The sequence below is a fragment of the Papio anubis genome, chromosome 5, assembly GCF_008728515.1.
Source record: "Papio anubis isolate 15944 chromosome 5, Panubis1.0, whole genome shotgun sequence".
Taxonomy (NCBI): Eukaryota; Metazoa; Chordata; class Mammalia; order Primates; family Cercopithecidae; genus Papio; species Papio anubis.
In genome coordinates, this window is record NC_044980.1 from 56,313,189 (window position 1) to 56,601,546 (window position 288,358).

Here is a 288,358-nt window from a genome sequence, read left to right on the forward strand (position 1 = left end):
TGGACTTTCTAACCCCAGGCTGCCTCTGTCTTCCAGTGGGGCCCTCACTGTTTCTGTCAGCAGCACCTGCAATTTCTCAGTCAGCCAGGCTTGAACAGTTGAACTCAGTCTTGCGTCCTCCTACTCTCTTATCCTGAAGCTGTTGGGAATTGTGTGTGCATATGCATGTGTGTGTACACGTGTGTGTGCACAATTCTCCATAGGAGTTTTGCACATTTCTGACTGTTTTTGCCCTGGAGAAGTCCTCAAGGCAAAAAGCAGAAATGTAGCTGGTCTAAGCTTGAGGTGGGTCATGCCTGTGGCTGGACTCTCTCAAGGAGAGCCTGCAAGCACGTGGAACTGCCCATCACAGCCGAGGCTGAAGCCAGAGGAGAGCTGAGGCCAGGGGATGTGGAGTACCAAAAGTGGCTGCTATACAGAGCCCCACACCTGCTTAAAGCCTTGCCAAGATGTGTTTTCCATTGTTCTCAGGATGAGTTGTGTGTCTTATTTTTGCAGACGAGGCCTTTCCTGATTGATACAGTTTGGCATTTGTCCCTTCCAAATCTCATGTTGAAATATGACTCCTAATGTTGCAGGTGGGGCCTGGTGGGAGGTAATGGGATTATGGGGGTAGACCCCTCGTGGATGGCTTAGCACAGTCCTTGCAATAGTGAGTTCTCATGAGATCTGCTTGTTTAAAAGTGTGTGACATCTCCCTCTTCTCTCTCTTGCTCCTGCTCTTGTCATATGACACACCTGCTCCCCCTTCACCTTCTACCGTGATTGTAAGCTTCCTGAGGCCCTCACCAGAAGCACATCAAAAGCAGATGCTGGCAGCATGCTTCTTGTGCTGTCTGCAAAACTGTGAGCCAATTAAACCTTGTTTCTTTATAATTTACTCAGCCTCAGGTAATTCTTTATAGCAATACAAGAATGGCCCAATACACTGACCTGGCTGCATGCACCTCTCATCTCTTCTCTTCCACCCTTGAAGGACACTATGCCACAGACATTCTGAGCAATAATCCAGCCATGCTGAATGCTTAATATTTCTTCTGACAGAACTTAATGCACTAAGATGTTTGATTCAGCCCTGTTGGCAATGGGACCCATCGGAGCTTGTGGAAGCAAGTGGGCAAGGGTTACTTGACCAGATTGATACTTCAGAAAGATCAAGGCAGTCTGAGGTTGGAGGATGAATGACAAGGAAGTAGAGTGCTAGAAGAAATTCACTGTGGTTGGACTTTATCCTGAGGGCAATGAGGGTGCTGTGGGTGGGTTTTAAGTAGGGTGGTGAAATGATCACGCTGGCATATGAGGTGACTTGCTGCAGGGTAAGGCATGGATTTAGGGGTGACTTATTTGATGTGGAGATATGGGAAGAGGCAAGGATGATGTCCCAGTTTCTAACCTGGGCAAACGAGTGAATCGTGTTGCCATTCACTGATGTGGAGATCAAGGGATGACGATCAGGTGGGGAGGGAGATGATGACTTAGTTTTGAATATTATGAGTTTTAGGTACTTTTGGAACATACAAATAGAGTTGTCTAAAAGTCTGCCCAAGAGAGAAAACTGGACTTGAGTGATAGATATAGGAGTCCTTAAAGGAGATAAGTGGCCAAGTCCAGAGAGTGTTTATTGAGAGGAAGACCTTGGACTGAACCCCAAGGTACACCAGGTTTCAGAAACGAGACGCCCATAAGAAGACTGAGAAGGAGAGAAAGGTCAGAGGTAGGGAGGATAGGCAGGGTTTGGTGTCATGGAAACCAAGGGAAGAAGCTTTTTCAAGGCACAGGCTGGCAGTGTCAAATGATGCTGCAAGTTCGTGTGAGATGAGGATGGAGAAGAGTTTGTTGGTTTTAGTAACAAGCAGGTGGATGGTGATATGGGTGACAGGGGCTTCTGTGGAGTGATGAGGTCAGAAGTTGGTTGCAATGGGCTAAAGAGTGTGTTGCAGTTGGAGACGTGGAGATAAAGGGTGCAGACACATTGTATTTTTGATGGTTTGGTTATGCAGGAGAGGAGAGGCCAGTAGCTTGAGTGGAAGGTGGGTTTGGGTGATGGTTAAAAAATAATATTGTGAGACACTAAGGCTGGGCACGGTGGCTCACACCTGTAATCCCAGCACTTTGGAAGGCTAAGGTGGGTGGATCACCTGAGGTCAGGAGTTCGAGACCAGCCTGGCCAATATGGTGAAATCCCATCTCTACTAAAAGTACAAAAATTAGCTCGGTGTGGTGGCTCACACCTGTAATCCCAGCTACTCGGGAGGATGAGGAGGAGAATCGCTTGAACCCAGGAGGTGGAGGTTGCAGTGAGCCAAGATCACACCTCTGTACTCCAGCCTGGGTGACAGAGTGCAACTCTGTCTCAAAATAATAATAATAATAATAATAATAATAATAATAATAATAATAATAATATTGTGAGACACTAAAATAGGTTTAAAAGTTAATATGGAGGATCCAGTAGAGAGGGCAATGTTGACACTACAGGGGAGGGAGAGAATGATACACACAGCAGAGAGGTGTCTGGAGAGGTGGTAGAAAGGAGGGATGGGATGCAGAGGAGCCTTATACAGGAGTAGGGAGAGCCCCGTCACAATGACAGGAGGGGAGGAAACAGGGCCAGTGAAGATGCAGGAAGGTAGTGACGAGAATCGGAAGGGGTTCCCCCCAGTGATTTAGTTTACTTTGAGAATAAGGGAACAAGGTCAGCTGATGAGGTTGAGGGGGCAGAGGTAGCAACCTAGGTTTCAGGAGAGTAGAAAAGGCTTAAATAGCTGCATGGGGAGCCAGAGAGCTGCTGAGGGAAGCTATGGGTTTCCTGGAAGTCCCAGAAGGCTCAGTTGACTTTAGGTGACCTTTCCATGGTCTCTAAGTAATCTCTGTCCTTCTCACACTCTCATGTGACTCACATTACCTGTACCTCTCTCAGGACACTTACCACTTTCTAACTCTTTATCCACTTGTTTGTGAGCATCTTGGCTCTCCTCTAGACTGTCCTACGCTTCACAAAGGCAGACTTTGTCTTTATATGACTAACAGCCCTGTGATATTGCGTTGCGTGTAGAAGGGGTTCAACAAACATTTCCGGAATAATTAAGTGAGTGCAGCCTGACCCCGTGGGAGGTAGCAGGACACTTACTCTGTGCCAATGTTTATTTAGAAAGCAGGGATATGTCTAGTGCGCTCTGAGAGCAAGACATGTTATTTCGTAGCTGGAAATATAGATGTAGGGGTCATTAGGGTTTATAAATGGCCAAGTCTGGAGAAATTTAACTTGGTGTTCTATTCTTGTTTAGATGCTCTGCAGTTCCTCACACCCAGCTATTGAATTCAAGCAATCCTGGAGCAGCATCCTCAGCCCTATCAGACCCAGCACTCTCTTTCACTAAAATAGATCTGGCAACTTCCATCACTTTCTTTAGATAAAATTCATTAATAATCTAACCCAACTTTACATATAATTTAAAAATTTAATGTAATGTCCTAACTGTAATAAAGAGGAGAAGTAAAAGGAGAGTAAATTATAATCAAAGAATACTTTTTTCAATGCTTGGGACTGTGGAACCTAGAAGAGAGCTTCTCAAACTTTTAAGTGCATATGACTCATTTGGAGATCTTATTAAAATGCAGATTCAAATTCAGTGGATCTGTGTGGGGCCTGAGATTCTTCCTTCTAACAAGATCCCAGTCAATGCAGATGCTACTAGTCTGTGGACCTCTCCTCTAGTAGCAAGGAACTAGGGCTCATGAAGAAGCCCTCGAAACTTTCCTCTTCCAATAGTGAATGCACCTGGATTTAGGAGAAGTAAAACAACATTCAGTCAAATATTGATGACATTTTTTTTTTAGTGTTGGCATGTATGAAATAAGACATATATATATCATCATTATGAATGTGACAGTTTCAAAGACAGCTTTATTCAGGTGTGTCCTATTGGTGACTCAAATACTATGATGTGACTTTTGGAAATGGTGACTAACCCTGGGGAAGATTTTAAATTAAACAAGGTAAATATTTCCCCAATTTCCACTGCAATTTCATGATTGGATAATTCAGCATATATTGAATTATACAAAAAATATTTTGTGTTTATATGCTAAACATAGGCTCTAGTCTCAGAAAAATATAAATAGATTTTTCACCTATATGTATGTCAGGTGGGACTTCAAAGTCATGCAGGACATTGAACAATTCTTGGTTGGGACCACCTCTGTGAGGCATTGCAGAATGTCTGCAGCTGTGCCCTTGCCCAATAAAATGACCAGTACTTCCCAATCATTGGAACAACCAAAAATATCTCCTCAAGTTTTCATGGTGCCCCGCCCCTGAGAACCAGCAACCTAGAGGAACTGAGGAAGAAGAGCAACTGTAGGTGGAAACTTCTGGAAGCACACGCATCAGAACCCACTGCTGTAAGCAGAAGGTGCATTTTTCTGGGAAGGAGACACAACCAGATTGCTTCCACTAAGCCGACTTTGCAAATCTGTAACTGCTGAGTGGACACAAGTGTCTGGTTATCACGAAGCCATGCTGTATCACAAAGAAGATCGAAGCTACACACTTTCCCAAGGCAAGACATGATCAAGATGCTGCCTAAGAGGGAAGAATACATTTTTCTAGGTGCAAATTAGTGCCAGTGATGTTTCTGCTAAAACTCTCAAGTGAGCCCAAGGTTGTGGCCTTGTCATGCTTGTGTATTCTGGAGAAGAGCAAGAAGTAGGTGAAGTAGGGCCTGGCCCCTCCTGGATGCCAGCAACTTCTCCAGCTCCATCTGATGCCAAGCCTCTTTGTGCTTACTCTGTTCATTTGTTTTTGATTTTGCTTTTGTGGTCTAGAAATTCTTTCAGGTCTCAGGGCTCTCTTATATACTGCTTTTTGTGCCTAGGATGTTCTTCAACTTTCTTATCTATCTCTAGCTACCTTGCAGACTAGTTTAAGTGACTTTTCCTCAAGAAAGCCTTCTGGACCGCCAAGACAAGATCACAGACAGTATCTTCTTTTAAGCTTCCATGTCAACCTGAACTTATGCTTTATAGCATCAACCACAATGTTAACTAAATAATAATTGGTACCTAAAGTCTGCTTTTGCTTGTAGATATGAACTCCCTGAGGATAGAGACCGTGTCTATCTGGTTGACCAGTTCCACTTGCCACCAAGCAGACGTTCAATACTTTTTTGACAAATGCATGAATGCCAAAGCGAAGGTATTTTATTTATTTTTATAAATAATAAAGAGTGTTCAGACCAGGAGTCTGCAGGATTAAATTAAACTAAGAAGTACAGTGAGGCACAAGTGAGTTCTGCAGGAAAGAGAAAGCCCTGGAATGTGGAGAAGTTGACTGGCAAGCACACATACAGCTGGCTTGTCTTGCTGCAATCCCATTAGGTGCAGTTTGGGTATACTGCATGCTGAGGGTCTGTATATCAGCTGCCTCTCAGATCAGAGACTGGAAGTGTGCAGGCAGAGTGAGGTGACTCCCGAGGACCAGATGCAGGATCCTGGTGGGCACAGGCCAGTATATCTGCTGGGGAGTCAGGAGAAAAACACAATTTCGTCCTGTTGGGAAAGGCATTTGTAGTAAGGCAGGACCCTGGCTTGCTTTCCAGTGTCTGTTGTTTCTGGACTTTGGAGAAGTTTGTTAATTCCCCTCTGCAATTGCCTCATCTATAAATGGGAACATTACCTATCTCAGAGACTGGCTAGCAGGATTTAAACACGGGGCCCATGCAAAGTCCTTTGTATGTTGTCAGGTACTATATAAGTTATACTCAGCTGTGTGAGTGGCTGTTACTTACTTACATCCTAAGCAGGTTTCCCGAAGCTGTCTGGAACACCTGCACTGAAGACAGCCTGCCCAGGATGCTGGTGTTCAGCAACGACACCCTGCCACATTCTGTGCATTTTCCTGAGTACCTACTGCATTCCAGGAACTCTTCTAGGCCTTGAGAATGCAGGGTGAACAAAGGAAAGCAGGTCGACTGGAGTCAGGTATGGGGTTAGAGAGGGATGGAGATGGGGCTGTGCTATGTCAGCTGGAGCAACCAGGGAGGTTGTGGCAACTGAGTGGAGATCTGAACAAAGTGAATGAAGGGCCAGGTGCGGTGGCTCACGCCTGTAATCCCAGCACTTTGGGAGGTGGAGGCAGGAGGATCACTTGAGCCCAGGAGCTTGAGATTTTGGGCAACATACTGAGACTCTGTCTCTCCAAAAGATTTTTTTAAAAAGTTAGCTGGGCATGATGGTGCACACCTGTAGTCCTAGCTACTTGGGAAACTGAGGCAGGAGTATCCCTTGAGTCCTGGAGTTCAAGGTGATAGTGAGTTATGATCTTGTGACTACATTTCAGCCTGGGTGACAGTGAGTCCCTGACTGTAAAATTAAAAAAATAAAATTAAATTAAATTTAAAAAGTGAGTGAAGGAACCATGCAAAAAATTTCCAGGATCTGTCCGAGGTTGTTATTTTATTTAACCCTTTTACTAATCCGCCTTTTACTAATAAGGCGGGTATTTTACAGAGGAGGAAATGGAAGCGCCAAGCTGACCCAGCCTAGGAGGACAGGGCGGGGTCCATGCTCTTCCCATGCTGTACTCCATCCCATCCGCTCACGACTTCCTCCCTTCTCAGCCTCAGGTGTCTTACTCTGTCCACCTTATTCTCTTCCCATCAGCTTTATGTGATCCTTTCTTCATCTTTTTCTTTATTTCTCTTAAAAAATGAACAAAGAGAAGGAGTAAAATAACCTGGTAACTTGATGGACACATATTCTCACTGAGGATGTTAATTTTAAACTCTAAACCCATCCCATATGCATCCGCTTCGCTCCATCTCCCCGCCACCTCCGAATCCAGGTTATCACCACCTCTTGCCAGCAGAGGCTCCTAACTGCTCTCTCTGCTTCCAGTTCACTCTCTGTGCAGCAGCAAGGGTGATCTTTTAAAAATGTAAATTGGATCATGTCACTCTGTGCTTAAAATCCTCCAGTGGCTTCCCACTTGCACTCAGAATAAAATTTAAACTTCTCATCCTGACCTCCAACCTGGCACGATCCAGCCCCTGCCTACCTCTCCAACCTCACCTTGTCCCACCTTCCCCCGGTGCACTCCGTTCCTGCCACTCAGATCTCATTTCAGTTCCTCAAACATGTCATGCTCTTCCCCAACTCTGTACCTAACTAACTTTTCCTCATTATTGAGTCTTCAAATTAAATGTCACTTATGCAGAGAGGCTTTCCCTACTCACCCACCTTATATTAGGTCTCTCTTGTTATTCTCTTTCAGCCTCCAGAGCCTCTGGTAGACTAGGAAGCTATGAGGGCAGAGGCTGGCAGTGGCAGGCAGGCTAACAAAGGACCCAAAGATTCCACCTCTGGGTTTTCATGCACGTGTGTGATCCCCTCTCCTTCTGTGCCATCTGAATCCAGTGATTTGCTTTGAATCAATAGACTGCAAAGGTGATGGGATGTCACTTCTGCAATTAAGTTTCAAAAGATAGTGACCATGTCTCGCCAGCAGACTCTTTCTACTACATTCTTTGGCATTCACACTTTGATGAAGCAAGTTTCGTACTGGAGAGATCTCTGTGGCGGGGAACCGGGGCTGGCCTCTGGTCAATGTCTATCAGGGAAGTTCAGGCCCGAGTCCACCAGCCCTTGAGAAACTGAGGCCTTTGCACAGAACTTGGAAGCAGATCCTTCCCCAGAGGAGTCTTGAGAGGAGGCCGCAGAACGTGGGCTGGCCTTAGACTGCAGCCTTGTGAGAGACCGGAACACAAAGGGTCCAGCTAAGCCGTATGTGATTTCTGACCCACAGAAGCTGTGAGACAATCCATGCTGTTTTAAGCTGCTAAACTGGGGTGATTTGTTACACAACAATAGATAACTAGCACACTGAGCATTCATTTGTAAATACTTGTTGAATGAATAAAGGAATGAATGGCTTAGTTGTGCCCTGAACCTCCTGAACAGGGATGGGGAAACGGTTGTCCAAAAGTGCCAAGATCTAGCCTGTAATCACCATAGCTCTCTGCTCTCACAGATCTTCTCACACAGACTGCACAGCAAACCCAAACAGAAGGCCTGTTGGCTTCCTGAACAGTTAGTTTCAAACAAATGGTGTTACCTTTGACTTACCTTTCTGAAAACTACCTCTTCTGCCTGTTAGGATTCAGTGGTCTCCTAATGAGATGGATTTCAAAACCCAACATGCATCTTTTCCGACAATATGTGCCTTCTCCAAGGGGAGAAACAACCCCACTCTTTTTCCTGGTTATCAATGATGCCATACTCATGTGGCAAAGCCTACAAAATGAACAATTCATGGTCTATGAGTACACTTCATGAATATACAGGATGCCATATAAAAAATAACATAAATGTTTCCTAATAGAATTAATACACTTTTGAAGCAGTTCAGCTTGAGGCAATTATTGCACTTCCTGGGAGATACAAATTACTTTGCCCTCAGCCTCATGCCAAATAACCCCCCTAAGACACACACTAATTACACAGAAATACATTGCCTGCCATAGCTCATTGACTAATTGACAATCAGTTTAAAACTTCAGCAAAATATCTTAAAACTTAGGCTTTGCATTTAGCAAGGAAACCAATTTTGTTTATCTCCTCATTTTGGTCTGCCTCATTGGCAAAGTTGTAGTATGGTTGGTAAGTAATGACTGAGTAGGCTTATTATAATGATCAATGGTAAAAGAAGGGCATTCCATCATACTGTATAGCATTTCCATCTCTCATTTCTGTGATTCTATTAAGAACAATTACCAATAATATATCCGTTAATGTGATACAAAAATAGAATGCAACCGTGTATGTAATAGTTATTGCTAATGTGGTCTGCTAAGCTCAGTGTACAATTGTCACTGACTCATGCACTATTAAGATGTGGCCTTTCCAAGCTCTACGCCCTTTACATTCTGATCTAAGCACATGCACCCACTGAGTTCATGCAGTAACTATACACATTCCTTCCGCCTCAAAAGTAAGTCATGGACAAAAGTCAGATCCTTGGGAATCATTCTTTACTTTATCTTCTCTATTTACAAATCACTGTTGGAGACCCAACTTCTTCATGAAGCTATGTGAGCTTACATCTGCCTAAATGTTTTTTCTAATCACCTTCATTATTCCAGGAGTTGACGTACTATAAACCTTTGCTCTGGAGTTTCTGAAATAGTCCAATCTTAGAGGGGAAGTGCACCCAAATACCAGACAACTGATTTACAATTAATTGTCTGGGAGATGACCGATTCACTCATTGGAGATTGCTGTTCTAGGTGCTGCAGAACAAATCTGTAGGAGTTTACAGTTATAGACGGTGCAATCACTGTGGCATTGCTGGACTGGCATTTCTCTTAGGATTGCATCTGGTTGCAGCAATGGAATGTCCAACCAGGAGTGACTTGAACAATTTGGGATTTATTTTTCTCATAGAATAAGACTTCCAATGGCAAGAAACCAGGGGCTGGGGTTGTGGCTCAGTGAAGATATCAAAGCACCAGCTCCTTTTCTTTTCTACTCTTCCATCCTTTGCATATGGGCTGGTTGCCCCATGCTCTGGAAATGACTGCTGTAGAGAAGTGGGGCAGAGTCTGCACCAGCTGCCTTGAACATGTCTATCGGGAAAGCACAAGCTCTGTCCCAAACCCTCATCAGACTTCACCTTAGGTCTCATTAGCTAAAACTGTGTCCCACTGGCTGCATCTGGCTACAGAGGAGGCCTGGAAACAATATTTAGCTTGGGCACAGGGCTGTCCTAATAAACAAGGTTTCATTAGCAACGGGTAAACAAAACTGGAGTGGGCCATGAATGGGCCTGTCATTGCTGGGGAAGGTCTGATAGAAGAGGGGGTATCTAGCTGTAGTGTGAGGGATGGATAAAATTGAGGTAAGAAACAGAAGAGGAAAAGTGGTCCTTGGTGGAGTTAGACTGAGATTAACTCTGGGAAAAGAAAGAATAGAGCATGTCTAGGAGACTGTGAGAACATTGCTCCAGGAAAATTTTGTTCAGAGAAGATAGATAAAGGTCAGATGTGTCTATAAATCAAACAGCTGATTTATAGTTGACCCTGTGAGGTGTGTCCAGTTCCTGAGGCAGGCAGTCCCCTGTCCTCCCCTACTCTTAACACACGCACCTCACTCTCACTCCCAGGGCCATCATGGGCAGGTTTAAATCGACTTTCTGACCAAAGGGAATAAAATCTTAAGGGATTCTATGCCCTGCATTTTTGCCTTTTTCCCGAGCCAGAGATTCTCAATATTGGCTATACGTTGGAGTAGCATGGGGGAAGTTTTAAGCACTTTAATGCCAAGGTCACATCCCAGAACAATTAAAGTGAACTCTAGGAGTGGGGTAAATGTGTGCTGGAAAAAGTTTAATAACCACCTCTCTGGAAAACAAGCATTCATGTATGTATGTACAGAAATTTATTATAATTTTACTGATGAAAAGGATGTATGGTATACAACTTACAAATAATAAGGAAATATACAATACTCTTCATTACGGAATGCTCTCCTGCAATTGATTTTCAGGTAATGCTTTCCTGCATTTTTGCTGAACTCTTTTGTCTGTAGTTAACCTATGGCTGCAATTCAACCATGATTTGACAAAATCATTCTACAAATAAATGCTTGACTACTGTCCAAATTCAGTCACTGACCCATGAGTGTAATTCCAACATGAATGTTGGTTGGTATTTTCATTTACATTAACAGATAACATGAAAGTATAACAATGAAGATAAATGTTGGAATTTTACTCGTTCATTAATGACATGAGAGACTTCTTTGCTGATAAGGTAATAGTTTTCAACACTGGGAGAATATTTTCTCGATTTTCTGTGCTATTTATAATGTAATGGTTACAGACATAATGTACATTAAGTTTAATTTGCATTATTCACATTTTCTTAAGTATAGACCAGGGCTTGGCAAAGTGTTTCAGTAAAGGGTCAGATAGTAAATATTTTATGTTTTGTGGACCACAAATGATGTCTTCCTCCTCCTCCTTCAAAAAAATAATCCTTTAAAACTGTACAAACTTGTAGGACACACAGAAAGAGACTTCAGGCTAGATTTGACCTGTGGGCTGTAATTTGCCAACCTCTTATGTAAACAATCAACAACACAATAAATCAAGCTCTGATTTATAGTGTTTGCTAATTTCTGTCGATGTGATGGCACTGAACATGGAATTGGGAAGAGATGCATAACAACACGTCTTAATATAGTGTTGCCACCATTCAGATGTGGTAAGCAACCTCAAAAGCATAGGAGTAGTAAAATTATTATAAAATGATAAGTTTTGAGTATTTATTACCTTTATTTTCAATGATTTATTTAATTATAAGCTTATGTCTTCTGATCTTGAATAATGACTGTGTTTAACAATTGACTCTGAAAATTCCTGAACATTTAACAGCCATCTTTTCAGAGCTGGGAAGAACTGGCTCTAGCACACCACTGGGTGGACCCAGGCATCATGATTTTTTTAAAGCTCCCCAGAGATTTCCAAGGAACAACCACTGCTGACAGTACATCTGGCCCCTTAAAGACTGGAGTAGAATGTCCGGGGGTGTGGTTTGTTGGTTTCTTCCCAATCTGTCAATCACATTTTCCAAAGTCTGAAGTCTGATTAATCCATTCCAAGTTTCTCTCTCTTTCTATCTCTGGAATAAACTCCTGACATTGTCCCACCAGCCTCCCCAAGCTTCTGTGGTCTCCCACTCTAATTTACCACCCTTGCTTCTTTTCAGTCTGAGCAGACCAGTCTCGGTCTTGAATATTTACTTGCAACTCTTGGGCTGAATTCTGCAGCTTTCCTCCTGGAACTAGTGCCTGACACACAGTTTAGTGCACAATAGATATGAAAACCCAGGTTCTATCATGGCTCCATGAGCAGGAGAGAACAGGTCATGAAGGGCTTTTGTGTGACTCATTGGCCTGTTGTATCTTTTTTTTTTTTTTTTTAAGACAGAGTCTTGCTCTGTCGCCCAGGAGTGCGGTGATACGATTTTGGCTCACTGCAACCTCCGCCTCCTGGGTTCAAGCAATTCTCTTGTCTCAGCCTCCTGAGTAGCTAAGACTACAGGCGCCGGCCATCACGCCTGGTTAGTTTTTTATTTTTAGTAGAGATGGGGTTTCACCATTTTGGTCAGGCTGGTCTTGAACTCCTGACCTCAGGTGATCCACCTGCCTCGGCCTCCAAAAGTGCTGGGATTACAGGCACGAGAAGCCGTGCCCGGGCTGGCCTGTTGTATCTTAGACCCATCACAGCCTTCCCCCTGCCCTGGTCCTCAGGCATCCCTGCAGGCTTCTGCTTAGCTGGCTTCTGAGTCACGTGGTCTGTGAAGACTGGAGAGCTGTAGGAGAAAAGAAGCCCAGAGAGTCCTCACCTTCTCTTTCTGCTTTGGCAGCATCACCAGCTGTGGCTGGGTCTTTTTTTCTGGACTCCAACTCCTGCTGAGAGGCCCCTGCTCTGATTTTGGCTCCCCGGCACAGCCCTGGCTCCTGGGCTCTGGTGACATCGCCTCTTCCCTTTGACCCCCAGGCCTCAGTCCTGGCTTGCTGCTGGTGCTGATCTTTGTATTGCCTTACCATTGCCCTTGTCATTTCACCTCTTTCTCCACCCTTGCAACAACTCCCCTGTATTAAATTTCCCCTTAGCTCTTTTGTTAATGGAGCCCTGGCAGATTTAGCCTGAAATGCTGCTCTGAGGAGTCTGGGTTTCATGCTTTCTGGTAGTTGGTTTGACATCAGTAGAGGCTTTTGAGAAGAAACGTGGTATGATCAAGTGGAACAAATGGGTGTTCGATATTGGGGGTTTCATGGATGTCCCAGAAAATTTATAAATAGCCTTTAAGTGTTTATGAACACGCCACAATTGTCTGAAATTTTGTGCATATGTGCATAAGTGACTTTTGTGTGTGTGTGGGGAGAGAGCCTATAGCTTTCATCAGATTCTCTGTGGGATTTCAGAATATCCTAAGAACTACTGAACTAGAAGTAGGATCAGTTAGCAATGTAAATCACTCAATGCATCAGAGTCCGAGCAGGAAACAGAACTCACTGGAGATGGTTCTGCTGGAGACTTTAAAGAAGGGGCTACTTCAGAAGTGTGGGCAGAAGTAGGTGGACAAACAAGAGATGGGAGGCACCCCAAGTTTAGCACCAGTGGGAAGCTGGTAACCCCGAGGACTGAAGGGCCAAGGGGAGGAAACTGAGGGACTGGGACCCATGACAGTTGGAGCCCTGGAGGAAGAGCCTCTCGGTGGAAGCAGGAGTGCTGGAGGGACAGTCTTCTTCTGAGATGGAGAGTCCAAGCAGGGGACAAGGACACAGTGTAGCCTCTCTCTTCCCACTTGACTGGCCGTTAGTGCCTCCCCTCATCTCTAACACAATTGGAAGCCAGCAGTCGTGGGTGTTTGGGTGATGTGGTCTGTGGGGTCAAAGTGGGGGAGAAAATGCAGTAAATGGGTACATTGGGACACAGCAGGGTAGATGGAGAAAAACCAACATTCACAGAACAAACACATTCACAGAAAATACGTTACTTAGGACTTCCAGCATTGTGCAAGAAGGAAATTGACAGAAGTCATGTTTGGTAGTTGCTGGCATCATTCCTCACATTCTGACTTCTGGATTCTGCTTTTCATCAATCCCTTCTGCACTAACTTGCCCAGCCTAGTAAAGTCATATAACGAGAAGCAAAATTCAGAGGATTCCTTTGTTGTTGTTGCTAACTTTTTCCTTCCACTGCTACTTACAAGCTCTCTGACCTTGGAAGTCACAAAATGTCTTGGAGCCTCATTTATCAAGTATGGAAGAGGTTGGGTTTGATGTTTTGCATTGTGCCTTCCAGCTTGAAGGTTTTATGATGCTTTAAGAGGGTCTTTGGCTTCCTCTTTATGAAAGGTATGCAGTGTTTTGGCCCCTTCCAAAGGGGTGAGCCGCCTTCCCTTGCCCGTTGTCGCCTGCAATGGTCTGAAGGCTGGAAGAGAGCATAGCAGCAGTACTCCAGTCCTTCAAGGAACAGACCACAGCAGGTTATTAGCATTTTATCGACTTTGGCCCTGCTGTTGATTGTCAGGATCTGTAGTGAAATGCTTTAATATACATTTGAGTCTAAGTGTTACCCAGGCTGAAGAAGCACTAATTTTGAAGATATGTTTGCATTATAGACTGTGTTCTAGAGAGACCTAACATAAAGAAACACACCCAGCAACTCTGCTTACTCGGCTGGTGGAGGGAATTGAGGAGTGTTGCTGAAGGGAACTCACTTTTGTATGCATTTCAGAGATTTAATTTTATTAGCCAATGCAAATGATCTGTTCCACAAATGTAAAACAGAAGGACAAGAAAATGATCCCTGTGTCAACATCAGGATGTCTGACTTAAAATCCCATTCAAATAACTCCCTAAAAATGATCAGACACTGAATACATTATTTTTCTGACTTTGACAAAACTAGTCTGCACAAAGAAGCAGCCCCATGAGGCTATGGATAAACCAACCACCTTAAAACTTCAGCATTTTCATGTCAGTCACAGATTTTCTTAAGGGCCAAGTCACTGTTTAAGGACTAATATGTTTGGAGAGGGAAAAAAAAACACACTGTGTTATTAGGCAGAATCCTCTTTACATACAGGGATTGGATCAGTTTGCCCTGATTGTGTTGCCTGCTTTATTGTCCTACTTCAAACACGGGGCCTTGGGCATCATCTCGAGGAAGGGCTGATTGAACTGTCGGCCTGACACTTGTCAGCTGTGGATAATATGGGCTTCAGTCCGTCATGCTCACACATAAATGAACCATGACAGAGATAGACTGTTGAATAGAAAAAGCAGTTTTACTGTGGATAACCTTTCTTGAATAAATGCAACAAATAATAAAGTCTGAAAAGGGGGAACATGTACCTTAGGAAAGCAGTGGCGTTCAGAACCAAACAGTTATTATCTTTTTGGGCCATCAAAAATTGCCCATTTATCCAAGTACGTTATTGAGGGAAAAGCTAAAAGTGCTGTGATTATCATAAAAATGATGGCAGTTGAATCTATGCAGTCTTCAATATTATATCACATAACAAAACCTAGTTACAGCTCACCAGGATTGAAAAAGGAGGCATTGTTTGTGTACCAAATGGAATCCACAATTGTTCTTAGAAAATGGTGGCACACATCTTAATTAAAAGAGCAGAAAAAGAATCTAAAGCTCTTTCTTTATGTCTTTAAAACATTTCTCCTTTTTTATTAAAAGAAAAAAAAAAAACCCCAGAACTCCCAGTAGAAACTGTGGAAACTCTACATTTCAATCAAGACAGTCAAAAGAATGATTTGAATTTACAGGCCTGTAATTGGAACAAATTGGAAACAAAAGAAGAGCTCGTTTAAGCCACGTGATGTGGCCACAGTGCTGCCATGTACAGTATGTTAGAAAAAAAAAATCATGTTTCTTTAAAGCAAAGCTAACTCCACTGCAGGCACTGAGCAATTTGCATAAATGTCTCTACCATGATTTTTTTTTATTTATGGGTCCTAAGTTTCTAATTAAATACTAATTAATACTATCACCAGAATTGTCTCCCATCCCCAGCTCTTCATAGCTTTGTCACTTTGATTAATGCACAGTCATTTATTAACTTATTTAACAAGCCGGGGTGCCTCATGACAAACTAGATTAAATTATCCTCATAACAGTCTCATTACTGGAAAAAGGGAGTTTTAAACTTAATAAAAATTATCCTCAATAATGTTAAAGCTTTTTCACCGTACCCTTAAAAGATAGAAATAGGTTTCTTGTTTGATTTATAATATATGGAGTTGTATAAAGCATCCATTAATAAAATTTATAAGTTCATTTAAGCTTGCACATTACAGTAGTGCTGTAGCCTTGGGTGCTTATTATTTAACTTTTGCTGTAGTTATGAAGATAATTAATGTCCTGACCAGACAGGGACTAAAATACCCACCAGAACAAGATAATTAGAGACATAAATAATGTTTAGGTTCTTGTGTGCTGCTCTTAAAATTAATTGTTTTGTTTTCCATCCAAACTTGATAAAGAAGAAAATAAGAGTTTACCAAGGAACTGTACGATGACGGTGAGATGTTTGTTTCGGTGAACTGGCAAATGCTAGCAAGTCTGGCAGCTTCTGGGCTGGAGGAGGGAGCAGATGTGGCAGGGGATTTGGCTCCTTCTGGGAAACTGTTCGGCCCTCATTGCTCTCTGTCGCCCTCTGGTGGCCAGGTCCTGGTGACACGCACACCTTGCAGCCAGGCCTGTTTGTCAGTGGGAGGCGGAGGGGTGAGGCAGAAGTGGGAGCTGGAGGAAGTCTCTTCATTTAAGGGCTGGGATAAGCATCTCCTCTCAGTCAGACTCCAGGAGAAGGGGGGCCCCAGAGGGAGCTCAGCATGCCTATGGCAGCAAATCTTTCGTGCTGACAAAGCAGAATGCAGGAAGCTGTGGCTCAGGCCCTGCCGCTCTCAAAATAAATAGGCACAAACGCTTTAAAACATGCGTGGAGCACTGACCCTCCGTGAGGCTGTGTGCTAAAATAAGTGTTCAGCATGTTTGGAGGGCAGATTCTCTTTTCATTTTCAGTTTCTTGCTAAAATAGCACCCTTGTTAAGGGCCTACGTGACCCGGTAGGAAGGGCAGGGAAAGGTATCTGCTGACGGAGGGTCTGCTGTCTAAACTTCCTTCTGGCCTGGGCCGTGCTGAGTCTTTGAGTGGGGCTGTGGGAAAGGCGCAGTAGCTCCCTGGTCACAGATAGGGAGCTGCCACCCTGTGTAGGAAACACTTCACCACTGACAAGGCACCTTGGCGTGTATCCTGCAGTCTTCGCCCCTCCAGAGCCCTGTGAGACCAGAGGGAGGGACTGTTACTATGATTGCTGAGGGTCACGGGCTGATTTCAAGCTCTAAACCGGCCGGCTGGTGACTTCCTTCCTGGGAAGAGCATCTGGCTCCTTTTCTTTTGGTATCTGAAGTCCTTTCTGCTTTTCCGCACCTCACCCCCAGTTCTTCTCTCTCACACCCTCCTTCTCCCGCTCACCTTTTCTTTTCATCCTTGATTCAGAGCAGAGATAACAATAACTCTACTTGTTCTCATACCAAAATAGCTCACTTGTCAAAGCTGCAGGGAGACTGCTGCCCGGAAATTCTGTGAGCGGAAGAATGGCTCGGAGAATTTTCTCTGAGTTTAGATTAGAACGCTTCATGGTCAGAGTCCTCTCCCATTCACTTCCATCCCTGGGAGGTAAGAAGACAGCAAATGTCTTTATGATTTATAACTCTTGTTTAGCATTGATTAAGAGCGCCATCTTTGCAAGTCTATTAGTAGAGACCTATTAGTGGAGGGTGGCTTTGGCCAAAAATAGATCAACATTAGGCCAAACCTTAGCTCCCTGATTCCCTCAGTTTCCTCCAGGCAACTTCATTTGAATTCAGGATACTAAGTTCCCAGGCTTGCCCAGGATTCTGCTTGGGCAAGGAGGCCAAATTAAATGAAGCAGGGCCTCTAGGAGCCAAGACAGGGGATGTCCTAGATTAAAATAAAAGCACAGGAAGAGAAGAGCTCTTGGTCGGTGAAGGAAGATGAAGGCCCAGGTGATCTTATTCCTGTCTGGTCCTTCCACTGGATTTCCCACCGGCTTCATCATGATGGCCTCAGGAGTGGAGGGGCAGAGGGGAATGGTGGCAAGATGGATGCGGGCCACAGATTAGGGATGCGAGGTTGGGAAGAACACAGGAGAAGAAGAGAGGTTTTTCAGTGGTGCTCAAACTTTAATGGGCAAAATATTGTTTAAATGCAGAGTCTCTTGCTCCAGTTTCAGAGTTGCTAATTCTCTTAGACTGAGATGTCGCCAGAAATCTGCATTGATAACAGGGCTTTAGTGACTTTGATTCAGGGGTCAGTCCGTGACCAGTCGTTAAGAAACACTGGATGAGGAAGGGAGAAAGAGAAGATGAAAGAACTGTAGGAAGTGAGAGAATTTTGCCTAAATCATCTTTACCTCCTGAGAAAGTGCCATAGCTGTCTTCTCTCTGTCTCTGTCTCTGTCTCTGTCTCTCTCTCTCTCTCTCTCTGTGTGTGTGTGTGTGTGAGACAGAGAGAGAGAGAGAGAGAGAGAGAGAGATGCCCTCCATGTCCAGAGATGAAGGTAGGTCAAACACATCTCCTGGGCTCTTCCAGCACCTCTCCTTGTGCTTACCCTGGAGGCCTTGCTCAAATCCAGTCTACCTTGTGTCCACTGGAGGCTGCTGTGTAAGCTCTGTCACTCTCCTCACCCCTTTCCTTTGACAGTAGCATCCTCTGTGAGGCGACATCTGAAGGAAAAGGGGCTACAGCTGTGCCCTGAGCCAGAGTTGCTGCAAGTATTAAAGAGAAGATTGAAAGAGCCCTATTTCTCACCTCCATACAACCTTCTGGAATAGTTAAGGTGTCAAAATGGCCTTAATTAAACGGCCTCAGGCACATCCTGAGGGCCAGTCTATTGCTTGGGCCACCATGGGCAGACAGAGGTGCTGTGACGGTAAGGCACCCTCACACAGCTTCAGAACTAAATGCGCCCCAGCTGGGATGTCCTGACCTGTCACGGCTCTCTCTATTGTGCTCTTCATGCCTTGGTAACCACGTAGGCAGAGTGATGTGGATGCTACATGTGTGCACAGATCAATGCATTCATGGTCACAGGCTAGTGCCAGGCACTGTGCTGGGTGCTGGCAATAGATGAAGATGAAAGAAATTTTCTTGCAGACCAGCTTGACTGTTGACCCTTGAAGGCTCTCAGTGGCATTGTCCTGAGCTGAAAGAGTATATCCAGAGGTTACGTGGGACTGAGTGTGTCTTCTAACACCACTTAGCCACCTGGCAGAGAACAGGACACTCATGACTAGACGGGCTCAGGGATGGCTTTGTAGGGTGGATGTGACAGAGGGAGAAGAGTGATAGGGTTTAGGGCTATGGTCCCTAAACTGGAGTGCACACACCCTCAGGGGCTGTATAAAATGCTCCAATGGGAATGGGCAGAAATTACTGAAATACTTGTTATATTGGCCTTCTAAAATCATGTCATTTGTGCCTTTCCATTTTTGTGATACACTTTAAAATGAAGAAAATGTCAGCCCAGTAGTAAAATGTACGCGATTTATGAACATATTGGGGCTATGTGCTCGATTCTTGTCTTGCTTCGTTGCCGGCTGTGCACTACGAAGCAGGTTCATAGTGTGTTGGTTTAGGAAGGGGGCTGTTGTCAAAAATGGGGCTGAAGTGCTGGGCCCTGGAGTGTAGGTGGGAGGGGGAAGGAAGCAAAACCAAAAGGGGGATGAGAGAATGAGGAAATGGGAAGAGCAGGGATGGACGGGCTCAGGGAGATTGAAAGTCAGGGGCCGTGGGTTGAAGGGAACCAGGATCCCAGGAGAGGAGGTTGTGGTGAGGCATCAAGATACAGGTTGAAAATATCTCAGGTGGGACCACTCTAGGCCATTGGCAGGTTAGGGGTGTCACCAGGTGAGGGAGGGAAAGAAAGGGACAGCAAATGTATTGGATGTGCTGCCCACAGGGAGGGACATTGAAGTGTCCATGCCGATGGCAAGATCTAGGACAGAAAAGAAGATGGTAAGTTCCCAAGATGTGAGTGGAAGGTTCAGGTGGTGTTGGGCAACCAGGTGGCTAAGAGAGAGAGAGAGAGAGGGATTTACATACAGGTAGAAGGACACAAAGCCCTTTTCAGTCCCCAGGAGGATGGGGCCATGAAGCACTCCCTACCTGGGGTAGGCTGGGCAGCACCGGGGAGAGCCGCAGTCCCTGCGGACACAGGAAGAGGAAGGAGTGCTCTGCCCTCCCCACGAGCTTGGGTGCGTTGCTCACCCTGGAACCAAGGTCCCAGAGGGCACTGGAAGAGCCTTTGGATGTGAGGGATGCAGCAGGAGTGGGTGTCTCGGGGGTCAGAGCAGCTGGCGGGAGCCTGTGGGAGGGGAGGGGACGGCAGAGGGCTGCTCATGCCGCCTGCGCCTCCAGTGTGCGCTGCCTCCACACACTCTGCTTGGGATTTGTGGAATCGATTTTGTGAGCATCACCAGCTTTTTAACATTATTATTATTGTAAGGAATGTACAAATGTCTTTTCATTCAAAAACACAAAATACGTTATCAGTAGGTATGGACAATGACAACTGCAAACCATCAACCATCCTATACCTTGTCAAATGGAACCCTTGACTGAAACCTGCAACCTGTTCTTTAGTCTCTTTTTTGAAGTGATTTCTCTGAGATTATTGGTGAGAAACACAACTCTGAGCTTCCTGTAACAGTTCCTGAGTAGTGATAAAGCACTATTTAAAGAGTTAGAACTCACCGCCTCCCATGCCACCTCCACCCACTCTGCCTGTGCCAGGGTCCTTTCCTTTAGGATCTTCCTGACACCTTCTTCTCTGAAACAGGTGTTCTCTGTTTCGGGCAGAGAAGCAGCAGCCCTTCCTATACCATAATAGTGACGATTATGCCTGTCCGCCTCCCCACCATCCCTCTCCCCCGTGCAGCCAAAGATCTCCCAGCAGGGCTTCACAACTAACTTCTGAGGGACTTCGCACAATGTTCTCGGCTGTCAGGGATCCTCCTAACTTCTGCTCTTGTGAAGGTCACTGCAGGCATTTTGCAAGTTTTATAAAACAATTTCTGTATCAGTTTTTTGATCTTTATTAGTTGCAATTCATGAGTCCCAAACTGGAATACACCGAAACCAAGCCCAGCCACCTCTTAGAAAGAAGCCTCCTTCACAAGCAGCTGGAACCACCTTGAGTGTCTCTGGGGCTGCTTCTTTTTATTCACTCGGCCTCACCTGTCCCACAAGCCCTTGGCATGGCTGTTCCATCTGAAATTCTTGCTGTGTGTTCATTCATACTCGCTAGTATTGACCTTTCTTGAATGTGTTTTTCCATCTGAGACTCATCACCTTTTTTTCAAAGGTGTGGTGGCATCATCTTTGGTCACAATGACTTCTACTTTTTCAAAGCTGAACATCTTCTTTTTTTTTTTTTTTTTTTTTTTTATGGGGGGGGGCTTTCTCTTTCGCCCAGGGTGGAGTGCAGTGGCGCCATCTCGGCTCACTGCAAGCTCCACCTCCCGGGTTTACGCCATTCTCCTGCCTCAGCCTCCCGAGTAGCTGGGACTACAGGCGCCGCCACCACGCCCGGCTAATTTTTTGTATTTTTAGTAGAGATGGGGTTTCACTGTGTTAGCCAGGATGGTCTTGATCTCCTGACCTCGTGATCCGCCCGTCTCGGCCTCCCAAAGTGCTGGGATTACAGGCTTGAGCCACCGCGCCCGGCCTGAACATCTTCAAGATTTGGAGTGAGCCCCTCCTCTTCAAACACCTGCAAACACATTTAAAAATAAGGTAGTTTCAGGGTATGGTTTTTCTTTAATCTACCAAATTTATTCATAATACATTATGCAGGTGTTTTGATGACAATCCAGAAACCTCTTTAGATACCATATTTCTCTGAAATGTGAGAATGGAAGATCATTGCTATTCCAGGACAAGTCTTGTGCATAGAGCTTTTTATTGCTTTAATTTGCATTATTTCATTTACTCCTCAGAACTCTGTCAGTTAGCAACAGCTTGATCATGCAGATGAGTTAACGGAACCCAGAGGAAACTCGCCCAAAGTTACACAGTTAGCAGTTGGTGGAGCCAGGACTAGACGCTGGGCCTTGACTGTCAGTCCAGTATTCTGTCTACTAGATCGTTCTGTCTTTCACATCATTCTAATCTGAGGACAGGTAGACAGAAAGATCATTCCTGACCAGGAGCATGATGCTTAGACCTAAAAGGGACCCTGTTCTGTATCTAAGTCAACCCCCATCCTCCTAAATATTCAGTGGATGTATCTAACTAAGAAAATGCAAACTATAGGACTGTATACCTATAAATGTTATCCCTGGAAAGAAAAGTAACATTTGGTAAATGTACAAAAAAATATGGAAAAAATTTGCATGTTATCCTTGTGCAGGGGCCATGCTAATCTTCTCTGTACTGTTCCAATTTGAGTCTACGTGCTGTTAAGCAATCTCCAGAATATTTTAAAATGAATCTACTACAATAGAAAAGATCAAAGGGTGTCACATAGTAAGCACTGTTTTGTAAAACGTTTGTATAAGTTGCATACGTGTGTGTAAGTGTGAATCAGGATGTAAAGTTTCCTTCTGACTGTGGGTTGTGCCAGCAAGTGTTGGGAGCCACTGGTATGGTGGAAAGAGCCTTGAAAGTGGGTTCAAATACTTAGTTCCAGTCTCTGCTCTGCCAGCAACTACCTGTGTGAGTGCGGCCAAGGACGTTATCCCCTCAGGCCCTCCATTTCCTTATTTTTCAAATGAGCAGGTTGGACTAGATTATTTTTGAGTTCCATTCCTCTCAGATTCTATCAGTCTGGGGGTTCTTTCATGGCATCACTGAAACACAGAAGCCTTCTAAATGGGGAGGATGGGTGGAAAGAGGGGACAGGCTCAGAACAGCAAGCAGGAGCCAGGTGCAGCCACATGACTTTGCCCAAAGCAGTTGCTGCCAGTGCTCATGCTCACTGCCTGTCATCATGTTGGTGGCACCCCTAGATCCTGCTGCCATGAGGGTGTGAATGATGACCACGGTTAAATCCAAATTGAAGCTTGTGGATGGCAGTGGAGGTGAGGACTGCCAAACGCATGCACCTGGTCCCAGGCTTGGCACTGCGAGGGCTCAGAAGCAGTTCTTAATGACAAGCATGATAAATACTCAAAGTGGGAAGCAAAGGAAAGGCAACTTAAATAGAACAAGTTGAAATTTAGGAGACGTATTCCCTCTACAATCTAAGTAGCCCTGGAGTAATAAAGACCTTCTTTGGAAAAAAAAAATAAGGGAGGGGAGCAATTTCAGCAGATATGTAATGAGAAATTTCTACTGTAACTCCTCTTCTGTTGTAGACTAGCATTTAGTTTTCTGTAAAGAGCAGGGACCTGTTCTCACTTTTCACTCATTTGATGGGTAAGATACAAAGTTAATTTCATGGTGGTAAAACACCCAAGAGGTTGCTTGCTTTCCGTTAATATAGAAGACATCTTTGACATTAACACATAGGAGATTATATACATATATACACACACACACGAGAGCTGATAAATGCATTTAATGCATAAATTATTTATTGGTCTTGGGACGGCATACAACATGACAAGAAATGAGATATATCTGTGTGATATGCTTGCACATGTAGAAATTGAAGGAGTATTTTTTTTCCTCAGGTAGAAACATAATTCCAGAAAACATTCTGACTTTGAAGAACAAAAGTACAAAGATGTTCCAACAGTTGAATGTTACACTTTTGCAAAATTTCTTATTATTCATTGCATTTGGAAACAGGGCATGGAGAAGAAAATCATCTTTCTCAGCCTAAATCTCTTTAGCATGCTCCAGTTTCATGTCACCGGCTAGGTAAGATTTAATAAGATGTGTCTGTTGGCCTGTACAAAACCTGGCTGACAAGAGCCTTGTGTGTCATGATGCAGATCAAAAGTGGACTTGGTTGTCGTTCAGCACTGTATATTTTTAAAGAAATAAATTAATAATTTAACACCTTTTAGAACTTGTGGAGGGCACCAGACTGACAGCTTGGGGTTGGGGCCTGTCTACTGCCCAGAAGCATCATGAGTGCAAGTCTGGAAATGTCCCCACCCAGCCCACAGGAGAGCCTCCCCCAGTCTTCCTTCCGTAAGACCCAAGAGAAAATGTAGCATGGTGGTTGGGTCCCAGCATGACCTGGGGTGTGCAGGAGGCACTGCTGGACAGAGTGGGGAGAAAACGCGCTTATCAGCCCCTCCTTTTGGGTAGGTGGCTGGGGAGATTTAAGAGGTGAGTACCTTTCTGGTCATGACCCATCACTGCTGGAACTAACTAAACCCAGGAACCTCATGTAGGAAGTTGGTGTGGCCACTTCTTCAGTTACTCTATCTACTTTCAAACTACAAAAACAAAAAAATCCAAAACCAAAACAAAAAAAAACTCAGTACAAAGTCTCAACAGAAAACAAGAAAAACTCCACAGTCTGTGCTAACCAAGTGGCTGTTATTTTTGGCTGTGGCTAGGCTGGTGAGATGCTCTTTGGCCGTCTGTCACTATACACAGCATTCTGACTGGAATTTTAGCGAGCCAGGAAAGGGATGGCTATATTTGGCCTCTGGAAGGGAAGTTGCTGAGATGGAGACCGTACTTTGGGTCATAGGATTTGAGCCAGCAGGAGGGGAAGCAACTTGCCCCATTTCCCATTTTCAGCTGAGGAAGCGGGTGGGACAACACAGCCGAAACCTTTGTCAGGAAGGGGTCTCTAGGTGAACACACCACACTGTTCCCAGAGGAGCTTGTTCCAGCCCAAGGAGACCGGCCTTGGCCTGACTGGCCAGGTGAGTGTGGGCTCAGCTATAGTGCCTGTGAAGCAGGATTATTGCCTCTGTTAGTCTTCATTTAGCCCTTGGCACTGGATCTAGGCCTTCTCCTGGTATTATATTCATGGAAGCATCTAGGACTTGTTTACTAGTTACTATTCATGTGCCCCTATGTTTGCTCCTGGAATGTCAGCATTTTGGTTTACTTTTAGGACTCACAGAGCTTCTACATACAAGGACATTTCAAAATTTTTAAAAATCAGACATTGGACTAGGTTGCCTTCCCCGTTTAAGCTCTAGGTTATGTGTGTGTATATATATATGCACACACACACATATATATATACACATACACACACATATACATACACTATATATACGTACACATATATATACACACACACACACATAACCTAGAGCTTAAATGGGGAAGGCAACCTATATGTATTATGTATACACACATAACCTAGAGCTTAAACGGGAAGGCAACCTATATAATAAATTATTAAATCTTCAATTATATTATAAAAAGAATGACATTCAAGTCATGATAGAAAAACAAGATTATTGTTTATAGAGATATCACTAAAATATGCATTTTGTAAGGCTCATTGATTTATTTCCAATTCGAGAAGCAACATAGACATACAAAATGGTTCATTAGATATTCATTATACCTCCTTGGCTGCTTTTATTAGAAGTACCCATGGTGCCAATGGCAAGGTTGATATTTTCAGGGGTAGAATCAATGCTTGAAACTCATCAGTATCTTATAAGCAGTTTTGGTTTAAGGTATTTTGATGATTTCATTGAAATGTTTTACCCCATTAAAAAGCTATAACTTAAACTGTGGTGCAGGGCAGGCGCACATTAGATGATAAATGGCTTTGTGTAAGAGATTTCAGATTTGTCAAATCTGCATTAAAGAACTATATTTGAAATTGGTTGGAAGGTTGAGTGAATTCTCTAGGTAAAAATGGCATTTGTTTTATGGATCCCTCTGAAACAATTTCCCAAGAGTTTTCATTTGAATAAATCACATCTAAGTTCAGCACTCCAGAAACAGCTAGAACGGGAGAGTTGCCTTTGCTTTTCTGCTTCCTCTTTTCTGGGAAAAGAGTCAATTTCCTCATCTGTAAAGGGAGTGAGACTAGATAACCTGCAGGTCAAAGTACTTACAGCCTTTCACTTATTAATTCATTCACTTAATGCTTATTTACTGAGCAGGGGTGGGCATGTTCTGGCACTAAAGGAACAGCAACATACAAAACCTAGTCCTTGTTCTGGTGGAGGTGACATCCTACAAGGAGAAAGACAATAAACAGATGAGATAATTTCATGAATAATGTATTGCTATGAAGGCAGGAAAGAGTATTGTGTTTAGAAGTTGTGGGTGGGTGGTGCCTGCAACCTTCTCTGAGAAAGAGTCATTTCAGCTGAAGAGAAGCCAGGAGTGAACATCTAGAGGAAGAGTATTCCAGAGAGAGTAACAGCCAGGGTGAGAGGCAATGCAATAGCATGCTAGGGGAAGAGAAGTGTCCAGGTCTTCCCTTCTTGGGTCTTCCTCCCCTGCCTCTGCTGCAACGGTGAATACTCCGCTGTAAGGAAGTGACTGAGGCCAAGGTGGCTGCAGAAAGAGTACAGAAGGGAGAGAGATCAGAGGATGGGGAACACTGGGGTCAGAGGTGGATAGATCTGTTACAATAGACTAGGCTGCACTGCAATGATGAGTAAGCACCCCATCTCAATGGCTTAACCAAGCACATGTTTCTTTCTTGCTCGTGTTGTGGTCTGATGCCAGTCTGATGCTCCTCTCTGAGTAGGGATACAGATTCTTGCTGTCATGTGTCTCCACCATCGCAGGGTCGTTTATTTTCAGTCTCACAAATTGGAAGGGGAGAATGAGTGGAATATTGTGTTGAATGTTTTAGAGGCCAGCCCTGTACTGGCCACCTGACTAGAATCCAGTGACATGACTCTAATCTAATTGGTGAGCATCGAGTCAGTTTTTGCCAAAAGAGAAAAAGGCATAAAAGAAGGAGTTCTACTGCTCTCCCCAAATCCTTGAAGACTTGCACTGCACATGTACCATCTTGACCAGGAGTGCTGGTGAAGGGGTTCAGATGAGGAGGTAATGTCCTCACAGTGATGACTTCTCATTATCTCCATTAGACAGTACACGGAGAAGAAAGACTGGGGAAAAGGTCACCATTTCAGCCCTTGAAGGGAGCTCAGGAAGATGAGCCTTTCACTTTAAGCTCAAACCAAGTTATTTTGCTGCTTGTTCTGAATCTGGAGGAAGAGCCAGGTTTGATGCGAGAGGCTCCTAACTCCTATTGCCTGGCATTCAAGACTTCCTTCCATCTGTCTTTAGCTCATGTTCTATCCAACATTGCTTCTCACATCTCAGAACATCTGCTCTAGCCAGGCCAGACTTCTCTAGCCTTCCCATCCAATAGAGAATGAACTTCATTCTCCTGTGTTCTCATCATTCTTCTCTTGCAGTGCCTGGTCCCTCCTCTCCACCCAAATCTTATGAGTCCTTCTTATCTTTGTGGAAGTTTGCTGCCTTGGGGGGCCTCAGCTCTGGGGGATCATATGCATTGTTCCTATGTACCACTGGTGGAATAGGCTGGCTCAAGGGGGTACAGTCACAAAGAGGCTGTACATTTCTCCTACCCAGCTTCAGATATGCTCAGGCAGGTCCCTACTTCCTGTGCTTTGGAGACATCTCGTGCAGATGCCTTGGCTTTCTGGATTACTTCCAACTACTAGAAAAGCCTCAATTCTGATAATGAGATTTCTTTTCAGTGTTAAAGGTCCAGTTCAGCTTAATGTCAAACTTCAATCTCACCTGCAAATCAAAGTTAGTGATATCAGCTGAAGCTCAGGTTCATGCAGTTGGGAAGGAGGGGTTGGTTGGCAATTTTATTCTCTCTCTACCTCATCTCTCTTCTGGCTCTTCCAGGATCCAGGCTGGTATTGGTGAGATTCGAGGAAGAGGGACAGAAAAACATCTCACATCAAGATTCTCTCTTGGCTGTGGTTGAGAGGCCCTGCAATGCCCTTCATTCTGGCAGAGTTCTTTCATGAGGCACATTTTTGGCAACCCAGAGGAAACTCCTCCCACTCATCACATAACCTTCAACCACTTCTCCCCCTTATTCCGCTCCAGCCATGCTGGCCTTCTTTCCATTCTCAATTCTGGGAAGTTCCTTTCAGCCTCAGAGCCTTGGCATTTTCATTCTCCCTGTCCGGAGTCTGCTGTCCCTCTCTTTTCTAAGTAGACCCTAGTGATTTTTAAAATCTCAGCTCAAGTGTCAAGTCTTCAGAACACCCTAACATAAACTCTTACCAGGGCAGGCCCTAGTTGTGCACTCTCCCAGCCCCTGTAATGAAGACATTAATTGTATAAACAGCTGTTTAGCATCTCTCTTTCCCACGTGAATGTGAGTTCCAGGAAGGCTTGATAAATTGGTTTGTTAGGCTGTTTTTACATTGCTGTAAAGAAATACCCAAGGCTGGGTAATTTGTAAAGAAAAGAAGTTTAATTGGCTCACGATTCTGCTGGCTGTACAAGCATGGCTGCAACATCTGTCTCTGGTGAGGCTTCAGGAAGCTTACAATCATGGTGGAAGGCAACGAGGAGCCAGCATGTCACATGGTGAGAGCAGAAACAAGAGAGAGAAAAGGGGGAGGTCCCAGAGTTTTAAACAACCAGGTCCCTCATGAACTAACTTGAGTGAGAACTCACTTGTCCCCAAAGGGATGGTGCTAAACTATTAATGAGAGATCTGCCCCCATGATCCAATCACCTCCCCCCAGGCCCAACCTCTAACACTGGGAATCACATATCAACATGAGATTTGGAGTGGACAGACATCCAAACCACATCAATAGGCGTTTGTAGAAAGAACAAATGAATGTTCCTAATAAGTAAATGAGCACCTCGACATGCCAAGCAGATAGTAGGCACTTAATAATTATTTGTGGAACTGACATGAAATTGAAGGCAGGAGCCATATCTGTTAATTTCTGGATTTGTGATATGACTCAGTTCAATAAATACCTGTTGCCCAGTGTTTTGAATAACCTCATTGGAATTAACACAAATAATGGAGAATTGGCTGCAACATGGTTCTGACCTGCACCTTATGGATGTTCCTCAATGTCAGCAGAAGAATTACTTTTGTCTTTACAAAGAACTATGTCAGCCAAGACAGGATGCTTGCCTTTAATCAGCTGACTTTATATTCTGTAGTCTGGGAGGAGCATGATTGCAGGAAGGGACACGGATAATGTAACCATAGATCCAAAGAATGACAACTTCTAAATAATTTGTCCCTTTGTTCTCTTTAGTGCACTTGTACTTCTATTAGCCCAACCAATCCAATTCTTGGTTCCCCAAACAGGGTCACCATATGTACCTTCAACCTGACTTGTATGAAGACTTGTTTTATTAGTCACAATTAGTTGCAGGTGCAAAGACTGGGGGCACAACTAACTGTGTCTGGAATCACCTCCTCACATATGCAATTAAACACTTGCACACTCAGAATTAGGTTCAAGTGGCTAATTGCACCCGGAAGTAGGTAATTGCAGGTGCAATTAGCTACAAGTGCAATTTTTCACCCGAGACTAATTGCTCCCAAAGTAAGGAGATAGGGATTGGAAATTCAGCACCGAATGTATGTGTGGTTATTGCAACCACCTGTGATTTTAATAGTCGCTGCCCCCCCCACCCCGACTTATAGTGTGGTGGCCTCCCTTTGGTCTTTTTGAATAGCTAAATTGCTTAACTCCTTCTGTATATTTGTTCTACAGCATTCTCTTTCCAGCTGGGTATTCTTTTCCTTACTTAGACTCTCTTTCTTCAGAATGTATTTATTTTGTTCTGTAATCCCTGGCTATTTAAAGACCATATATTCCTCCATTGTTTAACTGTATCTAAAACTTCTCAGAATCTAAGTAAATAATGGTCAATAACTTGAACAGCTTAGTGGATGGTAACCATCAAGTAGCTCTTGAACACTGTTCCTTGGGGAATATCATTTAAACATAACAGATGTAAAGCTCTTTTTCCCATCCGTGGTGACGAGGAGATGGATCACTCTGTCAAAGCACACAGAAACCTGTCTTCACTAGCAGGTTTAATTTTTTCCTACTAGCTTTTCTCCTGTATCAGTAAAAGTCCAATCAGGAGAGCACCATCTTTTTTTTATTATTATTTTATTTTATTTTATTTTATTTTTTAGATAGAGACTTGCTTTGTCACCCAGGTTGGAGCACAGTGGCACGATCTTGGCTCACTGCAACCTCTGCCTTCTGAGTTCAAGCAATTATCCTGCTTCAGCCTCCCAGGTAGCTGGGATTACAGGCACCTATCACCACGCTCAGCTAAATTTTTGGATTTTTAGTAGAGACAGGGTTTCACCATGTTGGCCACGCTGGTTTCGAAATCCTGACCTCAAGTGATCCATCCACCTCATCCTCCCAAAGTGCTAGGATTACAGGCGTGAACCACCACGCCTGGCCAGTTTTTAAAATTTTTTAATGACTACAAAATGAAAGCATAATTGGAAAAAAATTCAATGAATTTAATTTAAATTGAATACACTTAAAATAACCAAGGAAACCAGAACTGTTAATACTACTACAGAAAATCTTTTGATCATGTAAACATTATTTAAGTAAGCTGTTTATCACCAAAGTTATTTTAACAGAGATAATTTAATAAAGGGGATTATTAGGTTAGTATTAGGAATGAAAAAGCAAAAAAGGAAGCCTGAGATATCTCAGTGATAGTAACTGCAGGGAGCAGCTACCACTCCAAGGGCTGAGGAAACAAAGCAAGAGCCTGGAGTTAATAGAACCTAGATGCTTAGGGGAAGGGCCCAGCAAAGCTGGAACACAGGCCTCTGGTGGAGGGTTTTCCCAGGCTGGTGCGGAACCTCAGCAGCTTGAGGAGGGATCACATAGAGTTGGGACTCAGAGCTCTTAAGCGGGGACACCGTCCAACTGGTTTTGTACCCTTGGAATTTGGAGAAGAAAGCCGGCAGAGCTGGGACCCACAATGTTGAGTGGGGCTTCCTCCCAGGTGGTCCTAAACTGTGAGCAACCCACTAAACACTGCAGCGCTATTTATAAAACAGAAAAAAGTGCCTGCAGGAGGTGCCCTGAGAGTGGGGCTGGTAGTCTTTTGTTGGATCCAACCAGGACGAAGCATGTTTTGATATGAGCAGGTAAAAAAGGGGCATGAAGTTAGTGAATCAGAGCCTTTGCAGGTGTGTGTTTATGTGTCTTCTTTTCTCTGCATTCGGCATTTTCCTTTGCATGATTTTATTCTCATTGTATCACGGTGAAAATACGGGCATGTGTGAGAGAGACAGAGAGAGAGAGAAAAAGAATATCATAGTGAGTGCAAGCCAGTGGTGGTCATAAGATGGTGATCTTAGCAGGTGTGCACAGCTGGCTCTGCCCAGTGATCTGCAGCAGATTTCATTTCCTCATAGCTCACCTGGCTGGTTAATCTCCTTTTGCCCTTTCCTGCTGTGAGAATTCATGGCCAGCCTGAGGCCAACCTCCTGACTTCTGTGGAGTGCTGACTCCTCCACTTCCCTGCTTAGTCACTCTGAGGTGGAACAGGATCCCACTTGCTAAGCTAGTGGCTGCCTCTGCTGAATGCCAATCTGAAGGGGCGATCAACCCCTTTGAACTCCCTCTGGCTATTGAGTCTGCCATTGTTCAGACCCTGCAGTGTGCATGGACCGGTGACAAAGCCCGGGTGAGGAAGCAAGAGATGACAACCGGAGGAGAACAGGGGAGGGCAGGAAGGCCTTTGACTTGGCCTGGACACCTGGCGACGCTTTATGGCCCCAGACAGACTCTCCTGCTCCAAGATCCAGCCCAGGGGCTGTGAAGGTCACTCGGCGCTCGCCGCCCATGGGAAGGAAGTGTATCCTTGGGCAGCAGAGCCAGGCTCCTTAATGACTGCTTCAGCTGAGCATTTCTACTTGGAAAGGAGAGCAAATGTTCCTTTGCCCTTGCCACCCTGCTTAGTTGCAACTTAGGCCTCTCAAGAAGGAACATAAATATTAGGGAAGTCAGGCCACCTACCAATGGTTTGGGCTAAGAAAAACATTTTTTTTCTTCTCAGGAAAGTGAATAAAACCACATGATGGAAAATGTTGGAAATAGAGGAAAGAGAACAACAGCTTTAAAAAATCGGAGTAACCTGTACTAGTCACTAACAGCATTTGAAGGTGCTTTTACCCACTCTTCCCCTGTGCAAATAGTTCATTCATTCATTCTCTAAGTGTTAGTTGGGTGTCTACCATTGCCACTTGCTGGAGATAGGACCCTGAACAAAATAGATCAAAAGTCTAGCTCCTAGGGAGCTTCTATTCTTGGTAGGGGGAGAGGGGCACGTCTTGCATATTCAATTTCTTATCCTGTTGTCATTTGTCAGTTGATCTTAGGAGCACTTCCCTTGTCATTGCGTCGTCTTCATACCCATTATTCTGATGATTGCTTGCTTTTCCGAGTGAATGGATCAGACTCCACTTAACCACCTCACTACTGTCCACTGGTTTCCCATTTGCACAGTTTTAAATAATGCCGTGATTAGTATATTTGTGTAGGCGGATTAAAAAACCCATTTGCACAGTTTTAAATAATGCTGTGGTTACTATATTTGTGTAGGTAGAATAAAAAAATATATATATATATTTTATTATACTTTAAGTTCTAGGGTACATGTGCACAACGTGCAGGTTTGTTAAATATGTATACATGTGCCATGTTTGTGTGCTGCACCCATTAACTCGTCATTTACATTAGGTATATCTCATAATGCTATCCCTCCCCCCCACCCGGTGTGTGATGCTCCCCTTCCTGTGTCCAAGTGATCTCATTGTTCAGTTCCCATCTATAAGTGAGAACATGCGGTATTTGGTTTTCTGTTCTTGTGATAGTTTGCTAAGAATGATGGTTTCCAGCTGCATCCATGTCCCTACAAAGGACACGAACTCATCCTTTTTTATGGCTGCATAGTATTCCATGGTGTATATGAGCCACATTTTCTTAATCCAGTCTGTCACTGATGGACACTTGGGTTGATTCCAAGCTTTTGCTATTGTGAATAGTGCCACAATAAACATAGGTGTGCTTGTGTCTTTATAGCAGTGTGACTTATAATCCTTTGGGTATATCCCCAGTAATGGGTATTTTCTAGTTCTAGATCCTTGAGGAATTGGTATTTCTAGTTCTAGATCCTTGAGGAATTATCACACTGTTTTCCACAATGGTTGAACTAGTTTACAGTCCCACCAACTGTGTAAAAGTGTTTCTATTTCTCCACATCCTCTCCAGCACCTGTTGTTTCCTGATTTTTTAATGATTGCCATTCTAACTGGTGTGAGATGGTATCTCATTGTGGTTTTGATTTGCATTTCTCTGATGGCCAGTGATGATGAGCATTTTTTCATGTGTCTGTTGTCTGTATGAATGTCTTCTTTTGAGAAGTGTCTGTTCATATCCTTTGCCCACTTTTTGATGGGGTTGTTTGTTTTTTTCTTGTAAATTTGATTGAGTTCTTTATAGGTTCTGGATATTAACCCTTTGTCAGATGAGTAGATTGCAAAAATTTTCTCCCATTCTGTAGGTTGCCTGTTCACTCTGATGGTAGTTTCTTTTGCTGTGCAGAAGCTCTTTAGTTTAATTAGATCCCATTTGTGAATTATGGCTTTTGTGGCCATTGCTTTTGGTGTTTTAGACATGAAGTCCTGGCCCATGCCTATGTCCTGAATGGTATTACCTAGGTTTTCTTCTAGGGTTTTTATGGTTTTAGGTCTAACATTTAAGTCTCTAATCCATCTTGAATTGATTTTCATATAAGGAGTAAGGAAAGGATCCAGTTTCTGCTTTCTACTTATGGCTAGCCAATTTTCCCAGCACCATTTATTAAATAGGGAATCCTTTCCCCATTTCTTGTTTTTGTCAGCTTTGTCAAAGAACAGATGGTTGTAGATGTATGGTATTATTTCTGAGGGCTCTGTACTGTTCCATTAGTCTATATCTCTGTTTTGGTACCAGTACCATGCTGTTTTGGTTACTGTAGCCTTGTAGTATAGTTTGAAGTCAGGTAGCGTGATGCCTCCCGCTTTGTTCTTTTGGCTTAGGATTGTCTTGGCAATGTGGGCTCTTTTTTGGTTCCATATGAACTTTAAAGCAGTTTTTTCCAATTCTGTGAAGAAACTCATTGGTAGATTGATGGGGTGGCATTGAATCTATAATTTACTTTGGGCAGTATGGCCATTTTCACGATATTGATTCTTCCTATGCATGAGCATGGTATGTTCTTCCATTTGTTTGTGTCCTCTTTTATTTCACTGAGCAGTGGTTTGTAGTTCTCCTTGAAGAGGTCCTTTACATCCCTTGTAAGTTGGATTCCTAGGTATTTTATTCTCTTTGAAACTATTGTGAATGGGAGTTCATTCATGATTTGGCTCTCTGTCTGTTACTGGTGTATAAGAATGCTTGTGATTTTTGCACATTGATTTTGTATCCTGAGACTTTGCTGAAGTTGCTTATCTGCTTAAGGAGATTTTGGGCTGAGACAATGGAGTTTTCTAAATATGCGATCATGTCATCTGCAAACAGGGACAATTTGACTTCTTCTTTTCCTAACTGAATACTCTTGATTTCTTTCTCTTGCCTGATTGCCCTAGCCAGAACTTCCAACACTATGTTGAATAGGAATGGTGAGAGAGGGTATCCCTGTCTTGTGCCAGTTTTTAAAGGGAATGCTTCCAGTTTTTGCCCATTCAGTATGATATTGGCTGTGGGTTTGTTATAAATAGCTCTTATTATTTTGAGATATGTTCCATCAATACCAAATTTATTGAGAGTTTTTAGCATGAAGGGCTGTTGAATTTTGTCAAAGGCCTTTTCTGCATCTATTGAGATAATCATGTGGTTTTTGTCTTTGGTTCTGTTTATATGCTGGTTTACGTTTATTGATTTGCATATGTTGAACCAGCCTTGCATCCCAGGGATGAAGCCCACTTGATCATGGTGGATAAACTTTTTGATGTTATCCACCAAACAGAATCTGCTGGATTCTGTTTGCCAGTATTTTATTGAGGATTTTTGCATTGATGTTCATCAGGGATATTGGTCTAAAATTCTCTTTTTTTGTTGTATCTCTGTCAGGCTTTGGTATCAGGATGATGTTGGCCTCGTAAAATGAGTTAGGGAGGATTCCCTCTTTTTCTATTGATTGGAATAGTTTCAGAAGGAATGGTACCAACTCCTCCTTGTACCTCTGGTAGCATTTGGCTGTGAATCCGTCTGGTCCTGGACTTTTTTTGGTTAGTAGGCTATTAATTATTGCCTCAATTTCAGAGCCTGCTATTGGTCTATTCGGGGATTCAACTTCTTCCTGGTTTAGTCTTGGGAGAGTGTAAGTGTCCAGGAAATTATCCATTTCTTCTAGGTTTTCTAGTTTATTTGCATAGAGGTGTTTATAGTATTCTCTGATGGTAGTTTGTATTTCTGTGGGGTCGGTGGTGATATCCCCTTTATCATTTTTTATTGCATCTACTTGATTCTTCTCTCTTTTCTTCTTTATTAGTCTTGCTAGCAGTCTATCAATTTTGTTAATCTTTTCAAAAAACCAGCTCCTGGATTCATTGATTTTTTGGAGGGTTTTTTGAGTCTCTATCTCCTTCAGTTCTGCTCTGATCTTAGTTATTTCTTGCCTTCTGCTAGCTTTTGAATGTGTTTGCTCTTGCTTCTTTAGTTCTTTTAATTGTGATGTTAGGGTGTCAAATTTAGATCTTTCCTGTTTTCTCTTGTGGGCATTTAGTGCTACAAATTTCCCTCTACACACTGCTTTAAATGTGTCCCAGAGATTCTGGTATGTTGTATCTTTGTTCTCATTGGTTTCAAAGAACATCTTTATTTCTACCTTCATTTTGTTACGTACCCAGTAGTCATTCAGGAGCAGGTTGTTCAGTTTCTATGTAGTTGAGCAGTTTTGATTGAGTTTCTTAGTCCTGAGTTCTAGTTTGATTGCACTGTGGTGTGAGAGACAGTTTGTTATAATTTCTGTCCTTGTACATTTGCTGAGGAGTGCTTTACTTCCAACTATGTGGTCAGTTTTGGAATAAGTGCGATGTGGTGCTGAGAAGAATGTATATTCTGTTGATTTGGGGTGGAGAATTCTGTAAATGTCTATTAGGTCTGCTTGGTGCAGAGTTGAGTTCAATTCCTGTATATCTTTGTTAACTTTCTGTCTCATTAATCTGTCTAATGTTGACAGCGGGATGTTAAAAGTCTCCCATTATTATTGTATGGGAGTCTAAGTCTCTTTGTAAGTCTCTAAGGACTTGCTTTATGAATCTGGGTGCTCCTGTATTGGGTGCATATATATTTAGGATAGTTAGCTCTTCCTGATGAATTGATCCCTTTACCATTATGTAATGGCCTTTTTTGTCTCTTTTGATCTTTGATGGTTTAAAGTCTGTTTTATCAGAGACTAAGATTGCAAACCCTGCTTTTTTTGTTTTCCATTTGCTTGGTAGATCTTCCTCCATCCCTTTATTTTGAGCCTATGTGTTTCTCTGCATGTGAGTTGGGTTTCCTGAATACAGCAAACTGATGGGTCTTGACTCTTTATCCAATTTGCCAGTCTGTGTCTTTTAATTGAAGCATTTAGTCCATTTACATTGAAGGTTAATATTGTTATGTGTGAACTTGATCCTGTCATTATGATATTATCTGGTTATTTTGCTTGCTAGTTGATGCAGTTTCTTCCTAGCATCGATGGACTTTACATTTTGACATGTTTTTGCAATGGCTGGTACCTGTTGTACCTTTCCATGTTTAGTGCTTCCTTCAGGATCTCTTGTAGGGCAGGCCTGGTGGTGACAAAATCTCTAAGCATTTGCTTGTCTGTAAAGGATTTTATTTCGCTTTCACTTATGAAACTTAGCTTGGCTGGATATGAAATTCTGGGTTGAAAATTCTTTTCTTTAAGAATGTTGAATATTGGCCCCCACTCTCTTCTGGCTTGGAGAGTTTCTGCCGAGAGATCTGCTGTTAGTCTGATGGGCTTCCCTTTGTGTGTAACCCGACCTTTCTCTCTGGCTGCCCTTAACATTTTTTCCTTCATTTCAACTTTGGTGAATCTGACAATTATGTGTCTTGGAGTTGCTCTTCTCAAGGAGTATCTTTGTGGCGTTCTCTGTATTTCCTGAATTTGAATGTTGGCCTGCCTTGCTAGGCTGGGGAAGTTCTCCAGATGATATCCTACAGAGTGTTTTCCAACTTGGTTCCCTTTCCCCCATCACTTTCAGGCACACCAATCAGACGTAGATTTGGTCTTTTCACATAATCCCATATTTCTTGGAGGCTTTATTCATTTGTTTTTACTCTTTTTTCTCTACACTTCTCTTCTCACTTCATTTCATTCATTTGATCTTGAATCACTGATACTCTTTCTTCCAGTTGATCGAGTCTGTTACTGAAGCTTGTGCATTTGTCATGTATTTCTCGTGTCATGGTTTTCATCTCTATCAGTTCTTTTAAGGTCTTCTCTGCATTGATTATTCTAGTTATCCATTCATCCATTCTTTTTTCAAGGTTTTTAGTTTCTTTGCGCTGGGTACGTATTTCCTCCTTTAGCTCTGAGAAGTTTGATCGACTGAAGCCTTCTCTCAACACTTCAAAGTCATTCTCCATCCAGCTTTGTTCTGTTGCTGGTGGTGAGCTGTGTTCCTTTGGAGGAGGGGATGCACTCTGATTTTTTAAATTTCCAGCTTTTCTGCCCTGCTTTTTCCCCATCTTTGTGGTTTTATCTGCCTTTGGTCTTTGATGATGGTGACATACTGATGGGGTTTTGGTGTGGGTGTCCTTTCTGTTTGTTAGTTTTCCTTCTAACAGTCAGGACCCTTACCTGTAGGTCTATTGGAGTTTGCTTGAGGTCCACTCCAGACCCTGTTTGCCTGGGTATCAGCAGCAGAGGCTGCAGAAGATAGAATATTGCTGAATAGCGAGTGTTGCTGTCTGATTCTCGCTCTGGAAGCTTCTTCTCAGGGGTATACCCCACTGTGTGAGGTGTGAGGTGTTGGTCTGCACCTAGTGGAGGACATCTCCCAGTTAGGCTACTCAGGGGTCAGGGACCCACTTGAGCAGGCAGTCTGTCCGTTCTCAGATCTCAACCTCCGTGCTGGGAGATCCACTGCTCTCTTCAAAGCTGTCAGACAGGGGCATTTATCTCTGCTGAGGTTTCTCCTGCTTTTTGTTTAGCTATGCCCTGTCCCCAGAGGAGGAGTCTACAGAGGCAGGCCCGCCTCCTTGAGCTGTGGTGGGCTCCACCCAATTCGAGCTTCCCTGCAGCTTTGTTTCCCTACTTAAGCCTCAGCAATGGTGGGTGCCCCTCCCCCAACCTCGCTGCTACATTGCAGTTAGATCTCAGACTGCTGTGCTAGCAATGAGGGAGGCTCCGTGGGTGTGGGACCCTCTGGGCCAGGTGTGGGATATAATCTCCTGGTGTGCCATTTGCTAAGATCCTTGATTAAGCGCAGTATTAGGGTGAGAGTTACCTGATTTTCCAGGTGTTGTGTGTCTCAATTTCCTTTGACTAGGAAAAGGAATTCCCTTCCCCCTTGCACTTCCCAAGTGAGGTGATGCCTCGCCCTGCTTCAGCTCTTGCTGGTTGGGCTGCACCCGCGGACCAGCGCCAACTGTCCGATAGGCCCCAGTGAGATGAACCCGGTACCTCAGTTGAAAATGCAGAAATCGCCTATCTTCTGCATTGCTCACGCTGGGAGCTGGAGGCTGGAGCTGTTCCTATTCGGCCATCTGGGGTGGGCCCCCCCAAAAAAATATATATTTTTGGGGTAATTTCCTCTCTGGCTGTATCTTACACAGTATCAGGTAGGACTCTTGGTTACAAACAACAGACCTCAAATCTAGTTAGCTTAAGCAGAAAGGGAATTTGCTGGAAGGCTATCTATCCAGTAGCCTATGGAATTGTCAGAAGGCTGGAGAACCAAGCTCAGAAAAGCATCAGGAACGAGGGTCAGGGGGCAGAGGTACAGTGCAGGTCCACACCCCGTACAGTCCCTGAGACCTGCTGCAGGTCCCTCCTCACTGCCTCCTACTCTCCTCTCAGCTCCTCCAGCTTTCCAAGGAGAAATCTCTCTCCTCCTGAAGCCTCTCTCTCGTGTCCTGGAATCTTGAGTTCAGGGTGGAGCACTGGTGGCCAGATGAAGGTCAGCAGCCTGCTGTTCTGCTTCTAGGGAGTGACAGGAGGTGTCCTTCCTGGCTCTCCAGACGGGAAGTGGCTTCTGCCAGAGAGGGGTGTAAACACCTCTCTGCAGTGCTAGTAGGGACCAGGTATTCTCAGCGCCTCCAGCAGCCTGGGGGACTCAGCCTCCAGGACTGGAAAAAAGAGGGTGACATTCACATAAATGATTGCTTTTTGATAGGTAAGGAAACTGGGGCTTAAAAAGGATATGTGACTTACAGCAGACTACATTGCCAGCAAACCTGGGCTGTGAGGACTTGAGTCCAGGTCTTCTGAAACACCCGAGGGTTAGTTGGACAAGTATTACTTCCCTCCTCTGGGCTGGTGGCCTATAAGGGGTACCTAGAGCAATCCTCTTGCTGGGACAAAAGCCCTTTCAACAAAGGGGCCTTTGTAACAAGCCTTTCTTTGTTTGGCCACCAGGCTGTTCCCTGGAGTAACTAAAGCCTGTAGTCCTTAGATATAAGGCTGGCTAACACTGCTTGACAGGAAAACAACAATGTGAGTTTGGGTGCCAATGCTAGATTGGAAATGCATGTCTTCCTGCTCCCAGACACCTAGGCATGAACCACATGGCTAGATGGTCCTGCCCCTCCTCCCTGGCCACTCTGCATAGAGGAGGACAGCACCCACTGGTCCTACAGGATGGGGACTAGTGGCACTCTCCTGGGCAGTGCCAGGCAAGTAGGCTGGCATGCAGCTTTACTGCTGTGGCCGCGTCTCTGGGACCTGTTGGTGGACATCTGGCTTACTGCTGCTCAGAGGAGAAAGGTCACAGCCTTCCACAGGTCCTTGGATATCAGGCGCTGCCCACCTGCATCTTGTCCACAGTGTTCCCCCGGGGTGGGGAGCTACCGCTTTCCTTTGTCTGGGGAGATGTTCTCCCCTGGACTCCCTTGGGGTCTCAGGATACAGCATTAAAATTGGCTTATGTGTTTAGTCATCTTCTGTGAGACTGTACCTTTATGCTAAAGACCCCTCAACTAGAGGAGAAAAGACAAACTTGACTCTACCCAGAACTAGGAAGTTAACCTTTTATGAGAGTTGTACTGCTGGGGACCATGAAGGACACCGGAAATAAACTCTGTCTCTGCTCTCAGAGAACTTCAGATGTCTCTCAGTGCGGCCACCACTTGAAGGGGAAAAGAGAGAAACTTCTGTTTTTAAAGACAGTGCCCTGGATCAGGGCCTTCACAGGCTGAGAGCTCTGTGGGGACCTTCACTCACCCTGTCCCCTGCAGACACCCAAGGTGCAGCTCATCTGCCAGCGAACAAAGACATTCCACGTATAGGTTAAAGTAGAATTTCGGCATTGGCAGAGTTAACATTCATAAATTCAACAACTTGTGTGTGCCCTCAAGGGCCCGTGGCAGGAGACGAGGTTTAATTGTGCTGAAGCACACATTTCCCTCACATGGGGTGGGTGAGTCACTTCACTACTGAGAACTGGGTACCAGGGTTTCAGCAGTTTTGGGCTCTTGGTTCCTCATCACCAAAGGCAATTTGTGGGGATCTTTATGTTTCAGCAGTATTTGAGAATCTGGGGAGTCATGAGCAGCTCAGGCTGGGTCTCCTGTTAGGCGGGAAGTATCTGGTGGGGATGGTGCTGGGGTCTGGGAATCCCCCCTCGCCACGCCACTTCCCCTCAAGCCCACAATCCTCTGGAGCCCTCAGGCTTAGGATCAGGCTCTCTCAGGCTCACCCCACCTGTCAACCAGGGGCGGGTGCACCCGCCCTCAAGATGCACACAGCTGCATTGCCTGCAGAGAATTTAAAACCAATCATAAAATCGACTATGAGTCAGTTTGCTTTTTATTATCCCCACGCCAGTAATTCTAAACAATGTCAGTGATAAAATAATCCTCCCACAAATCTTTTGTTTGTCCACTTTCTAAACAATTGCTGTGGTGACTATTGAATTTTATTTCTATACATTCATATATATCTGTGTGCGTGTGTATACATATATTCCCATATATATATACGCACATACATATATATGCTTCAAATTAGCACAGTTAATTACTTATCCTTTTACTAATATTATAGTCTATGTGAAAGTAACTTAGGAGAACTTCCATTAAGAAAGAATAGTTCAAGATGGTTCGAACTGGCTTCAGGCACAGTGTGTGTCTCCAGCCCCTGTGGTAGTAAGTATGCCTGCATCTAAATAATCGATAAAGGATGATAGCACGGTGATTGCAAAGCCAAGATACAAAACCTGAGTTAATTTAATTCTGTCATTCTGCGCAACCACTTGGAATTTTAATTTGTGTTTGAAGTTTAGTAAATGCAAATTTTAGTTCATACATGAGATATTTGACTGGATTTGAATAATATCCTGAAAATTAAAATTTATTCTGTTTAAATTATTGTTTTAAAGCTAATGAATGAATCATGAGAGTAATAATAATTAATGATTATTACATGATTATCTCTGAAAGTAATTTTGTCCCATAGAGGAGTGTACTAAAAAATGATCAGTTTGGGGAGTCAGATATGTTATCTTGGCCACTGTCCATGGTGATGCAGATGACAGAAATTGTTCCAGTTTATTGAAACAGGAGAGCATTGATAATCAGGTATTAATTGGCCTATGAACATTTTGGAAGTGCTGAACAAGCAGACTCTAGTTGGAGCTTTCAGAAACAATTCCAGTTCCCAGGATGATGCTCTGATATTATTGAGGGAACATCCTTCCCCCACTGTCTGTGGCAGAGCCCACCATTCTGCCATGATCTGAGCCAGCAAAGTAAAGACTTCGTGCTGTGCCTCCCATCCTACTGACCTGGCTCTCAGTTGAGGTCTCACGCTAGTGGCTCTTATTGGCGGAACCCAATCCCATAAGGGACTCTACCTGCAAAGGAGGAAGGGAAAGTTAGTTTTTCATTTTCTGGTGTCTACAGTATAGACTGGTTCCCTGAGGAAGTTAGGAATGGAGGCTGAGTCAACTGGCCCACAGCATCCTTCACATCTACCCAACCGAGTTTCTACACTTGACCTTTTGGTCTCTAGATGGGGAAGAAGCTCCCCTGTCTGGCAGCCAGGTTCTGCCTCATGCTGGCTTCTGGAGAGAATGGCTGTCTCTGTAGTGAATAGTGAAGTGTGTCCAGCCCAGCTATTCTTTTTTTTTTTTTTTTGACAGGGTCTCACTCTATTGCCCAGTCTGGAGCGCAGTGGTGCAATCTCAGCTCACTGCAGCCTTGACCTCCCAGGCTCAAGCGATCCTCCCACCTCAGCCTCCCAAGTAGCTGGCACCACAGGTGCATGCCACCACATCTGGCTATTTTTTTTTTTTGTATTTTTTGTAGAGATGGTGTTTCATCGTATTGCCTAGGCTGGTCTCAAACTTCTGAGCTCAAGCAATCTACCCGCCTTGGTCTCCTAAAGTGCTGGACATTACAAGCATGAGCTTGGACATTACAAGCACCCCACCCAGCCTCAGCTCAGCCATTCTCATGCTGTCTCTTACCATACCCCCACCTTCCCACACCCCATGGAACTTCTCTGCCTAGGCTCTCCTACTTGGAATCTTCTGGTGGTGCATTGTGAGTAATAGCTCCAAATCTTCTCTCCCTTAGCACACAACCATCTCTTGAGTAAAGGCTGCTTCAAAATCCCCACAACTTTTCATAATGCCACCCCTAAACTCTTCCCCCAACTAAAGTGCATGAATCTTTATCATTATTCTTTAATAGCAACTTTTTTGGGGATTCTTCTCAATACATATTTGCAGACTAAATATAACTCTTGTCCTCAAAGAGTTTTCACCATCATTCTCATAACATTAAAAATATTCTAATTTGCATCTATACTTGGGTCCCTACATCTCAGCCCTCCTGTCCCTTGTAGGGGCAGTGGGTGTTTGTGGTGATGTTGGGATTGAGGAGTAGGTTCCATCCACAATGACTAGGCTAGAGGGTGACCCTTCAGAGAGGGGCAGGATGCAACTTTGGCGTGGAAATGCCAGGTGAGGCCCAGGGAGGTTTGAACCCTAAGTCTGTTCTGTGGCCCAGGACGCAGGGCCCACATCAAAGACTGAAGCTCTGCTTACAAGGTAGGAGGAAAGAACATGCAATGACCTGAAACTGAAGAGGTTGGATTTCTTTCTGTCACAGGCTCTTAATAGCTGCATGACCATAGACCAGTCACTTCACCTCTCTAGGGAAGAAGGTTACTTCCAATGAAGATGGTGATTTACTTCTGAAGTAGTGGGACTAGGAAAAGAGGTGGCACATAAGGAAGGAGGAAGCAGGGTTTATGACACTGGGTATCTCCCTCCGGCTGCCTCTGGAGGAAAGACCTGAAACAGCACAGATTCCCCGCATGGCAGGCTATGCCTTGCTCTACCCCACCCTGCCCTCCGCCACCATCAGGACATTCAGAAGGAAATACATCCAGAATCCTGAGCTCCAATGTGGAGCGAAACCAAGGATGGAAGTGGGCCTGGCAATATCTGGGCTAGAAGTCACATTTCCTCATTTCCTTTTGAACATGAAACCCTTTTCCTGAAAGGGTTCGTTCTCTTCAAAGCACAGTTTCCTAGTGTCTGTCCTGCAGTGACACTTTCGCGTGCACACACACACACGCACACACACATGCGCGTATCCATAAAATTGATTTAATTTCTTCCTGGGTTCTCATTTACCAAAATAACAAACCAACTAGGAAGTCTTTCCAAAGGAGGACATGGTCAAGATCAGACTCTTCTCTAAAGATACAGTTAATTCCAGCCAGCACATTAAGATTCTGAAGTTAAGAGTGCATTGTGAAATGTAAATCGATGTGACATTGTCAAACAAAATGACCTGTGGGCTTGGGAGGTTGGTGCTTGTAGGAAGAGGCCAAAGTGTGCATCTTAATCTTGATTTCCTTTGGGAATATTTCCTTTACTGTGTTCCTGACTCTGATTATGTTCTTGTGCAATCAAAACAGCTCTAGTCTCCAGGGCTGGACAGTTCTTTTTTCTTTCTTTCTTTTCTATTCTTTCTTTCTTTCTCTCTCTCTCTCTTTTTTCCCACAGGACAAATTATTGTTGTTTTGATCAGTGACAACTGTTTGATTTTTTATTTTTTAGCTGTAAGTATGTACATGTGCACAAAATCCCATCCTATTAGGAAGAAAAGGAATGGATTTAAAGTCCTGCATGTCGTATAAATTATTTAATGCACAGGGGCCTTAGAAAACCAAAGTTCAGTGTTCAGGGGTTGACCTCAAAATGGCATGAACAATTCAATAAGCAAGCACCAGGTTTCTTCATTTATATCTATAATCACAGGATATGATGAAGCCTTTAGCTTTAGGAAAATTTCAGTTGGGATTTGTATTTAACAGCAAGCTTATCTTTGGTTTGGCTTTAAATGGATAGTAGGGACTGTGTAAGCCAGGTAGTAAGAGAAGCTCTGAATTACCGTAAAAGGTATGTCTCTCCCAGCTCTTCTTCCCTGTCTATAACATCATTTGGAAACTTCTCTTCTGCACAGTGTCACAGCCATTTTTTGGGTCTTGAACCACAGCCTAGTATTCAGAGTATCCATCCGTCTCCATATCTGGACTTCACTCTGACACTCCCTAAGCTCTCTTTCAATTTCTTTAGCTATGTACTTCAGTGAACTGCAAACAAACAGATCATTTTCCTGATGGTGATAAGGTGGTAATAGACTTTACTTCATTGCCTGGTGCCCTTCAGATATGCTTCCTACAAAACTCCTCAGCAGAACAAATACAGTTACTGAATTTGGTTACTGGTACACAATGAAATAACAGTGAAATAACATAGTTACATGGTTATAATATAGTTAAATCATGCAGCAAGTTGCACACAATAGAAAATGCAGTTAGGCAGAGAGAATGAAATTAAGGGTTAGAGGTAAAAGAGAGGATGTATCTTTAGATGTGATTTGAAATGAAAAGCAGACACCCCAGAAAGGACAAAGATGTCACCAGATGATGCCTGAAGAAGCCGCTTCTCTTGTCAACTAAAGCAAGACTGGGTAAGGACAGTGGGAAGGGCATGTTCAATTGGCTGTATAGCTGATCTCGCATAGCCCTCCTTTCCCCTCCACTGTGATCATACTGATTTAGTCCTTATTACCTCTTTCCTGGCCTTTACAATTGCTAAATAGCTGATCTTCCAGTTCTCTTCTGATTTATCCCACAAAGTACTGCCAAATCAATTGTCCTTTAACACCACTCTGATTATATCATTCTTCTCTCCCGAATCCTTCAAGGCTTCTCATTACTTACTGAAGTAGAGTAAGTAGCACTTTCTTAGCTTGGCATTCAAGGCTCTTTCTTCTAGCTGTACTTCTCAGAGTGAACCAACACATCAGCATCACCCGGGAACTTGTTTAAAGTTGCAGAATCCCAGGCCCCATCTCAGACCCATTGAATACGAATCTGCATTTTATCAAGATCCTCAGGTGATTCATATGCACAGAAAGCTTGAGAAGTGCTGTAGCCAAACTAAAATACGTAATATTTTCTTTCCTATTTCTGGTTTTTCCCTATGCTACTATATCCACTTTTACTTCGTCTTTGCCTATCCACACATGGGGCCCTTTTATGATCATCTCATATATTATCTCCTCCACAGAACCTTTCCCCATTATCCCATGGACCAGGCAGACTAATCTTCAGAATGCCTACTCTGCCCTTTATAAATTGAACTTCCCCTTGATGAAAGGGTAGTTTTATTATATCCCTTCACTTGGTCCTTTAAGCTATAGGGAGTTGGTCCATGTTGGATAATCAACATTAGAGCAGTTCAGCTAGTGGCCACCCAGTAACCCAGAATGTGGTCACATGAAATGTGAGTAGTGACAATAAAATTCTCTCTCCATTTTAGAATTTAAATAAAGCAGCGATTACTAACACTAAACACCAGGAGATAGAATGAAGGTCATGAGAGGTCATGTGCAAACTACGGTTATGAGGAAACAGAAACTTTGAGTAGCCAAGTTGTTAAAGACAGGAGGATGGAGCAAACATGTGGACATGGTAGACATGCCATGAGAGAAAGACAGAGGAGATTGAGAGAAAAATGGGTTCCCAGATCTGTCCAAGTTCATGATGACTTTTGTCTACCAGGTCATAGGTTCTTACAGTAACATCTTCTAATTTACATTACTTGAGAAAAATTGAGTAAGTGTCCATTACTGGCAACCAAGATACCCTAGTTTAGATCCCCAGGTGGAGCTGTCTTCATCCCTAGCCTTCTCTTTGAGACTGTGGTCCTCATTCTTGTTGACTGTTTCCCTGGCTTACATTATAACACCTGTGATGCTATAAACACCAGATACTAACAAATAGTAGTAAGATTGTGTCTTCTCATTTTTTGAGCACTAGCAAGGTACAGGCTTAAAAATAATCATAAGATTGATTCAAATTGAATTATAGGGAAGCAAAGCATTAAAGTAAAGGGAGGTGACAGGACTTATCATTAATAAGGGCAACTGAACCGTGGAGTGGTCAGCATTTTTTTGAAATCTCTGGTGCATTGTACCAATCAAGCCAAAGAGCCACAATCTAGTGTGTATTTTTAATGCAAGCTGTTCAATGTTGTAGCAGCAAAATTAATGATACCCATCTCTCAGAAACCTGATCTCAGCTGATGCTATTTTATCAGGAAAATAATTTCTTATAGTTAGTTGGATGTACCAAACACATGTTTCCAGCTGGTCAGCAATCTTCCTTCTTAACCTTTAATCTGCTCCAGGCTGTTCCTACAGATTACCAGACAAATGATGTTCTGAGAATTATGGGTCTCTGCAGGTTGAAGGAGGCAGCTTCATTGTTACTATTTGGAGGGTTGCCTCCCACTGAAGGTCAGTGTCGGTCTCTGCTTGTGTGGGCATGGTGGTATATGCAGGGGAGCCATGTGCACTAAGGGAAATGGTTTTGTGTATGCATGCTTTTCTTTTAGTGTGGGTTATCAAGCTGAATCTTGAAAGTGTCATTATACTTGTTCAGAAGGGAGGCAGAGAGAGGGCCCTAATTTTACAAGTACGTGGGGATTTCTTTCCCCTCTCTTAATTCTCTCTTGAAGAACACCACCCTCCAAATCCGGAGGTTTCATCTGCTTTTAAGCTGGAAGCTTCTTCTTTAATGGCTTTGTGACTCACAGGGCTCGGGTGATGGTTGCTTTTTCTGTGTATAGAACTATAATCCTTCTCAATTATCAAAGACATAAATTACTATTATTTCCTTACCAGATCGAACATCTTGCTTAAATATGTGAAAGAAAAATTGTTGGTTGTCTGGTGAATTTTCCTCTTGGAAAAACTGCCTATTCTTAATCTACAAGTTCAATGAAAGTTCAAAAGTTTATCAGTGCAAACTCTATATTCTAATAATTCATCAACCAGCTTCTGCATCCACATCAGTAGACTCCAGGTTGAGACGTTTTTGTCTTTTCTCCCATGTAAAAGTAATCAAACAGCACATTTCCTGGGCATATCACAAATACCTATTGATCATAATCAGAGCACAGATGGTATGAGAGAGCTTGGCTGACACACAGGCCCTGATGTCAATCACAGGAACAAATTGATTTTGACTGCCTGGTCACGATTCTTCTACCCCAGCAGAATTCCATTCAGTGCTGTGTTTGGAGAATTTTGAGCAGACAGCATTTCTGAAGGGGTGTCATAGTCCAAAGTTAATGTAGAGGTAAACTTGATTATGCCAAAATGGTGATTTTAATGTACTTCATACTTACCTTTACCACAAGAAGGTCAATATCTTTCTCCTGTGTTGAAAGAGTCTCATCAATTTAAAATTTATCCTGATTTATGTCTGCTAATTAGGGGAAAGGAAAATACCGATTTGCATTCTTTCATGACAGTATGCGGTGCCATTGCTACTTTCCTCCAACTGGATTTGTTTTCTTACTCAGTTTTTAAAACTTAATTATTTTGTTTTTTAAAGATGCCAAATCGATGTTTATTTCTAAATTTTACAAATTATTCTCTTTAAAATTTCAAAACAAATGAAACTTTTACCAAATTTGTAGTTCACTTGCATTCCATGGATCTAGATCCCTCATTTAATTTTCTTCCCGTTCCTACACTTCTTATGCTAAGCAATACTTATTTTATATTATAAGATTTCTTAAAAAAAAAAAAACAAACCCCTGATTATTTTCTGCCCAGAAGTAACCCCTTTCCAGCCTCTTTACCTGGTGCATATTATTTTTTCCTTCCTTCCTTCCCTGACTCCCCACCTCCCTCCTTCCCTCCCTCCCTCCCTCCCTCCTTCCTTCCTTCCTTCCTTCCTTCCTTCCTTCCTTCCTTCCTTCCTTTCTTCCTCCCTCCCTCCCTCCCTCCCTCCCTCTCCCTCCTACCCTTCCTGGGGTTATCCCTGATGCAGGGATCCCTGCCATCTCTACATGGGAGCTCTGTGCAGGCAGGTGATCTATATGTAAATTATGTTAAGTAAAACCTAATAATTTTCATTAAAATTATTAAAGCACTTATGCTATCAGTCTTTCCCTTATGACCTGAGCATAGATATGTATGCTGGAGAATAACGCAGAAAGAGAGGGCCAATACCCCCCAACACTGTTGTAAAATCCTCTATGAGAGTCAGATAAGAAGGCACCTTCTTTGATACCATCCATTACTGTCCATTACTTTACTGCTTCATACATCAAGACTGCCAGGACAAGTTCAATAGGGAATGAGTCTGACTCTATCAGGGAAGGGGTTTGGAATTTGAATGAAGAATGGCTTGGAGACCAGCCTGTTATGTCCTTATTCCCAGCTCCAGCCCCAGGCATGTTTCCCACCTGGTCATTCTTTCTTGTCATTTAGCGATCCTACACATTTTCTCTCGAATTGCTTCCTACCTATGGCGTCTCACTGATATGGAGAGGGGAGCTAGGCAATGATGCTTTCATGTTACTTGTCTTTAAACACCTAAGCCTGTTCTACAGCCACCACTGATTGAACCAAAAGTGAATGTTTCTCTCAAGAGGAACCAATCCATAGACTGGTCTAATCCAACTAAATGCCTCATCTCCAGAATTCAAGTCCAGAGATACACAACCTGTAATCAGATACTATTGGGTGCTTGGAAGCAAAGGCATATTGGTCCTAGGGGAATCAAAGGTCACCCAGGCCTGGGTCAGTCATTTTCAGCCATGTGTACTCTGATGAGTCAGTCAGTGGAGAAAGCTTGTCCATGAAGACAAGAAAGAGATCAAAGCTGGCAAAGAGATGAGAGATCTCAGGCCCATATCAGGAACAGAAGAGTAACCCTGGCTCTGGGGTTTGCAGTATCAGACTTGTCAGAATTCCTGTGGCCCAGCTCCCCTAGCTCTTGTCCTGGAATGCTCTTATGCTTGCCTGCAGTGCTTTTGAATTGGTCCTTGCTTTTCTTAAACTGGCTTGAATGAGTTTCTGTTCTTCATAACCAAATACGCTTTGTCTAGAAAGTCTCCTGTTAGAGAGATTCAGATGGAGAATTTTGTCTCCTTCATTGCCCTAGTTCAGTGCCTGGGAACTCTAGGAGATCATGTGTTCTCTTCCATCCAGCTGAGTGCAATTTCACAAGACAGACTATGCTGGGAGAAGAACATATTATTCTTTAAGTGTTCAAATCTCTCAACTTCACCTTTAAAGTCCTTGACACTCATCCTCCACCTCTCGCTCTGATGATTGTCCTGCTGTGGCTCTGACCACTCACTTAAACCATCTGCCTTATTAATTGTTCCCTCTGGTAGACGAAAGATGGCAAAACTTTTTTTTTTTTGGCTATTTTTCCCATTGAGAGATGGAGTCTAATTCCCATTCCCTTGAATATAGGCTGGACTTCAAGACCTGCTTAAACATCAGAATGTGGTAGACATGATGTTTGGGTCTTCTAAGGCTAAGTCATAGGAAACCTTGCCGCTTTTGCCTGTGTCTCTGGAAACAATCTCTTGGAACCCTAAGCTGCCTTGTAAGAAATCGTGCTACCCTGAGGTTGCCATACTGTGAGAAGCCCTAGACATGGGGCAGATAATTGGGAGTGAGGAAGGTGGGGAGGGGGTGGGGCGAGAGAGAGAGAGAGAGAGAGAGAGAGAGAGAGAGAGAGAGAGAGTACAGACTCCAAGCACCAAACTTATGAGTGAAGAAGCAATGTTAGAAATGGACCCTAGTGCCATGTAGAGCAGAGATAAGCCACCCAGCTGAGCCTTTCCTGAATGACTGCAACACAAAAATTGTGAGCAAGATATAATTTTTATTTAATCCACTTAGTTTTGAGGTAGTTTGTCACACACCAACAAAGAACCAGAATATTCCTAGTCATCTCAGAGGTATTTCAGTCTCATTCCATTTCCATATAGCATTCTGTAGCCCAAGGACACCCTCTTCCTTCTTATCATCTCTAAATCTTTTGATGATCAGGACAAGAATATCCCTTTCTGATAGGCTTTTCTGATTTCTCCTCTCTTCTGCAGTGTGTTTGGCCAAAGCTACTCTTGGAACCCTTAGCTTGGGCAATCTTGTGTGCCTCTTTGATATGTTTTAGACTGTTGTGTCCCAAATCCCCAAGGGCAGAGCCTATTTCCTACTCTTTTTTTTTTAATCCCTCTACATTTTGGCAGAGCCCTGAATACAAACAATTCAATCTGTGTTAAGACTCCTAAATACTCTTGTCTTGAGGCTAAATAGCCCTAATCTCTTTAATCCAAATTTATATTGGCACTAATCAGAGGCTTGTCTGTCCAATTACACATTTTCAATTAGGTATTTAAATTAGGTAAATTGAGGTAGCTTTTACTTTTTATTCTCAGATTACATATAGACTTTAAACATTTGGGGTGGGTGGGAAAAAACCCCAAGGAGAACAGAAAGAAATTCCCATGTAATGGGATAAACAATGGGCAGAATCAAATGACATGCTGTAGGTCTGTTTGCTTGTCAACACATGCCTGCATCATTTACGGGAGGTCAGGGTCAAACTCTACATTTATAGTTTTGTTCTAGCTAGGGTGAGTGTCTTTTAACCGTTTCACCTCTTTCTGAAACCTGTTTTGTTTGGACTTCTCCCAGCCCACCACAATGAACTTTCCCATGTTCTCAGGACTTTTTTTTTTTTTTTTTTCATTTTCATTTTCATTTCCATATACCCCTTGGCTTCTCTTTCATATGTAACATTCTTCTTTGCAGTGTTCAGAAAACTCATTAGCTTCCAACCTTCTCAATTAGGCAGAACAAACATGCATTACTCCAAATTGCCCCGCACTGCAGTAGAGACAGAGTTCAAGCAGAATGTTGGCCCACCACCCAAGGATTTGACCACTGAAGTTTACTTCCCTTCAAATTTAGATCAGATCTTCCTGTAGTTTTCTGTGTAGGTAATGAAGCTCTTATCTTCAGTTCTCAAAGGATCACTGTTTCCTTTTCTGTATATATTTGTTTGTTTTACTCATGGTGAGTACTTACCTATTATTGTATGCGTATCATTCATTTGTGGAATCATCTGCTGTCAGATTTTCCCATTTTCCTTAACCTAACAATCACAAAATCAGCCACATATCTGATAGCAGAAGAACCACATTGAGATGCAGAGATCTTTTTAAATGGTGCAAAAGAGAAGGGACACGTTTAAAATGCTCTCCTTCTTAAATGATTCTGTTTAAAAAACTGTGAAGTTATTGCACTCCTCCTTAGAAATTACAACTGTACAAATTCTAACTTTTCCCAGTGCTCAGGCACACGAGAGACAGGGAACATTCACCACATTCTATTCGTGTTCATAGGTCGTGACTAAGATAAATAGATTTTAGAGAAACATTGATGTGGGTGTGCTCCAAGTGGGAGGAATTTCATGTTCCAGTCTCCCTGCTGAATACCTAGAATATTAGAGGCTTTGTGAAGTTTGTGCTTGACTCCTTTTAAAGGAGGATATGACTGAGGTCATAGTGCGATAAATCTCTGACATGACTGTGTGAAGGAATATGGATCTAAGCAGAGAGAAGCAAAACAAGCTGAAGTGAAAAGCTCGAATGCATGAGGACATTCTTACAAGTAAGAGGCAATTGAGGGGATGAGTAGTAGCCTTTACAGAGGAGGTGGCTAAGAATTCACATTTCAAGCAGGAATGCCCTGAGCCTTCTCTTTCTCACCTGTTGTCAGTTATACCACCACACAGGGACATACACAGAGAGCTGATTTATTCTTAATATCCAATCTGTTGCCAACTGTTCACTCCTCTTCATCAGAATGCTCACTTATGACATAGTCTTCAGTTCCTTAGCAACAAACTGTCATGTCACCCTGGTGAAATTCTGGTCAGCTGAGAGGAAAAGGAAATGCTGAATGGTGATGGAGAAAATCTTTATTTTAATTACAAATGTGTATGTATAAGAGCTGAAAAGACAATATGAAAAGGCAGGTCAAGGAAGCTACATTTGAACAAGTGTTTTTGATTAAGGTTTATGTGGGCACAGAAGTCCCCTTTAAGTTCTTTTTATTGAATAATTTCCCTTTGATCCTTGAGTAACTAAAAGAAAACCCAGCACTTGACATTAACCTGGGACTCAGAGCCCCGTGGTGGGATTCCTTTGCCTGCCTGCTCCAGCACAAAACAGCCCTGCCCAGCACCGTGGGAGCACATTCATCTTTATTTCCCAACCGGGCTTTTCCTCTTCCCCCGTCTCCTGGGTGAGAATGGAGGACAGTCAGCTGAAGCAGTCATTCTATGTGTACTTTTTCTTTACTTGCGATCAACTTCAAAAGAGGCTGGTCAGGAGACACCAATGACAATGTAAGAAAATGAAGATTGTCCCAGGAAGTATGGCCCCAGAAAAAGAGCAGAGATGACCAGACATGGGAGGTGTTGAGAATTCTATCTTTTCTCCCTGTCTTAATTGTTAGGAATGATATAAAAATCATTTCTTTATTTTTGGCTTTGTGGATAAAACCAAATCATTGAAATGAGAACATAATTAAAAGGGAAAAATGCAGAATTCTTTTTTAAAAAAGATAGATGAAGGGACAGAAAGGAAAGAAAAAAGAGACAGAACCCAAGCAAACAAACATTATTTAAACAACTTGGAGCATGCTTTTTTTAAAACACAAAAAGCAAAAAACAAAAAAACAAAACCGTATCAGTGCCATTTACCTGAATTCCCAGTTTCCGTATTTAAATGTCTGATCAGTCATTCAGTTCCAATACACACATGATGTTTGAAGGCCACTTTGTAATGGTTTTACCCTGGTTCAGATTATTTGCGATCCAGGGGGAAAATGTGCATTCTGTGCAAAAGCAAATAGAAAACATATCTGAGCACAAATCAAAAGAATGATTACCACACTCATGCTCTGTACCCATTACAGGGTCCCCAAGGCTCTCATTCTGTTTGTCTTGGCACTTTTTCTTCAGCTGCTTTGGTTGGACTGGGTGGGAAAAACAACACCAACCCACAAAACCCTAGGCAGAGAATGAGGCTGGTGGAAATGGGTAACATGAAAAGATGTGACATCCTTCAAGGGCTTGGCGCTTCAGACTTCACTGTGGGGGAAGCTGCTTGGGGAGACCTCCTCGGGCTCCCACGGAGGTCGTTGCTGAGTTTGTGTCAGGAAGTGCCTGACCATTAGTGGGAGGGGCAACCCTGCTCTCATTTCAATCTCTAGCAAGCTCTCACTCAGTGGGTAATGAAAAATGGCATTTGCACAAAGTGGAGAGAAAAAGCATTGTTTCTATAGCATATTATACTTTCCACTGCTCAGGGGACAACATTTCATAACCTATAAAAAGAATTATCTGTATAACTTACTGTGCATGGCAAAAAAGTTGCAATGTGGCTTTAAAAGAGCTGTCTCCAACTGCAAAACACACTCTATCTCTCCCACTCCCCTCTGACAGAATAGCCTGTGTTTATAAGCAAATCCACTCAACCCCTTAATGATGACCTAGAATAAACATCTGACATACACTAGCTTTCAAGCTCTTCTGTGTTTAGGCATGAATTGTTCATTTCTATGCCTTTTGTATCCAGCCTGAAGGAAAGACAAATGATACAAGGGATGATTTACATTATCAGTGGAGGCAGAGGTTATGTCTGTGTTTATCTGATCCTCTTTTATTGTGTAACTAACAGTGAGACATCTAGCCTTCTGCACAATGACCATTCAATTTGAGCCACCCACCCTATGTCCATGTTGACTTCAATTTTAAAATATATTAAAAAGACAAGCCCTTGTATAGTAACACAAGGTTTATTTGGTTCAGGCAGGCATGTAGGAAAGGTATGGATTTCTCATTTAGTGTTAGGCTTCCTCCGCACTTACCTTTCCATAAAGCCTGCAAGAGTATTGCCACTGGGGCTTTCCTCTCTAATTGCACTAGGAGAATTGGTACTCCACTTTACAAGGATGATGTGGATTCCCAGCTCTTGTTGATCCTATACTCTTAGTAGAGCATGGGAAACTTGGAACAAATTTACCTAGCATCAGAAAAGACCACAGGAAGTATGCATGAGCCTGGAGAACAGGTAAGCTTGCTTTTCCTTGAAGAAAAATCCAGTCATCTCAAAAACTGTCAGTCTGGCTTGGAAGATAATTTCATGAAACCAACCATAGGCCTTCAGGGCAACCTATACCGCAATTGAACATAGTGTCCCAAGGTGGTATTCACTAAATATCCCCTTTGGGGCAAACTACCCATTCTTATGTAGTAGGAATTGATTTCTAAAGGGAAAAAATGCTTTTAAGCTCTCTAGGATCTGTCTAGTCATGGGGGTGCCAATCTTTGTTGTTTTATTTTTTTATTTTTCATTTTTTTTTATTATACTTTAAATTCTAGGGTACATGTACACAATGTGCAGGTTTGTTACATATGTATACTTGTGCCATGTTGGTGTGCTGCACCCATCAACTCGTCAGCACCCATCAACTCGTCATTTACATCAGGTATAACTCCCAATGCCATCCCTCTACCCTCCTCCCACACCACAATAGGCCCCAGTGTGTGATGTTCCCCTTCCAGAGTCCAAGTGATCTCTTTGTTCAATTCCCACCTATGAGTGAGAACATGCGGTGTTTGGTTTTCTGTTCTTGCGATAGTTTGCTGAGAATGATGGTTTCCAGCTGCATCCATGTCCCTACAAAGGACACAAACTCATCCTTTTTTATGGCTGCATAGTATTTCATGGTGTATATGTGCCACATTTTCTTAATCCAGTCTGTCACTGGTGGACATTTGGGTTGATTCCAAGTCTTTGCTATTGTGAATAGTGCCACAGTACTTTCAAGTCATCTTAATCTCACTGCAGGAGATCTCTATGGAACTCATGGAGATGGAGTGGTGGTGGAAGATAAGCTCATGGAGATACAATGATAGTGATGGTGGAAGATAAGATGGTTCCATATATCAGGTCCTATGCCCTTCTTTGAATTGGCTCAAAGAATATGGGGTCAGTTTGGGGTCAGATGAAAGAAACACTCCACCTAGTTGCTCTGAGGAAACTATAGAACCTGGACAGAGTGTATAAGGAACACAAAAATTAAATAGTAGAAAACAAATTGAGGAAAAAGGCCAGAATTTGGAGTATCACTGAACTTATGGTGAACTTATTATTTTTCCTCTCTGAGGTCTTCCATTTTGAACACAACGTGGCCTGAAAGCCAGAAGTGGGCACCAGGGAGCAGAGAGAACTCCAGGAGAAGCTGGTTAAAGGAGTGGGAGATTCTAACTCTCGGAAAGAGTGCAAAAATCCATTATTACTTTTGTATTTTCTCAGTTCCCTCATACTCCAGCCCCCAAGCAATCTCTTAATGGCAGCAATAGGAACAAAGGAAGCAATGAAGAGCAGAATCAATGAAATTGAAAACAGAAAAAGAGTAGAGGAGAAACAAAGAACCCAAAAGTTGGTTATTTGCAAAGATCATTAAAATTGATGAAACTGATGGGCCTTTAATAAGATGAAGTGGGGTGGGGGAGAGAGGAGGATGAGGAGGAGGAGACAAAGGGGCGGGGGAGAGAGAGAAAGAGAGAGAGAAAGACTAGTATTATTGATATCAAGAATGAAAGAGAAGATACTGCTATAGATCCTACATATCACAATAAAAAAACAAGCATCAGGGAATACTACAAACAACTCATTAAAAAAACAAGCATGTCAGGGAATACTACAAATAACTCTATGCACATAAATTCAACAACTGAGAAGAACTATACCAATTCCTTGGAAAGTCCAAACTACCAGAACTCTCAAGATAAAATAGATAACCTAAATAGTTCTATAACTATTAACAAATGGAATTTCTAGTTAAAATTCTTCTGAAAAATAAAATCTACAGGGTACAGATGATTTCACTGATTAATTCTCCTAAAATTTAAAGAAGAAATGAGATCAACGCTACACAATCTCTTCTAGAAAATGAAAGAGAACACTCATAACTCATATTATGAAGCCAGCATCAACCTGATATCAAACACATATGTTTTGTCTCATTGATTTTTGCTCTTATTTTTTATTGCTTTTTTCCTTCTGCTTGTTTTGGATTTTTCTCTTTCTAGTTTCTTCAGATGAAAGCTTACATTGTTGACTTAAATCCTTTCTTTTTTTCCTAGCATTATTAAATGTTTTAAATAAGCATTTAATGTAGAATTTTTCCTCTAATCACTGCTTTACCTGCATCTGCATCTTACAAAGGTTCATACAAAAAACATAATAAACACAAAGATGATGAAAACACAAAGATAACCAAAAAAACCCTACAGAGAAGTATTCCTGATTAACATAAACACAAAAAACTCTTCAACATATTAGCAAGTCAAATCAAGCTATACATAAAAAGAATTATCATACCATGACCAAGTGTAATCCACTATATTAACAGTTTAAGAACCCAAATCACACATTCATTTGATTTGCTGCAGAATAATCATGTGATAAAATTCAACATCTATTCATGATAAAAACTCTTAGACAATTGGAAATCGAAGGGGACTTCTTCAAACAAATAAATAACATGTATAAAAAACTAATAGCTGACATGATGCTTAATGATAAAAGATTATGTATTTTGCTTCTAAAATAGGGAGCAAGACAATAATTTCCATACTCACTACTCCTACTCAACATTGTGCTGAGAGTTCAAGCAAGCACAACGTTGAAAAGAAAAGACAAGAAAGACAACAGATAAAAAAGACAAATAAAAAAAGTGAGTCATATATATTGCAAAGGAGGAAATAATACTGCCCCTGTTCACCACGTCTCATATATGTCTATGAAGGCAATTCCAAGGAATCTACAAAAAAGTCTCCTAGAACAAAGAAGTGAGTTTAATAAGATTGCAGGATACGAAGTAAGTACAGAAAAATTAATAATATTTTCATGTAATAGCAATGTATAATTAGAAAACAAATTTAAAAATTTATAGTAGCTTTGAAAAGTGAGATATTTAGCTATAAATATAACAAAACACCCACAGGATCTGTGTGAAAAACTACAAAATGATAATTAAAGGAATCAACAAAGACCTAAATAAAGGAAGAGGCATACCCCATTAGTGGATTGAAAAACTCAAAGTTGTAAAGAGGTCAGTTAGCCTCAGACTGATCTGTAGATTTAATACAATTCCAGTCAAAATATCCTACCTGGCATTTTTGTAGGTAGAGACAAGCTGATTCTAAAATTTATATGGAGACTGTCCATTCTCCATTGTGCATTTTTGGCACCCTTGTTGAAGATCAGATGACTGTATATATATATGGATCTATTTTTGAACCCTCACTTCTGTTCCATTGATCTGTATGCCAGTTTTTATGCCAATACTATACTGTTTTAATTGTTGTAGCTTTGCAATATAGTTTTCAATCAGGAAGTGTGATGTCTCCAGCTTTGTGCTTCTTTCTCAAGACTGATTTGGCTATTTGGAGTCTTTTGTGGCTTCATGTGAATTTTAAAATTGTTTTTTCTATTTTTTTAAAAAAATGCCATTTGGGATTTTGATATGGATTACATCGACTCTATAGGCCACTTTTGGTAATACGGACATTTTAACAGTATTAAGTCTTCTGATCCAGAATACGTAATATCTTTCAATTTATTTATGTGTTTCTTCTTTCTTTCATCAATGCTTTATAGTTTTCAGTATATAACTCTTTCATCGTTGCCTATTCCTAAGTATTTTATTTCTTGTTGTTATTGTAAATGGAATTGTTTCTTAATTTCTTTTTTGGATAGTTCATTATTAGCCTATAGAAATGCAACAGATTTTTGTACCTGCAACTTTATTGAATTCATTTATTAGTTCTAATAGTTTTCTGTGGAGTCTTTATGGCTTTCTACACATAAGATAATGCCATCTGTAAAGAGGTAATTTTATTCCTTCCTGTCTGATTTGGATGACTTTTATTTCTTTTTCTGGCCTGGTTAGGACTTCCAGTACTATGTTGCATAGAAGTACTTTCAGTACTATGTTGAGAGTGAGCATCCTTGCCTTGCTGATCTTACAGGAAAAGCTTTTGTTATTTTATCATTGAGTATGACATCACTGTGAGCTTTTAACATACAGCCTTTATTATGATGAGGTAAATTCCTTCTATATCTAGTTTGTTGAGGATTTCTTTTTTTTCATGAAAAGGTTTTTAATTTTGTTAAATGCATTTTCTACATCTATTGGGATGATCATGTAATTTTCTAGAACGAGAAATACCATTTGATCCAGCCATCCCATTACTGGTATATACCCAAAGGATTATAAATCATGCTGCTATTAAGATACATGCACATGTATGTTTATTGCAGCACTATTCACAATAGCAAAGACTTGGAATCAACCCAAATGTCCATCAGTGACAGACTGGATTAAGAAAATGTGGCACATATACACCATGGATTACTATGCAGCCATAAAAATGGATGAGTTTGTGTCCTTTGTAGGGACATGGATGCAGCTGGAAACCATCATTCTCAGCAAACTATCGCAAGAACAGAAAACCAAACACCGCATGTTCTCACTCATAGATGGGAATTGAACAATGAGATCACTTGGACACAGGAAGGGGAACATCACACACCGGGGCCTATTGCGGGGTGAGGGGAGTGGGGAGGGATAGCATTAGGAGATATACCTAATGTAAATGAGGAGTTAATGGGTGCAGCACACCAACATGGCACACGTATACATATGTAACAAATCTGCAGGTTGTGCACATGTACCCTAGAACTTAAAGTATTTTAAAAAAAGAAAATTCAATCCTTTTTAAATGTCCTGTATTACTTTAATTGATTTGCATATGTTGAACCATCCTTGCATCCCAGGGATAAATCCCACTTCATCATGGTATATGGCCTTTTAAATTTATTAAGAAGACTGTATGTATACATGTGAAAGAATGAAATTGTACCCTCATCTGACACCATACATATAAATCAATGCAAAATGGGTTAAAGATTTAAACATAAGACCTGAAACTTTAAAACTCCTAGAAGCAAACATTGAGGAAAAGCTTCATGACATTGGTCTTGGCAATGATTTCTTAGATATGACATCAAAAACACAAGCAACAGAAGCAAAAATAGACAACTGGGACTACATCGAACTGAAAGGATACTGTATAACAAAGGAAACAACAGAAAGGAAGAAAATATTTGTATACATATTCTGATAAGAGTTTAATATGTAAAATAAGATTTAAAAATGCCTTCAGCTGAATAGCATAAAAATACAATAACCCAACTAAAAAATTGGCAAAGAACCTTGAATAGGCATATCTCCTAAGAAAATATACAGAGATATCTGCATTTCCATGTTTGTTGCAGCATTATTCATAATAGCCAAGATATGGAATCAACTTAAGTGTCTATCAACAGATGATTAGATAAAGAAAATGTGGTATTTATACACAATGGAACACTATTTAGCCTTAAAAAAAAAAAGTAAATCCTTCCATATGTGACAACATGAATGAACCTGGAGGACAGTATGCTAAGTGAAAGAAGCCAGTCACATAAAAACAAATGGCTATATGATTTCACTTATATGAGGTATCTAAAATAGCTCAAATACATAAAATAAGAGAGTAGGATTGTAGTTGCCAGGGATAAAGAGAAGGGGGCAATGAGGGATTCATCTTCAATGGGTATGAAGTTTCAGTTATGCAAGACAAATATGTTCTAGAGATCTACTGTACAATATTGTGCCTACAGTTAATATTGTGCACTTAAAAACTTAAAAGGGTAGGTATGTTGACATGTTAAGTGTTCTCACAACAGTGAAAAAAAACTACATCTGTATAAACATTTAAAAAACAAAAAAGTCATAAAAAGTTTATATGAAAATTCAAAGCAATTATTTAAGTATTTTAAAACAGAATAAGACTGTAGGAATCACACCACCCAATAATAAGACTAATTATGAAGCTAGAGTAATTAAGACAGTATAGTATTGACAAAGGAAAAGGCTCAGGATTGTTGGAACCGAATAGAGTCTAGAAATGGACCCCAAAACAGATGGCTAATTGATTTCTGACAAAGGTGCACAAACAGTTCAATGGAGAAAGAATAATCTTGTCAACACATGGTATTAAAACAATTGGAAACCTATATGCAAAAAAAAAAAAGAACCCTGACTTAAACCTCACACTTCATACAAAAATTAACTCAAAATGGATTATAGACTTAAATGTAATATGTAAAACTATAAATCTTTTAGGAAAAAACCTAGAAAAAAAGCTTTACGATCTGTCGTTATGCAGAGTTCTTACACATGACACTAAAAGCACAATTTATTTTTAAAAATTGACAAATGGACTTTATCAAAATGAAGAACTTTTGCTCTGTGAGAGATCTAACTTGGAGAATGAAAAGTCAATACACACACTGGGAAAATATATTTTCAAATTACCTATCTGACCAAGGACTTGTATCTAGAATATGTAAAGATTATTCAAACCTTAATATGAAGAAAACAAGTAACCCACTAAAAAATGAGCAAAGGTTTTGAACACATCACCAATGAGGATATAAGGATGGCAAACAAACACTTAAGTAGGTGTTCAACATCATTAGTCATAAGGGAAATATAAATTAAAACCACAAATGTAGTGCACTTAAAAACTTAAGAGGGTAAGTTACCACCACAAATGTAGTGATAGCTAATTGTGGTTTTAACTTCTATCTATTGAAGTAAAAGAAAAATGTTGACAACACAAAGTGCTGGTGAAGACACAGAGCAAATGAAACTCTCACACATTGTAGGTGGGGATGCAACATGCAGCACCCATCCTGGAAAACAGTTTGGAAGTTTCTTACAAAGTTAAACATGCACTTACCATATCACCCAGCAATCCTGCTCCTGGGTGTTTACCCTAGAGAAATGAAAAATTATGTTCTTATGAAAGCCTGTGCATGAATGATTTTAGCAGCTTTTTTTTTTGTTTTTTTTTTGTTTGTTTGTTTGTTTTTGTTTTTTTTTTTTTTTGAGGCCAAGTCTTCTCACTTTGTCACCCAGACTGGATTGCAGTGTCATGATCATGACTCACTGCAGCCTCGACCTCCATGGCTCAAGTGCACACCTGGCTGATTTTTTTATTTTTGGTAAAGATGGGATTTCACCATGTTGCCCAGGCTGGCCTCAAACTCCTGGGCTCAACTGATTCTCTCACCTAGGCCTCCTAAAGTGCTGGGCTTGTAGGCATGAGTCACCATGCCTGCCAAAAGCTTTCTTCCTAATTGCTCAAACCTGGAAATACTGCAAGTGTGCTTCAACAGATGAATGGATAAACAAACTGTGGTACATCCATACACTGGAATCTTTACTCAGCAATAAAAAGCAACAAGTGGATGAGTCTCAGAGGCCTTTGAAAGGCATTATGCATGAAAGAATCCAGTCTCAAAAGATTATGTACTATATGATTCAATTTCTATGGCAACCTCAAAAAGACACGAAAATATAGTAATGGAGAACAGATCAAAGGAATACCATGGGGCAGGTGCGTTGGCTCACGCCCGTAATGCCAGCACTCTGGGAGGCCAAGAGGAGCAGATCACTTGAGATGAGGAATTCAAGACCAGCCTGGCCGACATTGGAGAAACCCCATCTCTACTAAAAACACAAAAGCTAGCCAGGTGTGGTGGCACATGCCTGTAGTCCCAGCTACTCAGGAGACTGCGGCAGAATCATTGCTTGAACCTGGGAGACAGAGGTTGCAGTGAGCTGAGATCACACCACTGCACTCCAGCCTGGGTGACAGAGTGAGACTCCATCTCCAAAAAACCAAAACAAACAAACAAACAAACAAAAAAGGGATGCCATGAGGGAGTTTTTTAGGGCAATGGAATTGTTTCTGTATCCTGATTGTGGTTGTGGTTATTTATATACATTGTACAATGGCTAAAATTCATAGACCTGTAAATACATATAGACACAAAGTCAGTTTTACTCTATAACGATCACAAAAGTAATCTAGGGAGCACAGCTGTGAAGTCTTCCCTCAGGTCCTCCCAACCTCCTTCTCCTTAGGGGATCTGAGGCCTTTCCTTCCTCTCCTTGCTTCTGGATTCTGTCTCATAGTGCTCTTCTGTTTCCCTCCTGGTCTTGCCACCACCAGGCTGTAGCACTTCATTCAGGTCTTGTCTGGGGCTGTGATTCTGTGGCTTTGTTCCACACTCTTCTTAGTCAAGAACGGCCACCAAAATCTACTGGGTTTTCAGCCAGTTCCCTCAACAAACAAGCAAGCTACAACAAAAACAGAAATCATCTTTGATTTCTCTTTCTTCTACCTTCATATCCCATTCATTAGTGAGTATTGTCAGTTCTGCTTTCAAAATAGGTCCTGAGCCTAATCCCTGCAGCCACCTCTGTCCGGGCCATTGCCATCTTAGGCCTTAGCTACTGCAACAGGCTTCTATCTGGTCTCTCTGCTTCCACTTCTTCCCTGCTATTGTCTATTCCCAATGCAGCAATCAGAGTAATCCGACGAAAACACATACCATGTCATTTCTACTTACAGTCCTCCAAAATCTTCCCAGTGTATTTAGAATAAAAGCCAAGTACCATCCCACCGCCTCCGCAGGGCTGTCCTCCTCCCCCTGCTTCCTCTGGTATTGTGCCCTGGCCATGCTGACCTTCTTGCTCTTTCCAGGATATGTCATGCTTATTCCCACTTCAGTGCTATTTTCTCTGCCTGGAACTGGCTTATCCCAGAAATCTGCATGGTCGCTGCTTCAGATAGTTCAAGACTCAGTCCTAAAGTCACTTCCTCAGAGAGAGCTCCTCTGCCTGTTTTAAAGTCACTTCCTCAGAGAGAGCTCCTCTGCCTGTTTTAAATAGCCTCCCCAGCCTTCCAGTCTCTCTCTAGCCCCTTAACCTGATTTATTTTCTCTCAGCACTTAACCACCTCGTGCAAGGATGCCGGCTTCCCATGGCAACATAGAATCCATACTCCTTATTATGTCCTAGAAAGTGCTATGCAACCTGGTTCACGCCTCACCTCTGACATCATAACCCTCTGCTCCTAAGGGACAATTCCCTTTTCCGTGCCATTCCCTGTGCACCCCTCCAGCCACACTGACTTCCTTGTGTTTCCAGAACAAAGCAAGCGTGCTTCTACCTCAGAATCTTGGCATCTGTGATTCCATCTCCCTGGAATGTTGTTCCTCCATAGAGCTTCCTAGCACATTCTCTGCTCAAATGACACTTAATCAGAGACTTTCTTGACCATCGTATATAAAACAGCAAGCCCTTCATCATTCTGTACTCCTCTTATCTGTTTTATTTTTCATAGCATTTATAACTACCTGGTGTGTGTATAGCTATTTATCTGCTATGTGTTCTTAGCTCCCTGTACTAGGCTGTCAGCCTGCGGGGAGCCACGACTTTGTTTTGTTCACTATTGATTGTCTTTCTCTGTGAGTCTCAGCCTCATTCATACCAATGTTGCTTTGAGGATGGCTGGGTGCAGGGAGGCACTGGAGTACCAAGAGCCCTGGAGAGACCCCTGGCCATATGGCTGTTGTTCCTTGTCTGTCTCTGTCACCCGCGTGTAAGCTCCATATTGGCGGTGACTGAGAGGCAGGTTGCGGTGCATAGTGGGTGCTCAAGAATAGTTGTAGAATGAACAAATGAATGAATAAATGATAGAGGTTTTTGGATATTTAAAAAGAATGTTTTGGCTTTTAAAAGAAACTTTCCATGTTTTAAAACCTAAATGCAGAATAGTGGTATGAATTGGCCAGTGAGGAAGTACCTTATGTGAAGTTTACTGCTAACATTTAAACATTTTCCCCTGCCTAGTAAAGACTTTTTGATGTCTTCCCATTGTTCTTAGGGTCATAATACACTTTAAGATGGCTCCTGCCCCTTTGTCAGCCCACTTTCCCTTGCTCTGGGTCTCAGCCACACAACCCTCCTTTCAATTTCTCCTACCCGTGTTCCCTCCCAGTCCAGGGCCTCTGCCTGCAAGGTTTCCTCTGTCTGGATGCTCTGGCCCCCACCCTCCCCAGAGTTAACTCCTCCTCACCCTCCCCATCTCTGCTAAAGCCTCAGATCTTCAAGGGAAGCCCTCCCTGACACCCAGGCAAGGGTGATGTGCCCTCAAATCACCAGGTACCTCTCCTGCACACCCCAGATCACAGGTGTGGTCTAACATGTGTTTGTGTGATTATATAGTTAAGGTTCCCATGATGGGGAACTGGGTCTGCCTTTGCTTCACCATTAACTTCTCTGGAAACTAGCACTTCTGGAAACAGAATAGGCTTTAAAAAAAATATTTGTAAGGCCAGGCACGGTGGCTCATGCCTGTAATCCCAGCACTTTGGGAGGCCGAGGCGGGCGGATCACAAGGTCAGGAGATCGAGACCATCCTGGCTAACACGGTGAAACCCCGTCTCCACTAAAAATACAAAAAATTAGCTGGGTGTGGTGGCCGGCGCCTGTAGTCCCAGCTACTCAGGAGGCTGAGGCAGGAGAATGGCATGAACATGGGAGGCGGAGCTTGCAGTCAGCTGAGATGGTGCCACTGCACTCCAGCCTGGGCAACAGAGCAAGACTCCATCTCAAAAAAAAAAAAAATTATAAAATGAAAACTTTACTTAATTAACGATATAAAAGTGACTTTTTTTGTATAGCCTCAATTTTACTGTAAGGCAGTGAAGGTAATTGTTATAACAAAAGTCAAGGAAACCCATTAAGCTCTTAATCCCCTGGTACTGTTAGAAGATGAGAGATGCTGTGGTATAGACAGGCTAGGACACAGGGCAGGTGAGTTTCCAGGGGCAGAGAGAGGAGATGAGCTTCACAGCTGCTGAGACCTGTCCCTCTGACTTGGGCAGGCATCCTCGTTATTTGAAAGTACAACAGGGCCAAACCTTCAATCCAGGAACACAGCTGGTGCTCAGATTTTTTTTTTTTAAACAACATCATGTGGAATTTTCTTTATGTCTTTCTAATAAAACTCAAAGGATAGGAATAAAAATAGAAGAGATCATTGAAATCAGCTCAACATAAGGTAACCTTTGAGCAGTCAGCTGTGTCCCACTGTGAACTGCCTGGCCTCGAGTGGTGCATGGGGGAGAAGGGGGTGCAGAGGTCAATGTGTCTCTCCTTGTCGGGGGTGGTGTGGAGGTGATGGTGTCGGGGATGGTGTTCTCAGGTCGGGAGGAACAGGATCTGTCTGGTGACCTTTAACATGCCTTTCCACCTGGAAACCCTTCAGAGTTTATGCTCATCCTTTGTGTTAGTCAAAGCTTAAATCCCCTTCCTTACCTAACCTTTGCTAGAGAGATGAAATCGGTGTTTGCCCGGCCTGCTGCTCATTGGAATCACATGGGGAGGAAGCCCAGCACCCACTTGAGACCAGTTAAATTAGAATATGTGGTGTGGGGCCCAGGTATAGGTATTTTTAAAAAGCTCCTAAGTAATTCTGAAATGCAGCCAGAGTTGACAGCCACTGTAAAACAGGTAGTGCCGTGGACGGGTTTCCTTTTTCCTTCTCCTCTGGTGCTCACTCGGTTCTCAGGCTGAATCAAGCTTGGCCAAGCCATGGCCCACAGGCTGCAGGCAGCCCCGGACAGCTTTGAATGTGGCCCAACACAAATTCATAAACTTTCTTAAAACATAATGAGATTTTTCTGTGATTTTTTTTTTTTAAATTAGCTTATCAGCTTTCATTAGTGTTAGTGTATTTTATGTGTGGCTCAAGACAATTCTTCTTCCAATGTGGCCCAGGGGAGTCAAAAGATTGGCCACCCCTGGGCTAAATGATCATAATGTGTGGCAGGCAGACTTCTGAGACGGCCACCAACAATCCTGTCTCCTGGCATTCCTGGCCTTCTGTAGGCCCTGACTCCTGGAGTGCACACTGGATTTGAACTCAGGTCCACTTAACCATCAGAGTAAAATGCCTAAGACTGTCAGAAGAGTGGGTAAGGGGAGCTAAAGAGTCCTGCATGAACTGAAAACTTGAGTGCTCAGTCTGCAGTTATCAGTGGCCTCCATCACCGCAGGTCCCTCCCCCAGCTCTAACCCCAACCCAAGGGGGATGACTTAGGGCCTGGTGGCCCTTTGGTGCCCTAAGAATCCTGGATAGAACCTTTCTTCAAGGTTCTGCCCTTCTCCTTCTTTTGATCTTCTGTTGACCTCACCTGCCGATCTGAACCGGGAGCTGGCATGGCGCCTCTGTCTCTCTCAGCTAGAGGAAACCATCTTCTCAAAGCAGAGCCAATCAGAACAATGTTCTCCACAGTGTGGCTTAGGAGCTGCTTCTCTGGATCATGATTACATTCATTGCAACGGTGTGAACTCAAGCACCAGGGGCCAGGGTCTTTCCAGGATCCCTGGGTCTGGCAGTGGGCTCCTCTGGCAGAGCCCACGTGCCCTCTCTTGGAGGAAGAGCAAACTGAGCCTTTCTGATTCCTGGGGCTGTTGGCATTTCTGTAGTGAAGTTTGGATTGCCAGGCCAATCAGTGCCCACTCCCTTAAATCTGACCCCAGCATCAAAAGAGCTGCTCTGGGGATTCTGTTCCATGTCCCCAGTTTCCCCCACCCCCAGAGGCCAGCAGCCGTTTTGTTGGTTTGGCTCTCAGCTTAGATCATTGAAGCGATTTCAGCTCCAACTGGGCAACACTCAGCGTTTCATTTATGTCTTGGCAAGGTTACCATGTTATTACTTAACTGTGCCGCTGCTACTCAATAAGTGGGAACTGATTGAAATAACCACAGGAGTTGCTGGATTCCCCTAATTTTAGCACAGAGTTAAAGCTCACTCCCACAGTTGGAAGTTAAAATAGGCTGCCAGCCCACAGAAATGCCCACCCACCACACCTAATTGTCACCCCACAGATGCCTGTCATGGAAGGAAACATGGAAGGCTGGAGAGAAGTTCTTAGAAGCAAGTTCTTCTCCTCAGTGGATGCCTGAGGTCATTTTGGCCAGGCCCAATTTCTTTGAGACTGTAAGCCTGGGGAAATCTGCTTGACTGCTTTAGAGACTCCTGCTTTCTTCCCTGATTTGTCTGACAGGCAGTCGAAGTACAGAGTGCTCATTAGAACGACTGCAGAGAACAGAAACTCCTGTCTGGGGGTGTCTCCTTAAATGACTCATTCCTGGAGTCCAGATGTGGGGAGGGCAAAGACCCTGAGAAATCTATGTAATTTGGAAAGCAGAAAAGAGACTTAATCCAAGTTAACTTGCTTTCTCTTGGTGTCATAGCCATCAACCACAACCCAAATGACACCACTTGAAGAAAAATTTGAAGTAAATGCCATCTTGTGAAACTTCCCCCATCCCAGAACACCCAAATTGTTTTTTTGTTTCTTACTATTGTAAACTAGATGTTACTAGATATGTTCTGAAGGCTTCTATGAGAAGTTATTTCTCATAGTGAGCCTGCTTCTTAGCATTTCTCGTACCTATGAAATTTTGTGTTCTCTTGTACCTACTTTAAGTTATAATCTGCTCTTAACATCTTAGTACAGCATAGTCGACCAAACCGTAGGGGATTAGAATGTGGAGATTTTTAGAGAAAGGGAAAGGCTTTATCTGCAAGGTGTTTCCTGAGGGGACCCTGGGAAGCCTCCAGAGTTCTTGGCAGTGGACAGTTCCCAGTCTCCCAGGCTTCATGGCCTCTACAGCTGTGACTAAGTGTGGGAGCTCTGCCTAGACACGTGGTTTTGCCATGATTCGCCAAGTCAGATCTCAATCATCTTCAGCTCAAGTGATCTGCCCTCCATGCCAGTCTCCTGCCCAAAAATGTCCATGACTCTTTTGCCTGTAGGATGAAATCCAAATCCCCTGGAGGCTTTCTTTCAATAAACTGGTGCCTAACAATATGCTGCCCTTAGGTGCCATTTCCACTCCCTGAAAACTCCTTTCTAACCAGACACACTGTCTCCTTAACACACCTGACCAAACCTACCTCCTTGCCTCTGTCAACTTATACTCCACATATGCCATGGCTTCTCCTGTCTACCCTGCTGGGTCTCATCCAACCTTCCTACCTGCTTAAGGCTCAGCTTACCTTGCTGTTCTATAAGTAACTTTTCCTAATCTTTCCCAATATACAGTGATTTCTCCATGTTTGAATTTCTACAAATACTTTTTGTACAATTATCATGCTGGTCCTTTTTTTTTCAACTAGACTCCTTGAGTGTCCTACTCCTTGTAACTATTTGCTAATTGATTATTCTTTCAGAGTCAGTATTTCAAGCATCCAATATGTGTAGGGGAATATGGACCCAAGAATGGAGCAGAAAGACAAATAGAGGAACAGAAAGTTTTGCCTACAACCATGATGTTCTCAAGGTTAGCTGACTGTGCTCTAAAATCCACCCAAATTCCCATTTTGGGAGTTGCTGTGTGACGAAGGTCTGCCCCTGTGGTGTTGGGACGACTTGCTCATGGAGTTACAGTTCTTGCCTAACAGGAACCCACCACGGTAAGAAAAAGACTCAAGCTGGTTCATTTGTTTTTAAGGTTGCAAGGAAATCAAGTCCATAACCACACTTGCTCTCACATTTACTGAAACAGGCCAATCTCAGAACTAAATGATAAAAATGAAAATTAATCAGGGACTCCCATGGGCCTCACATATGGCAGTTTTGAATCTGCTCTTTTTTTCACTATCATAATTGTTTTTTTAAACTCATTTTCTCTGGTTGAATACACAACTGTAAAAAAAAGTGGGGGTAGTGGTGGTGATGGAAATGAATAAACCCATGGAAACAGTGAGACATCTACAGAGACAAAATTAGGAAGGAAGGAAACAAAAGCAATTTCAGTATCTCTGTGCAAGGCCTGCATACCTTTCCTTGCCAATACCCCTGGATCAGACTTGTCTCATGAGGTAGCAGGTGTTTCCTTGACTCACACAGAAAACAAGCCCTTGGGCTTCTTGTGCTGTTAGGGCGAGTTACATTCAGCACATGAGCACTGGGCCCTGCTCTGCCTGTCTATCCTTCCCAGAAGAGACACAAATGATCAAGTAGTTGAGAAAACAGTTCAAGAGGAGCCTTTGTCTCTTTTCTTTTCTTTTCTTTTTTTGAGACAGAGTCTTGCTCTGTTGCCCAGTCTGTAGTGCAGTGGCATGATCTCGGCTCACTGCAACCTCCGCCTCCTGGGTTCACATGATTCTCCTGCCCCAGCCTCCTGAGTAGCTGGGATTACAGGTGCCCACCACCACACCTAGCTAATTTTTGTATTTTTAATAGAGATGGGGTTTCACCGTGTTAGCCAGGATTGTTTCAATCTCCTGACCTCGTGATCCACCCGCCTTGGCCTCACAAAGTGCTGGGATTACAGGCTTGAGTCACCGCACCTGGCCCTGAGGCTTGAGTCACCGCACCTGGCCCTGTGTCTTTTATTAATTTGAGCCAACTTAAAGTAAAAACACTTCTTAACATTGTAAAGTAGGGCTATGCCCCATCCACTGAATTTTTGTAAAAAAGTCAAATAGGGATAGAAAGCAAGCAGCCAGATAGAATATCATGCCCCAAAACGCCATTTACCTTGGTAGAATGTTACCACTTTAACACATAGAAACCTTTTCACACCAGTTAACAAATAGCATTAAGTATGATTCAAGTCAAGATTTTAAAAACTTGGCTGATGCCTCTCATTAAGAATTGAAAACTGTATAAGACTCTTGCTCTGGGAAACTGCATTCTGACATTTTAATAGTATTGCCTTAGCAAGAGTAGAAAATCCATGAACTTAGATTCACAGAAAGTAAATCAAGAATCCATCCAAAATGGAGTGCCTCTTGCTGAGTGATGGGATAGTTTCATGTGAGATGTCAGTGCAGCTTCTACACTTGACATAAAAGTTCCCATTAAAAAAGAAACGGAACCGCTGCTCAATTTTTTTTAATCAAGCAGAGTTATCTAAAGTGCTTTTTAGAAGAGACTATTAGGACAGGGATGGAAAGTAGTCATTATGACTAATCTGCTTTAGGAGTTGGGGTAACCAGTATTACAGGAGGGACTTTCAGTGCCATGGGGACATTTTAGGCAACTCAAATTCCTTCAATTGTTTGCAGTGGTCCTCTTGAGGGGATGTAATGAGCTGACATGCACCAGAAGAGATAGAATGCACTGCCAGCTGGTAGTTTACTCTTGTACAGGAAGGCTGCTTTTCTCGTACACCATTCTTTGTTGTGTTAAAGAGAAATAAATATATAAAAGCCTAAAAGTAAGCTTTCAATTCTTTATGTCTGGCAAAATTGTCGGTACAATGTGCCTTGAAGATATATCCACAGTGCTGTCTTACAGGGTTGTTATGAAAGAATAAGCTCATACTATAATAACCACCCCATCCACTTTACAGTTTATAAAGAACTTACATATACATTTTCTCAGTTGAACCTCACAACATCAGTGGGAGGCAGGGGAGGCAGATATTATTATCTCTTGAGAGGGAGTGACCCTGCTGCTGCTGCATATGTGTGGCTTTTGGTTTAGGAAGACTAAGTTGATTGTGTTGTATTTTCAAGTATTTTATATTGTACAAAGATGTTTATTGCCGCACTGTTTATAACAAGGAAAAACTGGAACCTACTCAAATGCTTGCTAATAGGGGAATGATTAAACTGTGGTACAGGCCTAAATATGACTCTGTAGTCATTAAGAATTTTGATGAAGTATTAGAAATAAATGTATTGACATTGAAGTATATTTATTGATGAAGGAAATTGTTCACAATATTTCAGCCAATAAAGAATAGTATATGTGGCCGGGCGCGGTGGCTCACGCCTGTAATCCCAGCACTTTGGGAGGCCGAGGCGGGCGGATCCCGAGGTCAGGAGATCGAGACCATCCTGGCTAACACGGTGAAACTCCGTCTCTACTAAAAATGTAAAAAATTAGCCGGGTGAGGCAGCGGGCGCCTGTAGTCCCAGCTACTCGGGAGGCTGAGGCAGGAGAATGGCGTGAACCTGGGAGGCGGAGCTTGCAGTGAGCCGAGATCGCGCCACTGCACTCCAGCCTGGGCGACTAAGCGAGACTCTGTCTCAAAAAAAAAAAAAAAAAAAAAAAAAAAGAATAGTATATGCATTTTTTGTAATAGGAAAAAATGCACATGGTAAAATAGCAGTTATCTTTGTGTGCTGTGAATATGTATGATACTTGTTTTCTTTTTCATGTTCATCTATCAATTCTAATTTTAGTGTCAATAAATATTTAAAATGTACTATCTGACATTTTCAACGAGAAAAACTTTTACAATGATAGCTAATGGAAAATATATGGCTCCACCTCTGGGCCTCATGGGTAAAGTGATCCTGGGCATGTAGATGTGTCAGCCATGGTCATGGCAGGGCCCTGAGTTCAACCAGATGGCACAAATGGAGTGTGGATCAGGTGTGGCTTACAGTGCTGTGCAAAGGCATAAGGAGCAAACAAGGGTGACAAGTCACCAGACACCAGCAACACTGGGAAGCCACGATCACTCCTAGGGCCAGAAGGACAACAGGAGGAAATAGAGTTACCAGAGCCCTGGGGGCAGGAGTTGCGAAGGAACTCCCCTCATTCCATGGGAGCTGCAACAGCAAAGCATCGCAGATTTTGTCAGACACCAGTGAGGCCGGGAAGAAGTGCCCTGACCTCTTTCCTCCTGCATTTTCTGCTGGTGCCTTCTGCTGACCAAGCCCTATGGGAAGCCAGCTGGCAGGAGATTCCTAGAGTCAGCCTCCTGGTGCATAGAAAGGGGCAAAGCAGGGCAAAAAATGGGTCTGGCCATGGGGCCTGTGCAGCAAACACAATGAGCAGAATGTCAGTCCCCGGGAGAAAAGGGGTATTTCTTAAGAAGCTGAAACAGAAAGGAAGAGCCTGTTGGGGCAGGATGGCCTGAGTAATTTGATTTTTTTTGCCTGTGCTCAGAGCTTCAGACATGTGGGGATGGGATCACAGATCACCTAATGCAAACTGAGAGCAAAATTTCTTCATGGAATTTTATTCAGAGATAAAATTGTGTACTTTTAGACCCCAATATTATCATCCTTGCTGCTTGAAGAGAAGAGGGGACTGCCCGGGAAAGGAAGACCCAAGTCATCTCCGATGTACCTCACTGCTTCCTGCTGTCCCATCTTTATTCCCATGCTGTCTTTCACTTCAGTGTCTTCGTCACCAGCCCCACATGACAGCTTAACAAGAGGTAGCATGCATCTAGTGAGCACTTGCTTAGAGTAAGCGGTGGGGGGAGGCACTGTTTGTGGTAGGCACGCAACATGATTAACTCATTTAATTCTCACAACAACCCTATGAAGAAAGTGACATTGTTCCCCAATCTACTGAGCAGCTAAGAACATTGAAAATGGAGCCAGGCTGCTTAGATCTGAATGCTGCCTCTGCCGTTTCCCAGCTATGTGACTCAGTTTTCTCATCTGTAAATGGGGATAATAATAGTGTCTACCTACTGGGATGTTTGTGAGGATTAGTTGGAGAAATATGAGTAAAGTGTTCTGAACTGGGCTTCATGTAGCAAGCCTGTCTCCAGTTCCCACATAAGGAAACTGAGGTACAGAGATGTTAAGGTACTTGCCTCAAATCACAGAGTTGATAAACAGCAGACCTGGACTCTGACCAGGAAGTGGGGGTCCTCCATGCAGGCTCTGAATCACTATCCAGTATTGCATAAAAGGGCCGTCCTCATTCCCTCCCTGCTACTTTGAGCAGAGAGAATGGGATCACCCTCTCTAACTGCTGAAATGAGTCTCTCACATTTTGGAACACACTCTCCACTGCCCAGATGAAGATCTGCAGAAATCTCATCCATGCTTCACACTGTACTCCTCCAGGGTCACTTCCCACTCGCTGCAGGCAGAATGAAGAGTGCAGATCCCCAGCAATGGTCAGCAGCAGATGGGGGCAGGGGTGTAGTGGCTTTTTTGTCTTATCTTCCTTGGGATCAGACAGAATGGAGACTGGAGTTGTGAGGTTTTCAAGGCCTAGGTCAGCAGGTGGGTCCTTAGTTTCCAAAATATACACCACGGAGAGTCATGACTAAAGCATACTCCAGTTCAGCTATCTGCTCTGGGCCAAAATAGGGGATGGGGCAGCCTCTTTCCTTGCATGGAGGATGCCAAGCATGTCACCATCATCAATTAATCCCCTAACCTATGTAGGGTAAGGAGCAGTCACCTGGGTAAAATAATGAGGAAAAACCAACATGAAACATTGAGGTAACTGACAGAACTCAGATGGAAATTCAAGAATTCTTTAAGCCTGGGCCACAGCATGATCTCTCGTGCTCTTTATTTCATTTCTTGGAAACTAGCTTACCTGTATTTCTTTCTTGCCTTCCTCTTAGCCAGGGGCTTTATAACAAGATTTTTTGTCAGTCTCATCTTTCATTTCTGAGTGAAATATGGTCAATTTCTAATGACAACAGAACACACCGAAAGCTGTATCACCAGTGAGTCAAAAGTCCCCAATATAATGTCCATGACTTATTGAAAACACAACAATCAAGAGGCCATTCAACAAATCTCTTTTCCTTCCATTCTTTTCTTCTTTCTTTTTTTCTGGCCTGGTATTCAATGTACATTGAAATAATATGAATGCAACAAGATGTCCTCAATTTCACAGGTGCCTAGTGACCAAAGTCAAAAGAGATTGCCTAGTGTTCATAGAAAACAGAAACTCTTCCAAAAACTTCATGTACAAGTGAAAAGTGTATAATGTAAGTTTGCAAAATGTTGGTTGGTGCTTCATTTTCTCATTTTACTCATCTTTATAAAGTTGCTGTTAGGAAAGGAGTCATTTAGTCAATTATGATAGTTTTTCACTGAAACTGAACTGGGTCACACATACTGCTGAGTGGTGCCCTGGCTGAAGCCTGACATCTGGACTGTTGAGTGTAGGAGGCAATACAGAAGAGGCTCTGTAGACAGTTTCCTTATCTGTCAAATGAAAGAGTTAGGCTAACCTTAAATAATATCTACGGTTTCTTTCAACCAAAAAACCATATGGTTTTCTCCCTAGCTCTGGACCTGAGCTATGTTCTGAGTTTTTAATTAATTCAGAAAATGCTCTTAGCTTTGAACCAAATGTAGGGGCGTCAAGATGTGAGTAGCAGAGATGGGAGTGTAGGTGGATTCTGGGCCTCTGCTGCCCATAGGAGGATTTTCCGGTGATTAGAAAATGTGCCCCCAGTCAGGCAACAGAAGGAAATAAAGGGTATTCAAATAGGAAGAGAGAAAGTCAAATTGTCTCAGTTTGCAAATGACATGATCCTGTATCTAGAAAACCCCCTTGTCTCAGCCCAAAAGCTTCTTAAGCTGATAAGCAACTTCGGAAAGTCTCAGGATACAAAATCAATGGCAAAAATCACAAGCATTCCTATACACTAACAACAGACAAGCAGTGAGCCAAATCATGAGTGAACTCCCATTCACAATTGCTACAAAGAGAATAAAATACCTAGGAATAGAGCTAACAAGGGAAATGAAGGACCTCTTCAAGGAGGACTACAAACCACTACTCAAGGAAATCTGAGAGGACACAAACAAATGGAAAAACATTCCATGCTCATGGATAGGAAGTATCAATATTGTGAAAATGGCCATACTGCCCACAGTATTTTATAGATTCAATGCTATTCCCATTAAACTACCATTGACATTCTTCACAGAATTAGAAAAAAACTGTTTTAAATTTCATATAGAACAACAACAAAAAAGCCTGAATAGCCAAGACAATCCTAACCAAAAAGCACAAAGTTGGAGGCATCATGCTACCCAATTGCAAACTATCCTACAAGGCTACAGTAACTAAAACAGCATGGTACTGGTACAAAAACAGACACATAAACCAATGGAACAGAATAGAGAACTTAGAAATAAGACCACACATCTACAGCCATCTGATGTTTGGCAAACCTGACAAAAACAACCAATGGGGAAAGGATTCCCTATTTAATAAATGGTGCTGGGAGAAATGGCTAGCCACATGCAGAAAATTGAAACTGGACCCCTTCCTTACATCTTATACAAAAATTAACTCAACGTGAATTATAACTTAAATGTAAAACCCAAAAATGTAAGAACCCTAGAAGAAAATCTAGGCAACACCATTCAGGATATAGGCACGGGCAAAGATTTCACGACAAAAACGTCAAAAACAATTGCAACAAAAGCAAAAATTGACAAATGGGACCTAATTAAACTAAAGAGCTTCTGCACAGCAAAAGAGACTATCATCAGAGTGAACAGACAACCTACAGAATGGGAGAAAATTTTTGCAGTCTACCAATTTGACAAGTTCTAATATTCAGAATTTACAAGGAACTTAAGCAAATTTACAAGAAAAAAGCAAACAGCCCCATTAAAAAGTGAGCAAAGGACACGAACAGACACTTCTCAAAGGAAGACATTATTTGGCCAACAAACATATGAAAAAAAGCTCAACATCACTAATCACTAGAGAAATGCAAATCAAAACCATAGTGAGATACCATCTCATGCCAGTCAGAATGGTGATTATTAAAAAGTCAAGAAACAGCAGATGCTGGTGAGGCTGTGGAGAAATAAGAACACTTTTACATTGTTGGTGGGAATGTAAATTAGTTCAACTATCCTGGAAGACGGTGTGGCGATTCCTCAAAGACCTGGAACTAGAAATACCATTACTGGGTATATACACAAAGGAATATAAATCATTCTTTTATTATTATTATTATACTTTAAGTTCTAGGGACATGTGCACAACGTTTTGTTTGTTATATATGTATCCATGTGCTGTGTTGGTTTGCTGCACGCATTAACTCGTCATTTACATTAGGTATTTCTCCTAATGCTATTCTTTCCCCATCCCCTACCCCATGACAGGCCCCGGTGTGTGATGTTCCCTGCCCTGTGTCCAAGTGTTCTCATTGTTCAGTTCCCACCTATGAGTGAGAACATGCAGCGTTTGGTTTTCTGTCCTTGCGATATTTTGCTCAGAATGATGGTTTCCAGCTTCATCAATGTCGCTACAAAGGACATGAACTCATTCTCAAAGGAATATAAATCATTCTATTATAAAGATACATGCATGCATATGTTTATTGCAGCACTATTCACAATAGCAAAGGCATGGAATCAACCCAAATGCCCATCAATGATAGACTGGATAAAGAAAATGTAGTACATATACACCATGGAATACTAGGCAGCCATAAAAAGGAATGAGATTATGTCTTCTGCAGGAACATGGATTGAGCTGAAGCCATTATCCTCAGCAAACTAACACAGAAACAGAAAACCAAACACTGTAGGTTCTCATTTACATGTGGGAGCTGAACAATGTGAACATATAGACACAGGGAGGTGAACAACACATACTGGGGCCTGTGGGGTGCAGGCAGGGGGAGGGAGAGTATCAGGATAAATAGCTAATGCATGTTGGGCTTAATACCTAGGTGATGGGTTGGTGGGTGTAGCAAACCACCATGACACAGGTTTACCTATGTAACAATCCTGCATATCCTGTGCATGTATCCCAGAACTTAAAATAATTAAAAAAGAAAAGAAAAGGAAAGAAAAGAAAAGAAAATACACCCACCTTGGGTGGAAGTGCCTCTAGGGCACAGGGCTTAGTGAGCTGACAGTTCCTTTTATAAATTAGGAACAGACACCCTTCCTCTGTGTAGATGCAGCTTGTGCCAGAGTGCTCTGCTTGGTGAATGAAGCCCTCACTCACTCTTCGGCCAAGCCCACTTGGACAGGGCAGCTCTGCACAACCTACATGAAGACCAGTGGGATGGGTGCCACAGCCATGAGCAGAATCCTTTCAAAGCCTCCACAGTACCTAGGCAGGAACCTTGTTACCTAAACACATGTGCACGCACGCGCGCGCACACACACACACACACACCCCTTTGGTGCCAATATGAGTAATTTCTTGAACTATAACACACAGACCTCTCACTTTATAGAAAAAGCATGCTTTATGAATAAGCACAAGAGAGACAGTGTCTTCTTAGCCTTAATTTTCCAGAAAGCAGAGCCTGGTAAAAGTGCATGAATGCACGTGGTTTGTTTTGGGAAATAGACGCACCAGGAATGGGAGACTGAGAGATATCAAAGAGGAGGCAAGGCTGATCAAGGTGCTCCACTGAACTGGTCTCTATTGTGGTAAGTGGGCCTCCATCCTGCTTGGTTCTCTAAGGAACTATAGAGATTATATCTCAGGACTGTCCTCTCAAAGAACAGAAGAGAGGAACATTTCCTGGCTTCTGGCATCTGTTGGTCAAGGGTTTCCCCTGGAATGCTAACTCCTCAAATATCCTGTGCAAACATGTCGGAATGTAAGTTGGTGGTGGTGCTAGCAGAGTCATTGGGGCAAGGAAGGCAACCCCTTGTCCAGATACGTGTCCATTCTGGTAAGAATGAATCACTGATCCTTCCAGTGTAGAAGGCATCTGATGTAAAAAGCCTATCACCAAGTGATTGGCTGGTCTTCTTCAAGACGTGTACCACATGGAGTGATGGAGTGTTTCACATCAGTCTCTCTGGTGAAAATCACATATTCAGGACAGCAGTTGCTAGACTGGTCTTGGTGAGATGGCACTAATGCCATTGGGGCCATGCAGAGCCTCTATCCCTGTCCCATGTTCCCTCTGTCATGCAGTGGCTAAGGAGAGAGGCTGGCTGATATCCTCATGACATCCTGTCACCTTGTTGTTTAGTGCCTCACTTGCAGAGGAGGTTCTCTGGTGGGCCTTGATGTGAGAGAGAAATCTACATGCTATGTGTCCAGTACTATAGATCCATCTGCTTTGAGGCTTCTGACCCAACCAGCAAGCCATTCGCCACTGCCAGTGGGTTCAGATACAACCTTCACTCAGACCACTTCTCCCACCCTACAAAGAGAATGAGCAAGTGCATTGTTCTAGGCTCTGCTTACTGGGAGGGGTAACTTTCCCTGTCCTCAGGACCACCCCTCCACAGGACTCTAGCCTGGTGGTAGTCCATTTTTCACTACCACCAGCCTGTTAAGGCAGCCCATCTATGAACTCAGTTCAAGTTTTTGTCCTCATTGGTTGGTTATAGGGAATTACAAGACTTTAGGGCCCGGCGTGGTGGCTCACGCCTGTAATCCCAGCTCTTTGGGAGGCCAAAGTGGGCAGATCACCTGAAGTCAGGAGTTTGAGACCAACCTGGCCAACATGGCAAAATCCTGTCTCTACTAAGAAAACAAACATGAGGCGGGCACAGTGGCCTGCGCCTGTAATCCCAGCTACTCATGAGGTTGAGGCACAAGAGTCGCTTGAACCCAGGAGGCAGAGGTTGCAGTGAGCCGAGATTGCACCACTGCACTCCAGCCTGGGTGACGGAGGAACACTTTGTCTCAAAAAAAAAAAAAAAACCAAAAAACCAAAGAAATAAAAAAAGACTTTAGATGTGAACTGAACAAGAGAGGTAGGTAACAGAAATCTAGGGCAGATGGAATTGACTTGCGCCCTCTGGATCTCTTCTGGCCCATTTCGTTGTATGATGGATTACTGCTGTGCCTGCCTGACATTGTGACCAACATTGTGGATCTGAAAATACTCAGCTGAACAGGGGTAGCTCTGGCTGCATGGTCACATGATGTCCCATGTGCAGAAGATTCATCTCTGTCAGAGCTCAGAATGGAGCTAGTTTTCAAATGGTTTGTACTTTTCTGTTGGAGAAAGAAGGCCTAGTTCCAGAACCATAGGATCTGTGCTGCAACTCTCTTTTCTGAACTTGTCAGAGACTCCATACACATAACATCTTTATTTGCAATAAGTAGCACCATTAAATCTGCTGGCTATCTAGCATGAGTGTCAGGGCCACTTGTATCATAGCCTGGATCTGCTGCAGATCTTACTCTGACATTCAAAACTGGCAGCCTTGCAAGTTACCCAAAAAATGAGTTACAGCAATATTCCCAAGAGAAGTATTTGCTATCTCTGACTTCTAAATATTTTAAGTGGCTTTAAAACATCTCAAAATTATTTGATATTCTTTCTGTCAAGAGATGGGGTCTATGTCATATCCCCTGGAATCTGGCTAGGCTTCTTACTGGTTCAACTGATAGAGAATGGTGAAAGCTACTATGCTATATAACTTTAGTATACTACAGTATATACTTTTGTGTGTGTATATATAAAATATATATGTATATTATACACACACACACAAAATACATATAGTGCAGTACTGTACTATATGACTCCTGAGGCTAGATCATAAAAGACCAGGTCACTTCTTTCTTGTTCAGTAGGATCCTTCCTCTTCCAACTACTTGCAAACTGCTGTATTGTGAAGAGTCTAAGCCACATGGAGAGGGAATACGTTGGAGTTCCATTCGATGGTCCTCAATGAGCCCAGCCTTCAAGTGACACAGCTTAGGCATTAGAAATGTAAATGAAGATGACTCCAGAAGATTTCAGCCCAGTTTGTGTCACCCCTCAGCCCTGAGTTTTTCCAACTTAGGTTATAGCCAGCCTTTCTCAACTAGAGTATTTTTTATCTGAGTTGCAGAAGACAGAAAATGGTTTGAATGACTATTTTCTCAGTTCTACCAAGTATGGCACGTCACTATATCATTCTAAATACCTAGGAGAGAAATTAGTTCATTTCACATAAATGGATGCTTTAAGGGATTACAGCTGAATTCTATTATGGATGCCCAGTTTAGCAAAGCTGGCAGAAATCTAAAAGTAGAGACAAGACATTCCTGCTGTTCTCTGTCCAAATTCCTGACCCACAGAATCCATGAGTTTAGCCGTATTGTGGTGTTTTACATCAGTAAGTTTTGGGGTGGTTTGTTACGTAGCAATAGAAAGCCAGAATAAGGTACAAGATCTAACATCTTGTGCTTTACCTCAAAGACTCTGTGCGAGCGTGCCTCAAATTATTGGATTCCTAAAAATGTCACTGATGGGCAGGTTGGGGAATCTTTGTGGAGTTTCATTCTCACCCCCGACACTCAAGTTGGTACTTCTGTTTAGCAGGTTAAATCTGCATAATGCCATCAAGATAGTGTGCCAGTATAGTCCATATGCCTCTGGAATATTAAGACAATTAAGATCTCTGCAGACTATTTTGTGACATTGCACAAGAGGCTTCACATAGCCTTAGGCAAGACTATCAATGTGTACTGATGTCCTTCTCATTTAGAGGAGACCTGCTTTAGATCCCGTTTATTGATGAGGATTGAAAAGAACATATTCACCAGATCAATAGCAACATACTGAGTGCCAGAGGCTCTATTGGTCTGTTTAGTAAAGATATCCCATCTGGCTCAGCAGCTGAGGTTGGAGCTACCATTTGATTAAGTTTAGGGTAGTCCACTGTCATCCACCATGATCTGTCAGTTTAGTTTTCCAAGCACCATTCAGGTGAATTATATATAGAGATGCTGGAGAATATCATCCAGTGGAAATGGTGGTACCAATTCTCTTTGCTGGTGGCACTAATTTTCTTTTGAAATAGTGCTGACTTGGGTACAGCCTCCTGGCTGGTGGGGTTGTGCTGGATAGTTTCAGAGACTTCCACGTGTCCCTTCCTACCCTAATGGCTTTTACTCAATAGGCTAGGGAACCTGTGGGAGGATTCTGCTGCTACTTTGTTTATCCATCCAAATTATGCTCTTGGACATTGGGGAAATAACCACAGGTTGAGTTCATGGGTCCATTGGATCCACTTTGAAGTGTGCTTGTGGCAGCTCTCCTTTTAATTTTTTTCTAATTCTACAAGTCAAATACCACTGTAGTTGGCCATTCATCTGTCTCACCGGTGGGAATACCTTAGTCTCTTAGCCACTGCCACAGGTGCCTGAGAGCTGAGGCATCTTCCAATCTTCCTGTCCATTATAGTAATCATATATACCTATACTTTGCTACTGTCACTTAAGAATTGCTGCCTGGCCCCTGACATTCCAGAATCCTGTTATCTTGAATGATGCTAAGAAGTCCAGTGTTGTAGCAGCATCTCAAACTATCAACCCCAGTTTATGAGGGACAGACACCATTGGCACTTCTCAAAATAAGCCAGTACTTTCTTCAGCAGTGCATTTCTTGTTGCTTTAGTCAAAGGAACACCCTCTGGGACTTTCTGAGGAATACAGACAGATGAAGGATTCTCTGATCTCACTAATAAATCCATTTTAACATTCCTACCTCCTTCTGACCCTTCCTTGATACTCCACCAAATTTATTCTAGCAACTCTACCTTATTCACTGTAACCTATTGTGTTCAAGCTTCAAAGAGTCACCCTACCAATGTGTTAGGACTGGGTCCAGATGTTTTTGCCAGGATGTTAAATTCTGAGTCATGGAAGAAGACTTGCATATCAATTAATTCTTCCTATCCACCTTTATATTCAGGATTTCCTCATCCAACTCTCTCAAGATGTATTCCCACGTGTTTTCCTGGATTCTGCCAGTGCCTGTTTGCTAGGTCGTGCAAGGTATAGAAGGAACAGGCATTGTATTTCCTGGATCAGGCTGTGCTGAGACATGACTCCAGCTACTGGTTATGAGAAAAGGGCAAAGTCAGAGTTTGAGGATGAGCATTGTCCTGCAAAGCACTTGCCTCAGCTGAGGCCTTTGCTGCATTCCTGCATAAAGGTGGGCTGTTTAGAAACAGGGAGATGTTTTTTTCCTTTGAGTCCAGAGTGTTCATAAAGCTGGAGATTTACTATTTGCAGGCTTGTTTACCCAAATGTTCTTATCCCAGGTCTCAGGATCCTATTCCTTTCATATTAGGAGTTTTGACTTTGCAAAGAACATCTGTTGAGGCCATGCATTCAATTGTCTTTGTAATCCTGCATGCCTTAAAAGTGAATTCTAGCCTTGATTTTCAGCAGAGTCCATCCTGCAACTGCAGAATTTAAGGATATGTTAGGACATTGCCAATCAGGTGTGATTATCTGGTGGTTAGTAGACATAAGCTTGTTTGTGACAAATCATATTTTCCAAAGATGAATGCAACAGTATCTTTCATTCCACATAGGACACGTACTTATCACTCTCCCATTATGAGATAGAATCTTGCTCTTGCACTCCCCTAAATATGCTGAGCACTGTGACTGCTTTGATGAAAAGAACAAAGTAGAAATGATATAGTGCCAATTCTGAGTATAGCCATCCTAGTTCTTCTACTTCCTGCCTCTTAGAATGTCTGCTTGGGGGAAACCAGCCACCATGTTCAAAGTGTGACTACCCTGAGCCCTCTATGCTGTGAGAGCCCCAGATGAGTTTGCAGCTGACAGCCAGCATCAATGCTGGCCATGTGAGTGAGCCATCTTGAACTTCAAGCCCAGAGAAGCCTTATGTGGTCTCCAGACCCAGCTACCATGTGTCTAGAACCACATGAGATACCCTGAGTGAGAACCAACCAACTCAACTGAGTTAGCTTGCCATATCATAAGAGAAAATAATACATTGTTTTGAGCCCTAAGTTTTGGGGTAGTTTGTTACAGAGCAGTAGATAACCAGAATAGCTTATAAAGCCATTAACAAAAGCCAGCCAAGTCCCAATTCCTATAACTATCACTGTGCCACACTGCTTAATTGGCATAGGTGCCACCTTCCACCTGCTCTTCCTTCCAGTACTCTCTGGTGCAAGGCTTCTTTGTGCCACCCCACTTATGACCAGAAATGGGCTCCTTCTTCCTGTCATACTGGTGAATGGTCCATCTTGAGCATTTGACCCTGAGCATCTGATTTCTAGAGCCACTTCTAATGCCCACTAGCCATCTGATACCAACTGTCTTAGCCTGCATTTCTCAAGAAAATGAAGCCCAAGACAAGGCTTTACATGCCAAGGCCAAGGTATTTATTTATTTATTTATTTATTTTTTCTGAAGTTGAAGCTCATCAAACTATATACTTATAATGGATGCATTTTATTATATGTAAATTATACCTTAATAAAACTGATCTTAAAATAACTGTTTTAGAGTCAAGACTTCCCTGAGTGCAAATCCCAACTTTGTCACTTATTAGTTGTGTGACCTTGGGTAAGCCATTTAACTTCTACAAGCTACTTCTCTGTGATATGGATAATAATAGTGCTTATCATATAAGGTGCTTGTTAAAAATTTAGACAGTAAATAAATATAAAGTGCTTAGCCCAGGTCTGAAGCACAGTTAGCACTCAATTAACATTATCTGTTATTATTACCATTGCTACTATTAATAGTACTTTAGTATGTGATCAAAGTGAATTAACAGTAGTGTATACGGCTTTCATTCTATCATGTGACTGTGATCAGATTCAAGAGATCTGTTTATTGTCTTCATCACATCTGAAATTGAAGAGTTCTTCCTGGACTGGAGGAGATGGAAAACTGAAATGTCACTTTCTTGTGCGGTTCTTGATACTAACTGATAATAGCGTGAATGCGTAGAGAGAGCACATATTTGGAAACAGATAACCGCAGGTCCTAATCTCCGACCCTTATTGACTGTGTGAACTTAAGCAAGTTGCTTAACCTTTCAGAATCTTTGTTCTTTTAAATAAGAGAATAGAGTACCGAACTGACAGGATTGTTGTGAGGGCTTAATGAGAGAATATATATGTGGTAGCCATTTTCCAAAGAAAGCAGCTGTTCTCCAATAATGGCTACCCAGAAAGCTTTACCTCCTGGTATTCACACCCAAGAACAAATATGCTGCCACAGACCCACACAGAGAAGTCATTCCCAAAATTTTAAGTAACTGATAACACAGTTTAGCCTAGGAGGAAGTAATCTCCTCCTACATTGAAATGATACTGCCTGTCTTTGCAGCTAGGTCTTAACAAGCATTGAAGTTCTCTGCCTTGGTTTCCAGGACCTTGGTAAAGAATCCCAAAGTAAGCACTTGAAGAGGCCATGTGGAGACACAGTGAGGACAGCCAGACCCAAACTGTTCAAACTACCCCAGCTCAGATATCAGGTACATGAGTGAAGGACTTGCTCTAGAAAAAACCACGTGGAGAAGAACAGAGGACCCAGACAGTGGCCTTTTGTTTTGTGTGGTGAATACCCATCTTCAGCTATTTGAGCCATCCCAGCTGAGGCCACAGACTTTGTGGGACAGAGAAAAACAGTCCCTACTTGTGCCCTGACTAAATTTTAGACTTTCAGAGTCATAAGCATAATACAATAATTGTTGTTTTATACCCCCATATTTTGGGGTGGTTTGTTACACACCAATAGATACCTGCGATAGTATGCATTTGAAGCTCTTGGCACATAATCAATTAGTTCCCAGCACAGAGTATAGCATTTTAAGAATTCCCTTTTAAGTAAGCAGCCAAAGTGTTTCTTTGTATAGGATTTAGAGGTTGCCATGTTTTGTACCAACTGTCTAGGCTTAGACCACGCATTGCACCTGACCCTCAGAAGGTTGGCCTGCATCCTAGGAGATGGCCTCGTTAGGAGCTTTGGGAGAAAGTTATGGGCCAGAGGCTGGGAAGCAATGAAAACTTTAAGAAGGAGAAACCATGAGGAAGAAGAGGAGCTAACAAGATCACTTTCCAGTTCTCTGTGAACTGGGAGTCTGGGTGTGACAGGTGTTGTAATTTGAATGATGTTCTAGCATTCTGTCTTTCTTCCCTGTGAACACCAGCAGTACCCATGAACTGGAACATCCTGAATAAATAGTTCTTCCATCTTCATCCTATCTGTGTATTTTCCATTTTTTGCTTAAGTTATTATTAAAGTTCACTTTATTACCTTTAAAATCATCTTTAAATGAGGTTACTCCTAGGCTAAAATGTATCATCAGTTGTTTAAAATTTTGGGAATGGCTTCTCTCTGTTGGTATCTGGCAGCATATTTGTTCTTTCTTGCAGTAATTTCAGTGTTCTATGGTCTGATCAGCTGCATGTGTATCCTACGTTGTTCTGTGTCGATACTCCAATAATTAAAACAAGATTTGAAAATCAGTTGCTTTTGTTGAGAAGAGTACCTTCAGATTAGGTCTAAGCTAAAACGTCTGCCATAGGGCAGAAGCTTAGGTACACCCTGAGACTTCCTGAGTTACAATCTTTAAATATCCTCTGCAGCAGTCTTATGTTTCACTGTTTACTCTTCTCCCAATATGTTAGTCACTACACTTTGAAATGGCAACAAGTCTAATGTAATAAAAGAACAAAAGTATTTTTAAAATGTTTCTAAGAGTGATGCCTTAGGACCAAAATGAGGTGAGTTGAGCAGGGACGAGAGTTTTATCTGGCATGTAGGGAAAGACTGGTCAGCATGGATTAGCTGGGAGACTTGGCTTTACATCAGTGAAAAAGACTTGAAGGTGTTAGTTGACCACAAACTTAGTATATGCTCAAAGTGTGGCATTTTTTCCAAAGGATTTAATCAAGTTCATACTAAATTGATTTTAAACAATGCCCAGGTGAAGGAAAGTCATTGTCACAACTAGAAACTGCACTGATCTGACGACACTGAGTACGTATGTCAGTGCATTCAGCAGTTATTCAGGGAGCCATGACAAGCCAGAGATCCAGGACACTGAAATGTCTTCAAATGAAGTCTTAGATCAGGGATGTTTCATTTCTTCTACATATACAGCTATTCTTCCAACAAAAATTTATTGATCATCCCTATGTGCCAGAACAATGCTAGGGAAACAAAGATGTAGAGCCAGTTTCTGTTTCAAGGTACTCACAGTCCAGTAGGACTGACATGCAAGTAAACGGACAATTACCATTCAATAAAGAAATTCAACATTCTAATTTGTATACACACGGATTGCCCAGGAAGTAGAAGAGGGAGTACCCAGCTCTTCCTAAAATGGTCCAGGACATTTTCTCTAGAGGTAATGCTTATTAGTGGCATTTAAATGATTTATTGTGTGCATATAATGAATAGAGGCAATATAGAAATAGGGAACAGTCTAGGCAAAAGCTCAGAGGAATGAGAGAGTGGAGCATATTTAGTAAACAGCGAACGGTTTTATAAGGTTGGGGTATAGGAGGCAAAGGGGAAAGGGGAGAATGACAAGGCTAGGAAGATAAAGGCAAGCTCATGAGAGGAACTTTATGGGCTCCAAGGAAATTTGAATTTTATCCTGTAAGAAATGGGAATTCACTAAAGGAGCACCTTGGTAGAAGTATGGAGATTTGATAAGCCTAAGGACAAGGAGACCAGGAAGCAAGCTGTTGCAATAGTACACATGAGAAATAATGAGAGCCTGAAGCAGTAGTCATACGGAAAGAGGGAGAGAATAAATGGCCAGGACAAAGAAACAACTCAGTGATGTGCTCATTAGCCCTTCCAGGTCACAATCTCTAACATTTTATACCATCCAATGATACTTCATCTCTCCCTTCCATTGGCTCTTCTCACCATCAATACACCCTAGATTTTACTAGTGTATCTTGTTTACTGTTTATCTGTCCCTCTAGAATGTAAGTAAACTCCATGAGAGGCAGGGATTTCTGTATGTTTGGTTCACTGCTGTATCACCAGTGCATGACACATAGGTAGAAAATTATGCTCTCATTGATAGAGCAAGTAGACTCATTTTGTATCATTTCAGAGGATAAAATTCACCTACCAAGATATTTAATAATACAATGCTGAACTTTTTTTTTTTAAGATCAGGAACAAGACAAGGAAACCATTTCTATTCAACATTGTAATAGAGTTCTAGCTAGTGCAATAAGGCAAGAAAAATAAATAAAATTATCTAAAGTTGAAAGGAAAAAGTAAATGGTCTTTATTTGCAAATTATCTATGTAGAAAATCCTATGGAATATATAATACAGCGATTAGAACTAATAAATGAGCTTGGCAATGTTGCAGATAGAAGATCAGTCTAAATACTCGATTGTATTTCTATGTACCAACAACAAAGTATTGGAGATTAAAATTTAAAATATAATACTATTTACAATGACTTCAGAAATGTGAAATGCTTAGGAACAAATCTGACAAGATTACAAAATATTGCTGAGATAAAATTTAAAGAGCTAAATAAATGGAGAGATATACTGTGTTTATGGGCTGATAAACTAAATGCTATTTAGATGTCAATTGTCCTCCAAAGTGGGTTTCTTATAGGCAGCATATTTGTTTATTTGCTCTGCCAATATCTATCTATTCATTTTGATATTTAGATCATTTAATGTGATTTATGATATGGTTAGATTTAAATCTATCTTCTTGCTATTTGTTTTCCATTTTCTCCATCTATTATTTGTTCTCTATTTCCTCTGCTTTCTTTTAGATTGCATATTTTTTATGATTTCATTTTATCTCTTCCGTTGTCTTCTTAGCTAAAGCTCTTTGTTTTGCTATACTGCACTTTACACATAGCTTAAAAACCTTATAACAAACCACATCCATTATCCTCACATTAGGTACATAGGAATAACAACAACAACAACAACAACAAAAACCAAAATGGCAGCAGATCCATAAACCTTCCAGGTTTTGTGCTATTTTTGTCATAGATTTTTCTTTACATATATTATAAACTTTATCGTTTTTGTTTAAATAGTCAATTACCTTTTGGAGATAATAATAAAGATTACATATTTGCCTATGCTATGACCATTTCCATGCTCTTCATTTCTTTATGTAGTTCAGATTTCCAATTTGTGTCATGTGTCTTCTGACTAAAGGACTTCCTTTAACATATTTTGCAGCATAGATCTACTGGTGACAAATTCTTTCTTCTTTTGTATGTCTGGAAATTCTTTATTTTGCCTTCATTTCTGAAAGGCCTATTCACTGGTGTAGACTTCAACATTAACAGTTTTTTCGTATTTAAAGGTGTTGCTCCACCTTTAAACAATGCTCTCACATTGTTTCTGATTAGGAACTTCTCCTGTTTTTTTTTCTCTGTACATAATGTGCCTTTTTTCTATGACTGCTTTTTAGATTTTCTCTTTACCCTGGTTTTGGTTTTGAACAATTTGTTTATGTTGTTCCTTGATTACCTTTCTTTCTTTCCTTTTTTTTGAGACAGAGTTTTGCTCTTGTTGCCCATTGCCCAGGCTGGAGTGCAATGGCACAGTCTTGGCTCATTGCAACCTCCACCTCCTGGCTTCAAGCGATTCTCCTGTCTTAGCCTCCCAAGTAGCTGGAATTACAGGCATGTGCCACCACGCCCGGCTAATTTTGTATTTTTAGTAGAGATGGGGTTTCTCCATGTTGGTCAGTTTGGTCTCAAACTCCTGACCTTAGGTGGTCCACCTGCCTTGGCCTCCCAAAGTGCTGGGATTACAGGCGTGAGCCACCGCACAGCTGATTACCTTTTCTTTTCGGTACCTGTGCTTGGGCTCTTGTTCTATTTCCATTCCCTCACCTACTCTCCTTCTAGACACAAATTACACTAGTACTGATCCACTTGAATTTGTTTCATCAGCCAGTGAGTCTCTGTTCTTTTTGTTTTTATTCTTTTTTCTCTCTGTGGTTTGAGAGTAGTGTCTACTGCTATGTCTTAAAGTTTCTTAAAATTTTTTCTTCAATGTCTAACCTACCACTGATTTCATCAGTGAAAATTTTATCTTAGAAATTGTAGTTTTCATACCTAGATGTTCCATGTAAATATCTTCTAAGTTCAATTAAAATATCTTCTATGTCTGTTCTTCACTCGTTGACCACATGTAATACAGTTATAAGAATTGTCCAAATGTCCTTGTCTGTTGATTCTAACATCTGTGTCAGCTCTGGGTTGGTTTTGATTGGTTGCTATTTCTCCTCATTATTGGTCATATTTGTCTACCTTCTTGCATACCTGGTAATTTTTTTTGCTGAGTACCATACTGTCTGAATTTTGTTAGGTACTGGCTATTGTTGTATTCCTATAAATATTCTTGAGCTTTGTTCAGGGATGCAGTTAATTTGCCTATAAACAGTTTACTACTTTTCGGTCTTGTTTTTAAGATTTGTTAGGTGAAACCCAGAGCTGTTTTCAGTCTACTGTGAATTATTTTTCATTACTGAGAAAACAGCCTTCTGACTAGTATACCCAATGCCCCACAAATTATGAGGTTTCTCAGTCTGGCTGGTAGAAACAGGCATGGTCCTGTTCCCTCTAAATTGTGGAGGTAGGAATTTCCTCGCTGGAAACTTTCCTCACATGCATTTGTTGATCAGTACTCTGCAGAATATTCAAGAGGGAGCCTTGGTAGATTACTGGTGTTCTTTCTCTCCTCTTCAGTACTCTATCCCAAAAACTCTAGCTGTCTAGGTCTCCAGGAATTTCATTTCCATCTTTTCTCAGTGAATTCACTGGACTCCTATGTCTGGATTCCCTGCATGAGGACTGGAAAGTTCTCCCAAGGCAGTAAGTTTTTGGAAGGCTTATTTTGTAGGGGCAATTGTTTGTTTCCTATCACTTGAGAATCACTGTTTTTTTTTTTGTTGCCTGACATCCAGTGTCTTGAAAAGTGTTGCTCATTATTTTGGTTGTTCCAGGAAGGAAGGCAAGTCTGGTCCCGATTATTCCATGTTAGCCAGCAGCAGAAGTATCTCTATCTTTAAGAAATCCAATGCTACAGCTGACCTTTCATTTGTAGAACATGTCTTAGGTATCCTGCCATATGCAAAGATTTTGAGTGCAGAACCCCAGCTGAATTTATCTTAGTAACTCCAGATAACTGACACAGGCCTTTGCAAATCGTTGGTAAATTGAATTGCTGTAGGACAAGCAGGTGAAATTTTCACAAAGGGATATTTTTTGCCTTATGCGAGAAAGAAGTATCTGATAATTTAGTAATGAAAACTTTGAAAAGACATAGTGATCTTTCCATTATGAGAAGCATGCAAGCAGAGTGCAGATACTCATTTGCTATGAATCAGCATTTCTGTATTATCTAGAAAAAGTCTCAGTCGCCTCAGTTTGGTGCCGATTTTTCTTTAACATTTCTCAATCTTATTCTTTGCCAAATGTGAGCTATTATAAAAAGAATTAGTAAGGCCTCTCTAGATTAATTATTACTTAATTATGAATGACTTTCTCTGTCTAGATTAATTATGAAAAGACTATTCTCCTCAAAACTTTTCTACAACTATACTTCCTACATCAGATAATCTCAGGTAACAAGGAAGCCTAGACACTGTTATCCCCAGTTGGCTGATTGGGAAACAGAAATGCATGGTGGTTTAGAGGACTTGTTTTAAGTCACACAGTCAACTACAGAACCAAGCCAAGAACAGAGGTCAGGTCCCTAGACGCATGACAGCATCCTTTTCCTTTGGCTATGCTGCCTCATGATACGACAGGAGGTTTAAAAAGTTCAATTATTCTTTTTTTTTTTTTTTAACATGGGTTTTAGAAAGGAGGCAGGAACAAAGATAGCAGAGCAATTGTAGGATGCAGATAACATGGCATGCGTTTCTACCATGGAAAGTAAGACTGAAATTGGAGCTGTTCTACAGCAGAGGTTAAACAATAAGAAAATGGAGTAGGGATCCCCAAGGCCCTGCTGATCTGAAGAATCCAGGTAAGCATTGAATTAAATCGGATAAGCAAGGGTTTAGGTGAGCCAGACAATTTTCAAAGTAAATAAAACACATCCAGTAATACAACCTTATTTCAGGTAACAGAGTTTCTGGATAAAGGAGTTTCAGATAATCAGGGCTTTACAGTATAAACAAACACAGAGAACACTGGACATGGGAGGAACCAATTGAGGAGTTTCAAGTAACGAGGAAGCCTGATATCTATATCTGCATTCTGTGTGACTTCAAATTATTAAATTTCAAAAATTCAGCCAGGTAGGAAGGTAAACAGGATACAAAATGCAGGGTAATCATCTAGCCCACATCATTAAGTAAGAAAATGTGTTGTGATTTATGAATGTGAAGGAAGGCAGGACAGACACTCTAGCCTGGATGGCAGAATGAGACCCTGTCTCAAAAAAAAAGAAAAGAAAAACGAAAAATTAAAACAACAACAAAAAAGAATTCAAGGGTGAAACAAGTGTGGATCATTGACTGGGAATATTCAGACTTGCTTGAGAACAATGGGCTATATACACTACCACCTCCTCCTTTTTCCTCCTCCTCCTTGTCCCCCACACTCTCTCTTCTATCTCCAAGATCCTAAGCCTTCTCACCAACAAGCTGTGAAACCCAGGGCTTGATACCCAGTAGAATAGAGACAGGGCTCTGGAAGTGGGGAGCAAAGGGGATAAAATGATCCAAAAGTCATGGAGAAGAAGGAGAAGTAGAGGTGGTCCATTCAAGAAGAGAAAGGGGTGACTTTTTAGCGAAACCACAGAGAGTAAGGTAGTGGTTGGGGCAGAGGCTCTATTTCTGACTTCTGTAATATGGTTATTTCTCCCATGGGTTGAAGGCAGCAGGAACTATGAGATAATTTTTATGAGAAATGTATTCCCCTTTTTATTGCCTTTCTATATTCTGAATAAGTCTAGAGAGAGCCTCAGTTTGGTGCCAATTTTCCTTTAACACCTCTCAACATTTCCTCATCTCCTCCACCCTCTTTCCTTAACAAAGAGGGAACAGACCTCAATTTAAGAGCCCTGGTCGGCAAAACTGTGGTTAGCTGGAATTCAATCACAATGCTTTGTTTCGTATTTATTTCTATTGATAGTGAATAATCTGGTTTGAAATGTATAGCAGCTATAGTCATCTTTAAAATAAAATTTGATAAAAGAATGTATTACATTGGAATTCTTCATTGACCTAAATGTCAAGAAAATGACAGGAATGTATGGTGAAAATAAACCTTAGTCTGGGAATCAAGAATCTTCCATGAGCTGTGCGTGTGATTTTTGGTCACAGTGATTTCATTTTCACTTTTATTAATGAAAGACATAGCTGCTAGCCAGAACTTAGCGTGAGATGGCCGAAGTATGAACATTATTAAGTTACTAAAGTTCTAGTCAAAGGCAAAGAAATGATGTTTTAGTGAGTCTGTGCCAACTTAACACACATAGAAGCTCACAAATATTGAAAGGTCACATGAAGACCCCCATCCTACAGGGGCTTTGGGATGCCAACATGTGGACTAGATTATTTCTATGAGATCTTCCAGTTCTACAATGCTGTGCCAAGTTTTCAATCTGGTGCCAGCAAAAGCAATGATGTGATAGGGAATAATAATGATAGATATTGTATTAAAATCTAATTTTCCTTATCACTACCTTACCTATCAAGTAGGTAGCTGAGAATGAATTTACTTGAAACAGAGATCAGATGCCAAGCATAACCGTTTCCCTTGTCATCTAAATTCTTCTCTCCTAAGAAAGGTTTTTTTCATCAAAAGTTTTACTACACTTTTTTTTGAAGGTCAAAGGAATTGAGGTCTTAACTAGATAAGATGGACAAGGGGAACAGGCTGGTTGGCTTTTGTCGGCCCACCTTTGGTCTTGAAGGGAGGGACTGCCCCTCTCTCCTCTATGGAGCTTCTCCTAGTTGACCTGCCCAAAGAATTTTCTATCTGTGGAATCTCCCTGAGAGCATAATTTCTCTGCCTTCCAGGGAAAACAACAGGGGTTAGGAGAGGAGCTGGTGAGACTGACAGCCTGGGTTCAAATTTCAACTCCTGGAGGGAGCCTCCTTTTTATTTAAATTTTCACATTTATCTAGCACAATGACTCAGTGCGGTTGGTCCAATTTCATGGCTGTTGCTGCTCTTTTCCAAACCTTTGTGTGAGTTAGAAAACACACACCTCTTAACCCAAACCAAACCATACACACACACTCTGTACCCATGAAGCACAAATAGACACCCTGTCCTCAGGGCTGATGCCCCCTCCCAGGCTCCGGCCAGGACAAGCAGAGTGGGGAGAGGATTCAGCACCACCTGCCTCTGTACTTGGTGCTTTTATGAAGGGTTCAACCTACCAACCTACCAGGGTCCTGTGCAGTGACCCTGACAGACATCACCATTTCCTAACCAGAGAAGGTTAAGTATTTGTGTTTCAAATAGATCATCCTGGATGTTTTGTACAAAATAGATTGGGAGAGGATGAGGTTGGTTTCAGCAAGTTGTTAAAAGCCTATGGCAGCTGTCCAGGTGGGAAATGATGGGCATTCAGGTGAAATGGGTGGCAGCAGGGATGGTGAGAAATGAACACATTCCAGGGATGTTAAGGAGACAGGTTGACATGTCTGAGGCTGCTGTGAGGATCCAAGAGATGATGATGATGACAGTGCTGATATTAACAATACTATTGACTGAGGGTTTGTGTGTACCAGTTATTTTTATAAGTTATTTGAACCAAAAAAAAAAAGACTACATCTCATTCCTGCATAGTTGCTGTAAGGATCAGAGATCACATAAAGTGCCCAGCCCATAGCAGATCTTTCATCACTGGTAAAAACTGGCCTTTGAAACTCCTGTGTTAGTTAAGAAGCCCTAGTTTGTGGACATGGGTGGATGTTGTCGGCAGTGGAACATAATCAAGACAGAGGCTCCATCACCTTCTAAGCATCAGGTTAGAGTCCTCCTATAACTTTTCAAAGCTACAGATATTCAACCCCACTTCCATTCAGTTAGTCCAAGATACGGGTCTTGGTATCCCTGTTTTAAAAGCTCCCCAGATAGCCAGGGTTGAGAAGCACTGAAGTTAAAAGAAGTCTTTGGAATCAGACAAATCAGGGTGACATCCCAGCCATGCCCTTCACAGTGGTTTCCCTTGTCTAAGCCTCAGATTTCCTATTTGAAGAAGGAGGATCAAAATTCCCCCCACTCCAGGTTGTGGGAGGATTAAATGAGGTGTTGTGTGCACTCCATAGGACCTCCGGGACATCTCTTTCTATACCTTGCTTAGTGTGGTGTCTGGCCCCTAATGTGGGTTCAATAGATGTGACTGCCATGACTGTGGGGTTGAGAAGCAAAGGAACTTAGTGAAGGCCAGCCCCAGGGGTGAGAAGGCTCCACCTGTCACCTGGTCTAAATTGTGCTTTTTTCTTTCACAGATGTGGAAACCCAGGTCCAGTCAGGGAGTAAATAATCTCCCCAACGACACAAAGTGAGAGAGCTGGAATTTGAATCCTAGTCTGTGTCCTTCTGCCATACACCAGGAATCAAATTCAGGCCATAGCTAACTATTCTAGAGAAAGACTTGTTACAGAAGTGATGCTACCGGGGAGAAGAGCCCTTGTCTGTTCTGCTTTAAACTGCTGGGCTGAGCCACACAGTGAAGGGCAGGGGAACAGATAGAAGCTGTCCAGGGCAGCCCAGAGCTGCTCAGACAAGAGCTCAGTGGTGAGGGCTGGGCGAGGAGGGAAGTGTGCGGAGGAAACGGGGAAAAGGATCAGAGAGCTGCTGATTTCAGGGTGAGCAGAGAATCACATATTTTGTGTATGGTCAGATTAAGAAATGCAATGGTATATGCCTGCCAATACAATGACTGGTAGACTGTAAGTGTTCAGCAAACATTATTTTACCTTTTTCTTCTTTCAGAGCTGCCTCCTGCCCCCATGGGGAGGAGTCCATCCTCTTCTATGGTATACATCTGTTGGCTTGTTTGTCCATCCTTCCCCTTCCTGGGGACAGCCATGTCCATACAATGTGACCTGTATTAGTCTATTTTGTGTTGCTACAAATAAATACCTGAGGATGGTAATTTATAAAGAAAAGAGGTTAATTTGGCCCATAATTCTGCAGGCTGTACAAGAAGCATGGCGCCAGCATCTGCTTCTGGTGAGGCCGCAGGAAGCTTCCACTCATGGTGGAAGGTGAAGGAGGAGCAGGCGTGTTATATGGCAAGAGCGAGAGCGAGAGCGAGAGAGAGAGCAGAAGGTGTCAGGCAACCAGCTCTCATGTGAACTAATGAGCAAGGACTCACTCATCACCAAGGGGATGGCCTCAGCTGTTCCTGAGAGATCCACCCCCTGACCCAAGCACCTCCCACCAAGCCCCACCTCCAAGATTGGGGGTCAAATTTTAACATGAGACCTTCGTTATCAATGTTTGTCTATCTACACATCCAAACTAGATCATAACCTTTGGTCTTTGGGAGATTCAGAGGGATGATACACTAGAGAAAAACAGCTCCTCTGGCCTGAGAGATTTTGACTTTCTGCTTTTCATGTGTGTTTGCTTTTATCAAAGAGGGAATCTGCTACTTGCCTGATACAACTGCATTTGGATACTGAACTGGGGCCCAAGGACGTCCCAAACCACTGCCTGGGAATGCCAATTTCTCATCATGAATTAGAAATCAATGCTAGCAGCTTCCCTGCTAAGTAAAAAAATTACATAATTCCTTCTGCACCACTGAATTAGGCTGATTTTTTTTTTTTCCTTTTCCTGAATGTACAGTAAATCCCTAGTGGTTTAAGCCATGGTGCCTCTCCTTAAACACAATATGAAACCGCTACCAAATTTAAATAAAAAATAAATTCTGTGTTGTGTTAGGAATCTCTCCTGCCAAAAACTCTCACACAATTAACACACTAGCAGAATGTGTTGCTAATTTCATGCCACTGGAGTCTTTTCTGCTTCAGAATATAGAAACAAAATCAGGTCAGAGCTCCAATAATAACAGGATTTTGTTAAAATATACAGCCCTGTGTTGTAGATATGTTGTAGGAATGGGTGAAAAGGAGACTCACAGTGATGCATGAAATAGCTCACTACTGCAAATAGAAGTGGAAGAACTTGTCTCCAGCTTCTTTGCAGAGAGAGAGGAGGGGAGAGAAAGGGAGAGAGGGAGAGGTAGAGAGTGGGGGAGAGAGGAGAGACAGGGTGGAGAGAGATGGGAGGAGAGAGGTAGAGAGAGAGAGAGGAAGAGAGACAGAGAGAGGGAGCCAGGGAGGGAGAGGAGAGAGAGAGGATGGGAGAGAGGGAAAGAGGAGAGAGAGGGAGGCAAGAAGAGAGAGGGAGACAAGAAGAGAGAGGGAGAAAGGAGAGAGAAAGAGAGAGAGGAGAGAGAAGGTAGGAGAAAGATAGGGAGAGAGAGGAGAGGGATAGGGGGAGAGAGGCAGCGAGGAGAGAGAGAAGCAAGGGACAGGGAGAGATGCGAGAGAGAAGGAGCGAGAGAGAAGAGGAGGGACAGAGAGAGAAGGAGGGAGAGAGGGAGAAAGAGGAGGAGGGAGAGAGATAAAAAGACAGAGAGGAGAGAGAGGTAGAGAGAAAGAGGGAGAGAGGAGAGAGAGATGGAGAGAGGAGAGAGAGATAGAGAGAGAGAGATGGGGGGAGAGAGAGAGAGAGAGAGGAGAAAGAGAGGCTAGGAGAGAGAGAAGGAGACAGGGAGAAGAGAGAGGAAAGAGAGACAGAGGGAGAGAAAGAGAAAGAGAGAGAGAAGAGAAGGAGGGAGAGTTAGTTCAGCTCATCCAAGCCCAGACCCACTAGATTCTGTGGGAAAGGGTTTCATTATCAATGTTAGTCCATCCAGACATCCGCATACTTTTACGGGGGAGGCAAACACCAGGCAAAGAAACCAGGAAAACACAAGCCCAGTAAACCACAGCTAGGATTCTGATTCCCCTGGTTCTTTCTGAGGCTTCCTCCCTCCACCTCTTAGCCTTCTTACATTGGGCCTCGTCTTTTCCGTAACAAAAACAGCGATAATGAAAATATTTTGGCAGCATTGAAGGCCTTTCACATCGTGACCCTGACCTCCAAATCAATTTTCTTTATTCTTAACCTGACCTTGGCATCCATTCTCCCTGGCGTTCAATATTCGTTACAAAATCTTGAACTCCCCGAGACCTTCCCTCCTCCCCAGATAACCAAGGCAGGCCACACTGGGGAAGCTCTGGTGAGGACAGGGAGAGAAGGCTTCTTGACAAAGAAAAATCATAACTAGATAAACAAGCCCGATGCCTTCTATAGGAGTCTCATTTGCGCCAAATGCTATTAGCCCCATTATTTACTCAGACAACGGTGCAGGCAGCCTGGGCTCCCTGCTTGCGCAGGGCGCTGTGGAGCGCACCATGCATCACCAGCCGGCCCGGGCGCTTCCCTTAAATAGTAATATGTAAGGTAGAGCATGTTACATTTCATCCATCACCCATGGGCTCGCCGAGCGCAGAGACTGGAAAAATTGCGCACATTTCTCCACTGCTGCATTAATACTAGAAGGGGAGTGAACTGAACAGAGAAAGTGCCAATTTCAGCACACATGTTAAAAAGAGAAGCAAAGAATAGCAGAAAAAGAAAGCATCTCCCGGACTGAGATGCTGGGGGGTGGGGGAGGTTTTTAAAGGAGAAGACTGCTTTTCAGAACTCTTGTGCATTGACTATGAGAATAAGGACCCACTGAGACAAGAGTTCGGGGTCAGCATACATTTAGGAGAAGAAGTTGGCTGGCAGGAGCTATTTTTCTGCAAATTAGTTTTCTCTCAAGGGTAACGGTGGGGGAGGAGCAGAGGCAAATGAATTGGAGCCCACTGAATAATCGCGTATTGTTCGGCCGGTTGCGGTGACCTATGAACTGATGCTCCGAGAAGCGTTTTCAGGCCTTCCTTTTATATAGGCCAGGATGGGAAGCCTCTCACAGCTGTTGACGAGTGTCCTGGAGGGGCAACGATGGGGACGGCAGTGTGGCCCCATAAACAATGGTCACAGAGCATCGGCTCCACTTGCAAGAGAGGCACCGTCTGCTGGTCAGTATAGCTGACCGCAGGACTGGACAGGTGGCCAGGCAGGACGGCGAGAAGAGGCAGGGTTCAAACTTTATGCTGATCACAAAGAACTGAGAAAAGGGGCAAAGTGGAGAAACACAGTGTAGCAGGACGGGATAGATTGACTTTCCTTGGGGCTTAGAAGGACCAAGAGCTCTGCAGTGGTTCAAACAGTTCCGTGCAAATGGAATTCTTCTAGGATGTTTACAAAATAAAAGTGAATCAGTTCATCTAAAAGCATTTGTGCTTCATTGTTTCAAGTCCAGATTCTGCCTGGAATGCATAGCGTCCTGTTCTTCCTTCAGACATTTTATCATTCTCACTTTGCCATCAGAAAACCCTGCATCATCTAAACCAGGGCTTTTCTGTTCCCTTGAAACACCCGAATGAGATGAACTAAAAGTGCAGAGACTAAGGTGAAGCCGGAAGGGACCCTTCACCAGTGAGAGACTTCTTTGAAGTCTTGTACTTGTTTATCTTTTAAAAAGTACGTAAAACTGATATATTTTGCAGCAGTCTGAAATTTAGTATTATAGATACCATTTTCAACTCCTTTAGCCCCCTCAATTTAGAATTTCATTCTAAGATGAAGCTCAACCTATATCAGATAAAAAAGAACAATCACCAATTTAATGCATATTTTGAGTTTAGGAGGACTCCATCTCAGATATCCAAAACTTATAATCTGAAAAAAAAAAAATCTATGTCATAAAAACAAGAAAATAGAGTAATTATAATCAGGGAAAATGGAAACTTCCAGAAGAAAGAACTAGTTTCATCTTCGGCTCGAGACAAACTGGGGCATACCCCAGTTTGCAAAGCATTACAAAGGAGACAGCTATTGTAAAGCGATGAAAAGTAGACTTCCCTGGTTGTAACTACCTGGTCATTAAATGCCGTGTCTGACTCACTCTAGGGCTGACAGCACAGTGTAGTGCCAGGCACATAGCTGGTGCTCAATAAATACTTGTTGAATTGAAAGTTGTTGACAGTGCTCTGCATTCATTTTCCCCTTTAGGTAGCCTGTGGCAGGGTGGTTAACCCCGGGATGGGGACATCTCACAGCCCAGCAGTGGGACAGGCTGTTCTTCCTGGAGGCGAAACAGGCTAGGGCAGCACATGGTCCCTTCCATCTGAGTCTGAGTCTAAGTACACACTCACTTTTCATCTCTGCCACAGACTAGCTGCATGCATGATCGTGGGATCCACTTATCTGGGCCTTCCAACCCTTCTCTGGCAGAAGGAAGCGTCAAGCACCATCTTCTCAAAGGTCTATTTAAAAATTCTACAATACTGTGTATTTAGATTTATAAAGGAATTTTCTTTTTCACCAGTTGCTACCTGAGGGCTGAAGCAGGGGGCAAGATAGGGGAAGATAAATCAGCTCTGCTCTTGTCTCCCCTGTGCCTTCCCGGCTGGAAGGGCACAGAGGACCCTGTGTGGTCCCACCTGGGAGGCTGCCCACCTGGTGCCCTTTGTCCTATCCTGGCAAGAAAAACCTCAGAACTGAAGATATGCTGTAAAGGGTGGTGAAAAGCACTGCAAGTTAGTTACCTTACTACAAATTTACCTTAGATGAGGTAATTCACTAAGCAGGTCGCAGGACTTCAGTGTTACACTCCTCCCACGGGCCCCCTGTAGTCAGTTTCTGGAGTTTGGCTTACTTAGTACAGGTGACCACATTCTGGTCAAAGTCAGCAGAGCCATCCTAAGTTAGTGTTCTGTGATATCGGCTCAATGTTTTGTGGTTGTTAAGACTGATTACCTGTTAAAATGACCCAGATTTGAGGGTCAAATATTCAGGAGGAAGAAATGAAAAGAAGCAGATTCTGATTTCAAGATTTCAGGTTTTAAACATCAGGCCTAAATCCATACTTTCATTTTGTTCAGTAAAAAGCAAAGCTGGTGATTCTTAAAATGAAAATGCAGTGTTTTCCACTTGAAGAAATCCCAAACTTGCAAAATTAGATAAGTTAGAGAGTTATGTTTTTAATTATAAAGGGATTTTGCCTGTTTTCTACAGTGACTCATCCTACGGCTCCAGCTTCCTAGGAATTTAAAGTATTATTTACTCCCCCTCCCCCACAAAAAATTCATATGTAATTTTGTAAAATCAAACAGAAAATATCTGATTATATTTCAATATAAATAAAACATGGCATTTCTCTCTTCTTGACTTAAGATCTCCTTTCTGAAGTATGGGAGTCTTGAAATTCTATCATATTTACTCACTCATGTATTCACCCAAAAAACACTGAGCAAGCCCCATTCTATGGCAGGCACAGTGCTAGTCCTGAGGGTATATCCTGGTCCTCTGACACTTTTCTCTTTTCTCCTCCATGGCTTCCATTCTCTCTGTGTCCTCCAGAGGTTGGCGCATATTGTAGGTCTGATCTACTGAAAGACGGGCTAATTATATTAGGATGACAAGTCATGCCTTCAAGAAGAGCATTGAAGTTGAAATTATGGTAAACAGTCAAAATAAACTTGCAATCAGAGGTTGAGAACTTTCACTCATGGAGACTGGCCAAAAGCAGTGGTTCTCAAAGTGTGATTCTTGGACCGGCCACATTGACATCACTGGTGAGTTTGTGAGCAAAGCAAGTTCTGGAACCTGACCTACTGAATCAGAATCTCTGGGAATGGGGTTTGAGAAATTGTGTTTTAACAGCATTCCAGGTGATTTTTATGCACATTAAAGTATGAGAACCACTGGCTTGAAGTTAATTAGGTTTCAGGTGGGCAAAGTCCTGGAAAAGTCTTCTTTCAAATCCTGATAGTATTACCAATTGAGTTCTGTCACCTGCCCAGTGATAACCCTGGTTTAATCTTCAAAATCACACAAACATCTCCAACCAAGTTATTTATGCAAAGTTCCAACTCAGAGAGAAAAATAGAAAATTCTCAGTGATACTCAAAAGGGAAAATATTTGGACAGGTAATTTTAGGAATGGGCTATGGATCACTATGTACAATAATGAAGTTGAGCAATTAGGTTTGGAAAGCCACAGCACAGAAAATAATTAACCCACAAAGTAATCATCTTGGAAGTCCCAAAGCTAATGATTAAAATAAACCTGAAACAAATGATTGTTTAACTTTTAAGCTGTGCTTGTTTTAGCCACAGTGTACTTCAGGTGTGAGCTCCCGGGAATTCCTCCTGCCTGCCGAGATTGGCTTTAGGACAAGGGCATGTGTCCATTCCTCTGCCTCTCCTTCCCTGGGGATGGTTTCTTCGAGTATCACAGAATAGCACTCCAGTTTGGGTCAAGGAGGTTGGCTGAGCTGCTCAACTCTGCTGGCACTGAGGGGCATCAAACCCCAGAATGCAGTCTGCAACTGTGGTGGGCTTCAGCCATATTGAATCCTATATAACCTTGGAGGCTGGGATGCACGCTTCGTTTTTATGCAGCTTGCTTTGCACTTTCACTGGAGGTTTATAATTGCAAAGCCTGATGCTCCCCTCCCCCACTCGCCTCTCCACCCAAAGAAGTGAATTAATAACTAGAAAATGAGAGAGAAATGAGATCTAGAAGGGTCTGGGCTTCTGAATGTCACTGTGAGCAAACAGCGGTGGAGAGAAAAGGTTCCTTTCCATCTTTATGTGCAGTGCTGTCTGTGCATTGACTTGTTTCCTGACACATGAGCCATGGCTTGAAAGGAATTCAGGCCCCAGCAAATTTTGCATTGCGCTTCAATGTGGCCTCTGGGATTGAATAAGGGCAAATCTATTATACTGTTGCCATGGAGACCCTGGCACAACTGCTGATAAAGAGTGTCTGATGTTTGGTAGGCCTCATAGCATGGTACATACCATTTAAAAGACGGTGTGTGTGTGTGTGTGTGTGTGTGTGTGGTGTTTAGCATGCATGTGTGAGTCTGCAAGGGTGAGCATGCTTGCGGGAGTGGGTGGGGTGACTGGGGGAGGGGAGTGGAGAACAGGGTGCAGTGGGGGAGGAAGGAAGTGTGGCTGGCTTGGCATGTCATGAAGGAATGTACTGTATTTTTACAAGGAATTTGTAAATACTTTCTTGCCTCTAAAAATTAATTCTGCCCTCTAAGAATCTACATGTTAAACAGATGGGGGCAGCAGAAGATGCACAGACTCTCCCCTTGGTCTAGCAAAATTAGTCTTTAATTCATCTGAAAGAGAATTAAGCTAATACAATAAAAGTGAAAATGTGCTCTTTCGCGTCCTTTGACGAATGCTGCCTCCTTTCAACCGTCTGTCTGAAGATCAATAGTGGGTCTGTAAGGAGCGCCAGCATTTGCTAGAGCAGGCAGCGAGATGATGGATTTTAATCATTCACATGATTTTATAACCACGAAACAAAGAAGGAGGATCTGGCTTCCACATGCATAATCTCAGTTTTGCTGTTTTTGATTTTGCCAGTCCTACATGCAATTCCTGTCTGGAAGGCGCATGTCCCTTTTCCAAATTCCATTCCACACCTCCGTGTCTGCTTCTCAGTGATAGATATGGGCAACTTGTGTGTTTCACTGGGGCCCTTTTCCCTATTAGCCCCAGACCTGGAGAGGGGTGGCGCTGGGAAGTCCTGAGCTGAGTCTCCTGGCTGGCATTGAGGTGAGGCATCTCAGGCAGAATCACCTACAGTAAGCAAGCTTCGGAGTGAGCAGCTCTAACAATGGGAGGCCGGGCAATCTGCGACAGTTGATAGGATTATTATTATTACAGAGCGCAAAAAGCTTCTGCTTTCTTTTCTGCTGCTTTGCAGACCTCATAAGGCCTCTCTGTGATTTCTGCATAGTTAATTTGTCAGTTTATAAATTACCACATTATGTTAACGCTGAATGCTTCAAAACACAAATATATGCACAGAGGGCTTGAATATTTGAAGTGTTTTAGTACTATGGGGAAATAATTTTGTTGTCAAGCTGTGGCAGATATAGAACTGCTAGGGGATACATGGCCATTTCATCAGGACTGTGTCGATGATGGCCTGTGAACATCCAAGGGGGAAAATCATCTTTTATCACTATTGTGTACCGTGCCGGTCCAGATGGGGGATAAAACATGCATGAGTTGCCCGCAGCTCTGAAAATAATTATACTCATTTGCCAGAAATGTAGAAAGTGCATCCAACCAAGTTACCACCCATCATAGTGACACTCTGTTTGCATACTGATGAAGTTTAAAGCCAGAGACAATGGTGTTGGTATCAATAGTGAAGGGGGGGGGCTGGGCACCACCAGTGCCGTAGGATTAATAGCACCATCATTTTACATTATGCAGCATTCACTTATGCTGCATATCAAAAGACTACTGCCTCTGAGGTTCACCTCACTGTTTAGAAGATTACAGTTTGCTTTAAGACTCCAAACATTAGCATGGCTTCTTCGCAGGTTCCATAAATGAATGCAAAAATATCTGTGTCCGATAAAATGCCTACGATGTAATTACGGGTAAATGTGTTTGGATGCCATTATAAGTGCCTGCATGTGTATGTATGTGTTTGTGAGTGTGGGTGGGTACCTACATACTCACATGCACACGCATGATTTTGGAAGACTGCAATGGAATATGAGATGATAATATGCTCATGCTAAGTCCTGGTGCTGCTGCAGAGTCATTGATGAATGGTTTTTTTAAATGTAAGAAGAGAATGAATACAAGTAGGACCCAAGAGAATAATTCTTTATATTGCAATCAGCTCAGCTTATATGTACTTGCTTTAATCGTAGAAATCAGCAATAAAAAACATAGACTTGGTTATTTAATCCTTACTGAGTAAAAGCGAACGTCTTATAATGACCCTCTAAAATATTATAAAATATTAAATTATTTTGATATGCCTCTCATTTTTAGACAACTATAAAATGATCAGTGCAGCCATTACCAGAAGATTAATAGATTCCTTTAAATTTTTGAATCCAGCAAACATACATGTATAAACCAAAGGCACTTTTCTAATGGAACCCTGAATTCTCAAAGGTGTTCCATGGTTTGAAAATAGCCCAATCATGATGTTGTCATGATGCTTATTTTTAAGTAATGATTTTAATTAAACCCCCTAAAAAGGGAACAATTCTATACTCCTCTTATATGGTCTGTACTCTGATGATTACACAAGTGCAGTTTCCCATTTTACTCTGGTGTCATGGGGGCAAGGATAATTTCCATCTCATCACATGAGAGAAACACTATATTTCACTCGGCACAAGGCTCCAGTGTAATCAGAGGAAGGGTTTTATACTATAAAATTATAATAAAATAACCAAAGAAAAAGTACTGTTTCAACAGAAGTGGTTCAAAGATAAGAATTGTAATGCAGGAGATCATAGAATAATTTTATATGGCAACAAAAATAGATTTCTCCAACTCACTGGGGCAGACCGGACCAATAAACTCTCCGCAGGTTTTCTGGTTCAACTTCTTTAAGAGTGGTCTTTGAAACATGGAAGGAACAGGGAATCCCCACAGCTTGACACTAAGTAGTTGAGAGAGAGAGTGAGGCAGGCAAGCTAGGGCACTGGAGGACTTTCACACAAGTGGACTGCAGGATGTACTCTTGGTAAATTGAGTACAGAAAGAGGCAGATTTACAGAATGATGCTTCTGCTTTCCCCTGTATTGGCAATAATGAGAATACCGTTGGCATGCTGCTAAAGGCCTGAGGACAGTCCTGAAACTGTCAAGAATCAAGGATTTCAGGGAAGTCCAGGTAGTGCTCATTGAGTCAAAGACTTCTGAGAAAAGCAGGTGATAGATTTATTTAAAGTTCAATGGGAAATTAGGCTAACTTTATGGTTCTCAGAACTGGTATTATTGATTAATTTTACATGGCTGAATGAAGTTATTTACATGGTTGCAGATCTCAAAGAAAAAAGAATGAAGAGAGAGCCAGACAGTTGTACGTAGACACACACACACAATCACACATGGGACTTTTCCAAGAAGGTAGAAGTGATAGGAATGAACATTGAGAGGGTGCTTTACTACATTGCATATATATATATATTTAACAAAGGGTAGATATTGCCACCTATTTTATCTTTTTTTTTTAAATTTATTTATTATTATTATACTGTAAGTTGTAGGGTACATGTGCATAACGTGCAGGTTTGTTACATATGTATACTTGTGCCTTGTTGGTGTGCTGCATCCATCAACTCGTCATTTACATCAGGTATAACTCCCAATGCAATCCCTCCCCCAGCCACCTATTTTAAAGTTAAAGAAATCAAGATATGCAAAGGTGAATAACTTGCTCAAATTCACACAGCTGATAGATTAGAATGATTTGAATGCATCTAACTTCTAGGTCCACACTGATTATAGCATACCGATGTGTATCAGCCCTTCAAGAGCTAAATACCATGAGTAGGTAAGTCCTTCATGCTAATGTGAGAGTGAAGTGAAAAAGAAATAAAGGACAGTATCTACCAATTAGTGATCTTGGCAATTATGTCAATTGAATATTTGAATACTGACAGTGCTCTGAGTGAAGAGATAGTGTCTTTTGGTGACAATACCCTTTCGGGAATAAATACATCTGGAAATAAGTTCCCCTACATACTACAGGTCAAGATGTGAGGCAACAAAATGTCCTGTTGAATTCAAATATTCCCTTCTGTTTCTTTACCCTAATGACTATCTTCATTGTCAGAGAAGTTATTAAAAACAAAAAGGAGGTCTTCTTCCCCTCATCTTTTTGTCTTCCTGGACAATTCATTCCTAAGGTTTTTTAGATGATGAAGAGCAAGATTGGCACCTACTCCAAAAGAGGGAGCTACAAAGACAGAGTGGACAGGAGAGCTGAGTGTACTGAGCATTGTGTAAGGAAGAACAGAGCTGCTTGACATAGGGTATCAGAGCCTAGGCAAGGTAATGCATGGTCACAAGCATGGAATTGGCCCAGCCTGGGAGTTAGAACCCAAACAGAGTAAGGAGGATGTCCACACAGGGACAGTGTGGCATGGCAAGTCAGAGCCTGAGCAGAATAAAGTGGGTATCCTGGTGTGCAGGTGGCCCAGCAAAGGTATCAGAGCCCACTTAGGGTTTGGAGGCTGTCCATGTGGGTAGGTGACTGAGCATGGTGTGACAGAGTCCACACAGCAAGAGAATGGTAGTGGAAATTGATTGGTTATATACAGGAATATTAATCAAATAAGTAAATCTATTAAGGATGATGCAAGCTGGATTCTTCATGGTTGGAGAAGAGAGTTACAATGATAGGGAGAAAACTAGAACGGAATTTGTGGTGTTGGTTTGGAATCAGGGATAGCAGTGTGATTCATGTTTTTAATACATATAAACAGATATACAAATAAGTAGGTATGTAACATACATTCCTTAGCTCTGTCTGCTATGAAGACCTGGGAACAGCAACAATCCTATAGTGATGAGTATATCAAGGACCCAGATCTTGGTGTCGAATATCATCCTCCACTAAAAGGAACCAGGACTCTTTGGAGAAACAGCTGATTTCTGGGTTGAAGTGGAGAAAATACAAGATGAGCCTGGAGATCTAATTTTGCAGAAAGGGCAACTGAGGCACAGAGAAGTTAAGTCACACATCTAAGAAAACATGGATGAGACAACTCTAAAAGAGTGAAAGGGAAAAAATTAAAATGCTGAATGGTTCTGCACTCAAATTGTTTGACAAATATCTTTAAGTTCTAACTCCTCTTTAGAAAACAGAGAGTAAAAGTTAGAGATGGTGCTTCATGACTGAGGCTTATGTAAGAAAGTCTGAAACTAATCAGCAGATCAAGTCCCAAAGAAAAACTGTCAAATAAAATGTTTAAGGTATTTATATAGTACCTTTTATGATTTCCCCACTTTCGCTGATTTTATTAATAAACGAAACAACTCCCACCCCTAATCCTTTGGGATAAAGTGGACTTCCAGTGCAAACTTGATAAAGGCTGTTGCTACATGCAACAGAGTCGATGAGCACCCAAGTTAATTCTGGCATGCCATTGAAGATGTATGTGAGAATGTGAGTGTTTTCCAAGTCCTGACACTTAACCACTGTGAAGCCTTGTCCAAATCCTTCGCCACTTTATGCTTCGGTTTCTTTTTCTGTAAAGTAAGAAACTTGGACAAGAGATCTCTGAAATTCCAGTGAGTTATCACAGTTCTCTTCTGTTTTTCTCTCATTGAGGGGGCTGTCTTCAGAAGCCTCAAGAAGTTCATTCAATTGTTAGTTTTAGACCAATACGTTCTGCCATATTGATAGACTGTTTTCCAACCAAGATGGCTGATTAGCTAATCAGGATCCTCTAGTTTCTGAGTGGACCTCAGGCCTGGATGGCTGTCAAGTGACCACATGAAAATGAACAAAGTGAACAAAGTGGAAAGCTGAAGATTGCAACTCTGAATCGTGATACCAGATCCTTAAAGATAAGCCAACATAAATCACCTTTCCCAGCTCCTACCATTCTGAGATTAAAATTTTGTCTCTCCCTTTCTCTCTCCTTCCCCACAATTTGGGAAATGGTTAATGTCTTTAATGCCTTTAATACCTTTATCTCATTCAGATGACCAGGAATACTATGAACGCTAGTGTATCTCATAGTCTATTGATCCAAAAAAGGTTTTTGTAGACATAAACTTATTAAAATTTTAAAATAATCCCAAACTTATAGAAAGGTTGCAGTAGAAAACAAAGAACTTTTTTTCCCCCTGAACCATTTGAAATACACACTATAGTGTTTGGGGGGATGACAATTTTTTCTTAATTTAAATCATAAGGATGTTGTAGGAATTAAATGAGTTCATAAATGTAGCAGACAAAATAATCCCTCTCCTACACCCAATATGGAAAGGGAGAAAGCTAGAATGAACTTTGTGGTATTGGTCTGGAATTGGAGATATCAATGTGACTCACAATTTTCAATATAAATTGCAATTGAAGCAAGTATATATGTAATATACATTTCTTAGTTTCATTGACTGTAAGCACCCATAGTGATGAGTATACCTAGAACCCAGGTCTTGGTTTCTAATATTATTCCTAACTTAAAGGAGCCAGGACACTCCTTGGAGGACTTGCTGATTCCAGGGCTGGGGCAGGGAAAGCGCAAGATGAACCTGGAACATCTTGTGTCAAAAGCAAGGAAGTACTCAGAGAATTATGGGAATGTGTCAAAACCAGCTTAAGGGAAATGCTATTGATAAAGGATTTTCAGTAGGATCCCCCTTAAGAATTTTATTAATAGGTTATAATCTATTAATAGATTCTATTATGCATATTAATTATAATTTAATATAATTTATTTATATTATTATTTGATATTATTATAATGTAATATGTAACTTTATATTATAATTAATAGTTATGTTAATTATTTTTATGCTTAAATCAAAATCCTGCATCCTATTTAAGGATATCCTGATTGTTAGTAGGATAAAGGATTTTAATTTAAGCATCAAAATAATTAATATAATGATTAATTATAATAGAAACAGTTACATGTTACATTACAATTATATAATAATATAAATATTTAAATTATATTAAACGATAATATAATATACATAATAGAATCTATTAATAGATTATAACCCATGAATAAAATCCTTACAGAGATAATAAAGAATGCATTGAAAGTTTGATGAGGAACAGGGTATGTACATAGTTTCAAAATATCTCCTCACAAATTATTTATTAACTATGAAGGAAAAAATAACTTTACAGGAAAAGTCTTGCTGGTTCCACCTTAATCAAGTATTCCAAGTGAATATCATCAGGAGGCAGGCAAATAAAAATGGCGTGTTACCTGATTAGCTTCGTTGAAAGGAACACAGCCTCGCTTCACTTGTATGATCTTCCTGGATAAAAGAATGAGGAAACATTGGACAAATTCAAATCGAGGAACAATCTACAAAATAACTGGCCTGTAGTCTTCAGAATTGTCAAGGTCATGAAAGGCAATAGAAATCGAGGATCCTTTCCAGATTGAAGCAGGTTAAAGAGACACAGCAGCTAATTACAATCTATGATTCGGAACTGGGTTTTTAGTATAAAGAACAATATTGGCACAACGTTTAAAGTTGGAATGGGGCCTGAGGATTAGATATTAGTAATGTACCACTGTGAATTTTCCCCTTTTGATGGTTATATTTTGGTTATATAGGAGTCCTAATTTTTAGGAAATATACATTTGAATCCCTGGAACCTGTAAATATATTACCTTATCTGGCAAAGAGACTTTGCTGATGCAATTATCTCTGATTTTGAGACAGGAGATTATAATGGATTATTCATGTGTAACTCCAAGGGAAGTGGGAGTGTCAGGGTCAGAGAGGGGGGTGTGATGATGGAAGCAGAGGTTGGAGTAATGTGATTGCTGGAGGGGGGCCTGAACCACGGAATCTGGGCTGCCTCCACGGAATCTGGAAAATGGAAGCAACAGATGCTCCCTGGCAGCCTCCTGAAAGAACGCAGCCTTGCTGACACCTTAACTTTAGTCCGATAAGACCCATTTTGGAGTTTTGGCCACCAGAACAGTAGGAGAACACATTTGTATTTTTTTAAAGCCACTTAGAACAGTACTTGGTAAGTACTGTTACAAGTAATTAGCACAAACATTGGTTTACCATTATTATTGTTGTTGTTATTGTTTTTTAAAGCATCCAACTTAGTTTTCATAGAAACAAGGACCCTGTTTTTGTACTTGTTGATTGACATATATTTGATAACATTACATATCTACAATACAGGTGGCACAAGCAGGCTTATGATTAAACAAAGCAGACTCTTTGTCAGTGCACAGCCTATCCTGGCTCTCCCCTCTGGTTCTACTCTGTGCTGTATCTTCGGAGGGCGACCAGATGGACTGTGTAATGTGCCTTCTTGCCCTCTGTTGTAGTCCCTCCAATGTGGTTCTAGGATCCCTCTTAGGAGAGTGACTAGGAACGCAGTCCCTGTCCTGACAGGTCTTCAGGGGAGGTGGTTGTGGATGTTTACAGTGTGCCTTTCACGGGATACTTTATCCTGGCAGTCAGCATGATGCCTAAGCGCCTGGCCCCTGACCAGGTGCTCCTCTCACAGGAAATGTGTTTATTCTGGCAGATGCCCTTGTGGCTCTTGTCTGGTCTGTTTCCAGTTTGTTCTTACCAAGATGGCCGCTCTGTAGGAGAGCCCTGACCTGGAAAGACATTATGTTCTTGTGTGTCGGTCAGGTGAGACGCAGAGGAGGCAGCACAACAAAATGCATGAAATATCAGAAGCATTTCTTGTTATTTACAGTTCTCAGAGAGAAGAGGGCAGCACACTTCTCAGGGCCAACAGAAGTGGGGAGCCATGAGGAACAAGAGTGTTCAACCAGTGAGTGGGAAGCAAGAGAGACAGACGGAGGGAGACAGAGAGGAACTTACAGGTTGAAACTTTTCTTGGGGTCCAGGGCATTATCCTAGCAGGTTCTAATTGGTGGATTTAGAGCAAGAAGGCATGAGTTCCATGGAGGAGTCACACAGTGACTGAGAAGTTGTCACTGCGTTATATCTGCACAGTTTGTGCAGGGTGTGGGGGCCAGTGGAGCAAGTCAAGTGGGTCGTATCTAGCTGTGCCATAAGAAGGAGGTCACCAAGAGGTGGCAGTATAAGAGAGGTGTCCAGATCAACCACATGGAGAAACAGGAGGTGGAGAACTGTGTCCAAGCCCTGCCTTCCGTATGAGAAAGTTAAACCTAGATTCAAAATGGATACTGAGGCAAAATAAAATGGATGTACTGCAGCCTCTGGTTTCAGTTGTCGTCTACAGAGATGCTGGGCAGGAGATCAAAGGAGGAAGGAGAGAGAAGTCAGGTGTTTTTGTCTCCAGCCCCGATCTCCTGGCCATAGTGGCTATGTTCCTCTTCTAGCCATGCCATAGGGAGGTCCCTTTCCTGCCCTTTCATGGTCGTTGAAGTATGATCTGCATTAGAATTACCCACAGAGCTTTTCAAAATGCAGACCCCCAAGGCCCTGCCCTGAGAATCGCTGCCTCAGTCTCCAGGGGTGGGGCCTTGAGTGCGTATAAGGCCACGGCTCCTATTGAGTGGCCCTCTTCATGGCTCCCCACTAGTCTCTGGTAACCTCTCCTTGCTTTTGCCCCCTTAGGCCTGGCAGTGGTAACAGTTCCCTGCTGTTGCTAGTCCCTGGTGCTTCATCATCCTTTATTGACAATGCCTTTGCAAATTCATGGAATTATCCTCCTCAGTTACCCCCATGTGTGTACTGTTTTGTGTGGATCATGACAGATACAGTAAGTACACATACATTTACAAGGCAGGGCTCAGAAATGCCTAGGAATACTATAAGGCCCCTGAGTGGCTTGGTAGCCATGAATGGTCAGCACACCTTGGGCACAGAGGGAGCATGGAAAGCACTGGTCTACCTGGTGAGTCTTGTCAATGTCTTCCAGTCAATGGCCATCAGGAGCACACCTGTAGCTAAACTAGTTGGGTGAATTACTTGTTGCAGTGAGGGAGAAAGCAACCACAGAAACTACAGGGGCATCTCAGTGAGAGAGTGTTAGAAAAGACTTAGTATAGGATTTGGGCTTGGGTTCAGTGATTTTGGGGAGGATTCAGGAAGTAGGGCTTTGCTCTGGATTGGATGCTGTGAGGAAGCATGAATAACTCTATGATTATGCATTTCAATAAATCTATAGGCAGGCCAAAATAAAACAAGGATAGATCTATCATTGGTAAAGTAGCGTCAGTCACTTATGTTAGATGGGAGAGGGAGATGTTTGGCGTTTTGTGCTTTGGGCATTGTTCTTGTTTTTGTCTGAGTTCAGATATGGTTATAAGTGGTCTTGTTTTTGTCTTGATTCATCAAGGTCAGAATGGTCTTATCTGATGGCCTTGTCCTGTGGAATTGTCTAGTTCACTAGGGCCAGCTTCTATCAACACCAAGGTCCAGCTGGGTGTCAGGAGCTGCTTTTCTCTTTCTCAACCCCTTTCATGGAGATTGAAGTATGATCTGCATTAGAATCAGCTGCCGAACTTTTCAAAATATAGACCCCCCCACAAGACCCTACCCCTAGAATCCCTGCATCAGTTTCTAGGGATGGGTCCCAGAGTCTGTATTTTGAATCAGCATGCTGAAGCACGCTGATGCACCGCAGAGTTTGAAGGTCACTGGTCTAAAATAGAGATGTCACCAACCCAGGTTCACAAACCTAGATTTGTGGCAACCATTCATGGTGTGAGTTGTTAAGCATTGAGCTGTTAGTTTAAATTTCCATTAGTGTCAAGTTTCAGCACTTGCATGTTACAGAATTTTAACTCAGTGGAACTAGCCTTTGAATTTACAAAGTTTTCTGTGCTTATATCTTTTGTGTCGGTGTTAGAAAAACCTCAACGAAGGGGGTCAACCTGTAAATGATAGAAGGGGCTGGTCATCTATTACCATAAATCAATAAAACGTAGACACCAGTAGAAAGGCTGCTGCCAAACAGAGAAAGAGAGAGTGAGAGGGAACATGAAAGGGAGAGCAAGAGAGAGAGAAACAATGAGGAATTGCTTCCAGATTCAGTGAGAACATTTACCAAGGAGAACCAAAATTCCAGAGATAGAGCTTGTCAAACATGCATGACTGAACTCTCATTTAAGAAGACAAACTATAGATCAGAAACGAGATACCTTAACTTAAAAATGTCTAGCGAGATCACTGCAGGTAAAAACACAAACATCTTTTTCTTTTTCTTTTTTTTGAAACGGAATCTCGCTCTGTCACCTAGGCTGAAGTGCAGTGGCATGATCTCTGCTCACTGCAACCTCTGCCTCCCGAGTTCACGCCATTCTCCCGCCTCACCTCCTGTGTAGCTGGGACTACAGGCACCCACCACCATACCCGGCTAATTTTTTATATTTTTAGTACAGATGGGGTTTCACCATGTTAGCCAGGGTGGTCTCGATCTCCTGACCTCGTGATCTGCCCACTTCAGCCTTGCAAAGTGCTGGGATTACAGGCGTAAGCCACCGCGCCCGGCCTACAAGCATCTTTTTCAAAGGAAAATCCTCATGAAAGAATGTAAAGAAAGCAGAAATAAAGAAGTTAATTTATTCTAAATCCACAACGAGAAGAATAGTTGGCATTTTCAAGTGTCAAGAGATGCGGCACCAAAAGTGTAATAAGACAGAGCCCAATAATGAACTTGATATTGAACCTGATTTTGAGGGACTAGTGAAAATCAGCTCTTTATTGTGATAAGAGCAAGGAAACTTGAGGCACAGACATCATCCCCAAGTGTAGTTTAGGACACCTTTTTTTTTCTCCATTGAATTTTCCTGCTTTTCAGATGTGCAAGAACTGAGCCCACTATAATCAAATAACCCCACCAAAGCTTTCCTAACAGGAATTCATGTAATGAGTCTTTTTAGCCTGAATAATGCATTTTGCCTTAAAGTCTATTTTGTCTGCAATCTCCACAGGCAGAGAGTCCGCATCTATAGCTCATTACCATCATTCTGATGATAATGTTACGTCTCATCAATTACTTGGGAGCAAGGTCAAATTTAGCAGCCAAATCTCCCCTTTAGCGAGGCCATCAAGAGTGTATCTATCACCACCCCCCCTCAAGATCTATTCCCCTGCAAAAAGCCTCAGTGCTCATGTTCTCTGTCTCTCTCTCTCTCTCTTCGTCTCTCCCTCTCTCTCCTCTGTCTCTCTCTACCCCCTTATCCTGTCACAGTATTACCAGTTACAAAATCCTGCCTGATGTAATCCCTGATAAATCTCTTCATTTTTATTTTTATTTTAGAAAGCATACGCAAGAATGTGTGAGAAAATCACAGAGACCCCAAGAAGGGTAAGGGAAGAACCCACATGTAAGAGAGAAGAGATTGTCTGACTTGGTAAATAGATATTGAAAACCAGAGGTGTGTGGGTCTCTTAGAATTTGAGTCCATGGGAGGGACTTTTAAATTCAAGATTGTGATTGTATAAGTTATGCCACTGAGATTTATTTTAAAGAAAAACGTTTTAGCCAACCAAAAACAAACAAACAAACAAAAGACAAAACATTTAAAAAAATTCTATTTCCAGAATTTGGCTTTGTTATAGAGCTGTCAGCCAATCCGAAGTTCCCAAAACTTATTCTAGTTTTATAAGAAACTTACCTGGAAAGTCTACCATGGTGCATGAATCTTTGCTAATTGTTCAGGTTTTATATTTCTTTATGAAAGTTCAGCTCAATTCCACAATTCATTTACTAAATTTACTTCCTAGAATCAGTAAGCAAAAACTCAACTTCATAAACACAGCTGTACTTGGCAAACAAACTTAATGAGATGAAAAAGGATCTATTTAATCACTTCCCAGAATGTATTTATAAATTAACCTTGCTTCTGAATAGTTAGGATTACATCAATCCAACAACGACTCTCTCTCTCTCTCTCTTTTTTTTTTTGAGATGGGGAGTCTCACTCTGTTGCCAGGCTGGAGTACAGTGGTGTGATCTTGGCTCACTGCAACCTCTGACTCCCTGGTTCAAGCGATTCTCTTGCCTCAGCCTCCTGAGTAGCTGGGATTACAGGCACATGCCACCACGCCCAGCTAATTTTTGTATTTTTAGTACAGATGGGATTTCACCATGTTGGCCAGGATGGTCTCGATCTCCTGACTTTGTGATCCAGCCACCTTGGCCTCCCAAAGTGCTGGGGTTACAGGCGTGAGCCACCATGCCTGGCCAACCACTCTCTTAAATCTAATCTTTGTATGTGCATGTGAGGTAGTAAGCCTTGTGAAAATGCAAAACTCATACAAGATGCAGCACTTTAGATAGGTTGCCACCACCTCTGAATTTCTTTGTATATTTTTAGTCTATGTTGTTAAGTACATATATATTCAAAAATATACATCTTCCTGGTAAATGCTTTTCTAAGACCCTTTTTATCCATCAAAATGTGTTTTGCTTTAAAAACTAATTTGTTTGATAAATATAAACACAATAGCTTTCTTTTGATGAGAATTGTTGTAATGAAATTTTCTCATCCCTTAACTTTTAATCTTCTGTGCCATTATGTTTTAGATATGTCTCTTTTACACAACTGGATTTTAACAGCCAATCTAAGCATCTCTGTGATCTGATTATTGGCTTTAGTCCATTTATATTTATTGTGATTGTATACACTTGGTTTTATTTCTACCATATTATTTTCTGCTTTTAACCTGCCATATTTCACTTTGCTTATTTCCCATCCCACATGAAGTATTCATGTTATATTTGTTTCATATTCTGTGTACTGGATCTTCACAGTCTATCCACCATGTTTCTTAACTAATCATTTTTATTTTCTGTCACTGTATCTTACTATCACTCACAGTGACCCACTTGTGGAATTTGTGCTTCCCATTCTCACAATTTTAGGCTCTGTGGTAAAAGTTCTGATTCCCAGGGAATGAATGCTGCCACTGGGGGATATGATGAGAATCCCATTTTACTTTGAACTATGTGGCTGCCAACAGGTCTCTTAGGGCTCCTTATCTCAAGAAGCCAGCAGACAAGGGAAGGATAAACCATCCTTGCAGGAATTATTTGCACTAATCATCTGGAGAAGATTCAGCTGGTATAGCTGCTGTTACATAATGAAGAAAAGGAAGAATATGTTTCACACTCAGATGAACCGCTGGGTAGTCTCTTAATACTCCGTTGCCTAATTTGGATGGTTAATGGATAAGTGCAATAGATATAGCCTCAGAAGGGCATGGTAATCAGAGACTTAAGTCCTCAGTTTCCATAGTTAAGCTACTAAGATCATGAGAGGTGCTTGCTAGGAGTGAAGAGAATCAGAATGTCTAGGGAGGACATCATGAAAACTAGTTGTGCTCTTAAACCTAACTACAGTTGATCCTCAAGGATTTGAGAGTTAGGAGCACTGATCCCTGAGCAGTCAAAAATTCACATATAACTTTCGGCTTTCCAAAACCTTAACTCATAATAGACTACTGTAGAGAAGGCTTAGCAATGTAATATAATGTAAACAGTGATTAACACATATTTTATGTTATATGCACTGTATTCTTAAAGTAAGCTAGGGAAAATAAAATGTTATTAAGAAAATCATGAAGGAAAGAAAATATATTTACAATTCGTTAAGTAGAAGTGGATCATCATAAAGGCCTTCAGCCTTGTCATCTTCATGCTAAGTGGGCTGAGAAGGAGAGGGAAGAGGAGTTGATCTTGGTGACAGAAGTGGAGGAAAATCCACATGAAGTGGTCCTGCACAGTTCAGACCTGTGTCGTTCAAGGGTCAACAGTAGTTGCAGCAGCAGGAATAGCTAACTTTCTCCACTAACTCCTTACATAAAATTCTCCAGGAATTGAGACCAACCAGAAACCTGTTGATGCTCTTTCCAGATGGTTCAAACTTACCACAAAATGCAGATGTAAATGGATCTGGCTAGTTCAAGAGGGCGATCTGCAGTGTATGTTGTTCCTTGCTGCTTGGAATCCCCACCTTCTAGACCCCTTTCAGGACCAAGGCACTCATTTCCCCACTCTGTGTGTGCATTGGCTGCTGACAGCCCACTTCTGCTTCCATCTGGAAATTGTCTTTGGCCAAAAGGGGCTATCTTTCCCAAATTTTTGACCTCTTTCCAAGGGCGACTTGCATTCAATGACTAGCTAATGTTGAGGTATAAAACCCCAGTCTAATTGTTTCAATTTGGGGTAATTCTTAAGGTCCATCCCAACTCCATAGATCCTTGGAAGATCAACTGAGGTCTCTGTTGCAACTGTATCACTGTATCTTCTTGTTACTAATCCCACTTCTTTCATGTCCTCAAGATGTTGTGCCTTAAAGCACTATCCAATAAACCTCCTACATGCAAATCTCCATCTCAGAATCTGTATCCAAGAGATTGTACTCAAGACATCATCTTTTCCAAATAATACTTCTTTTAGTGTAGATTACTGAGTTTCTAGCCAAGATTTTTTTTTTTATTTTTTTTGCCTATATCTTGAATTATAAGCTCACCTTCAATAGAAAGCTTCCTACAAAAATCCTTTCTAAGCTAGACTGTGGAAGTGTCACTTCACAATGATTTCCTATTCACTTCTACCAGGTACTCCAGTGATATGACTGTCCTAGGATTAATTTTTATGTAAATTTCTTATCTTGACAGTTTCTAAATCACTAGAGAAGTTTACATTCTAACTTTAACACAGCATGAGGCGAAGGCGTGATATTTTTATTTCTCTGGAAATAAATTTCTTTCTTTTTCGTAGTTCAGAACACCAAATTTCATCATCTCCCTGTTAAGGTGGGCAGATTTTTTCCCTATGCCCCTAATTACTGAGTCTATATCCCTTTGAGCATCCCAGCTTCATGAAGGGGTATTTGTTCCCAGTTAGTGTCTCATAGGACCCACATCCTTGTATCCTGGCCTGATGGTATGTTAAAGCCCAAACTACTAGCTATTACTGAATTTGATCACCACCCATGGGGAAGCTTCGGGATCAGATTCTAAGCTTATAGCTCTTAATTTCAGGCATCTTGAGATTTCCATTTATTTTTTGCAAGTTGATATGCATTAATACCATTTTTAACATATTGCCAGAATCTGAAATTACCGCAAAGTAGCTGAATGCTTCCTTGAGCTAGGTTATAGCAACGAATGGAAATCATGAAAATACTGACCTTGGAACTGAAGTAGGAGAAATAACAGACTGAGAAAGAAATGAAAGAAATTGAAATTGTTCCTTTCATTTCCAGGACAAGCCCTGATTGGCTAGGTATTCATCTGTTAGAAACTGATCTAGAATCCTAGCGGCCTTCATTTATCTCCTTCATGGGACTGTGAGTTCTTGAGGGCAGAAAATGTATCTTGTTTGCTGCTGTATCCCTTGAATCCCTGGAATCATGCTTAGCACATAGTAAATGTTCAGTAGACGCTTGCTGACTGAATGAGTCAGCAATAAAGCAGAGCTGTGCCAAATGACCAGATGTTAAAAAACAAGCAGCAATAATATAGCATAACATTACATTAACACAAGTCTAAGGAGAACAATGAAAAATAATAGAAAAGGAAAATGGCAATTGAATTATCATATTTATTTGTTCCTACATTGCTCCAACAAATATTTATTGATTATCTATTATTGAACCTGGCATGGGGAATATGATGGCCAGCAAAAAGAAGGACATGGTCCCCACCCATGTAGAAATATCAGGGGAGGCAGACCTTAAATGAATATACTAATGAACATAAAAATAATAGAATGACCAAATCTTCTGTTATCCCAGAACAATCTCTGTTTATACCTATTGTCTCAGAATAATGGTTTTTTTTGTTTTGTTTTGTTTTGTTTTGTTTTTTGAGATGGAGTCTCGCTCTGTTGCCCAGGCTGGAGTGCAGTGGCGTGATCTCAGCTCACTGCAAGCTCCGCCTCCCGGGTTCACGCCATTCTCCTGCCTCAGCCTCCTGAGTAGCTGGGACTACAGGCGCCCGCCACCGCGCCCGGCTAATTTTTTGTATTTTTTAATAGAGACGGGGTTTCCCCGTGGTCTCGATCTCCTGACCTTGTGATCCGTCCGCCTCGGCTTCCCGAAGTGCTGGGATTACAGGCGTGAGCCACCGCGCCCGGCAGAATAATAGCATCCTCATTCACTCTAAAATGTATCTCAGTCGTATGATCATCTTGGCTATGACTGAGAGGTACATGGTGTTAGAAAACAAAAGTGTAAAAAAGGGAGAGCAGTCTTCTCAGAGAGAAGAAGAAATACTTCGTTGGGAGAGGCAAGACTGAGCTGGAAAATGGAGGATGGAACACACAGGGTATGTGATTGTGTAGGAGTGCTAGTGGGGAGACCCTGACAGCCATAAAGAACAGCAGGCGCAAAGCAAGCCACATTCAAGGAATAACAGAAGGCCTGTCTTGCTAGGTTAGCACAGGCAAGAGGTATCCTACAGGGGTAGAAGGCCCAGATCATTCAGGCCTTGTTGGTATCTTATGAATTTTGGAATTATCCTCTTCATCATTTAATCAAAAATGGAGGTGGGAGAGATGGGAAATTTAGCATTTTGAAAAGATTCCCTTTGACTGCTATATAGAGAACAGATCTAAGAAAGCCCAGGAAGCTAGTTAAAAGGTTACAGTACTAATGCAATTAAGAGATGATAGCTTGAAATAGAATGGTGACAGAGATAAAAGAAGTGGATTTGGAATGAGTCTAGAAGGCATAATGAACAGAGCTTGGAAACAGATTGGCTATAAGAAGAGAGAAATAGAAAAGTATGTAGAAGAGATTTCTGGCTTACACACCTGGGTGAATAGTGATGCAATTCACTGAGCAAGGAAATGCAGCTGGTATTAAGATGTAGCACATCTATCTATCCATCCATGCATTTGTCTCTTTAGGAAACCATCATTCCTTGACACCTGGTATATGGCAGGCACTGTGGGTAATCACAAATATGTTTACTATGAAATAAGGAGTAAAAGCCTACAAATATGTATTTTATCAGTTATCATACTTTCAGCTTCAAGTAATAGAAAACTCAATTCAAAATTGCTTAAACAATGAGAACATTTATAAGTCCTAAAATGGAAAGTCCTAGCTTCGTTGATTCAGTGGCCCTAGTGACATCAAGGATGTTCATTCTTTCAGTCTTTCTACTCTGCTGTTGTTACTCAATTGACTTTTCCTGGATTAGTTCCAAGCACATGATAGCATTCAGCAGCAAAATGATGATTTTTTTTCTCCTTATATTTCTTTTTCAAAACTAGGAATTCTTTCCTAGAAACCTCTCAATAAATTTCTCTTCATATCTTAGTGCATGGAATAGTATCACAAGCTTATTCCTATGCAAGGGACTGGCTAGAGGAATAGAATTTCCATGACTTGTCCGGTGAAGCCCAGGCCCAGGTGAAAAAAGATGACTTGCTAAACAAATATGGGGGTTTATTTACAAAAAGAAAGGATAAATTGTTGTTGGCTGCAACCTCAGTGGTGTCTGGTATATCTATGGAGCAAGGAAGTAAGTAGTATTGTATTAGGAGTAAACAGAGTAGTATAGGAGGTGGAAGAAGAAGAAGTCACATTGGAGACTGGAGGAAAAGAAATATTTCCAAGGCAGGGAAAGATTATTAGCTTTATGTCACTCTGAAGGCAGAACCTGAAGTCTAAGATTACAGCAGCACTTAAAAGAATACTAGCATAAATCCATCTTCACCCATTGATTCTCCTGATTTCAGGCATCCTTGCCAGTTTCCTGAGTTCTTCCAAAGTCACATAAATATTGTTTCTTATTGTTTCTAAGCTTCGTTGAACTGAAAGAAGAATGGTTGAATGGTGTTTTGAATAAAATACTAGAAATATTTGTTACTTAGCTCTGGCTTAATCCAAGCTTGACCTGTTTCTGTCATTACTGCCAGAATAATTTTTCCAGCTCTTGCCAGATTTGGAGTTGTCAGGATAATAATTTACCCATCTTGTTGTCATAATCACAGTTAGTTTGCCTGACTCTAGGGGAATCTAAATGACTATCACTAGACATGGTGTGCAACTTATATTTTAAATGCATTTGATTCCAGACATTCTCCCACTGCCACACCCCAAATCCAAAGACTTACCAAACTACTCTTGCAATACCATTTTTTCCCATTCTAGAAAGTACCACCACCCCCAAAGGTCAGTTTTCCTCCAGTTTTCTTTAAATGCTCACTAAAATGACTGACAATATTCACCGAACACAGTTACTAAATCAGTCCCCCAGGTCTCTAGGCCCAGAGCTCTTGCCTATTTCCACATTTCTTCCATCCTTACTTCCCCACCTAACCAGTATCAAATCATTCCTGTTCTCCAAAAGAATCTTGATATCCCAGATTGGCATATTACCTTCTTATTTTGCAAAAGACCAATTTTGAAGCTTCTCAATTTAAAGACAAAAAATCTCCATATTTGCTTTCAAGGACAACCAGAAGTTATTTAGCATGTTTCTTAATTCATCCCCTTCAGCTTCCCCTCTTACAATGCATCCTTTTCAAGATGTTAACCACAAGCATTAAATTACCCTCCTGACGTATGTATCCTTTTCCTCTTCCTCCAAGGAATGCTTGGAAAGGAATCCAATTGTGGGTAGATGTTAGGTTTTTCTCAAAAGCACTCTGTGTCAAATAACAAGACACAGTTATAGTTCAAATAAAAATACTAATAGTGATTTGCATGATAAGCAAGAGTGCTAATTGTGGCTTTGAAAGCATATCATAATGGCTTTTTACAATTGTACTTATACTCTATTATTGTTCCTTTCTTATTCTCTAGTCAGTGTTCCTAATTGCAATGCCCCTGGAAAACGCACAGAGAAGAAATACAGCAAAATAGGTGAGATAGTGAAACACTCTGGCAACCACAAGTGGACAGATGGGATTTGGGAGGTAATGCAGGGTCACAGGGCAGTTACACCAGGATATTTGGTTCTTTCCTACTCTCCTTTCCCCACCCTCAACACCATATACATAACTGCTAGTGAATCAATTCATTTACATATCCCAGATATCTAGGACTGGTTGAGGGGGTTATCCAAGAGAGTCACAGTGTATTGCCATTTGTTATCAAGTACAACCAGACCAACAGAGAACTGATGAACTCAACCACTAAACTTTGTGCTTGTCCCCATCATCTATAGAATTGATTTTACTGGATTTTGACATGTCAGTTTATCACTTTGTTTATTCTTCATTGAAGGACACACTAAGGAATGGAATTATTAAGCTTGTTCTACTGGCTGTGAAGATGTTGTTGAGGGACATTGTTCATGACATTATGTTGTGTCATTTTTATGAAGACTCAATGGGAGGACTTCTGTTTGATTTCAGTACTGGAAGTAGTCATACTTCTGAGCAACTTTTTCTTTCTTCTTTTAAAAAATCTCTTTGTCTCTGTGAATCATGTCACTGATCATTTTTCCTTTTTTGCATTGGCTGGTAGAAAGCTCAGAACATAATATTATGATTCATCTCGAGCAAGCATCCACCCAGGACCTTAAGGTGTGTGTGTGTATGTGTGTATGTGTGTATGTGTGTGTAACAGGCTCATTTATTACTCCATCCTATTTTTCCCTATACTTACCTTATACTGTCCCAAGTGTATTTATTTTTTCACCCAACAGAAATTTATTTCCGGTTCACATATTTGCTGAATGCAGGTATTTTGCAGGTGACATTCTGTGAAGTAATTTGGGGCCCCACAATCTTTTAATTTTTTTTACATTTTTAGTTTTTATGGATACATAACTGTTGCACATATTTATGGAGTACATGTAATACTTTGATACGAGCATGTGTCATGATCAAGTCAGGGCAATTGGGATATCTTCACCTAAAACATTGATCATTGTTTTAGGAATATTCCAATTCTACTTTTCTAGTTAGTTTGAAATATACAATAAATTATTGCTAACTATTGTCACCCTATTATGCTATTGAACCCTAGACCTTATTCCTTCTATCTACTTATATTTTTGTACTCATTAACCAGCCCCTTTATATTGCCCCTTCCCACTATCCTTCTCAGACTCTGGCACCATCATTGTACTCTTGATCTCCATGAAATCAGCCTTTTTAGCTCCTATATATGAGTGAGAACCTGTGATATTTGTCTCCCTGTCTTTCACCTGATGGATCTACCATCCTCTAGGGCCTCCCATCCTCTGCATGGCATCAGCACAAGGGTGAAGAGGGAAGATAAAGGATGATGCAGGGAGTTTCATGGGCTAGGCCTGCAAGTGCCATATTCTACTGCTGCTTGTGTTCCAGAAGGCAGCTGCACAGCCACAAGGGATTGTAAAGGAAGCTGAAAAATGTGATCGAGCATTGTGCCTGGGAAGAAAGGGAAATGGGTATGGTGCATGACTAACCAATGTTTGTCACAGCACAGAAAGCAAGGTATAAAGGAAACAACTCACTCTATGTTACGTAAGATAGTTTTGCTAATAGCATTAGTAGAATTGTTAATGTTAGCAGAAATAACAGTTGATTGTTCAGGTGTAGAACCCCCAGGGTGAGCCGGGAATTCTCTCTTGAATGACACTCTTCCATTTTGTCCCTTCTTCTTAGTCTTTTCTGCCACTGCCTTTGTTCAGATCTTTTCTACCTTGTGTCCAGCTTGCTGGAACCTCCACCTTCTTGGCTGAGAGAACTAGCTTGTGAACATGTATCATGCTTGCTTTCTTCTGCAAGTTGGCTCATACATTTTATTATTACCTAATGCTGTGTAAAAACTCATTCCAAAACTCAGTGGCTTAAAACAGCAATAATTTTTTACATCTCTCATAGTTTCTGTGGGTCAGGAATTTGGGGAGCAGCTTAGCTGGGTGGTATTGGTTTGGAGTTTCTCATGGGGTTGAACTGAGATATCTGCTGAGCTTTGCAGTCATCTGAAAACTTACCGGGGGCTCAAAGTGGCTAACACATGTGGATGGCAAGTTGGTACTGGATGTTGGCAAGACATCTCAGTAGCTCTCTAAATAGGCCCCTCTTCACGGCTGCTTGAGTGACTTCATGGAATGGTGGCTGACTTCTTCCAGACTAAATGACTTAAGAGCCAAGGTTAAGCCATATGCCCTTTATAACCTGACCTCAGAAATCCCTCACTGTCACCTCTGCCATGCTCTACTGTTCATGTGAACGACCCTGATTCAGTGTGGGAAGAGACTATGCAGGGCATAATATCAGAAGGCAAAAATCCCTGGGGGCAATTTGGGAGGCTGGCCACCATACAGACTGCGTTTCAACTACACACCTCCCTCAATCTCAATTTTTTCCATACTATCCCACTTTCTCTTCCACTATCTGTATTCAGATCAAAGCCCATTGCTTCATGAAGTATGCCCTGACCACTTAGCAACTAGCACTCCCATTGCAACTCATTGTTCTTGCCACATATATGGTCTTTATAATTTAACACCCTACTTTGAAGATGTACACATGTGTCTTCTCTTTCAGATGGAATTTAAACCACTGTACACTATACTCCCTGTCATATAGTAGGCACTCAATAAATATTTTTTCTATGGATGAATGAATGAGTGAATGAAGAGTACAAGCCAGAATCCCTGTGTCCCTACCTGTGGGATTTTCCCTTGCTGCTTGACCTTAGTGAATTCACTCCACCTCTCAGTCTGCTAACTCCTTCATAAAATGAAGATAATTATACCCACCCCAGCTGTCACAGACATGCTTGACATTTGAAAGAGGCAGCACTTATAAAAGTGTTTTAGAGTGTATAAAGAACAGGGCAAGGTGGTATTAGTTACCTGGTTCACAAGTGATGGCTGACATGTATGGTGTTGTCATGGGATGGAGATCAGTCAATCCCTCTGACTTCCTTCTCAAGAAACAGTTAACACCTACACCAAGCTACACAAAGAGCCTTTGTTCGTTCCAACAGCTGCTCCTTCAGCACGTCATGGTCATGGCCGGGAGAGGCCCTGGGCAGAGAGAACTGCCTGGTCCAGGTTGCTGGGCCCCTTCACAGTCACACTCTGGAGATGTCAAAGCCCAAAGGCAAGGTTTACTTCTCTAGTAGAATTCTCAGGTTACTTTTCCCTGGTACACTCTGGTTTTACAATGTTTTTTTATAGATAATTGTCTAGGGGTAGTTTTTTTTCATCTCACTCTTTTAAATACAAATTAGCATAAAGTAAATTAGTGTCTTTTTTGGTGTACAGTTTCATGAATTTTAACCCATGGGTAAATTTGTGTAGCCACCACCAGCACAATCAGGACCCAGAGCAGTTCCATCACCCCCAGCAAAGTCCCATGTTCTTTCCCATTGTAGTCACACCCCTGTCCCCACCCACACAGATGACAATCACTGATATGTCCTCCATCACAGTTTTGCGTTTTTAACAATATCACACACATGCAATCACACAGTATGCACCCTTTAAAAATTGTTTTTTTTTCACTTGACATGTCTTTGAGATGCGTCCAAGCCTGTTTCTCTTTATTACCAAGTAATATTCCTTTGTAAGGAAGTACCTCTGTTTGTTTATTCACTCACCTGCTGAAGGGCATTTGGTGTGAGATTGCTGACACATATGGTAAATGTATGTTTAACTTTCCAAAATCTGCTGTTTTCTAGAGTGGCTTTAATGTTTTCATATCCAAAAGCATTGTGTGAGATATCCCAGTTGCTCCTCATCCTCACCAACACTTGGTATTGCATTTGATTTTTGAGCCATTCTTATAGACATGTTGTGGTATGTCATGGTTTTAATTGGCATCTCCCTTAAAAGTAAAGTGTTTGTTCAAGTCCGTGCACACTTTTTAATTGTTTGTTTTCTTATAGTTGAATTTTGAGACTTATTTATGTGTTCTGAATACATGTCCTGTGTTGGATGCATGATTTGCAAATATTTTCATCCAATCTGTAACCAGTCTTTTCATTCTCTCAACAAGGTGTTTGTAGAACAGAAACTTTTAATTTTGATGAAGTTCAATTTATTAGTTTTTAAAGTTATTGATTGTGCTTTTGGTAAGATGTCTAAGAATTCTTTGCCTAACCACAGTTCATAATACAGAAAAGTTTGTAATATAGGAAAATACAGGCTGCTTTCTCCTATATTTTCTTTTAATATATCTTTTTAATTTTACATTTAGAGCTATGATCCACTTTGAGTTAATTTTTGAATAAGGTGTGAGGTTGTAAGAATTTCAGCATTCTTTTTCTTTTCATTTCTTTTTTTTTCTTTTTTTTTTTTTTTTTTTTGTATATGGTTGCCCAATAGTTCAGACACCGTTTATTGGTTTCAGAAATTTTCCTCTAGATTTTCTGGGAATTTTCACATAAGCAATCGTGTCATCTGGACTAGAGACAGTTTTATTTCTTCCTTTCTAATCTGTATGCCTCTTTTTATCTTCTTCTTGATACATTGAACTGGCTAGGACTTCCAGTACAATTTGTAATAGAGTAATGTAAGTGGACCCCCTTCTCTTGTATCCAATCTTAAGGGGAGGGCATTCAATGCTTCACCCTTGAGTATGATATTAGCTGTATGTTTTTTAATTTTGTAAAATGCTTTTTCTGCATCAATTAATATGATCATATGTCTTTTCTTCTTTAGACTTTCAGTGTGGTGGATTGAATTACAGTTTTAAATTCACAAAGAAAAGGGAAAACTTATGCACTGCTGGTGGGAGTGTAAATTAGTTTAACCATTGTGGAAAGCAGTATGGTGATTTCTTAAAGAGTTAAAAGCAGAACTACCATTTTACCCAACAACCCCATTACTAGGTATATACCTAGGGGAATATAAATCATCCTACCATAAAGACACATGCATGCAAATAATCATTGCAGCACTGTTCACAATGGCAAAGTCATGGAATCAATCAAAATGCCCATCAATGGTAGATTGGATAAAGAAAACATGATTCATATACACCATGGAATACTATGAAGCCATAAACAAGAATGAGATCTTGTCTTTTGCAGAAATATGGATGGAGGTGAAGGCTATTATCTTCAGCAAACTAACTCAGGAACATAAAACCAAATACTGCGTTTTCTCACTTATAAGTGGGAGCTAAATGATGAGAACTTATGAACACAAAGAAGGGAACAACAGACACTGGGGTCTACTTGAAGGTGAAGGGAAGGAGGAGGGAGAGGAGCAGAAAAGATAACTATTGGGTACTGGGCTTAATACCTGGGCAATGAAATAATCTGTAAAACAAACCCCCGTGATATGAGTTTAGGCCTATGTAACAAACCTTCATATGTACCCAAAACCTAAAAGTTTTTTTTTTTTTAATTATCAGCTTAGATTGGTGATTTGAGATCTTGCTTCTTTTCTAATATAATCATTTAGATTAGCAATTTGAGATCTTCTTTTCAAATATGACCATCTATTGTATTAATAGCCTTTTAAATGTTTTGTTTCATAGACAAATTTTGACATGTTGTATTTTTATTTATATTTAGTTAAAAATATTTTACAATTATTCTTGAGACTTTCCCTTTGAATTATGAATAATTTTGAAATGTGTGGTTTAATTTCTCACTGTCTGGACAATTTCCTATTCTTGTTGTGTTTGATTTTGAGTCTAATTCCATACTATTTAAGACGTCAGTTCTTTTAAATTTTTTGTTTTCTTTATGACAGAAGACATGATTTATTTTGATGAAAATTTCATGTTCACATGAAAAGATTTGTATTTGCTATTTTTGGTAGCGTAGTCTGTGTCAGATCTACTTAATGGTGCTGTTCCTTTCTTCCATATCCTGGCTGATCAAATGTCTACTAGTTCTATTGATATTGAAAAAGAAGTGTTGAAGTCTCCAACTATGATTTTGAATTTGTCTATTTCTGTTTTCAGTTTTGTGAATTTTTGCTTAATCTAATTTGAAACTCCGTTATTAAATGCAAATACCCTGAGTTAGATGGTATTTCTTCTTGGAGAATTGATCAATTATAATTATGTAATGTTCCTCTTTATTTCTAGTAAGTTTTTTTTGCTTTGAAGTCTACTTTGTCTGATATTAATATCGCCTTTTCAACTTTATTTTTATTAGTGAGTAAGTAATATTTCTCTTTCTATACTTTTCCTTTTAATATACCTTTATCATTATAGTTAAAATGGATTTTTTGTAGGCAGCATATTGTTGGGTCTTTTTTTATGCATTCTGATAATCTGTGCCTTTCTTGGTGTTTACAGATCACTTACATTTAATGTTATTTTATATGTTTTACTTAGGACTATTTTAAAAATCATTTTTAAGTAATTTCTTCTTTTTCTACCCTAATTTGTGCCATTTAAATATATGTTCATTTTATCTTCTATGTTTTTGGCTATATTTCTTTGTGTCAAAATTTTAACGGTTGCTCCAGGCATTACAACACTTAACCTTTCACAGCCTACTTAGAATCAGTATATCTTATCACTTTAAGTGGAATACAGAAACCTTACCACCATATAAGCCCCTTTACCTCCACCCCTATACATTTAGTTGCTTGTGTGTTATAGTCACATATAGTCTATATAGTCACATGAAGACTCCAAAAGAATAGTCTATGATATTCACCTAGATGTTTACCACATCTTTTGCTCTCTATTCATTTCTGTTGTTACAAGTTTTCTTATGGTATCATTTCCCCTCTCTCTGAAAAATGTCTTTTAGCAATTATTTTAGAGTAGGTTTCCTGGCAACAAATTCCTTCAATTTTCTTTAATCTGAGTGTAACTTTATTTCATATTTATTCCTAAAGCACTTTTTTCTGGATATATAATTATTTATTGAGCATTTATATTTTTCATCACTCAAAAAATTTGTGCCATTTCCTTCTGACCTCTTGGGTTTTCAGTAAGAAACCTGTAGTCATTTCTCTGGCTCTCTGGAAATTTTCTTTATGTATCTTGTTTTCAGTGGTTTTATTATGAGATGACTACGTATGCATGTTTTTAAAATTTGTCCTATTTGGGTTTGCTGAGCCTCTTGAATCTGTAGATTTATACCTTTCACTAAATTTTGATGTTTTCAGCTAAATATTTCTTCAAATATATATTTTTTTTACCCTATTCTCTCTCCTCTCCTTCAGAGACTATGATGACAGGAATGTTACACCTTTTAATATTATGCAACAGTTTTGTGTCTATGTTTATTTTTATCCCAATCTTTCTTTTCACTACCATTGTTCAGGGTGGGTAATATATTTTAGTTCATTGACCCTTTCCTCCTTTGATTCCATTCTCTGGAGTCCGTTCAGTGAGTTTTGTATGTCAATAATTTTTTCAATGATAAAATTTCCATTTGATTTTTCTTTATGTTTCCTGTTTGTTTGCTGAGGCTACTGAAGTTTTCATTCATTTGAGATATGGAGTATTTTTATGATAGCTGCTTAAAATCTTTATCATCTCATCATTGACATCTATCAATTGCACTTTCCAATGTGAATTGAGTGAGATCTTTCTATTTTTTGTATGTTGAGCAATTTTGGATTATGTCCTGACATTTTGAGTGTCTTGTTATTAGACCCTGGGTCTTAGTTAAATCCTATGGAAAATGTTGATATTTTTGTTTTAGTAAAAAGTATTCAAGGTTGGGGTCAGGCAACGTAATCCAAATAGTCTCTTTTAGGTATGGTTTCAGTGTCAGTTTTAATTTCGAAGCCCTTGCAATGCCACTTAGATTTGCCCCACATGTATGCCATTCAGTGGCCAATCTGAGATCTGGGTGGTGTGTGTTTCATAATTCAGTTCTCCCAGGTTATTTAGGTATGCTCTTTATGGTCAAATCCATACATTACAACTCAAGAGTGAGCCCAGGAGTTCATAAACAACTTTGTGAGATAATTTCCCAAGCTTCTTTCCCTCTGCAATCTCCCTATTCGTTTCTATTGACCTGCAGATCCCTTTTCACCTCTCTAGTCAGAATAATGGGGCCTTACTTACCCCACTCCCATTATACTTCTTGCAACTGTGCCCAGGACCATGGACTAGTGGCTGGAAGGCAGATATGGAAAGAAAAGCAACAGTAGTTTTCCAACACCTTCCTGGTGTCACAGACCCACTGACCAGAGAGGAAGGCAACGCTACCTCCAATTTTAGGTTCTTATAGGCCTCTGAGCTGTTACCACCATGAGATTACTCCATAAAATGGAGACAAGAGAAAAAGGGGGAATATCTTCCTATCTGAGTACTAGGAGAGCCTTTTCCTGCTTCACAAGCTAGAACCAGCTTGCTGTTCCAGGAGCTATCTGTGCATACCTTTTCCTGGTTTCAGCCTGCATTGCATCCAATCTGAGGAATATCAATAGGAAAACTATGATGCTCTAAATTCTGGTGTTCTTTTCCAGTATGCTCACTCCTATTTACTTTTCAGAGTCCTCAGTTCATTTTACCCATTTTTTTTTATAGTTGTGAGAGACAGAATGGAATATGCTTACTACATCTTATCCAGAACTGGAGCCATTAGATGTAAATCTTACCCTTCCTATTCCTTTAGATCTCTGATTTCTATACTCTTTGAGGGTTGGAAGCAAAATTTATCTTCTCTGCATTTCCCTCTGGGCCTAGTGTAGTAATTTGAATGAGATTTTGTGAGTTAAGTATTCAATCAGGGCATACTGGGGGACTTGTATATACAATATTTGGGACCTCAGCAGGGTGGCTCAAATGGATGGACATTTTGGGGACCACTTGGCTACGGTCATGTATCTGGGTCTTGTGGTCATGTATCTGGGTCAAGTTCTGGCTGTTGGCTGAATTCCTCTGTTCTCCATTCCAGCCTTTGCCGAGACTAGAATGTCTGAAATGACTTCTTCATTCATATGCTTGGTTCCTGAAGTGGAATAGGCAGAACAGCTAGGGGATGACTGGCAGCTCACTCTCCATTAGTCTGGGCTTCCTCACAGCGTAGCAGTCTCAGAGTCGTCAAACTTCTTGTAGTAAGTGTATTCCTCAGAGAATCTCACTCAGGTATTTTTAGTTTTGTTCTACTTTGTGATATATATGCATTTTTGCCAGCTACCTTAAATTCACTTTAGAACAAGGTGGGATATAAATGTGAAAATCAAGTGAAATATAAATTACGTATCAAGGGAAGATAAAGACATGTATAGGTTCCTGAAAGAAATTTAGAGTCAAGCTGGACAGAAAAATTGTAGTCATTAAAAGTTAGCAAGCTGCAGGAGGTAGAGAACATTTGTTTCCCAAAGAGTTGGGTAGACAAGAAGTGTTATAATTGTTTGCAGGAAGCAGTGAACCCATTAGCCTTCATGAATAAACTGGCTTTGAGATTTTTTCCTTAATTTTTAAAGATAGGTAAGATTTGGGCTAGCTGAGATAATTGGGAAGGATTTAAAAAGGGAAGTGGTTTATTAAAAGGTTGATGTCTTAGAAAAGCCCAATGCATATTTTAGGCCCTGGCAGTAGCACAGGTTGACTGGAGAGTCTGTCCAGGGGAACTCTGAGCAGTGGACTTCTTTTCTTGCGTAAGTGTCCATTCACTCATGATCTGGGAACTGGACCTGGGTTTCCTTTTGAGTAACCATCCTCCCACTACTCAAGCTCAGAAGTAAAGCATAGGCAGAGGCCTGGGCTGAAAAGAAGAGAAAATATTAGTTTAGGAAGGGGATATAAGTCCCCCTATGCCAATAACATACCATGAGAACTTTGCTGAAACTTTCTGCTGAACATGAACCTGAGGGAATACAGAGGTGGGGTCTGCTGCTGCCACCTTGCCACCATGCAAAGCCTGAGATGCTAACTCAGCAAAAGCAGCCAAGGGCACAGCTTAGAGATGGAGAGAAACCGAGTCCTGATGACATAACTTGAGCTCCAAATCCAGCCATACCTGCAGCCTTATTCCAGAATAGTCAGAGATAGGACACTACACCAATATGAAACAAAAATTTGAACCAGGTATCTAGAAAAAGTTAGGAGGAAAACAATGTATAATTAGAGAAAGGGAGAATCGTTGGCTTAGGGGTAAATGCCATAAATATTTTCAGGCTTACAAAGTTTTTCAAAACCCAGTACTAGCCCATCATTTCATTTTTGCCTCCCTGGCATTTCTCTTTCCTCACCATATGCTTTACCCATTATGGACACCAAATTCCATTTTCTAAATATTCTCTGTGCCTTCATAACTCTGTGTCTTTGCCAATGCTATTCCCTATTTGAAATCACCCTTTTCTTCCTTTTCGATCTGGAAAGCTCTTTCATTATCCCTGAAGGCTCACCTAGGGGAACCTTCTTGCTGTATGCTTGTGTAATTGTTTATATACTACTTCATTGCTTGGTATTGCTTCTGACTATCTCTCCGATTATTCTGTGAATTCCTTGAGAGTAGAGACCAAGTCTAGTATGCCTCAAATACCCTTGAAGCATTTAGCACTGTATTTTATATACAATAAGAACTTAATAGATGCTTGTAGAATAGATAGTGCATGAATGAATTAAAATGGCTGGTAATAAATTAAGAGAGGCCCTTGCCAGAATTCCCTGGCTTTTGCCACAACTATTCTCAGAAGCTCCCCCATCTTGGTCTACAGATTGCTAGAAATTCCTTATTTGTTCACCCTAACTTGTTTCTCCTATCTTTTCCAATATCCCTTTAATTTGGTGTGGCCATGAAACTATTTTCATTGCAGTGGGGTGTAGAAGAAGGGATGTGTACCACTTCCATGTCTGAACTTCAAAACGTCTGTACTCCATCTTCCACATTTCCCTTTCTGCTGGCTGGGGAATGCCTGGGGTGAACTTGGAAGCCAAGGGTTGAAGGCAGCAGAGGCTCTGTCATTCTGAATCTTTAAGTGACTGCTTGAAGTAGAGCCCTTCCCCGACCCCATCAATTGCCAACCAAGAACACCTGCGCTGAACTGTTACATGAAGAAGAAAGAAACTTCCATTACATAAAATCACTGAAATTTGGGGTTTTATTTATTTATTTATTTATATTTCATAAAAACTAACATTGCCCTAACTAGTACAGGACCCAACAGAATTTTCTCAGGTCAAACCAGGTTCTGAGTGTGGTGAATATTATATAGAGGGCAGAGCTATATCCTGGCAAGCCTCCCTGTTGTCTCTGGCCTCCCATTATTTTGAAAAAGTTCACTTGTGGTATGAGGCAGCTGGGCAGTTTTGGCATGGTAGGCTGGGGGTGAGAAGATTGGGATCTATTTCTGGTCTGTCTCCCACTGGCTTTGGGTTCCCAGCCAAGAAAAATTATAGCATGGATGCTAAAAGAACCCACCTAAGGAGAAAACACATAAAAATGAAAACAATTGCCCCAGCAGAAATGCAGGTGATGATGATTTCTGCCGCAGGAGAGCATAATGAATGCTCTTATGACTCCACTTGTTCAGGCTTCAATAGTCCTAATGCACGATGCCTTCAAATCCTGCAGAAGCTGCTTACTGATTCCAAGCCTGGCCAGCTAAGAGAAGCATTTTGACCTTTCTTTGGTGCAGGCAGACTGCAGATGTACCACTCAAAATGTCTCCCTCCTTGTCAGTGTCAACTTCCTAAGCCACAGGATGAATACTGAGTTTACTTAGTTAAAAGACAAACAAATAAAAAATGCCAGAAGGTGCAGCATATTGCTGGAACCCACCAATCAGTGCTCCTAGAGGCAGACTTTTCGCCCAGAGTGTAATCTGTTTTAAAGCAGGTGTCCCATCACAGCCACATCCTGTGAACCGGCTCCTTGAGTGTCCATTGCCCACTCAGAGGAGGGAGAGCTATTTCTTATCTTCGTCTACCGGAATTTTCTGTGTTTGCTTCTATGGGAAAGGAATCACAGCAATTGTTTTCTAGGGTCAAAGTTTTCTCAAAGAGTCAGAGATTCTTAATTCCCCCATGCCAAGGATTAAAGATTCCCCCACGCTTCCCATCAGTATCTACCACCATATTAGTTTCTTTTTGTGTCCCTAGGACTGGTTGTCCCATCTGACCCTCAGCCACCACTGTCATTTAAGTATCTAGCAGACATCAGAATCACTTGGAGAACATCTTACACATGAATCTCTTGGGGTTCACTCTTTGGGATTCTGACTCAGCAGACATAAGATGAGCATTGGGATTCTGCAATTTTGATGGATACTCCAGGTGAATCTGGTGCTGATGGGTCTGAGACCACATATTTCACACATTTAAGAACATCCTTTCCTTATGGCTGTGGGTGATCTTTCTATAACACAAATGGGTTCATAATATACTATTCAGAAAATTCTTTAATGGCCTCTCTTGCCACCAGGGTCAGGTCTAAACTCCTTAGATGGAAAATGAGGGCTCATTAGGAACTGGCCCTTAATAATTTCTCCAGCCTCAGTTCTCATCACCTGTCCCCTTGTCTTCTTCACTTCAGTCATTCTGAGTTACTTTCAGGATCTGCTGTACTTTCTTTCACTGCTTTGTGAGTGTTACTCCCTCTCTGCCCGAAACTCTTCTCTCTGCCCTCAGTCTTTATGTGGCTAACTTATGGTCAAACGAGACCTCCCTTCTCTTTCAAAAACTTTGTCACTCTTTCCTAAGGAAGGGCCTCTCCTCTGTATGCGTATAGCTCTCAGCCTGCCCCCACAGAGAGCGCTTCTTACCAGGTGTGGTGTCCACCCTTCACCTGTAGGCGAAGTCACCCACCACAGCCAGAGCCCCTTGTGGCAGGGATCATGCATTCATTTTCAGGTCTCCAGGGAGTTGGGTTAAGGGACAGGACTGTGGACAGTGGGCAGAACATGACCTGAAGGGCAGCTGCCCAAGCTCCCCCTCTGTAAGAGGAACCAGACATCACTGGAATCACTTGGGAACAGTTTCTGCTTCCATCAAAATAGACAGGAGTCTCAAGGAGACATGATAAAACAGTCATGCTGGTGAAGGCCCAATGCTGTTGAGTATTTTTGCAGTATCATCTTGCTCTTGCAGTCAATGCAAGTTGGAAAACTGAAAAGAAGTGGCCCAGCACTGTTTAGAGGAGTACTGGATTGTTGTTACGCCCAAGATGCCCTTAATTTGGGCGCTTCACCCAAACATTCCATCACATTAAAGTGCCTGCGTCCTACATTGACCTAAGTGATTGCACTTGGGATGACAGAGCACTAAGGTGGAAGGAACACAGGTCTCAAAAAGACTGGAGAAGAGCTGGCTGCCACCCTGGCTCCTGTCAGGACGGTCACCTAAGGGAGAAAGACCTTTCTCAGTAGGACACTGTATGGTTGGGTCTGTTACAGAAATTTAGCCTTCACTTTAATACAAATAGCATCATGCCTCCTATGCAAACTTGTCAGGAAGAAGAGCCTGACTCAGAAATGAGTTCTTCATCTCTTGCCCAAAATGTCTCCTGCAAGGAAAGCTCTGCAGAGAAAACAAGCCGGTGAAGCTTAGCCTGACCGTTCCATGCACGCACCTAGTAATCCACACAATTAACCCAAAAAGTCACACTCCCTCTTTCTTACCTCCTCTGAAAAAACAAACAAAACAAATGAAAATGAATATTAGAAATGTCGAGAGTAGAAGCACTTTCTTCCTTTGAGAATTCAGAATTTTGGTGCCCACCATCAATTAATACCAGGGAAATTACAGGAAATTCTCTGGAGGGGAATGTGAAAAAAAGGAGGTACTTGCTTTTCAGTTCGCTGACTAATGAGTCTAGGGAAAGCCAATATCTTTCTTTTGCAGGCAGTTGCTACCTTCTCACAAACACCCCTACTGCATTTACATTCAGTAGCTCCTCGCCTCCCAGGAAACAACAGAACCTTGCCTTTTTTGGCTTCTCTAGAGCCTGCAAAGTAGACATCACTGATCCCATTCTCCAAATGGGAAAACGGAGGCTCAGGGGTTGAGTGATTTATTTAAAATGCAGCATAAGCAAGCGAAGAAGCCAGCAGGAGATAAGAGCTTGCCTAACTCCCCAGTCAATTTTCAGTTCCCCAGATAACACAGCACCGAAATAAACCTACATCAACACCATATGGTATCAGCAAAGCAGGAGGATGTCGGGCACTTGTATTAAAATGGGCTATAAAGGAAAGATAGTTGGTACGCGTGAGTAGTCAGAGAGCAAACTATCCTTTTGATAATTCTTGTCATTCTTAGTTCAGTAAACCAGGATGACATGAGTTTTGAGGGAGGGGTACAACTTTACCAACACCTATCCAGTTCTTATTCCCAGCACACACTATAATAAATCACAATTGTTATGAATGCCTGATAGGCAACAACTTAATTCAGCAGGCTTAGAATTCTGGCTTGTGAAACGTTCTTCTTGGCTAGCAATCTTGCGGTACCTTTAAAGGACTTTCTTTGAGTTTTGCAATGAAAATACATTGTGTTCTTTTGGGATAAGCTGTTTCAGAATTTTCTTCAGTGCTAGTATGAAACTTAGATTTAGTAAAACTACTTTGTAAACCTGTTAACATATAACAGCCACCAACTAATCCAATAAACAGTCCCCTGCACACAGCAATGCATCCCACTAGGCTGCCATAAGGGGTAAATACAATTTGTCTATAGAATTAGTCTTCGCAGTTAGAGTCCCTGCTTTGGGTGTGTGATATCCTGTGAACTACAAGCAGATTTAGTGTCCCTAAACAGATGGGCTTTCCCTTTATGGACCACTCTTAAGTTTTCTAAGCAAACTGCAGCTGCGCTAATGTCCCTTTGTGTAAAGGATTGTACATTGAACCACTTCCCTTTACCTGATGTGTATTCCAAGTTTTGAGCCAGGAACAACTGGGATATGACATCTATAGAAAAAGATTTCTTTCTTCTGGCCGCTATAGGCAGGAAAAGCTGCTCTGAATGTCAGTGAGTATATCATTAATTGCAAACAACAAACCGACCTAATCTAATTGAAGCAGGAAAGGCAGTTTGGTAAAGAATTTTTGGTGGCTCAAGGAATTTCTAGGAAGCCATAGAATCAAGCCAGGAGCATCTAAAGATAGAAACTGCACTCCAGCTGCACTGCCAGACTGCTGCATGGGGCAGATACCATTGCCTCCCCGCCTGCTTGTCCTGGGATACCATGACCAGGACCTCTGACCACGCTGCCCCTGAGCTGCATGCCTCTCTGCCACCTGATGAGAATGTACTCATCATGACATCACCTTCTTTGTGACCTTCTCTTTCAAAAGGAAATCTCATGGTGCACATCTGGTCCCATGGCTCAACTCTAACTGTGCTGGAGGCTGAGAAAGCAAGTGTCTAACCTCTACCTTGAGAAAGCGGAAGATCTCCCAAATATTGGAAGGATGTTCAAAGGGTAAATAGTGATCTACAACATAAAACACACCCACAGATTTATCTTTTGGCTGTGCAACAACCCTAAAAATCTTCTTCCGTACTGAAATTCTCAACAATTACAATCACAAGGACAAAATGCTTCTGCCTAACATCATGCAATTATTTATTGTACAAATGGAAATATGCTCGCTCTCTCCTCAAAGGAGAGGCAAGATAAAACCTCCTCAGTTTTTTATCCCAGGGGATGTCCACCTTCTCCAGTTCAGCCACAATGCCATCTTGATGTTCTGTGATCCAGGCACTAAAATGAAGTTATTTACCACCCCGGACCTACCCATATATCCTATACAACTGTAAAGGAAGCAGAAAAGAGGAAAAAAGAGAAGAATAGTCTGTATATAGACACAGCAAGGAAGAAAAATGTTTATGCTATTGTTTCTGCAAGTGGTCATATGGATATGGTGGTTTTTATGTCATCCTTTCTCTACAACTATGCTAATATGGTTTACCTCTGTGTCCCCACCCAAATCTCATGTCGAGTTGTAATCCCCAATACTGAAAGAGGGACCTGGTGGGAGGTGATTGGATCATGGGGACAGATTTCCCCCAGGCTGTTCTCATGATACAGAACTCTCACTCTCATGAGATCTGATGGTTTAAAAGTGTGTGACACGTCCCCCTTCACTCTCTGTCTTCTGCCGCCATATGAAGACACGCTTGCTTCCCCTTTGCCCTTCTGCCATGATTTTAAGTTTTCTGAGTCCTCCCAGCCATGCTTCCTGTACACCCTGTGGAACTGTGGGTCAATTAAACTCCTTTTCTTCATAAATTACCCAGTCTCAGGTAGTTCTTTATAGCAGTGTGAGAATGGACTAATACACATGCTGATATGGTTTGGCTTTGTGTCCCCACCCAAATCTCATTTCCAATTGTAATCCCCACATGTTGAGGGAGGGACCTGTAATCCCCATGTGTCAAAGGAGGGGAGTGATTGGACTATGGGGGCACTTTCCTCCATGCTGTTCTCATATGATAGTGAGTGAATTCTCATGATATCTGGTGGTTTCATAAACAGCAGTTTTTCCTACATGGACACTTCTCTCTCCTACCACCATGTGAAGAAGGTTCTTGCTTCCCCTTTGCCTTCCACCATGATTGTAAATTTCCTGAGGCCTCCCTAGCCATGTGGAACTGTGAGTCAATTAAACCTCTTTCCTTTATAAATTACCTCGTCTTAAGTAGTTCTTTATAGCAGTGTGAGAACGGACTAATACACATGTCATGCTCTTTTTGCCTTTACAACTAGCATGTCAGCAGGCTAGGATTCTTTACCTGATGAGGTGACTCTTACAATCTTTATTTATGGAGGATAATATCTCTTTGTGATCCTTCCTGTATGGGTCACTGTAGTCTTCCACTGAGCTTTACCACTGGACATGGCAATACACAAAGGTGCCCAGAAGGATCTCCTAGGTTTCAGAAATACTCCTTGTATAAAACGGTATAAACTACCCTATTTTGTCTTATTAATCAGAAGCAATTGCCCCAGTCAACACTGAAAACTCCTTTATTGCTTAATTTTCCAGTAGCAGGAAGAATTCAAAATAGCCTCTTCTTGGCAAGAAGAAGTTTTATTTTCTAATTCAATGAAAACATTCTGTGTTCCTAGTGGAACCATTCTTCCCCTGGGCACTAAGATCTTTAAGTTGGCAGAGCTGAGAATTACAGGGATCAAAAGCAAAACTTTTGGAATAAGGCCATTAGATGTAGTATTGAGAAGTAACCCTCCTGCCTTCACCCTTTGGTTTTGAATTCCATGCACTTTGATTATAGAAAAGCAAATAGTAGCATACATTTTGCATGGTTCAGAGAAATGTACCACATCTTACACACAACACCAAACTCATAAGGTGTTGTCTTCCAGCTGGAATAACAACTACTGAGGTTTCAATAAATATTTTCACCATTCTGCAAGTTCACTTCCTTCTTAGTAATGGACTAGGACAAATAAGAATATTCAGAATTTTCCAAATCACTGAAAGCTTCTTATATGTCCTCAATTTAAATTCTCAAGGTCCCTTTCTTTCATATTAAAGCTCTAACTCTGACATAACAGACTTGATAAGGCTATAATTTCCACTGACATTGTAATTTGGTAACTCCATCAGGATCAAACTCAGGTTTTAGCTATGTACCTGAAAGGGATGGTTGAGCATAGCACTAGGTGGTCCATCCCTGACCATGCCCTAAGCAGGGAATTCAAACTCTCCCATGCAGTTAGAAGTAACCCTTGAATTATTCACATCATTCATATTGCTTGAATTTCTCATGTCACTGTATCTCCCAAGACTCACTTTCATAGGTAACCACAGGTGAATATTTAAAATACTCTACTACTATCCATTCTTTATGACTAGGTGGGTTTTTCACTGCCTTCTTACCTAGAAAACCAACACTAGAGGCCCTTTTCTTTGTATTTGGGGCCTGAAACCACTCTTGAGATTAATTTCTGTGTTGGTCAAGGGGTTCTTAGTTGTAAACAACACAGCCCACTTTAATACATGCAGATTTGTAATATGTTAAACATTAAGCAGTTCACAGAGAGCCAGAAGATTAGATAGAGAACCAATGGAACCAGAAACAGTATCTAGATGATACCACAAGCCTGCTCCAGTGGAGACTCTCCTGTTTCTGCTGCTAGTGCAGTATTATAGCTTTCCTGGTTGATACGGGCACAGGAAGCCTGTACTGGAACCTTTAACACCCTTCTTCTGAAAGATGACCACTTCTCCATCACTCTCTCCAATGTAGAATCTATTCAACATTACTTTCTTCACATCACCTTTTCTCAACTTAAATCTTATAAACGTATGTTTGATTCTAGGTCCTGGTCATATAACTGTGCCCTAGATTGCAGGGAAACTTCAGAAACAAAATTTCCAGCCTCTGTTTAGGAAATGGCAGAAGTCACAGGTGGGAAACTGCAGTAGTATATGAAAGATGTTCAAAGCACATATAATGTCCACTTCATATGTGGCCATCTCCCACTTTTCATTAGAATGAAATTGTTTAATTTTGAGTATCTGTTATATCAACTTGCCGGCACATGTGAATTCACGAACAGAATCAGAGAAAGGCAAGACTTCCAGAGAGTATCTGATTGAACCCTCATCCCCACACCTGGAAAGCGGAGAAATATTTATTCCCATTATACATGTGAAGCGAGTGAGTCCTAAGGAAACCAAGTGCCCCAGACTCTAATATACAAATTCCCACTGCAGTGTTATCTCATTTTGATTAGAATCTTTGACATCCTTGAGTGAAAGATCATGGTATCCCAATCTTGGAAGTGTAGAATAATCTTGCTTATAATCTTTTAAATTCTGGTCATATGTCCATGCATAAGAGAAGAATGAAAGAGTGAATAGAGACAATGGGATGCTCCAGGACTCCCTGTAGTTTTCTAAGAGAGCCGCGGGAATTTTATACAAAGCTGTAAGAAAACAACTCAAGTGAGCACCTTTTGCCCTGTGCTTAGCATCCATTCCCCTTTATTTTGTAACGGTGTTTCTCTGTCACTGGGGGAATTCTCCTCACATCAGTCATGTGGTTGGTAGGACTGTCTTTCCCTCCCTGCCTACAGCCATGGGTGAGTACACAACAAGGCGCTGACCAACCAGCACGCTTCATCCTCCTGCTCTGGGGATGGTCACACAACCTGTCAGTGCACTAAATCGTAGTCTTTCGTTGGGATACTGGGTTGAGAAACTCCTGTGCTTGAAGCAGTGGGATGTATGCATGGAACAGAGAGAGCTTCCTGAGAATTGCCCCACACAGAGAGCTGAGCTGGGGTTTGCAGGAGCCCTGAGTGCTGATATGGTCAAGCCCCTGTGTCTAGTCTATCCCTCCCCAGGAATGAATTTTAGTTGCTTCAGCCACTAAATTTCTTTTTTTGAGACGGAGTCCCGCTTCAGGCTGGAGTGCAGTGGGCTGATCTCAGCCTACTGCAAGCCTCCGGGCCTCCCTGGTTCACGTATTCCTCCTGCCTTCTAGCCTCCTTATGCAGCTGTGGGACTACAGGCCACTAAATTTCTTAGGTTTATTTGTTATTATTTTTGGCTTTCATTACCTTTTGTTAAGTGTCTGACACTTGCAATGGAGGGAGTCTTACCTGAAACACCTAAGCAGACTTCAGCATCGTGTGTGACTTCCGTGGTGACCTTTGGTGAGTCGTTCAGCCTCTGAGATGGAGACACGGCAGACAGAGGGCCTAGAGGTCATTCAGTCTAATTCCCTGCACTTGCTATTTTCAGTTCCTCTATGAAAATAAGTGTGAAGTAAATCATTCCCACTCCCATCTGTATCAACTTGGTTTACATTCCACACAAAAAGCCGACGGGCCACTTTATGGAAGTAATGAAATGAAGTCACCCTGGTGTGTGAATTGTTTCGAAGAAAACTCTTAAATCCTTGGAATTTCGATTTCAGAAGAAGAAAAAGCTACACAAATTAGTGCATTTTCCAAAAACTAAAAAACTTCCTTTTATTACTGATATGGTGGGTCTCCTATTACAGAGTTCCTTGAACATCTCAGAAAAAAATTATGTACAAAACTCAATGTTTACCTTGTCTGCAACATACATATCTTGTCACATCACAGATCGTCTTGGCACAAGAGGTTATTTCTAGCCTGGGAGGGGAAATATCTCTAGCAGAGTGCCAAGGAATGTGGTACAGCTGGATGAAAGAAGCCCGACAAGAGGGGAGCATGCATCAATGTGTCCGTCTATATAGAATTCCAGAAAATGTATGCTAACCTATGGGGGCAGAAAACAGAGCAGTAGTCACTGGGGACAGGGTGGAGGGAAGAAAGAATTGCAAATGGATGCAAGAAAACTTTTGAAGGTAATAGAAATGGTCGGTATCTTGATTTCACAAGTGTTTATATCTGTATGTATGTACAAGTATATGTCCAAACACTTCAAGTTGTACACTTTAAATATGTAAAGTGTATTGCATAGAAAATCTACCTTAAGAAGGTAGTAAAAAGAAAAGAGTATAGTACCAAACTAGGTAAATGAAGCAAGAAATGAAAGACAAACTGAGCAGTGAGATATATAGGAATTTAGAGGAAGTCTTCGCCATCCTGAGTAAGTCCCTTACACCTAGAGAAGCTTTTCACAAAGTTAGATAATGTTCCCTAGCATTTTCTTAAAAGACCTCTACGCTAAGTTTCTCCTCTACCTGTATGGAGTGGTACCTGGAATTCCCACTGGTATTGTCACTCCTGCAGGGCCCCTGGAGACAGGGGCATTTAAACAGAGTAACTGTATCATGTTGTATCATTAGCTAATGCCTTCCTTGATTTACACTGGTGGCTCCCAACCTTCCCCCTATAAACTTTACACACCAGAGAGAATCTGTGACTTTAAGGTTCAGAGGTAGTTCATATTTTTTAAAGCAAGGAGTCTTGCATGTCAGGATAATTACCAAAACTCCCAAGTAGATCTTAAACCTCGGGCTTCACATACTCTCTGCGCAGACTCTATTCCCAATATCCGCCTTTCACCCCTCAGATAGAAATGAAGATGGACCATCATGGCTGTGACCACTGCTTTTGATGCTGGCATTGTGTTGCCAAGAATCATGGAGCTGGCTTCTCTTTCTAATTGTTTCTTGCCTATATAACCCCTTCCCCTCACCCCCCACCACACACAAACACACACACAAAAACAAAACAAAACAAAAAAAACTCCACCATACCCCCACCTCCCCTTATTCTACTTTGATTTTTCTTTTTGGCTATAAAACTAGTAAGCCATTCAAATAATGTATAAATCATTAGAAATTCTACTTTCCATGCTGACCTTGGACTGCAAAACACTGAGGTGACTAACATTGCAGAATGATCTCCTTGGATCTATAGCTATTTGGCTGAGTTTGGCCTGTGGGAACAAAATATAGGACCAGTAAATTTAGACTGTAGGAAGAACATTCTAGGAGGATAAAATCAGGACCAAGGGGAGTGCCTGGTCCTGCTGGGGGTGCTAGAGATGGGAGGATGGGGTGTTGGGAGGACATGAGGGGACACTGCTCACCTTCCCGAGATTCCTCCCGTTCTCTATCTCAGTGGTTCTGAAATGTGGCAAGCAGTCCAGACCCCTGCTTCTGGGCAAAATATCCTCCTGGGAGTCTAGAATTCATGTCTTATTTCCACACAGAGGAAGCAATTCAGATTTAAGTTAAGCTTTTAACTTAACCATATGCCGATCTGTGCATCTTGAGTGGGGACGAAGTGGAGCTTTCGCTTTGCTCTTTGTATCTGTACCCTCACACATCCACACACACAAGCCTCATTTGTGAAGATCTCTTTGAAATGTATTCACTGAAGATAATTATAGAGGTCTAACACTTCTGCTCTTCAATTAATGCTATAAAATTAATGGTCCTTCATTTTTACATCCTATGCAAATGATGGTGTCATCTCCAACTGTAAGCCTCTCTACTCACACACTGAATATGATTAGTGTCCCTTTAAGCAGAATTCGAGCATGTGACCTTCTGGGGTATGTCAGGAGTGAAACCTCTGCATGCTATTTCCAAGGTTTCGTTATAAAACATTCTTAAAAGGCAGAATTTCAGAGATGACATCAAAACACGTTTTAGTAACTGATCTTTTGGGGTTGTGGCTTTAGGAGAGAGCAGACAGGAGGTGGGGCACAGTTTATAAATCTACTATTCTCACCTGAGAATTACCAGGCCCACGATAGATTCATGTAATATAATGAGGCAGGTATAGTGGAAATGCGGTAGCATTCAAATATTGTACCTATTAGAATACCCTTTTGCAAACAGACCCAGGGGAATGCGTGGTCAGGGAGTAGATGTATTTTCTTTACAAAAAGTTCTGAAAACTAACCAAAACGGCTGACTCGGTGGTTCAGAAAGGAAAAATTAAGATGTTATGATTATTTTACTTCAAGAACTGAACATCAGGCGTTTGTGACCTTGTGGCTTCTGATGAGAATGTTGGCATCTTGCAGGAATCATTGTGTGCATGTGTCTGTTCCAGAAGACGTATTTCTACAGTTCAGGCATTTGGCTGAGTTGGAAATATTGCATAGTTTGAGTGCACCCACACTCAGAGTCAATATCTTCACTCATTTGGAGAACTTTGGTCAAATAATAGAATACCATCTGGTATTTGAGTCCTAGGGAGGGGTGTACAAGTTTTAGAGGACTGGAGGCTAAGGAAAGTGACAGAGGGACATGAAGAAAAATAAAACTAAAACAACAACAACAAAAAACCCTGATCATCTCTTCTCAAGTGGGGAAAAAAAGAATTGTAAGCAGATTCAAGATACCAGGCTGGAATTGGGTCCTAGGTTGATGGATTCTGCAGTCTCTGGCAGCCTGGATTGCTTGGATTGATGGACATACTCCTGAAGCCAAGTTCAAAGAGAGTGTGCCTATTTGTCGTTTGTGATCTGTTGAATTGGCTGAGACAAAAATATCTGGGAATTTTTTTCTCTGTGGCAAAGGAGAATTCCTTGGCTGCAGACACACTGCCCGCGAGTTGAGAAAACTTGGGTGTCAGGAAGAGGCAGGTTTAAACAGTCCGACTTTAGCCATAGGTTTGCCTTGTGGGCAATAAGAGCTGCATATGGGAAAATTGCTAAGCTTTTGCACCCAGGTAGTATTGTATTTCAACAAAATTTAAGAGTCTTGTAGTGTGGGTGGCATCACTTTGCACAACCTTGTTGCTCTTTTCTGAGCAGCTGTGGCTGCACCAGATAAGTAGCATTCCTGGTCCCTGCTCTGTTACATGAAGGAATCCAGGGAGATGCCCCCAGCACACTGTTCTGGATGTGTAGGATGACTATGGGGGCTGGATCAGAAATAGGGGCTGACTGTTACATACTTAAAATGAGGTAGAGAAAATTGCATTAACCAAAATTCCTCTGAAAGAGAGCCCTGAATATATTTGGTTAAAGAAATACTTCAGCAAGTCATTTGGGGTGCAGGGTGAGACCCAAGAGTATATTCAAGTTTCAAAAGTTATTATTAAACTGCTCTGCATGTGCTAAAGAGAGGAATTTGTCACATTTATTAGAGGGAGAGGAAAGAAAAGAGAGTGAGGGGAAATGGGGATGGGGGGCGGCAAGAGAGAGACCAGCAAGAGGTAAAATCGTGTACTCTGTGTGAGGTGAGCCACTCTACATGGTCCTGCCCCCGCATTCTTAAACAAAGTGACAAAGCTCACAAAATTCTGGGTGTGAATGGAGGTTTGTGGAACTCCCTGAAGGAGCTAAGGTTTGTGTCTGGCTGCTGTAGATGAAATAGAAGTAGCATCCATGATTGCAAGCATCAGAGAGGAGGACCCCATAAGGATACTGGCCCTGGATGGTTGCAGAAACTGCAGCAAGAATTTTGGATGTTAATGGGTAGTGGAATTGGCTTTGAATCAAGTTTATCTTGTTATCCCAAAGGTGGGGGTGGGGAGGCAGCTGAATTCCAGGTTATATGCGGATAACCTTGAAGCAACCAGAATATCTAAAGATGTCCGCTGCTTCTGTGTTTTCCATGAGAAATGTTATCTAAAATACAATGAAATCTTACAGAATCACATATAATGACTACTTATAGAAACCAAGATATTATTTAAACAGAAAGCAAGCGTAATTTCCTGTTTAGTGAGGCTGACCACTATCCAGGTAAACAGACAGCATCCCAGACATTATGGGAGAAGCAACTCCATCCAGGCCCACTCTATCAGATGGAGAGTTTGTTTCTGGTATTTAGGGCCATTTCCAAGTAAAAGTAAATAATCTTATAGGATGTTCTAAATGATGCACTCTCTGGAATGAAACAATGTTTTTTTCACCAAAATAAATAGTCTACTAACAACTAAACGTAATAATAATCTTGTTTGGATCTTGTTTCATGTTATCAACTATGTACATATATGTATATACATATTTTGTTTTGAGAGGAGGGAAATTTGAATTGGGAATAAAACAAGCAAGAAATTATTGTCAACTTTGATAGGCATGATGATGGATCATGGTTATGTAACAGAGTGTTAATATTTTAAAAGATGCATACATAAATACCTTTATTTAAGAGATGCAAGGTAAGATGACACAATACCCAAATTTGACTTTAAAACACTTCAGCAAGAGAGAGAGAAAAAGAGAGAAAATGGATTAAGCAAGAGGATCAAAGCCACGACAATTGTTGAATCTGGTGGATAAACATAAGGGGGCTTACTGTACTATTCTGTCTACTTTGTGCATATCTGAAATTTTCACTAACAAATTTAAAAAAACAATTCAAACAAAAATAAAGTTGGGCCCTTACAGCTTTCAGTACCTTGAATATCCCAAGGGAGCTAACTTTCATGTCCTTTTACTCTTCCTTATATCTAAGGCTTAAGAGACAGTCAACATCTGTCTACCACAGATACATCACCTGTTTTCAAGTTTAAAAAAAATAACATTTGGAAGGTGTTATGGGGTGAACTGTGTCCCCCCAAAATTCATATGTTGCAGTCTCAACCCCCAGCACCTCAGAATGTGACTACATTTAAAGATACTGTCTTTAAAGAGGTAATTAAGATAAAATGAGGTCACATGACTAGGGGCTAATTCATGTGACTGTATTTGAGTACAGGGTCTTCAGAAAGGTGATTAAGTTAAACCAAGGTTATTAGGTTGGGCCCTAATCCAATATGACTTGTGTCCTTTTAAGGAGGAGAGATGCCAGGGCACACGTGCACGGAGGGATGACCATATGAAGAGGGAGCAAGAGGATGGCCATCTGCCAGCCAAAGAAAGAGGCCTCAGAGGAAACAAAACCAATCCTGCCAGTGCCTTGGTCTTGGACTCCCAGCCTCCAGAACTATGAAAAAAAAAAATACATTCCTGTTGGTTAAGCCACCAGTCTGTGTGTTTTTTTATGGTAGCCCTTGTGAACTAGTTCCGAAGGGAATTGAACTGATAACGAATTGGCCTCAGTGGAGCTACTTGAATGAATTCCAGGCTATTCTCTCTTCTCCCAACAAGCAACTCACTTTCCAGTAAGATTCCATCTTCTTCTCTCCCTTCCTTTCTTTGCTCCTGCTGCAATCTCCTTCACATTGCCCGCGTTCTGGTTCTGGTGCTGTTACATCTGCCAAAATACCAGGAAAAACAATACCTCCTGATTCAAACTTTTGAATCTTCTGTGCCTACTCTGGTTTTTCAGTCCATATCCTGATCTTTCCTTATCTTCTTTGGACACAAATAATGAACCCCTTGAAAAGGATAAAAAAAGTTTTAAAAAGTAAACCATTCAAGGAATTAGAATATAGTAGTAGCCTATAATTCTACTTTTCATCCATCTTGAAAGAGAAACATTGTCCTAATACTTAAAGTATTTATTATATCTTAAAGGAAGGCTCTTATTTCTGGTTCAGAGATTTAATGTGGCATTTATAATTATGTTCTGGATACAACATTGTTAAAAATTTGGATTTTCAAGCTAAAATGATTTTTAAGTATATAATTACCTATTAATTCCCCTGAAATTGTGATTTGCCATTTTTTTGGTCATAACTCATCTGAAAAAAACAATTTTTAAAGAGAAACTCTGAGCTAACACACGAGTGCCTGGGCCTTGGCATTGCTAAACTCTGCAACACATGGTGATTTCAGCAGAAACAATATACTAAAGTCATAACAATGGATAATATTTTAATATAATGGAAAATGATCATTAACTTTTCTCGACAGGAAGGAAATGAATTTTCCTCATTGTACATGAGAAAAGCAGGTATAAGAAAATTTCAAAGGATGTCCTACCCAAACAGAATGGGTTTAAGTACCGTCACAACAATAGCCTTATAGCATCTGGTGGCAGCAAACTGAACAAATGGTGCTTCTGAGGAAAGAATGTGGCTCGGTGTCTCTCAGAAATATATGTAAATGAACTTGAAATTTTAGAGGATGATTAATCCTACCCAGTAAAGTACCTTTCCCATGGGTCTTTCTCAGATCTCAGGTAAATGGTTCTTTTTATCACATTTGTCCACCCCACCCACTCAAAGCGAATATCCTATTAAATCTCCATAAACCTGTTTCAAATTAAAATGGTGCATGGTAATATTACAGTGTGCATTTATTAAATATTCTGTGTAAGTCATAAGAAATTCAAAATATTTTTATAAAACACCTGCGACTGTGGTATAAGTTGCTTTTTAGAAGTAATGAATCTTCAAAATTCTCTTTGATACAATTTTGATTTTGTCCTGGTACTTCCTGCCACTGTCCTTCAATGATTCTTACCACTTCTGGTAACCTTTGTTTCTTTTTCATTTTTCTGTCTTTATATTCATCAGCATCCCCAATACAAACAACTGTCTAGAATTGATACATCCCAGGATTCTCATCCAAACATTTACATCTAAGTCAAACCAAAAGAGAACAGAGACCAGATTCATTAATTCAGTGATCCAACATCAGTTAAGTAACTAAAAAGAAAGCAGACCGATTTTTAACTCATTGGGACAAAGTGATCAGTTTCTTTGATTTTTCTTTCTTTTTTTTTTTTTTTTTTGGTTCAATGTATTTGGAGATCATGGACACGCAGCCACAGTGCTCTGAGGGTCACCACATAGACCTCACACTGTTTGTTTTATTTGTCTATAAGCTGGTGCATATTCCATGGTCATTCACTAATATAGAAATGGAAATATGCTACCTGTGCTCCTCCCCCACCATTATGCAAGAGCCTGATTACCTGATGTGGATCAAGTCACCACCCACTCCCAACATGACTACTGCAAGTGTTGTAGTCTCATGTGACTGAGCATAAGCCCCTGAGCCGGTGTATGCTCCTTTCCTGAACTGTCAGCCCCCTACAGTGGTTATTATGACAACAGCCCTTGCTGATCCTTGTTTGTAGCTAGCAGAACTGTCTGCAACTTGCATCATTAATAAAAACTTCTTCACACCTCTACAGGTTGTCATCACAGATCAACATTTTCCCACGTACTTTACTCTTCTCCCCTCGGAAAGAAATTTCTTCTGGACCCACTCATACTCTAAGTCCCTGAGAAGCTTTGGCAAACTCTGCAATGGGCCACCACCTTTCCTCTCCCCAGTCCTTTCCCTCCTGGGGCAGAAAGGACAGAGAAAGCATGAGGCGAACTCCCCCAGCCACATTCCTGCACTCCTGCCAGCCTGGCTGGTGGTAGCTGTGCTTGGCTTCCCTCCAGCCTAGGGTACTCACAGCCTGGCAATAGAGCAATGTTTGAGGGGCACAGGGTTTTGTGACCAAGAGACAAAAATAAAATTAATCACAACCTTACAAATGGCAAAAAAGAAAAACTGACAGAAAAAAAAAACAAACAAAACCCTGGGTTTTTTAAAACGGAAGTCTGGCTTCAGTCTTGAATATTAGGATTCTGATGAATTATGTATGAAATGATATAGTTCGTGAAATAGATTTAATTCGCCATATTCTTCTTTCCCCTTACCCACCGCTTTCCCTCCCCCATTCCAACAAGGTCTTGAGCTTTATGATAAAAGGTGAAATTGGGTTGGGGTTGGAGGAAACAGAAAGAACAGAGAAGCCAATTAAAATCAAAATAAAAATGTCTTCTTATCCTTTCCTCCTCACTTCACTTGACAATTATCTTGCACATGTGAAATAGGTCTTCACTTGACCCTTCTCTAACTAACAAGGACATCATGAGTCACCAGAACTTATTTTTTTCCTCTATTTGAAGCCTTAATTTTCGTCATTAGTATACTCAATACAGAGAGGTCCTGAGATACAGAAAATGCCAAAAAGCAGACTGAGCAGCTGATGCATCATGAAGTAAAGGGAGGACCTGAAATAATTAACTCCATGAAGACAGAGACCATGTTCTTGAAATAATCAGTAAAAGGGACCATCTCCCAAAACCAGTGTAGATACTCAGTAATAAGAACAGCAAGAAGGACAAACCTAACATGTTGGCTGGTGATGTTCATTCATGCCTCACTTCCGTTCACAGAACTCCCTGGCAGGCATCCACAGTACCATATGCTTTGGGGAAGTGGGAATGTTGATTGTTGCCGTTATGGGGAATTGAGTCTCATTGCTTCATGAGATTCCGGGTGGCAGAAATGTTCTGAGAAAGAAAGTGTCCCAGTAGATGTGCCATGGGAATCTTAGCACAGGACAGAATTTCAGAGAGGACCTTCTCTAAACTTTCAATTATAAAGGTGAGGAAATGGAGGTCCAGGGAGGCAAAAATGGAGGTCCAGGGAGGTTGCCCAGCAGTCGAAATAACAATGTCGAGCTTAGCTGGAGTGATGGAATTAGGATCTGGAACTCCCGATTCTCACATTCTTTAGGCTGACTCACCACTTTCAAGCTTCAGGTTCTAGGCTCCATACTGTGGCTTTTTTTATTTTTGAAATATATTTTAGGGGTACAAGTGCAGATTTCTTAGATGCATATATTGTGCCATGAAGTCTGACCTTTTAGTGTATTCATCACCTGAATAGTGAAGATTGTATCCAATAGGTCATTTTTCAACCCTCACCCTCCTCCTACTGTCCCACCTCTTGGAATCTCCAACATCTATTAATCCACTCTGCATATCCATGTATACTTATTGTTTAGTTCCCACTTATAAGTGAGAACATGCAGTATTTGACTTTCTGTTTCTGTGTTTTCCCTTGAAGATAATGGCTTCAGTTCCATCCATGTTGCTGCGAAAGGCATAATTTCATTCTTTGTTTTTAATGGCTGAGTATATGCCATGATGTATATATACCACACGTTCTTTATCCAGTCTTCTATTGATGGACACTTAGGTTGATTCCATATCTTTGCTACTGTAAATAGAACTGCAATAAATATGCGAGTGCAGGTATCTTTTTGATGTAATGATTTCTTTTCTTTTGGGTAGATACCTAGTAGTGAAGTTGCTGAATTGAAGGGCAGTTAGTACTATTTTTAGTTCTTTGAGAACCATCCATACTGTTTTTCATAAAAGTTGTACTAATTTACTTTCCCACTAACAGTATAGAAGCATTCCCCTTTCTCCATATCCTTGCCAACATCTGTTGTTTTTAGACGTTTTAATAATAGCCATTCTGACTGGTGTGAGATGGTATCTCATTGTGGTTTTGATTTGCATTTCTTTGATGATTAGTGATGCTGAGCACATACTACCTGTGTCTAGTCAACCATGTTCATCCCTCCCCCATCCTGTGACTTTAATGGCAACTCTGTAGATGCTGATACTGGCGTCTCCAATATTTTTAGTCATTGAGATATCTAGAATCTTTTTGCTCTCTTAATATCAAACAAATAAAACACAAAGGGAGAAAAAGTATAAAGAAAAGAATGTGAACTTTGGAATCAAAATAAATTGCAGCTCTTCATAGACAATAGTTTAAACTCTTTGAACCTCAGTTTTCCAATCTGTAAACTGGGAATAATCACTATCATAATCATAACATGTATAGATGCATGTTTATAGCAGCATGATTCATAATTGCAAAAATACAGAACCAGCCCAAATGCCCATCAATCAAAGAATGGATAAAGAAAATGTGACATATAAATGTATATGTCATGGAATACTACTCAATCATGAAATGGAATAAAATAATGGCATTTGCAGAACCTTGATGGAATTGGAGACTATTATTCTAAGTGAAGTAACTCAGAAATGGGAAACCAAACATCATATGTTCTCACTTATAAGTAGGAGCTAAACTATGAGGATGTAAAGGTATAAGAATGATATGATGGACTTTGGAGGACTTCGGGAAAGGGTGGGAGGGGTTAGGGATAAAAGACTACACATTGGGTACAGTGTACATTGCTCAAGTGATGGGTGCACCAAAATCCCAGAAATCACCACTAAAGAACTTATTTACGTAATCAAACACCACCTGTTCCCCAAAAGCCTATTGAAATAAAAAAGTTAGAAAGAAAAGAAAAATAATGTGTGCAGAGCACTAAGCATACCAGATTACTAATGGTAGCTGAGCAGGAAATCTCAGAGCAAACCCTGTACCCGAGAGGCCAAGTCAGTGGGATAGAGACCTGAGTCCCCCTCTCACAAGAAAGAGCCCTGTCTCACTGAGGTCCCTTCAACTGCTATCACACCCTGAGCACTTAACATTCTCAGACTGAAGGCACTTCTGTATGAACACACGTATTGGAACCATAATGTAACGAGATGATTTACCAAAAAACACCCCAGAAAATCTGTCTCTGAAGTGGCATCTACAGAGAAAGAAAGCGACTCTGTAACATTAAATTGATGTACAGAGCCCTGGAAAAATAAAAAGAGAGAAGTAAGCCTGGGACTAACAAGAAAATTAAAAGAAAAAAATGTTTGGGGAAGAACTGTTCTTGAAGCCAGAAGACAGAGATTCAAGTCCTGACTTTTCTCTAACTGCTGTGTGAGTTGGGAAAGTCACCTACCTTCTCTGAATCTGTTTCCGCAGCTATTAAATAAAAATAAAATAATATCCGTTATGAGTTTGCTGAGATAATTAACATACAGAAAATGTTTTTAAAGAAATGTGTAAGTTTGTCCATTTGAATTATGTAACAAGGATATTATAAACAGCTTTTCAGAATTGCTTATATTTCAGAATTGGCTTTTTAAAGAACATTTCTGGCATAATGAAGTAGCAATGAAAAAGAAATGTGTCTTCTAGTTGTGAAGTCTGAGGCTTAGTTTAGTTTTCTCTAACTCAGGACCACCTGACTTGCAACTGCCTCATTCCTGAGACTCAGCCCAGACAGGAGTACAGTGGGAAGAATGTGGAGGAAGGCCAGTTTGAGTGACATTCACTGGAGTTTCTCCTAGGCCCACATCTCTATCTTTCTCCACTCACACCTACCCTAAGGTACAGTAAAGATCTGGTACCTTCACAGCCTGCAGAGAATAGCAAAGTAAGGTTTTGAGAGAAGACAAGAAAGTTTTCTGAAAATACAGCAGTTCCTTTTGAACGTGGAAAGCAGATGATCTTTGTTTTGAATTATGCTTCCCATCCCAGAATGGGATCCCATAAACGTAGGCAGCTTTGTTGCCCCTGCCTCTGAGAGAAGCAAGCCTAGATGTGCGCACATACACAAGTGTACATGTGCGTACATGCACACCCACATACACAGCCTGCAGGCCTTCCTTCCTTTGCTAAGCATTTGCATTCTGAGCTCTTACTGCTCAAACTCCTGAAGCCGGTGAAGACGTGAGCTCTGCTTCCATGCACAGCATCCCTTAAGCGTAATTTTCATTTTGGACTTGGTGTAATCAAGAGGGCACCTCACCGGTATAATACTCATTTCTTTATTAGAATTATTTGAAGTTGCACACTTGGTGATCCAATCATCCAGAGACTCAAAGGCAGGAGAAAAAGGCAAGTAATTAAAATACATAAAGCTGAAGAGGCAATTAGTGGCATACATCATGATCAATAAAATAACAGTTTAAAAAGATAAGTTTCCCACTGCACTCCGAGGCTAGCACAAGGAGTCTCTGTCAGTTTGAGGCAGGCAAAAATTCCCTTGGGCAAGTTTTGCCAAGACCTTCCAGGTTTCCACTCCTCACAGAAGGAATTTGGGAACTTACAACAAGGCACTGCATTTTTTTCCTACTGTTGTGGATACCTTGGGCAAGAGATCTTCTTAAAAGGGTGATTCTCAAACCTTTCTCTCCCAAACACATGTAAACATGGTGTTCACAAGTCTGGTGCACTCCCAAGGAAATATGCAGTTTGATTTTTAAGATGAAGAGTTTGGGAGAAATTAATCTCTGTAATAATTGATAGCTGCCAAAGACTAATGATACATCACCAATGGCTGTTCCCTACTGTCTCAGGCCAGCTGGACAGGCTGCAACCCAACCACCACTCCTTAGGATGCTGGCACCTGCACCACTCAAGAAGGGATATTCTAAGGCAAGTGAGAAAGAGAGTAGTTCCACTGGGACAATCTTGAATCTGTCCAACTTGTACAAAATAAAGTTTATCTCTTAAAAATGTACTTAAGACAGTAGAAACAAATTTCTTGCCATGGACCTCACAACTGGTTGAAATCCCTCTGTGTGACACACTGTGGAAATTAAAAACGACTTTCCCCAAGGAGTGCCTTAGGGGCTTCTTAGACCACACTCAACCATTTTAGTCATTCTTGCAAGGAAAGTGAACATCTGGCCTGAGGGTGGAACCCAGGACCATCAGCCTTACAGCCATTAATGCTGAGTGTTGACCATGAGCAGAGCCATGTGCTGGCTAAGATGGAGGGAGAGGTACAAATGGAAACAAAAGGCCTTATTCTTATCTTTCAAGTGCTGATACTCTATAGGGATGGGCAAGACAAACACACATGAAAGATGGAAAGACCATTCTCAGCTTGGGTAAGGACTACCCCTAATTCTGCCTCAATTTATATGGTATTTCTATATCCCTAGAACTTCGCAGAATCTCCAGCACTGCAGCAGATTCCCAGCCTATGCTTGTTACGTTGAAACCAAACATAAATAGCATGGTATACACAGGGTCTGTGAGACAAAACAAAGTAGTCAGTTAAATGACTGCTGGTAGCTTGAATGAGATTAATTTGGCAGTAGACTAATGGGGGAGAATAGGAGATGGCATTCTTTAATGGAAAAAAAAAAGCATATGGACATACACATATGAATTTGGAAGGGAGGATGACATGAAGATGGGGCTCAGATAAGTGGCCCCGGGCTTAGAGCATGGGGATCTCCAAGTTGATGTAGGTCGTATTTCTGGAAACCATGGGAGAAGGCAGATGGCCTTCCAGCCAATTCCTATCCAAGTGCTTCCTACTCCCTTAGCCCATGTGTGTATTGGCCAAAGGGAAGGAAGTGAGGTAGAGGTCTGTGGGGCAAAGCTGAGTGCATGGGATGTTTTGATCTTTGATGGAGAAGGAAAGATGCTGCCCTGACATGAGAACTGGGAGTTCTTGGTGGAGAAGAGAAGGTCTGGGATGGCCTTTGGGAACACCTGCACTGGGAAAGTGGTTGCTATCTGCAGGAGCAGTTGAATTCCTGGATGGCTTTGGTATACCAGGTCTGACCCTAATCCTTCCCTTTAGGGCCCTGAAGCAGAAATAAACAGGAAAGTATTAAGAAATATATGTATTCAGAAAAAGTAAAAGCAGAGGTTTACCTTGGGGAAATGTTGCACAGTGTTGCACGTTGCCAATGCCTCCACTGCTCCCCAGAAGTTCACATGGTCTGAAGCCCTTATCTTTATGTTGGGCTTACTGTCCTCCCAGGCAAGGGTCTGGGTTTGGGTGGGTGGGCCTCCTAGCTGTCAGACTTGCTTTTGTGCTATGAGCTCACCAGATACTGACCAGAGAATCTAGTGGAAATCCCCAGGTCCCAGAGGGGAGCCTGATAACAGCATAAAGATGCATTTTCTACAATTTAAATGAGACTCTTTTCTCAGCCAGCTCACACTCACGAATCCTGCAAAAATTTCTTTCTGATCATAAGATGCCTGAACCTGTGACTAAAAGAAAATGGGTCAAATCCCAACCGAACAAATCTCAGGGGATGTTCCTATTCTTTGGTAGTCCTTCATGTTGCTTACATTGGGTATTTGCTTGAAGGAAGTAGGGCTTGGATGACATCTGGTTCCACAGACTTTTGGAGGCAATTTGATGCAATTTGTTGGTAATAGGATTTGATCTGTACTAAATCTGAATGTCTGTGTTATTTCAACGGATTTAATGAAGTTTTGTTTGTTTTTAAGATATACACGATATCATTTTTCATCCTGTCTTCTGTGGACTCCAGGTGGCAATGATCAGGCAGGCTAATAATAACAGTATGCTTTATACGGAGGCATTATTTTGTCAAAGAGTTCAAATACAATCTCATTAATATCTTACCTTGGGGAAAGCTAGAGAGAGAGGAGATGAGTTGTTCTTAAAATACACACACACACACACACACACACACACACGTGAAAGCAGCTGTGATATAAGGACAACCTCACCTGTGATGGTTAGTTTCCAAAGATGGTCCCCTTAATGATTCATGCTTCACATTATTCATGCTTGATGTACTTGCTTTTTCTTGATTCTGCCAGGTTCTGTGACTTGTGGTTGACCAGTGAAATAGGGCAGAAGTGACATTATATGATTTCTAAAGCTTGCACATTAGAAGTCCTTGTAACACTCACTTTTGGGACACTACCCTAGGAACCCAGGCACCACACAGTGAAAAGCCCAGCCCATACAGAGATGACACACCCAGATGCTCCAGTCAACAGCCCCAGGTGACAGCCAGCATCAATTGGCAGCCTTGTGAATGAGTCATCTCGAACTTTCAGCCCAACTGAACCTTCAGATGACTCCAACCTCAGCCACCATCTGCCCACAGCAGGGTGAGACAGCCTGAGTGAATACTGCTCAGCTGAACCATGGAACTCTCAGACAAATTAATACAGTAAGTCGCTAAGCTTTGAGATGGTTTATTAGATTGCCATAGACAATCAAACCACCACTCTCAACATTTGAGTAGATGCTGCTCTCTCTAGAAAGCATAGTCTAGCTTCCTTGGAACAGCTGTTACAGACAGGAATCCCTAAACAAGGTTTCCTTGGTGCCTTTTGGAGAGATCCTCTGTGCTGTTTCTCCTAGCCCTGGACTTCCCTCCTCACTTGTTTCAGAAAAAGCGAATCTCCTGTCTATAGGAAGGGAGTATGGTGGTGGTGGGGAGGTAGTGAAAGTAAAGTGGGAAATAAGAGGCAACTTTCTCAGGTAAATCCCTAATGGGCCTCATTTTGGGCTAATGTTTACAAACTCAAATGCCCACAAGGGCTAGACAGGCGAGGTGATAGAATGATGACAGCATGAGGCACTCGGGAGTAGTGAAGATCGTGTTGAATTGGTGAGCATGAGGCTATCTACAAGGGGCAGCTGCTATGGCCCCAGGTGGCCATTGTGGCCACTACTGCCAGGTCTTCTAATTTTTGAAGTGAAGTTAGAAATGTATTTTTTAATGTAAAGTTTTGGCAGCAAATTTTATATGTTCTAAAACACCATGTGAATATAACATACTTGGAGGTCAGGGGCTGCTAGTTGGATGCCGCTACCATAAAGGGTAGGATGTAATCCCAGCCAACTTCATCTCAGCACCTATCCCCTTCCAAGGAGAATAACAATACTCTAATCTGTGTAGTGTGTTATGATTCAAAGTGCATTCATGTCCACATTTGACTTGAACTTCTCAGTAAGGAGAAACAGGTGAGCCAGGTATCTTTTTCAAGACCCTCACTTAAGAAAACAGGCTCAGGGAGAGAACCTGCCTGAGTGGGCACTGCTCTGGCAGTGGACCACAGCTCACACCATTTCTACTCTATCTGGACAGAGGGATAGGAGTGGGGGGCGGCTGAGCCTTGTGAATGTATTGAAACTGTGATAGTGAAAGCAATTCTAGGCAGCTAAGAGACAGAGGAGGAGAGCTGAACAAGATCAGAATCTGCTTTAAAGTCTGAAGTTCCCTGGATCTTATGTTCCACAGTCAGGACTGACAACTTTGACTTTCTCCAGAAAAAAAGAGATGAGTGCTGGTGTCTCCAAGCTTGGCTGAGGGCTGGGTTATGGCAGATGCCCCTCCTTGTTGTGTGTGATCATTGAATCTGAATAGCTATGACCTCAGGTTTAAGGTTCTTGAGGGAACCTGGAGAGATAAGAGGACCTGAATCCATTCCCTCCCACAGGCAAAGCAAGGGACTCCATTCTGGTTCCTTGTGGCTCCCAGCCCATCTTTCTCTGGGCTAAAGCAGGCTATGGGAGGCCTCTGAAGGTCAACATGTCCCTTATGGCCAACATGTGTGGGTGGCTAGGAGGGAATGGGCTTCTTCGTTCCAACAAAATATCTAAGACTGAACCCAGAAGATTCTGAATCCTAGATTTCTAATGAGGACAAGGAGGCCACTCTGGGGCCAGACTCTGACCTTCCAGTTTCCAAACCTTTGGAGAGGGCTTTTACCCAGTCCCCGTTGCCCCACCACACAGTGCGCCCTTCAAAGTCCGGCCCCTTACCTCAGCTCTCATGGGTCCCTGTTGGACACAATGCTACAAGCAAACAAAAAAAAAACAAGGAAAAGTAGCATAGAAGGTGACACATATGTAGAAATAGAGACTTCAAATTCTTATACTTTATTCTCCCATTCCCAACCAACATTCCTCTCCCTGAGAATGCAAGGAGCACATATACCCTCTCTCACCTCAGCCTCCTCCCCACTCACCTGCTGTCCAGGCTTCCCTGCCATCTTCCTTCATCAGCTGCAGTGACCTGGCTTTCATGCAAACAGCAAATATATGAGAAAACACCTTTTTAAAAAAAATTTTACTTTAAGTTCTGGGATACATTTACACAACATGCAGGTTTGTTACATAGGTAAACATGTGTCATGGTGATTTGCTGCACCTATAAACCCATCATCTAGGTTTTAAGCCCCACATGCATTAGGTATTTGTCCTAATAATCTCCCTCTCCTTGCCCGCCACCACCCAACAGGCCCTGGTGTATGATGTTCCCCTCCCTGTGTCCATGTGTTCTTATTGTTCAACTCTCACTTATGAATGAGAACATGTGGTGTTTGGTTTTCTGTTCCTGTGTTAGTTTGCTAAGAATGATGGTTTCCAACTTCATCCATGTCCCTGCAAAGGACATGAACTCATCCTTTTTTATGGCTGCATAGTATTCCACGGTGTGTATGTGCCACATTTTCTTTGTCCAGTCTATCATTGATGGGCATTTGGGTTGGTTCCAAGTCTTTGCTACTGTAAATAGTGCTGCAATAAACATATATGTGCATATGTCTTTACAGTAGAATGATTTATAACACTTTGGATATATACCCAGTAATGGGATTGCTGGGTCAAATGGTATTTCTGGTTCTAGGTCCTTAAGGAATTACCACACTGTCTTCCACAATGGTTGAACTAATGTACGCTCCCACAAACCGTGTAAAAGCATTCCTATTTCTCCACATCCTCTCTAGCATCTATTGTTTCCTGACTTTTTAATAATTGCCATTCTAGCTGGCATGAGATGGTATCTCATTGTGGTTTTGATTTGCATTTCTCTAATGACCAGTGATGACGAGCTTTTTTTCATATGTCTGTTGGCTGCATAAATGTCTTCTTTTGAGAAGTGTCTGTTCATATCCTTCACCCACTTTTTGATGGAGTTGTTTTTTTCTTGTACATTTGTTTAAGTTCCTTGCAGATTCTGGATATTAGACCTTTGTCAGATGGGCAAATTGAAAAACTTTTCTCCCATTCTCTAGGTTGCCTGTTCACTCTGATGATAGTTCCTTTTGTTGTGCAGAAGCTCTTTAGTTTAGTCAGATCCCATTTATCAATTTTAGTTTTTGTTGCAATTACTTTTGGCATTTTTGTCATGAAGTCATTGCCCATACCTATGTCCTGAATGGTGTTGCCTAGGTTTTCTTCTAGGGTTTTTGTGGTTTTGAGTTTTACATTTAAGTCTTTAATCCATCTTGAGTTAATTTTTGTATAAGATATAAGTAAGGGGTTCAGTTTCTATTTTCTGCATATGGCTAACCAGTGGAAAACACCTTCTCTAAGAGGGGTTCAGGTTGCCTGGCCATGCCTGGGGCTTAGCACATCCAGCCACCTTACACATAGACCAGTGGGGGTCACAAAGCCATGGCTCCAGTACTCTGTTGGTTTCTCATTCTGTCCTTGGCCTCTAGGACCAAAGACAAAAGCTGATCGCTCTTATCTGGCTATTGGATATGCCTTGCTCCCAATAGCACTCTCAGGAAGAGAAACTCACATTTAGGATGACAACGGGCCAGGCATGGCCACCTCATCCCCTTATTTAATCAGACTATCAGCCTGTGAGTTGGTCATTGCTGTACCTGGTCAATTAGTTAGAGGCTGTGTAGATTGTTCAGGATTGCACAGATTTATAAGTGGCCCAGTAAGTATATGAACCCAGGTGAGTCTGCACCCAAAACTATTCCCTTTCCCCAAATTCAGGCGTAGATATCAGTGCTACTCTTTCTACAGCCAGTGCTATGAAGGGCAACAGTGCAAGCTGTGAACTGCCTAGCTCTGGGGAGCACTGTTGTGGTGGTCTGTGCCAATAGCCCTCCCTAGAGCTGTGCGGTGCACAATCTGCACATTATAGGTGGAAGCCATACCCCTAGCTGCAGCAAAAAGAAATTTCAGCCAAATAAAAAATTCTTTTGGGGGATCTCTGAGATAAAGTTTTTAATCAGCTACCTCAAACTTGGTCTTCTACGAAACATCACAGTATTTTTTGTTTGTTTAACAGAAATTTCAGTTTTCAAGTTAGTGTTACTTATTAATTGATGTATGTATCTCATCTGCACCCGAGGAGTTCATAACCATCAACTTACGACACCTACTTTGGAACCAGAAGGAGCTAAGCTTTGCCTTCTGGGAATTGAACTTGTAGTGTGAGAGTCTGCTCAGCTGAATTGGGGGCTAAGGAGTCATTGCCACAAGCAAAGAAAAACAAACAAACAAAACAGAAAACAAAAAACATCTAGATAGGCATAGTTCAGTTCCTTCCAGTGCACCTGCCCAGAAGCTGGCAAGAAGAGCCCAGGATCTCCAGGAGGGAGGTGTCTGCCCATTGCCAGGGGTCCGGTGCACCCTGCAGGCTAGCCTAGGGAAGGAGAGCTGTTAGTTGCCCAGGATGAACTCCTGGAGGAAAGTTTCTAATCAGAAGAGAGGGGCTCTGGCATCAGACACAGGAAGGGCAGCAGTGAAAATGTGTGAGGAGGTATCATATCTGAAAAGAGAGTGTGATGAGCCAGACAGGGTTTTTAATATTCAGGTTGAAACAGGTTTTAGATATGACTTGGCATCATCGACGATAATCCACTTTAATTCAATTTGCCATAAAAAGATGCCACTTTTGCTTTTTACACAGACACATGAGAAAATGCTATGCTTGCATTGCTGAGCACCTTGACTACACTCCTGTGGCCAGAACACACTTCACAGGGAAAGCCCCCTGGGTCTGGCCATGGTAGCTGTGTCAGTTGTGGCTCTCTCCTAATCCACGAGGCTCTGGTCACTATACTTAGTTCTATTATTTTGCTTGGAAGATGCTTCTGAGGGTTCACTGCCTCACAGGGATAACATGATATCCAAACTATGATCATAAATTGCTCCTTGCTTCATTTCACTTTTTCCTGGCAGCTGCCAGGCAGCCAAGATAAAGAGAACTTCTCCAGTGCAGCCTGTTATCATGAACCCAGAAAGGCAATCCATGTTCGGTTCACCTAACTGCTCTGGATTTCCTGTTTCTAAATACACAATATTAATTTGTACATAGGACATGTTGCCTTCAAATAATCGACAAATGTCCTTTCTCAGCATAGCCAATGGGATCAGATGAACAACTGGAATGTTAGCCATTCTGTGCCTGCATTCCATGGAGATTAAGAAAAAATTGCAGATCTAGAAACAATATGTGCAAGGGTGGTCTCCTGGCAATTTGCAGCCAATTACAAGTGTACATTGCTTTGCACAATGGATGTGCTACTGAAAAGGTTATATGCAAATCAAATTTTTGTAAATCGAATTATATTTAACATGCACCAAGGGAACTGGCTATTTTAGGGACACCAAAGTTGAATTCATTTGTGGAGCAGGGAACCCTTTGTAAAGCAAATTACCATCCTCCAATTCATATATTCTTTGATAAGGTCAGGTTTTATTATTTGGGATTTTTTTGAACTAGAGCATACCTACAGTGTTAAAATGGTAGTAATAAGATATTCAGGGCCTTTAGCAAATTCTAGAAGTAAGAGAAGGAGAGATGAAAACTAACTGAATCTCCTTTTAAAGAAAGGAATGAACTGGAAAAAAAAAGGGGGAGGCGTTGTTCCAGCATCAATTGACTGGAACGCCCATACTGCTATTCTTATTTCTGGTTTGAACCCAGCTGACTCACCTCAGCCATGGTTCTCTGTGCCTGTGTTACATTATTCCATTTTGGAATTGCAGACTTCTAGACTGATAAAGTTATGAAAATGACAACCAGCCTCACCAGGGCATTGTTAACCCTTCGGCACTCTTGTCACGGGGCCTGGGGCCCATCAGCTTTCTAAGGGTCCACACAACTGTCTGAGACCTGAAAGAACACAAAGAAAAACTGCAAATCAAAAATAATAAATGTTTAATTAAAGATCTACGAAATGTAACATTGTGTCAACTTCATTAATTGTTAAGTTTGGTATTCATAAAATTTTGATTACCCAAGAATTTGAAAGGAAGAAACAAAACTACCATTCTTCATAGCTACTGTAATGGTCCACATAAAAAAATCCAAGGGCAACTATAGACAAACTGTATTGGTCAATAGAGCCTGTATTATACTGAGGTAACAAACCCTGAAATATCAGTGGCTTAACACAATAGTACTTTATTTCTTTCTCATGAAGTTTGTTGAGGTTCTGAGCCATGTGGTGATTCATCCATTCAAACTCTGCCACCTAAACACTAGGCATTTATCTCTGTTTAAGCAGAAGAACGAGACCAAAAAATAATGCAAGAGCTTTTCATTGCCTTAGCCTGGAAGTAACAGCATCACATTCACTCTCATTTCATTGGCTGCAGCTGGTCACATGTTCCCTGGCTGCAGGCTACCTGGGAGGTATAGTATTTTCTATGTCCAGGGAGACCTGGTGATGTCTACCATGTACACTATTAAAATTGATTAGAGTTTAGTAAGATCAATATACCCAAACCAAAAACATTCCTGTATACCTGTAACAAACAATTAGAACATGTGAATTGAAATAAATACCAATTTAAAATGCAACAAATGCCATTAGGCACCTAGGAACAAATCTGACAAAAGATATGCCAGATTTTTGTAGAGATAATCATAAAACTTTATTGAAAGATGGAAAAGATGTCAGTCTCCTCCAAATTAATTTGTAGATTAAGTGGCAAGTTTGATTGAAACACAAATAGGGTTTTTAATGGTGGTTTGTAAGCTGATACTAAAAATTTATATGGAATACTAAATAACTAAGACAATTTTACAGAAGGGAAAGAAAGGCTATGGGTGGCTGGCAGTGTGGTTGTATTCTCACAGGCAGAGAGAAGCAGACAAATATTACAAAAGAGAAATAGGCCCTTGTAAACATGTGAACCTGGTATTTGACAAGGGTGGCATTATGAATCAGTGAAGACAGAGGCTAACCGGGTGTTGGGATAATTGGATATGGAAAAAATGATTATGGATTGTAAATGTTTATAAATAGTTGATGTAAATAAAATAATTTCAAAACAAAAATATAAAGTTTCTTCTAATTTTTTACAGTAAAAGTGATATTTTTAGTGTGCAACGTGGGCTTATTTTAATACACTTGATATGATATGGGATGGGCCTTTAAGAATAAGAAACGTTTATCAAAGTAATAAATCTTGTTTCTGTAATTGAATTTTCTCTGTTTGGTCCCCACTAAATATCATGAGGTCATTGTTTCATTATATATATATATATATATATATATATATATAAAAATTATGATTACCTGACATGCATTAAAAGAATCGACTTCATAACAAATACTGAAGAGTCACTTTGTTCATTGCCATTGATTTCATGGGGAGAAAAAAAGTGTGGATCTATCATTTTTAATACTTTTTTTGTTTTATTTATTGAAGGTAAAGCAATCTCCATTCCATAACCCACTTTTTGTGCACTGAAAAGGTGCACTGGAAGGAGGTAATTGATTCATTATACCTGGAGGTATAATCCAGGAATGATCATGGGGAATCAGCAGCTCTCCCAACAGCCCACTTCATCTTTTATTTGGTATAGAGCAAGATGGAGCAGTAGGGGATATACAGTGAGAGGTATATTACAAGCTGCACACCTGTCCCTGTTTGAGCAGGTTTGGTGACTCCATGGGCTAGGGCCTGTTGAGGACTATTGACACAAAGGGCAGCAGAACTTTCTGAAAGGAAACCACTTTAAGGAAGAGAGAGTCAAGGACTCCAGATTGATCAAAAGACTAAATCATGGGGAAAAGGAGGGAGTGATTGTGAATCTCTTACTGTGTGCATTGCTCAGGTTGACTTTCTTTTTTATTGGATTATCCCAGAACAAAACCGAGTCTTCCTTGCCAGTTTCCTATAATTCACCACCACCAGCACTTCAGCCCTATCTACTGAGCAGCTTCTTCCTGATCCAAGGGGGCACATTGTCACCACACTTTCAGAGTTGCTCTTGTCCCCTACTTACCCCCACCACCAATCAATGGCCATCCACCAGAAGGCTAGTGCAGGTGGCCAGATTGTTCTTCTTTCCCAGAAGATTGGAGAGAACCATGGACAGAGGCTTTATCTGGAAGACAGGAGAACCCAGGAAAAAAGGAGGGGATTCTAGAATATCCGACTGGGGAAATTCACAGAACATTTCACTTTCCTTCCTCCTTTTTACTTAGAGCTGTCCTGTCTGCTCCAATAGCACACAAAGAGATGCAGGCTGTGTGAAGAGCCCAGTTGCCCTCCATGACCATGGCATAACTGTGTGTCCAGCTTCATGGGGCACGGAGCAGCACTCTCATAGGAACTAAACAACCTGCCTAGCAACATTCACATTGGAGGTATTTTCTGGTTTCTATCTGGGAATATTAGAATACAGTCTTAGCCTTTTCAGCAATGGTGTAGGAAAGCAACAGTCCCACATGTGAGTCAAGTGAGTTTTGGTGGGGGGGAGGTGTTTGGCGTGGAGACAGCTCACTAACTTATACAGGGTTTCCGAGGGTGATGCTTTGAAGGCCAACATTCATCTGTATTGATGAGGTATAACAACAAAATATTGCGACTGATTTTTGTCATCAGCATGACTTTATAAGATGGTAACTGTAGAATCAGACAAAACAATAAGAGGTTTAATTACAGGTTATTTAAATACCTCTTTGACTTGTGGCTCTAGTATAAAGAAATAGAGAAAAAAACTACAGAATGAAGTAATAAAATGAAGTAATAAAGAGCAAAGTTGAATCCAAGCAGGTAGTCAAGCAATATGCAGGAATCAGAAATTTTAAATCAGACTCAAATATTAGGTAATGATATAATTCAAACATTTCAAAAGTATTGACATAGCAACTATAAACTTGGGATGGATTTTACTTGTCCCCATCAGTCATAGACACAAATTCAGCTGGCATTCTTGCCTATGGCCTCTTTTATCACTAAAAATCCCAATTTAGCTAAAAATGCACCCCAAAAAATGGCTCATGAAGGTTACCAAAAAATTTTGGAATAACGTAATTTTTTTCTTAGTGAATATGCATCTTTAAACCCTAGGAAGATTTAGAATTAAGTACATATGTATAGATATTAAGAAAATAAATTTTATAATATTAATATTTGGGCATTTAGGAGAAATATATGCATATTTAGTATTTTTGGAACTTGTAATTATGAACAGAATTTAGCTTATTAGAATAATAAGTCAACATTAGAAATCCAATTTAAAATGAGTAGACTCATGATTTTAAGCTGAAACCTTTTTAGAAAAATGTGTTTACTAGTCAAAGGATATATTTTAAAAGAAAATGAATATGTTAAATTTATACACTCAGTTTAAAAGGTTTAGAAGATTTATTCATTAATTTGTAAATAAGATCAAAAATTAGTCAAAGGCTTCCTAAAATTTACTAGATTTTGAAATAAAAATATTATTTGTAAGTTGGGCTTGAAAGGCAAATACTTTTTAAAGGAATAACCTTAATAAATTACGTACTAATTTTCAAGACAAAAATAACTCCCTGAATAATCTTTCCTGCCCTCCCAAAGTTGCATCAAAGGCACAAAAAACTCTTATTAATCTTTTTAAAAAAATAAATTAAAACTTTCACATGAAGTAAGTACTATCCTTTAAAAAATAGTCCCCTTGGAGGTCACACATATAAGTAATGCTTTTAATGCTCAAAATTCTCCTCAGACTCACCTTTGAGATTACTTTCCCAGCCAGTTTAAATTCTTTTTCTCTTTGTCAAACCTATTCTTATAGTTGGAAACTGGATGACAAAATTATCTAACACCAAACTTAACATGTCACCACACTGAGGTATCTGCAGTTTAACATAGTCAACCCAAAAGAATGAATATCAGTTGTGGTTGAAGAGTGTTTCTTCTCCAAAGGTACTCTTGGGAACTCTCCAATCATACCTCTTAGGCAGCTGACTTCTCTGTCTTCTGGAAGAGTCAAGAGAAGCATTTCTAGCTGGAACTCAACTTACGCACAGGTTAGAACTGAAAATAAACATTACCAAAGGTTTGGACTGAGGGGTTTGATCCAGGGGCGCTCACAGCAGTGAGGATGTACAAAGGGTCATGGTTGGGCATGGGTGGTTCTCAAATGTTGACACTGTGTGGGAGCGCTGTTCAGAGCCACAGCAAGAAGCAAAAGCAGGTAGTGCTTGCTGCTGGACAGGGACAAGCAAAGATGTCTGCAGAGGCGGTAACAAAATGACCCAAAAGACAAATTGACTCAGAGCACCAAATCCATTGGGTGGTAAACGAAAATAACCTTCTGGGCATGGTTGACCACACATTCCTTTTGGTTTAAGCAGCATAAAATCCAGGATATTTGAGTAAAATATGGGGAATGAGGAGGTGGAAAGAAGAGGCAGATTACAGGGGAAAAGTTTGGAAAAGAGAAATCCATAAACTTATCTTAGGGCCTGAACCACCTCTACAACATTTAGGCACAAAGGAGCCACTCTTGTCTGTTTATTTTTGTGAAATAGAAAACTCCGTACAAACTGTGTTTCCTCACGGGCCTAAACATTAGTAAATCACTAGCTATATAGGACCTTCCATCTGTATTTAATTAGTCAAAAAGTGGGTTACGGAATGGAGATTGCTTTACCTTCAATAAATCAAACAAAAAAAGTATTAAAAATGATAGATTCACACTTTTTTTTTCTCCTCATGAAATCAATGACAATGAACAAAGTGACTCTTCTGTATCTGTTAAGAAGTCGATTGCTTTTAATGCATGTCAGGTAATCCTAAAAACAAATTCCACCAACCTTTGTGGGAAATATCAGACAAATGCTCACCACGAATATAAAGAAGCATTTTCACAAAGAGCTGTGTGTACTTTGCACAACCACTGTAGGCTACCTTCCAAGCAGGGCAGTGCTGACATGCCCCACCTGCTGTTTATTCTCCTCCCACACAAGCCTATATCAACAGCAATGACCTGAGAAGATCAGACAAGCCTCGGGACCCTTCAGAGCCATTCATTTGTTCATTAATTCACTCATTCACTCAAATCAAGTCTTCAGTAAACACTTAATATGCACAAGACACGAGGCTAGGCTCAGGATGTCATCTAGTCACAGGTTTGCAAAGTTTTGCATTTTTTTTCTTTGTTTGAACTACCATCAAGGACACAACACCTCTCTAGGGGGACTGTTCAACTTAGCATTGGAAATTGCAGTGTGGCTCTGCAGGCAAAGTAGATTACTAGTGATTAATAAAGATTACTAGAGTCTAAGGGGGTTCTAAGCTCTCATTTATTCCAGAATGACCCTGGGACCTCAATTTGAATATACGGATAAAGGGAGAAATGTTTTCTCTCTTAGGAGTAATAATGCCAAATTTCTAACAAAATTGATGACTAAATGTGAGGCAGGGGAAGCAGTATGATGTCGTGGAGGGAGCTGAGGAGCCCTGGGTTCACAGGCTGGCTCCAGACTTGAGCTACATACGCAGGGAAATCATTCAGCTTCTCTGTGCCTCAATTTGCTCATCCTTAAACCAGGGAGAACAATGCTGTCCTTGAAGGTTATTGTGATGATCAAGTAAGATACCATGAAAGAAGTGCTCGGCATACTGTCTGGCACATGGTAAAACCCAGATAGCACTGAATTAACAAACAAATGAATACAAGAGCAGCCTGTGTAGAAACCGAGTAATAAGGCTGAGCATCAGGAACTCCAAAGGTGAAAACACAGGGTGTCTTTTTCTTCTTATACTTGCTGTCTTTTCTCTCTGGCTTGTGCAAAGGTGGCCCAAGAGGGCCATGGGGGGAAAGATCCAGTGCTAGGATGGTGGTTAATGGTGGCTTTTCTGGATTAATGTGGACATATGGAACTAAGTGGAAGTGTTATCTGAACTGCTGACTCAAATAGGACAGTCCTAAGTCTACAGAAATTCTGGACTTTCAAATATTCTTCCTCACGGACACTTGTAATTACACTGAAGCAATTGCCCTACGTTTTAGTTTGGAAACGGCAGTTGCTGTTCACTTGGATCTCTTCTGGAAACCAGGACCCTAAGATTTCTTCGAGTTGCTCAGTGAATTTGTCTAATCATATTATCACCTTACTCTCCCCGCTGCCTTGTGCATCTTCCCACTCTAGGAAATGATGTAGGGGTGGAGTGGGGTGGGGCATTACATCACGTGCTCAGGCTCAGCCCGAGACAAAGAGCTTGGAGACATAACACCAGCTGTCTCTGAGGAACTTTCTCTCCAGCCTCTCCTCCCTCCCACATCACAATTTCACCTGCTCTGCTCCCAGGTATTTTGGGAGATGCCATAGAAGATCTTTTGTATATCTGTAAAAACTTCAAAAGTCAAAGTCATTTTTAAAATGATTTCAAGTTAATTACTTAATGCATTTTAGCTGCAGTTTACTGATCTATATAAAATGGGGCATAACACTTTTTACATTAGATGATGAAACAAGATAATGTAGGGAAAACACCAGTTGCAAACTACTTGCTAAAGAAATGTTCATTTTGATTCCCACAGTATCTCACACAACCTTCTGATCCTCAGTTCATTGTGTAGAATGAATCAACAGCCATGTGTTTCACAAGCGTAAGGCAAGTTAGAAAGAGATAGTGTCACTAATGAGTGAGACAGGAGAGCATCTACAGCCTTGGGCGTGGCCTGCAGGACTGCCACTGTGGGTAGGTTCCTACAGGGGGCATGTTTCCACCTCCATGGAGAGGATCCCAAGTGGGTCAGCAGGTTGAGCCATTTCCTGCTGCCAGTGTCCCTTGGGCACTGCCCTCTCCAGCTGACTCCATAGGAGGGTGGGCATGGACTCTGACCATGGCCATCTCTTTCCCAACCTTCGACATGTCCCCAGCCTCAGGGTCAGCATACACAGAGTCTTTATCTACAGAGTAAACCTATTAAGAGTCTAGACTTCTTCAAACAACACATGAAAAATTCCAGCCATCAGAGAAACCCAAGCCTGCAAGCCTGTACTGTAGTCCCTAAATTAGGGTGCCAAGATGCAGGAAACCAGAGTCAAATTCCAAAACCTTGTGCTCCTTGGCTCGGGGCAGGGGGATGCTTGCCAGGAAGTGTGCATTCTGTTTCCCGAGCCATTCTGTCCTGCGCTGCAATTTATTCCCATTAAGTGGACAGACCCGTGTTCCCACCAATTCTCCATGCAGATGAGGACTTTGGAGTTATTAAGAAAAGAAGCTCAATTGTCCCCCCCGGCTTATCATTACTAACCAGGCAGAGGAAAGCTTCAGCCCACCATTGATTTAGATTAGCCCCTTCATTTCAATATTATTAATTACCCAAGTTAGCATACAGCATGTCAACATCAAAACCCAACTTTTTTTTTAATTAACTGTTTCCTTTGCAGCTTTCTGGCCATACCTATTTTCTTTCGTGCCTCCAGAACCCACACATAAATGCCTTGCAGATATGGTTTCAACTGTCATCAAGCGAAGTTATTAGACTGGGGACCAACACAGGTCACTTCTTTCATGAGAGGCCACCAGGCTAATCTTTTGAGGTGACATTTCCATAATAACTTAACATTTGCCAAAGTTCTCCATTGCATTCTATGTAAAGCAAACAGAAGGGTTAATTTAGTTCTCTAATCTCTTGTTATAAGCCTAATTATTTTACATGTCTTCATTTCATTAATGAATTGCTGCTTTTTACATGCAGCTCCTTCCCCATTGCTTTTGTTTAAACCTCCTGGTGGGAAGGGATAGATTAATTTTGTTGTGCCTTAATGAAACTGTATGCTACATTAGATTTAACCATTTGGCATGCACTGCCAACATCACCATTATGCATAATGAATTATTTTTTGTGACTCCCAAACTACTGTAGACCTTCAGTGTTCTCCTTCAGATATTGTGACGATGCAACTGGCAGGCATACAACACCACACTCAGTCATTGTGCCTGGTGTCTCAGGAAACTGCCTTGTGGCTTTTTCCTTTCTGTCACCTGCATGGGAGCATCTAGATTTCTGCTTGCCATGGGGAACCCGGATATCCAGTTGATGTCCAGCGAGTATCTCAAATGAAACCAGCAAATCGGTATCGAGTTTTGAAGACAAAGCATTGTGGTAGGCACCTTAAGGCAGGCCAAAACGTTGTTTGGTCTTTGTCTTCACATCTTAGAATAGTAATCCTTCATTGTTGCTCCTCTGTCTGCAGGGCATCTGGGGTCGGGCAGGTCTAAACCAGGCTTGGCTCTGCTTTAGGCTGCAATGGACAGGGCAGCTCTGGTCCTCATGTCCCCATTTCCCTCCTTCTTCTCATAGTGTTGGTAAAAGTTTAGGAGGGTGGGTGGAAAGACACATGCAAGGCCTTCTAAGGTCTAGGCTGGGAACTGACATTTTACCTATTTATTTTTGGCCAAAGCAAGTTACACGGCCATGTCCAAAGTCAAGAGGCTGAGAAGTCTTCTCCCCGATGAAGAGGCCAGGCAAGGATGTAGTTGCAGGAATTGGCAAATGATTGAGCCCAATTCAATTGTTTATGTTTCTAAAGGTTGGCTGGGTGCTGTGTTGTGGCTATCCCCAAATTTTCAAAGCTGAAGCCATTTAATCTCACAATTAAGGTTGATCCCAGCCTAGGCTTGGGAACACATCTTGTTCCTAGGCAGGGGATCAACCGAAAGATCTCAAGCTAAAACTGTGGCTCGTCACTGAGTTAACCCTGATCCAATTAGTCTGGAACCAAGTCCTGTGTGAGTCCCAGCTGCTCTGATAACTGCATTTCGTGTTCCTGAACTTGGCTTTCCCAGATATCTGCTGCCAGATCTACCCTAACATGCTGGTTAATGAGTCATCTCCTTGGATTCCTAAGTTGCTCTGTTGTCAGACCTTTTCTGAATTGACTTTGTAAACATTTGATGTTAAAATCACCCCTACTTGTTCCTTGCCTGGCTGCCCTTTCAGAACACAGCCACAGTCCCAGAAGGATCTCCAGATTCAGGACTGACAACACCCACTGTTTTCCCTGCTACTAGAATGTGGCTTTTCTGTATCCTGGGATTTTTGTTGAACCTACGGTCCTGGCCTCCCTCACTACTCTGAGGTCTGGCTCTCAGACTGAAAATCCAGCCAGCAGTGGGGGCCAGTCAATATCAAAGGCAAAGCAGAGAATGTTGCATTCCCTTAGCTCAAAGAAAAGTGGGCATCATGAACCGGGGCAGGCTGGGGCAATTTGCTTGAAGGCAAAAATGATGAGGCACCAAAGGGGAGAGAGATATTCAATGAAATGGTAGCTCATCTGAAATTGTGTTATCATCCAGGTTAAGTGGCAAACATGGCCACTAAGACAACAAGCTACAAATTCTACCTTGTGGTGCTGGGAAGAGTCTTGAGGACACATGTGCTGGTTCTTCAGCATCACTGTGGACATTTTCCAGGGTGAGAGGCTGCTGTGCTGTCCCATGGACAGCATGGCTGTCTCCTGACTCAGGGCATTTATTTAACCTTGCTGCCGCCTCTACTGAAAACACAGTTCCCCCTCAGATTTTCATGGCTGGTTCCCTCACCTCTTTCAGATCCGTATTCAAATATCACCTTTGCAGAGATGCCTTTCCTGACTTCCTTACTTGCTACTGCTACTCACCAGCCATCGTTCAATAAGCTGCCATTGTTCCCTGCTTTATTTCTCATCCAGAGAACTCACAACCATCTTACACACTGTGCATTTTCCCTTTTGTTTTGTTGATTGTTTGGCTCCCTTTACTAGAAGAGATGCTCCATAATTGTCTGTTTTGGTTTATCTGTCTCTTTGCCCTTAGAACATATAACAGGTGCTCAAATAAATATTTGCTGGATGAGGGAAGTAAGGAAGGAAGGACAGAAGGAGTGACAGGCTGGCCAGGGTGGCTGGGGACAGGGACAGGCAGAGAGATAAAGTCTTGATGTTTAGATGCATGGAGATGCACAAAGTCACATACAGGATTCCAACGAGGTCAGCCCAGGAGCTCAGAGGCACTGTTGGTCTTGGATGTCCTCCTCTCTGCTGGCTTCTCATCCTCAGTCAATCAAGCATGCTCAAGTTTCTCCAATTCTTGATCCAGAGCTGTCCTTAGGTTCTCTCCTCCTCCCCACCTCATCTGAGCCTCTTGAAAGCATTGCCCCAGTCCTTTGTTTCCACTTGCTCACCTCCCACACACTTTGAATCAAGCCCCAGTCCAGGTCTATCCGCTGTAGGTCTCCCTGCAGGGACCTCAAGCTTGACAGTTCCAAACCAAACTGAATATTTTCCATGCCCTCATTTAGTGACCATCCCCCTCACTCCAACCCCTGCATTCACAGGCTTGGTTGATGACACAGCATCTGTTTGGATACCGAGCTAGGATGCTGAGCAACCTCTTTTACCTCCCAAAGATTTATTGACTCCACCTACTTGTTTCACTCTTTCCACGACTGCTGCTCACATCCTCATCATATCTTAATGGGCAACAGGGTCCTAACCAGTTCCCTGTTTCACATCCTCACCAGCCTTGTCCACCTGCACTTCCCCTCACCTCTGGGACAACGTCCAAACTCATTAACATGGCATAGAAAGCCCAGTGTATTCTGATTCTCCAGCCTCATCTCTCTTTCCTGCTCTCATGCTGGATTTTCCCTAGGCCTTTGCACAAGCAGCCCCTCTGCCAGGGGGGCCTTCCCTACTCTCATTTATCCTTTAAGATACAGCTTGTTTCATTATAATGTTGTCCATATTGCAAAGTACATGTTCTGATGCATATTCACTTTTTAAAAGCTTTATCTTCAATCTGATCAATAATGTCTAGGAAAAAAATGGACTTGAAATTTTTTCCTGATACATAATAAATGTATAGTTATTAAAATTAAAGTATTTATTTATACCCCCATGAAGATCACGTATACTGCCACAATTACCCCCACCTTTTTGAACCAGTGAACTAGGCCATCTGGCTGTTTAAAATCACCGAGCTGGAGAGGGCTAGAGATTCTGTCTTTGGCAAGATCACTGCTTAAGTGGCTTGATATATAAGTGGTTAACACTTATTGAGCACTTCCTACATTAAAGACACTGTTTTACACACCCTAAATGTATTCACTCATTTAATTCTCATAATAACTCTATGAAATGGGTCAAAAATAATCTCTATCTTACAGAAAATAATATTGAGAGTCAAAGAGGTTCATTAACTTGCCCAGTTTACACAGCTACTAAGAGATGGACCCAGTATTCAAACTCAACCATTTGACTACAGTCTATGCCCTTACCCTATTAATATAATATTATCTCTATGAGGTTTTACTGTTCTAATATCCTGCAGGTGAGACTGTCCTAAGCTCCCAGACTTTGTGGCAGTGGAGCCTGTTCTTGTTGTGGGAAGGAAGGATGGTTGGTTCGAAGGCTGGCAGGTTACCCAGAAAAGGTGGCATTCCTCTTGGAAATCAGCAGCTTGGCTTTCTGTGATTCTCTAGACTTGGTTGAAGAAGTTCCTTGTGGCAGGAGCCAAGTTTGTCTCATTTTGACAGAATCCCCAGCTGTTGACTTTTTCTGCTACCCCGTGCATTTTTTCATCTCCAGAGATATCCTGAACTTTCCAGCTCTATGCAAGAAAGCTTGGAACCAAATTACCCAATGTCTTCCTAAAACTCACAGGCCCAACCCCAGTTGAACATAGCAGAGGCCTCTGTACTACAGAAGGACTTCAAGGTCAAGTGCCAAGGTTCCTGCTTCATGGTATCTACATTTTACTTGCCCTTATCTTTAAAACAAAACAAAGTCCTAGCTTGAATCATCTCTGCACCTGATTGTCTGGGAGTTTTATGGAACCTGTGCATATTAATTAAACAGCTCATGCCTGTCACATGCCTGTCACGTTTGCTGGGAGCCTGTTTGTCACAGCTTTTGAAATGACACAGCCCAGATGCTATCGACCAGCTCAGTGTCTCTCAGAGAAACCCATGCTCAACTATATCCCTGTGGGTAGTAAACAGGATGGATGCCCCATCTCCTGATAAAATATTATCTGCAAATGTATAACTGAAAAGGAATTACCACCAATATTCTTTTAATTGGAAATATCTTTCTTCCTCCTAAGCAGATTCGTGCAAGTTCTTTCCTGCAGAAGCCATCTGCAGAAAAGGAACATGTGTGTGAAATTCAGCCTGTTTAATCTGTCCCTGTAATCAGCTTCCCCAAGTCGAATGCTGAGTCTATAGAAGTTGCAAGAGCAGGCTGCTTTTCTGCTCATTCCTGCTTGAGACTTGCTTGACCGGCCCAGACCCTTCTTCCTAACCTTAGCAATGGGACTCCTTGAAAAGCCAGCATTTTCTACCCCAAGTGAGATCTTCCATCAAAATCAGACGCCCTAGAAAAATAGAGCTTAGACGAAGCAGCTTTTCTGATCCCATTATTGATAAGCTCTTAGAGCTCATCAATGAAAATTAGAACTTGTTAATCCTGTACATTTCCCCCCTTGATTTTTAATTACAGAAGAAAGAAGTAATGGATAAGTTCTGGGGCTGCAGAGACACTGAGGCTGTCAAGAGAAAATTAAATTTACAGTCAGAGAGTTTTGTTTTCTCAAGTGTCCTTGTAAAATGCAAAAGAGGCTCCTGGCATCACCAAGGCAATTCAACTGGTTTCCTAAACTGGCAGGGTTTTCCTCGAAGAAGCCCTCCTTCGTTTGCCAAGACAGTGTATTAATGACAAGGACTGGACCTAAAGGGAACTCATTCAGAAGAAAACTGCATTAAAAGAACATTAAGGGCGATGTTTTAAAGTCTGATTTAAACTCATGAAAGCAAGGAGATTTATTGTCGAAGCCAAATCGCCGCGCTGACGCGCCTTGCCTGGTAATGCATTCTGATTGGAGCACAGGGGATTGAATCTGTACAAAAACATCGTTCACTGGGGCCCAGGAGCTCCAGCTGGGGGAGATGGGAGATAGCTACAGGGGGATATGAGCCGGGGACAGGCACGTTTCTGAAAGCAGATGGGCTGACATCCCACAGGGACCAACTCACCAGGGAAGTAGGAGAAGGGCACTGCCAGCTGAGGTCAGCCTTAACATTAGCAGACAGCTTAGCAGCCTTTGAGCTACCCAGCATAGGCCTGGGGCTTCTGGGGAGATACTCCGTGGGAAACTGGAGGCTTAGCAGGAGGTCCCAACCCCTCTCCTCTGAATCTCCAGTCCCTCCTGCAAATCTTCTATTTGGTAGCCCCTCCTGCAAGCACATCAACTCCACAACAGAGTAGCCACTCCTCCTACTCCAACCGACCACTCTATCTCACTTGACCGTACTCTGTGTTAGAGTAATACAGTGCAGGTCTCTACCTGTGCTGCAGTCCTGGACTCCAGCCAAAATCCAGCTGCTTGCCATCTTGCAAGTCAGGATCTGATTTCTAGATTAGAGATGTTAGTACCAGTGTTGGCAAGGCACAATGGAGTCACTCTGGAAAAATCAAAGAATGCAGCTTCAAGTGTTTGGTCCAGATCTGCTCCCCTCCTAGTGCAGCAGCATTGCCAGGGTATTTGTCACCTCTCCCAATGCAATTAATGTAGTTCAGCCTGCCATAGCATCATGTTCTATTCTGAGTAGCAGCAACCCCTGCAGTATAGTTTAGTACTTTTTGCACCAGGCCTTGAAACTGATCCAATTTCATGCTTTTCTTGGTGTCCCAGTGCCTGGACAGATGTCCATTTCCCGGTGTCTCTGGGACTCGCAGAATCTTACGGGTTCTTTATCATGTATGGACATAGGGTTATCTATTCAAATGGTTGAATTTGGACAGCCAAGGGACAGTAAGGATGTGCATACAGGGTAATCCCTCACCAGAAGCGGAGGGGCTGAGAGCATCACATGGAGGGAGACACAAGTCTTCGGTGAAAGTAAATCCAGGAGTTTGAGACCAGGAGAGCCCCCTGGAGTAAGGGTGCAAATGAGATCCATAGAACAGAGTGGGCAGGAGGATCAAAGGTCCAGGTGATTACACAAGGGCTGTGCGTGCCTACTTATTCACATATTGAGTGCTTCACAATGTCACTGAGAAAGAAGCCATGCAAACAAACAAGTACAGTAAGATTTGATACAAAACATAATAGAAGAATGTGCAAACTATAAGCAGAAACAGCTGGGAAGAGGGTTGGGGAGGGCTTTCCAGAGGAGGTGGCAACTGAGTTGGATTTTGAAAGGAAAGTACGTTTGCCAAAAGGGGAAAAGGGGGTAGGGAGTGGGGGTTGGACGAGGTAAAGCTCAAAGCATGGCCTAAGTGGGAATGTGGTCAGTTACCTTGGGCAGGTGGGGAGGAATTATGGAAAACAAGACTGGAAATGTAGTTGGAGTTGTCATCACAGAGGTTCTCTGGGTCATGCTAAGAAATATTAACTCTCTCGTACAGTTAAAACAAAATCATTGAATAATTTTACAGTCAGTCTGAGGTAGCTGAAAACTCAGAACTAATCATATTGCTACCCTGCTTGGGTTAAAGGGATGAGCCTAGAAGTGGGGCCCACATTACTTTGGGGGGCTTGTGACTCTGATGAAGGCTATAGACTCCCCTCCTACCACAGAAAACTGCTCATATGCTCAAAATTTTGCATGTAATTTCATGGGTTTCATGGACTCCCTAAAGCCCATCCATAAACCTCAGTTTATAAGCCCTCACTCTAAAGATATTTGTGGGAAATAATTTGTTCTCTACGGAGAATTTTATAGTTCTTAGGAGATGAGTGCTGTAGTATTTAAAGATGATGTGTCACAGTGTCTGAGACTCACTTTCAAATGGTTTGCAACACACTTTTGAGAGAGAGAGAGACTGTGTGTATTAGGGAGAGAGAGAAAGGAAAGAGAAAGAGGAAGTAATTGAGACAAAATGTTAACAATTGATGAATCTAGGGACATAGTGTATGGGTGTTCATCACAATTTCTTTTAACTTTTCTGTTCATTTGAAATTTTTAAAAATAAAAGCAAAGCAAAACAAAACCCTCAGTCAAGGCAGAAGTAGCAGGAATGAATATAAAGTGACGAATTTTATTCATTTATATTCTTTTGCCATATGCTGTGTGAATACCTACTATAGTTGTTCAATATTTAGTTGGAACAATCAATAGGACTTAGTGCCTGATGAAAGGTGGATGGGGGAGATGATGGAGGAGGTGCAGTTAAGGAGCCCAAAGTGGCTGATGTAAATGACCAGGAGTTCAATTAACACAGAGATGAGAAGGCAGCAGGGTGGCAGGCCAGAGGAAGGAGGAGTGAACTCGGTTCCATGAGTAGCATTTTGAAAGGAGTTTTGATGAATTGTAAAGGGTTCAAGGGAGACCCCCAGAAGTTAAGTGGAATGAAAGTGATGGCAGAGAGAAACAGTGTAGACTGCGGACAGAGAGCTATTTGGGAGGAAGTGAGGGTTAGTGGTAAGATAAGTTTGGCCATTTTCTGCAGATGTGAAAAATACATGAAAAATAGTAGATGTGATTTATGTGGCTAAGAGGGCTGCCCTTGGAGGACAGGTGACAGCTACAGAGAAAGATCTGAATGCAGGGTGTAGCAGGAGCTTTTTCCCCACTTCACTGATAGACAATTTCTATGCCAGGCAAGAGCCAGGGATGAGTAATGGTCTCACCCTCAAGGAGCACCCAGTCCAGTCAGGGAGGAAAACATTCATAAGCTTAAGTAGTTTGCTGTTGGCGAAAAGTTTCACTGCTTGATACAGACCTTCAAATTTACATAAAATATATAACTGTCTATTCAATATCATCTGTTCCATCCAGGCACTTAGGACTCCAATAACAGCACATACAAAATTCAAATGGCTTATCTGTGGCAAATAGAAATCCCAGTTGTCCAAATATAGCTGTCCCAGCTATTTCCCAAATTTCAAGGTCCCTCCCGCACCCCTCCTACCTCTGTAACACACATGTGCACCTGTAGAGGACTGGCCTTCTAGTGTTACCTTTTAACTCGTCTTGAAAGAAAAGTAGTTTTCCAAGAGGGAGGCAGATTATAAGCTAAATCATCTCAGTTACCCTCCTCTGCCCTCTTTCATGGAAATGGGTCTGAGAATTGAAGGAAACTCTATCAAATAGAATCTTAGTTTCTTCTAGACTGAGTCTGTACCAGGGCTGTTTATTTACCTCCCTGGTTTAGGGGCTTTGTTACAGGTCAGGGGATGTAGGTGAAAGCCCAGGAATTCCCTTCTGGAGGTGTCTGAACTCAGGCACCTTCAAGGTTTGGCAGAAGCCTCCCAAGTCTTATTGTGGTTTCAATTGTAAACTATGTCCCAAGAACAGTTGTAGCTGATTCCCTAGTTTCCCAAAGGAAGATATGAAAATTGCTTTAACACGTTCTCTGTAGCAAGGCTATGTTGTTGTTGCCATTCTCTCCTCCTCAACATCTCCATGGCTGACATGCATTGAGTGCTTTCTCTGTGCCGGGCATCTTGTGTCTTCTTTATATGCATGCTCATAACAGCCCTATTCATGCAGGGCAGGTGAACCCAAACCTGGGGCTTTGCCCAGGAGGGTTCTTGGCTTTGTTCAGGAAATAATGCAACGGCCAGCTGGTGGTGTTAGACAGCAATTTTTCTTGAAGCAGCAGTGCACAGCAGCAGCAGAGGTACAGCTCCTTACAGAGTATGGCTACCCATTGACTGTATGCCCAGAGGAGCAGTTCAGGAGCAGTTCTGTAGTCATATTTATACCCACTTTTAATTTCATGTAAACTAAGGGGTGAGTTATTCAGACTTTTTTAGAAAAAGGATAATACTTCTGGGTCATTGCCATAGAAAGGGGCAATAACTTCCAGGTGTTGCCATAGCCATGGCAAGTTCACATGGTACTGGTGGGCATGTCTTACGGAGAGGTGCTTACCCCTTTTCCTTGTTTCAGCTAGTCTTCAATCTGGTCCAGAGTAAAGTCTCCCACCTCCAAAGTTGAGGTAGGAGACCCTCCTACTTCACTACAAGGAAGAGCCTATGATTATCTTTTTTTTCCAGTTAGGGAAACTGAAACCTAGAGCTCTTAAAGCAATTTGTCCAAGGTCACACCACCAGGATGTGGGAGACTAGGCGCTGGGATCCACATGGGATTGACTCTGGAACTCAAGTGCTTACAAGTCCACACAAGCCATACTGGCTTGTTTCTGAGGGCCTCGGTCTGAACACAATAAACACTGACATAGTGCTACTGTGTTTCAGGCTTTGTTCTAAGAACTTCACATATATAAATTCCATGAACTTTAAAACAACCCTATAGGGCAAACACTATTACTATCTACTTTTTAAGTAATAAATGGAGGCACAGATTGGCTAAGTAACTGGCTTTAGGAAAGAATTTTAACTTAGGCAGCTGGTTTTTACTTATTATGCAATATCACTATACTTAAAAGAAAAGCATTAGGGTGGGTGCAGTGGCTCACGCCTGTAATCCCAGCACTCTGGGAGGCCAAGGCAGGTGGATCACCTGAGGTCAGGAGTTCAAGACTAACCTGGCCAATGTGGCAAAACCCCACCTCAACTAAAACTACAAAAATTACCCAGGCATGATGGCACATGCCTGGAGTCCCAGCTACTTGGGAGGCTGAGGCAGGAGAATCGCTTGAGCCCAGGAGGCGGAGGTTGCAGTGAGCTGAGATTGAGCCACTGCACTGCAACCTGGGTGACAGAGTGAGACTCCGTCTCAAAACAACAACAACAACAACAACCAGGAAGAAGCCTGGCCAACACAGTGAAACCCTGTCTCTACTGAAAACACAAAAAATTAGCCAGGTGTGGTGGGGGGGGCGCCTGTGATCCCAGCTACTTGGGAGGCTGAGGCAGGAGAATCACCTGAACCTGGGAAGTAGAGGTTGCAGTGAGCCAAGATTGTCCCACTGCAGTCCAGCCTGGGCAACAGAGTGAGGCTCTGTCAAAAAGTTAAAAAACAGAGAGAGAGAGAGAGAGAGAGAGAGAGAGTGAGAAGGAAGTAAGGGAAAAAAAAGGAAAGGAAAGGAAAGAAAAGAAAAGAAAAGAATAGAAGAGAAAAGAAAAGAAAAGAAAAAACAAAGGAAAGGAAAGGAAAAGAAAAGAAAAGAAGAAAAGGCATTGACATACACAGGTATGACTTTCAAAGAAGGATCTTTTCAGGAATGAAACACTCCTGGCGTGGACTATGTCCAGGGCACCTCGCCTGGCTATGTCCCCTAAACTGAGCTCAACAGCAGAGAAAATCTGAATGATCATCATGGATGCATCCATTTGCAGGCGTCCTTGTTTCTGGAATCTCACACACTGTGAGACTGGATTTATGACTATTTCTTGAACTATAGGAAGGGCTTAATTTTCAAGTGTGAATAATGTACAATTCAGAAGAAACATATTCATACTGGGAAAATCTAGTAAGATAATAAGGTTTTTTTTTAAAAAAAATAGCATAACTACTCTCAAAGTTAGAAAAGAGAAAGTTTCTTGCTATTTGCATTTATAATAGTTTGTCTTATCTGAAATGTAAAACATTTTGGTTTAGTACCCTCCTTTGCCCCCACCATTAGTGAAAAAGAGAATCACTGATTTGTATATAAAGAAAGGAAATAAGGGAGAGAGGGAAGAAAGATAGGAGGAAGAAGTAAATGGAGAAAGGAAAATGAAGTAGTTTTTTCTGAGAGTGAACTATGACAGCATGGAAATGGGAATATAACTGAGCACCTAAAATTGTCTGCCCTTGTTGATTACACAAACAATTCCCTTTTGTTAAGTGATTATTTTTACCTTTATAGAAAATGTTTGTTTTAAGAGTTGCAGTAAATGTAAGTCTTAGAATGGTATGTTCTAGGGTGACCTTCAGAATTTGTTTGCAACCAGTTTGACCAGGGCCCCAATCAAGTGACAGCAGAATTTTCCTTAGTATATAGAATTCAGGCAAACTCACAGGATCTTATCCTGGGATGTCATTAATCTGGAGTTTTAAAATGAGACCAATGGGAAAATAATATAGCAACATATCACTTCTCTCAGATCATTTTTTTCTAGAATTTAAATAATCTAAAACATGTCAAGAACCAGGAAGGCTCAGCAAAAAGACCACTGAGTAGCTAAAAGTACATAGAAGAAAGCCTCCGTATCAAAATTCACACACTTTGCTCACAGAAGAGTTTATAAGAGATAGTCTATGCCAGTGGTTTTGACTTTAAAACCACTCTTAATGGTTTGCCTTGTTTTCATCAATCAGCAGACTGGAAACTGCAAATTGAAACTACAGGGGAAAGGATTACTACTGGAGATAGTACTCAGTGATAACAGCAAAAAGAGGCAAGAAAACAAAAGAGTAGAAAAAAGACAACAACCAGACAGTAACTCTAAACACACAAGGATCTGGGGTCATTGGGTGCAGGGGCAGATAGCCCTGTACATCGCAATCAACCGCCTACAGGGCACAGCATCATTACAATTACACATACTAATGACTGCACCACCAAGAAAAGATGAATTTGTGTTTTGGGTAGAAAAGAAAAATCGGACAAGGAGGAATGCAATGAACACAAAAATTTTATATACAAACCAATTAAGTCGTTTTCTTCTGCCATCACCACCGCCATCTACTATCAAACCAATTAAAATTAAAAACAACAGCCACTCTAGGTAATCCCTAAAAGAATGGCTTGTTATGTATAAATGCCTCTTAGAATACGAAATAGATAATGTTATTACTGTGTTTATCAGTATGTTCACATATAAACAAGAATAGATTGTTCCACAGAATAAAGGAAATGGTACCATCTATGAGAATGTTGATTTTCAGTGAATTAATAATAATAATGTAGTAAGAGGGAGACTACTGTATTTTCCAAAATTCCAGGGAGGCTGAACAATCCAATCACTTAGGTCAAGCTGCTCTCCACCTAGAAGCGGTTGGAAAGACTGGGCTGCGCTTTCCATTCCCATTCCAGGGATGGGGCTGCCTGGGTCGTGAGTTGCAGGTCCGCAAGCCTCGACTTTTGGAAGACAGCGAGGTCTGGGGCGGGGGTGGGGCAACAAAATGACTGAAGGCTGTGAGGGACAAGACCCCTTCTCTCGTCATTTGTGAGTCTCTAATCAATTTAACAGATTCACAATATTCTTGTGGGAGGTTGGGATTTTTTTAGGTGCAGAAAATGGTTAAGGACTTGAGGTCTGTGTACTAGCTGGCTGGGCACTAAATTAACCTGAGACTCTTGGATTTAGAAGAATTGGAAGAAATCATTAGGAAATAAGGTTATGAATTTGCAGGAAATATAAGAATAAGTGAGGGGGCTTCAGAATTTGGGGCTTTGAACAAATTTACCTAAATCTCTGAGGAAACCCAAGAGAAATCTGTATTTCTCTGTCTCTCCTATGTGTGTTTGCATGTACATACTTACATTTTTTAATGACTAACAGTTATTGTGTACCTACTGAGTAATGTGTTATGCTGAGTGGTTTCACATTCATGATATTATTTAATCCTTAAACCAACTTTTGTGAGGTAGGAAGTTATGACAATGAGGAAATTGATGCTCAGAGAGGTTAATTAACTTACCTAATGTAAAAGTCACACAGCCAAAAAAAAAAAAAAAGAGCAGTTATTATAAAATATTCATCATATCAAGCCCCACGTGAATTTTCATGCACTAGGAAAAGCTGTTCTTATTTTCAAGCCTACGTTCCCTCAAACAGCCAGGATGTCTGTCTTCTGGTTGTCAAGTTACCAAACCTTGACAACAATGAAGGAGAATTTTAACGTTCTAAGATTTCAATAGATCTGGAGTTTCTGTGGGAAATTGAAGGCGTAGTTTCCATGCAGGACAAGGAGGACAGCCGTATCTTGTAGATTTAAGGCATTTACCGTGTATATGTGTTAGGAGTCGTTTTCTTCTGCTATCACCACCACCAGAGATAAAGAATGAATGATACCGAGTTTGCAGGGCTGATATCCATCTGCAGCGGTATGCATTCCAGCCTCATAGGAATAAATACAAGGATGTGCTGATAATTACACCTTGATACACGACAGAGGATATAAAAATGCTTTCTCAATTTGTCTAGCGCACGGAGAATAATAATATTGTCCGTGTGTTTATAGGAGGCAGAGTACTTAAAGCTCTATTGTTATTTCCACAGGAAAACAACTTTGAGAAAAGCATGTTTTCTGTGTTAACCCGGGAATGTATGTTTATCTGACAGTGCCTTGCTTGCCTTTTCTTTTCTAACCTGCATAAATTCCTTGAATTTAAATTCGACAGAGACACTCTACCTTCACTTTGAAATGAGAGAGCTGCACAGAATGTCAAACAGAGCCAGCGTTTCCTGACTTCTGACCCAGCTCAGGGTTTTTTTTTTTTTTTTTTTTTTAACATGACTCAGACAGGCTCTTGGAAGCCTAGAGATAAAAGGCCCTATTAGAAGTGCAAAATATGACTATTATTACCTCCTTTAATAAGGCTTCTTGCCAATTTTTCAAATGACTAGAGTCTGTTTGCTAATTATTACTCCACAGTTTCTGCATTCATTTTCTTTCCCTGAAGGAGCCTGATTCCAATGAAGATGAAGGAAAAGTGCTAAAAAGTGTGTTTACTGCCATCTATGGGATGCAGCTGGGCTACCAGGACAGCGGAGCTCCTTTCCATGTAACACACGGGAAACTGCAGTTCCAAAGTCACGTAGAAAAGCTCATGCATTGCAAACACTCCACGTGAAAATACCACTGGAAAATCATTTGTTTAAATTTTTCCAGAAATATAAGTTCATATTGCTACTTTAGGGAATGAGGGAGTGAATTTTCCTGTATTTAAGGCAATTATGTTTATAGTAACATGTCAGCCCATGGGCCCTACTCACAACTAGGGCTTCCAGTCTATGATTAACCTCGAATGTTCTAGCAGGAATACTAGAAGTAAAAATTCATTGGCTAGACCACTCTGAATATTCTGAAGAAGGTCAAGAACCAGAAAATAAAGTCTCCTGAGTGACCAAATAGATGTGTAAAGTACATGTGCTGTGGTCTATGAATTTGACTCATGAATCAGTCAAATTTCCAGTCTATTATAGCAAATTTTATTGTTTTAGTATCAGAAACTCTTAGTATCAGAGGCATCAAATTACAAGAAGAGGGCAGAGACTTTGAAAGACAGATGCTTAAGAGAATGAAGAAGTGATGGTGTATATCCTAAACCCTGGGGAGAGAAGAGAGTACTAGGAAAAAACAGATACAAAAGCTCAAAGGAGGAAAGAAGTTTGGACAATCATGGTATAATGTAGCAATCTATGTTCACACTAACGACTCAATTCTCAAATAATGGTTAAATTTTGTTAGGTTTACCAAGTCATTAGTGTGAAAAGACCAAAGGATACATAGTGCACAGAAAGAGAAATACACATGGCCCTTAAAATCTGAAAAGATGCTCATAAACCTCACTCATATTAAGAGAGCTGCAAATTAAAAGTAAATGAGATAAAGACAAATTGCACACTGGGAGAAAATATTTGCAAAACCAAGATAAAGGACTTGTATTCAAAATATACAAATAATTTAAAACTAAACAATAAGAAAATGAACAACATAATTAAAAGGTAGGCAAAAGATCTGGACACCTCACCAAAGTAGATGGCATATGAAAGGGTGCTCAGTGTCATCAGAAAAAATGCAAATTAAAATGTGCAGAGATAACAGTGAAATATCACTGCACATCTATCAGGAGAGCTAAAATCCAAAATGTTGACAGCACTAAATGCTGACAAGAATGTGAAGCAACAGGAACTCTCATTCAGGGCTGTTGGGAATTCAACATGGTATAGCCACCTTGGAAAACAGTTTGGCAGTTTCTCACAAAGCTAAACATAGCCTTACCATACAATCCAGCAAACATGCTCCTAGATTTTTATCCAAATGAATTGAAAACTTACGTTCACATAAAAAACTGCACATGAATGTTTATAACAGCTTTATTCATAATCACCCCAAATTGGAAGCAACCAAGATGTGCTTTAAAAGGTTAATGGATAAACCAACTGTGGTACATCTAGACAGTGGAATATTATTCAACACTAAAAAGAAATAACCTGTTAAGCCATGTAAAGGCATGGAGGAAACTTAAATGTATATTACTAAGTGAAAGAAGCCAGTTTGAAAAGGCTCTATACTGTATGATTCTAACTATACAACATCTTGGAAAAGGCAAAACTATGGAGACGGTAAAAAGATCAGTGGTTGCCAGGGGTTCTAGAGGAGAGTGCAAAGGAGGAGTGAAAAGGTGGAGCACAGGGGACTTTCAGAACAGCGAAGATACTCTGTATGCTACTGTAATGGTGGAAACATGTTATTATACTTCTCCAAACCCATAGAATGTATAATACCAACAGTGAACCCTACTGTAGTTAAAATAACATATCAACATTGGTTTATCAATTATAACAAACGTGCCACACTAAAGAAAAGGGAAGATGGACAAAAAGTTACAAGAAAAATGAAAATGGCAAGAAAGAAAGCTGGCAAGAAAGCAAGCAAGCAAGCAAGTTTTACGATCCTCATGTCAGACAAAGTAAAATTCAAACCAAAGCATACTAGAAGCACAGAGAAGGACACTTTATAAAAGCCACGTTCCACAATAAAAATATATTTTAAAAAATTAAATGCACTAGTGTCCTCTACTCACTGAGTGACAACAATTTTAAAGAAAATTTGGTTGTATATTGTGTTGATGATGGTATGGGGAAACAAGTCCTCTTATACAGTGATGGCAAAAGAAAGAAATTGATGCAAACTATAAAAGGTTGTGTGATAACAGTTATCACAATGACAAAGATACATAACCCTTCTTGGAGCCAGCGATTCTCTTCTGGAAATTTAACATACAAACATATTCGAATGTATGCAAAATGGAGTAAATACAGAGATTAAAATTGTAGCATCTTTTTATAATAGCAAAAGATTGAAAATAACTAGATGCCCATCAGTAGGAGATTGCTTAATTAAATAATGCTGCATCCATACAATGGACCAGATGTTGCCTTTCTATAGAATGAAGCAGCTTTTAGTGTATTGATGAAAAATGATGATCAATCCATAAGTCCTTAAAAAACAAGGTGTAGTAGAGCACTATGGCATGTCACCTTTGGGCCTGTATACATATAGACTATCACAGAAAGGATATGCCTGTAGCCTGGTAATGGTGACGCCAGTAGCCTCTGTTAGGGATGGGGAAGCGAGGGCCGTGGTGCTGGGATAGGGAGAAGACTTAATGATCACTCTCTACCCTTTTGTTTCTCTCCTGGAAAAAAATGCTAAAAAATAATTTTAAAATAAAGAAGGCAAGAGGGTGTATAATAAACTTTGGAATGTTTCCATTTACTCTTTTAAAAATGTTGATCTTTAAAATGTTGGTTAGCTCTAGTTATCTGGACAATTTAATTATGTGGAACACCTCATTTCCTGACAATGCTGAATGGATAAGGCATTACTCTGGTTTGCTGACTTATGCACAATTACAGAGTTAACATTATCATCATAGCACAAAAGAGATTGGAATTTAGAACAAAGGATGGGGATACTTTTCAACAAAGGCATTAAGGCAGAAGGAGAGCGGAGAAAATGGAGAGTCTGTAATTCTCACACTGACGGAGGGATGGAGGCAGAATGAACAAAATCTATGAGCCTTGGTGAAGTGCTGTGCTCTGTGCCTCACAGGCAAGGCTCTGTCCACACAACAGCAGAGCTGGCTGCTGCCTTCCTGGAAAGCAACCCTGACAAGGAGAAGAGGTGCTTTGGAGGGATTGTAAAGAAGGCAGGGAGCCTGAATCCTGGCATCAGCTGCAGGCACGCATAGGACTCAGGCATGTAAGCATGCCCACCATACACTAACTCAAGTGTCAAGCAACTGCCTTGACAGAATAGAGCAGAAGTTGACCATTAGGCTGATAGAGATTGCAGAATTATTCCTCCAGCATGTTTTTAAAACCTAGATTTTTCATATAGCAATTCTTGTTTTTAGCTTTGTTTAAAAAATTGGAGAATCTAACAATATGAGGCCTACTTTCCTCGCATGTTAACAACACACTGGAGCAGAGGAGGGACTGTCTCCCTTTACATGGAACACCAGCTCAGCAGGTAACCATGGTCCCCAGCACTCCCTCTCACTCTACACATGGTTCACCTCCCTCAATTACTTGCTGGCCTCTATAGGCATTTTAATTTGCAAATCCTAGACTAGACTTGGAAAGGGTTGTTTTGGGAAATTGTCTTAGAAGTAGAAGATGCTTGAACAGATTTTGAAAGGCAGAAGATAGTGGTTTTGGGGATTGAGTATGCAAGGCGTTTTAGAATGAAGCTTCCTGGAAGACCAGAGTGTTTCCTCTTGTCCAAAAACTGGGCCAAGCACAGGGCACCTGTGGTTTGGGGAGATGATGGATGATGTTGAGTGAGCAAGGTTCTAGTGATCTTAGTAAAAATATTTACTGAGCTCCTACTCTGTGCCAGGAATTTTATAGCAGCACACCAGCGAACAAGACGAATGGTTTCCTACCCACAAGGCTTACAATTTACTAGTGGAGGTAGCCAGTCAATCAGAAAACAAATTATTACATGTCAATTTACAAACTGTAGCTAGTACTATAAAAGACACAGACAGAATATTGTTGTCATAGAGAATTGTAGTGAAGGTGATCAGGGAAGGTGACATGGAGGCTGAGGCCTGAACAATGAACAGGCTCGGCTAGATGAGGAGTGTGATCAAGAGGATGCCAGGTGGAAGCAACAGTGTGTGCAAAGACCCCACCGTGGGAGGGGAATATTTCAGAGGCGGGAAGAACAGCCAGAGTGTCTCCAGCCTACTGAGTAAGGAGGGGAGTGGTATGGGATGACGCTGGAGAAGGAGCAAAGTCAGACCACGGCTTTCCTTTTTTTTTTTTTTTTCGAGACAGAGTCTTACTCTGTTTCCCAGGCTGGAGTGCAGTGACATGATCTTGGTTCACTGCAACCTCCACGTCCCAGGTTCAAGAGATTCTCCTGCCTCAACCTTCTGAATAGCTAGGATTATAGGCAACCGCCAGCACACCCAGCTAATTTTTTTTGTATTTTTAGTAGAGACGGGGTTTTGCAATATTGGCCAGGCTTGTCTTGGCCAAGCGATCCACCCACCTCGGCCTCCCAAAGTGTTGGGATTACAGGCGTGAGCCACAGCGCCCAGCCAGACCACATCCTTCTAAGTAAAAAGAGCTGTACTCTACCCTGAGAGGAAGCTTCAGAGGAGTGTTAAGAATAGGAATGACATGATGCAATGCACATGTCTGAGGGACTGCAGCAGTAACCGCCAAGGAAAGACAAGGCAGAGCAACACAGAAGGGAGGCAGTGAGAGAGTTAGCACAACCACCAGGGTCCGCTGCTCCATCCTTTCACCTGTCCACAACTAGCAGCAGAACCCTGGTCGTAGCTCCTCCCCTCTTGACATCCTGCCACCACCCTCTCCTGTGTTTCTCTTTCATCTTCACCCTTGGTGCTCCTGTTTCAGAGCTCTGCCCTATAGTAGAATGTGGAGGGAGAGTGGCTGGCTCCCCTTATCTTTTCCTCCCTCTCCTGCAAACACACGCCTGCCCCTACACACATACCTCTGCGAGAGTGCTCACACACGGTGATTTCAGATAGCTGCATGGATAAGGATGGCTGTACAGGTGCAAAGAAGCAGGTGGAAGAGCTCTGCCTGGCTAGAGCGAAGCGCATGGGCCTGAGCTGAGCGAGGCCGGCTGTTAGGTAAGGCAGCGCTAGTTGGTAGTGGGTCTTGAAGCCTGAGACTAGAGGAGTTTTAATATGATTTGGGAGACAACTGGGAGCCTTTATGGGCAAGCAAAGAGGAGAGCGATGTGATCTAAGTGACGCTGGAGGAAGATGATTATCGATGATGTGTGTCCAATAGAGGAGAGGAGACCCCCAGGCTGGAGGAAGGGGAGCTAATTGGGAGGCAGGAGTCCAGGTGTGAAGTGATTATGGCTCCAACCGGAGCCGTGGGAAGGCTAAGGAAGACAGAAGAAGAAACGGCAGGATTTAATGTTGAACTGAAAGTGCCTCTGGGGTTGTGCTGGGGTGGAAGATGTGCTACAAAGATGAGGAAATAAGATACTTTAACATTAAATGGGAACTAGAAAAGGATTTGGGCCAGCGAGATAGGAAGAACAAAGGTAGGAAGGCAGGGTGCCATTACACAGGAGTTGGAGCTAAAGCCAAGAGAAACATTTAACAGCCCACTCGATATGCCTATGGGAAGCTGTTCCTCCCCTCTGCTCTCTCCCACCTTGGATGGTCACTTTCTTCCATGTTTGATTCTGCTTCTATTCTTGTATCAAGCACAAATCTGTGTTGTAGTATATCTTTGTCTGTCTATGTCTGCTACTAATCTGTGAGCTCCCTGAAGACAGAGGCCCTATTTTACTCCCTTTCTGTTCCCAGGGCTTAGTTAGCACAGGGACCAGCCCTTAGCGAGCACTCATCACGTTTTGGTGAATGAGGAAATGAATGAATGGAAACTTTCCAGAGGCGTGCCTTTGAACCCCAGCCACCGCACAACACTGTAAAACTTACAAATTCTGTGGCAGCTGCAGCATCCCTCAAACACTTGTGGAGATTGGGTTACAGCTGAGAGCCTCACAAAGCCCCAGCCATTGCAGCAATTGACAGGTGGTCCTCGAAGTAAGACTAGGATTGGCAGACAGACGGGAGGCTGGAGTAGTTAAGATAGTGCTCGGGGTATTTGAGATCAAATTGCAGGGTTGTTTAAACACCTTAGGGTTACAAATGGGTTTTCACCCTTAAAATCCCATTTGCAAATATGTAGCCTTAAACTGTCCAAATAGTTATCTTAATGATGTTAAATCCCTGGGTTGGTAGAGGCCATAGGAAACGCCTTGCATATTTTCGTCCTGTTCCTTTCACTGAAATTACATTTGTGTTACAATGAAATGTGAAAGCTGGAAAATACATGAAAACAAACCTTTCCCTGCTGCATGCTATGCCACCAGCCAATATCAACTAAATTTGCTAAACTTTCTAGATAGCTACCATTTATTCAGCTTTTACTAGGTGCCAATCACTGGGTTTTATACATCTTATAGTATAGCATTTAATATTTATAAGTGCATGATATAGGCACTACTGCTCCCATTTTATAGATGAGCAATCTGAGGCTTAGGGAAGTTAAATTACTTGCCTACTGGGTGTGTGATATAATGAGCTCATCATTTGGTTGTGCAGCCTTCCAGATGACAACAAGAGAGACAAGCCTGGGAAGGACTGAGAGGCAGGGCTGCAAAGATAGCTTGGGATTGTCGAGAAATGATCGCTAATGGGAACCATTGAGCAGCCTAGTCCTTCCAGAGAGCCCGTGCAGAGGGAGAGAGAGTGCTCCAGACCACACTTTAGAGTAGGACCCTGGGGAACACCTAGGGAAATAAAAGAGAAGACAGCATGGGGCCAAATAACTTTTCCAAGGAACAGTTGGGAGGTCCACTCAAAGATCACAAGAGTCCCTCTGCAGCCTCAGCACACTGGTAGCAGGGCCCCTAGCTTCTGCCTCTGTTTCTTCCCACCTATCCTTTTCCTATCCACTCTATCCCAATGTATAAATGGTTGGATTGGATGACAACAGTGTTTTCAATTCTATCTATGGAAAGCAGCTTGTGATTTTAAAGGGAACATGGACTTTGGTGTTTGCTATACTTGGATTCAGATCCCAGCTCCATTCCTTGCTGGCAGTGTGACCTTGGGGAGATACTCAGTTTTTTTGAAACTGCTTCCTTACCTACATCGTGAGGTTAATGAACCTGCCTCACTAGCTTTACATTTGACAAGAGGATTTGTTAACAAATGAGAGGACTTCTTTTTTCAGAAACATGGCAGGCTAGATATGCAGAAGCTGCTCCCAAGAAGTGACTCCCCAAGATCCTAGATGAAATGCAGTAAGTCCTTTTTAAAAGCATGGCTATTCTCGCAATAAAGTAAATAATGAAAGGCCAGAAGTGACAAAAAAGGAGAATTCCAAGAGATAAGCTAGTGATGAGTAACAGATTATCCTAAAACATGTGTATTAAAATGATAAACATTTATTATCTCCTAGTTTCTGTGTGTTGGAAATTTGGGAGCTGTTTGGTTGGGTGGGTTTGGCTCAGAGGCTGCAGTCAAGATATTGGCTATGGCTATGATCATCTGAAGGCTTTCTGGTGCTGGAAGATGTGCTTCCAAGATGGTACACTCACATGGCTTTTGGCAGAAGGCCTCAGATCCATGCCATGGTGCCTCTCTATAGAGCTGATTGAGTGTCCTGACACTTTGGTAACTGGCTTCCCCCAGGATAAGCAATACAAGGAGAGCAAGGAGGAGGCCATAGTGTCTTGAAAGTCATGCACCATGACTTCCAGTATTTTCTATTCATTAGAAACAAGTCATCAAGTTCAGCTCACACTCTAGGGGAGTGGAATTTAGTTTCCACTTTTTGAAGGGAGAAGTACTAGAGAATATGAAGACATATTTTAAAACCAGTACAGCTAACATTTTTCCTAAATCCAAGGATTATCCTGGTGGCCTAGAGTCACATTCAGAGGGAACTAGAGACAAAGACTGGGGCTCTGAATAAAACATCACCCTTGAAGGGTTACACCCTCAGTAGGATAACCTGCCTCACAGAGCGACATTTGTCTGCCTGAACCTTTGCTTGGGGGATTTGGACACACATTTATGCTATCTCAATGGCCTAAAAACTCCACATAAACCATGTGGTTAAAAATAACTCCAGGTTGATGAGGCCTCTCTCTGAAGAACACAGTGCTCAAAAAATTATTATAAATAAAATTTCAGGGAATATGAGATGATGAACAAAAATTGCTAAAAACATGATAAAATGAGCAACATGAACAAGAGACAACAAAACAAGAAAAGACAGGCTACCTCCACAGGAACCATGATCAAATTGGCTGCCGACTTCTCAGGATCAACCCTGGAAACCAGCTTACAATAAATGTAGAAGTGTTTATTTCAGATGTTCTTTAGTCAGAGCTTGGAGAAAGGCTGGAGTAAGTACAGTCCATCTAGAATCTGGACTCTAGATGAAAGCATAACAGGACTTCAGAAAAGTGTAAAATACGAAGGGATATAGCAGTGAAGGTGGTAAAAGGTAATTTATTTGCCTTCCAAGAAGCCAATGAAACCCCAAGAATGGCACAAAAAGAGCAAAACTGTACTTTCTTTTGCCATTTTGATGACAAGGGATGGTTTTGTCCATGTCCAGGGCACTTAGAAGCCTGCCACTACCCAAGGCCAACCAGGGCAACAGTAGTGAAACAATCAAGGGCAAAGAATTGCCCTTTAGCATGTGACTTTTCACACAGTGCCTGCAGAAATTCAAATGATGATTTTAAATTGAACTTTTCTAAAACTCAAAAGAGATATAGATGGTTTATTTGATGGGAGCTGTTTTGTTGATGATAGTAGCGGTGAAAAGATCTTAGGAGACAACATAGTTCAAACTCCGAATTTTAAAGGCCAGGAAACTGATTCCCAGAGAGGAGAAGCAACTTGCTTATGGTGAGATTTACGCAGACCAGAAACCAAGTTTCTGGTATGTCCTGCTGGATTACTTCCCCCTATGAGACATAGGAGAGTTAAGTACCCAAATAAGAGCATTATCTTAGCCATGATCTCCAATGCAGTGATTTCTTGCTCCTTGTTCCTCACTCAAGTCCAGGCAGCTCAGGAGAATGCCTTGGATGAGCCAGTGGGAGCATCCTGGAAGCCTGCTCTTGGTTGGAAAACCTTGGTCAGCTAGGACTAAGATCAAGACCACCTACCTACCCAGGACTCTGCAGGATTGATGAGGGAATTGGGTCTTATTTTTTATCATTTTTCAAGTTAATTATGTAAATGGGCATCTATTTAGTGCACTTGGCATTCAAATCAGATTTAATGGTAACAGCGATTTGGTTCCCATACTACTCAGTGAAGAGGAGATCATTTCCAATATCTTGCAAGAGTTACAAAGTATTCATACAAACAGGACATTCTCTTTCTTCCAAATCCCTTACATTTTCTTTACTTGGATTTGAAACTCTATGGAGCTAGACATGCCCTTTGTATACATCTCCCTATGTGTTTCATCCTAGAGTATGTGTTGAATATAACCTTGATACACTCATATACCAAGAAAATGTTAGCTGTGCCGGTTGTATGTTGAATATAACTTGATAAACTCCATACTCCCAGGTTTCACCTTCTCTGCCTGATTCTAGGAGATAGCCATTTTTTCACTAGGGAGCTAGACCCATGAAGCCAGGAGACCTGGTAATCGAGGGTTGCATGATGCACAAAGCACTGTCAGTTACCCTGATAAGTATCATACACCGTTTTAGGAACTTTCTCTAAGACAGAATCCTCCACCCCACGTTGGGCTGCCCTCCAACTAACTGGAAAACTGCTTCATTTTGCTAATGATGGCCTGGGTTTGGGTTTCTTATCATTTTTGTTTCCTGGAGGCCAGTAGCCACAGTTTCATATGAATCAAACAAGAAAAGAGGGCAAGTCAGGGTGGAATTTTCCCAGCCTCTGTTTTCCTTCCAAGTGCAGATTCCCTGGCTGGGGTGTAGCAGCCTGCAGAAATTTTGACCTGAATGAAAGAAGAAACATTGTGCTCAGAGGGACTGCATAGATATTCTCGGAGAAAGTGCTCTATAATAACCACAAAGCCCTCAGTATAAGGGGCTTATTAAAGCTCATGTCCTTTGAGGCAACCCTGGAACTGTTCTTCCCCAGCCCTTCTCTCATGTCCTCTCCCTTTCCCCTCTGGCAAGGACTTTCTGGGATAGAATGTGCTCTGTTCTCCTAGAAACTGGTCAGAGCTTTTTCATTCTGAACATAGATTTGCATGGTTTAAAAAATAAATTCAAAAGAGTAAATTGGAATAGACCTTCCGGAGGGAAACTGCAATATGTATCAAATCCCAAAAAGCAATTACATTTGGGGAAAGTTATCCTGAAGAAACAATCAAGCTCATGCATAGAGGTCTAAGTGCAAAGATATTCATCTGGCCTTGTTCATGTGAAAGTAAAAACAATGGGATTCCAAAGCTTCTGCTGAGTGGGGTCAGGCAACACCTCTCCCACCTTAAATGCACCTGCATCCAGTTTAAGAGGCTAAACACAAGGCTAATTGAAGAGCTGAAGAGCCTTTTGGGATAAAATACTTAAAACCATTTCTCTTTTTTTTTTTTTTTTTTTTTTTTTGAGGTTGAGATATAGGCATGCATGTCTGGTGAATGTGGCTCTGGTGTAAACCAGATGGGAGTAATCCTAAGGTGAATTTCATCAGAAAGGAGAAAGTAAGCCCCTCACTTAGCAACAGCACCTCATCAATAGAAGGAAGCAATGGTTCCAAATACAAAGTGTTAGCTGATACCAGCACTTGAATTAACCCCTCTACTAGAGAGGCCAACTATTCAGATTTGCCTAGGATTGAGGAGTTTCCTGGGCCATGGGACTTACAGTGCTAAAACCAGAAAAGTCCCAGCAAACTGGTCATTCTGCCCTCTACTAGGGAGATGTGGGTGGTCACTCAAATAAAGTAGTTAAGTGAGAACTATAGAGTGTATAACAACAGTGGACACACTGGGCAGCAGGCAAGCTCACTGTGGGATCCTAGCTGAGCATAATGAAGACATCTTTTCCTTTTCACCTCATAGGGCTTATCATAGCAGAAGAGATTGCCAATTTTGAAACGCATTAGTGGACACGTTTGGAATGGTGGATTTTCAGAACATGGTGATGAGGTCAGTAGCACAGCAACAGGGGCACAGTGACCGACCAGAGCACGTCCTATGGAACTGTCAGGCTTGGGGATGCATTGCCTTGGTTCAGCTGGCCAGAGAAGCAAGCAACAGGAGTGATCCACGGACACATGTAAGCACTTGGGGATTCTTGGAAATATTGAAGGAGGAAAATTCTGAAAATGTTGGGAGTTGGGCCGTTAGAGATATTAAATATGGAGAACTAATGTTACTGTATTTGTACTTATTGGCTAGTAATGCCTGGGTCACATTTATGAGAAAAAAATTAAAACAACTGTTTGATAATAGGAAATTGATTAAATAAATTACAGTATTTATAGTCATTTCGGATGAAGATATAAATGGGTGTATACACACACGTATGTATATATGAGAGAGAGATGTAAGAGAATTATGATGTTATTGAATGGAATAAAATTAGCATGTTAAATATGGCCCTATTTTATTACAGGATGTCTACATTTTTAAATTTAGATGCACATATATGAATGCCCAAAAGAGTCCAGAAGATTAACAATTAAATAGACTCTGCATAGTGGCATTTTCTCTAAAAGAGCATGGATAACTTACATGACACACAAACACACACATACACACTTAAACTACTGGCGCATGCCAGACAGCTGCAGTTTTCTAACACCCTTTCATAAAAAAGGCATATCTACAATTTTAAGATGTGTTCAGATTGAGCACTGATACTTTGAATAATATATTCAAAAAGAATAAATCACCTGTAGGCCTAAGCTAAGTAGTACATGCCTTTTGAGGCATTGGGGGGAAAAAAGCATATATCTCAGTTCTCGTGACCATCTAGGTTCAGGAATTGGCAAAGAAAGAAGTTAGAATTCCTTTTTTGTTTTGTTGGTAAAGGTTTCTTCCATGCTTGAAATTGCATGACTACCAGGCCTGGTGATCTGGATAAGAAGAGGTGGCACTCTAGCCTACATGGCATGCAAGGGAAGCCTAACAAACTTGGCAAATAGTGAGGGGCTCTGGAAAGAGCATCGATGGAAGTAGGGGGTCCATGCGGGCTCTGCCTGTACAAGAGCCCTAATGTCTGTGATCTCAGAGCTTTGCAAAGCATGGATATGAAGCAGACCTTCCATATGTGCTAGTTACATTCATTAAACAGCACCAACAACCACCGGTTACCACAAGCACTTTATTGTGTTCCCTATGCTAGGGACTTTGCATGACATTTTATGTATATACATGTGTATATCACCTCTCTTTTTTACCTCACCTTTAAAATGGCATTACTCCCATTTTAAAGGTAGGAAAATTGAGACTCGCCCCCCTTCCAGGGGCTTAATACTTTTATCACCCCTATATGATCTGCTGATACTATGCAGTGACATTTATAATCCTAGATTTGCCAGCCTTTTATGTTCCTAGCCCAGAGAAGTAACCAAAGGAGGGTAGCCAAGTAGCTATTTTGGGAAAGGGCACGTGCAGGCAGTCTCTATTAGGATGCTGTGCCCCTGCTCACTGATGGCTCAGACAGTGGAAATTAGAGGACCCAAAAGCTCCTCTGTTTGTCGTCTGCAGCATGTCTTTACTGTTGATGAGCAGAATTCAGAGAGCCTAAGAATTGCATACTTAACAGAAGCTCATCCAAACCTATTTGGTCTGGATAATGGGCTAGAAATCAAGCTCTTGCTGAGAGTTTCTAGTTCAATCAAGTCAGAAAATTACATGAATCTCAATTTTTAAAATACATATTTTTTATAATATGATTGAAAGAGTACCTTGGACTTGAGTTTTTAACCAGCTAGCCCCCATTTCTCCAAATCTTACCTAGTATCAAAAAATTCACAGGGATTTATCCTACAAAATTTAATTGTATTCAAGCTGCCAAGAAAGGAATACTTGCTTAAGGTACTTGGTCAATCGGAGGGAATCAAAAGACAGGCTGACTTCATAGATATATAGAGAATTTTTATGTAAAAGTATGCCCACTAAACTATTTATTTTAATCTTGTTTTATCTTTTTTACTGCAGCACTTTATTTTTCCTTACACAATGACATGTTTCTGGAGCCTAATGTCCTCACATAACAGTAGAAAACAAAAATTTGTTTTCATCTTTTAAAGAATCTAGAATTGTGTACAAAAACTTTGCATAAATTAAAAGGATGAATGCATTTACAGGTGCAAATGCCAACCACTTCTAACTCAAGGCAAGCCACAGTGTTCTGGCAGGAAAACATCAGGTAAGAAAGGAAACTGGGTCCTAAGGCTTGGACTTCTCCAACCCTCACAGATCGGAAAGACAGAAAGGACAACTGGTTCAGAAATTTTGTCAGCCTCTAGAGAAATCCTGAAGCACTCTGTTCTGGCACATTAATACCTGTGCTGATTGAGAGACTGCTGGTCACACAGACACACCAAGCCACAGACTTCTCCTCCAAAAGCATGTTTTCACCTCAGCCACGAAGTGATTGAGCCACATGTACTAAGGGTTTACATCAAAGATATGTACAGGGTGTTAAACAAATACCAAGGGAACAATTAACTTGAATACAAGGTCAAAATCAGCAACAAATTCTCTAATCCAGTGCCAATATTGGATACAAGCCTCAAGGACCAATTTCTTTTCAAAGGCTTATTCCAATTTTGTGAGGTTAGCATGTGGTGTATACATTTGCCTGGAGCAAATTTATACTTCTGAATTAACTCATGCAGCAAATACTATACATCTGCTCACAGTCCATTTAGAAGCATTTGCAGTGGATGATGGAGGGGCCAGCTCATCACACTCCTGCTTGCTGATCTAGATCAGCTGGAGGGAGGACAGCAAGGCCAGGATAAAGCTACCAATCCATTCCAAGTACTTGCCCTCAAGGGGAGTGGTGATCTTGATCCTCATGGTGCTCGGCGCCAGGGCAGTGACCTCCTTCTGCATCCTGTGAGTGATGCTCAGATATATGATAGTGTCACCAGACAGCACTGTGTTGGCAAACAGGTCCTTGCAGATGTTCACATTACACTTCATGATGAAGTTGAATGTGGTCTCATGGATGCCACAAGATTCCACACCCAGGAAGGAGGGCTAGACACTGAAACTGTTCATTGCCAGTGGTGATTACCTGGCTGTCTGGAAGCCCCTAGTTCTTCTCCAGGGAGGAGCTAGAGGTTGTGGTGGCCATCTTCTCTGGAAGTCCAGGGAGAGATAGCACAGCTTCTCCTTGATGTTGTGCATGATTTCTTGCTCGGCTATGGAGGTGAAGCTGTAGCCTTGCTCTGCGAGGGTATTTGTGGGGTAGTCAGGTACCAGTTAGCCAGGTCAGATGCAGGATGGCATGCAAGAGGGCACAGCTCTGGTAGAGGGGCACCATGTTGGTGACCCTGTCACCAGAGTTCATCACAGTGCCAGTGGTGCCGCCAGACAAGTGCAGTAGCACAACCTGGATGGCCACCTGCATGGCTGGGATGTTGAAAGTCTCCAACATGATCTGGGTCATCTTTTCATGAGTGGCCTAGGGGATCAGGGAGGCGTTGGTCAGCAGAACCAGGTGCTCCCCAGAGGTGATGTGCAGCTAGAAGATGTGGAACCAGATCTTCTCCATGTCATTGTATTTTGTGATGATGTTATGCTCAATGCGGTGCTTCAGGGTCAGGCTTTCATGCTTGCTCTGGGCCTAGTCACCAATGTAGGAGTCCTTCTGGTCCATGCCCATCATCATGCCCTGGTGTCAGGGGTGCCCAATGATGGAGAGGGAACATGGGTTGGGGGACGTTGTGTCCAGCAAAGCCAGTTTTGTACATGCTGGAGCCATTGTCAATGACCAGCCCATGATCTCTTCTTTCACTGCCTTGGCCAAGGAGCCAGGTGTCCTGGCTGGGAGAGAACATGGAGCATGGGCCAGGCCATTGGTGAGTGAGCCTATTAGAGTCTTTAAAAATACCGTATGTAGAAACTACAAATTGAAACACAGAAGCTGCTGAAAGCAAAACCCTTCCCTTCCTTTCCCTAAAAAAGAAGGAAGGAAAAGGGAGGGAGGGAGGGAGGAAAGGAAGGAAGGAAGGAAGAAGGAAGGAAGGAAGGAAGGAAGGAAGGAAGGAAGGAAGGAAGGAAAAGAAACAAGAATATTAAGAATGTAGTCAACCATATAAGTAATGGCCCCTCTCATAACTCTAGATCATTTTTCTCCCTATCAAAGGTACTAAATTATGTGAAAAGCCATTTGTCTACTATGTGCAAAGGAAGAGGGAGTATAAAACAGCAGAGATCATACTAGTAGTTCAAATTCCTTAAGTGATGAAGATTTCTGGAAATATCAGTAAACAGAATCATGTTCTCCAAAAGGCTGAGCTTTCAGTTAAAAAACCCTGTAAAAGTCTCTTTTGGATTACCTGGTGAAGAACTGCAACTTGAGTTGGAGTCAGCAGTTGGGAAGCCATAAAGTTTTCAATCTCAGCATTTTCCATTTTTTATGGCCTAGTTGGTATGTCTAAGGAAATTTGCAAAATTACTTCTAGTCATTTAGTTTTCTGAATCTGCATGAACCACACTCACATTTACTTAGGCCAATATGTCTTAGCTCATATTGTTCTCTCATCATTTTTTCTATTTTTTAAAATTAACATTTACCTATAGGAAAGACAATGAGGTCTTCTCTTGCCCTGAATTCAAGTCCTTCAAGGCCCTCAGAGTGTTACAACAAGCAGAAATCTTAGCAATGAAGTTATTACAACCCCTCCATTTTACAGGAGAGGGAACTGGGGTCAAAGTAGGATGAGACTTATCTATAGTCACAGAATGATTTTCTGCAAAACATAAATCAGCATGGGTGGTGGAAAATGACAGGTCTCTGAAGTTAAACAGACTGTATAAGAGTCCCAGCTCTACCTGCTGCCTTTGTGGCCTCAGGTATAACCACATAACCATAATCTCTATAATGTGATCCATAAAATGGGGATAATAAATATTAGGAGTTGCGTGGACTGGCTTAGGACAGGCTTTCAATAAATGCCCATTTTCTTTTTTTAAAAGACAAGACACCAAGACAAGTAAAATATCCAGGAGATTAAGATGGGCAAATTTCCCAACTTATTTTAGGCCACATGAAAATGAGGCAGAACTTCTATTCCTAGTTGATCTCTGTAATTTTTTTATTTTCTGAAAACCCTGTATCTCCACAGGAGTTCCCTGAAAAAAATATATTTCCACTAATGGAAGAACCTAGGGTTCTTACACTTCCCTTTTGGTGCCTGGGAAGTGGGTTTCCCTCATGCTGCGAGAGTGCAAGGACTCCTTGACATTGGCCTATCTTACTTAGGATGTTGCTCAAGATCCAGAGGATGGGTCCCCTTGAGTTTGATGAGCTTCATATAGTAATCATCAGAAATCAGGCTAAGCACTTGGTATGGAATCAGGAAAATTATCAGATGGATGGAATATGAAACATAACCTGATTTTGGAAGTAAGGAAGAAGAAAAGAAAGATACTGGCAATAATTGCCCTGTAAACATCACTTCCAATCATAATTTTACACACACACACACACACACACATATATATACACACACACATATACACACACACACACACCTCTAAGTAGCAGGAGAGTGATGATATCAGTAACAATAAGTGACTTAGGCTTCAAAGAAACAAATCATTCCTGCACAATAGCTTTTTTTTGACAGAGTTATGATAGATGAAGGGGAAATGCAAGAGATGTAATATATCTTATGTTGGTAAAGATTTGATATGTCTCAGGAAATTTTATTTGCAAAATTAGCTACAAGATCACAAAGAAAGGTTATTGATAAATTGTAAAGTATCTGGTCGTAGGGAGCTGCAGAAATGGCTGTTGGGGATGTTCTTATTTAACGCCTTCATCATTAATTTGGAAGAGCGAGTGAATCTCTCCCTGTGTTCATGAAAATTGCAGTTTATACTAAATCAGGACGTGGTGTGAACACTGATTAGTCAGAGACTGACACAAAGGGGTCCCAAAAGGGGATAATTGGACAGACGCAAGAGCTAACTGAGGAAAGTGTTTTAAGGTGTGTTTTGATTTACCTTTCTTCACAGTGAACTGAGTTAGAATCTGACAGCAAAGCAGGGCCACACAGACTTGGAGGAAAAGAGGGACAATGGAAAATAATCTGTTAGGTAAAAACTCATGGGGACTAGTATTTGGCAGGAGCCCACCCTGTGCCAAGTTTTGCACTCAGATTTCCACAATCTGAGTGGGTGCTCAGAGGAGACTCAAAGAAGTTAAAAATCCCACAATAAAAAAGAAACTCAAAATTTTTCATAATCCATCCATTCCCCAGTAATTATAATTTGACATAAATTTGACTCCCTTGACTTCTAGGAATGATATGGTTGGGCTGTGTCCTCACCCAAATCTCAACTTTAATTGTATCTCCCAGAATTCTCATGTGTCATGGGAGGGAGCCAGGGGAAGGTAATTGAATCATGGGGGCCAGTCTTTCCCGTGCTATTCTCATGATAGTGAGTAAGTCTCACGAGATCTGATAGGTTTATCAGGGATTTCTGCTTTTGCTTCTTCCTCATTCTCTCTTGCCACTACCATGTAAGAAGTGCCTTTCACCCTCCTCCATGATTGTGAGACCTTCCCCAGCCACACACAACTGTAAGTCCAATTAAACCTTTTTCTTTTGTAATTGCCCAGTCTCGGGTGTGTCTTTATCAGCATTGTGAAAACAGACTAATACACCCAGTAAGTACAATTTGACATAGATTTGACTACTTCTAGGAGTTTGGATTCCATAGTGGTACCAAAATCCCATGGCAGATGATCAATTGTGTACTGAGATATGTCTGTATACAAACAATATATACAAAAATAACTTTTTTCAATCTTTGTAATTAATATGGTGAAAACGAAGCAAAGTTCTAAATGAATCGTGGCAGGTAACTCAAGGGAGAGATGGTGGAAAGTGTTCTTGTGACACAATTTGCAGCCACATTTGATTGAGAGAGTTCGTGAATTACATCAAAAGAGGCCAGCTGATGATCTGCTGTTGTACTGAAGTCCCACAGGAATTTGAAAACAAACCGAGAGAGCAGGTTTGTTTGTGATAGTGAAGAATGTGAAAGAGCAATGGACTTGGAGATAGTCCTGGCTGTTCCTCTGACCAAGCCAATTCAGGAAAATTGCTTCCCATCCTGGGCATTGATGATCTCATCTTTAAAATAAGAAAGGTGGGCTAGTGTAAGATTCATAAACCCAAATTTCTTCAGGGTCCAGATAAATAATGTAAACATGTAAAGTTTCCATAGGTAGTGATAGGTCTTGTGGGAACTGGAGAGCTATCACACCAATTTTGGGAGTTCAAAACTTGGAAAACTTTGTACTGTTTAAATAAAACACCTCTGTTCATGGGTGATGTGGTTTGCCTGTGTCTCCACCAAAATCTTATCTTGAATTGTAGCTCCCACAACTCCCATGTGTCATGGTAATTACCTCCCAGTAATTGAATCATGGGGGTATGTCTTTCCCATGGTGTTCTCATGATAGTGAATAAGTCTCATGAGATCATATGGTTTTATAAAGGGGAGTTCCCCTACACAAGTCCACTCTTCCTTGCCACCATGTAAGATGCGACTTGGCTCCTTATTCACCTTCCACTATTATTGTGAGGCCTCCCCAGCCATGTGGAACTGTGAGTCAATTAAGCCTCTTTCTTTTGTAAATTACCCAGTCTTAGATATGTCTTTATTAGCAGTGTGAGAACGAACCAATACAGTGGCAAGATCATTATTTCTTTATATTATTGTATTCCCAAGGAGATGAAGGGAAGAGAAAGTGGGAGTGGGTACAGAAAAACAGAGAGTGATGGAGAAAGCAGTATCCATGGTTCAGGAAGGAATGCCAGAACCCGAGTTTAGTCTGTTACGAAGAGCTAAGAGTCAGAAACTTGGAAAAGCAGAGATGTCCAGTCACCACAAAACTTTACACCAGTGCTGTCCAGTAGGAACAAAACGTGAGCCACAAATGTAATTTAAAATTTTTCAGAAGTCACATTTAAAAAGTAAAAAGAAAAAGGTGAAGTAATTTAATGCTGTATTGGATTTAATCCAATATATAAAAAAATTTTATTTCGAACATAATTAATTTCCATATGACAATAAAACAGTTTACTTTTTTTTGTCCTAAGCCTTTAAAATCTGGTATGTATTTGACACATACAGCACATCTCCATTTGGACTAGCCACACTTAAAGTGCTTTATAGCCCCACATAGGTAGTGACTATAGTATTGCACAGTGCAGGTCTAGAAGGATCAGAAGAGAGAAAGGGAGGTGACCCAGAGGCTAATAAAAACATCCATGATTTGGAAGTCAGGTGTGTCAGAGAAGTACCAGAAAATGTGTTATTTGGAAAGATAGCAAAACGTACTGCATTTATTTTTTAAAACTTATTTTTAAATTTATATACAGTAAAAGCCACTCTTTGTGGTATACAGTTCTACAGATTTCGACAAATGCAGAGTCACGTGGTAGATACATCACTCAGAATAATCAACACAAAACAGCTTCATAACACCAAAATATTCCCTCCTGCTGCTCCTTTGTAGTCAAACCCTCCCACAACTCCTAATCCCTAGCAATTACTGATCTGTTCTTTATGAGATAGCTTTGCCTTGTTCAGAATGTCATATAAGTGGAATCATACAATATATAATTATTGGGTCTATCTTCTTTCACTTAGCAAAATGCATTTGTGATTCATCAGTATCGTATGACTCATAGTTTGTTTATTATTATTGTAGGTAGTATTCCATTGTATGGATAGATTATAGTTTGTTTATGGACATTTGAATAGTTTTCAGCTCTTTTATAAAACCAAGTTTATAAATTTATTCTTTTTTTATAGATTGTGCTTTCGGTTTCTTATCTAAGAACTTTTTGCATAACACAAGAGCACAAAAATTTTCTCTTTTTTTAAAACAAATTGTATAGAGGTGGGTCTAAGATACATGTTAAGTTTCATAAAATGTGTAAGGTATGGGTCATTTTTTCTTCATATACACATCCAGCCCCATCCAATACCCTGAATTGTCCTTCTACTTTTGTTAAAAATCAGTTGCCACATATTTATGAGTCTACTTCTGAAATCTTTAGTCTGTTCCATTGATCTATATACTCATCCTTCTACCAATAACTTACTGTCTGGATTACTGTAGCTTTATAGTAAGTATTGAAATCAGCTAGTGTGAGTCCTGTAACTTCATTCTTTTTCTAAATTGTTTTGAATGTTTTAGTTCCTTTCCTATTTTATACAAATATTACAAATAGTTTATCAATAGCAATAAAAGATTCTCCTAGGATTTTCATTGGGATTTCTTTGAGTCTGTAGATCAATTTGGGGCAGAATTGCCATGTTAGCAATAGTTAGCCAATCCATAAACAGAGTTTATCTCTCCATTTCTTTAAATCTTCTTTGATTTTTTTAAATAAGTATTTTGTGCTTTTTGAGATACAGATCCTGCACTTGGTGCTATTATAAATGACATTGCTGTTTTTAAAATATGAAACTCTAATTTTTCATTTATATATATATAAATACAATTAATTTGTACATGGTGATCCCGTACTTTGAAGTCTTGCTAAACTGACTTATTTGTTCTAGAACTTCTTTTGGAGACTATTTGGGATTTTATGTATAGACAATTATGCCATCTGTGAATAGTGCATTTTATCTCATTATTTCTAATTCATGTGCCTTCTGTTTTTTCTTTATTGTTTTGTTGTCCTAGCTAGCACTTCTAGTATGATGCTGACTAGGAATAGAAAGAGAGGAAATTCCTACCTTGTTGCCGATCTTAGGAGGAAAACATTCAGTTTTCATATATGTTGTTAGCTGTAGTCTCCTAGTAGATGCCTTTTATGTTGTTAAGAAATTTTCCAGTGATTCTAAGTTTGCTTGGAATTTTAAATCACAAATAGATGTCAAATTTTGTCAAAAAAAGTTAATTTATTTTGCGAATCAAATAATTATTTTGCTTTCAGTACTTACCTTTCAGAAGATTTAAAAGTAAGAAAATATAAATTTATTCCATTCCACAGCTCTCAGTTTTTATATATCCAAGTTTTATCTATTCCTTCTGCCTGAAAACCTTTAGAAAATTACTTCAGGGTAGATATGCTAGCAAAAAACAATAAGTTTTTGTTCGTCAAATAAAATCTTTATTTCTCTTTCATTTTTAAGAGATATTTTTTCCAGGTGTAGAATTCTAGGTCGACTTCTTTTTCTTTTTCTTTCAGTTCTTTTGTCACTCCAATGCCTTTGGTTTATACAATTTCTGATAATAAGTTGGCTGTAATTCTTGTGTTTGTTTTTATATGAAATTTTGTTTGTCTCTCTCTCTCTCTCTCAGCTGCTTGTAAGGTTGTCTTTTTATACCCTTTGGTTTTGAGCAGTGTAGGTATGATATGCCTAGGTGTGTGGTATTTATCTTGCTTAGTCTTCTCCAAACTTCTTGAATCTGTGATTTCATACTGTCGTTAATTTTAGAAAATTTTCAGCTATTGTTTCTTCTCTTCATTTCTCTCTTCTCTTTCTAGAATTCTAAGTACACATATGCTAAATCATTTGACCATTTTCCGACAGCTCTTAGATGCTCTGTTCTTTTTTTTCCCCCTATTAGTTTTCCTCTTTGTGTTTCAGTTTTGGTAATTAATGTATCTTTTGGCTATAGATCTATCTTCAAGTTCACTGATCCTTTTCTCAGCTGTATTGAGTCTACTAATGAGCCTATTGAAGGCATTCTTTATCTATTACTGTGGATTTATCATCTTAAGTGTTTCCATGTAACTTTTACTTTTAGGTTCCATCCTTTTGCTAAAATTACCCATCTGGTCTTGCATATTACCCCCCTTTCTTTTCAGAACCTTTAACATATTAATCATAGTTATTTTAATTCCTGTCTGAAAGTTCCAACATCTGTGTCATATCTGAGTCTGGTTCTGTTGTTTACTTTGTCTCTTTGCAGTGTGTTTTTAGTCACTTTTTCACCTGCCTCATACTTTTTGCTGAAAGCTGTACATTTTGTGCAGAATAGCAGAGAGTGAGATAAATAGTTTTATGTCTAAAACTGGGTGTATCTTTCCTAGGCCTTTAATGTGGAATTTTAAATTAATCTAGTCTGAGTTGAGCTGCGTTTAGGGTTTGTTGTTGCTATGGCTACTCACAGTGCACCACAGGCTTCAAATTCCTCTAGTAATGACTTGTGCTTAGGGTGGGGGCTGGATCAACATAGGGTTTTTCTCAATGTCTGCTTCAACCTTAGCATTAGGTCATCCCTATTTGCTGTACCTCAGAGAGGGTCTCTTTCCACATTCCTGCAATTCTCTAAAAAGAGCTGCACCATTCCTTAATATGTGTTAGCCTGATGATGATAACAGCGGTATTCTTGGTGGTTCAAACAATGTGTCAGACCTAGGTAATCACTGTGCCCCCGAGTCTCATGGGCTTTCACGGCTTTCTCAAAGCTTCTGCACCTCCCTTAAGTTTAGAAGGTTTATTTTTTTCTATTTTCTTTCCATCCTCAATGGGTTTTTTCAAGAGTACCTAAAGTGTTTGCTGCCCTTCTTCCCACAGTATAAGACTGTTGTTCCATAGGGGAGGTAGGGGAAAGGGATCAGGGAGAAGGGGATCCTCCCTTTCCATTCACCTCCTGCAAGCATGGCTTTGCCATTCAGCTCCTGAAAGCATGGCCTTCAAGGGATGCTTTCTGAAGACTCTCCCCATTATTTTTGCGTGCAAGTATATGGTAAGGTTAGTGGAAAAGTGGGTGAAAAACCCCCTTATATCCGTAGCCCTGGAGGTTCTGTGTTCTTTCCATTGCTAACCTACACACAAATTTTGCTAACCTATGCTCAGTTTTTACCAATTTGTTAACAAATTTAGCTAAGTTATTCTTACAAGTGTTCAGTTTCATACGTCCTAGGTAAGAAAATATTCTCACCTCATCTCTTTTCACAGGCAACTATCATTCCTTAGCTCTCTGACAGCGTAAATGAAAGTTGTAGATTTTTGGGGTTTTTTTGTTTGTTTGTCTTTGTTTTGGTGTGTTGTCGTCGTTGTTGTTGTACGTGTATAAGTGATGCTCTTTCCAACTTCATGCATCTCCAGTGGGATAAGAAGTCTCCCTCTTCACTTAGGATGAGACAGCAATCAGTCTCTTCTGTATTTGAGACTGAATCCCTTTCTGTGCTTCCATGTGTTTATCTTTCCTTTGATAGCATTTACAGGGATTTGGAATTAAAGGTCCTGGAGGAAAACAGAAAAATATACTCTCGTTGAGGGTAAAATGATGCTACCTTCCATGTTGATTGGAATCTTTTGACATTTGCTATAGAGTCTATTTTGTATATTTTCCATTATTCTCCTTATCAAGTCAATAAAATCTTCAGAGATTCTCTTATGTTGAGAGAGTCTGAATTACATCATTACAAATTTATTTACCATTGATAACACTTCACAGGAGCTTTTCTAAATCACATTTCCCTTTTCAAAAGTATAAAGCCAACAGGCTATTCTGTTATTTCAAGAAAGAACTCATTCAATTAGTAGTATGTCAGATGAAAGGGACACTTTGAATTGTGGCATTATTCTGAACGTATGAAAAGCAAAGTCTGCACCTGTCATAACTGTGGGATGAGACATGAATATTCTATACATTTCTGATTAATCAAAATCCATGCAAAAGTATCAGTCAGATCAGAAGAGTCAGAATTGATTAGACCACATTTAGCTTATCTGTATTGTCCGGGTATCACACAGATTAGAATAGAAGCCAATGCGATCGTGTGGGAACAAAAGACTTGTCAACCTGACACTATTTTCAACACAGAAACAAACGGGATCTTGCAAACGAATTCTGATTAACTCAATCTGACTCTGCCTTGAAAAACATAATGGTATTTTTATGATTTTAATATGGTTATCAGCACATCCCTTCTATTCTGAGGTATCTAGACACATAATCTTCAGGTAGTGGAAATAACATCTTCAATTTGAAAATAACATGACTGCAGTATGCCAGCCACATAAAGAAACCACAGGGCAAACTTATTTCTGGTGTGATTAAAAGCTCACTTGAAAGGACCCCTTTGCATGTGGAACTTTCCTGGGCAAAGGATAGAGGGCTTTTTTTTGTCTTCAAAGAGCTTCAAAAGATATACAGGAAAAAAAGCATGTGTAAACTAGGAAATCAGATGTATGAGGTAAGGAAGTATTAACATTGTACACTCAGATGATACCTAGCATCTCAAGTCCCTTCTCCTTGGCTTCTTCCTTTCGGAAAAACCCATTTAGGTAGAAAGGGGAAGAATAAGACCTGACCTGACTTCTTGTGTTGCTATTGTCCTTAGGGAAGCAAAAGACTTTGAAGTATTGGGTGTTCATAGCTGGTGGAGGAGGATGCAGAAGTCGGGGCAGCTGCAGGGGAAGATCCCCTAGTCAGGTTGTAGAAGGCATTGTGGTGGGAGGATGTGGCCATGCATCCTCAACCTGACTAAAATGCATTGTGGGAACAGCTTCTTTGTCATGCCTTTTACTGTCATATCACCCACTTGAAGATTAAACCTTATACACTTCTGAGATCAGAAAGGAAAGATGAACACACATAAGCATGCTACTGCTTTTCTTCTCCATTTTCTCTCTCTCCTGAAATTCAGTTCCATTTGGCTCCTACAGCCCATTCCTCATGGAACTGGCAGCCTCCTTCCCTCCAACGATGCACATCAGCATTTCTGATAGAAGCACCTGTGAATCTTCCCACCCTAGTTAGCAGAGGGTGAGGTGGTGAGCTGTTCAGCAGGGCGGTCTGTATGCCTTTTTTTTTTTTTTTTTTTAATTCCGTCTCTGCCAAAAGCTATTAATTACTTCAATAAAAACAATTCTCTCTTGTTTTTAAGAAGATAATAGCTTTGGGGACAACACAAAATTTAAAATCCACAGTTTATTCCATTCAAAACCTATTAGCAATCAGAGCAACACATAGGGTTTTTTCAGGCTTCCATAACATCAATATCACAATAGTTTTCCAAAGCTAGCCAAATTGAAATATTCTCACCTAATATGTCTTCTGTTTTTAGTTAATTAAACCCCTCTCATTTCTCAATTTACTTTTTTAAATATTCACAAACATCATGCATTGGCAAGCAATGGAAAGAAGTGTGTGGTGTTATAGCATTTACAAAGCAGGGCCGATGCTTCTCATTTGAAGCTCATTGATCACTTCTGTATTTGAATTGGCAGTGGAATTTCACTTGATAAACCCACTGGTAGAATTTTGTTTAAGCTAAGATATTTTAGAGTCAAACTTACCACAAATTATCTGGATAAGAGATCCATTTTAAAAATAATTTATCTAATTACAAACTGAAAAATCAACACTTAGATTCATAAGGGAAGTGAGGTCAAACTGCTCCCCACAAACTGGAAAGACAGGCAAATACAGATAATCACAACTTATGTGAAAAACCCTTCAGCAGAATACCCTTCAGGAAGCAGTGCCAGGGTAGGAAAACCTTAACTGTAATTGATGAATTGCTGGAAGCTCAGTGTGGACAAGTCTGAGAGTTAAAAACTCCAGGGAAACCAAGTAATCAGAGGCCCCCATGCCTTTATAAGTTTTATTTCCTGGAGCTCTACCAGGTGAGAACACAGTTAATATTAGAGAAAAATCCCCTCATGCTTCCAGCAGAGGGAGGAGAAAAGGAACCATTGTGAAATATACCAGAGTATTCTGTTCTTCTTAACAAAGTCTGTCCTCAAGAGAAACTACTTAACCAGAGTTTAACATGCTGGGGTTTTATCAAAGTCTATTGGGCCTCAGAAAGGGAAACACTCAACTCCAGCCCACTCTAGCCATCTATGTGAAAGAAGCAAAATATCCAACTCCAGCCTTCTCTAGCAATTCTGTCCCATCTAAGTAGGGGTGTGGGTAGGGAGGAAGACTGAGAAGCATTTGTAAAGTTTACAGTCCGAAAGCATAGTCTTATGAAAATACTGAAACCTAGTAATAGAATTCCCTTCTCCAAAACCTGACCACTACATTACTAAAGGCCCATTTTTACAGTAGTTTTTTTTTTTTTTTTTTAATCCAGTACATCATGTCTTGTTATCAAGAAAAACTTATAGGGCATACTAAAGAACAAACAAACAGACAAAAAACAGAAAAACAGTTTGGAGAGAGAGAGAGTGAGCATCAGAATCAAATTCAGATATGGCAAGAATGTTGGCAATTATCAGATTGGGAATTAAAAACAACTATGATTAATACACTAAGGACTTGGTATGGTTTGCATGTCTCCTCCTAAACTCATGTTGAAATTTAATTGCCATTGTCATGGCATTAAGAGATGGGACCTTTAAAATGTGATTAGGCCAGGAGGGCTCTGCCTTCAGGAATGAATTGATGCCATTATCATGGGAGTGGGTTAGTTATTACAGGAGTGGGCTTCTGGTAAAAGGTTACATTTGGCCCCCATTTTCTCTCTGTCTCATTTGCTTACTTGCCTTCCTGCCACAAGATGATGCAACAAGATGGCCCCCGCAGATGGCCAACACCATCCCCTTGTACTTCCCAACCTCTAGAACCATAAACCAAATAAAACTCTTTTATTTGTAAATTACCTAGTGTGTGGTCTTCTGATATAGCAGCAGAAAATTGACTAAAATAGAAAATTGGTACCAAGAAGTAAGACTGTTGCTGTAACAGATACCTAAAAGTGAGGATGCAGCTTTGGAACTGGGTAATGGGTAGAGGCTGCAAGAATTTGGAGGAGTAGTTTACAAAATGCCTCTATTGCAGTAAATAGAGCATTAAAGGTGATTCTGATGAGGGCTTCAAAGGAAATCTGTGGGAAAACTGAAATTTCTTAGAGATTACTTAAGTGGTCATGATCAGGATGTTGGTGGAAATGTGGACAATAAAGACCATTCTGATGAGATCTCAGATAGAAATAAGGAACAAGGTATTGCAAATTAGAATAAAAGCCATCCTTGTTACATAGTTGCAGAGAACTTGGAAGAAGTATATCCATGTCCTAGGACTTTATGGAATGTAGAACTTAAGAATGGTGAACTACAACACCTGGTGGAAAAAATATTTAAACAGCAAAGCATTCAGGCTGTTGTGTGGCTACTTTTAACCACATACAGTGAGATGCAAGACAAATGACTTAAAGATGGAATTTATAATTAAAAGGGAAGCAGAGCAGAAAGATTTGGAAAATTCATAGGCTGGCCATGCTAAGAGGGAAAAAGTGTGTTTAGCAGAGCAAATTAAGGGTGGGGCCAAGCAATAGCTTGCTAAGGCGATTGATCCAGAACTTAAAGTATAATAATAATAATAATAAAGAAATAAAGCAATTTAACTGTCAAAAAATAAGTCTACCTACCCTTCCACACACACCCCTACAAAAATAATATGAATAGAAGGAAACCAGATGCTATTCATCAAGACGATGGGGGAAATACCCTGAAGGCGTTTCAAAGATCTCAAAGGCTGCTTTTCCTCATCACAGGTCCAAAGTTCTAGGAGGGCAGAATGGATTGAGAAAAGAAGCCGAGGGCACACTCCAGGGATTCACTGCTGAAAGTTGCCTCTGGACTCTGCTCCCTGCATTCCAGCGAAGTACTCCTTGGCCACCCCATTCATGTTTCAAGTGAGCCCAGGTGTGATTCAGGCCACTACTCTGGAGGGTACAAGCAGTAAGCCATAGTGGCATTCACATGATGCTGGAACACTAACTAAGATAGTCCACATTCTGGGCCATAAAATATACCTTCATGCATCTTCTCTCAAACCACAATGGAATTAAACCAGAAACCAATAACTGAAAGATAGCTGGAAAATCCCCAAATACTTGGAGATTAAACAACACACTTCTAAGTAACACGTGGATTAAAGAAGAAATACCAAGAGAAATTAAAACATTTTGAATTAAATGAAAATTTTTAAAGTACTTATCAAAATATATGGGACACAGCAAAAGCAGTGCTTGAAGGGAAATTTAGAGCTTTGAATTCATATATCAGGAAATAAGCAAAATCTAAAACCAGTAATTTAAGCTTCCTTAGGAAACTTTAAAAGGAGGACTAAATTAAATCCAAATTCAACAACAACAAAAAAGTAATAAAAATGAGAGTACACATCAACGAATTTGAAAACAGGGACTCAATAGATAAAATCAACAAAATGATAGGCTGTTTCTTTGAAAAAATTAATAAAATTGGTAAGTTTTGAGCCAGGTTAAGGAAAAAGAGAAAGGACACAAATTACTAGTATCAGAAACAAAAGAGGGAACATCACTACAAATCCCATTGACAGTAAAAGAATAATAAGAGAATACTATGAACAACTCTGTGGTTACAAATTTGGTAATCTAGGTGAAATGAACCAATCCTTAAAAGACACAATCTTCCAAAACCTACACAAGAAGAAATAAGCAATTCGAATGTGCCTATATATAGTAAAGAAATTGAATCAGTAATTCATAACTTTCCAAAACAGAAAGCACCATGCCCATATGAATTCACAGGTGAGTCCTACCGAATATTTAAGGAAAAAAATACCAATTATCTATAATTTATTTCAGAAGCAGAGCAGAGGAAATATCTCCTAGCTCTCTGTGAAGCCAGTATTACTTTAATACCAAAACCAGGCAGATGTTACAAGAAAAAAACAAAGACAAACAAGAAAAAAACTATAGACCAATATCTCTCATGAGCACAGATACAAAATATTAACAAAATGAATCCAACATAAAAAGAATTATACAACACACCAAGTAGAATTTATTCTAGGTATGCAAGGCTAATCCAACATTTGAAAATCAATTGATGTAATCTATTACACAACAGGCTAAAGAAGAAAAATCACATAATCTTATCAATAGATGCAGAAAAAGCATTTGACAAAATCCATCACTGATTCGTGGTAAAAACTCGCAGTAAATTAGAAATAGAGGGGAACTTCCTGATAAGGAACACCTAAAAAAACCCCACAACTAACATCATATTTAATCGTGAGAAACTAGAACCTTCCCCACTAAGACAGTAAGGATATCCTCTTTGCTATAGTTTGGATGTTTGCCCCTCTAAACCTCATGTTGAAATTATCCCAATTTTTGGAGGTGGGGCCTAAGGGGAGGTGTTTTGGTCATGGGGCCAGGTCCTTCATGAGATGGATTAATGTCACCCTGGGGAAGGAGGCAGTGAATGAGTTCTCACGCTATTAGATCCCATGAGAACTGGTTGTTAAAAGAAGCCTTGCACCTACCTTCTGTTTCTTGCTTCCTCTCATGGCATGTGACCTCTGCACATGCCAGCTCCCATTCACCTTCTGCCATGAGAGGAAGAAGTCTGAGGCCCTCACCAGATGCAGATGCCAGTGCCATGCTTCCTGTACAGCCTGCAGAAACATAAGCCAAATAAACTTGTTTTCTTCATAAATCACCTAGTCTCAGGTATTGCTTTATAGCAACACAAATGAACTAAGTCATTCTCTCACAACTCCTTTGCAACATTCTATTGGAAATTTTAGCTACTGAATTAGACAAGAAAATAAAATAAAAGGTATGCTGATTAGGAAGAAAAAAATAAAACTGTCTTTGTTCATAGATGACATGATTATCTAAACAGAAAATCTGAAAAAAAAACTGACCAATAAAACCTCCTGGAAATAAGTAATCATATCAGGATACATGATCAATATACAAAATTCAATTGCTTTCTCTATATACCAACAATGAACAAGTGGAATTTGAAATTGAACACACATTATCATTTACATTAGCATCCCCCAAATAGAATCTAAATCTAAATCTAACAAAATGCCTACAGCATTTATATGAGGAAAACTACAAAACTCCGGTGTAAGAAATCAAATCAGAACTAAAGAAATTGAGATATGCTCCATGTTCATGGATAGAAAAACTCAATATTGTCAGGACATTGGTTCTTTCCAATTTGATCTATAAATTCAATGCAATCGCAATAAAAATCCCAGGAATTTATTTTGTGGATATTGACAAACTGATTCTAAAGTTTATGCAGAGAGGCAAAAGACCCAGAATAGCCAACACAATATTGAGGAGAAGAACAAAGTAGGAGGAATGACACTACCCAACTTCAAGATTTAATATAAAGCTATAGTAATCAAGGCAGTATGGTACTGGCAAAAAAGAGATGACAAATAGATCAATGGAACAGAATTGGGAGCACAGAAATAGACCTAAATATAGCCTATTAATCTTGGACAAGGGAACATTTTACAGACAAAGGCAATATAATGGAGGTTAGATAGTCTGTTCAACAAATGGTGCTGAAATGACTAGAAATCCACACTCAAAAAAATGAATCTAGACACAGATCTTACATTCTTCACAAAGATTAACTTAAAATGGATCACAAGACCTAAATGTAAAACACAAAACTATAAAACTCCCAGAAGATAACATAGAAGAATATCTAGATTACTTTGAGAATCATCTAGTCTTCCTCTTATAAATATTGTACACATTTTGCTAGATTTAGATTTAGATTCTATTTTTTGGGTGCTAATGTAAATGATACTGTGTTTTTCATTTTAAATTTCACTTGTTCATTGTTGGTATATAGAGAAAGCAATTGAATTTTGTATATTAACCATGTATCCTGATACAATTATTTGTTATTTCCAGGTTTTTTTGGTTTTTTGGTTTTTTTGGCAGTGACTTTTTAGACACAACACTAAAGTCACAATCCGTCAAAAAAAGAATTGATATGTGAAAGATTACTGTCAAGAGAATAAAAAGACAAACCATAGACTGGGAATAAATGTTTGCAAAAGCTTTAACTGATAAAGGACTATTATCTAAAATATAGACCTAATTCTTAAAACTCAACAGTAAGGAAAAGAACAACCCAATTAAAAGGTAGAAAGAAAATCTGAACAGATCACTCACCAGTGAAGATATACAGATGGCAAACAAGTATATGAAAGATGCTTTATATCATATGCCATCAGGGAAATTCATACTAAAAAAACAATAAAATACTACTACACACATAGTAGAATGGCCCAAATCCAGAACACTGATAACACCAAATGCTGTCAAGGATGTGGAGCAATAATCCATTAATTCATTGCTAACTAGAAAGCGAAATGGTACAACCACTTTGGAAGACAGTTTGCAGTTTCTTATAAAACTAAACATACTCTTACCATACAATCCAGCAACCATGCTCCTTAGATACTCATCCAGTTTTGAATTGAAAGCTTGTGTCCACACAAAAACTTGCGCATAAATATTTATAGTAGCTTTATTTATAATTGCTAAAACTTGAAAGAAACCAAGATGTCCTTCAGTAGGTGACTGAATGAATAAACACTGTGGTACATCCAGACAATTGAATATTATTTGGCACTAAGAAGAAATGAACTATTAAGCCATGAAAAGACATTGAAGAAACTTAAGTGCCTGTTTCTAAGTTAAACTAACCAATATAAAGGCTACATACTGATTCCAACTATGCTGCATTCTGGGAAATGGAGACTAAAATAATGGACATTTAAAGATATCTGGGAAATTGAGACTAAAACAATGGAGAAGAAAAAGTACTAGTGGCTGTTTTGGTGAGGAAGGCGTGAATAGGTGTAACACAGAAAATTTTTAGGATAGTGAAACTACTCTCTATGATACTAGAATGGTGGATACATGTTATTATACATTTTTCCAAACCCATAGAATATATAACACTAAGAGTGAATCCTAAGGTAGCCTATGGACTCTGTATTACAATAATGTGTCAATGTAGGTTCAGCACTCTAATGGGGGATGTTGATAATGGGGGAGGCTATACATGTATGGGGTTAGGAGTGTATGGGAAATTTCTGTACCTTCTATTAATTTTTGCGGTCAACCTAAATATGCCCTATAAAATAAAGTTTTTAAAATATATATATTTTTTAATAATGTTCTTATAACTCAAACTAAATCTGCTTTAGTGCATATTCTAGAACGTATGTCCTGTTCTGAGCAGGGAAAAGGTCAATTTATAAATGGATAGTGTGTTAATACATTTTTGCGTTGCTATTGGGAAATATCTGAAGCTGGATAATTTATAAAGAAAAGGGGTTTATTTTGGCTCACAATTCTGCAGGCTGTACAAGCATGGCACCAGTATCTGCTCAGATTCTGGTGAGGGCCTCCAGAAGCTTATGATCATGGCAGAAAGCAAAGGGGAAGCCAGCATATCGCATGATGAGAGAGAAATCAAGAGAGACGGAGGAGGTGCCAGGCTCTTTTAGGCAGGGTATTTTAATGTAAGAAATTTAAGTAATTGACAGGAAAACATGAGGCACATCGTGGGAGGGTGTATAGAGAGAGAATAGAAAAGGAAAGAGAAGGGGAAGAAGAGGCGCAGAGAGAAAGTGAAGATGAAGGTTTCTGCACAAGGAATTTGTTTGTTGTTTTGTAACTTGTGCATACCAGAAGTAACAATGAAATAAGATGGACAAATATAAAATTCCTATTTCAGGACTAAGAAAGAATGTATCTTGAGTGAAATCATGAACATAAAATCAAATTAAAGTATTATGTCTTAGTGTGGAAAGGTTGTAATTTACTGTAGCAAGAAATGGCATTTATTTACTGAGTAGGGAGATCCACTTTGGAAACTGTCAGCTCAGTTCCATTCAGAGGTTAAACATTGGTCTATGTTTCCTATTAAGTGTAGTGGGCATTGTTGGTGTCCTACCCAGCATCCCACTCTGCTACCACTTTGCCAACAGGTCTCTGAGTTTGTTCAGATACCTCTTAGGCCTTCACACACCTGATGAAACTTGGGGAACCTTGACCCCACTGCACATCCCAGAAGAGAGGGCTACCCTGTTCTTGCAGACCAGGGGTCAGCAAACTTTCCCTGTAAATAATTAGACTATAAATATTTCAGGCTTTGTGATCATACAGTCTCTGTCAAAACTACTCTGCCATTGTAGTGTGAAAGCAGCAGACAATACACAAATGAATAAGCATGGCTGGGTTCCAATAAAACTTTATTTGTGGACATGAAAATTTGAATTTCATAAAATTTTCATATCATGAAATACCAAGCTTCTTTTGATTTTTTTCTGGCCATTGAAAAATGTAAAAACCACATTAGTTAGTAGGCTATATATAGATACTAGGTGGAATTTGGCCTGTGGGCTATAGTTTGTTAGCCCTTCTTTAGACCAACTTGGTCCAATAGTATTTTCTGGAATGGTGGCAATGTTCTGTAAGTCTGCCAAATGTGGTTGTGCAGTATTTGAAATGTGTCCATTGTGACTGGGGAACAGAATTGTTAAGTTTTATTTAATTTTAATTAACTTAATTATAAGCAACCCCATTTGGCAAGTGTATGGAGTAGTCTCACTCTATTTTTTGATGTTTGACTGATGGCAACTTTTAAGTCTTGTTCCTCTCTCTTTCCCCTTGTGCCCCACATCTGTACAGGCTGATAAGAAAGCCTGGGTACTCACTCCTTTGGCACTGATGGGAAATGCAAACAACAGAAGCCCTTCCTCACACCCATGAGCACTCATGCTAACCCCACACCTAACTACAATAAAAAACCAGGTCAATTCCCTTTCCCAGCTCTCTCAAGGCATTTCGGACCTACTTGAGAGGCCTGCCCTGCTTCTCCAGAGACCTCTATTACATAAGCAATGAAACCTTTCATACGCTCTTGGTGTGCATGTGGTGTCATCAGTTTCAACATCTGAACTAAATTTTGGGTGGGAGTCCATCCGTCTCTCTAGGTAACCACAACAGCAAGTCATGACTGAATTAGACAACATAGATACAGACAGCAGTTCAAGGATGGGCAGGTGACTCAGTTTGGACTTAGACTGTTGAGAACATAATAGGAAATTTGCTAGGGACAGCTGGAAAATTTCTTTTTGATTTTTTAGAAATAACCCTTTGCTTTCGACTTGATGAGAACTCTAGCCCATTTCCTGCGGGCATCTGTGTTTTACCAGGAAGGGAAACCAGCCTTGGTATGAAGTTGATCCTGTGATAGGAGAGTGGGTCCTTAATGAAAATATTGATTTCTGAATCAGTCTCTTCCTGAAGCCAGTCCTTTTTATTGGTTTCTAGGTATGTGATCCAATGCATTTGTGAATCAAGTTTCTGTTGATTACAGTCCAAAGCAGTACAACATATACCAATGATACTAAAAAACATATTTTTCCCCAATTTAAAAATCTCTAAATTTGGGATGAGTTTTATGATCTATAATTTATATGGTAGAATCTGTTCCTTTCTTTAGGGTACATGAAATAATGGCATGTCTTATAATAAGTGGTATCTTAGATCTGATAAAATGCTTCAGATTTGATGAATACTTTAGGCTTTGGGGTTTGGTTTCTGTCTTTTTTTTTCTTTTTCATGCTTTTTTTTTTTTTTTTTTTTTGATACTTATGGTTGCTGAACTTTCTAAGTAGGCTTCTTTTCCAAGATAGGTTTTTCTTTGATTTTTATATATCCCCCTGGATTATAAAGCAGCATTTTCATGTCAGCATATATTCAGAGCATGCCTGACTGAATTTTAGTACCAGAATAAGATTTTATTACTTGAAGAATACATTCTGTTTTGTGAACTAAAGGCAATATGCAAAACATCATTCAAATTTAGAAAGATCATTTGGGAATATCAACTAAATTAAAGAAGATTGTTAAGGAGCTGACATATTCTGGTAAGGCCTAGGCACTGAGTGAACCTGCCTTAGATAAAATAAAAAGACGGGCATCTGCCTAATTGTACACTTACTGAACTGCATCATCTGCAGCTACTGAAGGACAATTTAATTATGAATTACATTTCTGTTATTATTAGATGTTTAACATTTTTTGTTTTATCATAACATTTTAGCATAATGCATATTATTATGGATTCTAAGTCAAGAAACACCAAGAATTGCCATTAATTCAAAGATACAGAAATCCAAATTAAAACCCACTTTCATGAGCCAGAACTCCCAATTCACTTCAAATTCTCTTATTAAAAAAAAAAACTCTTCTTGAATTATTCCTTCTTCTCCACCCCCAAAACTCTCTCAAAATGAGAATAAGAAACTGCAATGAAAAATAGAGTCCCATTTTATAATTTCAACAAAAACGACAAAATATCTAGGGAAGCTATGTGACCTTTTTTGTAGAACACTAGAAAAAGTTGAGATATATAGAAGAAGTCTTGAGTAAATGGTAAATTAGTATAATGTTTTTGCATTGGAAAGTGATACCAATCTTTCACAAAATGCTTAATAGACTTATGGAATCTTCATTAAAAACCTAAGATAGATGGGAAGATGGGGATGTGACAAAGTGATTTTAAAGATAAAGGGCAAAAACAGTCAATGCTATATTGAAAGTAAAGACTAATGGAAGAAACTTACCCTACCAGATAATACAACTTCAATAATTAAAGTGGTGTGCTACTGACAAAAGAATTGACAGGCAGATCAATGTAATGGATTTGATAGCCCAGAAATCGACCCCAGTGTAGATGCGAACTTAGTATATATTAAAGGTGGCATCACAAATCAGTGAGAAAAATAAAGATTATTGAATAAATGGTCTGGGACAAATGGTTAACTATTGGAAAAACAAAGTTAAATTATCACTCTAAAATAAATTGCAATTGGTGACCTTTACCCATTAAATACTAGAGGTAAATATAGAATAAAAAGTCCTCTTTAAATGTAAAGGAATGGGATGAAATCACAAAGCAAGATTAGATCACAACAGAAGATGAAGTATATGTATCTCTGTCCCCTCCTGTTCCCAATGCCTATGGAAATAATAGAAAGAGTAGCTTGAAAGAATAAAACCTGCCCCAAAACAAATAAAATAGTGTACCAGAAATTCATAAAGTACAAGAAAATGGAAAGTGGGGAAGAAACTATAGCTCAAAGCAAAAATGAGAAAAGCTACTCTACAGATAAAACCTGTTCTTCACAATAAAACTCTAAAGCAGGCATTCCTAAAGGGTGGTTCCTGGACCAACCGTAGCATCATTACCTGGGAACCTGATGGAAATGCAAATTCTTGAATCCCACTCCTGACCCACAAATCTGAAATTCTGGGGGTGGGACCCAAGGATGCAGATTTTTACAAGCCTTCCAGATGATTCTGATGCACATAAAATTTGAGAACTCCTGTTCTGGGGAAACTCCATGTTTGTAGTCAAGTACAGATACTAAAGGGATTCTAGGACAGTCATCAGGATAATTAAATAAAGGTTTACATTCCAAGGAGCTGGGCCAGTAGACCTTCTATCCACTGTCCTCAACACTGAGCAGGGGGTAGCCAGGGCATATACCCTCAGAATAAGGTCCAAGAAATTACTTTCAAAATAAATAAACTTTCTGTGTGGGAAGGCTCCTAAGGTGAATGTTGGGGCCAGAAGGAAAGGCAGCAGAATGTGAGCATTTCCTATTCTCTAAATGATAGCTAGCAAAGACAAAAGGGAAAAAGAAGAGCTGTTTTCTCCCTAAAATGATTTATGTACAATAGGGTACTCTGAAATAGTAGTTCTGACAAGGACGACTTCTAGAATTGCCTTGGGGCTGAGGAAACAGGCATGTGTCCCAAATTACTGCCATCAGGTGGAAACTGAGTCTACTAATTCAGAAGTTAAAACATCTGCTTTGTCTTCTGTCCTCGTCTTGCCTGCTCCACTCACCTATATTCAGAAATTTATTTACCAACAAGTAAATGCCATCCTATTTGGCTGTGAATATTTTGTATTTAATTTACAGCAGCCATTTTTTTCTGTGAAGAGTTAGAGTAAATACTTTTGGCTTTGCAGTTCAATTTCCTGTTGCAACTACTCAATTCCACCACTGTAGCACAAAAGTAGCCATAGAAAAGTGACCATAGACAATATATAAAAGAATGAGTGTAGTTGTGTTCCAATAAGGCTTTATTTATTTACAGATCACTCAGAACTTGCCAATAGTGGCGATGATGGCAACACGTCTATGGCATTCGCAGCCCTGAGGCAGGAAGGCGGAGATCACTCCCAAAGAACTGAAATCATAACAAACAATCTCTCAGACCACAGCACAACCAAATTAGAAATAAAGACTAAGAGATTCACTCAAAATTATACAATTACATGGAAATAGAATAACCTGCTCTTGAACAACTTTTGGGTAAATGATGAAATTAAGGCAGAAATCAAGAAGTTCTTTGAGACTAATGAGAACAAAGAAACAACATACCAGAATCTCTGAGACACAGCTAAAACCATGTTAAGAGGGAAATTTATAGCACTAGATACTCACATCAAAAAGTTAGAAAGATCTTAATTTAATGACCTAATATCACAAATAAAAGAACTAGAGAACCAGGAGAAAACCAACCCTAAAGTTATCAGATGACAATATATATATGTTATTAAATACAAAGTATTTGTACAAAATGTTCAGTGGTTCAAGTAGAAAAAAGAGCAAAGAACATGATGAGATGATTTACACAAGGATAAACAGAAATTACTAGTTACCTTCCATCAGGTATCATGACCATAGCCAATGGAATTTGACAGTCTTACCATTTGGAGACATATCATTTATTCCCCACCCTGAAAGGCCACAAAACTTAGTGTTTGTAATATGGAAGAATACCAGTTGCTAAAATAGATTTCTTTCTTTCACTTGCCATAGCGTCGTGCTTGTATATCATGGAAAGGATGATCTCTCATGCAACAGCAGAAGTCAGTGGTTCTCAAACCCTAGTCTGCATCCAAATCACCTGGAAGGGTTATTAAAATTCAGATTCCTGGGGATGTTGGTCAAAGGTTACAAACTTTAAGTTGTAAGTGAAGAAGTTCTGGGGGCTGAATGTAGAGCATGGGTGGGGATAGATGTGTTAATTAATTTGATTGTGATAATCATTATACAATGTACATGTGTATCAAATCATATTGTACACCTAAATATGTACAATCTTTGTCAATTAAATATCTAAAAATTTTAAAAATTCAGATTATTGCAGATGTTGATCAAAGGGTAAACATTTTCAGTTGTAAGATGAAAAAATTTTGGGGACCTAGTGTATAGCATGTGTGGTGATGGATGTGTTAATTAATGATTATGATAATCATTATACAATGTATATACAGATAAAATCATCATGCTGTTTACCTTTAATGTACAGTCTTTACTAATTATTTTTAAATAATTAATTTTAAAAATCAGATTGCTAGACTCTGCCCTCAGAGTTTCTGCTTTTCTTTCTTTTTTTGAGACAGGGTCTCATTCTGTCACCCAGGTTGGAGTGCAGTGGTACAATCTCAGTTCACTGCAACCTCCACCTCCCAGGTTCAAGCAATTCTCCCACCTCAACCTCTTGAGTAGCTGGGACTACAGGCATGTGACACTACACCCAGCTAATTTTTGTATTTTTAATAGAGAGGGGGTTTTGCCATGTTGGCCAGGCTGGTCTCGAACTCCTGAGTTCAAGCAAGCCACCCACCCTGGCCTCCCAAAGTGCTGGATTATAGGAGTAAGCCACCACACTCACCCCCAGTACTCAGAGTTTCTGATTAAGTAGGTCTAGGGTGGGGCCTGAGAATTGGAGTTTCTAACAAGTTTCCAGGTGATTCTGATGTTGCTGTTCTAAGGAACCACACTTTGAAAACCAAAAATGTAGGTCAGGAGTTGGCAAGCTTTTTCTGTAAAGGACCAGGTAGTAAATATTTTAGACTTTTTGGGGGCATGCCATCTTTGATACAAATATTCTGCTGTTGTAATATGATAGCAGCCATGCCACAGACAATATGCAATGTTGTAGGCTACATTCCAATGAGGCCTTATTTATAAAAACACTGTAGACCAGATTTGGCCTTCATGCCAACTTCTAATATAGATAAACAGAATGCAAGCAAGAGGACACACATCTATAAAAATGAAAATTGAAAGCATGGATTCTAAACCTAAGTTCAATGAATGGACTTACTAATCATCAGTTGTCCTTTCCAAGACACACTTGTAACAACAATAGAGATGAAATGGCTTTCATCAGAAACTGACTGGACAATGAAATGAAGAAAACCAGGAAGCCGGGCATTGGACAAGGAGCCTCAGAGTGCACTGGAGAGATATTCTCAAAGCCACAGAAGAGGTGGCAGTTTGGGTTGAGGAAGCATCTAGCTAAATGGTTCTCATGGAAACCAAGCGTACCAATTGCATGAGAGATAGCTGAAGGGCCTAGGAAGAGGGCTGCTTGATCCTGACAGGTAGCTGGTAATTAGCAATCAAAACCTAATTGAGATTAACAGCTGTTTTTCTAGTATAGTTACTAACAGGGAGGCAGAAATGGTATGAAGATCATCCAAGCTCTACAAGCTGCTTTTAACATCAGAAAACTATGAGAATAGAGCAATATGCCAAGCAAGCAAAGAGATGAAAGCGAGCCATGTACACAGAGCTGAGCTGACGGGCCAAAGAGGGCTGGATCCAGAGGACCAATTAGGACATCTACAGGGGTGCTGGAGGCAGATTAAAGGGGCAGGATGCAAACAACACTAGAGAGTCTATTCACTGGCTGGTGTGGTTGAACCACTGCCTGATTCTCGTGGAGAGAAGGGCACATTGGTGCAGCTCTCTTAGCTGTCATGGGGGCCCTGGGGTTAGACTGGAAATTCTTTCAAACGCACTCTTTGAGGGCCTTGCCAGCATTACTACTGCCTGTAGAAATATCTACTGTCACACCATGGGGCTGAACTTGTGACATTTCCATCAGGTGAAGCATATCAAATGGTTAATCTCTCTGTCTTTGACATCTTTTCAGGGGGTTTTCTTTTTCCAAGGCAGTCTCAGTGGCTCTGAATGGGCTCTCTTAATTAGCAGCACTAGGAAAACTGGTGGCTGCCACCAGGAGTATGGCACAGGACCTAGGAGAAACTAAAAGACTGGGTAAGACTCAATCAATGTGGCTTGAAGCTGGTAGGCATATGACTGCCTTGAAGGTTGGAACTTACTGAAAACCAGAGGAATATAATGTAGCACCTACTATGTGCCTGGCATTGGTCTAAATGCTTAACATTCTTACTCATGTAGTCCTCACAGCATACCTAGGGAGCACCTGTATGCTGCTGTCATCCCCATCTCACAGATGAGAAAACTGAGAGAGATTAATTACTGGGCCCTGGTTTACACAGATTCAAGTGTTGGAAGTAGAATTTGAACTCAGGTGCTCTGACACCACATCTACAACCCAGCAATATTCTCCTCTCCTAGAAATGCAGTAGAAATGCAGAAGCTCCAACACTACCCCAGACCTGCTGAAATAGAACCTGCAGTTGACAAGATTCCCAGGTGATTCCTATTCACATTAAGTTTTGAGGAATTCTGCAGTATGCTATATGCTCTTTTTTTTTTTTTACTGTAAAAGATCTTTTTTTAAAATTATTATTATTATACTTTAAGTTCTAGGGTACATGTGCATAATGTGCAGGTTTGTTACATATGTATACTTGTGCCATGTTGGTGTGCTGCACCCATCAACTCATCATTTACATTAGGTATATCTCCTAATGTTATCCCTCCCTGCCCCCCTCCCCACAATAGGACTGGGTGTATGATGTTCCCCTCCCTGTGTCCAAGTGATCTCATTGTTCAATTCCCACCTATGAGTGAAAACGTGCGGTATTTGGTCTTCTGTTCTTGCAATAGTTTGTTGAGAATGATGGTTTCCAGCTACATCCATGTCCCCACAAAGGACACGAACTCATCCTATTTTATGGCTGCATAGTATTCCATGGTGTATATGTGCCACATTTTCTTAATCCAGTCTGTCACTGATGGACATTTGGGTTGATTCCAAGTCTTTGCTATTGTGAATAGTGCCACAATGAACATACGTGTGCAAGTGTCTTTATAGCAGCATGATTTATAATCCTTTGGGTATATACCGAATAATGGGATGGCTGGGTCATATGGTACTTCTAGTTCTAGATCCTTAAGGAATCGCTATACTGTTTTTCATAATGGTTGAACTAGTTTACAGTCCCACCAACAGTGTAAAAGTGTTCCTATTTCTCCACATCCTCTCCAGCATCTGTTGTTTCCTGACTTTTTAATGATTGCCATTCTAACTGGTGTGAGATGGTATCTCATTGTGGTTTTGATTTGCATTTCTCTGATGGCCAGAGATGACAAGCATTTTTTCATGTGTCTGTTGGCTGTACGCATGTCTTCTTTTGAGAAATGTCTGTTCATATCCCTTGCCCACTTTTTGATGGGGTTGTTTTTTTCTTGTAAATTTGTTTGAGTTCTTTGTAGGTTCTGGATATTAGCCCTTTGTATATGCTCTTACCTAGATATATGCCGTGTGTGTGTGTGTGTGTGTGTGTGTGTGTGTATAGAGAGAGAGAGTTCATCAATTTTAAGAACATAAGCCACTTCTCAATAACAAGGACACACTGCAGTTAGATTAATACAAAAAACAAGGGAGAAAATGTCCTATATGGAACACTTTTCTCTCTTTAGACATCAATTCTGTTTTTCCTAAATGTTGGCTCGTTTATTAAACAAGGGTTGTTTATTTTCCTTCCAACTCTCCCTGCCACAGGCCTTTTTTATAGCCTGTATTTCCTTTTATTTCAGCAAACATTTGCTGCTGTTTTAAAGTGATAATGGTTGGGATTAGAAGCATTTCCGATTTGGGGTTTTTGCATATATATATAAAATGAGATATCTTAGGGATGAGACTCAACTCTAAACATGAAATTCATTTATGTTTCATATACACCTTATACACATAACCATAACCTGAAGGTAATTTTATACATCATTTTAAATAATTTTGTGCATGAAACAAAGTTTGTGTACACTGAACCATTGGAAAGCAAATGTGTCACTAGCCACCCACGTGGACAATCTGTGATTGGCATCACCATTATTCATGACTCTGAATGTATATGCTATTGATAAGCAATAATTTTCTTACACTTATTCACACATAAGTACTTAGCACTAAAAGATAGGACACACCATTAGTATGGTGAAAAAATAATGCTTCAGAATAACTAAACAGCACAGTAGCATCACTGGAATATCTTGCTGTTAAACAGCAGCAACAAACAACAGCAGGCTTTCAGTCTTCATCTATGAAACTGTGTTTTGAGGAAAAGGTTACCATACACTGTATTTTCTTTTCTTAGGTGAGACAAAGCATCAGAACCAGTTGAAAGACTAGGAAGTGGGTCGCCTAGGAATGAGAAAGGAGTAAAAACTCCTCCTCTACTGGAGGAGTTTTAAAGCTGTTGCCCCCAGAGTCATCTGCTTCATCCACATTTTTTTTGTCTTAGAAGTCTCTCTGATTTTATAAACTGACATAGTTTCTTGTTGTTATGAATGCATGCTGCTCTAATGCTAAGCCAATCACACGTTTTTATCAGGTTCATTATAGGCAGTTTTTCTGCAGTGTTCACAATGTCATTTTTGTCATCATTATTATCACAATCACCTTGATTCAGAACCATTTTGGAGGCTATTTCACCATTTGTCAATGAATGAGTGATTGGAATCTCATCAATGTTAAAAACTTCTATATCCACTTCTTCCAGCTTACTGATGGACTCTGAAGGTATATTTTTTGCATATGTAAGAAGAACAGACATCATTTCTTCTCACCTGACATATGGAATTCTTTGAAGTCACCACCTTATTCATCATCACTGAACATAATTGCAGGCCAGAGGTTATGCCAGGCATGGAAAACTCTATCTTTAGTCACTGTGTTCCAAGTGTTGACAACAGCATAATATGGCATTCTTCATGCTAAACTCTTTTTGAAAACCTTCTACACCCATGCCTCTATTCCTTTCTGTAGACTTGTTCAAGAAAGTGTTTTTACATTTACTCTTCATTGATATAAATATACAAGTAGCTGAATTAATGAAGTCAAATTTTGGGGAAAGTACATGGCACAAACATTATTTCTGGTGAAAATTTTAGCTGGAGGGTGAGCAGAATAGTTGTCAAGATATAACAAAATGTTCTAGCATCTGCATTCCAGCTTCCCCGCAGCGAGTACAAGCGGCTGGTACAAAATGTTTGTGAAACCAATCAGAAAAGATGTCCTTGGTGATCCATGCCTTTTTGTTAGCATAATAATGGACTGATAAGAAATTCACTCCTTGAAAACAGTAAGGACATAAGCTTTTGCCTATCACAAGTTTATACTTATGTATGCCTGCTGCATTAGCACACCCCAGCACAATTATTCTGTCCTTGACATTCTTAATTCCTGTAGGGGCTGTCTCATCAACTGTAGTCAGTGTCTTTCTGGAGCAATAACACCAAAACAGTGATGCTTTGTTAGCATTATAGACTTGTTGAAGCATCAGATTTTCATCAGCAATGACCTTGGCAAACTTTTCAATGAATTTCTCCACTGCTTCATGATCAGCAGATGCTTTATCACCACAAATCTTTAAAAATTTAATGCCATGCCTTTTCTTAAATTTCAGCAACCAATTTGTTGAATATTCACCGTTCCCTTCAATCTTCAATATATGATGATCTTTGCTTGTTTCATGATCAGCATACCATTAAGTGGCACATGCTCTTTGCAACACTCACATATCCACTGTTTCAATACATGATCGAGATCTTCATCAATAACTTTATGCAAATGTTTTTCTATTTTTCATTAACTTCTGTTTATCCTTTTCGGCATAGAACTTCAACAGTATATCCTTCTGTTTTCAGATCATATATGATGGTCATTCTAACACAACACTCTTCTGTAGGATGTTTCACACTTACACTACTATCCAATTTCTCTAGCAGCTTGACTTTCTGTGGTATGGATAAACATAAATTCTTCCTCTTTTTGTTTTAATCAATTGTTACCCATAGGGATTTCTGCAGGCCTTTTTGAGGTTTTCAACAATATCCTTACACCACAGAGTAAATAATATAGCAAAAAACAAAAAAACAAAAAGAAAAAAATAGTGAGTAATGTACGTAGGTCTTGGCCCCCATGTGGGGCATCATGGGGAACCCGCCATTGGTGTATCCCGCCTGCACTCCTTTTCTTACCCTTTGTGAGTGCGCTTGCATTGAGGAATCTGTGTGTGTGCAGAAAAAAATGTATCATAGATGAAGGGGGCTAGGAAGGTCTTTTCTCCCTTGGGATACTAAATGAACTGTGCATTGTGCACCTGTGTTTTGACTGTGACCTATCACATGAGGTAAAGTGTGGAATATTCCACCTTCCCTCTGATATGTGGTGCCATATCAGAGCTCTAAAAGTTTCAGACTTGGGAATATTTTGGGTTTCAGATTTTGGATTAGGGATGTTCAAACTGTTTTACCCTAGAGAAACAAAAACTATCTTGACAGAAAAGCCAGTACACTAATGTTTATAGCAGCTCTATTAATGATTATCAAAATCGAGAAACAATTCGGATGCCCTTCAATGAACGAATGTATAAACAAATTGCGGCACATTCATACAATGGAATAATGAGCAATAAAAAGGAATGAAATACTATGACACTTGGCAACATGGATGAATATTCAAAGCAATATGCTAAGTGAAAAAAACACAAACGACTACTTCCTGTATGATTCCATTTATATGAAACGCTAAAAGAGACAAAAGATATAGTAATAGAAAGTAGATCAGTGGTTGCCAGGACAAAGAGCACAAGAAAACATTTGGGGATGATAAAAATGTCTATCATGATTGTGGTCATGGTTACACTACCTTTTGCATTTGTCAAAACTCCATCAAATTTCCCTTTTAAAGTTAGTGAATCTCACTGTATGTAAATTACACCTTAGTAAAACTAATCAAAAATAGAATTTGAGATTCATTGTGGGTTGAAGAGGAAAAAGAGGAAAGAGCATTAGATCCACTGAAGCAGCTGGTGGTCATCACCACATGATGAACTAATAAAAGGAACAGTCATTCAAATCCCCAACACTGGTAGAGGTGTAGTCTGCTCTCTGGAATAGTCTGACTAAATTCAGTACTTAAAGAAAGCACATTCTAAACATGTTTTCAGTATCCTGAGGCTTTAGAATCTGAAATGAGTTCTGTATAGATACCATAAACATCTTGTAATTAAAGAGATGCTAAATGTCAGTTGCATTAATGCTAACAAAATATAAATGCTACATTAGTGTCTAGAGCCATTGAGAATCAGTATCTCTTGAGTTGATTAAAATTCCAATCTCAACGGACTCCAGCTCTCCCTTTCCTTGACAAGAGGAAGATGCTTTCTGTAGAATTCTCCTCCTGAAATATTTCTGGGAATTCCAAGGCTATGCCTATATGTGTGTGCAAACTGGCCTGATACCTAGTCAACCCCTGAGTCTGGACTGGCTAGCCCAGCCTCCTGTTTCCACAGACAGGCCACTCTGAGGCTATGGGCCTCTCTTACATGGCCATCGAATCCAGCATCATTTATAAGAGAGATTTGTCCCACCCATCTTGATAATACTGGGCAGGCATCAGTATGCTTTGGGCTCACAGTTTCATCATATCTCAGACAAACTGAGAAGAAAAACACTCTTGCAATCCTATCACTTTGGGGATTCCCAACCAGGATTGCTTGAGCCCCAAAGCATTAGTGTGCTTAGCAAAGCAGCCCTTTGAATTCCCAATTGTTCTTTTCTTCCTGATGCACAGACTAGCCTGGGATCATTTTCAGTACTAGCTGCCATGCAGTGCCATGAACTAAAACTTTCTCTCACAATGAGGCCCTGCTGTGGAGTGTGGTGTGCTGGGCCAGTCCTCTTTTTTTCCCTTGCAGTCCTTGTTCATGGACAAATAGGAACATCACCCTCCACTCTGCAATCTGGCTTTCACCAGAGCTATCGCAGTTCACCGTCTGTCTGTACATCTCTGAATCTTAGTTATGAATAGAGTTTAGCCTAAGAGTCTCTTTGGCCTCTCCAAAAATCAGTGGCAATAAATAGATGCCTAAAGTGTACATGCCAGAAGCACCGAGTTCCAACTCCTGCTCAGCCATGGACTCCTATAATTCAAACAAAACTCTTCTCCAAAGAAATTTGTTCTTTATAACAAACTAAATGCTTTACATGTCTGTGAACTATATTCTAGAATTGAAAAGACAGCTGAATAATTAGGTTCTGGAAAGGCAAGAACTTGAACAGCTCTGGAGCTCTAAGGAGCATATGTAAATGTATAGTCATATTTCAAATCTAAAGAACAAGTATAGGAAACTTGTAGTGAACAACTGTATCTATTACCCAGCATTACCAAATCACACATATAGCTGTTGCTATACTTGTTTAAATAGTATATTATATACTCATTGGGAACTCCCATTATCTATTGGGATCTCTATTATCTATTGCATAATAGATACAGCAACTGTGGTTGCAAATTCTTTGCAGCTCTTCCATCAAGAGTCTATTTCTCCATCCCTTGACTCTGGACTAACCTCATCACTGCTTTAAACAACAGGATGTGGTAGAACAACATTATATGACTTCTAGGCCATGGTCTTCAGGGAGAAGCCTCACAACTTCCTCTCTCATTCTCTTGGAATGTTGTAATTTTGTGAACAAGCCCAGTCTGGTCTCTTTGAGGATGAGAGGGTTCGTGGGGAGAGACCTCATAGAAAGGGAGAGATCTAAGCATCAAAGCCAAGGACCAAGACCTGTGAGGGAGGACATCCAGGTACAACAAGCCCCAGATGACAAACCAAGTGGCCTAAGACGTATGAGTGATTACAGCTAACATCACATGGAACAAAAATGAGTCATCCTAACCAGGCCCTGTCCAGTTGCCAACCCACAGAATCATGAGCAAACACATAGTTGTGGCTTTAAAGCCATTAATTCTGGAGTGGCCTGTTACACAGCAATAGATAATGGAGATACCTTGTGTACTCTCCTCAAACCCATTCTTCCATATCCCTCCCTCTGAAAAGATAAATATGATCTATCATTCCAATGTGTGCTTGTAGAATTTCACTACCAATTTGTGTTTCCTTTTAAGAATATATAGTATTGTTTTATAGTGTTTTTAACCTTATATGAATGGTATTAAACACTACTATTTTATGACTTCCTTTTTGTACATTATTGTATTGAGATGTACACAGGTTGATTGTCTTAGCTTTAACTTATTCAGTTTTGTTACTGTGTAGTATAGCATTGTCTAAATAAAGTACAATATACGATTTCCTTCCATCCTTCCTTCCTTCCTTCCCTTCTTCCTTCCTTCCTTCTTTCCTCCCTTCCTCCCCCCCTCCCTCCCTCCCTCCCTCCCTCTCCCCCTCCCTCCCTTCCTTCCGTTTTTCTTTTCTTTCTTCCCTCCTCTTTCCCTCTCTCTGATGGATATGATGGTTTGACACACAACATCAGTTTCATCCTCCTTGTAGCATGCCTTCCTGTAATACTGAGATTTAAAAGCTAAAAACTACATTTCCAAGATTCCCTTGGAGATAGTGATGAGGATGAAATTTAGGTCTGGCTAATCAGGTGCACTTGTATGAGGTTTGGAAGGAGTGATCTCAGTCATGGCTATGGTCTTGCTGCTTCCACTGTTCCTGTTGTTAAGCAGAAACATGGAGGGGTCTTGTTTTCTGCAGTAGTGATAGAGACCCAGTGTTCAAACACTGGTTGGTAGGTATTGAGAAGCAGGGCATGAGGCCTCTTCTTCTGGGACCATCATTGCAGGTGCAGCAGGGTTCTGGGGACAGCAGCAGCAGTGACTGAAGTATCCTGGGTCTAGAAGTTTACTGAACCTGCTGGCTTCCTGATTACAGAACTGGAGTCAGTGGTGTGCTGATCACAGAAGAGGCTGCAGTTCCCTCAGTGACCCAGTTCTGCAGCATAATGTTCCATTTTGACTAAAAGTTACTCCAACCATTTTCAGTGTTGTGGCACTTCACTCAAGATTCAAGTTGCAGACCTGGAACTTGGCTGCTTTCAGCTGGGCTTGGCTGCACAGCTCTGCTTCAAGCTGCGGGTACGGCCAGGTTTAGATTCTAGGATCTGGCTCACTTCATGTCTCCTCCGTGTGTGTTCATTCAAGGGCCCAGCCTGAGAGGGTAGCAGCTGCCTAGGGAGAAGTTCATCATGGCAATGGCAGAAGAGCAAAAGCACCAAGTTTTTTTTTTAGGTTAAAAACACTTTTTAATAGATTGTTTTTGATCTTTTTTAAAGATTTAATTTAATTTTAAGTTCTGGGATACATGTGCAGGACATGCAGGTTTGTTACATAGATAAACGTGTGCCATGGTGATTTGCTGCACCCATCAACCCATCACTTAGGTATTAAGCCCCATATGCATTAGCTATTTATCCTGATGCTCTCTTTCCCCCCACCACCACAGGTCCCAGTGTGTGTCATTCCCCTCCCTGTGCCCCTGTGTTCTCATTGTTCAGTTCCCACTTATAAGTGAGAACATGGGAGAAAACACTTTTTAAAATTTTGAAACAAATATATAGAAAACTTGCAAATTCACAATTAAGAAATTTTTTCTCTGAACCACTTGAAAGTAAATTGTCAAACATATTTCATCATATCACCCCTCAACTTTAATGCGTATTTCTACAAACAAGGACATTCTCCAGATAAAAAGGAATCAACCATCAAAATCAGGAAGTCTGCATGGATTCATTAGAGTCTGCGGACTCTAATCCTCAGACTTTATTCGCATTTAGCCGGTTGTCCCAACGATGTTCTTTATAGCAAATGGACCCAGTTTGAATGCACATCAGTTGCTATACCTCTTTAGTCTCCTTCTGTCTGGAATAGTTCCTAGTCTTTCCTTAACTCTCATGACTTGTTTGAAAGTTTCGACATGTTTGAAGACTACCGGCAGGTTATTTTGCAGAATGTTCATCAATTCACATTTGTCTGATGTTTCCTGATGATTAGATTCCAGTTAAGCATCTTAGATGTGAATCTCACAGAAGTGAGGCTGTGCTCTCCTTGCAGTCTATCAGATGGCACAATATCTCAATTTGACCTGTTACTGGTGATGTTCATTTGGATTGCTTGATAAAGTGGCATTGGCCAAGCTTTTCTTTGTAAAGTTATTCTTTGTTCCTTTGCAGTTAGTAAGCATTTTTGTGGGGAGGTATTGCATAAATATCCTCTTCCTCACCAAACTTTCTCAATTAATTTGTCTATCTATGTATTTGTATGAACTCTAAATTGCCTATGCTATGCAATGGTTAAAATCATTTATTATCGTTGATCATGTTGATCTTAACTTGTTGCCATTTTTGCCAGTGGAAGCCCCTTCAGGATCACCTCTTGCCACTGTGACATGTTCTGCATGAGCACTTCTTTGCTTTCTGGCACTGCAGATGCCAGTTTCATCTTATACTTCCCTTCCCACAGTCCTGGAGTCTGCTATTTCTATTGGTTTCTTTTGGGAAAGAATGCTACTTAAAAGCCAACTTTGTGTTAGGTGTGTTCATTGCTGTTGAACTCTTGCTGTTCCCAGGCCTTTTCATCCCCCTCAGTAGACAGAGCTATGGAACACGTGTGTGAAACTATATTATATGTACATGCACACTTATACCTATGTTTGTTTCTATTAATATATATACTTTTGTATATGCACTCCATATCTTCAATTCCAATGCAAAACCGGAGGGTTCATTCTAATGTTCTCCCTTTCCGTATCTGTAAAGTCCAGCTCTCAAAGGGAGCAGTCCAGTTCCCCTTATTCTCAGTATATTTACTTCTTTGATCCGTCTTCCTGAATGGGAGAAATCTTCCATGCCATGGCTGTCTTGCCTCATCACGTATGCCCTGCCCAGCTTGGTCTGAACCATGCAGGTGGCCTCCTCAACCCATTTCTGCTCCTTTATGGCCCCTTTCCTCACCCTATGGGGACCCGGATCCCCCAGCAGTGCCCTCCTCAGCCTGCTTGGGCAGTGTCTGTCTGCTCCAGCAGCCTCCCTCCTTCTCCTCCCCCTCCACCTCCTTGAGTTCCTACACCTGGCACTGCCTGCCCTCACCACCCCTTCCCAGGCTCTGGATGAAGGAGAAGAACAGAAAGGGTGAGGTAAAGGAAGGAGACAGGGAACCCACTGTGTATTTTTTCCTCTCCCTTCTCTCTTTTTGGAAACTTGATTGATCACTTTCTCTTCCTGTATAAGGGCCTATTTGTGTTCTATTCCTCTGTGTTGCATTCTCCCTTCAGGCTACTCTTATCCTAAAATCATCTTCCCTCAAACTTCTATTCACCTAAAGCTCTCATTCCAGACACATTTCATAGCCAAATTTCTACAGAGGAGACTCTCTGGTTACCTCCACAGCAGTCTGGCATCTTCCTCTCAAACCTATTGAAATTGTCCTCTCCAAAGTCACAAACAATGTGCTCATGACTACATCTGAAAGCTTCCTTATAGGGTTTGCCCGCCTCCATCTGCTATCATAGACTATATTCTCTACCTTGAGCGTCCACCCTACTCCTCCTAGGGGAGCACTCCTGACTTTCACCTCTTCCATGGCCTCTCCATCTTTCTCTGTCCCTTCTGGCAGTTCATCCTCTTCCCATGTTCCCCAAGGATCTGTCATTGGGTGTCTTCTCTTTTTTTTGTCAATATTTGCTCTCTGTGCAATTTTCTTTTGTCAGTTCCTTGATGAAATGACTCTAAAATTGACATAAGGTTGACCTCTCTTCTGAACTGAAGGGTATTTCTCCATGGTTACCATGAACTAATTCTCTGTCCTCGCAGGTACCTCAAATAGAAAATTTATTCAGTGCCTCAAATTACCAGGCTTGTGCTAGATACTATGAATACATAGGTTAATAAAGCATAGTTTGCAAGAAGAGGACTTATCCAAGCGGGAAACTACAGTCATTTTTAATACCTCTCTGTCCTCACTCCCAGTCTCCCACTTATCATTCATATCACTAATCATTAGCTTTCTAAGGCACAATTCTGATCATACTACTTCCTAACCTAGAAACTTTCAATATCTTCCCATTGTCCATGGTTTTAAAAAATGCAGCTTGGATTAGTCCATTTTTCACACTGCTGGTAAAGACATACCTGAGAATGGGCAATTTACAAAAGAAAGATTTAGTGGACTTACTGTTTCACGTGACTGGGGAGGTCTCACAATCATGGAAGAAAGAAAAGGAGGAGCAAATCACATCTTACAGGCAAAGAGAGAGCTTGTGCAGGGAAACTCTTCCTGATAAAACCCTCAGATCTCATGAGATTTATTCACTGTCATGAGAACAGTATAAGAAAGACCTGCCCACATGATTCAATTGCCTCCCACTAGGTCCCTTACACAACATGTAGCACTTCCTAGATACAATGGGGATACAGGCATTGGGTAAATACAGCCATTCCAAATGGGAGAAATTGGTCAAAGCAAAGGGGCTACAGACCCCATGCACTTCTGAAATCCAGCAGGGCAGTCAAATCTTAAAGCTCCAAAATGATCTCCTTAGACTCCATGTCTCACATCCAGGTCATGCTGATGCAAGAAGTGGGTTCCCATGTTCCTGGACAGCTCCACCCCTGTGACTTTGCAGGGTACAGCCTCCATCCCAGCTGCTTTCATGCCCTGGCATTGAATGTCTGCAGCTTTTTCAGGCACATGGTGCAAACTGTCAGTGTATCTAACATTCTGGGGTCTGGAAGACAGTGGCCCTCTTCTCACAGCTCCAGTAGGGACTCTGTGTGGGATCTGAACCCCCCCCCCCCTTCATTTCCATTCTGCACTGCCCTAGCAGAGGTTCTCCATGACGGCTCCGCCCCTGCAGCAAACTTCTGCCTGGGCATCCAGGCATTTTCATACATCCTCTGAAATCTAGGCAGAAGTTCCCAAAACCCAATTCTTTGACTTCTGTGCACTGACAGCCTCAACACCACGTGGAAACTGCTAAGGCCTGGGGCTTGCACCCTTTCAAGCCACAGCCTAAGCAGTACCTTGGCCGCATTTAGTCACTACTGAAGTGGCTGAAATGCAGGGCACCAAGCCCCTAGAATGCACACAGCAGAGGGATCCTAGGCCCAGCCCTCAAAACCATAATTTCTTCCTAGGCCTCCGGGCCTGTGATGGAAGGAGCTGCCACAAAGGTCCCTGACATGCCCTGGAGACATTTTAACAATTGTCTTGGTGGTTGACATTCAGCTCCTCATTACTTATGCAAATTTCTGCAGCCAGCTTGAATTTCTCCTCAGAAAATGGAATTTTCTTTTCTATAACATTGTCAGGTTGCAAATTTTCTCAACTTTTGTGCTCTGTTTCTCTTTTAAAACCGAATGCCCTTAACAGCATCCAAGTCACTTCTTGAATGCTTTGCTGCTTAGAAATTTCTTCTGCCAGATACCCTAATTCACCTCTCTCAAGTTCAAAGTTCCACAAATCTTTAGGGCAGGGACAAAAGGCCCCCAGTCTCTTTCCTAAAACATAACAAGAGTCACCTTTGCTCCAGTTCCCAACAAGTTCCTTATCTTCATCTGAGACCACCTCAACCTGGATTTCATTGTCCATTTCCTGATCAGCATTCTGGTCACAGCCATTCAACAAGTCTCTAGGAAGTTCTAAACTTCTCCACATTTTCCTGTCTTCTTCTGAGCCCTTCAAACTGTTCCAACCTCTACCTGTTACCCAGTTCCAAAGTCAATTCCACATTTTCAGATATCTTTTCAGAGTGCCCCACTCTACTGGTACCAATTTACTGTATTAGTCCATTTTCATGCTGTTGATAAAGACATACCTGAGACTGGGCAATTTACAAAAGAAAGAGGTTTAATGGACTTATAGTTCCACGTGGCTGGGGAGGCCTCACAATAATGGTGGAAGGGAAGGAGGAGCAAGTCACATCTTACACAGATGGTAGCTGGCAAGGAGAGAGCTTGTGCAGGGATACTCTCCCTCATACAACCCTTGGATCTTGTGAGACTTATTCACTATCATGATAACAGCACAGGAAAAACCTGCCCCTGTGATTCAATTACCTCCCACAGAGTCCCTCTCACAACACATGGGAATTCTAGATGAGGTTTGGGTGGGGACACAGCCAAACCATATCACAGCCCTTTCAATATGGTCATCTCCTGCCACTCCTTGCCTTTCCTGTTTCCAGCCAGCTAGACTCCTTCTCACAAACCAAATAAAATATTCATTTTATGCCTTTAAGCCATTGTTCATACTGTTCCCTCACAGAAGAATGTTCTTCCTTTCTTTCCTACCTATTGAAATCTTACTTTTCATTTTAAAAAGGCTAAACTGAGTGGCACTTTGATTCTCCCTTTTCTGCTTCTAACAGAAGGACACATGAAAATTCCTAGGTCTTTGAATTTTGTCTACATTTTGGTTATGGCAAATATCCTAGTTTACTTTTAACAGTGGTTAGCAGTACGTATGTCTCTCTGAGCAAGTGGAAGGCAGAGAGTTGGTCTCATTTAAATTAGTTTCCCTCTAAGAAAGTCATTGCCAAATTTTTGGTTCATGGTTCCCTTAACATGTCAGCAATTTTTTTCGTTGTGCCTGTAGGCCAAAAGAAATGCTTGATGGTTCTATTTATTAAATAGTCCATGCCCAATGTCCCCCCCCACCAAATTTATGTCCTAAAAATTCAGTAGTCTTTTAGAAAAAAATTCAGATTGAAGGTAAAAATAATATATTTATTTCATTGCTAAATAACTATAGTTAATTACTAGTGGGATATGTGTGCTTGTCAGGCATTGCACAACTTTTTTAACCTTGGAATCAGATGGAAATCCATGACTGTCATTTCCTGCTCCATGTTGATTTTCATGCAGTACTTCCTTTTTATCACGTCTAATGCCAGAACCCAGATTTACAAAGTCATGATATCTCTGGAAAGGATGTAGTGTGATCTACCATGAACTTGTGAACTATGTTGAGCTAGTAGTTCTCATGGGATCTGACATATGTTGCCGCCCCATGAGTTTGCATCCCCATCTCGAGCTCTCTGCACAGTTTAGGAGCTGCAACACCAGAACCAGGCACTATGCCAACTATACATTGAATCCTAGGTGGATTGAATTAGGTCCTGTTATACTTATGGATTATTAGATAGAGATTCATCTCCCATCTTCATAACTTTTATGAAGAAAACAAAATTATTTACAGAATATGTAGGACTAGGAAAATTATCATAATATCAAACTGAACCAAGGACCAAATAACATTATGTTGATATACTCTTTTTTTTTCTTTTTTAAGTTGCAGTCTCACTCTGTTGCCCAGGCAGGAGTGCACTGGCACGATCTCAGCTCACTGCGACCTCCACTTCCTGGGTTCAAGTGATTCTTCTTCCTCAACTTCCTGAGTAGCTGGGACTATAGGCATGCACCATCATGCCCAGCTAATTTTTGTATTTTTAGCAGAGATGGGGTTTCACCACATTAACCAGGCTGGTCTCGAACTCCTGACCTCGTGATCCACCCTCCTTAGCCTCCTAAAGTGCTGGGATTACAGGCGTGAGCCACCGTGCCCAGCCTACATTGATATATTCTTAAGAGCCATATTTTCACTCATCTAGCTACTGCAAATGAAAGCCTCATTTGACTTGCTACTTTAAGCCATAGAATGGATTCTTATAGCCAGTGATGTTAACTTGGAGACCATTTATGCAATATCTTTATTGATTTGAAGTTTGTATATTCTCCTGAGGACAGTGTATGTAGCTTTTATGAAATCCTCAAAGTGGTCTGTGATCAAAACAGTAAAATTTGATCTATAACATTAAACAAAATACAATTTTAAAATTAGCTAAGACATGTTACTATCAACCCCAATAATGACATTTGCCAAAGAAGATCTTGTTGGTAGAAAGCAGTTTTAAGGGTTTTCTTTTCCCAGAATTAACCATTTTTCAATGTCAGAATGAAACAAAGATGGTTCACTGCTTTCTTATTTTATTATTCTTTCATTCATTTATCTGTGCTTTATAAATATTCCCCTACTTACTAGACATAATTTAGAACATTTGTAATTCACTTCCAAAATGCACAAAATAATTTTTTGTCTCCTTTTGTTTTGCAGATCTTAATTTTTCTGATACCCAGCCTTAAATAAAAATTTATTTGGAAAATGACATTTTCCAAAATACATATCCTGTGTGATCTATCATCTCCATATGGGATCCTAGCTAAATTGATGGCACTTAATATTCTCTCTTGCTTGGATAGAGATTGAAAACCCTAGTATGAAAAACAAGCCAAATGCTGAAGCTGTTACTATAGAATATCAAATTTCCAGATTAAAGAAAAACTCACAACTCATAATTTACTAGTTTATTACAAAATATTCCTGTGTTATTGTGTAGAACTAACACCTAAATAACTGCTTTAATGAATACAAGTGTCTCAGATTAAATAACCTCTGTTAATAATCAATATGTAAACAGAGTTTGATTAACTTGCCTATTCTTCACTCTTCTGAACAATAATATTCTTGTCTTCCTCTCCAGCTCAGCTCACGTCCCAGATTCTCACTATCCCTGGCTTCACCAGTTCAGAGGGGACGCTTCCTTCCCTAAATTATTATACACTTCTAATCTGTCATGGAAAGTATAAGACCTCACCCCACCGCCACCCAGCCCCAAATTCCATGGTATTACTTTTAAAGAAACCACCTTCTTCTCAGCCTGAAATTTAGATTTATCTTCCATCTCTCTCACACCAATACTCCATATACATTCAGCAGGCAAGACCTAGAGAGTTCACTTTTGTTACATATTTGAAAAATAACTTCTTTTCCCCATCCTACTGTCTATCCTGGTTCAAGCTCTTATTTTCTGTTTTCTAATACAATTGTAATAAACCCTCCTTAACTAATTTTCCTGCCTGTTTTCTTCTCATTCTAATCTGCTTGATACAACTTTCTAATTTATTCTCAATACCAGATAGCACAGTTACATTGTTCTGTTTTTTTAAAATCCCATTGTGGCACCCATTGCCCAAGAAACTTTACAGCCTCACCTACTACCAGTTCCTTAAAATTCACAAAAATTATTTTATCTGCCCCCAAACCTGTAATCCTAGTGCTCAATTTGTAGCATCTTCTCTACTTCTATACTTTTATAGCACTGTGCATTGTGGTCATTTTCTACCTAACATTTTATATATAAACATATATACTTGTCCTACCAGTTTCCTGTCTTGTAAGTTTTTGCCATACAGTAAAATTCTTTCATTCATCTATAATTTATTGTTTACCTGCTAACCTTGTGGCTATTCTGTAGGTCCAGGGTTTCAATGAGCAAGATGGGTCTGCCTAAGCCCTGCATATAGTTAGTGCCCCGAAAACATTTGCTGAATTAAGTTTCTAATGGGTTTTGTTCATATACATATATAAAGCAAATTTTTTGTTGAATTGAATTCTACTTTGTATTCTTTTAAATTTACTTTATGCTAGTCTGATATCTTCAAGAAGGGGGAACCCTGTCTTATTCGTTCTTTGTGATCCTCAGGTCATACGCTACAGATAGGGCTACAATGGATTTTTAATAAATCCATTTTGATTGAATGATGAATGCTTTGTTTCTTCCATATATGTGATGCAGTGTGACCTGAGCCCATCATGCATGATAGGCAAGTGTGACTGACTGTGGAAGTGGGGGAACCTGAGTTTATTATGCATTTTAATACAGGCAAAGCGTTTGATAGTATTTTATTTTTACTTGCTGTTTGAGTTTTCTGAAACCAAAAGAGTATTTAGAGTGAGTTAGCCTGTCACCTGATCCTTTAAATAGCTCAAATATTGGTTTAGTTCTTGTTTTTTTATCAAGACATCCAAATATTGGATGAAGACATATCTAAATGGAAGAAATTATTCCAAAATGCCTGTATACATTTGAATAATGTTCAATATTAACTTAGTTTTTATAAGATTCCTTTATATGATTGTGTATGAATAGAGATGAATTGATACAAATATTTAAAATTGAGATTATATATTCAAGCCAATAGCATTTACCAAGTAGCCAATATGTTAAAATGCTAGATTCAGTGGGGGAATACTGCCCACATGGAGGTCATGTATTAATGCACCAGTCGGGTGTTTTGTTCTTGTGCATTATTGTGAGTATATTCAGGGAAATGTAAATTAAACTGTCTGAAACTAAAGAAATTACAGATTTGTCATAACTGTTGCTAATCCCTACTCCAAATGAAATTATTCCTGTAAAGCACCTTACATGGTGACTACCTCATAGTACATACTGAATAAACATCCATTACCTTTCCCCTATGGGGTTAGAATAGAATTAATCAATTATTTAGAATGGAGTGGAGTGCATGAGAAATTCACCATGGAAACTTTCATTTATCCAGAAGGACCCAAATTTTTACTGCGCTTTAATAGAATTTATCAGCTAGCTGTTTAATTCATTACTTCCTCTGCATGAACACAGAACTAGCTATATAATGTGAAAGAAATACAATGAAAGAGAAAGAAAGAAAACTTTAAAATATAAAGTGTTGAAACTATTGTGAAAATTGTAAGGCACCTAAAACAGAAAATAAAATGCTAAAAGAAAGAAGAAAACATAAATGGCCCTCTTCTGAAGATAAACTAAAGCTCCAACCTTGATGTAGACACAGCAGATTCACAGTAAATACGCAGAGGCTGCTCGATATTGTAGTGTAACTCGTTTGCCCACTGAACATGCCGATAATATTTAATCATTAAGAAATTAGAATGTGCTAAAATTCTAGAAAAAAAGCAGGATTGCAGAGAATCTTTGCAAGATGACTTGAGCTTTGCCTGATGATCCATGGGGACTCTTCCATTCGGTGCCTTTCAGAGAGGTCGGTTTGTGGGGAGCAGGAGCACAGGCCACAAGCAGTGGCCTGAATGGCTGGAAACTCCACCCCGAGACCTGGCACTCCTGAGCTGCTCCATTCTGCCAGGAAACTGCCCAGCTGGATAGAAACAGACAGGGAGTTGCTCTTCTGGTCCTCAGAGGAAAGGAAGGACAGTGATGTCAGCAATGACCGCCACTGACATCTCTACCTGGTCAAATAGCCAAACTGTCCCACAGGAGAGCCTTGGTAAGCACCCATGGGGAGAAGAAAATTATGCTCAAGCAACAGGGTGGTCCTCAGAATGGTGAGAACACATCACACCGGACATACTCGATTGCTGTTTGTGTTAAAATTACAAAAACACAATCGATTGTTGGTAAAACCGTAGATATGTGTCTAGATTTATCGAAGTAATAAGGAATCTGCTCTCTAGTCGCATGACATTTTATTGGCAAATTCTGCTGAAACTAGTTTGGATCTGATTGTAATCATTGTGTAGGCTGAAAACTGGCTGGAACATACTAAAAACAGAGCTTCCTGATCCTACAGAAATCAGGCAGGTGCCCTCAGGGTAAATAGCAGGTCTTAATGTGGCTTCTTTTCCAAATCTGCAGCCTCTAAAAGCAGTTCCATAATAACTACAGCTTGGGTTCCTCAACTAACTCTGACCAAGTTACTTAGACAATTACTCCACTAACCCTATATCTGTCCACCTTGATTTTGACAAGAAAGTTCTAGAAAGCAGACATTGTTTCTGTTTTTCCTGCATGTACCGTCTGGACTCTGGGGTCTACTGGCAAGGTCTGAGAGGAGTGAGATGATGATGCTGCTTAATTGTTATCTACCAGGCCCTCTGTTAAACACTGTTTATACAGTATCTCATCATATTATCTCATCAGTTATATGTGGTGAGCATTATCCTTTATCATTTTATGAATGAGGAAACAGGTCCAGAGAGGCTTAGAATTTGCCTGAGTTCACAGCAAATGAGTTTGCCTCATTCCAGAACCCAAACTGTCCATCAATCCCATGTCCTGCTGCCTATATAGGATAGAACAACGAAGATGTTCTTTGTTGTAAACAGAGCTTTCTGTGTTCTAAACAGAGAAAGGTAATTGCTTTTGTCACCTCCCTAAAGAACTCAGAGTTGGAGTGAACCTAGAGGAGATGTTGCTGCTAATTTGAGAATGGGTTTGGTCTGATGGTGTCTGGGCCTTCCAGAGTTCTGAAACAGGTATAAAGTTCATCTTTCTTATCCCCTCCTATCTTTTTTTTAATTTTATAAGCTTTAATTTTTAGAACAATTTTAGATTTACAGAAAAATTGGGAAAACCGTACAGAGAGTTTCTATAAACAAACCCACATGCAGTTTCCTGTATTATTATTAGCATCAATATTAATGTGGTACATTTGTCACTGATGAACCAATGTTGACTTTAGTATTATTATTATTGTTATTATTATTATTATGAGACAGGGTCTTGCTCTGTCATCCAGGCTGGAGTGCAATGGCACAATCTTGGCTCACAGCAACCCCTGTCTCCCTGGTTCAAGTAATTCTTGTGCCTCAGCTTCCTGGGTAACTGGGAATACAGGCAGGTGTCACTACACCCGGCTAATTTTTGTATTTTTAGTAGAGACAGGGTTTCAACATGTTGGCCAGGCTGGTCTCAAACCTGACCTCAAGCGATCCGCCTGCCTCGGTCTCCCAAAGTGCTGGTATTAGAGGCGTGAGCCACCACACCCGGCCTTCAATGTTGACATATTATTATTAACTAATGTCAATACTTTATTCAGATTTCCTTAGTTTGTATCTAATGTTCTTTTTTTATCCCAGAATGCCACATTACATTTAGTTATCCTTTCTCCTTAGGTTCCTCTTGGCTGTGACAATTTATCAGACTTCTGGTTTTTTATGACCTTGACAGTTTTGAGGAGTATTAGTCAGGACCCAAGAAATACACAAGGTGAACCTTGATGTTACCTCAATTTGGTTTTGTCTGATGTAATTCTCAAAATTACACTGGCATTATGAATTTTGGGGAGGAAGACCCCAGAAGTACCATTTTTATCACATTGTATCTAGGGTACACACCATTAATATGAACTTTATTACTTACCAATTACGCTGCTAATGTTGATCTTGATTATCTGACTAAGGTAGTGTTTTTCATCTTTCTTCACTATAAAGCTACCATTTTTTTCCCTCTTATCATTACTGCTCACTTAGGAATTCACTATTCACAGCCCATACTCCCCTCTCCTTAAGGGTAAAATATCTACATAATTTATCTGGAATTCTTCTGCAGGAGAAATTTGTCTCTTCTCCTCTATTAATTTATTTATTCAATCATTTACTTATATCAGCATGAACTCGTGGATATTTATCTTGTACTTTGAGTTATAATCCAATACTACTTTATTTATTTTGTTGTTCAAATTGTTCCAGCTTTGGTCATTGGAAACTCTTTCAAGTTGGTTCCTGTGTCCCTTTGACATACCCCCATTATTGTAGCCTTTTTGGTTTTTTGTGTTTTTTTTTGTTTTTTTTTTTTTTAGCATTTTATTACTTTCTAGTGTTATAAGATGCTCCAGGTTCATCTTGTGTATGTCCCCAGTCCTGGAGTTAGCTATTTCTTCAAGGAGTTCTCTTATCCTTTTTAGGTAAGGAAATCCAAAAGATCTTGAGGGCAAAGGGATATTATGAATAATACTAGGCAGGCAAGTAAAATTGTCTGATCAGATTTTCATTTTAGAAGGATCGTCTCTGGCTGGATAAGTCTGGAACTAAAGGCAGAAAGTCAGATCAGAGAGGAGGCTACTGTTGCAGTCCATGTAAAAAGGAAAAAAAAAAAAAAAAAGCAACAGAGAAGGACAGACATTTGGGAAGCACCTTAGCTTACATTCCTAACAGAGCCATGGTAGTCTGGTCTTGGGATTCAGTCTACCCTGCCACAAAGTGCACAGAAACTTTCTGAATGGAGGAGAAGGATAATTAGAGTAATAGCTAATATTTATTGAGCACTTACTATATTCCAGGCACTGCTCTAAACACTTAATATGTAACAACTCATTTAGTCTTCACAACAACACTTTATGCTAAGTACTATTATTATTCTAATTTTACAGTTGCAGAAATTGAGCAGTGAGAGAATAAATGGCCCAGAGTTTCACAGTGAGTAGGCAGCAGCCGGAGACACTAGCCCGGGGTGCCCAGCCCCACACTCTTTAACACGGTGCTATAGTGCCTCATACTGAAAGGTGGCTTCGATGTTGAGAGCCCTCACTGCTAGAGCCCCAGCGTGGCTGCCTGGACCAACTGGCAGGATTCTAATCCTCAGCTGCCTGCAACACCTCTGTTCCCTCTGATTCCTAGCTTATCCTCCAAAGCCAATTCAGACTGGCCAACCTTCGTGCCTGGCTCGATGTCTGCATTTGGATCTTCCCAGGCCCTGCTGCCAATTTGATGTGACTCCCTTGCTCATTTTCAATGTCAAAAGCACCTCTATTGCCTGACACTGTCATAGGTGCTGGAATATGGATGGTGTAAGTGATATTCCCGTCCTCAAGGGGCTCACAGTGTGCACATGTGTGTGTGTGTAAAAATAGTGTCATATCTAGCTCTGCTTACTCTGTAACTCCTAACCATGGTGTCTGTGCCTCAGTGCTGAGCTGCCCACTTGACCTTAGACCATCTTCAGACTCACAGCATCCAGGTTTATGCCCAGTCCTATCCCCTCCTAGGTCTGTCACGACTCTGCTTGCTGCTTGTCTGTGGGGCTTCCAGTCCATGCTCTCGCTCATCCACCCCTCCGCCACTAGGAGCCACGCGGCCAGCTTCCTCTCTCCCCTGCTGTGAATGGAGTCAGCTGGGGAATGTGCCCGGCCAACCCAGTCTTCCAGACTGCTCTGCCCTGACTCATGCTAATTTTGTTTCCAGAATTTGTTTTCATTCACAGCACTATGAGCGCTTCAGTCTCTTCTTTTGCTCCAGAAGAAGTAGGAGGTGAATTAGAGATGATTAGCAGTCAAATTTCTTCCACTACTCTCCTCACGGCCATCTGGACTTTTCTATTTGACTATTTGCTGATTTGAGCCTGAGTCATTCTTGCACCAAATAGTGAGACCATTTAAATATTTTTCATTGTTTGTCTGATGCTTCAAGTTTCAAAATCCATCTCATACACGTTAATGTCTCCCAAAGGGATACTGCTACTGCCTGCTTGGTTTGGGGAAACACCTTTACTAAGTCTGACCTAGTGAGACCATTGCCATGATGGTGCAGGGAGATGCATGAGATAGGTAGTCTCTTGTGAAACTTTTTTAAAAGGATGCTAACAGTTCTCTCTCCATTCTCTCCAAAGATTCCAAAAATATTATGCAGCTACGTTATGTGACATAATGTTCAGTTAAGTAACACACTTAAGACTCATATTTTCTTCATCAGCTTATTTCTAGACATCTTAAAGAAATCTTTTATTTTTATTTTCCCAGTTAGAAACAAAGAGCCTTCTTAATCCTTTCTCTGGCCTTTCTACATTTGTGGAAGGGCAAATCTAGATCAAAGACTATGGGTGAGGGTGGAAAGGAAGGAAAAGTAGAAAAATTCTATCTTATTCTCTTGTTAGACACGTGACTCTCCTTTCACCACCCCCCCACCATGTCACTCACTCTCTGGGACAGTTTCCTCATTGTGCTCCCATAATCCACTGCAAGAAGTTGCTTTGTGAATTATTTGCAGCAAATAAATACCAAAGTGAGAAAATAATGATTTTAATACATGATTGTGAATTTAAAGTTAAAGCTAAGATAGTGTGACTCACATTCTCTTACATGACGATCCACTTTCTTGAGTGGGAGGGAAGGTGGAGGCGTTTCAGTGTGTGCAGCGGTTGCACCTAACCCACTGCAGTGTGTGTCTTGTGCATGCTTCATGGAGACATGATTGACAAACACAGACCAGGGTATCTTTTTCACAAGGGGCATTTATTCACTCCTCCAGGGCAAGAGCTTTCTGATATTTTCAGTGGGTTCTGCTGACAGCTGTGAGGTAAGTCCTGACTCCAAGTAGAGACCCTCATCCACTTGTCCTGTCTGCAGGGTAGAAGCTCTGTTAGTAGCTTCTGGTCATTTCTGGCTACCCTAAGCCCCCACCAGAAAACTCTCAAAGCCATAGTAAGGTGAGAATTAGCAGGACACTGTGAAGATTAGCTGTGCAATGGGCAGTGAGTGGACAACCGCTGCTTGGACACATTCTGTGGACACAGTCTCTCTGATGGGCATCCCCATGCCTGGGAATGGCTGGATATGGCATGTAGCGAGTGACACATTCAGCTGCTTTGAATGAGTTGAGAAGGAGGAGAGGAAAGAAGAGTTCATTTTCTAATTGGAGGAAGTAGATCAGGTCCATAGCTGCCTGCAGGGACTGGAGGTAGTCTTCTAAAGGTCTGTGTTTTTAGCGGTGGAGAGAAGAGTAGCCAAGAGTGTTGTGTTTGTTGCTTGCTTCCTTTTCCTTTCTTTGCTTTTTGAAGAGGAACCACACCACCTGTTCTTCCCCTGCTTCCACCCATCAAACAAGCCCAAATGGACGTTTCCACGCAGATCCTTTCCATACAGACAATAAGCATCAAAGAAGACTTTGGAACAGCTGAAGCAGAGCCTTTGCAGAAGCCCCTTTGTACCTCAGGCCCTCTGTCGAGTCTCCCGCTCTGCAGTCAGGAAGCCTCTATGTTAGGCCAAAGTGTTCGTCAAGAAAGCTGCAGCCAGAGACTAAGGCTGGGGAGGACAACAGAATATTATGGCAAATGCTTTGCCTCTGTCCTTCCTTTCTGCCAGTAGCCACAGGAGACCCACAGTCAAGCAAATTCTGCCATTAGTTCCTGTATCTGTTTCAGAAATCAATATTAGCCAGTTCTTCCTCCACACCTTGTAAACTGCAGGCGCGGCTGCCAGCTGCACTCTGTGCTCCCTGAGAGTGAGCCATCAGAGGGCTCCCCCAGGGCTGGGGAAGGGAAGGGAGGCCAGTTCTTCTGTCTTGCTTGCCTTCATTTTTTAAAGTACATTTTCAAACAGTTTGAAAAGACTGCTGGCTGCTGCTGGGCTCTGTGTCTGGCTGGTTGCATCTGATCTGGTAGATAAATGTTGCCTCTAGCAGGAATCACGGTGTGTGTTCAGAAACATAAAGTTGTTGCTTAATGAGACCAAGGAGGTGGCAGGGCCAGCTTTAGCATGAAAGAATGCTGAGGAGGAATCACACCTATTGGGTGTGATTCAAGTCCCCTGGACAGGACTGGAAGTTCTCATCACCTTCATTCCATGGTGATACATTCTAGCTTACTGAATGCAGCTCACACAGTAGCATGGAGGAAGTAATAATGATAATAATAACATTATAGTACTTTAAGGCTTAAAAAATGCTTTTATATCATTGTATTTTTGTGGGATGGTCCCCACTTGTTTTTCCTAGAAGCATCCACACAATTTTATCTGAAGCTTGTCCTCCCGAGTCTTAGTCTCTGGCTGCGGCTTTCTTGATGAACACTTTGGCCTAACATAGAGGCTTCCTGACTGCAGAGCGGGAGACTCGACAGAGGGCCTGAGGTACAAAGGGGCTTCTGCAAAGGCTCTGCTTAGCTGTTCCAAAGTCTTCTTTGATGCTTATTGTCAAGCTTCAGATAAAATTGTGTGGGTGCTTCTAGGAAAACCTCTCCCTCATTGTCCTACCCTTAAAACTATTTCTCTGAGTGGTTTGCATGGTGAAAAAGGAGCCTATCAGGAGAAAGTATTTGTTATCAATGTCTCTGGGAGGCAAGGCAGGTGACATAGGAGAGGTCAAGATGTTAGAGACGCTGTGACCTGTCCCCACCCAGCCCCACAAACCAGTCTTTGGGTCACTGATGGAGGAGATGGGAAGTTGCTATTTTTCTCTGGGGCTGGAACTGGTGGTCCACACAATGCTCTTTGAGATCCAAATGACTTTCCAAATAGCACAGAAGAACTCCAAATAAAACATGTAGATACCCCACTGCTGGGGGTGGAGCTTAACTCCCCTCCCACAGAATGTAGGCTGGACTTACTAAATTGTTTCCAAGACATAAAGTATGGAAAGGCAAAAGAGTGCAGAGTGGAGAAAGCTGGTTAGCACCAGCAGTGATACGCTATGTTGATATCAGGGACCCTCTGATCAGGCCATATCACCTCTAAGTTTTCTTCCCAGCATCTGAAAATCCTATCTTAATCATGAGAAAATATCAAACAAACATAAATTGAGGAACATTCTACAAAATCACTGAAGAGTAGTCTTTGAACTGAAAAGTCACACACACACACACACAAATAAACACACACACACACACACACACGAAAAGAATGAGAAACTGTCACAGATTGGAGAAGACTAAGGAAACATGACGACTAAAGGTAACGTATTATCCTGGACTGGATCTTGGAACAGAAAAATGACATTAGTGGAAAAACTGGTGAAATCCAAATAAAGTCTGTACTCTAGTTAATAGTATTTTACCAACGTTAATTTCTTAGTTTTGACAAGGGTACTGTGGTTATGTAAGATGTTAATGTTAGGGAAAGCTGTGTGAAAAATATGCAGGAACACTCTGTTCTATCTTTATAACTTTTCTGAAAATCTAAATTAAAAGTTTTTTAATATTTTAAATTACTAGGAAGCCAGAGTACAAAGACAACTGAATAATACACATGTAGAATAAATAAGCTGAGAATAATGGAAAGTTGGATGAGAGAATTGACATTCCACAAAGGTTTGACTTCTCCAGACAGTTGTTCAGATCATCTCGGGTCATCTGGATTTTGGCCATTTCGTCGCAGAAAAAGCGAGCAAAGAGTAACAGTGATCTGTGTGTGTGTGATGGGGGTGGTGGCAGGGTAAAGGGGAGATCAGAAATTCCATCGAAAAGTTTGGTGTTGGGGAGATATGTTTATCCATGCATTGGGGAACTAAGTTTAAAACTAGTTCTTCGGGAATGTCTTAGAAGACCAATCTAGATCAATTTTTTAAAACTGAGTTAATGATGTTTTTATCTACCATTTTTCTCTAAGGTCCTGAGGCTTTGTTATCAGAGAGGTTTGGATTCTCATTTGTTGAAGGCATTTTGCTCTGGCATTGTGCCAACAGTATAGGAAAATCTAGGAACCTTCCTATATATTTTCAAAAGATGATACCCACTTGTACATTTCTGTTGGGGCCAAAGCTAGCCTTTCAAGTATATGTGGGTAATGGCTTAAAGGTTATCTCCATCCCACACTGATCTATTACTTTAAAATCCTCTATTAACAGTTTCTTTTTTATGTTAAGCATACCTCTTGCCAGCCTTTGTATCTTTTCCTCTGTATTTGACGGTGTGAATATGGTGGGTCATATATTGGATGCCCTAGAAAACAGACTTAAAGTCTCTTAGGTTTGCATGCAAAAGGTTTATTTTGGTGTGCTTTTAGAATTAACACCTTTGAGGGGTGAGGAAAGCAGAATTTAGCAGAGAGAAAAGTTGAACCATAATGCAGCTGCAGTAGAGGTCTCAGACAAACCTACTGATAATGTTGGAGCTGAGATAGCCCTTTGTATCTGAACATACTGAGGAAAGAGTAGGGACCCAACCCACAACTAATTATTAGTTATATGCCAGGCAGTGGTGTAAACTTGGGTAAGGTATCTCCTTTTGGCAGAGGGAAATTGCTGGAGAGGTATTTGGGCATAAGCTGTTAACAAGCAACATTCTGCAGCTAGAAAAATAAGTACCTTGATCCTGAAAGGGGATCTCAGAGGCATATCAAAGCATCCCCTACAGTCTTACCATTGCAACACTTGAGTATTCTTCCAGAGGGAGTTAAACACATGTGGAAATAGCCTCTCAGGATTTTGGTTGGTTTATCTTTAAGTGAAAACTTACCATATTAAGGTAATAGAGTGAACTATAGCCCCACCACTATAGCTGATCTCAAAGCCAAAACTGGTATACCTCATCTTCTGTCGTTATCCATTCTAGATCCTTTTCACTCTCCGTGATATCTCTGATAGTCTTGGTGGCTAAGCTGAGAGGGCAATCAGTCTTTATTATTGAGGGTTGAGTGAGGTACTGGTCACCATGCCCATCTCAGGCAATAGCTGCTATTTGAGTACATTTACTGAAGATTGGCCAGAGGAATACCAAGAGATGCTCCAGTGAATCACCTGTGTGTCATAGTATTCCCTGTCCTCATTGTGTAACTTCCCCAAGATCTGGATCAATTACTACTGCCAACATGGTGACTCCTTTCCTTGCCTGCTAGTTTCTTGGTGTGAGAAGAACAAAGTGACTGGGTCACAATGATAGCTTACAGTTTAATAGGATTCTTGCTTTATCTCCTGGTGAAAATAATCGTAACTTTTGGATCCAGCACCTTTAAACCTACAGAGCCTAGAGTTGCCGAAACAGAATGCAGAAATTCCTTCAATCACTGCAAGTAATGCTATCCCCAACCCTGGGTTCTTAGACTTGTTCCTGGGGAATATGTTGTTGACTTTGGGTACAAGTTACATCCTGGAGGATGAAATCTGATTCTGTTAGGGTATCTTCTTTAAGATGTCAAAATCAAAAGTTCTTCCCTGTCAAAACGTTGTTACAGAAGTTTATCATATCTGGAAGGTGAGGAATATGATAAAACTAGTGAATCCTAGGGCTCCAAATTGGTGGCACAGAAGTAAGCTGGCTCCACTCCTCACAACAGAAAACCGAAAACAAATATACAACACTGAGATTATCACCTGCAATATCCCAGAGCTCAAATATGATAAGGGGAAATTTCCTGGGGCCACAGAGAAGTGAAAAAAGTCCAAGAAGATAGGAAAGGAATTGGATGTCCACAATCCAGAAGAGAGTGGGGTCCACTCCTATTCAACATAGTGTTGGAAGTTCTGGCCAGGGCAACCAGGCAGGTGAAAGAAACGAAGTGCATTCAATTAGGAAAAGAGGAAGTCAAATTGTCGCTGTTTGCAGATGACATGATTGTATATTTAGAAAACCCCATCATTGCAGCCCAAAATCTCCTTAAGCTGATAAGCAACTTCAGCACAGTCTCAGGATACAAAAGCAATGTGCAAAAATCACAGGCATTCCTATACACCAATAACAGACAAACAGAGAGCAAAATCAGGAGTGAACGCCCATTCATAATTACTTCAAAGAGAATAAAATACCTAGGAATGCAACTTACAAAGGAAGAGAAGGACCTTTTAAAGGAGAACTATAAACCACTGCTCAATGAAATAAAAGAGGACACAAACAAATGGAAGAACATTCCATGCTCATGGATAGGTAGAATCAATATCATGAAAATGGCCATACTGCCCAAGGTAATTTATAGATTCAATGCCATCCCCATCAAGCCAATGGGTTTCTTCACAGAATTGGAAAAAACTACTTTAAAGTTCATATGGAACCAAAAAAGAGCCCTCATTGCCAAGACAATGCTAAGCAAAAGAACAAAGCTGGAGGCATCACACTACCTGACTTCAAACTATACTACTAGGCTACATTAACCAAAACAGCATGGTACTGGTACCAAAACAGAGATATAGACCAATGGAACAGAACAGAGCCCTCAGAAATAATACCATACATCTACAACCATCTGATCTTTGACAAACCTGAGAAAAACAAGTAATGGGGAAAGGATTCCCTATTTAGTAAATGGTGCTGGGAAAATTGGCTAGCCATATGTAGAAAGCTGAAACTCGATCCCTTCCTTATGCCTTATATGAAAATTAATTCAAGATGGATTAGAGACTTAAATGTTAGACCTAAAACCATAAAAACCCTGGAAGAAAACCTAGGCAATACCTTTCAGGACATAGGCATGGGCAAGGACTTCATGTCTAAAACACCAAAAGCAATGGCAACAAAAGCCAAAATTGACAAATGGGATCTACTTAAACTAAAGAGCTTCTGCACAGCAAAAGAAACTACCGTCAGAGTGAACAGGCAACCTACAGAATGGGAGAAAATTTTTGCAATCTACCCATCTGACAAAGGGCTAATATCCCGAATCTACAAAGAACTTAAACAGATTTACAAGAAAAAATCAAAGAACCCCATCAAAAAGTGGGCAAAGGATATGAACAGACATTTCTCAAAAGACAACATTTATGCAGCCAACAGACACATGAAAAAATGCTCATCATCACTCAACATCAGAGAAATGCAAATCAAAACCACAATGAGATACCGTCTCACATTAGTTAGAATGGTCATCATTAAAAAGTCAGGAAGCAACAGGTGCTGGACAGGATGTGGAGAAATAGGAACACTTTTACACTGTTGTTGGGACTGTAAACTAGTTCAACCATTGTGGAAGACAGTGTGGCGATTCCTCAAGGATCTAGAACTAGAAATACCATTTGACCCAGCCATCCCATTACTGGGTATATACCCAAAGGATTATAAATCATGCTACTATAAAGACACATGCACACATATGTTTATTGTGGCACTATTCACAATAGCGAAGACTTGGAACCAAGCCAAATGTCCATCAGTGATAGACTGGATTAAGAAATGTGGCACATATACACCATGAAATACTATGCAGCCATAAAAAAGGATGAGTTATGAAGCTGAAAACCATCATTCTGAGCAAACTATCGCAAGGACAGAAAACCAAACACTGCATATTCTCACTCATAGGTGGAAATCGAACAATGAGAACACTTGGACATAGGGTGGGGAACTTCACACACCGGGGCCTGTCGTGGGGTGGGGGGAGGAGGGAGAGATAGCATTAGGAGAAATACCTAATGTAAATGACGAGTTAATGGTGCAGCACACCAACATGGCACATGTATACATATGTAACAAACCAGCACATTGTGCACATGTACCCTAGAACTTAAAGTATAATAAAAAAAGTTTTTGTAAGCTTTATATTAACTACAATACTAAAACCTGCAATAGATTCACTAAAAACAAAAATAAATGAACTAAAACATACTACCAGAGAAAATCAATTAACCACAAAGAAGACAGTAAGAAAGGAAAAGAGAGAGAAGTTACACAATAATCAGAAAACCAGCAATGAAATGGTGGTAGCAAGTCCTTACTTATCAATAATAACACTGAATGTAAATGGACTTAATTCTCCAATTAAAAGGCACAGAGTAGCTGAATGAACAAAAAACCAAAACCCAACTATACGCTGCCTACCAGAAATCCACTTTACCTATAAAAACACATAAACTGAAAGTTAAGGGTTAGAAAAGGATGCAACTGGAAACCAAAAATTAGCAGGTGTAGCTATAATTATTATATTAGATAAAATAGACTACAAATAAAAGACTGTAAAAAAATACAAAGAAGTTCACTATATAATAATAAAGGGGTTGTTCAGCAAAAGGACATAATAATTATAAATATCTATGCACCCAACCCTGGAGCTCCCAATAATGTAAAGCTAACATTAATAGATCTAAATGGAGAGATAGACTGCAATACAATAATAGTAGAGGGCTTCAATACCCCACTCTCAGTAATGAACAGAACACACAGAAAATCAACAAAGGAACATCACAATTAAACTATATATTAGATCAAACAGACCTGACTGATATTTATAAAACACTTCACCCAATGGTTGCAGGATGCACATTCTTTTCATTAGTACATGGAACAGTCTAGAACAGATGATATCTTAGGTCACAAAATAAGTCTCAATAAATTCAAAAGAGTAAAAATCATATAAAGTATCTTTTCTGATTTTAATGGAATAAAAGTAGAAATCAATAGCAAGAAGAACCTTGGAAAATATGCAACACACGGAAATTAGACAACATGCTTCTGAATGACCAATGGGTCAATGAAGAAATTAAGAAAGAAATTTTTTAAAAAACTCTTTAAACAAATGAAAACGGAAATACAACATACCAAAATCTATGGGATACAGCAAAAGTAATACTAAGAGGGAAGATTATAGCAATAAATGCCTATATCAAAAAAATAGAAAAACCTCAAATAAACAATCTAATGATGCACCTCAAGGAACTTGAAAATCAAGAACAAACCAAACCCAAAATTACTAGAAGAAATGAAACAATAAAGATTAGGGCAGAAATCAATGAAATTGATACTAAAAATCAATGAAGAAAAAATTTAGTTTTTTGAAAAGATAAACAAAATCAAGAAAATTTTAGCTAGATTAAGACAAAAAAGAGAAAACCCAAATAAATATAATCAGAAACCAAAAAAATAGACAAAACAGTTGAGACCACAGAAATGCGAAGAATCACTAAAGACTATTATGAACAACTATATGCCAACAAGTGGGAAAACCTGGAAGAACTGGATAAATTCCTATCCGTGAATAACCTACTGAACCTTGAAGAAATAGTAAAACCTCAACAAACTAATAATGAACACTGAGACTGATACTGTAATAAAAAGTCTTCCATCAAAGAAAAGCCCAAGACCTCATGGCTTCATTGCTGAATTCTACCATACATTTAACGAACTAATGTTGCTGGGCGCAATGGCTCCTGCCTGTAATCCCAGCACTTTGGGAGGCTGAGATGGGTGGATCATGAGGTCAGGAGATCAAGACCATCCTGGCTAACAAGGTGAAACCCCGTCTCTACTAAAAATACAAAAATTAGCTGGGCATGGTGGTGGGCACCTGTAGTCCCAGCTACTCGGGAGGCTGAGGCAGGAGAATGGCATGAACCCAGGAGGCGGAGCTTGCAGTGAGCTGAGATTGTAGCACTACACTCCAGCCTAGGCAACAAAGCAAGACTCCATCTCAAAAAAATAAATAAATAAAATAAAGTAAAATAAAGTAAAATAAAATAAAATAAAATAAAAAGAACTAATGTCAATCTTACTCAAACTCTTCAAAACAATCGAAGAGGAGGAAATACTTCTAAACTCATGCTACAAGTCCAGCATTACCCTCATGCCAGAACCTGGTAAGGACACAACAACAAAAGAAAACTACAGGCTAATATCGCTGATAAACATAAATGCAAAAATTATCAACAAAATACTAGCAAACTGAATTCAACAATGTATTAAAAAGGTCATTCGCCATGATCAACTGGGATTTATTCCAGGGTGTGAGGAATGGTTCAACATATTCAAATCAATAAACATGATACCTCACATGAACAGAACCAAGAACAAAAACCATATAATCATTTCAATAGATGCTGAAGTTGCATTCAATAAAATTCAACACCCCTTTATGATACAAATCCTCAACAAACTGCATACAGAAGGAACATACCTCAAAATAATAAAGGCCATATATGACAAACACACAGCTAACATGGTACTGAACAAGGAGATATTTAAAGCCTTTCCTCTAAAATGTGGAACAAGACAAAAATGCCCACTTTCACCACTTTATTTGATGTATATTGATGTTATGATGGAACTCCTGACTAGAGCAATTAAGCAAGAGAAAGAAATAAAGAGCATTGGAAGAAGAAAGGAAGTCAAATTAACCTTGTTTGCAGATGACCTGATCTTATACTTAGAAAATCCTAAAGACTCCACCAAAAAACTCGTAGAACTGATAAACAAATTCAGTAAATTTACAGTATGCAAAACAACATACAAAAATCTGTAGCATTTATATACGTGAACAGTGAATAATCTGAGAAAGAAATAAAAAAAGCAATCCCATTTACAATAGCTACAAAGAATAGAAAATACCTAGGAATGAATTTAACCAAAGAAGTGGAAGATATACAAGGAAAACTATAAAATACTCATGAAACAAACAAAAGAGGACACAAAATATGGAAAGACACTACTTGTTCATAGATTAGAAGAATGAGTATTGTTAAAGTGATAATACTACCCAAAGCAATTTATATATTTAATACAATCCCTATCAAAATACCAATGACATTCTTCACAGAAATAGAAAAAATAATCCTAAAATTTACATGAAACAACAAAAGGCTCCAAATAGCCAAGAAATAGTGAGCAAAAAGAACAAAACTGGAGGCATCACACTACCTGACTTCAAAAATATAATACAAAACCATAGTAACCAAATCAGCACGGTACTGGCATAACAACAGACACATAGACTAATGGAAAAGAATTGAGTACCCAAGTATAAATTCATGCATTTACAGCCAACTCATTTTTGACAATAGTACCAAGAATATACAATGAGGATAGGACAGTCCCCTCAATAAATGGTGCTGGGAAAGCTGTATGACCAGAAAAAATGAAACTAGGCCCCTCTCTCTCAACACATATAAAAATCAAATAGAAATGGATTAAAAACTTAAATGTAATACCTGAAACTATGAAACTACTAGAAGAAAATACTGGGGAGATGCTCTAAGACATTGGTCTGGGCATAGACAATTTTTGTGTAAGACCTCAAAAGCACAGGCAACCAAGGCAAAAACAGAAAAATTGGATAACATCAAGCTAAGAATCTTCTGAATGGCAAAGGAAATAATCAGAATGAAAAGACTGCTCACAGAGTGGGAGAAAATACTTGCAAATGATCCACCTGACAAGGGATTAATAACCAGACTATATAAGGATCTCAAGGCAGCTCAACAGAAACAAAAAGGAAATAAATCAATTAAAAATTGATGAAAGGTCCGCATAGGCATTTCTTAAAAGAAGACATACAAATGGCCAAGAGGTACATGAAAAAAAAAAGCCCAATATCACTAATTATCAGAGAAATGCAAATTAAAACCACAATAAGAGAGCATCTCACTCCAGTTAAAATGGCGTTTATTTTAAAAAGTAGAAAATAGAGAAAGGGGAACCCTCCTGTACTTTTGGTGGGAACATAAATTGGTATAACCACTATGGAAAACAGAATGGAGATTCCCCAAAAAACTAAAAATGAACTACCATATAATCCAGCAATTCCATTGCTATGTATATAGCCAAAAGAAAAGAAATCAATACATCAAAGAGATGTCTGCACTCCCGTGTTTATTGCAGCACTATTCACAATAGCCAAAATATGTAAGCAACCTAAGTGCCCATTAATGGATGAATGGATAAAGAAAATGTGATTATATGCACAATGGAATGTTGTACATTTAAATTTAAAAATAAAAAGGATAAAACTCTGTCATTTGCAGCAACATGGATGAAACTAGAGGTCTTTATGTTAAGCAAAATAAAACAAGTACAGGAAGACAAATATTATATATTCTCACTTCTATGTGGAAACTAAAAAAGTGGATCTCATGATAGAGAGTAGATTGGTGGTTACCAGGGGCTGGAAAGGGTAATGGGAAAAGAGGGATTAAGATAGGCTTATTAACAGGTACAAGTATACAGTTTGATAGAAGAAATAAGACCTAGTGTTTGATACATTTGTAGGTTGACTATAGTTCACAATTATATATTGTACATTTCAAAATAACTAAAAGAGAATAACTTGAATGTTTCTCACATAAAGAAGAGACAAATATTTAAGATAATGAATTTCACTGATTTTATCCTGCAAATTATATGAATGTATTAAGTTATTACATGTATCCCCAAAATATGTACAACAATCATGTATCATTTTTTTAAAATGCATCCTATGGTCGTGTTCATACCATTGTATCTCCTTTGTAGGAAAGTGGGTCCCATGGTCAAATGTGATGTAATGTACAATCCTGTGTTGGTGAATCAAACACTCTATAAGGTAAACTGATACTCAGAATGTGTGCCAGTTTCAATCAAGATAAACAGTTGCCCCTTCCAAGTTAGAAGGGAGTTCAATTTAATCAACTGTGACCAAGTAGCTGGTTAATTTCTTCATGGCATAGTATCAGAGAATTGTATTATATATCTTAAAATTATCACAGTCTACCTTCAAGTGATAGTATATCACTCCATGTATAGTATAAAAGTCTTTCAGCAGCATGCTTCCTTTCTCCCTTTCTGTCCACTGTACTATTGTTGTTATACATTTAATTTCTATAGATGCCATAAAGTGCACACTACACTGTTATTGTTTTTTGTTTAAGCAAGCAATTATGCTTCTAAGAAATTTAGATAAGAAAATGTCTATATTTACCCAATTACCATTCTCAAGTCTTAATTCCAAATTATCTTCTAATATCATTTTACTTCTGCCTTAAGAACTTTCTTTACATTTCTTATAATGCAGATCTGCAGGGGATAGATTATTTAAACTTTTGTATATATGAAAAATCCTTTCTTTTGTCTTAATTTTTGAAATCTATTTTTGCTGGGTTATGAATTTCAGGTTTAAAGTTAGGTTTTTAAAAAAAGTTTCCTTTCAATGCATTTTAAATGTTGCTCCATTGTCTTCTTGCTCACATTGTTTCTAGGGAGAAATCTGCTGTCATGCCTATATGCGTTCCTCTGGACTTACCTTTTTTATCTATCTGCTTTAAAATTTTTATCTTTGTCACTAGTTTTAAGAAATTTTATTATGTTGTGCCTTAGAGTTGTTTTCTTTTTCTTTCTTTTTCTTGGAGTTTTCTGAGCTTCTTGTATCTGTGAATTTGTAGTGTTCATTAAATTTGGAAAAATTTTGGCCATTATTTATTCAAATGTTTTTTCCATATCTCCCTCACTCATCCAGAGACTCCAATGTGCCATTAATCTCATCCAGCATATTTTTCATCTCAGACATTTTGGAAGTTCTATTTCTGTCTTCTTAATATTTTGCCATGGGTCTATTCAACATGGTCAGTCTTTTCTCTAGCATTCTTCTAGGTCTCACCTTATTTGTTTGTTGTCTCTTGGTAATCACCATCCTTCATTCCCTGGTGTCAAATGTCATGAAAGTCATTGGGTCACATTTTTTTCTGGGTTTTCAGATGAGAAAGTAAATCATGTCCCTGTTATTCCATCTTGGTAGCAAATTTAAGATAGTCTAGGTTCTTTTAAAAATCTCTATCTTTTAAATGTAAATTTTATCATAAAGAATGACCAACTAAATTCCTAGCACCTCATGACAGATATTTATGGTTACCCACTTAATAACTATTATCCCTCTTTCCTTGCTAACAGAGCCAATTTTGCTTGAATTTGATGATTCCAATCCTCAGGGAATGCAATAGTTTGTTCCATGCCACTGGAAAAAAAGGAGGCAGTTTTATTATTCCTTGTTGGTGATTTGATCAAGGTGTATGTATGTGACCCAGTCTGCTGGGGATTTCTGGAAAAGATTTTCTTCCAGATAAAACTTAGAGCTGAAGATAAAACAAAGCTTTCTCTTGCCCCCTTTCATTCTTTCATTTGAAGATTTTTGTGAGAGGATTTGATGCTTGGATGTGTCAACCAACTTACATCCATATGGCAACAATCTAGAGTAATATCGTCAAACACAGAAAGTAAAGAGAGGAGAATCAGAGAGAGGCTAAGCCCTACATTAAACCACAGAACTATCCCTGGGCTCACCTACTTTTAAATTTCCTATTAAGTGAGATAACACACATTCTCAATACGTAAGCCACTATTTTTCAGGTTTTCTATGGCTTGCAGCCAAATACATCCCACTTGATGTATTTTATCATGGCTCAGTTTCTCAGATTTATCCAACTGCTTTGTCCCACAATCAGAAAGATGATGTTCTGAGAATGAAGGCTGCCATCAGAGGAGGTGGAATCTCAATGGCATAAAAACTACTTCACAATTTTTTAAAGGAGTGGCATTGTGTAGCCATAATCCTAGGCAGTCAGAACCCTGTAGGCTTTGCCTCTTAATGTTAGAGTCATTTAACAGACAACAGCTATGCAGAAGTTGCAATGATAGGGAACTTGATGGTGATGTCCCCAGGAGAGCTGTATTGATTCTTGAGTGGAATACCAACTTCTAATGACCAAAATCCACAAGAAAAAAAAGCCCTAGCCAAAGATACTTGAAATAATATATATTAATACGGTTCCATCATAAATAATACATACTATTAATATGGTTTTAAATAATGTATAATGCTAGATTTGCATAATAAATAATACATAAATATGTAATCAGCCCGTGAAGTCATATGAAATTAGTGATCATGAAGGAAACAACCTAGTAACATGCTATGAGAGGAAAGGAGGCCTTAATCAGTGCTGCTGTGTCATCTTGTGGCTAAGAGAAACACCAACCTTGTATAAAGAATTTGATCTATATATTTTACTAGTGAAGAATAGTAGCTAGTAACAGACTTCAGTTATAGCTAATAGACTTCCTTTTGGCCTGTAAAGATAACATCACTTTTTATTAGAAAAAAAAATCTAATCTATCACTGATTGAAAGGGTATAGAAGAGTTGTTTCCAGAAATGGGGAAAGGATTCCCTATTTAATAAATGGTGCTGGGAAAATTGGCTAGCCATAAGTAGAAAGCTGAAACTGGATCCTTTCCTTACTCCTTATACGAAAATTAATTCAAGATGGATTAGAGACTTAAATGTTAGACCTAATACCATAAAAATCCTAGAGGAAAACCTAGGTAGTACCATTCAGGACATAGGCATGGGCAAAGACTTCATGTCTAAAACACCAAAAGCAACAGCAGCAAAAGCCAAAATTGACAAATGGGATCTCATTAAACTAAAGAGCTTCTGCACAGCAAAAGAAACTACCATCAGAGTGAACAGGCAACCTACAGAATGGGAGAAAATTTTTGCAATCTACTCATCTGACAAAGGGCTAATATCCAGAACCTACAAAGAACTCAAACAAATTTACAAGAAAAAAACAAACAACCCCATCAAAAAGTGGGCAAAGGATATGAACAGACATTTCTCAAAAGAAGACATTCATACAGCCAACAGACATATGAAAAAATGCTCATCATCACTGGCCATCAGAGAAATGCAAATCAAAACCACAATGAGATACCATCTCACACCAGTTAGAATGGCGATCATTAAAAAGTCAGGAAACAACAGGTGCTGGAGAGGATGTGGAGAAATAGGAACACTTTTACACTGTTGGTGGGATTGTAAACTAGTTCAACCATTATGGAAAACAGTATGGCGATTCCTCAAGGATCTAGAACTAGATGTACCATATGACCCAGCCATCCCATTACTGGGTATATACCCAAAGGATTATAAATTATGCTGCTATAAAGACACATGCACACGTATGTTTATTGCAGCACTATTCACAATAGCAAAGACTTGGAATCAACCCAAATGTCCATCAGTGACAGACTGGATTAAGAAAATGTGGCACATATACACCATGGAATACTATGCAGCCATAAAAAAGAATGAGTTTGTGTCCTTTGTAGGGACATGGATGCAGCTGGAAACCATCATTCTTAGCAAACTATCACAAGAACAGAAAACCAAACACTGCATGTTCTCACTCATAGGTGGGAACTGAACAATGAGATCACTTGGACTCAGGAAGGGGAACATCACACACCGGGGCCTATCATGGGGAGGGGGGAAGGGGGAGGGTTGCATTGGGAGTTATACCTGATGTAAATGACGAGTTGATGGGTGCAGCAGACCAACATGGCACAAGTATACATATGTAACAAACCTGCACGTTATGCACATGTACCCTACAACTTAAAGTATAATAATAATAAATAAATTAAAAAAAAAAAGAAGGGTTGTTTCCGAAAATGGATGCAACACAAACCATTATCATTGACCCTTTCAAATCCTTCCATTTTTTTTTCAGGGATTCACTTGTGTTATCTTATTTAATCTGTCTAGTAACCCTATGTGATGAACAATGTTTTTCTCATTTTCCAGCTCAGGAAATGATGGATGAGGGAGGTTAAGTAGCAAGTTACTTAACTTACCCAAGGTTACACAGATAGTTGATGGCAGAGACAGGTACTCAGCTCTTCTGAAACTAAAGCCTATTGTTTTTCCACTATATTACCCTGTCTATCATTTTTAATGTATCTCTTCTCTGTGGATTAAGATCCTGGATATTTCATAATTCAAATTTAGCAAACCTTTGAAGAATCTCTTCTGTGTGCTTGACATGATGTTAGACATCTCATGTACGTGACATCATTTGTCCCCCACAATAACCCTATTGGGTATTTGTATCTTCATGTTACAGAGTAGGAAATAGAGGATTAGAAAAATGAAGTGACTTGTCCAAAGCCTCAGAGTGTGAACCAAAAGTTGAGCCCTGTGTCTCCATACCACACGACACTAAATCTCTGGTGAAAGGTGATGAAATGTGACCCCGTGTTTTAACACCAGGTTCCCAAAGAATTCTCCAAAGAGCAGACCCAAGGTCCAGGCTCCTTGAGAGTGTTGACTCCTGCCCAGCAATATTAATTGCTTTCTCCTGGAATAAGAAAGGTAATGTTCTAGGAGTGGAGGTTGCTGCCAAAAGATTGGTGGGGGTGGGTACCAACTGCAAACTTTCTTCACAGATTCGTAAAGGGCTGACACTATGAGCAGCCTTAGTCAAGCCCACTCAAGGTACTTTAACAAACACTCAAATTCTTGGGTCCCTCATGTTCATGTTCCACTCCTCCACAATATGTAGTTGGCGAAAATTCCCTACTCTTCTGGTAATAGCATTCTTGGAAATTGTGCTTTGAGATCAGTTCTTCTGGGAAAGACATAACCTGCTGAAGAAGTACTGAGAAAGGTTGAAACTGTAAATGTCAAGTCTACCCAGGAGAGTAAATATAAACTGCTTGCATCTTTCTGGCTGACTTATAGCTTATCAAGTACACATTAAACCTTTAAACCCTTTTTTTTCTTAAGTAAGAATAAATCTAAGTTGACTATTCCAGCGTATGTATTTGTTTTCCCTACACTGTCTATAAACCACGTCCAAGGTGAGTATTTATAAGCCTGAACAAAAACTAGACAAACAATTCTGAGAATAAGTGACAACTGTAACAGTTCATGATAAGACAGTCACAACAAAGGAAATGCTATGCATTAAGTGATTTTTCTTGCAAATCCTTTATACATATGTCAAGTTGTGTGCTGGCAGAGTGAAAGAATAAATCAAAGAGAATGCCCATATAAGAAAGGATTTTTAGGCAAATGCTGTCTTGTATGCATAAATCAAATAGTGATTGTAAAAATTTGGAGGAATAGCATAAGTTTCTATGGAATTTTGAACAATGAAGTTATTTAGCAATTGTACAACAATTTACATTTATGGAGTAGCTTACAAGTATTTGCTCGTTAAATCTTACGCCATTTCTGGCAAGTACACCCACACCATTAGTTAATTTTATAGACAAGATAACTGAAGCAAGGAATTGTTAAGTAACTTTCCCAAGGTCACATACCAGGTATGGGCTGGGCAAGGACTTAACTTCAGAACTCTTGCCTTCATAATCCCAAGTTGCAGGTCAGGGTAGTGGTGCAGCTGCCTCTTAGCTCTCTCTTCAATGAGGGACAGGTCTTTGGAGCATGCCTAGACGTGTGGGGTTGGGTGATAAAGGCAAAGACTTCCGGCAGTAAATCTGGAAGTGCCAATGATTAGTGCTGCCATTAGCATTTCAGCTGGACCATGAACCCCATCAGCATGCCTATGAGAGGCAAACACCCATCTGTAATACAGCTTAGAGTGAGATGATCATGACAGCAGATCTACAGCTGTAGTTCTCAGTTCAGGCTGCAATACCAGGAGGGGCTTTAAAACCAATGCCCCAGGATCAATTAAATCCAAATCTCTGAGATTGGGGCTTGGACAGGGACATTTTCAAAAAGTTAACCAGGTTTTATTGACATGTGGTCAGAGTTGAAAACCACTGGTGTAAAGATCCTTCCATGTTTGCTGGATGTGGTTGGGCAGGTTGTTCATTGCACAAGGACACCTAACTAAAGAAGCCAGAGAGGACCGAAATTCAGTCCATACACAGTGTGCCCTAATTTGGGGGTAGCATTTGTTTCAAAAACATCACTTTTTATCTGATTCCCACAAAGAAGGCCCTGGATCACTCACTCCCTATTCTTAGGTATGCATTGCTGCATATGCTAAAAATTCTATTTTTAGTTTATTTATTATGCATTCATTAAAATTATATTAGCATCTATTATATGTTGGGCACTGGACATACACTGGGGGTGCAACTACAAAATGATCACAGCTCTAGTCTTATTGAATCCCCATTTTTAGGCAGGACAAGCGATTACACAGGGAGTTACACAACAATGTGGAAAGTGCTCCATTGCAGATGACTACAGGAAGCTGGAGAGGATCTAGAAAGGGTGCTCCACCCAGCCACTTTGGGGCTAAGCGACCTCATAGTGGAAGTGGTGTAAAAGCTGAGACTGGAGGAGTCATTGGCAAGATAAAAGGAAGAGGTGGCATTTGAAGCTGAGTGACAGCATTTGAAGAAACTTGGAGTCAAGAGAATGTGGGTTATTGAGGAACTGACAGTGGTTCAGCCTGTCTGCCTGGAGCATGGAGGGAATGAAAGTAGCGGGAAGGGGGCTGGGACTCTGACCATCTTCCAAGGGTTGGATTGGCCACTTGCAAGCTTAATCTCTGTGCCTTGCTCCTCAGTCCTACAACCCTCATTCCATCTTACCATTCTCTCTCCCTCCCTCCCTTCTTCTTTTCAGATATGGTTATTTATTAAAGCAGAAAACACCTAAAACACTTGTAGTCAACTTCCTAGAATCTATAACTCTAAGCACTAGAAAGAAACAAAAAGTTTGGAAGCAAAAAAGGGACAAACAAGCACGAGATACAGATACAGACGCCACCTCTTTACTTGGTGCCAGCTGGTACATCCTCACAATTGGCACAGATTCCTCCTTGCCCACTGCTGTCCTTCCTGGATATGGCTGATTTCACTTTCAAAATTACCATCTCAATCCCGGGCCAGTGAGGATGCAGCAGGGTGGGGAAATGGGGTGGTATAAGTGAAACGAGCTTGGTCATGAGCTAATAAAGTTATTGAAGCTGGGTGATCAATCCCTCTATTTCTTATTATAATTGAGATTTTTCCATTATGAAAAGGAGAAAAACAAAAACAAACTTAAGATCCTCTGCTACTTCTTTTCTTCTTTCATTTTGCTTACCATTGCTTCTAGCGATACTCTGGTTTTTTGTTTGTTTGTTTTGTTTTTTCTTAATCTGGTTTGATTTGACTCAGGTTCCTTTTTTTTTTTTTTTTTTTTACTTTAAAATTGTATGTTTTGGTTTTATTCATAGGACTATTTTAATGAGCCAAATTTCCCAGTCCATTAAAATTATGATGTGGCTGATCGACATTCACTTCACTCCCTAAAGTTTAGGAGAGTATTGTACAATATGCTCATCCATTTGCCTCCTATTTGGCCCCTCACAATTCTGATAGACAGCTTTCCTTCCCTTCCTACTGGAGTCATGGCAACTTCCAGCATGAGAGATTCAGTCAGGCCAGTCCTCCGTTTATGTGTCCCTTGTGAGATCAGAAATGTTTCTCCACTTACAGGTGGATAACCTGCAGTGGGAATGGAGAAGACGGACATATTGAGCTTTTAAGGAATTTCAAACCCTGTACCTCCAAGACTCTTGGATCCCATTTCCATACATTAGCCTGCAGCAAATACAGAACACCCAAGTCTCTACTTACTAGAGGGTAAGAACTTATACTTGTAAACTAGAATGGAACTTTATGCAGCCCTCCAAGCCAAAAAGTCATTCACTTTGTTTTATAACATCTGTCCACAGCCACGTCCTAGAGTAATGTAAACATGTTTGCCAAGAACTGTGACCTCTTCTGGACAACTAAGTTACCTTGTACAAACATCTGCTATCCACAGGTATCACAGTGGGTTCTACACACTTTCTATATGTTCTGCCCCATAGATGGAGCTCCTTGAGGACAGGGCCAGACAGGCTTTTCTAAATCCCCAGTACCTGGTGTTCTATTTGACCATAGGTGATCCGTGTGTGTTTGCTAAGTGAATGAATTATGCTGAAATTTAAGCCTATTTCCTCTAATTCAGAAGAAAATTATTTGAAAATACTGTATTTGGAAATAAAGAATATGAACATCTCATATTCAAGTTCTGCAGGCAAACATGGCTATGTTATACCCATCTTCTGAGGGCCTCTGCTTCCCATACATGTGAGCTATGGCTTGGCTTCCTGAGGCTGAGTGTGTCTGACAGAACACAGTCATTCTGCCCCAGCTCCTACTTCCTCCAAATCAGTCACTTTAACCAAAAAGAGAGAAAGAAGAAAATCTAACTTTTTGTGCTTTTTTCAAAATTAAACAACCAGCTTATTTATGAAACATTTCTATTATTACAACTAGTGTCTATAGTTTCATATGGCTACAACTAAAGTCTTTATGGCTCTTGTGTATTTACAAAGGCCAATTAATATCCCTCCGTGCTGTTATTGCCAAGGGACATGATATGTCTTACATCTGTGTCTCTGCCCAAATCTCATGTCAAATTGTAATTCCCAATGTTGGAGGTGGGGTCTGGTGGGAAGATTGGATCATGGGGGCAGTTTCTCATGGCTTAACACCATCCCCCTTGGTATTATCGTGGCAAGAGTGAGTTATCACAAGATCTGGTCCCTTAAAAGTATTTAGCCCCTCTCCCTGCTCTTGTTCCTGCTTTGGCCAGGTAAGACGTGCCTGTTTCTCCTTCACCTCTGCCATGATTATAAATTTCCTGAGGCTTTCCCAGAAGTGGAAGCCACTATGCTTCCTGTATAGCCTGCAGAACCATGAGCTAATTAAACCTCTTTTCTTTATAAATTACCCCATTTCAGGTATTTCTTTATAGCAGTGCAAGAATGCTATAGGACCCAAGAATGACGCTGATGAGAATATAAAGGAAGAACCTTCTCTACATCGGGGAAATGGGTGTAGGTTTGCTCCACCTCTGCTCATTGGTTTCATCGCCAGAACACATCAGAAATAAATGAAAAACTTGCAACCCATTAGGGAGGCACCCCTACGTTGCACTGCTGTGCACCTAGAGAGAAACAGGATGGAGAATCAGCAAGCTCCACCTTGCCATGCTATTGAAAAGTTACTAGATCACACAGTCATCCAGTTGTACATTTCCTTCCACCACCATAAAACACACAAATACGACAGAACTGAGCATGTGCTAAAGCCAAATGTGTATATTGTGATTCTTTTGTAATCTTCTTAGCCAAATCCTAAAATGAAAATTTCATAGTTTTTCCCCTCATTTGAAACCTTACATGTTCTTACTGGGCCTGAAAGGTGGGGGAGTCTTGGACAGCTGTAGCGGAAGCATCCCTCTTCTCATTTCCTCTCCCCTTCCTGTGTTCAGTGCCCTCTGACCTCCAGCCAGGTGGAAGGAGCCGCACAGACACTGGCTTTACCACTCCCCAGCCGCTCAGTGGAGTTCACTTTACAGCTGAGAAACTGAGGCATGCAGAAGTTGACACCACTTCCCTCACAGCATTACTTGAGTATCTGATGTGCTCACCAATAAAAAGGCCATTAGCCTAGGCTGCCGTGTGCAAGGTACTCAGTAAACGGGAGGCACTTCCTCCTCCAGGTTGCCCTCGCTGATGTGCTGCTTCTCCAGTATTTTGCAGACACATCTTTTTCTCTGCCTCTGTCATTGCCCTAGCTGCTCCTCAAGGCCAGGGCCTGTATCTCCTCTTTGTCTCGTGGCACTCTCTCATTAGACACTCAATAAATGCTGTTGACAGACCGGCTGGCTGCCTGGCTAAGATGCCATCTTTCCACCAAGGGCAAGTGTCCTTCACTGCCTTTATTTATTACTTGATGTCAAATCAGCATGAATTCATTTTCCTGAAATGCACATCAGGATTAATGAGAGAGTTAAAGAATTCAAAATTATTGGAGGGTATTGGCACTAATTAGTATCATAGCACTGGTAACAGGGCTTGAGTAATGTCTTCCAGGTGTAGAAAGCTTTAGGGTTAAACATGTCAATCTAACCCTGATTTTTATCTAAACATCCCCACTTTTTATGACATCATTTGTATGTATATCAGCAAATTTTCAACTGTGTGGTTACTTCCTATTACTTTAACTTTGGGAGACAAAAATTAAGTATAAGAACCACATTTTATGCTGTTTAACAGTTGTTAAGAATGAACACACCAAATCATTCCTTTTTTAAAAAAAAGTTGAAGATCCTCTTTCCTTTCAGCACTTTGTCAGCAGGCCTTGGAATCAAAACGAAGGCATCTTGGTCCTAAGCTATATTCATCAACATTCTTGCTTATGTGATCTGCAAGAAGAGAGAGAAAACATATTGAAGTTCTATTAGGTTCTTGAACATTTTTTTCCTTAGTAAAACATAAAATAAACACTCTTCCCCCCAAGAACATAGCAAATCCAGTTTTATAAGGCTTATGAAATGGTTCTGAATTTTAAAATAGCTCATCCATTTGTCACTTCCCCTTACCTGACATTCTTTTAAAACCTCCATCACCATTGCTTTCACAGACACTCTCCAAATGCTGTCAGATGGGTTATCATTGCCTTGCACTTTTGCTCTGTTGTTAATTTTGGAGAAAGTCCTAGAATGTAGCAATATTATTGAACTCATTTCTGCTTAGGTCTCAGGTTTCCATAGCTCCTCTGTTACCAAGTGGCAGTGCACCCTATAGGCACAATAAATAAATAATACAACACTGAAGCTATAACAAATCACAAAATGCATTATTAAAAAATTAAGAAATAAATATCCTCCTCTTACTTAAATAGAGATTGATTTTATAATGTGGAATGCTGAGGAGAGCTGCTCCAAGATATATTAAAGCCTGGGGATAGGGAGAATACACTGTAATGGGCGTTTTGCTCCCTCAGCCAGAGGAAAAAAATCCTCAGAGTGAATGGATGTATTTGTGAAATGGAAGCTGCTATTCTCTGTTTGTTCACAAGCCAGGTATGATGCACTGCTAGCTTCGTCATGTGAGGGTAGAAAGACCTGCAGGACACATCTGTCTTTCCTAAGCACAAACTGTTAGTCTGGATGAGGGTGATGAAGACAAATGCTTTCCTGGAACTGAAGTTGGAGAAGCACTGTTTCTTTCCTTTAACTTTAAATCACAATTCTGGCTTCCAAAAAGATGTTCTCAAACCAGGATTCTGCCAAGCATCCTCCAAGGTGTCTTATCTAACAGGAGGATATGGCACAGATCTCTCCACAAGGTGTACCCTTCAAGAGGAAATATTACATAGGATCACTTCTCCAGAACCTTGAAGATTTTATTTTCCTTTTTTTCTTTTTCTTTTTCTTTTCTTTTTTTTCTTTTGGCCACTCTGTGGCCCAGCCTGGACAGCAGTGGCATAATCATGGCTCACTGCAGCCTTGACTTTCTGGGCCTAAGCCATCCTCCCACTTCAGCCTTCCAAGTAGCTAGGAGTACAGGCATGTAACACCACTTCCAGAAGATTTTTATTTTTTGTACATATGGTGCCTCACTACGTTACCCAGGCTGGTCTGGGATCCCTGGCCTCATTTCATCTAAATTTTTGACTGGGAAAGGATCTGCTTTGAAGCCCACTTATGTGGTTGTCAGCAGGATTCAGTTCCTCAAGGGCTATTGGACTTACAGCCTCAATTCCTTGCTGCTGGTTGGCCCGGGGCTGCCCTTGGTTTCTTGCCATATTGGTCTTTCCAGCTTGCTTCACCAGAAACAGCACACATGAAGAACCAGACAGAGGCTAGCAGGATGGAGTCACAGTGACATACCATCACTTTTACATATTCTATTTGTTAGAAGCAAGTCACTTGATCCAGTCCACATCAAAAGTGAAGAGATTACAAAAGAACATGAACACCAGAAGACAAGGATCTTTGGGAGCCACGTCAGAAGCTCCCTACCAGTGTGATAAGAAGTAAACCTCTCTTGTATTAAGCCACGGAGCTTTCAGAGTTGATTTGCCACAGCAGCTAATACCTTGAGTAACACAAGGCAGAAGAGCAGCAGATGGTTCTGGTAAAGTGGAGTCATGGCAGGCCAGGTCCTGCAATGCCTTATAAGCTCTGATTAAAACAAAAACAAACAAACAAACAAAAAAGGGCATTTATTCCAAGTGCAATGAGAGGTCATCAAAATATTTAAGCATAAGAGAAAGAACTGGGGTTTTATGATTATTCTGGCTACTGCTTATAAATGCATTGAGAGGAAACAAGTAGAAGCAGAGAGACTTGTCAGGAGGCTATTTTCATCTCTTTCAGGATTGGGTAATAAAGAAAACAGAGGTTGGGTAGTTAATTTTATGTGTCAACTTGACTGGGCCATGGTGCCTAGATATGTTGTAAAATATTGTTGGAGGTGTTTCCATGAGAGTTTTTTTTTTTTTTTTAAATGAGATCAGCATTTAAATATGTAGATTTTGAGTATAGCTGATTGCCTTTAAAGTGTTGATGGGCCTCATCCAATCAGTTGAAGGCCTGAATAGAATAAAAAGACTGATATTCCCCAAGCAAGAGTGATTTATACAGATAACCTTCAGACTTGAACTGCAACATTGGCCTGTCCTTGGGTCTCCAGCCTGATGACCAACCCTGCAGATTTTGCACTTACCAGCCTCCATAATTGTATGAGCCAATTTCTTAAAATAAATCTCCCTCTCTGTCTCCCTCTCCACACAAACACACAAACACACACACATACACACTCATGCACATATATGTGCACATGCACTTACATGTACACCTTATTGGTTCCATTTCTCTGGGGAACCCTGACTAATGCAGCTGGCTTAAGCCCACCCAATACCCAGCAGTAGTAGCAGCTGTGCCAGTAGATTCTGCTGTTTGTTAAGTACCTATTCTGTGTTCCAGGCACTCTGCTAGATATTTTGTATGCATCATCTCATCCAATCATCTGACAAATATAGATTTTTACCCCCATTTTGCCAATGAGGAAATCAAGACTCAGAGAGCTAAGTGAATTAACCAAGGTCACAAACCTTGTGGCACAACTGCCTGATCAATTTGTCAGGAGCCCATTTTTTTCAAATGATTGAATGAAAAAAAATAATAATAACAAATAAAAAGGTTTGTGCTTGAAATCTGAAATGTCATTTTGCTGATGGTCAAAGCAAATTCATTAAATCCAGTACAATTTCCTTATGTATTAAAATAACATTTGCAATCTGTGAGGGGCCTTTCTTTTCACTAATGCATGGCAATTATATTTTTACACTACAACTGCAAATCTGGTTTTTAGTTTCCCCATTTGTTTCCATACGCATACTTTTACAGACAATTGTTAACGGATTAACAACTTTGGGTGAAATCCACCAGTCTGCTCTGGTTTGCCTCTATGGCTGGGAAAGTCTGTTGACAAGGACAGAGCACAGAGGAGCTGGCTCTAGCTTGAGCAGGCCAAATAGAACATTAGTTCCCTTGATAAACATTTATTGTGCTTCTGCTACGTTCCAGAAACTGTGCTGTGTATTCTGGATGCTGCCTCATAAGCAGCAAGGAGTCTTTCTGAATCTTCTGGGTTACCAGAATATAAAAAATGACCTCTTTAGGAAATCAGCACATCTAAATAGCAAAATGTTTAGTCTCAGAAATACATGCCATTTTATGTGTCCAAAATTTCTCCTTTCTATCAGTCTACCTAGTTATCTATCTAGCTATCCATTGAACCATCTACTCATTTCTCTTAATAGTTTCTATGCAATGATCTCTCAATGGCTGTATTTTGAAATAATCAACAAAATGGTAACATCTAAAACCCATTCTCTGTAGAACTTTTTTTCTGTAACCTATAGCTCTCAAGAAAGTCACTCAAGAGCTGCAGTCATTTGAAAGGTGAGAATTGTTAATCCCCAGGATTTAACCCTCTGCCCCGCCAACCCACCTCCTGCATATCTGCACTCCAGCTTCTGGGGCCAGGAAGTCAGAAACAAATATTCACATTTAGTTTTTTCCCAACTGGGAAGGATGGATGGAGAAAGTCAGATGGTATAAACACAGCAGGTTTTTATTCTTATAGTTCAAATAGATTTAAAAAGCAGAATGTATTGGAAGAAGGAAAACACAAAGACATTTCCCAAAATACAAAGTTAGAATCCTCCTTGAGACCATTAGACCTCCACTATGATACACGCAAGTCACCATCATGACCTAAAAGATGGCATAAAAGAATTCAGTAACAAAAGCCTAAGAAAGCAAAGAGCAAATCATGTTTAACTCCAGCTGCAGAAGCCAGGTAAGGTTGGAAGACTTAGAAAGGACTGAGATTGGATTATAGGAAGCTGCCATAGAGTAGAGGACTTTTGAGTAATCTAGAAGAGAGTACTCTGCAACATTGTTTTCTGTGCATAAAACCTTTCACCCTATACCGTGGTCAGAGTTTTACAGGAGGGTGTATTCACAGACAGTGGCATTTTGGAGGGAGCATGTGTCCCAAGTCATTGGCAGAATACATTTGTCATCTGAAGACAACACATGGAGAGTTTCACCTCCAGCTCTTCAGTGTTGTTAAGAATTGTGCAGTCGCCAACAGGAACAGAAAAGGCTAGAAAAGAAATGCAAATGATGCGGTCTGCATAGTTCAAAAGGGAACTCTTTATTCCAAGACTGAATTTCAAGAATTACAGACAGAAAGACTTGAGATATCCAGGCTAGTGCATCCTCTTTAGTACAAGAAGGTGGCCTTTCAGGTGGGGACCAACACAGATTGACATCAGAGGTAGGCAATGCAGATCAGCAGGCAGAAGTGGAGTCAAGGGCAATGGAGAACCTGGAGATGGCAAAGGCTTGCTTCATCTATAATAAGAGTGTTTGGGGGCATGGGAAACAGACAACGAACAGAAAAAGTCACTCTACATAGATCTTGCAGGGTGAGCAGGATTTCACCAGACTGATGGAAGAAAGCAGGAAACATTCTAAGCAAAATGCAAAAGCACAGAAATAAAAAACAGTATGGTTCATTCACTAGTGAATAGGGATGAGGGATAGTAATAATAATAATTACACTTATTGAATACTTTTACATTCATTCAGTATCTCATTTAATTCTCCTAACAGATCTAGGAAATCAGCATAATTACTTTCATTTTACAAATGAGAAAACCAAGGCAGGGAAGCCAAGAACTTGTTAAAGGTAATATATTAGTCAGTGATTGAGCTAGAATTCAAACCTAATTCTACTCTATACTGCATATTGTTTCAGTTTACAATAAAAAATTTATGCTTAAACAAACTGTGTATGATCCATTTAATAAACCCTTCCTAGATTTCTCAAAGAACTAAAAATAGAACCACCATTCAACCCAGCAATCCTACCACTGGGTATCTACCCAAAGGAAAAGAAATTGTTATATCAAAAAGACACCTGCACACATATCTTTATTGCAGCATTATTCACAATAGCAAAATCACGAAATCAACCTAAGTGTCCATCAACAGATGATTGGATAAACAAAATGGAATATATATGGGAGTGTATTAACTATTAACTTACACGATCACAAGGTCCCACAATAGGCTGTCTGCAAGCTTGAGGAGCAAGAAGAGCCAGTCTGGGTCTCAAAACTGAAGAATGTGGAGTCTGACATTTGAAGGCAGGAAACATCCAGCACACGGGAGAAAGATGTAGGCTGGGAGACTAGGCCAGTCTTTCTTCTTCACGTTTTTCTGCCTGCTTTATATTTGCTGGCAGCTGATTGTGCCCACCAGATTAAGGACGGGTATGCCTTCCCCCAAGCCCACTGACTCAAATGTTAATCTCCTTTGACAACATCCTCACAGACATACCCAGGAACAATAATTGCACCCTCCAATCAAGTTGACACTCAGTATTAGCTATCACAAGTCCACCGCTTGTCAGCTTGAACCCATATACAACTCCTGAGATCATACATAATCTTCAAATAAAGACAATAATGAGGTCATAATTACGCCTAACATAATATAACTATCCTTGGTACAACTGGAAACACAGCAACCCCCAACCCAAATACTATTACACAAAGTTAACAATACTTAAAGGCTGATATGAAGTCAATAAATCTTATTTAATATGATAAAGGAAAAGGAAATAAAATGAAGATATTTTCTTCATACAGGTGTACACATACACAAACATGTTTTAAACAAAAGTGGAAGGAAATACTCATGACAGTTACAGTCCTCATTTCTGCTGTCGGTCACATGGTCATAGCTGGTATTGATGACTACCTTCCTCTATTACCCATTCTGTATTCCCTTTGCCTTTGGCAAGCACCTCAGCAGGTCATGGTTTTATTACTGGTGGAGTGACCTAAGCTTTCATTCCTGAGGGGTCTGGACCATTTGTAGTCCTGCCTCGATTGGGCTGTTGTAGTTTCCCATTGACCTTAATCACAGGACATGGTAATATTAAGAGACGTCCTAATGGATCTCCTGTATTCCATGCATGCCCTTCCTTACCTCTGTCATGGAGTAGTAGACTGATTTCATCTTGATAGTTGGGTCAGTCACTCCAGCCAACACTGTAACTCCCTTCTTACCCTGTTGACTTAAAGGTAAGAGGAGCCCAAAGTGTCCAGGTGGCAATCTTAACTTCCAGTTTAATGGAATCATTGTTGTGTCTCCTGGTGGCAGTGTTCCTCCCTCTGGAACTAAGACCTCTAGGCCAGCAGAACGCAATGTCACGGAAACAGGAAGCAAAATTTTGCTACTGGATAACTAGGGGTAACGGTGAGTGGTGCCACTTTCACTTCCACCCCTTGATTCCTGGACCCGTGAATTCTGGCTATAGGAGAAAGAGTACCATATATTGGACGCTGATTCAGAGCATACATGGCCTTCTGGAGAACTTTAGTGCAGCCCTGCAAAATATTATCACCTAGTTGGCATTGTAATTGTGACTCCAAAAGGCCATTCCACTGTTTTATCAATCCAGCTGCTTCAGGATGATGGGGAACATGGCAACACCAGTGAATTCCATGAGCATGAGCCCACTACTGAACTTCTTTAGCTGTAGTGAGTGCTTTGGTCAGAGGCAATGCTGTGTGGAATACCATGATGGTGGAAAAGGCGTTCTGTGAGTCCACTAATGGTAGTTTTGGCAGAAGCATTGTGTGCTGGATAGGCAAACCCATATCTGGAATAAGCGTCTGTTCCAGTGAGGACAAACCTCTGCCCTTTCCATGATGGAAAAGGTCCAATATAATCAACCTGCCACCAGGTAGCTGATCACCCCAAGGAATGATGCCATATTGAGGGCTTAGTGTTGGTCTCTGCTGCTGGCAAACTGGGCACTCAGCAGTGGCCATAGCCAGGTCAGCTTTGGTAAGTGGAAGTCCATGTTGCTGAGCCCAGGCATAACTTCTGCCCCTGCCACCATGGTGACCTTGTTCATGGGCCCATTGGGCAAGGACAGCTGTGGCTGGGGAAAGAGGTTGAGTGGTATTCACAGTACAGGTCATCCTATTGACTTGATTATTAAAATCTTCCTCTGCTGAGGTCACCCATTGGTGAGCACTCACATGGGATACAAATATCTTCACAGTTTTTGACCACTCAAGAGAGGTCCATCCACAAACCTCTTCCGCAAATTTCTGTGTCACCAATTTTCCAATCATGATTCTTCCAAGTCCCTGACCATCCAGCCAAACCATTGGCTACAACCCATGAGTCAGTTCATAATCACACATCTGGCCATTTCTCCTTCCTTGCAAAGTACACAGCCAGGTGCACTGCTTGAAGTTCTGCCCACTGGGAAGATTTCCCTTCACCACTGTCCTTCAGGGATGTCCTAGAAACGGGCTGTAGTACTGCAGCCGTCCACTTTCGGGCGGTGCTTGCATATCATGCAGAATCACCTGTGAACCAGGCCCTAATCTTCTCTTCCTCTGTCAGCTGATCATATGGAATTCCCCATGAGGCCATTGGTGCAGGCTGGGGGAGAGAAGGCGGGGTGTCAGGAGTGGAGACCTTGGGCATTTGAGCCGCTTCCTCATGTAACTTACTTGTGACTTCACGACTTGCTCAAGCCCAGTCACGTACATACCACTTCCATTTGATGATGGAATGCTGCTGTGCATAACCCACTTTATATGACTAGATGGGTCAGAAAGCATCCAGTTCATGATAAGCAATTCAGGTTGCATGGTGACTTGATGACTCATAGTCAAACGTTCAGTTTACACCAAACCCCCATAACAGTCCAAGGGCTGTCTCTCAAAAGGAGAGTAGTTATCTGCAGAAGATAGCAGGGCCTTGCTCCAAAATCCTAGAGGCCTCTGCTGTGATTCACCTATGGGGGCCTGCCAAAGGCTCCAAACTGCATCCCTATCTGCCACTGACACCTCAAGCAACATTGGATCTGCTGGGTCATATGGCCCAAGTGGCAGAGCAGCTTGCATGGCAGCCTGGACCTGTTGCAGAGCCTTCTCTTATTCTGGACCCCACTCAAAACTGGCAGCCTTTTGGGTAACTGGATAAATAGGCCAGAGTAACACACCCAAATGAGGAATGTGTTGCCTCCAAAATTCAAACAGGTCCGCTAGGCATTGTGCCTCTTTCTTGGTTGTAGGAGGGGCCAAATGCAGCAACTTATCCTTCACCTTAGAAGGAATATCTCAACAGGCCCCACACCACTGGGCCCCTAGAAATTTAACTGAGGTAGAAGGTCCCTGAATTTTAGTAGGATTTATTTCTCATCCTCTGGAACACAAATGTCTTACCAATAAATCCAATGTGTTTGCTACTTCTTGCTTACCAGATCCAATCAGCATAATGTCATCAATGTATTGGACCAGTGTGATATCTTGCAGAAGCAAAATTGATCAAGGTCTCCCTGAATAATATTATGACACAAAGCCAGTGAGTTGATATACCCCTGGGGTAGGACAGTAAAGGTATATTGCTGGCGTTGCCAAGTGAAGACAAATTGCTTCTGGTGGGCCTTGTGGACAGGAATGGAGAAAAAAGCATTTGCCAAGTCAATGACTGCATACCAGGTACCAGGAGATGTGTTAATTTACTCAAACAATGAAACCACATCTGGTAAAGCAGCTGCAGTTGTAGTCACCACTTGGTTAAGCTTACAAGAATCCACTGCCATTCTCTGAGATCCATCTGTCTTATGCACAGACCAAATGGGGATACGGTGGAAGTCACCACCCCTGAGTCTTTCAAGTCCTTGATGGTGACCCTAATCTCCACAATCCCTCCAGGAATGCAATATTGTTTTTGATTTACTATTTTTCTAGGTACAGGCAGCTCTAATGGCTTCCCTTTGGCCTTTACCACCTGAATATCCCTCACCCTACCAGACAGGGAGCCAATGTGGGGGTTCTGCCAGCTGCTAAGTATGTTTATGCCAATTATGCATTCTGGCACTGGAGAAATGACAATAGGATAAGTCCTAGGACCCACTGCACCCACTGTAAGTCAGACCTGAGCTAAACCTCCATCAATTATCTGACCTCTATAAGCCCCTACTTTAACTGGAGAACCACAATGATGTTTTGTGTCTCCTAGAACTAACGTCCACTCAGAGCCAGTGTTCAGTAGCCCCCAAAATGTCTAATAATTTCTCTTTCCCCAATGCACAGTTACCCTGGTAAAAGGCCAGAGGTGTCCTTGGGGAAGGATAGGTGAAAGATTCACCACGTAAATTGTCAGTAATGTAGTAGGGTCCTTCCTCACGGGAACCTGGCTTCCCCTTCATTCAAGGGGTTCTGGGTCTGTAGACAGACTCAAGTCTGGAAATTGATTGACAGGCCATGATTCTCTGTTTTCATAATTCAAATTAGTCTTTTGTCCATTCAACCTAGAAGTTTTGTCCTTATATAAATTAAATAGGAATGCAGTAGGCTTCCTATCAACTTTACTTCTAGGAACACCGTGATTAACTAGCCAATGCCACAGTTCTACACAAATCAGACTATTCTAATTGCTGCTTTGTCTCTGCTGTCCGTTACAGTAGCTACGACCACCTTGCCTTTGACTGTTAAGTGCTGTCACTTGGCCCCTGCCACCTCAAGATCCAATTATTCCCATTGTCTTGTAGTTGAGTGACTGCAGTTCCCACTGTTAGATCTGACATACAGAGAACAGCAATTACAGGGTTCTTCAAAGATGCAGGTACTGCCCTCACAAATCTATTTCACAAGTCATTGGTTAAGGGTATATCTTCCGAACACTCCCAGCTGGGATGAGTAGGTCTAAAGTGACTAATCCACTCCATCATCCCAATCTCCCTAAGCCTTTGGATCTCTTCCTCTACATTAAACCAAGGGAGATGGGGCATTTCCAGCTCACTCACAGTGGGTCATCACCCTGGCACCTGGCTTTCTGAATACTTCAGAGGTCCCCTGAAGTGTCCAGAAAACAGACGTAAACAGGATTAGTTGACATGTTTAGGTACATGGGATTGCTAAAATGATGCTCCATCTTCTTTAGGTTATATGTTTGTGACTAACACTAATATATGTTCCAAAATTGCATGGGATTTTCTGAAATTCTAATGTCTGAATATATGCTATCAATAATAATCAAGACTTTTATGTTAAGTTATTGTAAACCACGGCGATAACCAGTCTTCTTTGTCAATCATGTTTCTAACTGGAACTACCTTGGACATTTTGTTATTCACAGGCAATTGTTGTCTTGTTTTAATCCTTTTCAAAGATGGTTTATAATTAGCTATAGAACTTTAGCAGGTGCTCTCAAATACAGGCTTCTGATAACTTTAAAATTGCGACATTGGAATAAAGGAAAATGTGCAGTACTCATAAAGAGCTGGAATGTTCATGATATCATGCAAAACAAGTTAACTAATGGACTGAACTCAGGAAGCTGAAGCAAATATTTGTGACTTTTGCTTGGAATACTGCTGATCTTTGTTTTGTTTTTCAGAGTCAAGGAAACTTATTTTGAACTATTTATGGCATTTAATAATTAATTAAGGTATACTCCTGGGATCAAAATTTGGAGCATGTTTGTTTCTCTCTGCCTGGTTCCTCCAGAATTTGGAAACTGTCTGTATTCGTAACTTTATGGCAATATAGTTGTTTGCATCAATGCAATAAGCATCCATTTTTCATTTGCAACAGGATACAATTGGAGAAAGTGGTTATTTTACCAAGGCTTTGACTGGAAGGGTATGCTTCCCTTTAAGGAGTCAAGCTTGACTTACAGAACCGATAGAAGCCCAATGGGGAAACTGGCCTCATACCCTTGTCTACGCAGTCCCTGTACAGGGTTCCTGACTTGTGGTCAGTAAAGAATGTCACTTTCTAACAGGTCCAGGAGCTCCAAGTTTATTATGGGACCTTAAGAGGAAAAGATCATCCAACTCACAGGTGTTTGAGGATACAAACCCATGGTTGGGCTTGGCTTTAAAAGGTCTTATTTGAAATTCCTTGTGGAACTGAATTCCATCGAAGCCAATCCAAAAGGCCTATGTAGAAATAATTATTCTTGCTATTTGTACTTTATGCAAATAGTCAGGTCAAGTATAAAACTACAGTCTATTTTGCAAACTACCAGTCCTATGATGATTTATTTTTTAACAAACATGAGGACTGGAGGGCGAGAAATCATGTTTCAAAACTTATATTTGTCATTAAATTCTAAACTCACCAGTTGTTTTTAAGTTTTCACCTACAGTTTAGACTAACCCTACTTGTTCCTGTGAACCAACCAGCAGTCCCTGCCCGCAGCTCAGAAAGAACAAAAAGGATGGGTTATGTAGAAATCTGGATCAATATTCTAGTTTTGAGCAATTATCCTGCAAATCCTGCCAGGTGATAGAATAAATAAGGTATAAATAAGGTGCCCATCATCTGGAGGTTTCCTTTTGGGGAAATTAAAAACAAGGGAACTAACTAAAGCCAAGCAACATGGAACCAAATCCTAGCAAGCATAACAATAGCTACCAGTTATCTGGATGTGTCACAAGACGTCCTTTCCTCTCCCGTGCTGGAGGAGGACTCAGTTCCACAGTTTCACCTTAGCATTTGGCTTATAAGAAGTCCATGCAACTCTCTCCGCAAGATACATTTTTGTCACAAACTCAATTCCAAGCTTCAAGTCAAAGCCCTAAGAAATAAAACTGGACAAGAGGGATCCAGAAGCAGATGATAACGGAAGTTAAAAGGCACAGTGCAGGTGAATGTGACTGATTTCTCCCGATTAAGCCAACCCCAAGTTTCCTGTTTCATGGAGGAAGGCCACATAAATATCCATGGCATAAATGAGGTGTAGGGAACTTCAAGACTACTGACAACAGGGGAGATAGGGCATACGTGGATAAGAATGGATGATTCCCACCCCCTAGGACCCCTTGCTTCATGGGTGCAAGTCACTTTAATACTCATGGCCAGTTCTGCCAAGGTCGCCAGAACTCAGGGATGCAAGGACAGAAGATGGAAAGCAGACCTTCCCTCTCTCCCTCACATACCCCGGGTATCTGCTAGGAAGAAAAAGGAACCATGGATGCCTGCTCCTCTCTTTCTAGAGGGGTAGCCATTCATGTACATTCTGTACTGCTTTCAAATGCATCCTGAACCCCTGGGACCCTTTTGAAAAAATGGCTTGTTTTTTTCTCTCTCCTCCTCTGTCCTCTCTTCACTGATAGGTAATTGTGTCTCTGTACTATGGGACACTCCTCTCAGATGCATCTTCCAAACTGGGAAGAGTTAATTTCTCAAACCTTAAACTGGTTGGCTTAGGATTGGGCTCAGGGGAAGGGAACTCAGAAGCCCAACATGCTGGCAAAAGGGTGAGGTTTTTTACCAGTTGGGTTTTTGCCCTCCCTCTCCCCATGCAAACTGGTAAAAGACCTCAGAATTTTTTAGCTATTCTTACCCGCCCCCGCCCTTTGTTTTGTTTTGATACACATTTTCTAACAACCTGGTTTGTCTGTTCTTGACTTCAGGCCATCAAACTCCAAATGGTCATGCAACCAGAGCCTCTGATGACAACCCCTTCTTCTGGGAACCCTTAGATTAGCCTCTGAGGGAGCTCTGATTGCCAGTTCCCCAAAATAGTGCCCCATCAGCAGGAAGCAGTTAAGATCGGTCTTCGTCCTTACACTTAACCTAAAGGCAGTTGGATGTACTTCTTTCGAGAGAGGAATGAGACAGCCTGGTGGGACAAGGTCCCTGGTGAAACTCCAACCAGCCTGCCCACTGGGGTGGAGACTTGGGAAGTTCATGCCCTTTGCAGCAGGGAGGATCCTGGCCCTTCCTCCTCCTGTGTCGAACCTGGGATTTGAAAGGCAGGTGGGAAGCACTCTAGCAGGGGACTCTGGCCTTGCAGAGGATCCCTGTTTCCCCGTTTTTTCCCTTTTCACCCAATAAAACCCTGCTTTACTCACCCTTTAAACTGTCTGCGAGCCTAAATTTTGGTGGCCGTGGGATGGACAAGAACCCTGTCTTTAGCTGAACTAAGGAAAGTCCTGCAACACTAGTGGGGTGCTCTTTAACAATTACAAGCAATTTTCTATGTCTATCAGTAAAGACATCAAATTACCTTTGGAAAACACTTCATTTTAGGAAAATAATTGGAAAGGATCCTCTTCTGACCCAAAAGTAAAGCAAATACGCGCATCATTTTTGAAGAAAATTGTCACCAATTAATCTAGATGTAAATGCCTCAAACTGACATATTACACATTTTGTTTATAAGTACAAATTGGTATATATTTAGCAAGATTGTGCCCCTACAAAGATTTTGTTTCCTAAATTTGGTTTTTAAAATATGTTGTCTCTGCACATCATTCTTTGATCTTGGGATGCATGTATGTATGTATGCATGCGCACACACATACACAAGCGCACACACACACAAACACACGCACAAGTTCCATCTTAAAATTACTCATCAAAGATCAGGAGCAAAAATCAGATGATGAAAGGATGGACAGGGAGATATATCTTTACCATAAACTGGGGGTAGGGATCTAAAAGAAACCAGATGGGACATGCCAAAGTCTGCCCTGGACCAAAAACCCACATGTGGTGTTATTTCAGGTGGTATACTCTAGACCTTGGGAAATCTACTGTCAGATTTTGATTGCCCTGTCTGAGCTCACAGAGCCAGACCACACACTGTGAGTGAGAGTAGTTTGCTCCTGAAGAAAATGGCTGTAAAGCTGAAGGAGGGAAGTTCTTATCTTTTGAGTGCCAGGAGCCCATCTGTCCTCTTGAGAGGGAGGGACATGGAAAGGCTGAGGAGCCCAAGACAAGGATCAGAGCCAGAAGGAAACCAGCTCTTAAAAGGCAAGACCTAGAAGCACGAGTGGAGCTAACCTCTCAATTCTCCTCTTCTGTGTTGTAGTTCTCTTGCAGTATGCCCAAGCTGTCTGAAGAAATTTTTCAGATACTGCTATCTGGTCTTACGCATGCTCTGTAAGGTTAAAGGAAACCTATGTGTCCATGCCGGAATAGCAGAATGGAATGTAGAGAGCTGATGTAGTTCAGAGAAGTTAAGTGTGAGCTGGCAAGAGCTGGCTTACCTGGTGGTTATGAAGAAGCCATCTGGAGAAAGGAGGGCTGGTAGAGGTGACAAATGACATCCAGGAGAGAGTGGTACAACAAGTGAGCAAGACTGAGGAATTCCCAGAAATTACTTGGCAAGGAGAATCCAGTAGATAAATGAAATTCCAATGGCCTGTGGAGTGAGGGCTCAGACTTTGTTAGCTGCATATTAAGTGAGCTAATCCATGAGTAACAGAGACTGGAACATTCAGCAAATATTTCATGCACTCCTCAACATTTCCTAGCACCTGTGTAGACTAGGGCCATGTGACTACTAGTACTGTGTAGGCAGTGGGAGGAAGTGAAGAATCCAGGCATAATTTTGCAGGCACTCCTCTTATTTGAATGATGAATGTCTGTGATAAAGACAGTCATAGAAAGAACAACATGTCTGTTCTTGACTCTCTTTTACAGGTTTTTATTTGAATCAAACTAGGGAGGAATAATGTTTTAGCTATATCTAAACATAGAGAGAGGACACTGGAAGCTAGAATCTGAAAACCTGAGTTGGTAACTGGTAAAATGGCGACTTCATTTCCGGTGTCACAGGCAAGACCCAAATCTCTCTGAGCCTCCACCTCCTTTTGTAAAGGGGAAAGTAACACATACTTCACAGTGCTGTTCTGAGTATGTCAGTTAGCCTTGTAAATGCATTGCATACAGGTAAGTTACGATTACAAATGAGCAGCCCTTTAAGTCCTCAGCTGGTTTTCTGCCCCAATCAGAATGAAATTGGCATGAAACACAAAGGTAAAGAGGCCTCCTTCACTGCATTCAGCCCTTGCCACTCCATGTTTTTGCCTTGTCTTTCTAAGGATTTATTCATATGCATTTACACCAGTTTAACGATGGAAATTTCCTTTGTAGAGGCCCAAGTGTAGCTAGAAAACCCTCAAACATCAATCAACTTAGCCCATAACACATAGCTTGCTTCTTTTGATCAACATATAGGCAAACAAACAACATATATGTATTTTTTTGAGACGGAGTTTTGCTCTTGTTGCCCAGGCTGGAGTGCAATGGCACGACCTTGGCTCATCACAACCTCCGCCTCCTGGGTTCAAGCAACTCTCTCGCCTGAGTCTCCCAAGTAGCTGGGATTATAGGCATGTGCCACAACGTCCAGCTAATTTTGTATTTTTAGTAGAGACAGATCTTCTCCATGTTGGTCAGTCTGGTCTCAAACTCCCGACCTCAGGAGTTCTGCCCACCTCAGCCTCCCTAAGTGCTGGGATTACAGGCATGAGCCACCATGCCCGGCCTCAAACAACATATTTTAAAATAGGGAAACAGAACCAAATTTTAAACCAATATAATCACCTTGGTTTCCTATAATAGACTAGAATGGACTGGATTTATAACAAGATATAGGTGATCACAAGAATTCTTTGCAATCATGTAACAGTTCCAATGGTGGAAAACACATTTATTTTTATGGACATCTCTTTTTTTCCTTTCAAAGATGAGAGTGGTGATAATACATTCAGCACTCTGTCTGAGCAAGTGGACTCAGGGCTGCCAGCTTTTCAACACTGTGTGTGTATATATGGCTTCTGTTTTCGGGGTAGCAGGTTCAGCTCCTATTTCAAGGACCTTTCCATGTTGACAGTACTTTGTTACCTGAACTACAAGGCACCTTTGCCCCGAGTGAGTAGGTCTGCTCATTTATCTATTGCTGTAATTTCCCAGCAATCAGCAGTTCCAGCTCCTTCTCTAATGATGACTGTGTTTTTTATTTGCCAGGCAGCAGGCAGTATTTATCAATTTCCCTGCTGCTTGCTTTTAAGTGATCACTGATCTATAATTCCTCTTTAGTTTATCACTCAGGTCTACTTTATAAGATGACTATTTATGAGGCAATATGAATGTTGGCTGGCCTTGGACAGTTACAGCAACAGTTCTTTTCAAGTGTCCCATTGTTATAAATACATTTTGCTCTCAACTCAACTCATCACAAAGTGGAAATAAATAGAACAATAAATTTTCTGCATAGCTTTTCAGTTCTGTGAGCTTGTCTTATCTGGGTTTTTACTTCCCTGTCAGCCTGCAAGTAAACTCTCACCTTATAAGACACCTTAGAAATCATTACTGGTTCTTTCTGAGATTCCAAACATTAGGATGAAAAGCATTCAGTGGGTTTGACTCAAAAACGTATGAAATGTCTAGCGGGCATGTATTCAAATACGAGGATTAAATTTCAGTGCTGTAAAAATAAACATTTATAAGATTTTTCAAATACTCTTTGTCTTTTTTCCCCCAAATTTAATTTGCATTTGCTAAATTTCTTTTGTGTTTTTTTAAACATCTTGACATTTGAATCTCATGAGAGTCTATTAGGTATTCTTTAATAAATTATTCTAAATCTCATTAATTTCTTATCTTCAAGGTGCTTCTTTTAACGAAAGAGCATTGAATTGTAAATCCTTTTCAAGGTATTTATTAGGAGATACTGCTTTGTGACCTTTATGGCCATTATTTTGGCAGAACTGTTATAAAAATAAACTTAGTTCCAAGAGTGTTTAAACAAGAAGAATGTACTTCGGCTAACTTTCCATCTAAAATTATCCAAAATATACTCCAAGGATAGAGAAGAGCCATTTTGTTTAGAAAGTCAATCTTTTTAATTCTTTTTTTTTTTTTTTTTTCTGGGTAGACTAAACAAATAAGTCACCACAGGCACTGTGCATTTTTTTCTATTCCTTTCTCTTGGGATGAAATATGAAATAATCTACAAAGTAATTTGATCCAGCAATTAAAAACAAGGACATGAATTACACTAACAACTGTCACATAGAAAGAATTAATTCCCTCATAACACTGCTTGATGTTACAGACCCTGGGTGATTACAAACAGATTGTAATTGGAAAAGAGCCAAACCAATTCAGGTATCTCCAAAACACAGGCATAAGCCTCAACTCGCAAATAGAGAACATTTTTTACTACCCACAGGAGTATCTTTTTGCAATTGGTGCTCGGATGTTTACCTAGCGATTACTCAAGGCACCCAGTGATGCAGCCGTCCAAGGTACTGTATGTGGCAATGCCACTGATCCTTGCTAGAAAGCGTAACAGCCTTCTGGAGGCTGTGTTTTTAGAAATGATGTCTGCTGAGTGCGGACTGCTGGTTGGTTGTGTTTAGTTGTGCAGTTTGTCATTCTAAATAACAGACATTAGCTGGTAGATGTGTCATTGGACAAAGGAGGTAGAAGATACTGATGCCTGATGATTAGTGGTAGAAATTTCATTTTCTTAATGGCATGCAGGTTTCATGGCCCCTTTCTGATACTTCATCATTTCCGGTTTAAGGCAAGATAGCAAAGCTCCTTACTGAATAGAACTGTTGTATTCTGGTATTGTGGAAATAACTTAATTTGGGAAGTTAAAAAATCTAGGGTGTTCCTCCCCTATTTATAAAATGGGTACTACGTAATTGGGGTTTTTAAGCATAACAAAAGATAAGGAAGAAAACAAAAATCCTCCATAATTAATCTACCTAGGGCAACCACCATTAAATTTTTAGCGTATATTTTTTCCCAGTCTTTTTCACATTTTTTTGAGGTTGGGATTCTTCTTCATAAACAATTTCATATCTTGTTTTACTTTATTGTGTTTGCTTAAAATTTGTCAGATGTATTTTACCATTTCATTGAAAATCTTCCTGACATATAATTTATAACAACTGCATAATGGTCTATCTTTTATGCTCCAGAATTTCTTTAAACAGTCTCCTGGTGTTGTTTTCATTTCTAACCACATATTTGTATACAAATCTTTGTCTACATTTTTGCCTTTTTATTTGGATGATGTTCTAAATGGGGAATTAGGGGTCAAAGGATATGAGCATTTTTTGCAAATTTCTTCCTTTTGAAAGACAATTTTGTTTTTTTATGGCAATATAAACTCTGCAAAAACAAACAAACTCTGACATTTAAAGAAGAAAACAAAATCACCACTATTTGTCTCTGCATACACACAATTCCTTCTTTCTCTTCTTCCTTCCATCATTCCTTCCTTTCCTTCTTTCTAAAAAATCAGGGATCATATTATAAAAAATTATTTCATAATTTGCTTTTTCCACCTAGTAACATACTGAGGACACAATGGACATAATATTTTTAGGGCTCTTGATATAGGTCAAATTGATACACAGAAAGACTACACCCATGCCGATTCTCATCAGTAGGATCTGAAGTATGCATTAACACCAGGCAACCACCATTAACATTTTGGCATGCTTTTTCTAGCCATTTTTACATTTTTTTGAGGTTGGGATCACTTTACTATTGCCATCACCAAATATTGCCTCTATTTTGTGGTAACTTATTATAGCTTTACTTTGTATTTATTTGCACATTTGTGAAGTTAAATCCTTTTTTCACTTTGGACCCTTGAGTTTTCTCTTTTCTAATTTGTCTTCTCCCTCTGCCTATTTATTGCTGTCTTGTTTGCATATTGATTTGAATGAGCTCTTTATATAATAAACAGTTTATACCTTTTCATTATTGTGACAAATGTTTTTGTTTCTTATCTCTTTTAAGTCCAATTTAAAATATTAGTCAAATTTATTTTCTTTGTCTATATCATTTTTCTCTTGTTTCCAAATGTAGACAATCCTTTCTCCATACAGAGAATAGCTAAATATTCACCTTTTGTTTTCCCTTTATGATTTTTATTTCAATGATTTTTATTTTAATCTATCTGGAATAGACAGCAAAACACAGCAGAAGATTAGAATCTACATTGAACTCTGCTTTCAAATATTCAATATTTCCTGCTAAATTATTATACTCTTTTATCAGATATAAAGGTCTTATATATACAAAGGTCTATTTCTGAATTGTGTCTTTCCTTCTAGACCATAAGCTACGTGCAGGTAGGCAAATTTATTATAATCAACTCATGCTTATCATATACTATTCTCTGTTCAGCCGAAAGCAACCGAAGGGAGAAAAGGAGAATTGAAAATCCTGTAGGGAAATGAAAAGCAGCCCACACTAAACTTGGAAAAACTTATTCTTCCTTCCCTAAAATGCTACAGGTATGAATAAAATCTTATACACCATGTTGGAAAGACAAAGAAGACAGACAGAAATGTCAAATCTATGACATGCAACTGTATATAGAAAAAAAGAAGTCTATTTGAAATCTGATTGAATTTTAAGTACATGGTACTTTCCTAATGAATAACCATGACCCTTAAATTTTATGTTAAATGCTTAATCATAGGGTTTTAATTCTCCTTATTATGGTTTAAAAAGAAAATGCAAATGTTGCACATACTGGCCATGCAAATAGTTGGGAGAATACATTTAAGGTCACATTTTTCTAGAAAGAGAGGCTGCTTGATTCACTTAGGTTTCCCAAGTAAAAGTTCAAAAGCACTATTTGTTTAAAGGTTTTGATTTCTCAAATCGTAAAGCAATAAAGCAATTTTGGGTTTTAATTCTCTGAGTGTCTCTCCCTTTAATCAAACATTAGTGAGGCTACAATAATATTGGTAGAACATTTAGAGATAGGTCAGAGGTCTGTGAAGAAATAAGTTCTTTCATTTCCAAGGTACTTCTAAGATGACGACGCCTGCTTCGAGGACGGGGAGATGGGTTGTGGGGCAGGAATTTGTCCCAGGAAAAGTACAGTCATGAGCTACCAGGTTTGCTTAAAGAGATTATGTCAGAACTGTGCTGGCAGTCAATATGTGAAAAGAGACAATAAAAAGTGCTTAAGCCTAGGTCACAACATCATTTGGGGTTAACATATTCTGGTAATTCACAATTCACTCTTGCTTATAATCACAGAGTTA

The 288,358-nt window shown here is 40.8% G+C and overlaps 1 protein-coding gene, 2 long non-coding RNA genes and 1 pseudogene across 3 annotated transcripts; 1 reads left to right on the forward strand and 3 right to left on the reverse strand.

Moving 5' to 3' along the window:
• Nucleotides 1-21,338: 21,338 nt before the first annotated feature.
• Nucleotides 21,339-42,890, reverse strand: LOC116274903. Its single transcript, XR_004183719.1, has 3 exons — nt 42,820-42,890; nt 41,526-41,594; nt 21,339-21,383 (listed from the first exon to the last, which is right to left on the reverse strand). It is a non-coding gene; the product is annotated as an uncharacterized LOC116274903 (long non-coding RNA).
• LOC116275077 lies at nt 21,985-22,079 on the reverse strand (annotated as a pseudogene).
• Nucleotides 42,891-50,744: 7,854 nt separating the features above from the next.
• LOC101017017 (uncharacterized protein C5orf64) lies at nt 50,745-198,408 on the forward strand (the record flags this gene model as incomplete). The annotated part of the gene is made up of 4 exons (XM_021939380.2): nt 50,745-51,064; nt 65,854-65,869; nt 68,372-68,614; nt 194,320-198,408. Coding segments are annotated over 3 exons (504 nt in total), but the record flags the coding sequence as incomplete, so codon positions are not given.
• On the reverse strand, nt 62,100-63,070 carry LOC108586303. Its single transcript, XR_004183718.1, has 2 exons — nt 62,808-63,070; nt 62,100-62,418 (listed from the first exon to the last, which is right to left on the reverse strand). It is a non-coding gene; the product is annotated as an uncharacterized LOC108586303 (long non-coding RNA).
• Nucleotides 198,409-288,358: the final 89,950 nt, after the last annotated feature.